At 40.8% G+C, this 288,358-nt stretch overlaps 9 protein-coding genes across 12 annotated transcripts; 7 read left to right on the forward strand and 2 right to left on the reverse strand.

Annotated features, from left to right (window-relative positions):
- The first annotated feature begins 81,717 nt into the window (after positions 1–81,717).
- On the forward strand, positions 81,718–146,856 carry iqsec1b (IQ motif and Sec7 domain ArfGEF 1b). Of its 2 annotated transcripts, XM_069677711.1 has the most exons (14): positions 81,718–81,767; positions 126,549–126,828; positions 128,887–130,148; positions 130,727–130,888; positions 132,119–132,241; positions 133,578–133,744; positions 134,246–134,385; positions 135,091–135,120; positions 135,314–135,439; positions 135,529–135,628; positions 136,169–136,330; positions 136,452–136,628; positions 138,112–138,161; positions 142,284–146,856. In XM_069677711.1, the coding sequence occupies exons 1-14, from the start codon at positions 81,721–81,723 to the stop codon at positions 142,821–142,823; spliced, it is 3,366 nt and encodes a 1,121-aa protein (XP_069533812.1). In that variant the 5' UTR covers positions 81,718–81,720; the 3' UTR covers positions 142,824–146,856. The 2 variants fall into 2 exon arrangements, with proteins under 2 accessions (XP_069533812.1, XP_069533813.1); XM_069677712.1 differs by lacking the exon at positions 138,112–138,161 and having other exon boundaries at positions 142,284–142,384.
- Positions 146,857–150,119: 3,263 nt separating this feature from the next.
- Positions 150,120–164,920, forward strand: acad9 (acyl-CoA dehydrogenase family, member 9). Its single transcript, XM_069678000.1, has 18 exons — positions 150,120–150,367; positions 152,694–152,787; positions 152,950–153,051; positions 154,547–154,653; positions 154,816–154,916; positions 155,684–155,762; positions 155,882–156,053; positions 156,169–156,242; positions 156,322–156,397; positions 156,491–156,561; positions 156,658–156,777; positions 156,861–156,989; positions 157,791–157,870; positions 158,307–158,433; positions 158,517–158,594; positions 161,347–161,475; positions 163,852–163,924; positions 164,211–164,920. Exons 1-18 carry the CDS (start codon positions 150,185–150,187, stop codon positions 164,309–164,311), a joined length of 1,896 nt encoding a protein of 631 aa, XP_069534101.1. The 5' UTR covers positions 150,120–150,184; the 3' UTR covers positions 164,312–164,920.
- Positions 164,921–178,448: 13,528 nt separating this feature from the next.
- efcc1 (EF-hand and coiled-coil domain containing 1) lies at positions 178,449–196,704 on the forward strand. The gene is made up of 8 exons (XM_069678663.1): positions 178,449–179,168; positions 180,524–180,963; positions 189,788–189,936; positions 190,261–190,396; positions 191,372–191,528; positions 194,791–194,949; positions 195,535–195,604; positions 195,744–196,704. Exons 1-8 carry the CDS (start codon positions 178,491–178,493, stop codon positions 195,875–195,877), a joined length of 1,923 nt encoding a protein of 640 aa, XP_069534764.1. The 5' UTR covers positions 178,449–178,490; the 3' UTR covers positions 195,878–196,704.
- A 982-nt stretch (positions 196,705–197,686) lies between these two features.
- cfap57 (cilia and flagella associated protein 57) lies at positions 197,687–208,181 on the forward strand. 2 transcript variants are annotated; one of them, XM_069678318.1, is made up of 21 exons: positions 197,687–197,843; positions 198,379–198,692; positions 198,782–199,041; positions 199,563–199,737; positions 199,819–199,971; positions 201,208–201,341; positions 201,566–201,731; positions 201,842–201,955; positions 202,083–202,295; positions 202,674–202,847; positions 202,972–203,133; positions 203,819–203,974; positions 204,050–204,143; positions 204,248–204,438; positions 204,519–204,692; positions 204,846–205,004; positions 205,332–205,475; positions 205,677–205,793; positions 206,902–207,036; positions 207,170–207,313; positions 207,511–208,181. In XM_069678318.1, the coding sequence occupies exons 1-21, from the start codon at positions 197,687–197,689 to the stop codon at positions 207,682–207,684; spliced, it is 3,510 nt and encodes a 1,169-aa protein (XP_069534419.1). In that variant the 3' UTR covers positions 207,685–208,181. The 2 variants fall into 2 exon arrangements, with proteins under 2 accessions (XP_069534419.1, XP_069534420.1); XM_069678319.1 differs by having other exon boundaries at positions 199,581–199,737.
- A 10-nt stretch (positions 208,182–208,191) lies between these two features.
- nuf2 (UF2 component of NDC80 kinetochore complex) lies at positions 208,192–214,424 on the reverse strand. The gene is made up of 13 exons (XM_069678320.1): positions 214,255–214,424; positions 212,940–213,014; positions 212,733–212,809; positions 212,443–212,504; positions 212,253–212,350; positions 211,962–212,035; positions 211,427–211,520; positions 211,280–211,342; positions 210,985–211,122; positions 210,758–210,898; positions 209,596–209,771; positions 209,354–209,489; positions 208,192–209,261 (listed from the first exon to the last, which is right to left on the reverse strand). The coding sequence occupies exons 1-13, from the start codon at positions 214,375–214,377 to the stop codon at positions 209,154–209,156; spliced, it is 1,365 nt and encodes a 454-aa protein (XP_069534421.1). The 5' UTR covers positions 214,378–214,424; the 3' UTR covers positions 208,192–209,153.
- Positions 214,425–215,459: 1,035 nt separating this feature from the next.
- Positions 215,460–219,798, forward strand: ap5b1 (adaptor related protein complex 5 subunit beta 1). Its single transcript, XM_069678800.1, has 3 exons — positions 215,460–215,678; positions 215,929–216,723; positions 217,703–219,798. Exons 1-3 carry the CDS (start codon positions 215,541–215,543, stop codon positions 219,638–219,640), a joined length of 2,871 nt encoding a protein of 956 aa, XP_069534901.1. The 5' UTR covers positions 215,460–215,540; the 3' UTR covers positions 219,641–219,798.
- Positions 219,799–221,000: 1,202 nt separating this feature from the next.
- cunh1orf50 (chromosome unknown C1orf50 homolog) lies at positions 221,001–223,784 on the reverse strand. The gene is made up of 5 exons (XM_069678814.1): positions 223,658–223,784; positions 222,879–222,994; positions 222,693–222,779; positions 222,239–222,370; positions 221,001–221,490 (listed from the first exon to the last, which is right to left on the reverse strand). The coding sequence occupies exons 1-5, from the start codon at positions 223,704–223,706 to the stop codon at positions 221,305–221,307; spliced, it is 570 nt and encodes a 189-aa protein (XP_069534915.1). The 5' UTR covers positions 223,707–223,784; the 3' UTR covers positions 221,001–221,304.
- A 1,627-nt stretch (positions 223,785–225,411) lies between these two features.
- Positions 225,412–237,813, forward strand: p3h1 (prolyl 3-hydroxylase 1). The gene is made up of 15 exons (XM_069677950.1): positions 225,412–225,873; positions 227,826–227,978; positions 228,363–228,552; positions 228,654–228,785; positions 230,657–230,796; positions 232,674–232,763; positions 232,855–232,907; positions 233,001–233,128; positions 233,305–233,432; positions 234,184–234,279; positions 234,448–234,598; positions 235,877–235,994; positions 236,092–236,167; positions 236,293–236,433; positions 236,852–237,813. Exons 1-15 carry the CDS (start codon positions 225,412–225,414, stop codon positions 237,377–237,379), a joined length of 2,586 nt encoding a protein of 861 aa, XP_069534051.1. The 3' UTR covers positions 237,380–237,813.
- An 18,182-nt stretch (positions 237,814–255,995) lies between these two features.
- On the forward strand, positions 255,996–270,369 carry cldn19 (claudin 19). Of its 2 annotated transcripts, none has more exons than XM_069678055.1 (5): positions 255,996–256,751; positions 262,807–262,971; positions 263,318–263,402; positions 265,312–265,458; positions 268,858–270,369. In XM_069678055.1, exons 1-5 carry the CDS (start codon positions 256,529–256,531, stop codon positions 268,892–268,894), a joined length of 657 nt encoding a protein of 218 aa, XP_069534156.1. In that variant the 5' UTR covers positions 255,996–256,528; the 3' UTR covers positions 268,895–270,369. The 2 variants fall into 2 exon arrangements, with proteins under 2 accessions (XP_069534156.1, XP_069534155.1); XM_069678054.1 differs by having other exon boundaries at positions 269,417–270,369.
- The last annotated feature ends 17,989 nt before the right edge of the window (positions 270,370–288,358 follow it).

Below are 288,358 nucleotides of genomic sequence, written 5' to 3' on the forward strand. Positions count from 1 at the left end.
GCAATGTAGCTCCTTCAGGTTTTTCAAAGGCTTTGCTGTGGTGGTGGTTTGATTGCTTCTCCACCTATGTTTCAGCTCTGTTTCCAACACATGCTGGTTGTATTTTCACTGCTCTGCTTCTAATTTAAAGTCCCTTGCCTGTAAAGCAGGTTTTTATATGACATTACTCAACAAGACAAATAGTTTGACATCATTTCTGTTATGCACTGTATGGAAATCAGGCTGCTCCTTATTCTTTCATTTTGCTCTTGACATTTTGCTGTTGCTCTTTTTCTCATTGCTTTCACATAAGGCTCTCCAAAACTCCCGCTGCCTCTTCGTAGCAATTTAATGACAGCCCGGAGTAACAAACTCTAATTTTGTTTGTTGCCTTTGTTGGGAAGGTAAAATGGCAATGCTTACTAATAATGCATGTGAATATGACCTGCAGTCAAATGGTTTAGTATTCTGAAACCTTCAATGTTTTTACATGCTGAGTTCTAGGAATGGATTTATATTCACAGTTATCTTTGTGTTTCTGTAACAACAATAAGGCAGCTTTTTATTTGCCCTACCACATTTTTCTTTCCTTTTTTGGCGTCTGTTTTTCTGTTTGTAACTGACATCCATGAAATTACCTAGAAAGTATTGTAGAGCTCATTTCTTGTGATTCTGTCACTCAGTTCTACAGAACCTTTCAGCCGGTTTAAGCTTATTGTTTTGGTTTTACAGTCCACACATTCTGCTCTTATTGCTTGCCTAAGCAGGAGGCTTTCTTCAGGAAACATGCTATGACATAAACAATGTACACTTCCGAGCTCCAAATGACTTAAAGTGTAACTGCACCCACAGGTCTAACCTTGACTCCACCCACTGCACAATTTTGAGAAATGCTCAAAGTGGGAAAGAGGCTGAGAGGGGGCTGGAGTGGGGTGGGTGTGTCTGGCAGCTCAATGACGTCCCCTCCCCTGACCAGAGAAAAATGGAGAGCGACACAGAGTCACAAGGCACATATGCCACAGAAGGCTCTTTTGAGGTGGACACTTCTCCCTTCCAGAGTCCCATGAAGAGCACTTAAGTGTGCTATTGCGCATGTGCCGACCGTGCATGCAGCCCGCTACAGTTATTTCTGATTCTGATTCTGAAGAGAGAATGGGCGCAGTCTCTGAATGGTAACTTAACGTTAGCTAGAAGGCTAATGTACAATGTGCTAGCAAAAATAGTGTAAACACTACTGTGTCTCAATCAGGATATATTTGAAAATGAGCGCGGTTTCACAGACACCCTCTCATAGACATTTCATGATGTAACTTTGTCCCAAACGGTCATCTCTACGTCACCATCGGCTGGCAAGGTCCGGGGCCGATTTAAAACTGGAGAGTGTTTAAGCCATTTCTAACCCTGAAAGCCCGATTTTTATAAATTTGGTATAATTTATATTAACACCAGCATTGATGCGTGTTATCACAGTACAGCAATACAATTTAGATTACAGCTCAAATAACATGTGTAAGGGAGCAGTTACTCTTTAAATGTAATGACTAGCTGGTCAACAAAGTCAAATATTTATCGGTTTAAGAACCACAGTGGAGTTGGTGGAGACCAAAACCGAGTTAAAAGGACAGTAAACGTTGGACTTCCATTCAAAACTTTTATACGGTGATTTTATGGCAGATGTTTTTAAAGCTTGTTTTATCTGCCCCAATGCTATAAAGCCAGTTTAGGACATTTGATGCTGAAATGTTGTGCGATCTATCCAAATCAACAAATGAAACAATATTTCACCAAAATATTATAAATATTCTGATTGTCTTAAGAGATCATACTTAGATGAAAAAGCCTGATTTTAGACATCACTACTTATCAAACTAAACACACGTTATATAAGAAAGTAAATAAATATGATTGAAAAGTATGTAAGGGATACCAACACTGTTATACTACATGGGCCAATTAGTGTTAACCTTTTAAACCTAAGATCCATATCTAACATAGCCGCCAATATATTGGTCTAACCTTAGACAAGGACGAACATCCTCTGCAGTTGTGCCTGTGCATATTTGTGTATGTACAAGTTGTGTACACATAGGCCTAGAACTCAGTATTCGCAGTGCATGTCTGCATCTTCACCCTTGGATCCAGTCTTGTGTTTCACAGCCAGAGTCCCTCAGGACCCTCAGCTGTTCCAGGTGTCATTTAGCAGGTGAGCATGGTTGTCGGCAGCTTTCTCCTTAACATCCTCTTCTGTCCTCCTGCTGTCTCCTCGTCCCATGGGTCGGACCTGAACGAAGCATGTTGGCTGCTGTACCATATCAGCCCACACTGGCATCCAGGTTTAAACCGTTCCAGCTGTAATTCTGCACCGCTGGGAGAAATGCAGTGTTTTGCTTGCTGACATGGCATTCTGTGAGAGCGGGCATGCCAAGGTTAGCTGGGTTTAGTGGCCAGTGGCTGTTTGGCTTCACATGGTATGCACCAACACTCCTGCAGAAGAAAATTTCCCAGGGCTAACAGAATAAAGTGCATTTAACTGTGCTCTGTTTCAGTGCTAATCCAAGTCAATAAAAACACATAGCTGAAACTTCTAAGTTCAACATAACTCTACAGGCGGACCCCTTCCTGAGCTGCAACAATAGAAATGTACATATTTAAAAACAAGGAAACATTTATGATTAACACTGATGATGATTTATGATTATTAAAACTGGTCACTGCCAATCTTGCTGTGTATGTATTGTATTCAATATATCCTACATAACACATTTCTGTACATATCCAGCTATTTGTGCTCTGGTGCCATATTTAACTTCCTGTCACATCAGAAATTGACACCGAAAAATTGATTTGTGATTTGACGATGTGCTGCTAGCTGATAACCGGATATAGAAATGAAAGGTGTCCTGTGGAATTTTTATATAAAAAGACAGGTTTTATTTACATTCAGGGTCTCTCCTTCCTCAAATTTGAAATCTTAATGTTTATATATTTATTTAGATTTTAAATAGTGCTATTTTTTCTTCTTGAGTGCTTGCTGGCAGTTTCCTCTTCTTCTCTGTCTTTGTCGCCACATTTCTTGTTTCACGTTTATTACCACCACCAACTGCTGATCAGTCAAATAGTCACCAGCATCCTGAGGTGCACCATGTCAGCTCCATCCTGGTCTTTGTTTAACAGGTTACATGACCTTGCATAACCGTACTTGTAGCGCTTTCAACAGAGTTTGCAGTCGTGCAGCGGCACAAGTTTGCGTGTCAAAGATCCCTTACTCAACGCGCTCTGCATAAGCCTCTGCAAATCAGCCTATCATCATGATTACATCGACCAAAAGCTGATTTTGTTGGTTATTTCACAGTTTAATTAAAAGTGTTTTTAACCCAAAGGGTGTCTCACTTCCTAGATTAAAACAAATCTTGCCAGAGAATGTAATCCATGCAGCATTTACGTAAGTAGTTTAGAAATATATTTTGTAAGAGAGTGGCTTTACTTGACACCTCATCAAAGTGAGACCTCTCGTAGGTCTTTATCTTTTGCATCAGAGACAGGATCATCATGCTCTTACAACAGGCCATGAAACACAAAGGTGCAAACATGCTATTCAGTGGAAGTAGAACAAGCAGTGGAGGCTTTGCCACGTGCTGTTTTGTTCAGCATTCCCATCCAGTTAGCCTATCCTTCAGGAATTGTAGAGCCAGACGGGCCCACGTTCCTGATTATGCTTATGTGTTACAAGGCCTGTTTGTTTTTCCATTCCTTGATCTGCTCCTTGGGGATAAGGAGATATAGGCCATGAATATGCTGTGAAGTGGTTCCTTCAGCCTATCAGCACAAAGCCTGTGGTGGTTGTGTCAACGCACAGCGCTGCAAAGTGGCCCAGTTGACTACAGCTTACCCTGTTACGCAGACTCGGCACTCGGCAATCAAAGGCGTCATAAACTGTGATAATTAATTGTGAGGTAGCCTCCATTTTTTTCAAAGCAGGCCTCATTACATAGTATAAGCCGGGCAGTGTACACCACCAGCAATTAATCTCAGTATTCACTACAGAAGCTTATAAATGTCTCTCTTCATTGATGGGATGCTGATGAGAGAAATGAGATGGAGACAATGATAGAGGCAGGGATGCAACAGCAGAGCCGATTTCCAAAGGCCTCAAACTAAAGCAGCAGAGGTTAATTGAATTCTGTCAACGTGATATTGTCGGGCAATGTAAAACTCTCTCAGATCACCACATGTACACTGTTGTTTAATTGTCTTCTTTGGGGAAAATAATGGTTTCATCTTGACATAATCACCAAACGTCAGCTTTATAAACCCATCAGGACGATGCCCTCTAGGGCTGTGAGTGCATCAACAAAGGCTTGTCCCTGCATTGTTCCTGGAAAAGAAGAAGAAAATAGCAATAATAATAGGAGTAGGATATCCAACATTAGATGATTGTGACCTTCCCTTTTTTGAGTGATACCATGAACAAGCGTGCTTACAGGGTCTTGTATGTGATGCAGCCTTATCTAATGAAAAGAGGACGATTTGGATTTGCACATTATATAAAGCAAAACAGCTTAAACCTGCTTTTTTTGAGGCACAACACACAGCAGACTGTGTGTTACATAACTGTCAGAATTACACACAAATCATCCATCAGGACGAAGTAAAGAGGTGGGGCGGTTTTGTCCCAGGGATTTGTGTCAACAGAAAAAAGTTCTCGCTTTGGCTCGCTTAGTGCCGTGTGTTGTAGGGAGGTTAAGACTTTCTGTGTGTTTGTGTTTATCTCATCCTCCTCTGGAAGCTGATTTCCGTTCGCTCTGAGCGCTGATGGATGGTGCCGGAGCGTCCGCGGCGCAGCAGCGCAGGACTGTGCTTCCTGATGAACTGACCTCGTTGTACTGTGCTGATTAAGAGAGGGAGTGTATATTATTGACTCCTCACCAACTCCATCACCCCTGAAATGTGACCCCCTCCCTCCCGCAGGAAAGCAAATGCAGATGATTGTTTTTGTGCACAGTCAGTGTGGCTGCTGTGATGCACGATCCTGAAGTGGAGTAAGTCACTGCTCCTGAGCCTACAGTGTGAGGCAGGACAGGTCATTTTCAGGGTGTCCAAATGGCGCTGTAATGTGTCAAACGAAGGAATACTTTCACATGTGCAGACAGATTTGTGTTTTAGTTCACAGATTCCAGAGGCATCGCACTGTAATACAATAAAAAATATTGATCCTTGACATTTAAGAAAATGTCCCCTGTCGGTAACTGATGTGAGAAAACGGCAATTTAGCAACCACAAAGAAAAGAGCCACTTATACACACTCTGACAGGAAATCCAAAGATGTCACTGTTTGATTGACGGGTGAAAAGCAGTGCAGGAACACTGAGGCAGTGTGTGCCTCACATTGAATTCCTCAAAGAACTATTTAAAGTAAGAAGATGGGGGCGGTCCAAAGCTTTCAATATCAAATCAAGGAAATGACTCAGTTAATCAATTCACAATGATGCACCAGATAATAGATTATGGATTACCTCCTCCTTGCTAACAAGATAACTGGCAACATTTGGTGGTAGTGGTTGAGCTGTTGGGTCCACATTAGTCTCATCTCCTTTAATAAGTAATTGGACCAGGACAACATTAACATTGCCATTGATAAACACATATTATATTATCACGTCTTCTTCTTCAGTTTGGTGTTTTCTATACTTTCTCCTTTTTTCCATGGAGTAAACGGAGCTACGGAAGAAAAGGGTGGCAGCTGCAACACTTCCACCTGTATCCAAAATGTTGTTAACTTTTGTTATATAAAGGCAACTTTGTTCTCCTTGTGGAAAGATTAAAACTGTGTACCTCTGCACCAAACAACAAATCTTTAATCCATCTCCAGGACTTGAGCCAGCAAAGTCTAATAAAAAAACCCTGAAACAATAAAGCTACCAAACACACCACAGCTGACACAGCTGCAGCCGGTATCAACAAATCATTACGTGATTCTGAATTTCTAAGATGAATAGATTAAGCATAAAGATTTTGCAGATGTCTACAACATACAGACAATAACCATTTGAATAATTACAGTAATAGATGACTATTTGGGCTTTAGAGTGTGGTGAAATGTAGTCATCAGGCCGGGACTAATACTTTCTCTTCTCTCTACGAGTAGTGACACAGTTTTTAATGGCACATATTTTAATGGCAGTTTTTGTTGTGTCATCTGACTGTGTTCGTGTTATCATTGTACCCTTTTAGAGCCAGGCCGACATTATTGTGAGGCTAATGTAACATTAGCCCACTGGTTGTGTGCCAGGTACACTGTGTGCTTATTGAGTTTTGCCAAGTGATAATGCAGTTGGTTATGCTGGGTTTTGAAACAAAGGCCACATTAACTTTGACTGAATTAATGATATTGATAGTTTTCTCTGCGTACATGCATGGATTTTTATTGACTTCTGTTTCGTTTGAAAAACATATTGCTCTGCTCTGTCACATTGCCTCAAGCTTCAATTTTTTAAACATATTTTCTACAACGTAATGACAAAGTTTATCGCAGTTTTTTTTAAGACATCATAATCAGCCAGAAAACCTCAAATGGAGGACAGGAAAGGAACATTTTGGGAGCATGGCAGATGCTAAAGGAAAAGTCACGGTAAACCAAAAAGTAAAATTTAAAGGAGCTGGTAACTGGTGAGAATCGGCCCTCAGCTCTGATAAGCACCGATATTAAGCTCAATTAGTCCTTGAAACCACATTGGCAGCCAATGACAGTTTGGAAGTTTGGGGTGCCACAGTGTTTAGAGATTGGCATTATTTAGGCAGTGAACCTGCACTCCAGTGATAACAGCCAGCTTATATGGCAGCCAGTGGGAAATCTCCATCCAGCACTTAACCTCCATGGATGAGAGATTATTACTGGCAGCTCTGGGTCGCAAGAGAGCACAACCCGTTTGTCCTTGGGGCACGTTCATCCATATGGCATGCTGCTGGGAGATTAACATTTTATGCAGGGTCTTCCTATCACATGCTGCATCACATTGCAATGAGTTCAGGGGTTTACGATTTCTGTTTTAAAGGACAACTACTTGGTTGTTTTATCCCACAGTGGAGATGACACATTAAATACTTTGATTCATTATTAACTAGCAAACATTTTGATGTTGAGCACTGCTTATATGTAGTCTGAATATTTTATGCTGATTATGATGCAACAAAATATTTAATATTGAATTTGAGAAGACTCAGTGTTAACACATTGTATGGCGTAATATTTTTTTTGTCCCATCTTGCTCTGCTCCAGCATTCTTCCCGTGACGCGTCTCTTGATGGCCCCTGATTACTGGAGTGATGTAGAAGTGGCTGTAATTTGAATGTGCTGTAATTTGGATGAGCAGTTAATTAAAGTTGAGCTTCCCTGCTTAACACCACTGCAAGTTCATTTCAGGGAATCATGGTGTTTTATGTCACACCTCTCTCAAACACTCTTGTATGTTTAAACTATATACATTAATGACTTTCATAAGTTAAAGTGAAGAAAACTTTTTATGCATTCCTCCTGAAAGTCATCATTGACCTAAACACACTGCAGCAGCAGCCCCATAAACCTTTTTTTTCCTTCTAGCTTTCTTTTAACTGTTCTTTTAAACGTCTTAGATTTTAATCAAAGTGTTTCATACCATAAGCCTAACGTTTCTTGAAACTTGGATAGTACATAAGATAATTGGTATGTGATCAAAATTCTACCAAAACCAACAATGCATTGATCCTTTGAACTGAGTCTGTATCCAAAACACATCAATCACCCACTTTGTTTCACCACGTGACATGATCACAATGAAGTTTAGTTTGACTCAATCACACACACACCATCTTGCTGCCCAACATATTCACCACCAAAGGTAAATTAATCCACGTCGTAAAATAGTCTCCAACAAATGCACTCTCTCCTCCTGCTTGAGTAAAGTGTGCAAAAAAATGTGCCTAGTTTAAGATTTTATTTTATTTTTTTAATAAATCTTTATTTTTCTCCAGTTTTTGAAGATTTACTGTATATCTTTAGAGACAAAGGGACTTGATTATTGCAGAAAGGGTACGAGTATTAAGAGACAGACTACCACATTTAGGAAAGAAACTTACAAAAACTAATGAAAAATCTTAAATGTGCACACAGGCTACATTCATGCTTCAACAAAATACAGTTGTAACTGCTTTATTAGTGTTAGATCCTGTTATAAGTTTATACAGTGTTTGATTATGAAACACATTAAAAAACTACAAATGTTTAAGAACTCTCTGATTTGCTATTGAAAGTGCCAATCTTGAAGATCTCAGTTTTGTTCTCTTTGGCGGCACCTATGGCGATAAACAGTAATTGCAGGAGCACACTTCCCAGATATCCAGACAGTGTTGCATGTGTGACGTCCACGGTTGGCTCTGGTTGTAATTCTTGATTTTCCTGGCTGACGGTCGCGTTCCTTTTTAGACTGTTTGCCTTCATCTGAGCGTCGAATTAGTTTCGTTTTCTTTGGATTTTCACATATTTTTCTTAAAGTTGTATCTGTAGTCATCGATCTATTCTTTGTTTGTTCAGCCATAGTAGATTACTGTTTAGTCCCAACACTTGCAGAGACCGGAAAAGCAGCTGCTTAGCTCCGCCTACCCTCTCTGGCAGACCAACCACTGCTAGGTGATGGAAAACGCGTCACTAACTGTCTTGTGCACATTATTAGTTCTGTCCTGGATCATACAAATAAGGTAAATGTATATATCTATTCTCCTGCTTTTAGCCTGTGCTGTCTTCATAAGCCACGAGAAGTTAACATAACTGGTACTTCTAGGAGGGGTTTGCCAAAGTGCCAGTGCTTGTTGGCGAGAGTGTGTGATCAAACTGAACCCACAGTCCTCCTCTCCAAAGTCATCTTCCCTTCAAGGCTGAACCATCGTTGTTATTCAACTCATACAGTCCTGTCGTGTTCTTTCTCAGGCTAATCCCAGTGATCTTTTTAATGTTCGTTTCTTATATCAGCCGTTACCAACACTCTTGAAAATAATGCTCCATTGGCTTTCCATCTTAAGGGTTTAAGACTTTGTCAAGACTAACTTTAATGCTCCTGAAGTCACAGTCGACAAGCTTCTGGGGTTCAGTTTTGCACTAGTGGAGAGAGTAGAGTTCCTCCGATAACGGTAGAAAAAAATGCTCTTTCTCTGTGTCATTCTTTTGACGCACACACCAGAAGTGTTGTTGCTGCCATGAGAAGAGAAGGCATTTGAAAGAAAAGTCTATTTGAGGAGAATGACTTTGCAAGGAGACTCTATTTCACGGGAAAGAACACAGAACATCACTGTCGAAATAGGACACTTGGGAAAATCACTTTGCAGGATAACTCTCCCTGGCAGTAGGTTTGCTGTAGTTGGAGGTTGTGAACGTACAGCAGATCTGGCCTCAGTACAGTCAGCTGACCAGAGGCAACACATTATCTGGTGTACCAGTCGGCGTCAGTGCTCACTGGGGGATGCTTCAATGACAAGTGGCTGCTTCTTCCATTACTCAGCCGGCTGCAGCAATTAGGCAGCAGGAGGAGATGTATAGGTGGTTTATTTATGGCCAGGTCTCCTTTCACCCTGACCATCATGTCCGACTCCTCCCTCCCCTCTGCTCCAGGCCACTTGTGCTCAATTTGTCCAGTTAATGTTTGTGTGGACTCTGCTGCTCAGGGGTGATTTCAACTTTTTTTATAGCCTTGTTTGCTCTCCTCAACAGGAAATGAGATAATTGGTCATTTGTTCCAGTGCCTAAATTCACCTATAACTCTGTTTCCCTTTTTCATGACCTCCTGTGCAGTACTCACTGTATATTCGCAGAAGCAATGGCAAAGGTAGCGTGTTTTCATTGCATCTCTACAAAGCTCAAAGGCAGGAGGTTGAGGTGGATGATTGAACTTACAAAGTGTCTGACCTTAGTCCAGTTCCCAGTTCCCAGTTCCCATCCTGTCCAGGCGACTGTGGCTCAGTGGTCGAGTCAGTCGTCTCTTAATCGGAAGGTTGGGGGTTTGATCACATGTCGAAGTGTCCTTGAGCAAGACACTGAACCCCAAATTGCTCCCAGTGGCATAGCCATTGGGTATTGCCATCAGTGTGTGAATCAGTGTGTGAATGGGTGAAAGTGACATGTAACATTAAGCAATTGTTTCCTTCAACTATGATTACAACCTTAATCCTAACCAAGTAATTCACGTTGACAAAACCTAACAAGGCTTTAAGAATAGAGTGGGCAAATCAGAAAGCGCTTTCATAAATCAGTTCTGACGAACATTTTTGTTCTGCCAATAATGGAGCCATATCAGAAAGCTTTTTATACATATTCTAAGAAGGCAGGGATAATAACAATAAAGCATTCAAGGTGCAAAAAATGCCTTTAATATTATCAAAACAAACACACTACAACATTAAATGTGTATGTATTGTGTAAGAAAAACATCATAAAGTGGGGAAGTTAGCATGCTAGCTTGCTATCTTTACCCCCTGGAGTCAATGGTCATATTTTTGGGTTTATGTCTGCATCATGTGTCCACTTGAGTTTTGTTTAAATTTCATGTTAAACTGTTCTGTATCAAGTGTGATGGTACCAAATCTAGCAACTTCACCATGACAACAAGACTTGGCAAAGCTGTGCGCAGTCACTGCATCTGGTTGTGTAAAATATTTCTGTATGCACAACACAAAATGTATTTATAATAATATTAAGTAGGCCTATTTCTCCTTCCATATAACTGAAACAAACATACTTTAGAGGTTTGGGTTGGTGTCATGACATTCTCGGATCCCATTGGCTATAGTCTGATGACGATATAGCCTCTGGGCACAATGGTAAACATGCCGGGGCCATGTAGCCGGCGGTAAGTGATAAACGACTTTCTTTTCCGTGTGCTGCAATGTTTACAGAAAAAGATGTGATTTGTTTTATTAACAGGTCTTACCTCCTACCTGCTGAAATTTCAACATCATGATGCAGATTTGTAAATAGTCAGAATGAAGCTTTGTCAGGTCTGTCCTCAAGAGGAGAAGAAAACTACTTTTAAAAAGCTCGTTTGTTCAATGCAGGTCGGACTGATTATTTCTGATACTTTCGAGAAAGCCGGGAAATCTGGACGCTGAACGGCTTTCGTGACACCGCGTCAGGGAATTTATCTCAAGTTGAATTTTAGATCTAGAACAGATTGTTAGCTATTAGCATGCAGATGTCTGTTGATAGAGATTCATTAGACACTAAGAGGCTCTGCACACAGGCGTGAGATTGAAAGAAAAGATGAAATGTGTTCATCAAAAAATAAAATTAATCATTGATTATCTGTCAAAGCATGTACACAGTGTGAGTGTAGCACCTGTTTATAAGTAAAGATCATGACTTTGTTTCCACCTGACCTCTGTATATTTATGAAGGTAAGACTGAATCTAACACATTTGCACTTCCGGCAGCTTTTACCTTTTTGTTTCTGTTTTATAAGCAATGTCATTGATTGTGAACATGTGTTGTCTGTAATTCCTGTACTGGAACATCAGAGGTTTGAACAGGGAAGCTCGTTATGCTAACAAGTTAGATAACAGAAAGTAATTCTAATCTGCTTCCTCTTGTCTTGCACTTCCTTCCTGTTCATATCTGTTCTCTGCAGCCTTTGTGCTTGTCTCCCATTACGCTGAGCCTGGTACATTCTGATCATGTCTCATCTCCTGCCCCTCTCCTCCTCCTCTTCCTCTCTCTGCTCCCTACCTGGCACTGATCTCTGTGTGCTGCTGATTCAGCCCGTTGTGATGATGCATGTATGAGAGTTTCCCGGCCCTGATTTGAAGGCATTAAAATGCTGCGGGCAGTGGACAGAAGTAATCTCTCTTTCTGCCAATGCAACCTTCTGCTCAGTGGGAGTTAGTCTGCTGCTGGACCCTGTCTCTGGTTAACAGTACACCGCCGTTCATTCTGCGACAACATCCATCACCAGCTGTCTTATTTTGAATAAAAATATACTACTTTAACTTCTTGAACTTGATGAAATGTGCTTCAATGTGCTTCTCTCTTTTTATGTTGCAGGCGACACGCCTCATTGCCAGTAGAAGTCTCAGACATCCCTCTAAACCTTATTGCCCCTCCATGTAGAAGAAGTTACCCCTGTCGCAAATGGAAGTCGGCATCTTTTGGGTAAATTGAAGGGTTTTTATTGAAGTCACCTTTTCTTCATCCAACCATAACTCTCTAAGCTCATTTACTGTCAGTCTATCCCATTACTTTAGCTTTTCTCATGGTGCTAGTTTACAGTATCACTCCATGTATCAACCTGAAAGAGCATCTAATTTCTCACCCTCCCATTTCCCATGTTGCAGTTGGGTGTTTCTTTGTCTGTCAGTCTTCTTTCCCCTTGTAAAGACTTCCACCGCCGGCTGAGCACAAGCTGGTGGGTGGCCTCCTCAGCCTCCAAATCCTCTCAGATAGAAAATGAGCAACACCCATCACAACCACAGACATGCAGCAGAAGCGCAGTAGGGAAAAGGACTGCTTTCTATGGTAGAGCTGGCAGAACAGACCCCTGTGATGCACATCCCTTCCTTCAAATTGCCTCTATCTTTTAGGATTACTTCGCGATTGCGGAGAGTTCAAGGATATCTTAGAAAATGACTGACAAGCCTTACTGCACTGCCTCAACTTTGTACATTATTGCATGCAGCGTGTTTGCATAAAGCATCCTGCGGCACATACAGTAAAGTAATGCCCTGCCTGCCTGGCCGTCCAAGCAGTCCTCAGCTGTGTAGATGCATTTCCTTGGAGTTCATTACAGCTGCTCAGCGAGGCCCTGAGAGCTCCTCGGGTAATGAGGGGAGATGGGGAGAGATGAAAACCCTGAGAGCGTTGAGCAGTGGGACATAGGCTTCAAAAGCTTCATGGCAATTTCAAAGGGTTTTTATTCTTGATGCCGTGTTCACTATATCTATGGAGTATCCAGCGCTGAGCTTGAGAGCAGTTCTAAAAGCAGGTTTATGGCAGGGGAGGGTGTGAAAATATCACCCTAAAGGCTGTGGCTTGGGGAGGAAGGCGATAGTGAAAGCCCTAATGAGTCGTGTTTGTTCACCATGTTTATTGATTCTAATTAGCCGAGGAGATGAAGAGAGTATGGAGAATGAGTGCTAAACACTTGTGATTACAGTGAGGTCTTGAGCTGTCCCGCTCTATTAGGAAGCATTTGCCAGAGAACATGAAGAACAAGTGCACATCAATTACAATCGCCCAGGGAGTTCTGGGCGGAATGACGTTTGGGTCAAGCTGGAACTTACAATGGGAGGTAGGTGTGTAGATTGGATAACGAATGCAATTATGTTAAACCCCTGAGAGGCAGAGAGGAAGTGACACATTGCTGCAAGTAAAATCCCGCTGTGAAGAAAAGCTGCAGTGAAGCAGCTTTAGAGACAGATTATTAGGCTTTTATATTTGGCAGATATGAGATTAAAGATGTCGGCAGCAGGAAGGGGTAACAGGGAGAGATAAGAATGCTCTCATCTTTAGGACTTTTCTGCTCTTGTACGTGTAGATTTGTGGTGATCCTGCTCTTTGAGAAACATTAGGATTTATGATGATTTGACGGTGAGATCACGCAGAGAATTGATTTCATTCTGTTGTAGCACTTTGCTGAAAGACTTCATGAAGCGGAGGGGAACTTTATATTCTCAGTGGGTTTCTCGCTGGAAGCATCATCTTTTATTTAAGTCATTATTGTAGCCATTAATAACAAATACAAAAACAAATATTGGTTGGTTCATCTTTAAAATGTGCAATTAATGTGCTTTTAAATAGCTTATGTTCAGTTACGCCACAATAGGCACGATGCTGATTAACAACATTTTGAGAAATTTTACAAGCTTTTTAAAAAGTTCTCAAAATGAGATATTAAGTCATCCAAATTGGTTTATAGGTCAAAAGTTGGAGATACATATAAAAATCTGAAGCACAATAATCTGACATCTGAACAGGGTGTAACATATATAAATATATCCTGTTAGTTATGCACAAAACAGGCCAAATTAGTTTCACATACTGAAGAACGTTAATTCATTGTAAAATTATTTGTCTACAACTGGACTGGACTGGTTACTGTCATATAAGTGCTATGATTCTGATACAGCACGGTCAGATAGGTAGTTAACCTGTAATACAGCGTGTTCCAGGATGCACTGTGTGGCAGCAGCCTTGCTCCTCCATTTCTACGCCTGTATACTCGGCTTGGCTGAATATACTTAATATCCTAGTCAGCCAAACACTGCAAAATGTGTCCTCATCCATAAGACCCTCTGTACTCAAATTTTGGGATGCCACTTTGGCTGGTCGTAGTGTTGTTTCGTAGCTAGAGTGCAATACTAGCGAAGATGGAAGCTACAAATCCAAGCTGAATAACCTGAAGTTCTTGCAGAAGAACAAAAGGTTTTGCAGCTGCTCCCCAGAGACAAAAGCCTTATTTACACAGCCTGTTTAAGACTGGAATGTTATCCTGTTATATAAAGGTATAAACACAGAATGGGGGGGCATTGTCCTTCCACCGTTAATCCTGGAGCAGAGGTAGCAAAAGAGCTAAATCAAAGTCTGTGTAAATTTGGGAACCGGCAGGACTGGGCAGGGCTTTGTGGGTGTTTGTGTAACGTTGACAATGTTGTGTTAAATGTCACGTCTCTTTTGTGTCATTTGGCAGCGTTGTTTGGTTCAGTCTAAAAAAGAAGACAGGCATAATGTTCGGGCTTCTTAACAGCCTTATCTGGTTATCTCATGCAAACACTGTATGTGTTTTTCACACTGAATACAAAGCTTGGCCACCAACGGTACCCACAGAGACGTCTATGCCACTTCCCAAGGAAAAGTTTTCATCTATAAAGAGGATAACGCACCTGTAAGTCACCTATGACCCTTGTTTACAAATATATTGGTGACCCAGGCGGAAATTGGAGCCAAACCACCAAACTGTGCTCATAAGTCCAATTTTTAAACACTCAAAACAGACTAGTTACATGTACTTGAGCTTGTAGTCAGCCATAACTTCATGTTAACTCACTGTAGTGAGCCCTGCTTTGCTGTCAGGTGTACACACTGAAGACTCCCACACGCAGTCCTCTACATTCGCCTCACCCAGCACATCTTTACATATGGAATGTGTAAATCAATATGTGCAGGTGACAGCTAGTGACAGCTCTCACACAATCACTACATTCCATATCCTGATGCAAGTTTCCCTTATCATAACTTCTATAAATAAATACATAAATGTAGAGGAGAGGCCATTAGGGTTTCCAGCGCTTCTTGTTTGTTCTACATTCACCTCTATCTGACCATTTTATTTGGTTTGAGAAAGAGACCTGGCTGTGTACTGTTTGATAAGCTCACTATATTAACCACTGGAGCAACATGTTGCCACTGGCTGTCTTTTCTGTTGTTTGTGCACACAATATGTACCTTCATACCGCACTCACCTCCATTACTTGTATCACAAAAGAAAGGTTTGGTTAATTATGGACCTGCATGTTAGGGAATATGAGGCTGATCAACACGCTCGTTTTTCCTGGTGGAGTTCATAAAAAAGAGCCTTGCTTTCATGTGTGCAAACGCATGGTGTTATATGTCTGATTGTTGTAACGATGTTGTTTTTGGCTTTCTTGCACATGTAGACTTTTAGTATGTATACTAAGCAATGTTCCATTAATGAGATCCCCGGTCAGTGAGCTGTGGGGCTGTGGGGACTTGGTTGGCATCTCATATTGTGCTTCATTCTGTCAAACACACACTGCAAGACGGAAAGTTACACTCTCTAAAGCCAAAGAACAGTCTCAAAACTGTCGAATGAAAGCTCCAGAACAGCTTACTTTCTCACCCTCACACTGACAGACATACAACAATTTTATGGCCTTGCCCTGGAGGTTCAGTGCCCTGCCCAAGGACACTTCGACATATAGACTGCTGAAGCCAGGGACTGAACCACCAACCTTCCAGTTGAGAGACGACACAGTCTATCATTGAGCCACACAGTGTCTGCTGGGATGGTTAGCTCTACTCTGCATGTGTTGGTAGAAATGCTGTTCAGACTCACTAATGTACAGGTGTGCACCTCAGTAATGTTTGTCAGTGTGGTCCCTCAGCTCATCCAGGCTTTATATCAACATATTGCCTTGAAAACACAGCAATTTAGAGTTTAGATAAAAGCTCTCCATTACTCCACAGATATCTCTGCCACATATGGGAGGACAGCATGTTCCTTTTCATTGTTGTTTTCTTTCCTTTTGATCTGGTGTTCTTTTTGGGATCTTTTTGCTTTTTAATGAAAGCTCATGGGGGGTGACTGCAAGCTTTCAAAGCCTTCCAACATCTGATGTCACTGTGGTTTTCTTCGTTGTCCCTATCTGTCGATGCTCTAGCCGACCACTGGTTTGAGGTCCAGATTACTTCCAGTTTGCGCTTCACTGGATTGTGTGAATGAGAAAGCAAGTAGTGATCTGTGTACATTTTTTGTCTACAAACACAGTATGTTATTGAATGAATATAACTCCCCCTCTACAGTTACATTCACACACTCTCTACCAAGGGGGACACCACTGAACTTGAGATGCTGTCATTTCTTTGCTGGTATTTGAAAAATCTAGCCTTAAAGCACTGATCCAACAAAGAGCACACCTGGTCTGGGTTAAGTTTCATCCTGATCTTTTTTGATGAGCTCTCTTACTGCCTGTACTTCTGATGTTACTGGCACATATGCTGTCACAGCTTTCATTTCGACTCATGGAAACTTGCAGACAAAGTCTGCAAAGTTTTGTAACGCTATACATGAAAATGTATCCAGAACGCAGCAACGCGACTGGTCTTCAACCAACCCGGAACAGCACGTCATTCCACTGTTCATATCCCTCCACTGGCTCCCAGTTGCCACTCGCACCAAATTCAAAATCCCCAAAACGGCAACAAAAACGGCTCCAGCCTACCTGAACGCCCTCATCCAGGTCTACACTCCGTCCCGCCCACTACACTCTGCCAATGAAAGGTGCCTGGTACTCCCATCACAACAGGTCGCTAACTAGACTCTTCTCCTCAGTCGTCCCCCGATGGTGGAATAAGCTACCAAACTCCATTCGGTCCGCAGAGTCCCTTTCACCTTTAAAAAAAAAGCTAAAGACCCAGCTCTTTATGAACACCTCTGCACTTAATGATATTGAGGATGCTGTTGATGTAGATAAGGGTATTCATGATGACGATGATGATATTGACAACATTGTTGAGGTTGTTGTTGATGATGATAATAATAATAATATAAAGAAGCCTTGTGCATTGCCTCTGTGCACTGCCTGTTTGTTGGCACTTACTAACGTTGTTCCCTCTTGTCTAGATCCTTGCTTGTGCTCTATTAACTCCCTGACCCTGTGAAGAATGAAATAAAGAATCCAAAGAGACACCATGCCAATGGGCCAATGGGATAGTTGAAAGTAGGAAATTGCAAATAGTGTCAGATACTCAATCAGTTCTGCTGTAGGAAAATGCGAATGCAAGAGGTTACAGGCTCTTTTTGGCGAGCAGAAGAGCACTGTGAGGCACACTGGTGCCTTCTGCAACACTTTGAAGGGAGTTGTATTTTTGAGTGACAGTTCTATATTTTCATCACCTGCCTGACTTAAGTTGCCACATCGGTCTTCTCCTGTGTGCTCACATTTTTGGGGCTGGTTTACCATGGTTGAGTCGTTGGGAGAGCTGTCCTTCCTCAGTTGATGTAGTTCTCCTGGATGTGGCAGCTCATCATCAACTGAACCTAACCTTCACACATTAAATTTAAAGCAGTGAGACCTGACTTGAAGGACACCCAAGAACGTCAAAAGCGATCTGAATAGTCCCAAGGATATTTAGACCAACACCAAAATGCAGGCGAGCTAACAAACCTTCCTCAGTTTCTAAGCTGTTTGTCCAACCGGTTCCATAGCCATGTACTTGTTAACCATATGCATCTGACCCCCCAACATCTGGGTCTCTTGGTCTCAGTAGTGTTATCAGCTTTGGAAAGCAAAGATGCTAATTTGTAGCTTATTGTTGTGGAGTAAGCTTTGCACCGCTGTTGTGTTGCCCCAGGTAGGCACATCATGAAACTATGATGCAGTTGTTGGTCGTTTTAATTTAGGACATTGGTAGTGAAATGAAAGTTGCCTCAGCTGTTCATTCGGCTGTTGTCCTTCTGTCATGTGCCAAAAGCTTTCAGAAGTGAAGGAGAAGGGCGGATTAGCAGCTTATTGTTTTCCAATCCTCATGGTTATTAATGCATGGTTTGCATTGTGACAGTACACAGTGCTCTGCTTCCATTATATCTGCAATTGTGACCAGGGCTCATATATTTTAATGAGATTATGAATAACAGTGATGGACAATGGAGCTAATGCTTATGACATAAAGTTTTGTATGACTTTGTATCGGTCAGGATGTGTTCAGTAGAGAGAATCGTAAGGGGGGGATGACTTACAAGCTCTTAAAAGTCAAGGTGAAAAAAAGTGTGCTGTCAGTTTCTGACTTTATCAGGATAAACTGAGAAATAATCAGCAGTTTTTCACCTTGCCTTTCGGGCCTTTTTCTCTCTGTTTCGAGACTGAAATCCTCCTGTCAGTCCAGAGTTGCTTAATTCAGTCCACGGACTGCCTGATGCAACAAAATATTAATTTGCCTTAGGCTCACGTTGGTATTATTTTGTGCTGAGATGCATAGTGAGTGGCTGGTTTACTCTTCCCCACGATACCCTTGACAAATGGTTGTGCTGCTTTGCCTCTGAAGTGGAATGGGAGTGGCAGTGTGTGTGTGTTTGATCAGCATGCAGGCTATGTCGGGGCAAAGTTAGCCTCACACCACTCAGTCGACTATTCCCTCATTTCATCTTAGCACACTTTGATGTCAGCTGGCTCACTGATGTATCCGCCCCCTCCCAAATCACAGACCTACATCATTAAACTTGTCAGTGGCTTATGTCTCCATTGTACTTTCTCTATGTCTGTTTACACCAACAGTAATCATCCTTGCATTTAAAAAAAACCTTGTCATTACTGTCCTTCTCTAAGATTGTTTTGAAGTCATTCAGAAAAAAACAAAACAGTGTGACTTGGGATTTTTTTTTTTTTCACCCCCACAGTGTCTCATTGTGAAGCCACTGTCTACATTCAGTCTTGGAAGCAGCTATTGTTTCGTTTGTAATTAAAATCATGTTCAATTTTCTACTTGGTGCCGGAGCTGGAAAGAAGTTGCAGATCTTCCGTGCATCTGTGTGATTGTTTGGGATTGTGACGCAGCATTCGGCATATTCAGCTGGATGGGATTTATAAATAACCACAATGGCTGTCATTGGAGCTGGGGGAATATTTATAGATTTCCGTGAATACTTTGCCCCAGTTGCATTCATTTAAACACAAGCAGGCATCTGTGGTGTGTGGCTTTGGCTGAACAACAAAATCTTTAACACTGTTAAATTACATCATCTTTGTTTTTTTTCCCCCACTGTTATATTCTTATTACTCCCTACAGTACTTACTGTTATGAGCTATAACACTGCCTTTAATCCGAGCTATGTGGAAATAAATAAGAAACAACAAGAGCGCACACTGTTACATGTCAAATCAATTTGCTTGTCATATTTCAGTTGAACAATTTACCTGGATTACACACCAAGGATGTGATCTGATTATGTATAAAACTTATAAAACACATAGGATGTACCAGTGTGCACATTCATGTCCTTCCAAATGTTTTTGGATGTGTGACAGAGTTTTGTTTCTGCTGACGTTATGCAGCAGTTTGCAGTGGTTTCAGTTTCGCAATGCTTTAGGGATGTGGAGTTTGAAGAATATAGTCATCTACCAGGTGAACATAATTTAACAAACCGTGTTGGCCGGTAATGCACTACTCAGTCACACTGACACAACAAACAGCTGTGGCTGCTGGTGGAGACAGTTTGTACCAAACATCGTACAAGGACAACATGTGAGGTGGCCGACAGTCACTTGGGTAACTTTTTTAATGATCAAATTGAGTAAATGATTATATTATTAATCAACCATCGGATAACGAATTATACTATTTACTTGAATTATTGGAATTGTAGAATCCATATTTTTTTTGCAGGAGTTAGTTAGGAAGTCAAAGTCAGTATATTTTGTCCAATGATGCGTTTTTGACCCTAAAATTGCCCCTTTAAAGTGATATTTCGGGTAGTTTGAAGTGGGGTTGTAAGAGGTACACAGAGCCGGCTGAAGTACCTACACGGAAGCTAGGCTATGTACCAATGGGCCAATGGGATAGTTGAAAGTAGGAAATTGCAAATATTGTCAGATACTCAATCAGTTCTGCCGTAGGAAAGTGCGAATGCAAGAGGTTACAGGCTCTGTTTGGCGATCAGAAGAGCACTGTGAGGCACACTGGTGCCTTCTGCAACACTTTGAAGGGAATGTATTTTTGAGAGACAGTTCTCAATTTTCATCACCTGTGATCAAATTGAGTAAATGATTACATTATTAATCAACCAATGCGATAACGAATTATACTATTTAGTTGAATTATTGGAATTGTAGAATCCATATTTTTTTTTAGCAGGAGTTAGTTAGGAAGTCAAAGTCAGTATATTTTGTCCAATGTTGCGTTTTTGACTTTAAAATGGCCCCTTTAAAGTGATATTTCGGGTAGTTTGAAGTGGGGTTTTAAGAGGTAAATAGAGCCGGCTGAAGTACCTACACGGAAGCTAGGCAATGTACCGCTGTAGATGTGATAACGAGACACTTTAGCCACTTTTTTTTCATAATTTTTCATTTGTAGAATTTTTTATAGTCTACTGTTTAAGACATAGTCCCAAAGGAAAGGGCTGTCTAGCGTCAAAGTGATAATGAAAATATTCAAAATGATAGCGTACACTTACACTGAAATGTTTTCTTTATTTGACTTCTTTAAATGACTAATGTTCACGTTTCTCATGACCCTGTCACCCTGCAGTACACATAGCTTAGCTTCCTATGGGCAGCTGTGGCTCAGTGGCAGAGTCGGTTGTCTCTCAATTGGAAGGTTGGGCGTTCGATCCCTGACTGCTACAGTCACATGTCAAACTGTCCTTGGGCAAGACACTGAACCTCAGATTGCTCACGAAGGCATAGCCATCGGGTATGAATGTACATAGACACTGATCTGAAATTGGTACTTAGGTGTGAATGTAAATGTGAAAGGGTGACATTTCATGTGACATGTTGTGCAAAAGCGCTTTGAGTGGTCGGAAGACTGGAAAGAGAGACTATATAAGTACAGTCCATTTACCATTTACATATAATTGGTACTCTGGCTGGCTTCTCCAAACAGGGGCCGTGCTGACCTTCATCTACTGTACGGTCAATAAGTACCTCAAACAACCTGAATTATTCCTTTTGGTTCTGTGTTGTAATTGTGTACTACATTGTCAGTCTCATACACTGCAGCTTTGCAAGACTCTGAGAGAAATCCAGCAGCACAGCTTTACCACAAACAAGGAGCCCCTCACTTCTTCAAGCAGCATGAGACGGAAATGTTGTTTGACTACAAACACATTTCATGTTTTCTAATTGAAACATTTTCCATAGATGAAAGACTTCTTCTCTCTCAGCCAGGGGACATCATGTATGTGTGGTGGATCTTAATATTCATTCATTCATTCATTGAGTTTGCAGTGAGACTAGCCAGCTGTCAGGGCCTGGCTGCACAGTCCTCAGTCCTGATGTCGACCATGTATTGAACTGTATCAGTGACTTACTGGCCCCACAGTGGGCTGTCGACCACATTTATTTTATCTCAGTTTACACACGTTTTTTTTTAAATAAAATTTTTGTCTATTCCATGAGAATAAAACATAAAGGATGTAGTTGGGTTATAGATAATTACTCTGTTGCAGCTGCATCATTATCATTATCTCCCATCATTGTCACGAGAACAGGACAAAGGCTGCTTTGTTTTTGCTCTTAAACTAAGAGAAACTAATGAGCATCCGTGATCCCGCTAATGAGTTTGTTTGTATTATCTCAATTACTGACTCCACATCTGTTAAATTCCTCCCCATCTTCCAAAACTATAATCTGTTGCTTGTTTGGGAGCTTGGTGATGTACAACATATATGGTCCTACTGCACCCCCTCCCCTGGGCAAAAGCAGCCACTGATGGGGGGCAGGCAGCAAGGAAGGAGCGCTAATTCATCACTGTTAAGGCAGGGTAATAGGGCCGCGCCGCTGGCCGAGCTATCACAGGCCTGCCGCCTCCAAAAGCCAGTTAATTAACTTTCCATCGGCTGTGAGAGGACGAATGAGTATGTGTGAGCTCAGCCGACGGCCCCATGATGCAGCCTGCGGAGCGTGGATGTGCGGTCCAAACCCCTGGCTCTGCCTGTAGGCTGGGCTCATCGGAAGAAACCACACGGGGGAGCTTCTGGACACATGGTGCCGCTCTGTCAGCTGAGGCCTGGATCCACACAGATAAATGCACAGATTATTTACATAATGGTGCCTTCAGATTCCCTCTGTTCCCTCTTGCAGGGCTCTCAAATATTTAGTTTTGCAGAGAATACAGGGCTTCTTGTCTCATTGTGTTATAAGCAAACTTCACACGACTTTGCACGCAGCACCATTCAGGCTGCTGTTTTAATGCGTTTCAATGTGCTCAGCTGTGAACAATTGAGTGTTTTGCCTTGTTTTAGTGAATTTTAAGCTTTCGGCCATGTGACCTCTTGATTGATTTGTGTTTCATTTGAGAGTCAAATCAATGTTCTTGTCTTTTTACCAGCATAGAATCATAGATACCATGTGTTGAGCTACCAGGGCCCTTTACGCAGCTAGAGAGAAATGGGACATTTTTCAAACCAGCATTAAAAAGAGGACATTTTCCCTCATTTATCCCCTTTTTCCTGTTTTACGTTGTTTTATTATATTTTCATGAGATATCATCCTCGTTTTGCTGTTCACTGTTGACGCTGTTGGCTGTTAACCCAAACTCTCATTTCATTGATGTTTCATGATGTTTACCGGCTGTCTTGATAAATTTAGGATAATGTACATTTCCACATCACAAATTCCATCACCGCTTCTCTACTGCTCAGAGCCCCGAGCTTCTTTTTCTTACACAAACTCTGTTTTTTATTCAGCATTTCGAAGGCTCCTTCAGATCAGTGGACAAATGCGTCCTCCTTTTCCACAAAGGATCCATCTGTTGCATCCTTCGTGGCCCGACATATCCCGAGATTCATTGCAGCCAATTTAAACAAGATGGCGGCCTCTTGAACGGCCAAGGAATAAACTTTTCAATGTTTCTGGTTTCAACTCAATTAAATAGTGATACAAATGTTAAGAAAATAGGGACCAGGTTTTAAAATAATAGGTCAAGTTCCGTGACGTTAGTTATGTTAGCTAGTAAGCGAGCTCGGTACCTGTTGCTAGGCAACGAGAGGGGTTCTTTGTGACTCAAGGGTAATGACGGGAACAGTTGGTGACGCAAACAGGAAATCCTCTGTAGACCAGAGCATCTGATTTCAGTTCGGCCTTTGCGGCCTAAGCAACCTACGAAGGATGCAGCCTTTGTAGGCCGCGTCCTTCAAAGGATGCAGCCCCTGAATTGATTGATGGATTGATAAGATTGTAGAGATTACAAGCTTATTTGGATTGAAACATTTCTACCTGTCAAACTGGTGAACCATGTGTTGAAACCATGTGTAATGCAATGTTATGCAATGTCCTTTTGGTTGATGAAGTGTATTCAGTTTGTGAAGTCGAATGTCTGACTCATTTGGAATATTTCAATGCAGTCTGAATATGTGATATTGTCTGTTCAATGAATGCTCATGTGACCTGGATCTACGATTTGGTCTCAATTATACTACGGCCTTTTTTAAAATTTTCTTCATTCATCCCAGCATGGCCCAATTTCCTGTACAGTATTGTATCACCAAAACCTCCACTGTTCCATAGTTCAAAGATTTACACACTCCAATGAACAGCTCGTTTGTTGATAGCCATCACTCTAGCTTCACAAGCACACTCAGAGGAGAGGGAAGTGAGTGGAGAGATTAGGTTGAAGTGTGGTATTTTTTCACCTGAAACGACCCTCCTGTCTGTACAGATATGGGCTGTATTGAATCAGTCCTCTTCACTTTATCTTTGTGATCATCTTTTTTCAGTTAAGCCCACCATCAGCTCCAAAACCCTCTCTTTATGTGATGTGCAGAAGCCAATCGATCGTGAATTTGGGTCTGCCGGATTGTTTTACTGCACTACTCTTGGGAGTCCTCGGCATTGAAATAGACTCTTTTGGCCGGGTTTGGCACTGCTGAGAAATGTTGGAGTGTTCGCGGAGTGAGGTGCACCGCTGGCCAGCAGCAGCAGCAGCAGTAGCGGCATTGATCCCCCTTCCCTCCCTTCATTAGCCCCTACCAGATGACATAGAAACGGCTCCACATCAAAAGAGCACTATGAAATCAAATGCCACAATGTTTTGCTTGGACTTTTCACAAATGCCCAGCTGGTGATACTGACACAATATGTTCACCACCCACACTGAATTAGTTTCTGCACAGAGCAGTCATTTTGGATCTCATCAAAATGAGTACCTAAAAATGTTTCCCTTTTAATACTGCTATTTGCCCCACTTTTGACCAGTTATGACCTTTTAAAGCTGAAAATAAAGGCAATCATTAACAGATTATTTTGTTCTGCTCTTAGTTTTTTTACATGTGTGGAATAAAAAAGCAATTTTCTCATTGCTGCCTAAAACATCAATTTATTCTTACCCCTTTTAGTAGACTGAGAGGCCTCTTTAACCATTGATATGACATCATGTGCTAATATAGGTTCTGTTTAACAAGCCTACCTGGAATTCATAGTCCAATGACTACAGAATGCTGTTGGCCAATTGGCTTGTGTTCATGTGTCGTGTATTTATTTATGCATCAATGTGTTTTGCTAGACAATGGTTATTTAAGGTGGGTGTAGAGAACTCAGCATCACTCCAAAGTCTGAGCCTTTTCATTTCTCTGCTGTCTGGAAGCAGTTTGTAATTTGAGATTAGGGGCCATCTGGGAGGGTAGAGGGTGAAATGTAATCCCAGAGTATTCACTTACTCAGTTTCAGCGCCGCATTTGGAACAGAACAACATATTGGATTTTTCTGCAGGCATGGTGTGTTATTTTCTGTGATGCTGGGGGACGGATAGAGATCGTCCAAATGCATGGTGGCATTTGCTGGTGTTGTATGTGGTTAGCATCAACACCAGGGCCCACTTCTGTCTCTAAACACAATCTGTAAAATTTATAATGTTTAGCAGCAATCAATGAGCTGATTGTCAACTTGATATACAAGGGCAAGTCTTCCTTTAATGTCTCCATTCTTCACTCTGTACCACTGAACCTCAGAATAACACAGTTGCACTGATTAGATGCTTTGTTTTCCTTTAGAGCGGTCATTAGTTGCATCCCCACCAGCTCCTCCCATGAGAGAGATTGTCTGGATCCAAAACTCTGAACAGTTACACGTTTTTAATACAAAAAATGTGAATTACACCTATTTGACGTATTTTAAGGACAAACAAAGAAACAAGGAAGTGATTTACTTGTTTCCACCTGCTCGTAACTGACAACATAAACAGCGACTGCTTTAATTTAAGATGTTCATTAAGGACGACATGTCGCATTTCAGCATCAACAAATCATTAACATGTTAATTTAGAACTCATTACTTTAATTATTGTAAACAAACAAGATTATTGCCAAGAAAAGAGCTTTTGTGCCACTGCGGTAGGTTTTTATTTTCTGGATTGCTTTTTTTTATCAACTCAAATTTCATTGTTCCCTCTTCTCCTCATTTGATCTCATCTCATATTAGTTTTAACATTAGATCAAATTTGAGAAATTTATTAGGGGAAACTATGATGATGTGATAAAAGAGATGAGTCACGGCAGACAACCTGTGACAGATTTGACAACATCAGTAGTAATACTTAAGCTGTTTTCTCAAATTATTCTCAATTAAGAATCAGGGCAAGACACTGTCTGCCTTCAAACATGCAAACATTAGGAGGTCAGTACTTACCTACTGGAAATACTCTGCTTCTTTAGTGTTGATATAATCCAGCATGTTTTTGAAATAAATGCATTCACATACTGATGGCAAAGGCCTAAGTGCCAATCTCTAATCAGATCTATGCCCATTCATACCCATACGTTACGCCTCCCGGAGCAATTTGGGGTTCAGTGTCTTACCTAAGGACACTTCCACATGTGACTGTAGCAGTCCGGGATCGAACCCCCAACCTTCCGACTGAGAGACGACTGACTCTTCCCCTGAGCCACAGCTGCCCCAATATCAATAAAAGAGTGGGAAAAGAAGTAAAAGGCAGCTCCACTCCATGGCACATCATCAATGTCATCAACACGCCCACTAGTTCCAGTTAAATTCTTTGACAATGACGTGCCCTTTTCACACATCGGCTGAATGGGACATTACATGAATTTTGTTCCAAGGAACTGGCAGGGTGAAGACTGTTTAATGTGCGTTTCAACTGTTTCTGAATATTTGCATTCTCACATACAGCTCCTGTGCATATGGTACATTCAGGATGGCAGTACATGTGTGAAAGGGGCTTAACACACTCAGTTTACAGACATAATAAGTGTAGCTCAGGAGCCCATCCAGCTGCAAATCCAAAAGCTGTTTATGTAAAGGGATACATAAATGAAAAATCAACAGTGATCCCCCTGAAAATTAGATCAAATAAAAACTGAAGGAGAAGTTCAGTATTTTTAAACCTATTTGTACAAATGTGTGTGTCATAATGACTCGTAGGAACAAAAACGGTCCAGTAGATGGCCTCCGGCATTATGGCCCAATTAAAGTGCGTCCACTAAAAGTGCTTGTTTTTGCTACTGACAGGCTCAGATTGTTACTCCAGGTGTTCAACAACATTACGGAAATGATCCCTACAAAGATCGTCCCTTTTTTAAAGAGTAAGATCATTTTTGTGTAACCAGAAACAGAAGGGTGCAGTTGCCCTGGATTATTTTGCGGCCGTATCGTGGCTATGACGGAGGCTATCTACTGGACCGATTTTGTTCCTATGAGTCATTTCGACACACATTTGTACAAATAGGGCTCAGGTTTAAAAATACTGAACTTCTCCTTTCATAAGACTACAGCTAGGCTAGAAGCTTTCTGAGGCCAATGTAAGCCACAGCGGTGGCTAGCATGCTAACATGCACCCAATAACAACGCTGACATGCAAATGTTTAGCAGGTACAATGTTCACTACCACCTTATTTGAGCATATTTGCTAAGTAGCATTAAACTAAAGTAACGGAAACATAAAGATATTGACCTGAAGATGGCATGAAATGAGGAATCACCAAAGTAAAAAAAAGTTCAGCTTGAGGGGGCATGAATGGTTGTACCAAGTTCTGAGCTGATCCACCCATTACATGTTGAGATTTACCACAAAGTATGTGATAACTTTGACCTGCAGGTGGTGCTTGAGGAAATTTCAGGGTTTCTCCAATGTCATCCTCAGGGCCTCATACCAAATTTCATGGCAATCCATCCAATAATTGCCAAGACATTTCACTAAAAGCCAAAATTGCCAACTTCATGGTAGGTCTAGAGGAAAAAATCAGGGGAACAACGAACCATTATTATTCAATCATCATCAGCTTTGCCAGCCAGCGCTCATTCCACCAACAGAGCCAAACCAGCGCCCCAACTGAGGAAACAATTTTACACTAATTGTGATGGGGATTGGTTTTCCCTTTGAAGGTCAATTACTATCTTTTGTCTCACTTATATATTAAAGAAGATGAAGTTAACATTTCAACAGCTGGCAAATCTGTTTGGCCCATACCATTTAGTATAAGGCCATCATGAGCAGACCTTTGAGAACATTTTGGGAAATGATAAGAGCTCAGTTATGTCTACAATCTGTTGTGTAAATAAAAGTGTGTGGGTGTCCTCTAGGGAGCTCCTGTTTTAGAGAAAGTGCTAACCATTAGCCTATTGTGAAGCTGTGAAGGTTTAAATACATAATCAGAAAGTGTGACTACAGTGTATTGAATCCACTTGATGATAAAAACAAAAACATCACAGTAGAACCAAAGCAGGCTTAAAAGAAAAGTCATGGCTATTCAAAGTAGCAAATAATGGTTTGTCTTATCAAGGAATGTGACGTCTTCTGATATTCTCTGTGACAGAAACATCAGGATGCTTTTAGGTGCTTTAATTTGAAGAACCAGTGTTCCTTATGTATCCCAGGCACTAAATAAAATTGAGCATCATTTAAGGTTGTAATGAATACAGGAGAGGGTCTAATATCTAATGGATTTTAAAAGTGAGTGCTTGTTGAAACACAAACTCTTCCACTTCTTCTTTGCTAAGATTTAAGGACTCAATTGTTTGTCACAGAAAATAGCCAGTGATTGCCTTAATGGAGTTTTCAGGGTGATTTCTGAGTGTGTGTTTGTGTGTATGTGTGTGTTTGTTTGTGGCACTGGATTAGGGAATATTTGTTTCAAGATACGCAGTCTCCTCCTCATGACCGCTGAACATTTAAGTCTGTGCCAAGCGTACACGATATTTGATTGAGAAAGTTGCTGCTCATTTGTCTTCTGTGTAATCAAAGGACCGGACACCATAAACGCACCGAGCCATGAAGGAAGTACAGCAGGCCCTTATGGCTTTTTATTTTCACTAGATTCTCACAGGCGATAGCACTTACTATTATATTTAGCCTATAAATTCTCTTATCGGCATTAAACATGGTCTTTACTTTGTCATTAATATAGCTACAATATCATTTGGAAACGCTTCTGGACACGGTCGAGTATGTTGAAATGGACATTTCGAGGCTTGAAATACTGTCCGAGTTTGAGATTGAGATCTCCACATACATTAATCATTGCTTCCTGCCTGAGGCAGAGTATAGCTGCATTTATGAGGAAGAGAAAGTTAAACTGCAGTCCTTTGCCTCAGCAGCAGTAGCAGCATCTGAGGAAGCTGGTCCACTGAGCACAGGAGGCTGCACCTCGTCTGTTTTTGAGAGGAAAGAGGGGGATAAAAGTATAACAAAGAGTACAGGGTTGAAATCAACTATAACCAAATCTCGAACAATGACACTAATTTTTTCTGTCTTTTCTGGAAATAAACTCATAACTAACTCACTAAACTAACTAATATTGAAATACTGATTCAAATGATCTAGCAGCATTATCTGCAGGCTGACAAAACACTGTAGGCAGTCTGAAAAGTGTTGGTGAGGGCAAAGGACGGGCGCCTACTGTCTTAGGGTGGCACCAGGTTTATCAAATAAATGCAGTAATGTGCTAATCTGTTATTGGCCAGAACACATACAGTAACATTCCAACAGAGAATGTTCTGCCTAACCAATTTCCACCCGCAATATTGCATCATGTTGGTCTGCATTGGCCACCTCTCTGCTGGCATAGCCTAAGGCTTCGCTGTTTACACCTTATTAATACAAATTTGACCACTGGAGTACTGCAGTCCTTGTTTATTCACCCAGAACACGTGTCGAGGAAGCCAATCTCTGGACCTAAAGGCTATTGTCTGCCGACGATATAGCCTCCGGGAGTGACGGTGAACTTTTCAGGCATTCCGATGTAGCCAGCGGTTAGCGATAAGGACTTCCAGTCAAGACTTCCTTTTCCGTGAGCTGCATTGTTTACAGTCCAATTAACTTGAGAAGTAACGTGTGTTCAGATTAAAGCAAAATTTGCCCACCCGGATACAGTATGTCTGCAAAATTAAAGCTGTCTTTTCTTGGGTCATTACATCCCCAGGAGGAGCGCCCGTTCATCTGTTTCTAATGAGTCTCAGTTCTAATAGCAAGTTACAAAGAACCCAAAAAAGAGATGGATTTTTTGTGGTTTACTCACAATTAACAGGTCTTTAGTTTGCTAAAATAACAACATCATGATGCTGATTTGTAAAAAGTAAAAATGAAGCTTTGTCAGGTCTGTCCTCAAGAGGAGAAGAAAACTCTTAAAATGCTTGTTTGTCAAATGGAGGTCGGATCAATCATTTCAGATGGACTCTGGGAAGTCAGGGAAATCTAAACGCTGATTTGCTGATTGGCTTTCCTGACAAAGCGTCAATTTCTAATCTAGAAGGGATTATCAACTGAACTTGCATGCCCGTGTCTGTTTATAGAGATTAATAATAAGCGAAACCATTGCTAGGTGACCAAGATGGTTATTACGACGATTAAGGCAGATTGTATTCTGTTTGCTTTCGCTTTACACGCGGACATTTTCCTAAATACACCAACGCCTGCTTATACATGATTGGTCAGTAATACTCAGACTATAAAAGTATTACAAACGGAAACCAGAACCCTTCCCGTGCCAAAATCCAGTTGCGCGCCTGAAAGCTGAAACCTAACTAGCAACAATCTTCAAAGTGGACACACATGGCAGAGAGTGAGACATGACTTCTCACTCTCATTCCAGCATATTTTGATTGAGTAAGCTGATTCATTGTTTAATTTAATGATTAATGATTAGTCTGTCAGAATATAGTGAAATGCCCATCACCTTGCCCAGACTTAAAGATGACATGTACAAGTGTCCAAAACTATCATTTTAGACATTTGTACGTCACTTTAAAGTACATATTAAATATGCCATCTGATATAAAGTTTAACAGAATCAGTATCATCACATGTTCAGAAGTGTAGATGTATTCAAATTTGCCTTGATAGTGTTTGTGTATATATAATATAGATTTTAAACTATATATGTACAATGTAGAAAAAGGCTTTGCACATCCGTTACAAAATAGGTGCGTAGGAGAGGAACAGATCAAACAATTTTTTGTTTGATACTTTATATGTACAAAGTAACGTGTCGCATAATACCACTAGGTAGAGTAAAGTGGTTACCCAAAGCTGTTAAAGAGAAAAAAAACTGCCCCTTGTGCCTCTAACTGTCCGCACACAGCGGACTGTCTGCTCATCCAGTAACAGATGCCTGAGGTTAGCCCGGGTCCAGACCTTTGAATCCGCTCACTCCGCCGTCTTCACTGGAGGGTAATGAGTTGACAACTCTGTCTGATATAAGGAAAGCCTGAGGTGGAAGCAGGTGTGGAGGACTAGTATGTGTGCGAATAAAAGCTTGATTGGTGCCCTCAAAGCAGCCAAGGGGAACAGCCGACATTAAGGTAAATCAATGTGGATAAGTTCATCAGTTAATGCAGGGTTAATGGTATTACAGATACTGCTCTGCTGTCTGCCCTTTGTGACAAAAGGTCAACCTCCACCTATTAAAACACATACAGGTTATGCTTGGCTGGCTGCTGCAGCACGCAGGCTCTACTGCACCCGCGTGAGCACAGATCTTGCTCAGCTACGTTTGTATTTTGATGTAACAAAGCTCGATCATATCTGTGCTGTTGCTTTCCTCTGCTTCATGTTAAAAGTAATTAGTGATGGATTGTTTATCAGAGGGAGGAAAGGGTGCGATAGTTCCTGAAACAGCTCGACTCCCAGCCCCACCCCCTCTCATACACTCAGATGTGTAAACTCAAACACATACACCCCTCCTGCTGATTGAAAGCGCCTGGGTTCAGTACGAGCCTCTCCTAATGACAAGGGCGAGTGTTGCACTGTGAAGGGCTGTTATTTTCTGACATGGGAGTAATTTAACACATCGCGGCACATTTTGAATTAAAGTACAGCAACCGGTTCTTTTTTCTCCCTCGAACAAGATTCTGAATATGAAATCTGACATGAGACCCAACTGCTGCCAAGATGACCTTTTCCACGAGGCCGAACAACTTTATCCACCTCTGTCTTTGGGCATAATTTCTGTCTTCTGGGTGTTGGAACAGTTTGATTCCTTTACGAGACCTTCTGTTCTCTGTCCTTTCATTGCCTTTTCGGCTGTCACTGATTTGAGGCCGCTTCTGTTTCAGCCCACTGGACACTTAAAAGTCCTTCTGTTACACTATGCATAACGCTACAGAGGTGAGAAAGAAATATTTGGCATCTCCTCGACGGCTCTAATTACCACTTTATAGCAACCTTTGTGGCTGTCTTGTATGAGGTATAACCTCACACCGGATGGTGAAAGAAGTAATTTCCTTGCGATTATAAACCCTGAGTCCTGAATGAAAGTGATTACCATGAGCAGGGATTTACCGGGGATGTTGTACAATAGCAAATCTATTTCTCTGCATGTTATGTAACTTTCTGGACCTGGAAGGATGCCACTTGCCCTCTCTCTCTTGCTTACTCACCATGCATGCTTGCAGCCACTCAACTTGATGGCTGGATTTTACCCACACTCCTTCACCAGGGGAACACTCACAAAGGACGGTGCTCTGCCCCTTCACCCAGTGGGACAGGAGGCAGTGTGTCTCCCCTTGGCCATGTGTGTTAGTGGATGATGGGAGAGGAGAGACAGCTGGCAAGTTACTGGGAGGCAGCCAGCGCATCCCTCAGTATCAGTCACACGGAGCCTAACAGGCCTTCAGGAGAGAGGACGCCACCGCCTGGCACTGAGGAGTAACACTCCTACAAACTGAAGATAATAAGCATCTTTTCCAATAATTACCCTTCAGATGCTTACATTTGATGGCATCCACACACTGTTTTGAGACAAAAACAATTTTTATCTGAAGCAACTGAACCCTGCTTATTAAAACAACACTTTATTCCCCGAACAAAAGACGTTTCCCCTGAAGGCAGTTTCATTGGGATGAGAGAAGGAACACATGTGCCTTATGTCTTGGCCACAGGACCAATATATTTGTAATTGGTGTTAAGCAGCTGCTTGGGTTTTACATATTAATATGTTGTAGCTGCTGCGGTCTCTGCTCCACCCGCCTCTCATTCACAGGAGTTTTAAGGCAGCGGCTCTGCGCGGCGTCTTTACCTCAGATCTACGGGAGAGGGTGTTGATCTCACTAAAGTGTGCCTCGCTGAGCCCTCAGGGAGGAAAGAGGGGCTGCGCCAAGCTGTAATTGATAGATTGATGGTTCACCCCTCTGGTGCCTAAGGGAAAACAACACACGCCCCCCTCCTACACACACAGTAAGCACACACAGCAAAGTACTCCACACACTCAGACAGATGCAGAGATTGGCTCCGGATTGACTACTAATGTGCTTGAAATAGATTTACAGTGTTGCACATTAAATATTTTGTTGAGTGTATCCTTGTCATCAGTGTGATAGTATGTGCGAGCACTTATTGATCAGTGCCTCTGCCACCACTCTGGAGGTTAGTTCATGCCAAAGGGGGTAGTGGCCTAGCATGGCATCGGTCACATTATCTGGTGCAGTTGTAATCAGTTAATCACTGAGCGCCACCATGCAGCATCACATGTTCGCAGTGCTCACTGTCCACAGGCCTCTCACTAGTCATGCTTTCATGTCAATACATCAGGGGCTTACAGTTAATGTGACGGGTTCTTTAATACATGAACAAAATATTCAAAATTGGACTGAAAAGACACAAAACTGTTAAAAATGAACTATTATATCACAGCACTGTGTTGTCATAGCATTGTGTGTTATGTTGTGTCCCTTGCTATGTATACAAGAAGTGATTATTTAACCCTTTCAGTCCCTCTAGCTAACATTCCTACTATTGTTTGAGGCTGACCTGTGAACCTACGGGTGTATCCTGCTGTCAGTTTACACATCAACTGTCCTTTATACTCGGGCTGCACAATTTTGGAAAAAACTGACATTGCAATATCTTTTCTTTCCGCAAAATATATTGCAATATGAAAAATATATGAAAGCATACCAGATAAACATTGTTTTTTTTCATGTACATATATGCAACTCATAATTAACAATCATACTTTTATATTATTTTTGGATTTTATGTCTATTTTCTTCTAACAAAACAGACCCCCCTCCTACTTTTACCACAACCACCATGCACGTTTTGCCACAAAAATAAAACTCTGTAAGAAAAGAGAGCTTGAGACGTAGTGCAAACACCATCACTGCTAATACTTTGTGCTGATAGCAAATGCATGCTTAGTGACCAGGGTTAAACTAACTGCGAGTGAAGGTGTGCTGTTGCATTGGTTATGATGCTGCTGTTAGCCCATAGCTGCTGTCAGTCCTCGGCCATTTGGACTCCTGTTGTGTAATGAACATATTTGACATTTGCTGGATTTAAAGATCTTTTTTAGCAGAATATCTTAAGCAAACAACAATGTGTGCAACAAATCAATGATTGAAGCTGATGTTCAGTGACAGCTAAGTGGAAATAGACTAAAACACAGTTTTTGGCACTGAAGTGAAAGACACGAACACTTTCTCTTCCTTCTGCTGAATATTATTTATTTACGGATGCACACTGCCAACTAAGACACCATGCAACGCCTGAGTCCTGTGACAACTATGCATTAGCATGGGTGGGGAAATAGTTCAATTTTTCCATGTTTGCGAGAAGCAGATAATTTGAAGATCCAGGTCTACTATCAGACAGCAGTAATGCTCATCAGATCATTATTCTTATTTGTCAAACTCTCTCTCGCTCTCTCTTACTGGAAGTTTGGCGTATAAACAATTCTTTCCTCACAGCCAGAGGCAGACTTCAGTAACTGTTCTGCTGAGCAGGGTAAATATAACTGAAGTGTACAATAGGCAGCTTTTATTCTCCTCGCTGTCGATACATAGGGTTTGCTTATTTGAGAAGGCCAGCATAGTAATGAGGGTGCGGGCCACAACAAGGCCACAGTGAATAGCGTGGGTAATGTTGTTTTTTAGCAGTCTGGCCTTCTGGGGTTTGTATTCTGTCTCTCAAACTTTTCAGCCATTTTCTCTGCCTGTCAAAACATATTCATGTATCTCCAGCCTCTGTATGTCCTTTCTATTTGCTGATATGTAAAATGTATCCTTTTAATTCAAATGAAAAAAAGTTGTCAATTCTCATCTTCCTGCTGTGGCCCAGCAAAGTGCAGAATTAGATTTTGCAGATGAATGGTGTTACAATGATTGTTATTATGTGATAATTGCCTCCTTTTGGAGATGTCCCAAATCTCAGAGTAGTTTTGCACAAGCTGGTGTTAGATGGACAGCCAATTTTTTCAGCTGTAAACAAACACAGAAGCCACAGAAGCCTGACTTCAATTTATTCAGAGTATAAGCTCATTTCCTCCGTTCACTCCTCCTCAACAGGGGTGATGCATGTTCTATGACAACTAACTCGAAAATTCCTTGTCCCCTTTGTCAAGACATTTTATGTTCACTCCAGGAAACTCTGAGGCTACATTTAATTTGCTCATTTTTTGGCCACATCTGAAAAAGATGGCTTTCGTTGCCACTGTTGGACTACAACTGAATTGTCTGTCATGGCCTTCCAAAGCTGAACATATCGTTATTACAATAATCAAAGGGACCATATATTTTAAATGGATATTCTCATATTTTGGGTGTTTATTGTTCACAGTGAAAAAGTGAAGACTGCATAATTGTTCCGGAATTACATTTTGGGGCCGTTCAGAACAGCTCCAGGTTTCTACATAGAACCTTGCTTTCGCTGAAATCGACCAATCGTCATTCACCCTCATTCACCTCAGGCTGCCTTCTTGCACTAGCTTGTAATCAAGTCGTTGTCAAGATTTCAACTTACCATTCTGATACCTCCATTCTTGTTTGCACATATAAGGCTGAATAACTGATCCTAGAGCTGCCATTTTTTCTACAACTTTGGAGTGACAGTGCAGTGTAGCTGCTCCCCCATGTGGGATTGCACATGTGTGGGAGGGGCCAGGCGGTCACTCCAAATACTGTCAGCCAATCATGGCTATGGTCTAACCATTGAATGGCAAAAGGCTCCGAAAAATAATTAAATTAAAATATGTATACAATTTTAAAACCAAACAAACTTTACCAGCAGGAATCAAAAACACATTAAAATAATCAAAAAATTTATTGCATAGCTAAAATATGTCCCCGTTAACAATCTAAGGGTTTGATTCCTGATTGGTTTGGATTCTTTCAAGTCTTTCAGTTGCTTTAATCACATGTTGACTCAAATCCAAATGAACATGTGACCTTTGTCTTGCCAGTTACAAGTACCGGACAGCACCTTAACAAACCTATTGCTGCTGTAACCTTGTATCTCCATATTTCTTTATTTTAGTATTTTTTTCATAAATCAATGCTATTGGTCACCCTTTACGTCTGTAGACATAATAACACATACAGGTAACTGACTGTATAGACCAACTGTGACAATGCAGTGTTTAAGTATTTACAAACAGGGTTAGGGTTTCATTTCCTGAAAAGTACTGGTTTTGGAGATACGAGGTTTCCGCCTTACAGCAGCGCTATGTACTAATAATGTCATGTGGTTTCTCTTTGAAACGGCACAGCAAGCACATGTTGACCAGTGAAACAAAATTACAGCTGAGAAAGTCTCCGCTTCAGCTAAACGTTAGGAAGCATTTCAGAGAAAATGTAGGCTTTAGATTCTGTCCACCTTTTTTAGACTGCTGTGAGTCTACAAAGATATTACTTCACAGCATGCCGTTTTCTGCTCTTTTCTTTTACCTGAATACCCATAAAATGTCCTACAGCCACCAGAAAAGAACAGCAGTTTCCCATGACAGTCACATTTTGTTCTCCCGACCATCTATATGTCTTTCTTACAGGTGCACTCACCATTATTTTAAAATTAACAATGCATCAAATGCCCCTGCTAAATGGGGAAAATGCTGCTCTTATTGATGAATGCATAGAGAGTTAACATCCAACTCTGCAGATCTCCTATTTATGGGGCTTTTTAGTGTTATTTACTTGTTTTCGTTTTCAAGATCACAAATATTCTGGCCTGGTACAATTCTATACACATAAGAGAGGTAACAAGACTAGGTCAAACCCTTGTATGTGGCTGACCGCATCAGGCCAATGTGCGCTTTTGTGTGCAACACTGGAAGTGTGGCGTGTGCATGATGGCTGTGGAATGTGTTCATTTTCATTTGAAATGCATGAGAACAGATGAGTCACAATGCTGGCGTGATGTGCGGAAAATGTAGACAATAGGAGGCTTGCCTATTTTTACCGCAAACCACACGCAGATCTCGGTCAAAATACACGGTGAAAATGTCCTATCCTGCCTTTTCAAAGTAAAAGGCTGATCTGGAATTCTGACTCCCCTCGTTTGTACACAATGCTTTTATGTTGAAGGGTTTCCCGGGCCGTTGTTGTTTTTTTACTGTATTTGGCTCTGAAAGTACCGTCAGTCACTCAGTCAGTCACTCAGTCAGTCAGTCAGTCACATACAGACCCATGTGTAGGGCTGACCCCGCCGGTCAGCCAAAAAGAGATATTGGACTTACATTCATGGTAGACAGACACAATGTTTTTATTTTGCCTTGTATCTTCTGTATGCTGATGAAGCAACTTTATGAATTGATATAATAATGAATATATTGTTATTCAGCTCCTTTCTCTTCCCACAAGTGGTCACTTTACATGAAAAAACACATCTGTTGTGAAGTTTAAAAAGATGTGAGAAGAAAAGATGTGTAACCGATAACTTGACCCTGTTCATCCTGATGGTGTGTCTGTATTCTTCTGGATAGTTCCCATACTGTTACATAGCGTGCCTATATTTGTTAGTGTTTAAATCATTCATGGATCCACCCTATGGACTGCAGACACACAGTACTGAAGTACTGCAGGACTGTATGTCTGCAGTGAGTTGCTGTGTAGGCATTTATGAGTGCTCACATTTCGGCAATGTAGTCGAACTGTGAACAGCCCTCATGCTCAAGGACTATCTCTGAAGCAGAGGATGTCTAACAGCAGCGACTTCAACATTCTGTGACAGGGCTTCATGTTGGCATGTTTGTGTTGAAATGTCATCCTCGGTTATTCTGACGACAGTATATGTGCGTCACATAAGCTGCATGGGTGTGTAAATAGGCACCATATCTGAGCCATGTAACGCAAACACGTCTAATCCAACAGTGACAGAGAAAATTTGTGAAAAGATCTGAAATGTAAATGTAGCCTGAGTGAGGGCTGTAGCATGCAATGGAACATCTTAAAATTCATGCAAAGACCGCGTGAACGCCTCAAGCACTAGTGCCGAGGGTGATTTAAAACCCCCATCATTGCCTTTTAGGGATATTTGATTAGCTGTAGCCATGGTTACAGAAGAGAAGTGTTTAAGGCAGTTTGAGAGCTCAAGGATGGAGACGGAAAATAAAGTCAAGTTAAAACAGTGAGATAATAACCCAAGTCCTTCAGTGAGAGAAATAGAACTATATGGTGAGCCAAAGTTAAAACTTTGAGTGAGACTGTACTTTCCAAGTAAATAAGTTATTTATAAACTAAAAAATATAATTTTATTGCTGCTGACCATTCCCACCAGAGGTCAGCTTGGACCACGCAGGCCGGTAGAGCCCCGGGAGCCTAAGCTGCTCTTTATTTTCAGGCTGCCGTCCACACTGAAGGAATACAGTAGATGTTCATATCTGTTTTACATTTTTCTGTAGACTTAATAATGATAAAATTCAATCAATCAATCAATCAATCAATCAATCAATCAATCAATCAATCAATCAATCAATCAATCAATTTTTATTAATATATTGCCATATCATATCCAAAGTTATCTCAGGACATATTACAAATAAAGCAGGTCAGACCTTACTCTTTATATTCTTTGGAGAGAGACCCAACATGAATCCACCATGAGCAGCATCAGTGGCAAGGAAAAAAGACGTATTTTTAACAGGCAGAAACCTCGAGCAGAACCAGACTCACCCTCAAATTCCACATTCGCGCCCATTCAAGTCATTGCTTGTGATTCCACAGCATGCGCCGCGGTACGTCTCCGGCGCGTCCAAGAAGCGTCTCTCTGCTCTCCTCCACTAAAGATACTATTTTTCACAGAGGCCACTTCAAGCATGGGTCAGGCTGAACAGAGCAGATCGTTTCAAACAGGAAGTCAAACACGACAACCGCGGCGCAGACAGAACGCATCGGATACGGATCCTGTGGGATCCAGGCGTCATTGCTGAAAAGAAAAGTTTGTACTTTCACACTGAGTTTGCTTTAATCTCTTGTCATCAGGGAATCTATGTTCCCATATTTAGTTTGTAGATTTAGATTTGAATGGTACAGATATGTTCCGACCTTTGTTTAGCTAACAGTTGCTTTTTACACATCCAGCATTTACAGATTATTCAATATAATTATAATTTTTTAAATTATTCATTGGGAGTTATGTTTACCTGGTGAATGTAAATCCTCTCTCTGTTTGCTCTATTTTGGTCTCTAGAAATAGAGAAATACCTGGCTCATTAGCTGCTAAATGCACAGTGTTCACCTGCCAGTCATGGATTTGTATTGTTTTTATTTTGGGTCACAATTCTATTTTTAGAAAAAATTAACTACCCAAATGAATCAAATTTAACTGGCAAGTATATCACTAATATGTCTCTTGCTTTAAGGAACACACACAGACTTGCTCATGAGTTAGGATTATTATGTATCTACAGCTAAATGACCACTAGAATTTAAGGAATGAGGATTATTTAAGGTTTATAAATGAAGATTATGATTATAATGAAGATTATAATTATTATTAATATATTCAGTATTATTATAATCATGTGTTGCATACTAGTTGCACCAGTGTTGTAGGTCCTCTGGCTCGGCTGCCCAGACATGCTGAACTTTCCTGCCTTCTTCAACTTCACATGACGCCTGTTGGGAGCTTAGCTGCGGGTGAGTCTCCAGGGAAGCTCTTGTGTTCAGAGTTTGCCAAGCTGGTTAGCACCCAACAGAAGTCCAGACAGTAGGTCAGGAAGCTACACTTCTTGACCGAAGGCAGCAGTCTAGGCCATGGCGAATCTGACACAGTTCTCAAAGACAATCCTTTGGCCTGCGAGGTGGCTTCTTCCTCTCCTTCTTACATTGGCCTTGAGTTCATTTGTTGGCTGAATAAAAATGGGAATAAGAAAATACTATATGGCAAGCAATGCTTGGAAGCTCATAAATGTAAAATAAACATTTCTTCATTTCAACACTGAGGCACTCTTGAAGCTTTTACAGAAAAAAATGTGTCTGAACTTAAGGGAAGTTCTGAAAACCAACCACTCAACACCACTAATGTGATAGTAACAAAACCTGTAGTTCAGTGTATCAAATAAAATGTTCGCAGTATTCAACAGCTGCTCTTGCTAATGTACAGTGAGACAGAACCCCCTCAGTGCAGCTGAAAAACTTCCTCCCCCCTATTCATGAAACTAGGTGGAAGGATGAAACCGTGACCAAGGAAGAAGCCATTAAAATGGCATCTAGTCAGGAAATGTATGTTTGTGAGTTGAATTTAGTCTAAGATTTGATATGACCCACAAAGAAGACGTAATAGTGGATCCTCAAAAGGCACTTCACACTCAAGATTCAATGCTTAAAGAGATAAGCTTCAAGTAAAGAAGTAGGTATTAGAGAGAATGAGATTCAGTCTGAAATGAAATTAATTTGAGAACAGATAACACATGGGCTTTTATTCTGCTATAGTTAAATCATTGTCAAAAGAAAATAATCATTATATTGGTGATTATAATTTGGGTAGTTTTTAGACACAGTTTGTCACACTGATATGTTCTGCATGTGGTGTTCTAATGACAGGTGTAGCTGCAGGTGAGCTGTCAAAGTGAAAATGTACTGGTTGTACTGTAAGGTCATGAGCTGGATCAAAATTATTACAAGTGGAAGTTTTTGTGATGGTTTAAAGACAGTGTTGTGACCAAGTCATCTTTGCTCAAGACCCAAGTAAGTCTCAAGTCATTTGGTCTAAGTCTCAAGCAAGTCTCAAGTCATTTGTTCTTGGGCAACTCAAGTCAAGTCACAGGTTATGTCAAGTCAAGTCGAGTCCAAGTCACCAAGTCTCAAATCCACATCTCTGTTTAAAGATTAGATTATTCAAAGGGATTAAGAGCCAGTGCACAGACATGCAACTGTACATTATAGAAATTAATCCCTTTGCATCCTGTCATACAAGTTCTACTGTCTGACTGTCGCTATGTGCAATTACATGTTATGATACGTTATTGTCTTTTATGTATTTATTTTTTGTTTTTAGCAGGTTAAGCACAACATTTCAGCACAGCCTGATGTATAAATGAAACATGTCTAACAGTGTCATATAAAGGCTAAAAAAAACCTTGCTGGCAGTTTGACAGCTGGTTTTCATGTTCACTACAAATTAAAACTGAGGAGGAAAGCGATCAGTTCTGCTCTGCTGCTGTGCTGCTGCTGCTGCTGCTGAAAGTGGCGCATGCTCTCTTTATCAGCTGTCTTCCTCCTTTCTCATCATCAGAGCTTTCATTTGCTCCACTTTTACGCACTGAATGCAGAGGATGTAGTGATAGATTCCTATAGTGCACTGACTCATTTGCATAGCAAGGGCATGAAGCGGATCCATTCATCGCTACAACCCAAAATTGGATTTGCATGTGACTCTAATTCTATAACATGTCTAATCCTGCCTTGAATATCCAAGTGAAAGAGGGAGAAAATGTCAGCATTAAGATGTTGATGGGCTTCGCGAGTGTAAATTGAAAATCAGGGTTGAAACTGACTTGGCTTGGATCATCGTATTCTGAAAAATAAAACCACACCGTTCTGTTAAGCGTCTCCTCACAGGCGACGAGCTTCATCACTGCAGACTCTTTTCAGCAGGATTAAGTGTGAAGTGTTCAGCAGGTACAGAGGGATGGCTGCGAGGCTGAGGAGCTCTGTGTGTGTGTGTGTGTGTGTGTGTGTGTTTGTGTGTAAGTGTATTCAGTATGTCTTTGGAGGCAATATTAATATCACATTACCACCCTGTCAGGAGAGGCTTGTGGGTCTCTGGCCTCTAGACAGTGTTACCAAATAGAGTCAGTAGGTCTCTCAGCCACAAGCTGCTGCTGAGAGCAAGTGTGAGCATGTTCCAGTGAGTCGACAGAGAAGAAAATGTACAAATGCATTGTCTTTAGTCAGAACATCTCTTTGTCAGTACTGAACAACAGTTGGGGGAAAAGCCAGACCCCAGAAAAATGCACAAATCTGAAACATATTTTACTAACACATTACTTACAATGTAAATTGCGCACCTTCAGTACAGTTGGACATTGACATGTGTTTTTGTCATTAGTAGTGCCTCAAGCTGCCAGCCGGGTACCCTGGTAACAATAACTCTGACCCAATGTTAACTCTTTTGCAGCTGTTATGGATCAGAAAAAATACCACATAGCCTTGCAAAATAAACTTGCTATCCTATCCATGAAGGCATTTTTACAATCTTGGCAAGACTGTGCCAAATAGCAGGAAGTCGGAAGCATTGTACACTTGAAGTCAAAATACTTAAACATACTGCTTCTCAGATGCGTTGGTGTCTCAACTGTCTGCGCAGGACACCTTGACTTGCTAAGTGTCCTCCATTTTCATAGCAAACAACTTAAGATTAGTTTCCTCATGGGTCGATAGGGCATGCAAGAGTTTAAACTGATCAGAGCACCCACTGCTGAATAGCGGGGTGGACACATTTTGAATAAATGGTGACTGAGCTACACCACACAGTGAGTGACTTCAGTTGAGGACATATGCTTTGTACAACCTTTTTATACATATGTTGTAAACATATGAAACAGGTGAAACAGGTATTGTAGCGATATTTAAATCACTACTGCATTATAGACATAATATTTGCTCGCTCCCCCCACCCCCTGCACGTCACTGACACACCTCCACTCAGAACGGAACTCAATCATTCAGTGATCCTTAAATGGAAGTACTGCTGAGGGCCAAGTCCCAAGGAGCCCTCCCCTGGGAACATGGCTCCGGGGCCGGCCTGGCCCTGCAGGCTGGGGAACACAAACTCCTTGGCGTTAGGGGAGAGAGCAGAGGCTTTCTGCTGTACAACAATGCCTTTGACATGTTCACGGCCTACGGAAGCCTCAATGACAAGCAAACACGGACTACAACAGACAAAATAACAAACGCCACACAGCTCCAGTAAGACCAAGGTACCTCTTACTCGATGCAAGTCGACCTCCTGACTCACGGTGTCTTCCATTTAAGGATCACTGAATGAATGAGTTCCGTTCTGAGTGGAGCTGTGTCAGTGACGTGCAGGGGGTGGGGGGAGCGAGCAAATATTATGTCTATAATGCAGTAGTGATTTGATATCGCTACAGTATAGATGTATAAAATAGACAGCATTTGCCTCTGCTCTGAAGGATTGGTCAGACAAGAGGCAAAATCTGTTTGTCCCTTTCATTAATGTTAAAAGCTCAGTCTGTCCTCCCTCTCATTTATAATTACATTATCTTTTAGTTTACAGGAGCTATTAAGCCGGATTACTCAGATCTGTGAAAGCTTTCAGAAGAACAGTGCAAAACTTACCCAAAGGTTTATAACAGTGTTTACTGTCTTGTTTAGCAGTGCATAAAATTAATAATGAGTCAGAGCAGATAAATCAATGGGCGTGTTTCTGTTTGGGCAGAGAGGAAGAAACTAAAATGATTTTGTGTTTGGTTCACTCGCAGCTCTGACGTCTGTACTACTGTTCTGAGAGGAGACAGTTTCTCATGTTCTGCATTCATTAGCCTAGTTCCAAATCACTTGTTTTGATCCACAGCAGCTGAAATGTTATGCATACAGTGTGACCTCTTTTTGTTTGAGTACAAATTCAGCCCAAGAGGAGGGAACTCACATTGCCTGTACCACATGTCTTTGGAAGACAGACTGTAAGAAACATATTCTCGTTTACTTCTGTCTTCCTTTCATAGTTTCTTTATGCATGACAGTTTCATTTCTCACAAATGCCTGTTTGCTAGGCCTTAGTCGCTAGTGCAAGCTTTTTATTCCAGCAGACACAATGCAGGTTAATGTGATGCTCACAGCAACCCTTAGAATTGACAGTGATTTTTGAAATTAGTCATTGATTTGCATAGAAATAAACAAAAGGAGGCTTTTTATTTCTAGCAAACAACCAACATTTCTTCTACTGGAATGACGATTGTTACTAGCATCAGCTGTAGCTATCTAGTCAAAGCTAATGGGCTACCTAGCTTAAACGCTTTGACTTCTTATAACTTTCCAACTGACTTTTTAATGTTTCCAGTAAATTCATTTTAATCATGAAGTATGTAAAAGCATCTACACACACACAAGTGGCAACATATATAATAAGCCACAAACATTTGTCTAAATTCTGATATATTAGCATCTTGGCTTTCATCTGGTGGCTGTACCAGTCCCTAACAGATAATGTAACCTTTATCCACACATAATAATGTAGTCGGCAGATGACATGCCTGCCAACTTCAGAAATGAAGGCTCGGTCACTATAGTTAGCCTGGCATGCTAGCATTTGCGGCTTATGTTGGAGCATATAAACGCACCCTTGTCACACTTAGGCCTTTTGGGTTTTTGGTTTTTATATGGTTAAAGAAGACATCACACTCCAAACCACTACGACACATAATGACTATCACTCTTTTTAAGGCCCTAAACACACACCACATCAACAAGTGTAAAGTCAAAAAGCCTAACAGCACTGTTCACAGATGCTATCTCTGGGAGTTGGCAGTGGGGTTTAGTAAACAGTAAAATGTCACACGCAATAATGGTGGTATTTTTAAGCGTATCTCATCTTGTTTACATGTCTTATGGCTCGTGTGGTTGTAGAGGAATAAAGTGAGATTCATCAGTGGATGCTAAAAGATAAGACCAATCCACCCTCAGCCATTCACAGAAGGACATGAAGGGGTAGGGGGCCGTTCAGGGTCCAAGGCCAGATTGATAGTTGACAGGGTTACTAGACAAGCAACAATGCTTCCCATCTCCCACCAAGACTCCCTGAGTGCCAGGGGGGTGGAAGTCAAGGCCAAATTGGATTAGATTCTCTGAAGATGAAGTTGTTGTTGCTGTTGACCTTGAGGATTGTTCAATTGTGATTCAATTTGAAGCCATACAATCTGTTGACTGATCACTGTAAACACGGCTACAAGCGGATTCCTTGTCTCCGCTTGTCACCAGTAATGGATATCTCTTCTCTGCGACACCAATTTCCATTGTGAACATTCATGTGATTAAAGTTATTTTTGTATTGCAATATCTTAAATAACCAAATCTCATTGGGGCCGTAAGCACTTCTGCTTCAAAGCATTGCTGAACACTGAAAAGACTGTGAGATGAAGTCAGACCTCAGTGTATCACTGTGCACCCCAAGCTGTGAGAATCAGAGGGAAATATTCCGATAGGCCTCCTGCAGAGTCACAGCCTTCATTCTTTTGACCCAGGTTATTGTTCTGCTCTTTGTTCACTTGGCTGTCACAGATCCCTGTCACACTTTCTGTGCAGTGGAATGGGAGATAATTAACTGTAATGATAATGGCTGCCATTTGCTATTTCGATTAGTATCATTTTAATCATCATTACTCTGTTGTCTGGCTGTGACATGACAGTAATAGAACGCGGTGATAGCGTGTACGTAGAGAGTGCGATGGCGGTGGCTCGAGAGGCCAGAAAGGAGCAGCTTCTTGATCTGGCAGCAGGAGATGGGGAGAGGGTCGTTGAACACCAGCAAGCTATTAATGTCTGTTAAAGAGCATTTTTGATACAATTTTTACAGAGGTTACAAACCAAAGCCTTCCACTACTTTTCTCGATGTTATTCCATTAGAAAGTCAAGAACATGACACTAAGCAGAGATGACAAATTCAGTAAATTGCACCGAATTAGGAACCCATTCAAAACCGGTTCCTTCAACATACATTTTCCATCGCATGAAGAAAGTGTACTTTCAGATTGTTTAAACATGTTTCCCCCTAGAGTTTTAAAAATCAAATATACCAAGAAAATTATATGGAGTTGATCTACTTGAGAAAATGATGTATAAGCTCCACGATAGGCTTACTTTACATACCTTGCCTAGCTTTGCAGGTAGAGAGTAATGCCAGTCCAGTGGTGCTGTCATGTGATGTATTGGTCTCGCAATCAGTTAATTCAGGCTCATTCTCCCCCCCCTAATTCTTCTATATAGCCCCTTTTTCTTACAGTCAGTTCAAGGCAGGATTATTACACGTCTGCTACCTTCCGTCTTCTATGTGGAACGCATAGACGCGGAATGGTGGGGCGAAGTCGTTCCGCCTCTGAGCCGGCATCAGAGGTAGTAACAGAAGTGTAACAGAGGACAATTGCCATCTGTGTAAACTGCAGAGCCGACAGGGTGGAAGAGTGCAGTATGTGGTGTATTTGAAGCACACGCTGTTTGCACACTTTTTGCTTCCGCAACGCTGAAACACTATTTAAAAAGACACACTGGGGCAGCTTTACGCCGCCGTCACGTGGTCCACTGCAGAGTGACAAAGATTGCATGAGGACGGAGCTTCATTACGGCGCTGAGGCGGAACCGCAGTGTAAGAAGGGCTCTTGTTTTTGGGACCAAACACTTTCAGAGAGTTTGACAAGGCATGTGCTACTGTACCTTTGATGTCTCTTTATGAGGGTCAAAACAAGCCATAATTAACTCTGGGTTTGTCACATTAATTTTAAATTCTCTACTTCATTTAATGTTCTTTATGCTCGACTGATGCATATAAACACTGCTCTCTGCAGCTGCTCCCTAAAACTCAATGATATGAATCATCAGTCCACATGCGTTTTGTCCATGTATTTTCTGTTTTTGCTGCATTATTGTGGCCGTCACACAGCAGTCAGGAGCAACAGTATGGCAGGCTGTAAGCTTTTTTAACATATCTCAACCACAAACTATAAAACTACCTGATGGAAGTGGAGGGCAGCAAGACTCCAGTCTGTGGGCTGCTGCCACGCTCTCTTCTCCATCAATGATCGTTAGTGAGGTTGACTAAACCACTTTTAAACCAGGCCATGGCAGCTTCAACCTGTTCTACTGCTGTCCATTGTAATGCACTTTAAGGCTGACAGCCCTGTCAGCAGCTCAGCAGGAGACTGAATGTATTTCTGAATATGAACAGGACGCACACGTTCTCTTTTTTTCACTCTCTCTGACTGTGTGGGATGTATTCACATCACAAAGGACACAAAATGAATCATGCTTCCTACAGATAAAACACGAGACTCATAAAGGCTTGTTTAGGAGTTTATGTGTGGGGCTGAGCTGAAACAATAAATGAAAAAAGGGAACAAACAGCTTCATATTGAGCTGACAACTCTGATTTGACTGACAAAATTCTGAATCTGAAACAGCCCTCCTGCTCTCTAACTTATATATAATTGTATTCTCACAAAAGTATCCTGCACCCTCAATCTAACTAATCTAGACTAGTGCAGGCACTGTTACTTGGCTTTATCAAAGACGTATGATGTGGATAAATGCAGGAAATTTGTTCAAAGATATCATTTTCAATATATATTTCAGTAATAGAGAATGAGTTCATACTTAAAACTTAAGTAAGTATAACTTAAGTATGAACAGACCTGAGCACCACAAGCATAAAGTACTGTAAAAACACATCGATCTTAGCAAAATGTTCACTTTAGTTTGAAAACTTTGTAGTTTTGCAATCTGAAAAGAAGAAATTGTGGAAAATATACCCAATATGATTCTCCTTCAAAATGTAGTGTCCCCATCCCCCATTCAAACAAAAAAAATGTCGCCCAGTTAGTGACGCGTTTTCCATCACCCAGCAGTGGTTGGTCTGCCAGAGAGGGTAGGCGGAGCTAAGCGGCTGCTTTTCCGGTCTCTGCAAGTGTTGTGAATAAACAGTAATCTACTATGGCTGAACAAACAAAGAAGACATCGACTACAGATACAACTTCAAAAATAAGTGAAAATCCAAAGAAAAACTAACAAATGCGCTGCTCAGATGAAGGCAAACAGTCTGAAAAGGAAATCGACCGTCAGCGAGGAAAATCAAGAGTTACAACCATAACAAAGAGAGTCAGCCGTAGACGTCTGGTTCGCCATATGGTGCCGCCAAATAGAACAGAACTGAGAACTTAAAGATTATGTCTTTAACTATGTTTTTTTTTCTTTTTTCTTTTTCTTGTTTGCATGGCTTTTGTATTTATAACCATATGATATTATTATATGTAATTGATTCAAACAAAAATCCTGTCATCCTCCATAAGGTCTTAATAATGAAGGTGTAGAGGACTTTATGAAAGCTGAAATACCTGCACATAAAAGTATCAATTAAGGGCTCTAAGAAATAACAATATAATGACATGAAAATGAGCCTTAAATATGGTTTATACAGCTCTTCACATGACACTGAAAGTCCAGCCCATACAACACATCAATAAGATATCTTATTGACATGTAATTTTTCCTTGTGCGGTGTGCGTGTGTGTGTGTAGTGATTTTCAACACTAATACACACACAAACCCTCCTCTCTTCCTCATGCAGTTCCGTGCATGGTAAAGATTTACACAGATTACACAGACATGTCAGTGCTGTGGGTTTGACTCCAGGTATCCTTAGTGTTTTTTCAATGTTATTAGCGAGCGCTCGTCTTGTGCTGTCTTACCCCGGCATACATTACCGCTCATGTTCATCTGATCAGTCACACTTCACTGAAGGTTTACGTCTCTACTGGCACTGATAATTTAATAAACTAAGCCTGGGTGTTTCTCCTCATGCATATTAAAGTGCATCTGCAGCAGTAACTTACATGAAGGTGTATAATTAGCAGTTAGGTCAATAACAGCTACAGTTTTGACTTTCCTGTCTTTATGTGACATGCCCAACCCAACACCTTTTCAAAAAGAGAAGTCATAAAGTGTGGAAACAAAGAAACTTCCCTGCTGTTTTGTTCCTCAGTCAAACTGTCACCGCTCACACATTCTCAGATACGATGTTTTATTATATCAAATAAATAAAGCTCACTGTAAATGCCGTTAATTTGATGGTTACACCCTCAAAGAACAACCTTGATTACACCTTTACTGATATTTCCACCTATTTCTGCTATGTCAGATCATGCATATTTCAAACGACATGGCACAGAACAGTGGCCTATTAATGTAATACAACTTTAAATAATCACCTTCAGTTCAGTGTCACAGCCTGTCAATCACTGCTCCTCTGAAGGGAGACGTGACATATTTCTGAGCTTGACAATGGGTCTGCTGTTGCCCGAAAAGACCAGTCCTGCACTGAGTGTAACACATCACACAGTGAGTGGCTTCCAATCGAACACCTGGCCTGTAGACGAGGCGGCCGTCTGTGAGAACACAAGCTGAGGATGAAACGCAGAAATTCAATAAAATATCAACCAAGTTTCAGATTTGTAGGGGAAGATTGGAGGTGAGAGCAGCAGTTTTTGGAGCTCTTCACTACAGGGTTGTCTCCATGCAGAGACACTGAAAATGAATTATTCAGGTTTGCCTGTGGCCTAATGTGAACCATGATGAAAGTAGATTTTAGATTAACAATGTGTCGACCCTGTCCTTCTGCTCTGAAGCACAGGTCCACGGGGACATGTGGGACTGGCCTCACTGTGTGAAAACACACTGCCCTCTGTTGGTCTAAAAACATTTACTGGCTCTAGAAAGTGACCACACACACACACACACACACACACACACACACACACACACACAAGACCCAAGCCTCACAATCCAGTCCTATTTATACCATTACTTAGATCATGTATCATTCACTGAAAAGATATCAGCAACAACTCAGGATCAGACTGGTAATATTAATCTTCTTAAAGCTAGAGGCAAGACATTTGCTCACCCTGTCATTTAAATCTTGTTTAGACTGGGCCTCTTAATGAAGGTTGTGTCTGTGTGACTTTGCACAGGCCCAAAATGAGAGCTCTAGGAAGCAGTAACTAAATATTTGGGACTTTATTAGCCAGAAAGTTAAATGCAGGAAAAATATGTAATGACTTTAATTGGAAACACTATGCAGCATGAAGCCACAGGTGACGTGTTCATTACTTTTTTATTAAGTGTCAATTAGATATTTAAAGCAATGATTGTTTTATAGGCTGCTTGTTAACTGTAAATAAGCTGTAAATTAGCTGATTGTCATATAGTTACACTGATTTGAAAAAAGGTTTTAGCTAACACTTGTCTATTGACACATAAAGCAGAGACTTTAAGAGCTCTTGGGCTTATTCTCCACCTAGCTGCTGACTTTGTCTGCCTGCTCTTTGGTGCTGGACAGGTAGCACACAGTTGGTTTATTAAAGCGTGAGCAAGACTAACTAGTCTAAGCCAGTCTGCTTAAATGTTGCAGAGTTTAGTAATAGTTCTCTCAGGGTTGAATAACATCTTTTGTATTATACATTATTATTTGATACATTGTAAATCTAAGAAATACGGACTTTTGCCCAGTTATTGCTGAGTTCGGCTTTTAACAAGTTGTTGTTATTTATGCAACACTGAAGAGATGCACATGTCTGCAACTGCCCCGTCCTGTCCCCTTTTCACATATATTGACCACTAGCTTTAAGGCTCATGCAACACATGTTCCAAACTGTACCTTTCCCTCTTCTCACTATTTTTTTTTTTAGTTTTTTAGCACACGACACAATGGGAATAAACAAATGGCATGGTAGGAGGAAGAGATTAACTGAAAACTATAAATAATACACTAAAACCAAGTTCATTAAATCACATAAAAACAGATCTCATTCTGGTCTGAAGCCTGTTTTTTAATTTTAATGGTGGACTTTACGTTAAAGTCTCATGGCTAGAGGACTTTTGCTGAGTCTCTGTTGCAGATGTGAAGCAGGACAGCCGGAGGAGGGAGACAGTGACCACAGAGATGGGAGTGGCTTTAAAACAACTTTCCTTATAATCCCTCACACACACACAAACACATGAGCACTCACACACTGCTGCTCAATCACTCGTGTCTTTACAGCTGCTGCTTCTGCAAAGAAGTGATTAGCAAACCAATGAGACAATCTGCAAAATAGCTTTCGTCACACAGAACCCACGCTCAATAAGCTGCCATATCATGTACTGCACTGACAAATCTTGTGATTGAATTGCCACTTCACAGCCTCTTCCCCATCCTGCGTCTTGTCTTCTCCTCACTGCGAGCGGGGCAGTGCAGTTACAGGAGTGATGTTTGTGTGTTGTTGTTGTTGTTGTGAGCCCTGGGCTTTTTCCTCTGATCGGAAAGAGTGTTGGCTTCTGGGCCCTAATGCCTGCCTTTTAGTTGATGCCGTGGCAATATCCACAGAATCTCCCGCTACATAAAGAGCAACACGCCTCCTCCCATCCTTCAGCCTTCACCAACTTCCTCTCTGGCTGAGAAGATTGAAGACATGCTTTTATGTCCCGTTCCTGCGACGCACCATATGTAGTGAGGTAAAATGTTCTGAAGTTAATTGCATAAGATAAAAGATTACATTGTTAATCCAGGTGTTTTGTGAAGCTCTGCCTTATTGTATGAAATCTGTAATTGATTGCATGCAATATAAAGTTGTGTTGCATACAGTCGATGTATCCGTTGTTTAATTCTGTTAATAAGTAAATGGAAGCAGACCTGATTGTGATTAGCCCAGCAGGCATGTCCAGCAGTAGTCATCACAAACTGGTCTCCTCTTAAACCTGTTACATAATAGACCATTAGGCTCGCTCTGCCCAAGGATTAGAAGTGTTGAGGAGAGGTACAGGTAGACGTCTCTTACTCACGTTGTCTTTATTTATTATATTTAAACATAGAGTAGCAAAGCTTAAAGGGGCAATTTGCCACTGGAAAAAGCCACAGTCAGTCAAAGCTGGTGTTCTCTGTAATCGATAGAAGCAATGTTTGAAATTGGCGCCATAGCTGTGGAGAAAGTTGTACAAACAGTCAAGGACATTGGTCGCTGCAGGCAATGGCTCAGAGCAGTAGAGAATCTGAAATACGAGGCAGAATATACCGGTGGATGGTCTAAAAAATCTTCAGGTTTTTCATATGTTGACGATTTTCAACAAGACATGACATCGGAGGCAGGCGTAGTTAAGCAAGCTCCCTGGCCTCTGCCAGATGACGCATTTTACATTGTCATTTTACAGAGGTTTTTCAGGGCCCATTGGAGAAGTGGATAGCGCCCCCCAAAGAAACAGAACGGAATTGATTTTTTTTCCTACCATAATGGCCTGAGCTCCCCATAATAGCATGATAGGACTGAGGCTGAAAATCGGTGAACTGGCCCTTTAAGTTACATAAAAAAGATCAGATAAAACATTGAATTTCTCGACCATCTCTGGTAACAATTCTCTCAGACAATGCAAGTGTTGCTTTGTCTGCATTTAGAAGTTGCAGTTGACAAAGCTGTTCTGGTACTAAGTGTATGCTGAAGACGTGCAAAAGCTGGAGCAGAAGTGGATGCAGAACAGTAAATGACAGTGTCATCAGCATAGCAATGAATGTTTCTCCTTTGAATCATAGTTTGGGATATCTCACAACCAGAACATTTTCTAAAGATCACAACACTGTCTATGTCTGTGCTGGATCAAGCTTGTTATCATCTTCAGGTCTTTTTCTTGTCCAATCTTAGCAGTTGTTCACAAAGCTTCATGTCTGTAATGACTGGAAGGATCTTGTACTCAAAGGCGTCTGCTGGACTCCAGAACAGGCCAAATTGATAATGGCCTCCTCAGAGCTGAAGCCCTAAGGCTCCTTTTTGACGGTGGCAGACAGCCATAGGCGCTTAAAGCAGACATCAGACAAAGTCGCTAAATCTAGTCTGGTTCCCTAGAGACCACTTCCTAATGATGGATCAGACCAGAGCTGTGGTTGTGAGTGCTTCTCCGGCCTGGATGTCTCTAAAGATGCATGATGTTTGTAGTGTGGTAGCAAGATGATGTCCCCTGAGGGTTTTACTCATTCCCTGCTGCTGAGGGAGGGGTTTAACAACTCAAATGTACAGTACACTATGCAGTGACATAGTCGCCCCTTTTACATTTTCTCCCAGGCTGAGAGCAGACTAAAGACTTCTTCCATCTGGATCAGTCGCATTTGCGGGGATGGCGGTAATCTCTCCGGTTTGTGTCTAAGTAGAGTTGGACTGAATGTCAGCAAGTCTCCAGAGAGGATCTTTGCTTTCACCCAACCCTATTGTCATGACAACTGCTGTAAAGGCCTCGTCTGTGATTGATGTTTCTGTGCTTCCTTCTGCCTCGCCTCTTGTCATGTCAAATAGGTTCAACTGTTTCTGCACAGTGTGTATTCCACTGAGGAATGCGAAGCAGAGTTTGATACATGCAAAGTATATTCAGCATTACAGTTAACTGCTGAGTGATGGTGCGTTTCTTTTTTTGTTGTTATTAAGCAATTTGCCCACCCTTGCCTTTTTCAAGCCTTCAGCAAACAATAGAATGATTGGCTCAACCCTCCCTCCCCAGTCCCTGGTTGGGGCTTACATCCTTCAGGAGCCTATACAGCTTCATGTTGTATTGCAGTTAGATGGAAGTCGGATGCTGTCAGTGCCTCTGAGATGCTTGCTCGACCAGGATTTTCTCATCTGCTGGCTTGAAATGTTTTAACTTCAGAGAGAATGGGTCATGTCGCCGTGAACTAAGAAAACGCTTGACCCCATTTTCCTGAACACTCAGTTGTGTCATTCAGCTGAATTGTTCCTTCTTGTCTTTTCTTACAGGTGACAAAGTGCAACCTGATTTTCTCCCCTTAGACCGTTTCATTAACAGATGCTGGACACTTAATATGGGGCTTTTGGTCTGTGTGGAGCTGTGTAACCTGATGTTACAGTACTTTATAGACTGCCTATACTCCTGTTAGATAAAACAATTGTCTGTCAGTGAAGAGCTGCTCAGCTGAATCTCTGCAGAAAATATCCTTGTTATTGTAAATTTTATTCAGTAGCGTTTCCCAAATTATTGCTCCTGTGTGTATTACACTGTTGTACTTCAGGACAAATGAGTCATTAAATATGAAATTAAGGGTTTATGGATACACAAGGGCTCAGTCTTTCCCATCACTGCAGCCTGGGTTCAATCTCTGAAAGCTGTACCTTGGGTATGGTTACAGTTCCAACATTGGCAGTGTTTACAGATGGTAAGCAGATGAGGGATCACGTCTTTGTCATTGCACTGGCAACCCAGATAGTTTGCTGGGGCACCTGCAGCAAATGTCAACAAGGGGTCCAAACCAGCTAATTAGTCGACAAGATAATTCAAAGTATAAGAACGAAACAAGACTAATGGGCTGTCCACACCAAGAACACTAATTATGATTGTAACAATAACTATTCATCACACTGTTGTTTACGTATTTCAGTTTGGTCCAGTTAACTGAAAACATTGCCATCCATGTAATCATGCACAGCCTAGCTTTTGAGCTAAATGCTAATTTTGGCATACAACATTTGCTCTTAATAAAAAAAGTTACATTTTATACTCAAATTTCATAAAATGAAATAGTGACAAGCACCTCTATAAAGCCATGCAAAGTATCTTTAAGCTATAAACTAATCTTGGCATACTAACATGCTGATGTTTAGCACCACCTTAGCATAGCCTGTTAGCATTAGCACTGGACACAAAGTAAAGTTGAGGTCCATGAAAAGTTGGGTTCTGGCTTAAAGTGGTGATCAGATTCACTAACCAACCTTGCCATTGATGGAGCAATGTTGCTAGCTCTGCTAAAAATCTTTCTGATGGACAAAATAACCTTTAAGACATATAAAATGCTCTGCTTGAAATAATAAATTGTGTCTGATGTATTTTTTCTGCAAAATGCGTTTAATTACCTTGCAAAAATCCTCCCAAGGCATCTCCTCCTTCTCCCTCATTAAAAATGACCAAATCTGCATAGTCCCCGCCCACTATGTGCTACGTCTCTGCTTTAGTTAAATTACAGCCGAAAACAAAACGCATCTCTGCCATAGTTTAGTGGCAACTTGTTGAAACTTAGGGAGCTTGAAATGTAGTAATTAGTAGTAGTAACGTTAACGTTTGTAGTCAGTAGTGAGTTTGCATGAATAACAATGACGTTGACAGCTGGCTCGGGCATCATTGTGACGTCTCAAACCTGCCAATCTGAAAACCTGTTGTTCAGCCTGTGGTTGGTACACTGCAGTTTAAAAGCAGACAGGCCCAGCCGTGGAGATGTTGTCCCTGATATGTCTTGTAGCCATGAATAACAGCACATGGAGATGTTTACAAGGTTCAAAACTTGATTTTCCCTGGAGGGGGTCTTTATTAACCTTTTTTTCCCCTCATATTTCCCCCTGCTGTTCACAACTGAGGGCAGTAATGTGGGCATCATATTTAGAGCTCTCAGGCCAAAAGGTTGGAAACCGTCTCCATTCAATTGTCATAGTGAAGCTCACTGCTGGCAGGGAGGTGGGTCATGGTTGTCACCCTGCCCTGGCTTAGAATAGTTTGCAGTCCTCACACATTTCTTTATATGAGTATACAGCAGCTGGCTTAATGTAGTCTCACTGAAACTCTTAATAACGTGTTTACCAGAAGAGCTCATATGCAGTGGTATTAAATGTGATTAAGGCCTGTACCTGCATAGCCATGTGTACTACGGCTCATTAGCTGCAGAGGCGTCATCCGCTCTGGATGAGAAGTGCAGAAAGGATTTGATTCCCACATGACTTTCCCTCTGTGGACCTGCCCTCAACGCAGCCAGTGGTAACCATAGAGACCATCAGACCAATCCCCTCTCCCCTTCTCAGCACAGTCGTACAGTAAGCCGTGGCTGGTATGTTATGTAGGACCCTTACAGTGAGATAATCCTTGTTGGTCCACACCCTCGCTCTGCATATACACACATGGAGGGGACATGCAGTTATTGGTGCAGGCGGGACAAACATACAACACACAAGAGATGATTTGAAATATGATTTATTATTTAAATAGTTGCAGTTATAGAGAATGATGATAAAGAAATAATTGCATTGTCTCTGTAAAACTGTGTAAACGTATGCTATGAAACCAGTGCCAACACATTTAAAGCTCATAACAGCCGTTTTAATGCTAATTAGTATTCAGATTGTAAAGGTATATACAAAACAACAAATAAAGTACAGGACGAGTCTTTTCATTTCCTGTTGTTGTACAACAGAGTCCTGCCTATGAGCACTAACAGATATTGACCATCCAGATTGGATAAAGTAGTCTTAATGGATATACCGTAGTAGTCTGTGTACATGAATATAGATTAAGTAGGTTAAATGCAGAGAGTGTGCGCTTTGGCTGCCGCTAATGAGATGTGTGGCGCTGGTTACATCATGAGACTGCTGTACGTGAGCCATCTTACCCACAGTGACCAAGCTTGAATGAGCAGCATGGCAAGTCAGGGTGTGTGTGTGTGTGTGTGTGTGTGTGTTTGTGTGTGTGAGTAGGTGGGAGCTTTAAAGTGCATGCTAGTCAGTTTATGCCTCAGCTTTCTGCTCTCTTGCTCCCACAGACCAGACACAGAGGATCCCGGCCCCGTCATGACTCACAGACGACACCATCATTTGTAAGTACTTGTGTAAATGTTGCATGCTGAGGGATTTTGAGGGATGAGGTGGTAGTCGAGGAAAGGGGGAGTTGGGACTTGGGAAAATGCTTTCTTGATATAGAAAACACATGAGTACTTTTCTTAAAGCAAACATTTATTTATATATTTGTTATATTTGTTTGTTGAGTTAATAACAGAAAGAACAGAATATGTATGGGGACACAGTATAGTTTTGTTTATGTGTTTGTGTTGCTCTATGCATGTGCATGTATTTTGTGTGTGTGCATGTTGTCGGCCTTTACAAACAGAGATGCAACCCTAGGCTAAAACAGTCTCCACACAGACTTTTCTCTTGCACCCACAGAAGTGAAAGGTGGACGGTATTTGCGTAGCACTGATGATGTCACACCAGCTGAGCTATTTTTAGAAAGGGGTCTGAAAAAGGCAGGCTTTTTTTTACCCCCCTTCCTAGAAGTGTATTATTATTCAAAGCCTTTCACCAATGCGTCCTCTTCTCCGAGCTTGTTTAATCTCACTGTTTTGGTCAATTTGGAGCGTCAGATTGTGGCCGCTCACCGTAGCCAGACTGCTAGTTGCAAACACATAGCCTCTTAATGGATGATTTTGCATAAACACACACAAACACAATCCAATTTTTTTACAGGATTCAAGGAGGAAGAAGCAAGAGATAATGAAATTAGCCAGACTATCCTGCAGGATGACAACTCGTAAACAAACATGCAATGCTGCTTCACAAGGCATGCTAATAGTTAAGAACTTGAACATTATTAAAGAGGAAGCAGCAAAACATCTGGAATAAGTCATGCATTCAAGACTCTACACCTACTCTACTGTATAAGTCATGTCAGGCTTAATATGATAAATGTTGCATATGTTTTTAAATAACTGATTTAAGCCTGTTTTAGACTGTGGTGTGCCGTATCAGACTCTACAGTACCAGACGGCAGGCTTTCAATTTAGGGTAGGGGCACGTTGACCTCTTGCTAATCCAACTGCCAGACTGTCTACAAAGCTCATATATCAGTCCCTGGATGTTCATTAGACTCTTTATTTTATCCGACATCCTGGGAGTCACATAAACATCATATTTTCCGCTTCACTAGTGCTGGATTGCATAAGAAAGAAGGAGCCTCCATCTGTTCCACCCCGGGCTTGCTTGCACTAAGCAGGGTTTTCATCATATTACCCAGTGGCCCCTCCCCTCTCCAGGCAGGGCACGGCCGCAAAAGCCAGGGCTTGTTCAGAGCAGGGGATCGACAGCAATGGCTGATCATGTGACCCACTGAAGGTCGCCAGTGGGTCTGCTTCACATGCTGGGCTTCCTAAAGTGCCCAGACTAATCACACATGCAGCATGAGAGTGTGTTGTTGTCAGCTGGTGTGTCTTATTGGCTGTGGAGTTTTAAGCACGTTGGATGATGGGCAGGTCTTTCATGCGTGACCTTTCATTCAATCAGTGAATATAGCAGGTACAGGTGCTACAAAGCCAATGGCCCTTTTCTAACTCATGGTGTGCAGAGCCAAATACAGCTGTATGAAATTCTGTGCCAAATGAGTTTCACAGTAGATCGTGACGTGTTAATTGCTGTATCTCTCACGAAGACACACATAGTGCTAAAGAGCTAACATAATCAGCTAGCAACTGCAAACAATGACTGAAAACTGACTTCCAAATTTACCACAGTTTCCAGCGATGGTTTCAGCTTTGTTCTCGGGACATTTGTTCCTGCAGTCATTCATATCAAAGTTTTTGGAGAATTATAGAAGATTTGAGTGGCTGTAATCTGCTCCTCATCCATTTTGCTCTTTTGAGGCAGAACAATCTAGAACTAATCCAATCTGTAGTGAAATAAGAAAGTGTGCAAATCAGATTTGGGGATTCTCTTCTCTCCTGACAAGCTCGTTCAGAGTCCATTCACTGGCTGAGCTTCTGAGGTCCTGGGTTTTAGACACTTTGTAGCTTTGTAACACTTTTTTTTTTTTACTTCAGGCATAATGTGATTACAGCATCTGAGTTTCAGATTCCCAGGTGGTGGGCTTTCTCGGTATAAACATTAATTTCTGTCTGTCATCTGGGATAGTAGTTTTTAGACTTAGAGATTGGACGTTGGAAATTCAATTTCTACACATAGTGGCTTTAAGAAAAATAAATAGATAACATTTTAAGCTAACCTAAAGATGAATGTGAAATTTCACTCTACAAAGGGATTGTGGTTAGGCCACAACCTTGAAAATTATTTGGTGCTATAAAAAGGGTGTGACTTAATGATTGACAGCTCTGTTGACAATTACGGCTCCTGCAGCCAATCTGTTCTGGATTAGCAGATTAGAGGACGGAAATGGTGAGAGGAGACGTAACTAAAACAACAACTACAGTCATTAAACTTTCCATAACCATTAATATTTGCTTCAGACCAACATATGCCAATGTATGGGGCCGGTTGTTCTCTACTGCGCAGTGCCTGGCACCAAATGACGTCACCAGTGCAAGATGGTAGCACCCACCTCTGGGGTATTTTGGCTTCAAATAGATACATTCACAGCGTCGCAGATATTTTGCCATTGCTGCACTGGTGTAGTTCTTCTTCTTACTGCCCTTTTTTGGTAACATTTTCTCTTCTACTAGTGCACACGGCACAACGTGCACCTGCCCTTATATAGTGTTTAAGGGGCGTTACCTATCTAATTACAAAAAATCCACCATCATTCAGCTCACCTAGGTAAGAGCAGATTGGATTGGCTAAGAACATTTGGTGCATCTGGTGTTGACTTATTTTTTCTCTTAACAGAAAATTGCTGCATGAGGCCCATTGAGAGTAGATGGAGATGCTTCGTCCATCTATACAGTCACTGATCACACAACAAAAATTTAATTTCCACTCCACTTTTACCTCTGTTTTGGCCTCCACCAACCCCTGGAAAAAAGATATTACGTCGTCTATCCCTCTTAATCTTTTTTTAGTTGCTTGCTGTGGCGGCAAAAATAATGATGATGAAAACCAGAAAAAAAAAGAGTTATGGTGCAGTCACTTAGTTTTTTCAGTCCACATTTATCATTGGGTGCCATCAGAGCAAAGCAGTTCTAAAATGGAAACATGTTCCCAAACAAAGCAATGGAGTAATTAATGTGTAAGGACCTTTCCGAGAAGTGCTCAACAATTAGACTCAAATGGTTGTTAATTATTGAGAGCCTTCGCTGTCAGACAGTGAATGGTGGGGATGTGGTTGATAAAGGCACTCACATCTGTTACTGTCTGTCTTCACTCTGTGTGTATATACAGTGGCTTAATAAGGCCACATATATCACTCTTCATGACAGCAGTATCAAGTAAAGCAGCTAGAGTTGCACCACTGTGGTCTAGAGTGATTGATTGGACTTTATTTTAAAATTCTCAGTCAGCATGTTTCCACCCAGGACCTTTGGTTATCAACATTGTTCCCAATTTACTGTTACCACAAAGGGAAATCTATCCAGAGCTGTCTGCCCCTTGTCTATAATGAATTAGCCTCTAAAATATTAAGGGAGCTCTCCTGGTTAAAGTTTAATGTGTAACTCGCTGTGCACCTTTACATCTTGAAAGATGACAGTGTCAAACAGCCTTTGTGCTTTGCTTTAACCTGTCGAGGAAAATGATTTAATCATGAATCAGGTGTTAATGTAGCTGTAAATTCAGGTCGGGTCCTCACTGATTTTACACAAACAAAGGCAAATAGCTCAAATTAGCCCTGCTGTTTTAGCCTCACTGTGTTGTGCCGGGACTTGTGTGTATTTCGTATGCAGCGGTGTTGCTGTTGTTGTTGGCCACAGTGGTATGAGAGCTCTGCAGCACATGGGGGCACAGCAGGTTTTAGTTGGCAGGAGTAGTTACAGCTGGAAACTGTCAGATGGTACGTAAAAGTTGAGACATTGCAGCTAATTAACAGTAACCTCATATAAACGTTGTCATCATGTGCGAAGTAGCCATAAATAGATCAGGCTTTTATTCGCTCTCCTGCCACCACTGTTTGTGTTGAATTGATCTAATTGTAAAGTCTCTTTCAAGGCAGCGCAGTGGAGCACAGCTGAGAGTATCACAGATCAAAGCGGCCTCTATTTCCCATAAATCTGCATGGAGGCAGATTCTGACAGCTGGTATCACCATGCTAAATACACTCGCTGTACCTGAACAACACACATGTCATGATTAGAGTGATCCAATCCCTGTAGGCCCTGCAGTCGAGCTGGATCTGCCACTTATTGGCTGTACTTGCATGCAGAGAATAATGTGATGCGCTATGCTGTTTATTACGCTTCACTACCACGAACCAGGCGCGTGTTTCACATGACAGGTAACATCATGAGGTATTGTTGCTATCCTCTTTGATTTAATTTCATATTTATCTTATTATTATTCATGGCAGTCCTGAAACAAGGACTTGAGTGTTTAAATATTTGGATTTAGACAACAATGCCACAGAAGGAGGATGGAATTGGCAACATAGACCTGCACAGATAGTTCATTATCACTTGTTACTGTTGAGAAGTTGCAGTTAAATGTCACATTTTGGCCAAGGCACAAAGTGGCCATATTTTCCTCTGTTATTGCCATTGGACACGGTATATTTGTTTACTGTGTTTTGGGGTGAAATTTGGCAGAATTTTAGACGTGTGCTTGATTAGATTTTGCAGAAAATCTCGACGGAGGTTTGATAATAACTGGCTGTGATGTTGAGCTCAGGTGCTGGTGCCTGACATTTGGGACCTCAGAGTTGGCTGTTCACGGAGGCTTTGCAATTTTGCATCCCAGGCCAAATTATATCAATGTTACAAAGATGTGCATATATTGCTCTGCATCAGTGCCATAGTAAACTAAAACTAGGGCCATTTTAACTCATATCTCATTTTCCCCTCATGAATGCTACAGTCGGCAGATGTAAGCATTGCAGATTTTGATTTTGAATTGGTATAAGCATTGAAGAATGGCTTTACTATTGAAAAAAGACGTGATGAAATAAAGCCTGTGTATACATGTAACACAGTATATCTGACTCTGCCCGCTCAGTGACCAGGATTTGTCGGAGATTAAAAAGGATTTAAATCCTAATCACATTTCAAAAATCTTGCAGGAATAAATTAATTTTGTCAGCATAACATCACAGAGAAATATAATTGTGTGCCCATATGTTTCTCGCATTGAGCAGCTAACTCTGAAAAAAGACATAATCATACTGTAACACAATGAAGTGTTATAAAACTATTTCAATGCTGTTTTCCTACATCTGACAAAAAATATATTCTCCTTTAATTGGAAAACTCCAAAATATTGTCTTTTCATCTTCTTTTATGTGGTCCATAATGATAGACAATCAATTGAGTGTTCTTTAGGAGAATATTGACCATAAATTGTATACATATGGACTATAAATCGAAATCCAATCCAGTCCAGTCTCTTTTCAGAACTGCTGAGAAAAAAAGTTCACAAATCACAGTGCTTGTAAAACGTTACCCCATCGCCACAACTTTCCTTTTAACATACATTTTGTCATCTGCCCACGGCCATATCAATGACTGTATATACAGATGGACGACGCGTCTCCATCTGCTCCCATTGTACGAAACCAGTTTTGCTATTGGACAATGTATCTCTATATTTGAATAGTGGTAATTTATCAATGCCCCCCTTGTCAATTTAGCAGAACAGAAGCATTATTTGGAACATACTGGGCACTATCCCAAGCAATACTTCAAATATGTCCTCATAACGCTGTTGCCAACACATTTCTCTCTCACTCACTTATCTTTACGACCTCTGACCTGACTGGTTTTTCATATAACTTGGTCCCCTGGGTGTTTACAGTAATTTAGTTTGTTCTGTATGGTCTGAAAGGGAAGTGACTTTACTGTTGCAGGAGTAGGATGGTCTGGGTCAGGGCATCATAGAAGAAATACACTATTAAACCTTGTTCTGCTGTTCTCTTCAGCCTCAATCGTGATCCAACACATGATTGATTAAACAGTAGTACAATAGATACACCCTCGCTGCTCTTTCAAGCTGCTTGTGTCTTCTCATTTAAACTATTTCAAAGGAATCCATGATGCAAAAATGTGCCCCTTCTCAGCATGGGTGTTACTGTTATAAACCAGGCCTAATGAATGTTTTGTTAACCTGCTTTATTTCCACCATCATCAGCCACAGTATGTTTTTTTCTATTTGTTTTGAAGCACTCTCTTGAAAGGCGGTACTGGATACAGTACTGCAGTCAGCGGATGAGAGGAACAGTGTGTTTCCCCTGACATTTCGCTTCACCTTTCATCTTGTTTGTGGCGTCGCTAACACACTTGCCACTCAGAAGTACTTCAAAGACACGCAATGAAGGCAATAAAAACAGTGAAATATGCTAAAGGCTACTGTATCTCTTCTGAAGACAAAACTTTTGGGTTTGTTCTCAGCCTCTGAAAAATGAAACTATATTGTAAAATGTACAGCCTGTATAGGTTGTGTAGAGAGGTGGGGATAAATTAAACAACTGGGTGGCTGACATCCACCGTTGCATAGCAACATCCCAGCAGTCTCGAGGCAACTCTGTGACCAGTGGGAATGTTTGCTGATGTACGCAAGCTAGCTTACGTTTTCCATGTGGATTACAACTTAGCAACATGAGCAGTCCTGCCTTTAATGTTTGGATAGCTTATAGCTGAATTGCTCATGCTAACTGCTGCTTGCCATTGAAACATACTAATGCTAAGCTAATGCGATTATAGACTCCACGAGTCAAGTTAGGGGATATGAATTTTAATTCAACTTTTATGAATTAGTGACAAAAAATACTTTTGTACCTTAACCCATGTAAAGGTTCTCCAGCCTTTGTTTTAAAGTTCCTGTTCATTTGGGGGATTTTCGATGTTTTTCTTAAAAACCAGGAATATATAAGTTAATCATTTCAATCTGAAAAAACACAACAAAGTAGATATGTCACACCTCTAAGTCATTATGCACTTAGACTGACTCCATAGACAGTAGATTTCTGTTTGGTTTACAATGAAAGCCTATGAGATCTGTATTAAACAGGTCAACCATTACTGGACTTTTGAGGTCAGTATTTGGGAAAAACGTTAACACATTACATTAACAACAGGTTTTGCCTCCTTTTAGACTCCTAAAGTATCTGTGGAAAAGATGAAAAAATAGCAGAGAACAGTTTAAAGTTAACATGTAAACTTTATTAGCAAAGATAACAGTTACAGTATAATAACAGTTAATGGTAAATGGACTGTACTTTTCTAGTCTTCCAACCACTCAAAGTGCTTTTACACTATGTGTCACATTCACCCATTCACACACTCATTCACACTGATGGCAATGAGCTAAGTTCCAATTTCCAATTAAGATCTATGCATTCATACCCGATGGCTATGCCACCGGAAGCTATTTGGGGTTCATTGTCTTGCCCAAGGACACTTTGATATATGACTGGAGCAGTGAGGGATCGAATCCCCAACCTTCAGATTGAGAGACGACTGACTCTACCACTGAGCCACAGCTACCCAATTTCATTACAGTATCAAACATCTAACTTGACCTGAAGGGAGATTAATACAAATGAACCATCAAACACACAAACGAAACCAAAAGCGAAAACCAAAACCCTCAGTAAAAATGTCTGTCTGTAATACCTTAATATCTGTTTACACCACTGGCCTGAATATATCAGGAGCTCTTAGTTACAGTGATAATTGCAAGTCATTAAAGCCCTGGTGTTTAGCACTGTCATCTTATTGAGACTCACATGAAGTAAAGCAGACTGACAAGTGTGACCGCACCTCTGCTGGAGTGTTTCCTCACCAGAGTCAGTCTTTAGGGCAGGAGTCCACTAGAGGGAGCAAAGCTGTAAGGCTTAACAAACATGCTCCTCAGAGCACAGTAATCCTCAGTCCAGATGCCTGGGAGGCTGCAGTGGTTGATGGAGATAAAGCAGGAGGCTGCTAACCCTCCCTAAAACTAACACTGACTGGCAGAAGGCCGCCTCAGACATTATTACTGTTGCTCAAAATTAGTATGTTGACTCTGGTCCAGTCACTGACTCAGAGACAGTTGCACAGAAGAGTCTCTTTCCATCTTCCAAACATAATTTAGTTAAGAACTGTTTCCTGAAGTTATGATGAGCATTTCTCACTATTTTCTCACTTTTGATTGTTAAATGATTCATCAATCATGAGTTACAGCCTTTGCAGGCACAGTACATTTAAGGTGAAATAAGCATCACTGAGGCTTTCCAATTCCAAGAAGATCTGATTGCAATTAGTGCTGAAATGACCACTCGATTAATCAATAAGTCAATTCACAGAAAATCAATTTGTAAATATTTTATTTATAACAAATTTAATCTTTAATAAACAAAAACTCAGCCTCTGAAATGTAAATATCTTCATCGCCCATTTTACACTGCCAGTTCAAGCCGGGACTGTCACGTCTCATCTTTAATGTAAAACGAACGGAGACAGAATGGTGGGGTGAACTTGTACCTGACCGATGTACCTGATCAGGTATCGGTGGTAGTAAGAGAGGCGTAACAGAGGCGAAATGGTGTCTATGAGGAGGCGGACAGAGGGGGACAGAGCAGCGCTTTGTGTTTGTTTACATGTTGCGTGCCTTTTTCTTCTGCATTGCCATAAAGGCGACATAACTGCAGAGACTGATAATGATTCATAATTCAGACATGTCACATTCAGCCTTTCACATACACTGTTGGCAGAGGCTACTATGCAAAGTGCCAATCTCCAATCAGGATTTAACCATTCACGCTAATTCATACACCGATAGCTTCGCCTTCGGGAGCAATATGGGTTTTAGTGTCTTTCCCAAGGACACATAGACTTGTAGACTGCAGGAGCTGTGGATCAAACTGCCAACCTTCTGATTGGGTGGCGACCGACACGTCCAATGAGCCACAGCCGCCCAGACGCTGTTGCGGACACGTAGTTTTTCAGGGTTTCAGACTGTTGGTCAGATGAAACCTACCAACCTATTGATTTGAACCCATCATATTGAACCATCCACTTTTATTTAAAATAAATATTGGTGGATATTAAGCAGCAATAGAAATAACAGTGTTTGAGGCCTAATTTGGATTGAAATATTGATTCTGATATTGTTGTTGTTTTAAGTTGCACATGATGACGAAGAATTTCCCTTCCACACTACATGCAATTTGTCATGGACACTCCTGTGTGACAGATTGTTTTAACTACCAGTATGTGACAGCTCTTCACTAACCAAGAGTGTCAGGACAGGCTAAAAAGGGCGGCTGGGAGTCTCTTCTAGAGCTTTGTTGTAAGCTACTGGCGTCAGTCAGGCAGGTCTTGGGGAAAAGATCAATCCTCTGGGCTGAGCCTGAATCGGGGCTAAAGCTGAGGGCGATAGCCATCAATCAGTGTCTAATGTGAGCCACGTGAGGACATGATTTACAGGACCTCCTCCTCTTCCCACTCATCACTCCTGCTCAGACCTCAGCTGGCTCCTCGTGGCCTCACAATAGCTGCAATTACACAGGCGGTGGTCCCCTGGGCAGCGGCGGGCTCATGGGGGCTGTTAAGAGCAAGCAGCAACGCCGCGGGCCATCTTCACTGGTTTCCCGAGCTGTAGAGGTGATGATAAGAGCTGTGCTGGCCGTTTATCACTCGCTGCCATCTCTGCAGGGAAAGGGCTTCCTTCTTAGTGGGGAATTAACACAGCATCCAGGCACAGCATGTGAGGAGGCAACACACCCAGGAAATACTATATGATGCAGGAGAACGAGGCCTTTAATGAACTCTGAAGAGGGCAGGTCAGGGTGAGGTGCCGCCCTCATGTTATGCCACCAATGTGTCTTCAACAGTCTCTTAGTAACGCGACAAAGCTTTGCCTCGAATACAGAGGGAGCAACATATCAAACTCTTATCTTGATCACATCATGCAAATTCCCAGAAAGCTGTTCTTCCAGTGCCTGCCTGAGACCTGAATCTGTTGAGGAAATGTAGGTCACATGCTAAACTGTTAAATTTCCATGAGGATAAACAAGATAATGGGATCTGTTCTGCCGACTGAATCAGCAGAACAGTGTTGCCGCTGGTGGAGGTTTGTTGCCTCAGCTGGTTTCTCAAGGAAATACAAACCGCTGTATTTTTCCAATAATGTTCAAGTGGGAAGGAAACTTTCTACTGACGGGACCAGCCTGTGAGGGCATGATGTACAGTGTCTGGAGAGTAACATTGCATATGCTGTATTCTTCTTTTCTCTGTCCTGGATGAGATTGGGAGAGGACAAAAGTTAGATAAAACAGAAAGGACAAAAACAGAAAAAGTCACAAGGCAGTGCAAAAAAAAGGAGAGCACACCATGATAAAGGGTGTAAAAAGCTATGTGTTATATATGACATGAACATGAACACCTACATTACCACACTACTAAGTACAGCCACCATCCTAGCAATCATCATCAGCTTTCTGCCCATTCTCTGCTCCATGATCACTTCTAGTGAGCCAGGGGTCAAGCCATTAATGGACCGTTCCATCCTGATCATACAGTACATTAAGCTGGAGATGCCTTGTGACCATGGTAATTATGGGAGAAGAAAGTAAATAATGAGTATGACTGAAGAATAGCGTACGAGGTAGGCAAGTTAAAGTCCGAATCAGGATGTGGCTTGGGTGGATGGATGGGTCAAACAAACACAGGACTTTAACCAAGGAGTCCAGGCCTCCTGCCCATGTGAGACTAAAAGCTAAAGTTACATAACATTAGTATGTAATCTGACTTAACTTTGAGGTTCTGTATCTCAACTGAAGCCACTTTTTCTACATTTAACCAAGTAGTTTGGTGCTTAAAGATGGAATCTGGGGGCGCTGGTTTGGCCCGGTTGGTAGAGCAGGCGCCCCTTGTACAGAGGCTACAGTCCTCGTCGCACTGATCGCAGGTTCGATTCCCGGTCTGCCGATCCATGCATGTCATCCCCCACTCTCTGCTCCCCACATTTCCTGTCTCTCTTCGGCTATCCTATGAATGAAGGCAAAAAGCCAAAAATATAATCTATGGCCCACTGATGAAAGCCTTTGCATTTGCAGTATTACAGACTGGGTGTCTGTGGTGACATTCACGGAAAAAAACACAAGCAACGCCCAGTTAGTGCCGCGTTTTCCATCTGCCAGCAGTGGTTGGTCTGCCAGAGAGGGTAGGCGGAGCTAAGCGGTTGCTTTTCCGGTCTCTGTGAGTGTTGCGAGTAAACAGTAAGAACAAAGAAAGACTACAGACACAACTTCATAAATAAGTGAAAATCCAAAGAAAAGGAAACAAATGTGACGCTGAGATGAAGGCAAACGATAAAAGAAAGCCACCGTCAAAAGAACCGGAGCCAACCGTGGACGTCACACATGCTAGACCGTCTGGATATCTGGGAAGTGTGCTCCCGCAATTACCGTTTTGTTTATGTGCTGCCAAAGAGAACAAAACTGAGATCTTCGAGATTACATCTTTAACGTTGAGGTTCTGTATCTTAACTGAAGCCACTTTTTCTACATTTAACCAAGTAGTTTGGTGCTTTTCACCTTTCCACACCATGAAAGACTGTTTGAAACCTTAACCCTTTGTTTTTTTTTTTGTGTCAATGAAGACAAAGTCTCTGACATCTGTAATCTGGGATTTACAATTGTCCAATGGGGAGACACCACTGCATTCTGTGTCTTGTGTATTTTTATCCTCGACACTCTGATTAGAAAATAAAAACACTATAATAAAACCTCAGAAGGAGATCCAGGCAAAACGTTAAAGTGTGAAGAGTGAAGACTGTGTATCCAAGATAAGAGTACTCCGAGAGCCAAGAAAACGTTGGACCTCAAACCACATAACCTGCTCTGCACCTCAGAGAAAGAAGACAAACTAGACAAACACAGAAGAGGCAAAGCTTAAGAATACTTTTTCATTTAAGTTTTAAAGAAAGAGGCTCAAGTTTGTTGGACTAAATGGCATAGTTCTTGCACGACTCAAACACCTAAAGCCAGATGTGATAAGTAAAATGTAATCCTTAGCAAAAGTCATTTGAGACACATGCTGACACAATGCGGTGCATGCTGACCGACACATAAACACTGTGTTGCCATAAGATGGGAGTCTTTATCTTCATTACAAAATGAACAGTACAGTCATAGTGCTGGTCTTTGGTTTACTAGTTGTACAGTCAGTTGTGATGATGCCCGGGCCTAAGCCAGTTAAAGCTTGTGAGTTAAAGTTAAGCTCAGCTGGAGTGAAGGGCTTGGCCCTCCCCAGACGCTAAATGGATTCTGCAGTTATTACCATAAAGCTTTCCTTCAGCTCATTTAGTTAAAACCCACAGCTGGGTACAGGAAGAGCTGCACCTGCACCCAACGAGACAGCTTCTACTTTACATCACTGACTACTGTAGCTTAACAGATGTTATAAGATGGCAGTCCGCTGTTTTAGTATGACAGGTCAGGTAAAAACTCAGGGATTTATTTCAACAGCTTTTGTAATTGAATCCTTGATAGAGGTAAAAAAAAAAAAAAAAAGGAGTTTAATTAATGATCAATTGTGACACAGGTCTACCTTTGTTCCCTTTGGGTGAAGAAGTGATCAGGTATGGTTGATGCTGGCCCTGCCTGCGTAAATACCTCATGCTCTAGAGAACCACATGATGGATGGTCTCCCATTTGGCCCCACCGTCTGCTCAATAATGTGCTGTTTCCCTCCCTGAGTATGGTGCCCCCCTCAGACTGTCACTGAGACAAAGGGAAGTGTTTACGCTGGTCCTTAATGAGGCGAGAGAACATGTGTGGCCCAGTCCATAACCTGCCCTCTGGTGACACTTAATAAATGAAAGAGAAATTACTTTAACTGCACAATCCTGAAATGCTGCGGGAATTCAAACCATACCTTTACAATATTTAATTTCAGCAATTTCCTTGTAGAAATAACCCTGATGATGTCATTTGGATTCATTATTGCCTGATAACAGGCAGAATCAACTCATTACACTGTGTTTCCATCTTCACTATGACATTGCCTCCATTCCAATCGATTTCCATGGGGGAGGGGGATTTGATTGTCTCTTACCATTACCATCACAACAGACTAACATAACCACAGTAGCAATGAGCACACTAAAAACAAATTATGATGTCAGGTGTTATTTGGAAGCCTTGCAATCAATGTAAAATAAATTTGTCAGCAGATAGATTGACAACAGCTTGACAACAACGTTAGTCCCTCCCATTGCTCCGATTGGCTAATCGCTCATCAGATCAATTGCTCTTTCAACGAAGGAAGCGTTTCTTGTTACGGTGTCAGACGGATAAGTCGACTCTGTGGAGTAAGCTGATTAAAAGGCTTTGAGCCAGGCGGGGTTACTTCAGCGTGTGGTGTAAGACCACATTTTTTTCAACAGAAAGGACGTGACGTTCAATATTTTTGAGTTCAATGATATAAAATACATTTTGTAGGCTCTAATGAAAGATGTTTAATCAGTTGCATTTTGGGAATTGTAGTATCCAGGGTTTTTGGGGGCTTTTGCCTATTGAAAAATCACAAATTTATTTAAAACTGAACACATTTACACAGGCCGTGAAAGCTGGCAGATGATGGTAGTTGTGTGTGAATGTGTTAGTTATTCAGTCTTAAGCACCAGTCTGACTCTAGTAATGACACCATCTTTGGGAGAAATCACATCAACGTACCCCCAGCTGTTTGACTTTCACATTCTGGATATGGAAGTAGAGTAGTGTGGAGTAGCTAATGAAACCCTGCAGGAATCATCAACCTTTCTGATTTCTGTCTTTGTAATCAGTAGAAATGCATCTTTTAATGAATTCAGAAAAGCTAAATTCTGTTGAAGTGGTATTTAAGCCAGGAAACCAAGTATTTAGCTAGCAAGAGATATGCACGGAGGTTGCTCACCATTGGCCCCGAGTCTTTAGTCAGCAAACCAAACATATGTATTTAATAAAAATGTTGACATTGGAAAGCATGTACAGAGGCTTGTGGCTCTTTCCAAAGTGTTAGTTAGGTGATGGAGCAGCAGATAACAGCCCAGCACAGAGAAGATGTTTAAATCTATTTGGGTTTTGTAGACTATAACTTAAATGTCTATGGCATGAAAATACGGCTACCCAAATGACATTTTAAAGAACATTTTCATACATCACAGCATTATATATATATACTGTAAACGTTAATCAGCGAGATGCTGTTTCTGCCTATAGCCTAGTTTAGTATATCCTTCAGATGAAAAGCTATCTGTCCTATCCTCTCCTGCTCTGTTTTTAATCCCTCTCTTCTACTTCCCTCAACTTAAAGGACGTAAAGAGCCCAACATTTCTGACAATCTAAGCTGCTTTTATTCTTAATTATAGGACCCCATTCTAGTATTCTTGGGTTGGGTTTAATAACTGAGGATTATAATGCATTAGATTTATGAATCCAGGCCTACAATCAAAAGATTGAGCCATATAACCTATAGAAAGAGATGGGATGTTGTATGTCGGTCTGCTGCATCATCTCGCAGTGTTCTGTTCTGTACTTCCCCCTGCTGTTTTCATGACTCGCAGCCTTTTACAAAATGCTGTCTGTTCTCACTTCAAAGCTGTGTGCCAGGCTGAATAATTGCCGTATCGCTTCACACAGCTCCCCAACCGGCCTGCTCCATGGCACTGTGAGCTGATAGAGCCAGAGCTGAGAGCTGTAGCAGCGCTGGTATCACGACCAGCCTGCGTACAGACATCTCTGCCAGGATGTTACTGACAGCTGAGTCACCACGGTGCAGGGCAACACGTCCAACTGAGATTTGTGTATTAAACAGAGGGTGACCATGGCACTCTGTCGTGGTACAGTTTGTTTAGCACTTTACCATTGGTAAAGTTCAAACTGTAAAGTTCAAACTGCTCATTTCTTTGATATAACCCACTCTGCATCAACTTTCTATCCTTTTGCTGTATCCACTAAAGTCTGGCCCTGAGGTATCTCTTCTTCTCTGTTTTTCATATAAAATCAGTGCAAAAGCTCCGTGCTGTTTGAACGCTATGAATTGTTGCACAGCTTTTTACTTTGGGGAACATATGTAGCCATAAACTATTGATAACGTGTTTCTATATTCATCATTAATTCATCCTTGCATCTGTACTCATCAGTTCCACTTCATGCAACATTATTCTTACAAGTTTCACATGAGTTTTTCTGAGCGTGTTTTTTCATTGATCTCAGGCTCCGAATAAAAAAAGGGAATTAAATAAATTATATAAATAAGATGAAGACTTATGAGTAGCTTTGTTTGCAAGAAAATGCTCTCCACTAAAATTCAATCCACAGTGTTGGTTGGTTCTCCCACCCTGACCCTGAGCTCTCTTCCTCAACCAATCAGCATGAGTCCCATCAAGGGTCCATCAGTGTCTTTTATTGCTGTTTTAGGTTGTCCTGGCAACCAGCCCAGGCTTTGTGTGCACATATATGTGTGTGTGTGTGTGTGTGTAAGGCTTGCCTGCATGGGTGCCGGATTCGCCCCTCTGTGCACCATGTGCTGCTGCTGATTAGCTCGTCTGTGAGCAGCCCGGGCTAGCAGCATCTGATAAAACCTAATTGATACGGCCACCGGGGGAGGCCTTTGTGTGCTTTGTTGGCCCGGCGAGGCACAGCAGAGTCAGACCTTGTCAGTGTGGCCGTTCAAACAATAGGAGCAGCTGTAACTCAACTCTGAGGAGCAGCAATGATGAAGACAGGAACCTCCTCTGTTATTGACTGAGCGTGGAGAGGAGTGGGACAAGGAGGAGGTTTTGTTTTAGTGCTGTGTTGAGACAAACCTTTTGCTCAGCACCTCCAGGAGAAGCTATGTTGTCTAGTGGCTGACTTCTCTATCAAGGCAGGAGATTTTTCTTGGATATACAAGGAGTACAGGACGGGACAGGACTGCTCAGCATTAACAAAGGGAGCAGAGGGATGCAGGTTCAGCCCCCTCCATGTGGCCCAGATATACACAGGCAGATGCTGAGATGGGACTGTACCATGTGGGGTGTCAGTGTTGTTTTCATGCATCCTGAACTGGCTGCAGGATTTGCTTTGTTCTTCCAAATGTAAGCCATTCTTTTTAAACAAGCCTTTTTCTTCTTTTATGAACTCGGCACACAATGACATTTTAAATCTAAGCCTTTGTAACCGGCTGACAAAATGTTGAAGTTCAAAGCTTTTTGTTTGGATTACTGGCAGTTCCTCTGTCTGCAGCCTCTGCATGGTTTCTATAAAGGGTAAGGTGCTGTTTGCTGTGTATGTGTAATTTCTGTTGATTCTGAAGTTTTTTTTCTCTTCTTTAAACCCTACATTTTACTCAAATCTATACAACCTTGTTAAAATTCATCCCATGCATTCATTCATTATGTCCCAGTCAGTGCTTTGTGTTACCTCTGTGGGAATTTAATCAGCAGGCTTGTGGTCCTCAGTGTGAACAGACTTCTTCTCCTCCCTCGTGTCATAAAGTGTCGCGTTTGAAGCAGACATGAGTGATTGACACTCAGCACGTTCCGGCCTCTGTGCTCGTTTTTACTCCTGTGTTAAGAGGGGCTGAAATGGGGCACGAGGCCCACATGTCAGCGAGGTCAACGTGTCTGAATGGAAGCTCTATTGTTGTGGTTTGTCCCTGACATGCTGCAGCGCATTCAGTCTATTGTGTGTGTGGGCCCACTCATAGTTATTAGCTCGGCAGCATGAGGCGGCACGTGCTCTGTAGTCCATCAGTGTTATTGCTCACACTGTCGTGTTCAATTCTTCAGAGCAGATCATGTGACTTTTTTTTGGAAATATGTTTATGTTTGCTCCTTGTACATGTTTTAGCAGATTTTGTCTTTAACAATACGATGATAGGGTTAGTTTTTTTTCTTTTATTGGCTAATATATTCCTAAATATTGATTGCTGGCTTCATGATCATTTGGTGGTCATGTTAGTCTGTATTGTTAATTTTAACTGGTCACAGCTTCATATTGGGTTTGACAAGCTATCTGTGCATAAACATAAAAACTGTTCTAATTTAATTTAGAGCATTTTTCTTTCCTACTATTCAGTCATTTAAGTTCTTAACTTCAGATAGCAGTAGCAGCAGTACCGATGAAAATGTTACTGGTAACTTTGAAGACTTCAAATTGAAGCTTATAAACTTGGGCAGTTTTTTTTCCCTTGTGAGACAGTGAATTTATCGAAATGTGCCTAAAAATCATCATTTTGGATGAGAATTTGTCAAGAAGACATATTTTTGTTGGTCTTTTTGTTGTGGGTAATTTTTCAAAACACAATGGCAGCAAGCCCCTAAATCTTACGTAGTTACTTATTAGTTACATATGTTTCAGGATACTCCCTGCCAAATTTCATACCTTAAGACTATTTATGCAAACTATTAAGCATTTTATAAAAAAGGATTTTTTGGGCTTCTGAGACCAAACAGCCCTGAGTTGGGAGGGGAGTATCATCTTTTGATGGCCAAAGGTATAGGCTGACACAAAATAATAGTGAAAGAAAGGTAGCAGAAAACATCCTGAGGGCTGGGCCTGGCTCCCGGCCTATAAGGGGTATTTCACAGATTTTCACACCATGTCAGTTTAGTCAACATGGAAAGTAGGAACAGTTGTATATCATGTCAAGAATGTAAACTGCAAACTGGATGTGTAAGTCCAAAAACAATATGTGTTTGTTACAGACAGGCAGAGTCAATCAAAACAGAAGCTGCATTTGAGTTTCATTATGGGATGAACAGGGTCCATTTTTCGCTATGTTGACCCACACTAGGGACCAAAAATCTTTCTTATGTGTGTGTCTCTTGTAAGTGGCCAAACTTTATGGAAGTGCAATGCTAAATTGATGGAATGCCTCTATAAAGGTAATTTATTATAAGGGCACCTGCCACCGTTTATGTGGTTGTTGTGACTCGAGGTGACTTGCTGGCTATCTTGTTGTGAAAAGTAAAGACATCACAGGGTGCAACGTCTGAAATAGGATCTGCAGACTTTTCTGCATCCTTGTTTTTTATCTCTAAAGGGTGAAGCCATGGGACTGAACATTGCGTGGATTGCGTTCCTGCCATGACAATAGATAGCTGGTATTCTTAAAAAAATATATTTTTTTTACCTATGACATCAAACACAAACATCCGGCTTGCAATGTTGCACTGCTAGCTTGACCACGGTGGTCAAGTACAGTTTGAGTGTCCAATCATATCCCATATATAGGAAGTGGATTTAACTGCAAGTGTCAGTTACATCATCTGAAATGGGTGTTGTTGTGTAAGACGGGACAGCCCAAAATAAGTGACACTCTCACAAACACATTCTGGGAGAGCCTGCTAAAATTATCTTTCAAGCTGTCTCATTTTCTCTGTGTAATGAGAAAGGCACCCATGGGGTCAGTTGAAGTGAGCAAACTCTTGGTCTGCTTCAGAGAATGGTAATCAAAAAAGGAATATATGATGTGGAGAGGAGCATCTCCAAGCGTGAATTGTCACACACCTCCAGGCCATATTTATTCATGAGTCCACCCATCCCCCACCCTCTGCTTCGCACAGCACGTCTCATGGGGGTGAAGACAAAAACGCCCCCCCACAACATGGCTTAACACGCGTGTGTTTTCCATTTAAATACCAGTTGCTGATTGGACGGTGAAGACCCATTTCATCAAGCTTGAAGATGAGCCAAACGTGTGTGTTGTGCTGGAGCGTGTTGGAACTGGAGAGTGCTCATTTACTGTGAGGTTCTGAGTTGTTTTGTGAGCCAGACGGCAATCAGCTTCAGTCTGTGCTTAGGTCAGTATGAGTTTGTACACAAAGGACTGAAGTGCCCATAATAGTGTTTGGTTTCTTCAGCTGGAAAATGAACATCAGTTAGCCTGCCTGTGTTTTGTTCTTCTTTTAAACAAACTAAATGTTGAGTTCTCCAAGATCACAAAAACTCTTTCCCCGTGTGTTTAGAGATGTGAAAGTACATTAATCAAATATGCACTGAACGGCATCCAATTTTTTTTAGTAATCTTCAATTGTTTTTTGATTCCAATCAAATTGAAAAACACAAACATCACTGCTCCTTTCATTACATACACATCCTTCATTTTCTTGTCCTAATGAGCAATTTGGGTCTGTTTTTCATTGTCAGCAGTCCTGCTAGTATGGCCCTAGAGGTTTCACTGTTGGTCTGTCAGTTGGTCCAGACAGATGAATATCAAAAACTTGACAACTTTTGGAAACATTCATCATTCCCAGAGGCTTAGGGTGCTTTCACACCTAAAGTCTGTTTATTTGATCCGAATCAAAGACCAAATTTTACAATGTTGCATTTTACCATGAGTTTGGTTTGTATTCTACTAAACTGCTTTCTGATTGGTCTGAATTTTCAGGTGGGAAAACTCCCTGACGTAAACGGAGAGAGAGAGAGAGCAGACTTTAATGTATTGCTGAGTTTTGTAACTTTTAACCGACATTGTTCCACTGCTCCATCAATTCCATTGTCTTTAATAAGAAAAGAGAGATACTGGTGCTCACAGGAGCAAGGTGTTAAGCTCCAGGTGAATGCCAGGTGCTATTGAAGGCTATAAAGTAAACTGTCATGGTAGGGAAGCCACTGTCCCTTTAGGCACACTCGCACCGAGCCAAGGATTTAGTTTAAAATGCCTTTATTGAATCAGGTCTCATAAAACAAATCAAAAAAATAAGCGCCGACAAATTTCGACCCTCATCGGGTCTTCCTCAGGGCGTGGCTAGGAGGAAGAAAACCTGAAGAAAGCAGTGACTTCCCTCCATTTCTCCGTTGTTGACTGAACAATTTGAATACCTCCGTATTCTTGGGCTTTTCGACAAGTATTTGAGAAATTGTTTGGTCAGCCCATATTTCTACTAGAGCCCTCACCTCGTCGCTCCAGACGCTTGTCCTCTCATCCTGCTGCCTGGCTGTGTTGCTGTCTCTGCAAGTGTCAACATCCTTTAACAACTCACAATGCACAGTTTTTTGGTTTGCTTCCTACATTAGGTCCTACTTTATGTTCTCACCTGTATCAAACCAGACTGTGGTTCGTTTGGAGTCACGTTTTTTTCTGGACCATGGTGCGGTAGTTTGGTCCGGACCAGAGTTCAAGCGTGTGTTCTCACCTGTCCAAACCAACCACACTTTCAGACTCTGAAATAAAAGGACCAAAGCTGTCAGGTGTGAAATCCTCTTACTTTTCCTGTAGCTCCACCAGCAGGTTGACATTCCCCGCTTTTACTGAAATAGGAGTACGACATTATTTTTGTATAGATGTCCAGAGTGCTCAGTGGATACATCTCACTGAATTTGACAATCGTCAGATTTTTCTCCTAGTGCCATCACAATAACATCTTTGGTTTTAGAAGAGATTTTTCACAACAGTTGGATAGATTGCCATGAAATATTGCATCATTTTGAGCATACTAACAGTTTCAAAGCAAAGACACTTAAGACTAACTTTATTTTCATCTGGGCCGACTGCAAAAAAATGATGCAGTATGTTTTCAAGCATTTTACCTTTGAATCCATGAATGCTGCTGACTGTGAGGTGTGTGTATTCATACTCCTGAAGAGTCAGTTTATAGAAGGAGATTATGCTGTTGAATTATTTAAATGCCATTAATCATTCCTGGGATCACCACAAACAACATTCTGTTCACCTCCATTATACCGGGTTGGAGGCAGCCTTGCGACAAACTGATGTCCCAAAAAGGTAAATGAAGACAAATCTACTGAATCTCGACAGCTCGACGTCACTAGATGTACGACACAATGTCTTTCTTATTTTGTAATTGAGGTGAGTTGACCCTGTTGTAGCTTCTTTGTCTTTTTTTTTTTTTTTGTAGCAACGTCTCTGTTTTCCTCTTCACTCCAGTCGATCAATGACCCCATCGGTAATCTGTCCACCCTCGCTGTTTGTCTGCTAATGGATTCACCTGTGTGATAATAGCTGGGGTTGACAATAACGGCTATTGTGGGGACAGGCTGCGAGCCGAACCTGTGATTGTGCCGTGAGCAGAGCTGGAGGTAACGTGGCGAGATAGAGCTCTCCCCTCTCAGCTGTCGCGGGTCACTGGCCCACATCAAACTGTCCAAACACAGTAGTTCATCACTGCTGAAGACACCCCCGATCTTCACCTTCCCACCCCTTTATCATTCACATCCATGGCTCCATTCTGCCTCACATTTCCTCCTCATTCACTTTTCCCCAGGCAGACTTGACCCGAGCCCCCGCGTATACCGCCACTAACTCTTGACAGAATAATTGCACATAAAAGTGGCTCCTTTATGCATTTCAATTCCCCGCACAAAGATCGAGGCCTTGCCCTTTTTCATCAAGGATTCATCTGATTACAGTGTTTTTTTTATCTGAAGTTAACAGACAGAGCCTTGGCCTTTAATATTCCACTCTCATTGTGGACTAGAGGGAGCAGTCTCCGCTGAGGACCAAATTCAGAACATCAAAAGGATTTCTAAAGGCATGAAGCAGGTCCCTGGTCTTTCTCACACTGATCCCAGCAGGCTTTGCAAATGCAGTTGAATCTCAGATAGATGTCCAGAAGCTTTTACGATCCATTCCAGCTCACCCAAATAAAAGGAATGACCTTAATTTGGATTTTCATGCTGTAAAAGAAATGAATAAGTTACAGTAGTAGCGTGGTGTACTGAAAGACTGCGACTTCCTAAATAGCGTGCTAATTGTATTAATTCTTGGGCCAAACCCTGCACAGGCTTGTGAATGAGTTTGTTTTCTGACAATGAGCTTTGTGATATTCTGCCAGCAGCTTGTTCACACCGAGTGCTGCGGGGTGCTCAGCCTGCCAGCCCACTCTTCACTTCCCAGTGGCAGATATGCCTTGTAGCGGTCAGTGTGATATCAGCCACTCTGTGATTTTCTTCTTGCCGTGAAATGGAAACATCAAAGTCTGAAGTCCCTGTCAAATCAATCTGCCGCGTGAGTGTTTACAAGCGTGGCGGTGCAACTCAGAGCTGTAGTCACTGTAAATCAGAGCTTGTGTCATGGTGAAGAGGGATGCTGCGGCTCTCTTTGCTGATTAGTTTGTATTAAGTCCCCATTACGTCGGCCGCATTTCAACTGCTTTTGATCTTGGTTGTTCACTGTGTTTGGGATTTTCAGACAGGACTTTAACTTAAAGCAACAGTATGGATCGGAATCGAGAACAGGTTACAAATCAAGTGTGGCTGATCTCTGATCGCTGAAGTTTGTATTGTCTAAAGAATGATGATACCTTGTTAGGGCAAAAACACCAGCAATATACTGCAGCGTGTTTCTACGCAACATGGGCTTTAATTCCAGGACTGCCATGTCAGGGTGTCTGTGACTATGAGGTAGAGCAGTTTGTCCACTAATAGGATGATCAGTGGGTCGATCACTGGCTCCTCCAGTCCACATGTTGAAGTGTTCAAGGCAAGATACCAGACCCCAATTGCTCTGAAATGAGAGTGTGAGTTAGATTAGATTGCGACAGGCAGGTTGGCATCATGCATGGAAGCCTCTGCCATCAGTGTATGAATGTATGTGTGTGAAAGGGTGGACTTAGGCCTGTAGTGTGAGGCACTTAAAGTGGTCGAAAAAATATAAATGCACTGTTTAAAGGCATCAAATTGTTTATTTTAACATTTAAAATATATTAGGTATCTCTGCTTCCCAACTGAGCAGCAACATGTTATATTGGGTAAATACTTTTTTCTACTATGTTTCTGTGTTCAGAGATAATAAAACATTTATTTGACAGTGAAAACCCACATAGACCTATTTGTATCAATAAACCCTATCAACTCCAATCCTTGGGCAACACAGCTACAGTTTTGTGATATTTCATCACATGACTCACTGTAGTCTTCCTGACTGCTAATAGCTGACCATGTCATGATTGTGTGTGTCAAAGAGAGACAGACAGGCGGACGTATAGAGACATATAGAGCTACAGAGAGAGATGTTTAGCAGCTGCTCAGAGGAAGGCCATGAAGGCCAACAGGGAGTGAAAATACTCGGCTATTCTTAAACGTCTAAAATAACAAAGGCAAACTTCTCACATGTTCAGTGTAAGGATTTGCATTACTGTGTGTCAGCATATCCTTTACATGCAGCCAAAGTTTGTTTGGAACCTGTGGTATGCCCTACTATTACTAGTAACTTACTTAAGACTGAGTCAGTTATGGTCAGTGAAGGCCACATAAAGTATCAGTTGTCTGGCTAAAGGTTATTAATGTTATATTACTCACACTGATATACACACTGACCACAAAAGCAACCTGTTGTTTGAATGACTTATGAATCTGGTAACTATAACCTTAGTTAAAAGGGGAAACGTTTGAAGGAGAAGTTCGGCATTTTTAAACCTGAGCCTTATTTTTTTTTTTACAAATTAGGGTGTTGAAATGGGAACAAAAACTTTTGGAATTGGTCCAGTAGATGTCCTCCACCGTTGCTGCAATACGGCTTCAATAGCTGCAACATAATCTCCTGGGGCAATTGCGCCCGATCAAAGTAGTGTCCACTAAAAGTGCTTGTTTTAGCCACTGACAGGCTCAGATTGTTACTCCAGGTGTCCGACAACATACGGAAATGATCCCCACAAAGATCGTCCTTTTTTGTACCCAGAAACAAAAATGGCGAATTTCCATTTATGTTTCATTCTCAGTTACATTTCAATGGTCAATGTCTATATTTCCTCCACCACAGTTATTGACATCTATGCTTGTTACTATGTAGATTCAGATTTTTAATACAAAACAATGAGAAACAAATCCAGTGAGATACTGAACTGTATTACTGTGTCAGAATAATTTTACTAATGTGTATAAAGTAGTTCAATTTTATTTTCATTTACATTTAAATTTGATTACTCTTCGTTAAGTATATATTTTTTTGTTCTTAAAAACTGTTTATATTGTGGCAGTGTTCCTCTTCCTAAGTGATGGATCTGAGGACTTCTTCTATAAGGGAAACATGCTTCTGCATCTTGAAACAACTCAACTTTATTTATATAGCACCTTTCATACATGCAAGCATGCAACCCAAAGTGCTTCACAAAGGAACAAACAGACAAAAAAATAGAACAGAAATTGACAACAACAAATACAAACAGGCCTGAGACTTTAGACACATGGCTACAACCTTACTATTATTATAAATACTGAAGAATAATTTGTTTTCTTTCTAATTTATTTCCTCTGCAAACAGTTGCTATAGCTGTTGAGCCTGAATAAAAAACATATTTCAACTCTTAAGACCCATCCAATGACTTAAATGTAACCGTCTCAATATAGCATCCTCAGTTCCTCTGCAAACATGCACATCAGGCCTGATTTTTTCTTATATGATATAGAGCTCCTTTACTCCACCCACTTTGGTTGAAGCAGAGAATCTTCTTGCTGCACAGCTGTTCACATCCAACACTTACCACAGCCCACTTCACTCGCCAGCATATTTTTTATCTTTTCCACGTGTATCGCATATTTCATGTCTCCAAAGTTAACTGCACTTTTACTTCACATTCCTTTCTGCTGACTCAGCGAAATTACTTTAATCCCCTCCTGTGAGCTTTTATTCTCCTGAGCTGTGTTTTGAAATGGTTTACAAGTGACTCATCAAAGACAGCCTGGCATATCTAGAACTTTCTAAACCCATTCAGCAGCAGTGTTTCACACTCTTTAGGTTAGATACTATTATGAGTTTGTGAGGGAAAAAAGGGACCAAACACTACAGTAGTGATACAATTGAAGCACAGATAGTCCACCTCCTGTGCAGGGAAACAGAGAAGATTTAGGGGGAATCGCGTGGCAGCCGTGAGTGATGGGCTGCAGAGGAAGGGGCAGCAGCCGGCTGGTGGAATGCGAACATGCGCTAACGTTTCACACTGAAGCAAGGAGGGATTTTACTCCCTGTCTGGTCCTCCTAGCAGCTGGCCTTACTTGGTAATGGTCTGCTCTCCTCAGACAAGAACGGCTTGCTGTGTCTACTTTTATAAAGGCAGACTAAAAGAAGGGAAAAGGGGAACTGGAAAAGGAGCAGTGACTGATGTAACCCAACCTCCAGGAGGGAGAATTAGTCATTTTTCCTCAAGACTACATGTTTAGTGGTGAAGTGGAGGAAAAGGAAGGAGTGGCATGGGTGGATGCTGGTAGGAGGACTGCTGCTCCTCTCTCATGCAGACTATTTAGCTCTAAGAAACATTCGGGTCTTGTTTACCTCTCGGCCTCTCATCAGAGAACTTAACAGATCCAAATCCTAACCTGACGATGTCAGGGGCATGTGGAATCTAATGTGGAAGTACTGCATTTCAGTGCGGACGATAAGGTAGGGGGATCCTCTTACTGAGCTTCAGAGCATGTTGGGGTGGGAAGACTTATGCAGGTCCATGTGCTTGGGGGAATAGTCTGTTTTTATTATACATGGACCCTGTTCTAGACCTGGAGCAGGGAAGCCTTTTTTTCACTGAATGTTTGCAAAATAAGATATAAGAGGTTATTTTAAACTGGCTCTTTTTTTTCATTGATTTTTTATTTTATATAAGTTTACAAAGTTTTGAGTTGTTGGCAGCTGTAGTTCATCATAAATCATCATGTCATGTTTCAGCTCCAAACCTCAAAAGTTTTCATCAGTATTGATTATGTCTGCAACTTCTGCCCAAGTTGAAGTCTTCAGAATATTCAGAATACTTATAGATTCAAATATTATTAATAGAAAACAGAGAAAAGAGTGACATCATCAGCAAATGTTTGGCATCCTTGTTTTGCACGAATAAGTGTTCCAAAGAAATCTAATTATTCAGTAATGATACATAATTTGGATCACCTATTTGGTTAATGGAGCAATTGTTACATTGTACAGAAGTTTACATGGAAAAGCAAATTCTCTTCCACATAGGAAATTCATCCTTGAGTAGATAAAAGGAAGATGATTTATTGTACAACACTTGTTATTTCCGTGTGGTTTTCAATAACAAACTGTTCTACATGTGTTATCAAGGACTGTATACACGCTGAAACCCGCCATGAGAGATGCTGTAGGGGACGAGTTAAAGCATTAATGGTTCCACGCAGTGATTTCACCACAGCAAGGCTAAAATTAGTGGCCATTGTGGCGAGAGCAGCCTGAGTCAGCAGTAGCCAATCACCATTCATAAACTCCTATGGTCTGTAATTCCAGTCTCCGTGGGACGGCCAGCCACAGCCTGGAGTTCCTGCTTTAATACAGTAATGTTCCTTCCTCTCATGAGTCCAGTCATTTTATTGAATTACTGATCCCTGTCTGGTACAGCACAAGCACTACATCTTGTGTAACTTGGCCATCACACATTTTCCGTCTCTGCTGATTTCTCATGAACACCACAGTTACATGGTTTTTCCTCCTGGCTTGGAGTCCCTTCTGTCTGCTCTGCTAAAAATTACCACATAGTCACTCACTCATGTAGACAGGACCCAGAGGCCTGAGTCAAATGTGTGGTATTTTTAAATGGCTAGCTTAAATGATCCTTGTCCACGTTTATACTAAAGCGTCATCATCCACCCTATTTGTCACTGCGTAGGCTGGCAATAACGATGGCCACAGTGTGATATTATCACCTTAGCAAGTTGTTTTGGCATGTTATCAAGCAGTTACCTCTTTACACATTCAGCAGACTCTTGTGCATTCCTATAGAATGATGATTTTGTCTATCTTACAGTGTTCACTCTAAAGTCAATTCTGTTTTAGTCTAAACCAAATCCTTAAAGAAATAGCTTGCTTTTAAGATGCTAAATGCTCCTCTATCTTCACTTGCTAACAGATAACTTTCTTTATTTTCGGTTTGGTGCTTGGCATGTCTGTACAGTCCCTTAAGCAGCCCTTGTTTAGCTAAAACAGATGCTACTTTGGCTGGTAACAAAGTAGATGACAGTGAAGTTTGCAGGCTGGAAAACCAAAACAATGAGCTAAAAGAGGCTAAAAGCTCCCTGCAGCTGTATCAGAACTTTCACTTGAATTGAAGAAATACTCAGTGTTCATTTATGAAAGTCGACATACAACAATCTGTAAAGCTACACTATCCTCGCCATTGCTTTGGCCATTTTTTGTCTGTCAGCTTTTCATGGATGAAGCGAGGTAGCTTGCAAGCTATGTGGGAAAATGACACACCCATATCTTATCACACACCGAGACCTACTTGAATAGCTGAACAGATTGGAGATGTGGGCCACGATTTCGAGGTCTGCCACCGGGCTGTGTGGGTGCGGCTGGATCAGATATGACTGAGGTTTCGTACTCAGCTAAATCCAGATTCAGGTTCTGATTCTTCAAACCAGTGAGTAGAGCACTTACAGAAGCACAAATACTAAAGTATTTTGTCGATTAACCAAACTGTTTCAACTTGTCTCCTTTTTCATGTCAGAGCCCATCACACAAGCAGCTTCACAAAGCTGGGCTACTGTCTCTGACTGCTTTACGCACCTAAGGCCTTTCACAGTGTTGGTGTTGAGACAGATTGACCCTTTGATAGCACCCCTCTCAGAGCAGGAGAAGACGGCGGTGTCGTCTGCCTGCCTGCAGAACATTCCTGAAGACAAGAGTCATACCTTAGTAACTCTGCTCTTCTCACATGCAGGACTGGCTCTCCTCTGACCCTGATGCTCTGTTTTTACTCTCAGCTAATGCTTCACTACCTACCAAGCCCGTCTGTCTGTCTGTCTGTCTGTGTTGCTATCTGTTTGGAATTTTTAACCTGCTTTGCTGGAGCTCTTTGGTAATAAATTCTCTTTAAAGGCTGCCCCATGTTCTGTTTGAACTCTCAGCAGACTGTATGTTTGCACAGGCAGTGTGCATGCAGGCCCTTTAAAAAGGTTTGCCAGTGAAACAGTAGAGGCCGGGAACCTGATCTGGCCATTTCTACTGCAAGCCAAAGGAGCACAGGGTATTATTTATTTAACTCATGGACTCAGACTAGAGTTGAAGCTGCCAGATCGAGGTGACCTACGTGTCTGTTTGTCTGCTCCTGTGCTCCCCGAGGAGAGGAAGTACAGTATCTTTGCTGAACTCGGCAGCAAATCGTCCTCGTCTCGTCGAACATTCCAGCATCGTAGATTTTCCTGGCAAGTGCGCAGACGCAGCAGATGTGTGGTGAGTTTTCTACCCTCTGTGTTGTAAAGCAGGGCTGATCTGGCCTTCCAACAAGGCTGCACTTTTAAGGTACAGTCATTTCTGCTCAATGCTCCAGAAGGGAGTGGAATTAAAGGGCCTGTGTGGCTTGTATAAACATTAGAGTTAGTCAGCTGTGTGACTGTTGCTCTCTGACAGCACCTCCCTCTGTGGCTGGTAAAGAGTGGTAAAGAGCAGTATCTCAGGAGTTCTGCTGCCATTGCACACCTGAGGCAGACACACCAGAGGCAGGAGGCAGCAGGCAGAGAGGCTTTTTTACAAAGAGGCAAACAAGGGTTGAAGACGCGCGGTGAGTGTGTGTTATTTGCTGGTGGTCAGCTGGACAGCTTATGCAAGGAAACACGGATATAATTAGATGTTTTCTCGCTTGCGCTCTAAACACATGTGAATGACATTTTATACTTGCTGAGAAACCTGCATGCTGAGTTCTCTCATGCTCCATGTCGGGACATCTATCAGTGAGGATGGCATCTGTGCTCAATTGATTACAAGGTCAATTTTTTTCAGCCGTCATTCCTTAGCAATTTCACACTTTTGGTCTTTAGTATGAATGGAATTCTTTTCATCCGGATAAGCCTTGTCAGATCTGGTCTTGTAATGTAAAAGATAATATACCTTGACTGTGTGTGTCTGCAGGGACAGAGGCAGGAGGTCAGGCAACCGGGCATTATGGAAAAGTTCCATCTGCTCTGCTCTGATTCGATCTGTCAGTGTCTTGTTTTTGCTGTGTGAGTTTTTTTCTTTGTTTTGGAGAATTTGAACACCGGAGGATATCGTAAGCCGTGCAGAAGGTAGAGCTTTAGTGTGACTTGTTGTTTGACTGAATGCCAGTTTTGTGATTAGCTGTTATAAATATTTGACACCGCAGTGTCTTATTGCTACCTGTAATTTGATTCTGGTTCCCAAACTCACTGTAGGTTTCTGGTGTGTTTATTTGTTTGCTCAGTGAGTCGGTTGTCTCTCAATCGGAAGGTTGGGGGTTCGATCCCTGACTGCTACAGTCACCTGTCGAAGTGTCCTTGGGCAAGACACTAAGGCCTTTGCTGTCAGTGTGTGAATGAGCGTGTGAATGTGACATGTTGCGTAAAGGCTGCTTTGAGTGGTTGCAAGACTAGAGAACCGTATTTAAAGACAGTTCAAACTAATTTACCATTTAGTTTTAAGTAAATAGGAATTTGAGTCTGCTTTTTTTTCATTAATGAAGAACAATATGGGATTTGTAATCCACTTATATTTCTGCAGTAACAGGAGATAAAGCCATAACGTTTATGTTTGACAGAAATATCATCTCTTTTATTGCTCCCAATACAAGCTTGGATGGAATTGTAATGGATTTAAATTGCCATAACGATGAATAAATGTCTCGGTAATAACTTTGATGTCATTGTAGCTCAGACAACTGCTGCACTCCGAGTCCCTTTTAATCACTGTCAGGGGCTGTAATGTGCCCAGTCCTAGCATCAGTGCTGACCCGTGGCTCGGTCAATAATGACCGGACAGTGGCTGGGGCGGTCAGGGCCGCATCTACCACCTGGGGTCCTCCTCCATCTTTTATGCAATTCAATGAGGCCTAGCTCATTCAAGATTAATGGCCACATCAGCCCTAAGCGCAGATCACTCTATCTAGGCCAGCTATGCTCTGACCCCGGGCTGTCAGTGGTCCAGGGGGTACCTCCAGTCCAGCCCTGGCTGCCCTGTGAGGTGCACTGAAGCCTGACTTTACCTTGACTTCACCCTTACTCTGATAATAGCAATGTGCCACCTGCTAATGTCACACTGACGAATGAAAGACAGCATTGCTTTCTCTGGATCCACAAAAAATCTAAACCAGTGGATAAATTCACTGTGACCTTTTTCTTCCTATGTGCCATTCCCAGTATGGCATCAAAAAGTCCATTATTTCCATTATTACAAGAAGAGTGCTGCCTTCACCTTTGTAAATTCAGAAAGGATTGCTAAATTCTACCCAAGAACTGGAGTTGACACTCACTAGATCATGCCTATGGTAAGCATAACAAGCACAAAAACAACATCAGGACAACAGCGAGGATTTCAAGTAAAATCCTCTGTGAATAACGGTTTCATCCTTAGTTGGGCACAGAACAGGCCACACAATGCTGCCAATGCCTGGCTAGTCACATACTGTGTGTGTAATTCACAAAAATGAAAACATTCACAAGGAAGTCAAGCTGAGGGTTTGGATAAGGAAAAACAAGATGGTATTTTTCCTATTTCAAATTATTTTGAAACGCTCTGTCTGTCTTCAAATCAAAACAGTCTGTGATGGCGGTTAAAATATCATTTTTAAACAGCATTTTTATGCTGATCTTTTGGAAGAACGTGCGGTTAAACAAACTGCTTTCCTTTTTTTGTTATTTGATCCAAAGAAAAGAAGTGAAGGTCATCAAAAGTTTACCAAACACAACACTCACATTAGGAAGGTTTGTTTGCCAGCTGTTGACTTCAAGAGCAGCTCAGTTATTATCACAACTATGTTGTTAATAGCACGCAGCCCCATGGCTAATCAATGGGGGGCTAATGGTTCGTGGAACACATCAGGCTACTTGCCCACAGCCTTTGGCCTAGCATTCTGCAAATAATCAGCAAAAATATCCTTCACTGGCAGTATTCAGTCAGGGTTTCTGTTTTTAGTGTTTAATTGTATGGGTCAGGAGCTGCAGTGTAGAGCCACTGGATAAACATTGATGTTCTTATTGCTACAGGAAGGGCGTGAAAAGGGCGGCTGGGTTAGGGAGTCCAAGGTCAGCTTCTGGCTTACTATAGTTAATTACACGTACTCACATAATTCCAATTATTATACACACAGACCTGTGAAAAAGCACTTTAGTAAGGAACCAACACAGTAATTACTGTTCTTATATAATAGTTGTTTATCATCTGTTGTAAATTAAAGCATAAATGCCAACAGGTTATAACCCTCTTTGACCACTTACTTTCTTTTACTCCTCCCACTGTCCGACCTATTGAAAACCCATATCAATAAATTAGGTTTCTACTGGATTACTGTGTGAAAGAAAGCATATGAGAAATGAAAATGTATGCTGTGTGGCAGCAAACCTGCTGTTGTACCAATAATGAGTATGATTCAGTGATGTTATATGATGTACACCTATAGGGACATGTCGAACCAACAAAGTTATTTCATATAGTTATGATATTAAAGTCACTGTTGTGCCACAGCTTTTATTTTAGAAATTTATTAATCACAATTTGGTTATAATTTACATTAAAACTGAATTTGAGCATACAGGCAGCAGAGACATACCCCAGCCTATAGCATTTTTCCAGAAGTTAGCTCTGCATGCTCATTGATGGACATACCCCGTGTCTATCATGGTCCAGGTCTGTGGCTGGCAGGAGCATTTACAGCTTCACCTATTAGGTAGTATCAATGATACCGCCCTTGACGTTGGCCACCACTAGTAATCCCACCAGGGAAGCTGGACATAGTCTTTGCACAGGAGGCATTTTCTCTGGGCCTAGCTAGATTTGTAAATTTTTGGGGTTTTTATTTCTGCAATGGAAGAGGGTGGATGCAGGGCCGGGCGATATGGAAAAAATCCTATATCATCATGGGAGTTTTCATATCTCAATAACGATTTATATCACATTATAAATTTGGTTAGTTTTTTGGTAATTTAACAAATAATAGTCTATATGAAACAACCACATAGTAAAGCCTATTTTTGGATAATCCTGTGTGAATTAAATACTTGACAAATAAAAGTATTTTCTTTTATAGCCTTTAATATGAAATAGTAATGTATTGATCTCTGACAATACATTCTCTTCCTGTAGAGAATGTCAAAGGCATGGAAAGTAACACTTTTGGTATGCCTTTTCAAAGTAAAATGCTTTTATTTTGAAGTGTTTCCGGGGCAGCTGTTTAGTTTTTTTTAGTTTTTACTTTATTATTTACATTTCTAGAAAGTTGTTTGGTAGATAAAGTCACTCAAGGCTCCTTATTGCGGTTCATGCTTTATTTTCTTTTAATAAAACATGGTCATAAGTCTCACGCAGGCCTTAACCGACATTATGTTAGTAAAAAATGAATTAATAACAACAGGTTACGGATGTAACTCCGGTGCAATCTCTCTCTCTCCTCCCTAGCTCTCTCTCTCTCTCTCTCTCTCTCTCTCTCTTTCCATCTTGGCTCATACGGTTGTTTTCGCTGTGTTTTAATTAAGGTCCGTTTCTAATGTAAATAAGATCTTTTTCTGATAAGACCAACCCCTGAAACCTTTAAAACCACAACTACCTCTGGATATGGCAAACAGCCAGATAAAGTGAAGTGAGTGATGAATGTACAGTATATATTTTATTAACATTCATTAATTATTATTTACAATTGAGCACACGCCTCTTCCTTCTTTCCTGTATATAATACATCTAAATGACATTTATAAAGTGAACATATTCAGATTGTTTATGGCCTTTATTAAGGTAAAGCTCATGTAGAAAGACAGGGTTGGCAGGATCAGCCCAGCTGAATCCGCAGGAGAAAAGCAGTTACCTTGCACCCAGCCGCCACACTCAGTTGCCATAAAGCAGATCGGCCGCTGTCCCGATAGAGACGAAACATTTTCATTTAGTTTTGATGAGATATATCGTCATATCGCCCAGCCCTAGGTGGATATATGTTATTTGATGGAGTAAAATTGTCCTCAACAACACAGTTGAGGTGAGCTGAGAAGGGTGAAACCTACCTTTTCTTTTTTACCTGTCATGGGTGCACATGCAAAAGCACCCATGCAGGCTACCAATAAAGAGATAGTAATAATCAAATTCATAAAACTACTTTACCCTACTTTTTGTATTAATAATTTAATTTTCTGTGTTATTATATTAAATCTAGATAATATTTAAAATCCCTACAAGCATATTTGTCTACAGCCACTAGGGGTTCAGTGAGCCTTCTGAACCAGTGCAAATGATTTAACCCCTCTCCCAAACATTGATTCTCTTCCCTTGCCCCCTCTTCTTCTTCCTCTTTCATTATTCGGGACTGAAGTCTGCAATCAATTAGAACAAGAGAAGGCCCAATCAATTCCTACTCATTTGCAATTCCTCCCCGTTGAACACTTTCCTTTATTACCAATGTCATAATTAATGCGGAGGAGATTGGAGGACGGAAGGGAGGAGGGAGCGACTCAGAAGAGGGAGGGCGGAGCTAGCAGGGGAGGTACTGTGTGTGTGTGTGTGTGTGTGTGTGTGTGTGTGTGTGTGTGTGTGTGTGTGTGTGTGTGTGTGTGTGTGTGTGTGTGTGTGTGTACGTGTATGAGTTACCATGTAATTGCTCTATGTCTTTCTATGCCCTCTGCTCACTCAGCTTGAGTCATCCAGATTTTACACCAACATCAATCATGATTGAAGTTTTGTAGGCCTTGATCATACATACATTGTACATTAGTCTCTACAGCGAAGGGTTAAATGGTCATAGTCCAATGCAGTTATGTAAAATATGGAAGTCTGTGTGTTCAGTGAATAAATTGTTGTGCAGACACTGTCTCCACTCATAGTTTAAACTCTGAAAACCAATGTTGTGCTCCTCCAAAGTACTTCTGACCATGATGTCAGTTCCTTAGTGGAGCAAGGAGCAGTACTACGTCTGAGTGAATACAAATCTAAATTGTCTGTGCGATGTGGCTGAAATCAGAAACCTTAAGTAGAATGTTTTCCAATGTTGTTTAATCCTAGTTTAGAAAAGGCAAAGTGTTTCTACATCTGATATGTATATATATATATATGAGAATATTAACATCGTTTTACTGCTCTATAAGACAAAAAAAATCTGAAAACATAAACAAAAACCTTGATAACTAATTTAATTAGATTATAACTATAACCTTTATATCATATATCATTTATGAAATGCCATGTATCCAACACTACATAACTGATATCTATGATTAATAGCTTTATATGTTTACCATAAAGTTTTAGCTGGTGCTAAATTTAGCTTAACATTAGCTGTGTCTGAATTCATGGGCTGCAGCCTTTGAAGGAGGCTATCTACGGAGCACGTGCCATTCATTGCCTGCATAGACCATTAAAGCCAAACTGAAATAAGACGGTCTGGTTTACGGAGGATTTCATGTTTGCGTCGCTAGCTGTTCCCGCTCTTACCCTTCCGTCACCAAATGCCGCTCCTGGTGCCTAGCAACAGGTAGCTAGCGGGAATAACTAACATCATGTAACTTAACCTATTACTTTAAAGATAATTTGTTTCAAGGGTCCTTTTGTTTTTTTAAACATGTGTAACGCTAGCTATTTGATTGAATTGAAACCAAAAACTTTTATATTTAAAACTTTATTCTTGCGTAAGAGTCCGCCATCTCATTTGAATTGGCGCGCAATAAATGCTGGGATACGTTGAGCCACGAAGGAGGCAGCCAATCTATCCTTCATGGCCCAGGAAAAGGAGGACGCATTTGTCGGCAGCATCTGAAGGAGCCTTCGAAATGGGACAGCCCTCGATGCGCGGCTGTGATATTCGGCCTTCAAATGCAGCCTTCGAAGGATGCGGCCCCTGGATTGGGACACAGCTATTGTGTTACTCCCTGCTAGCTTAAATGCTATTTTTATTGTGATTGCTGTTGTTGTGTGTCAATGGTTGAATGACAAAGGAAAGACAGTGTTGTGTGACTTAAGGCCTACTTGAACAGATTTCCAAACAGGTGTTATTTAAGCCTACATTAGTTTTATATGTATGTTTTGGCCACTTAACTGCTGAACGACAGGTTGAATGCACAACACTCAGACATTTCACTATATAAGTAAAAAAACATATTATTGAAAAATGCCATTTTGCACATCTTGCATTTCCTGTAAAGGATAAGGGCAACCCTGTGTAGGACCAATATTCACTTTCCACCAACTCCTAGAAAAAATGTATGCTAAAGGCTCCACTAGCCTTTTATTTTTGTTTGCTGCTGTACAGGTAGTGTGCGGTGCTTCCGCACTTCCTGCGACGGCGGCAGTAGAGCTTCAGGCTGTAAAACCAAAACAATAACGTGAAATATGCTATGAAGCTTTCGAAAGCTGAGCATAACTGCAACAGGCAGGAGATAATTCTCTGTGAGTTCATCACTCAGACTAACTCCTTTCACATCATGCATAGCTATCAGGCCCAAAGTTTATAGCTTTAAAAAACAGTTAGAGCAGCTTGAAGATCTTCAATATGGCTGCCGAGAGGCAAGGTTGTGCCAGCTATTACTTTGTATCCAGCCTTTGTTAAAATGCAGAGAGCATCCTCAATCTACCTAAAATAAGGGTTAACTGGTGATTGCCCCTAACAAAACGACTTCCTTTCCTCTTATAAGGATTCAAATAACGCCTGTATACACACTAAAAAAGAATGGGTCATGACCGTGAATTGGGCCATTAGGTGTGAGTCCACAGCTGTGTGGAAGCATGTTTTATGAGCAGTATGAGATGGCCGTGTGATTGGGGGGCAGGTGGTAGACCACTGGTAATTACTGGGCAGAGCTGCTGCACAGTCAGTGGTCCCAACACACCAATCTGTCTTCTTCTGGCCATAATGAAAAGCCTTTCAACATCCGATTAGCTTTTAATGTCACTCTGTGGGTGAGGGCGTGGCTCGGGTTTCAGATGCTGGGAGCACAGGCCTGTATGCAGATTTATAGATATTAGCTTTTGATTGAAGAGCTGTGTGATCCAGGTGCAGATAATAGTTCTTGACGTGTATAATGTTCTTATAAGTGTGTGTTTGCATGTTTATATGGGCCATTTCGTGGGCACTGTAATTTCTTGCTTCAATTTCCCCCCACAGAGGTGTCTCTTTACAGATTCTGCAGATAAAGTATTTGATGACACAGGAGAGACATCAAGCCGATTAAAGATTCATAGCAGCTCACGCAGCTGAAATCATAACGGACATCAGGGGCAGAATGGCTGTCTCTGGCATTTTCCACCAGTTACTGTGATATCATTGCTTTATTTGAACATGGCTCTATACCCTGCTCGTTCTCTCTTTCTCTTCTGGCCTGAAAACAAAATTCTTCAAAGAGCTGCTAACAATCACATTGTTGTGTTTCTCCTTTGTGCCGGCAGCTTTCATCTGATCCCCTCTATCATGTCACAGCGACTTGCTCAGTAGAAATGAGCTCTGGTGCTGTATCAATATGAGTTCCCTTTGAAGAAAGACTGTCTCCATCAAAACAATTCTTTTAGTGATTTCTGAGCTTTGCGGTTTTTAACTTTTGATAAGAAAGTTGTCATAAATTTCAGGGAGCCTGTCACTGCGAAGAAAATACAGTTGGGGATGTTTTGAGATGACAAATGACATTTTAGGTCTTGAAGTAGTTTTCCTTCTTTCGTGAGGTGGTCAAAAGTTTTCTTGTGTTGTGTTTTTCGTGTGGCAGGGCATTTCATATGCTTGTCTCATATCTGACTGTACAAGCTTATCATTTTGTCTGTGCCCTGAAGGAAGCCGCCATGTTGAATGTTTTCAGAGTATCTGGCAGATTGCTCTGTGATGCTCAGCTCTATCTGTGCTGGGGTCTGACATGTGCTGTGTGAAATGTTGTAAATAAACACCAGCTGCTATGATTTATTACAGCTGGTCATGTGTGTTGGTTTAGCAGAAATGGCAGCCATGTCAGAGAGGGCAGAACTGTAAGCTGGGTGCTGAAGCTGTAAAGAAATTCTGGTTTATTATAACTTGGATCTTATTTTTAGAGGCTGGTTCTGATTATAAAAAATGCTGAAATGTGGAAACAACTGGTACAACTGCTCTCTTATCTAAAGGAAGATGGTAGACATAAATGATATATCTCCTTGAACTACATTAAAATGACCATCAGGTATACAATGTAGAATTTTCACATGGAGCAACACATGTAATTGGTGTCATACAACTCAGATGATATTTATAAGATAGGAAATATAACTTGTATCACATAGTAGCTGGTCACTTTTTCCAGGATACTGGAAAAAATCTACATCTATCCTGTTAAGACCAACCAGCAGTTAAAATCCCCAAAATGTACATTTACAATGGGGAAAGAAATCCAGCAAATCCTTCCAACTGTGATGCAAAAATGACTTAACGTAAAATGAACCACATCACATGAGAGGGAGTGATGTTGGACTGCGGCCTTGTGCCTACGACTGAATCACAGTCGTGAAGATATTCAGTACGACATCACAACCGTGAGTGTGATATTGTTTTATACAACAGTTAAACAAGCGGCAAATAGTAAAGAGTATTGATCAACAACAGATTTTTTTTTGCTCCACCAACTTTCTCCTAGACTCTGCGTCTACAGGTTACCACAGATCAGCTATTTTGTATGATGTATATTTATCGGTTTGATTTAATTTATAAAGCAACCAGTGAAATAACAGTGTGGTGTGGTGTGAAGTACCAGCCTGATCAATGTAAACATACATGGTCTGCTGTAATGTTAAATTAACAGTATTCAGAACAGGCGGAGTGATACACAGAGTGAAAAGTCCCAGTGATGTTGTTCTCTGTATCGCCACCCGTGGAATGCCTCTTATCCAATCAGATTACTTGGTCAGAACTAACTGTTGTATAATCTGGAATATGTTATTCGTACTGGAATATAAGACGCAGTGTGTTTTTGGGGGTATCCCAGAGGGAAAAGGTTTTCTATAGCTATTTATTCATAAAAACATGTATACAAGTTATTTTAACACTATTTCAATTTATTTTCATTTAAAACAGTTTGAAAACACACACAAATTACAGCCTATCAAATGTGTCGAATTTGCAATCCTGCTAGTTTGCTAGCTACTGGTGCTGTAATAGCAGTAGCTGGCAGCCTACAGTAACGTTGATTGTTGTGAGGGTGGCTGCTGCAATGGCGATCATGGTGGTGCATGTCCGTGACAAAGCGTTAGCAACAATCAAGTTAGTTTTCTTTGCTTAAAACAGATTATTAAAGCCTTTATTCGGATGTAAAACAGACAGCACACGAATAATGGAATGCGGAAATAATGGATTCAGGCATTGATGGTTGCTCAGGAAAACTGCACGGCCAGGAAGTCAGGGCCATCATTTCACCATTCACCTTTCTCTACCAAACATGTTCAGTTAACTTTAGGGTTTGTTTAAACTTGTCTAATTGTCTGACTGCTGGAGTTCCTTTCCCTTTTTTAACAGTCGTGTTGTGTTCCCAAATCCCAGTATTGAAATTAGTGAGTACAGTGTTACTACAACTTATGGAAAAGATTACAAAACTCTGCAATGATGCTCAGTCTGTAATAAACCAGATTTATCCTTCATGTGATGCATCACGTCAGGCCCACGAGGTGCCACTCAGCAGCCCGACAGCAGGATGTGGCCAACATCTCTCCGCACAAGACGGTAAACACTCATTAAATCCAGCTCTGCCTGTGCACTCAAACATCTGCCGTCTGTTGCTGCGATGATTCAGTGGACTCCATCCAGCACCTACTGTAGTCATCCACCAGGGTGTCTATCTAAGTAGGCACCATGGAATGCCAGCTCTCCATACAACATCTTTCACTGCACGCTATGCCAGCCATCTTGGTGCACACACACCTCTTCCTGATGTGGAAGAGGGCTGCTATAGTGATACTGGCTGAGCTGTAGATGCGGCACAGAGCCTGCTGTTAGCACATATGAGAAAGCATATGCTTAAATGTTTTGACAAAGGCAGTGGCAGTACAGAGACGGGGCTCTCATCTTCTCCCTCTGGAGGCTTCCCACCCTGACATCACAAGCTTCCGGATGGTGCTGTCAAGGATCCGCCTCAGATTTTGGCTGCTATAGAGCTGCCGCCTGCATCTCTACAAGTCTTACAGAGGTGTACTTTTGTTAAAGCAACGTTTTATTTCTTTCAGTGCCGAGTGATTTTATCAACCTGCTGTGTGTGAAGCATCTTCTGAGATTTTGGTTGCCACCATCAGCCTGAGCGTCTTAGTCGTTGAAAGAAAAACCTTGATTCAATTAGCGGATCCAGGAGGCCTCTCAAAGAAAGCTGTTTCATGAAACGTCTGCTGGCTGTTTTTAGAACAGTACTCACATGTTACATCTGGACACCTCAGTGTTGTGACAGGCTGTCAGGAGATGCGGTTGAAAGCTGCTCTTGCTTTCTCACGCAGGCTCTTTCTCTTAGTGGCGTTGAAGGCGTTGGTACTGACGGGGTGTCAGAAGTAGGGCCAACACAACACCAAGCCTCTGGGCTGCCGGCTGCTCTAATGAGCTCCCCTGAGTGGTTAGCAGGCTGATGGAGAAGGCCCGTCCTCTCTCTCCTCCCCCTCGCTCAGCGGGCCCGGATCTAATTGGTGGGAGAAGAGAGAGAGACTTCAGAATTACAGGAGACAATGCTTTGGTCAAGAGAGAGAAAAAAAAATCTGTTTCCGCCTCATCTGAATGAAAGCCTCTTCACCCCAATTATAATTTCCAGCACAAGCTGGAGGATTACATCAGCCAATATGTCCCACGCCCGAGGAGAAGGACATGTGTGAAGTGAGAGGTGTCAGGTGCTGTTTTTGGAAGATGTACGAGTCAGATGAGCCAAATATCTGCTGTTTCTTCACCTAGTTTTGATCACATTGTTGGCTCCGACTATCATGCTCTTCATGCTCATGAGCTCTAAAGACTGGGATACTGATGCCCTCTACTGGTCAGATAGCATTACAGCCAGAGAGAAATCAAACCACTGTATATTGACTATTGTACACAATATCATGTTAGTAGAGACTGTATAATTAATAGAATTACCACAAGCCAATTTTCAGACACTAATATAGGTCTTTTTCGGCGGGGAGTTGCTTGCTTGTCTAATTTTAATTTGGCCGTGATTAGTTAAATTATTCTGTTTATCACATCAAGGCTTCGAGTACCTCTATTATGTAATTCTGTCATAATTAAGTTAAAAGTACTTCTGTGTTGTGTAGTTGTGTTCCTCTTATCCAAACCAGATAAAACATCATCATCACTAAGAAATGAGGCCTGATACTTTGCATTATTAACTAACCCTAAAGGATTCTCTAAGAAGAACTGAGACTTAGGTAATGCTGCATTTACAACTTTTATCACACATCAAATACTAAAATAAAGATAAAATTAAAACACAAGACACGGCACCCTTTGCACCCTTAGCTTTTATGGATGTTTAATAGCGTCTTTAAATTAGCATCATAAAATGACACATAGTCAACTGTCATTTCTTCCCTATAACCATGCACATTAGCTCATTATTAATGTCTGCAGAGCTCCGTGTCAGGCCACATACAGCTCCAAACAACTCTGCCTGGGTATAGCCTGAGAGGCTAAACCTGTGCGTGAGGCTGCCTCCACCCTCAGTGAGAATTATGCCTTTGTAGTGATGTAGTACTTTGACCTCAGCTTTATTAAATTGCTTGACTGAACCTTTGAATTGCATTGTCTTTTTTTCTCTCTCAAAATAATCTCCAGGTTTCATTCACTTAGAATTTCTCTCAGACTTTAGGACGTTTCCTCAGCTGAGTGCAAAGAGCTCTAATCTCTTCTCCTCTAAAATCAAAGTTGCTTTACAGCTTTACAACACCACATAGTGACTTATTAACCACTGTCTGAAATATTGATCAGATGGTGTGAAGAGTTTTCTGAGTGTGTAGATTATCTGAGGCTGATGTGATTCCACCCCGGGGAAGAATTTAGAGCTGTAATACTTTGCCAAACTGTGGTGATGATGGCGACCATTCAAGGAGGAATGTAGCATCTCAGAAAACATTTCCTGTAATGAGGAATTTTCAATGTTTAACGACGATTCTATAAAAAAGAAAAGTGCATGTAACGGAAAAGTCACCCTGGTAAAACCCCTTTCAAATATGTATTCAACAAAAGCAGTAGAACAAGATGTTAAGGGCCAAAAGTGTCCCATAACTTTTTCCTGGCACACAGCTTTGTTTGTGTCCTTCTGCACAGCATTAACACTTCACACTGCTCCATGCTGCAAAGTGTGAAACAGTGCTGCTGATCCCTGCGCTGTCACAAGCTGTCCTGCTTTCAGAGGCTTATCGAGAAAAGGTACCAAGCTGCTTTATCCTCATTAGCATCATTACATTATGACACGCCTCCAGCTATTGTTGTTTACTCTGCCTCCAGCCCCCGGCCCCCCCTCTGTCGCCCTTGTTTTTCTGCCCCTCCCTGCCTCTGACTGAGCACCACTGGAAGCTGAACTATTTGTATTATTGAATGAAGGAGAGCAGGAGTGCAGGTGAGGTCAGAAAGGTGATGCAGAAGTGATAGAGGCCACAATTGTTTACACATTATCTTTTATTAAAGGTGTTAAGTAGTGTAACCACATATCCCACAATTCGAACACTCTTGAGCACAACTCCTAACCCTGAAGGGAGGCCAGCAGTAGCTGGTAGCTTTCTCAGATGAAAACATATTTAAAACAACTCATCCTGTTTGTGAAAGTCGAAAGTCTGGCCTTCATTATAGACATTTATAACGTCTAGTGAGCCTCTGTTGGAGCTTTTTCCAGCCTGACAAAATACACAAGTAACATCATTTAAGTCATTTTGATTTAGACTTGCAAACTATGTATTTTATTATGTAAAGCAAGACATCCAAATCCTTTTGTGTTCTATGCAAACCTGCAGGTTGATACATGCAATCTTGTCAGGTATTGCCAATGTGCTATCTCTTTGTAGCCATGCAAGTAAACATCCTGTAAACACTGTTAAATTCTTGTGCGCAGAGGATCCACCAGAAAACTTCTTTCTTGGTGGTCTCAGCAACAGACTGATGCCAGCCTTAGTGTAGGTCCCTAAGTGATCACAGCACCACTAAAGGAATTGTGGATGGAGTGTCTCTGAGGCCCCTCAGGCTAGAGCATCAGATATTTTTTTTCAATGTATTTTTGAGATATTTTTGTAAGCTACAGTTACAGTGGGGTTTCTCTTTTGGAGCATAGATATAATGATTGGAAAGCTCACCAGCAACATGAACACACTATATGGGAAAACAGCAGGCCTGAGATCAGTGTTCTTCGACCTCATTTAGTTTAGAGAGCAAAAGCGTCTTAGACTCACACCAGAGGTAATGGCGATGAGGGGGATCTTGGTACCATTTGTGGCTCCACAGAGTCAACAACGTTAGCCCAGCCTCAGGTCGACGAAGCGCAGCCGGCACGTTGTCCCCCGGTAGCATCCCAAAGCATGTTGAAAAAGTGGCCTATTTATAACAACACTTTGCATATTCATATTTTCAAATCTCCAGTCAGCTTTTAGCACTGACTTAATGTCGGGCCTTTGGGAATGGGTGTTATTGCTTTTTTAAATTCTCAATGCAGCAGGTGTCAAATGACGCAATGATCTGCGACACAGCAAATTTGCTCTGCACACTGGAGGCATGAGGTTTGAAAAACATGGGTGTTACCCATACAAGAAAGTTCTAATGAATTATGCTGTCAGATTGCATTGTGGGAGATGTAGGATTCAGTGTTTATGGATTTTAAATCAGTTGACTTAACTTCAATTTTGCTATTTCTTCTATTCTGTCTCATTGGAGTCCTCCCAGATATTTGGTGTGGAGCGGTTTTAAATGACTGAAATACCTGTTTTTAGAGTGACTAAGACCAGATAGTGAATAAAGATTGTTACTGTTATATACTCTGTATGCTTAAAGTTCCAATCTCGAAGAGCTCAGTTTAGTTCTCTTTGGCGGCACCTATGGCAATAAACAGTAATTGCGGGAGCACACTTCCCAGATATCCAGACAGTGCTACATGTGTGAGGTCCACGGTTGGCTCCGGTTGTAACTCCTGATTTTTCTTGCTGACAGTCACTTTCCTTTTTAGACTGTTTGCCTTCATCTGAGCGTCAAATTTGTTTCTTTTTCTTTGGATTTTCACTTATTTTTGAAGTTGTATCTGTAGTCATCAATCTTTGTTTGTTCAGCCACAGTAGATTACTGTTTACTAGCATCACTTGCAGAGACTGGAAAAGCAGCCGCTTAGCTCCGCCCACCCACTCTGGCAGACCAACCACTGCTGGCTGATGGAAAACGCGTCACTAAATGGGTGCTGCTTGTGATTTTTTCCGTCAACGTCGCCACAGACACCCAGTCCATAATACTGCAAATTCAAAAGCTTTAATCAGTGGGCCATAGGCTCCATCACCATTGTGTTACCTCATTCGGCGATAGTGACTTAACAGACATTTATTTAAATGAAAGTCTTTCGAGATTATTAATTTAATGCAGTTAAAAGTGGATGAACTTTGCTTGGAGCAAACATCTTCATTGATTAAGCTATGAGATGCGGCTGAAAGCGAGGGAAAGTATTCAGAAAATGGACCTCTATAGTATCATGTCAATATGGATATGTATTTATTTATTAACGTATAAAGAATCTATCTACACTCAGGTCAGAAAACTGTCACTGATTGGGCCTTTTTAAGTCTTTTATGCCTTTTAGCTAGATTTGGTTTTGAAGACTAATATTTTGTGAGACTAAATTAGAAATAAAAATACAAACACAACTGTCTTGTTTACCACAATGCTATTGGATGAATTAATCTTGATAAGAATGAACTAATCTCCCTTATTTCTAGGCACTTGTTTGCAAAAAGGGAAATCATCTACACCTAGTGGTAGCTATTTTTGTGCTCACAATAGAGAGTAAGACTTTCAGCAGTGATATAAACAGCCTGCTAAGACCGGGACTGGCAAGGAAAGCTTTAAACCACACTGATGTTTTTATAGCCAAAGCTGAACTTGAGCTAAACAGGGACACCACCTGTCAGAAGGAGCCATTAGTGGGAAATCCCATTAGCAGTAATCCTATAGGTCCAGTGCTAAGAGCACAGCAGCTAGGCTTCACTCTCACCCTCCGTCCCGGTTTGCTCTTCCTGGCACCGCCGACAGTCGTGCTACCACATCAGTTGTCGTGGCGACAGGACCGTGAGTGCCAGGGTTAGAAAGGGGCACGACCCCTGGCAAACTTCCTCCCAGGTGGATTGAGAGGCTCGCTCGGGATATTAATGCCGCTCCATGCCAGCTGCAGGTTACAGTCACAACAGTAAGTCTAATCCTCAGCGGTCTGGATTTTCCTCTCAAAAAAAACATCTGCTATTGTCTGTGTGCTTGTTTGGTTTAACTTCCCTGTATTGTCCTATTCAGGCTCTGTGTCTTATTGTAAGCTTGTTTTTCAGCAAATTTTGGCAGTTTTAACAAAATGTAAAATCCCAACATGACAATTTTAACAAGCATGAAGCTTAGACTTTCGTTTGCATTCTGTGCTTCTGTGTTGTGCAATGGTTTTCACTTCGCTTTAGAAGACATTGAGACCTCAGTATAAATATGACCTCAATACTTGTTGCTGAGCATCGTGTGTCTGTAGCCCCATGTGTCAAAAACAGTTAAGTGCCAAAAGTTGCCAATGACTGTTTGGTCAGATTTGTAATGGTGCTGAGTAATACTTAGTTTGTTTTTGGCTTTCTGTGTTGAGACATTACATTTTTTCATTCATTTAACAGTTTTAAATGGAAACTAGACTAAGTGTCTCCAGCCGTGCTTACAGCTTGGTGAAGCTGTAATTAGCCACAGCTTTTATTTGAGCTAAGTGCTAACGTGAGCACACTTCCAAGCTTACAATGACAATACTAACACGCCAATGTTTAGCATGCTAACCATGGTCTTAGTTTAGCTTGTTCGCATGCTTATGTTTGCTAATTAGCACTAAACACAAAGTACAGCTCAGGCTGGTGGTAATGTCTTTATTTCTGCAGGTATTTGTTCATTACCAAAGTACTGTACGGATTTTTGACTTTTGACATATTTATGGCAGCAAATGAAAAAGCCAACAAAGTTGATGGATCATGAGAGGATGTACAAAGATTTATGGCAAACCACCCGACATTTGTTCCGACGCTGTTGACTGAAACTGGTGGATCCACTGCAGACATGGCCATCCCTAAAGCAAAAATGATTGATGCTCATATTATTTCAGAAGCAGACAATTATTAAGAAAATGATTAAGATTTATTTGTTCCCAGAGCATCTTTATTATTATGACAATAAAAGATGGTTCATATCGAAGAGTCATACCCAAAGTAAATTAATGAGGCTGATGTTGTGTGAGGTGGCGTCTACAAAGAATGTGACTTCAACATCGGAGACTGCACTTCTCGTCCCGCCTGGAAGCAGTCAGTATTTTATAAAACATGACGTGATCTTTCACTTACCCCACAGCAAATCTTTGTAGCTGCCAGTGTAAAGGGGGCAGATTAGAAAATACTTATAAGTCATCATATGAGGTTTTTGGACGAAACTAACAAAGATGGGGGTGTTGACATTTCAGTATGACACCTTAGACAGCTTAACTTCAACAGCTGCTTGCATTTAGAGTACATTTATAATTAGTAAGTCAGATATCTCATTAATAAAATCTCTGAACCTCAGAAGAATCTTCTGTTATCTGATGGACTCTTTAAGGAAGTAGAAAAGCAGAAAATAAACCTCTTGGCAGATTGATTGTTTTTTGTCTGCACTGGTGCTTCTTTGTCACAGTCATAATTTACCCTGCTTTATTATTTTCCACCTCACTGCCTAAGAAGTCCGTGCAATTTCCCTGCAAACAAACTAAAAGCAGCTCTTTTCATTTTTTACCCCACCTTCACACCCGGGGAGGAAACAGCCAGTCAATGAAATGACTGAATTAAAAAATGAATAACCTGCACAGCTGAGTCTCTCGCTTCAAGGGACTCGGTGCAGAAAAGAACCTTGACCTTGCAGCACGGCCGGCAGAGGCATTGACTCGCCGGGCTGCATCAGGCTGGACACACAACTCCACCGAGAGGGAGGGGAGGTAGAGAGAGAGAGAGTGAAGAGGGGAGGGGCCGAGAGAGTCGTGTGGAGAGATTGACAAAGAGGAGAGAGAGAGGCTCACAGAGAGGGTGGAGAGGGCCTGGTCTCTCTCTGAAGCTGGAGGTGAATGTGTAAGGATGGTCCCTCGCTTTCATCCTGCCACTGTCGACCGTGTCCCGGGCTCCTCACTGTCTCTCTCTGCCGGTAGGGATGCTGCTTTCACTTCTCATGTTTCTCCTCTTTTGTTTTTATTTTGTATTGTCATATACCTTCATATTCTCTTGGCATGTGTGTTTCCTGTGTAAGGTGAGAGAAGGAGAGGAGAGTGCTGCGGGCTCTCATTTACTCTGTTTACACCCGTCGCCCAGGCAGGTGTCTGGCAGAGATGACTGCAGCAGCTGCTCTGGCATGTCCCCACCACCACCCTCCACCCTTCACCCGCTCCCTCATCCCATCTCTCTCCTGTAGTCTGATGTCATGGCAGCTGATGTTTGTGCTAGAGGACACCAGCAGCTAGCTGCAAACTAGGGCTGAAGGGACGTTTCAACTTTGCAGACAGTGCCTGGACTGTTGTTGTTGTCCTTTCTGTCTCTCCTCCCTCCCTCCCTCCCCTTCTCTCCCCCTCTCCTCCCCAGTCATGCACCGGCTGTTGTGTCCTCCAAGCAGCTTTGCAGACATTGATTGTTGTTTTGTTGTTGTGTTTGTCTTTTTTGCTGCATCCTGGTTCTCTTTTGCTGAGCCCAGGACGGCTGTGTGATGAATCCCTATTGATCTTTTAAACAGACCCAGGAATAGTTCATTACATCAGGCTGCTCTGTGCTGACCTAGACAACATACCACTTACAAAGTGGACGAGCTCCTCTGCCATACTCCCCATTACTGCAAATGAGATGGAGGGTCACTATAGCAGTCACTCCTCTGCTTTACAGCGTTTCTCTTCGTAACGCATATCTTAATACAGTTTAATGGGTTTTAGCAAAGCCCACATTAATTCATCAATAATGAGTTTGGGGCTCCGGCCTGCGGCGCAGGATTATGTGTGACTTGTGTGATCTTGGTGGATATAATTCCATCTCTGAGGCCAGATCTGTTTTTTCTGTTCTTGGTTTATATCCTCAGGGGCAGGATTTTCAGGTTGGGTAGATTATGCAGCGTTAAGCTGCTTGGTATCAGATAATTCTACAATGATGAAATCCTCTGTGGTTATGAATTAAAGTGGGCTCAACTCTGCTGTTGTTTTTTTATACACACGTGAGTTCTTGTGTAGTTTACTGAATGTGCCTTTTAAATGATTTTTCAATCCACATCACAGCCATCAGGAAAGATGAAATTTGTTTTCTTGTCCAACATTTACAGAAACATTTCCCATCTACTTTGAATGTGTGACTCTGTGATATTCAGCAAAACAAAACTGGTGATGCAAAGAGTCTTCATCGAGGATAACTCATCCAAATCTCTGCTGGAGCCTGAGCCTTTTCCACCAGCGAAGTGCACTGAGGCATTTAGGCTGTTTAAATGCAAAATGCATTAGCATGTGTTAAATAAATCATGGGCCCATCAGAGGAGTTTTCGGTAGCAGCGTTCCGAGCAGGCAGGGAGCCAGGAAGCTGTGACAAGGGTCTGATGAGTCATCTTGCGTTCCGTTTCAGAGGTAAAGCTCAGCCGGTCGGACGGAGGCTCGTTCTGCTGGCCCGTCATTCTTTATCACACCAAGGAGACTTCAGCGCAGGATCACATTATTAATTGGAGTGTGCGAGGTTGAACGCAATCCAAGTGACTCATCGACCATCCCTCGTGACATGTTCAAATTTGAGTCATCGCCTTTGTGTTGGGAGAAGTAAATTCTTTGTGGCTCGTTGGAGACAGAGGATAGACGAAGAGGCTGCTGGAATGATGTCTTACTTTACATGTGCTGAGCGTAGGTGGATGATCCAGCTCCCGGATTTGTTTGAATATGAATATGAGCTTTGGTACAGCTTCATTTTTTCACACTAAACTTTGTTAGCATGAGGAATTACTGCTAATGTTAACGTCTACTGTTGTCTACGTGGATTACACTCTCTTCTTGAACTGACACTGTCCTCTCTTTCAAATCCACAGCACTCTTTGCTTGCTGAAAATCTCTGCTCAACCTCGCTTGCTGTCGTGAGTGTATTATTTAGCTTGTATTGGACAGTCCTCAGCTAAGACCTAGTCCTCTGCCTATCCCTGACCAGTAATATGATACATGCAGTGTGCAATGCGGATTACATTTTCTGTTTATGCATACCCAGCACTGGCCCCATGGGTCTCTGGGATTGTGTCAACAGGTTGCCATAAGGCTCGCTAACATGTGGCGGGGAAAAGCTGCAGGGGATTATTCTGCTGGTGCTCGTTCTGTCTCTTCCAATTATTGGACCAATTACTGTCAGCAGACATAACGGGCGCTCTGGAGATGCTGTACATTGTGAACGATGGTTTGTCATATTGTTTCAGTTTCACTGTTACAACAAGGCTGCAGTTACAAGGAAACTTATTCAGCACAGACATTACGCAGGAGAATACTTAACTTGGTATTACAAGCTCAGGCTGTAAGATTTTCAACTGCTAATTACCTTTGGGATGAAGTAAGGCTTCTGCTGTCATTTTGAGGAAACTTAACCGAGAAATCATTCGAATCGCACCTAATCCACATTTCCTAACATTTCAGGTCTACTGAGGTTCATTTGTGCTTAATTAAAAGAACAAGTGCAATAAAAGCCCTTAAGCACTACTTGATAAGAGGTTACCTGAGTTGTTTGCCACATTGGCCCATCAGACCTTTGTTTATGCATTCCACATCTCTATACTGTTGACCTCGGAAAATTAATATTTGCCTAAGTTGCCTTTTTTATATTTCCTCATTGTCAAACAGACAAATATCACCTGTGCTTGGGGTTCTCTGATAACAAACCCTTATATAAACATCATACATCCGGAGCTTGTGGAATTAGAAACAAGTTAGAGTTGTGTGGTTTTCCACTGGTGGTTAAAGTCTGCGTTTGCAGTCAGATCTCCCATGATTGTGGCTTTTCCATGTGTTTCTGCTGAAAGTAAACGTGTTTCAGAGGTTAAGATGATCAGCTTCCAAGCACTGGAACGTGAAGACAGGATGCATCGCAGAATGTATCTCTGGGTGCCGTGGCTGAGCAGAAAACAGATCAGAGTTTGATTTGATTTCTGTACCAGACGAGAGACAGATTGGAGAATAATTGCTGGAGTATAAAGTATGCTTAATTTGGTAGGTTTACCATGCTGGGATAATCCAGGTTCAACTACAGATAAGAAAATTGATGAGCTTGAAATTAGAAAAATTGTAGCTGTCTGTGGATGTTTTGATTTTACACTCGCATTTTACCAAAGCTTGTCACATCTTAGAACTGCCCCATGATGAACACTTCTCATCAATTCATTGTTGAAATTTTGTTACAAAGTCCTGTTAATTCCACTGCTTTTAATTCCATTGAAATATGCGTGAGAAATATAAATGGCTTGATTTCAGTAACATTCCGATCTGGTGGTAACCTTTATCCATGGAAAGAAAACAACAAGACGTGTTTAGGTGAACAGGTAGCCTCGGGCGAGTGGCACTACTTGGCGTTTAACACGGCAGGTCTTGTCAGACTGTTTGGTTGGCAGATATTCAGATGCCACATTCATCCCCTCAGGATACAAGAAATCTTGTAACACTTCTGTAGAAGTTTTTGGGTAATTCTCGCTGTTAGAGTCGGGCTGAGACACCAATTCACGTCCTCAAACTCTCTCCGTCTCCCACTGCCAAGCTCAGGTTGACAGATAGCTGGTAGGCTCATGTGGGTTCCAACTTGCTAAAAGTTGTTAATGAATGGTGGAAAACCAGCCCTCAAAAGCACTTTCTGGGAAATAATGACTGGAATGGTGTTTTAGTTCATTCCTGTTCTTTTCTAAAAGAACTCCATCCTTGAATATAACCGATCCTTCCTCTTCACATATTTTTTTAGCTTGGGGAAATAACTTTTGCTGAGTGTCCAAATCATATTTCACTGGAATGGAAAGTTGCTGAGATTTTAATGTTCCTCCTAGACATAGTTGAAACTGATCCCTTTAACTGTGCTGAGGCGGGACATTAGAGGTCCTTCAGGGTTACTAACCACACTGACACTGGTTAACACAGCTGAATTTACAGATAAGGCACATATTGTACAAATTCCGTCATCCATTAAATAATCATGCGAGTCATTGCCAGGCAAATTGAGCAGCAAAAGCCATTACACAAGTGTTAAGCTTCCCTTTCTTTGAAAAGCAGCAGACACACCTTTCACACCCTGTTACGCGAGATAATACACTATTCTCAGATTTGGTTTGTATCACAGCTTGCATGTCTGAACACCACTCTGCTTGTCTAGCCAGATTTGTCATGTTTGGATGTTTAATGGATGTATCTTTTAGACAAGAACATCCTGAAACAACATGACATAAGTTCTCTACACAGTGTGTTGTGGAGAAGGAGGGCCCCTTTGTCCGATGATATGTGGAGGAAGTACTAGTTCAAAAGGTTAGCAGAGGTCACATCTGAAGGGGAAGCGTTCAAGGGGAGGAAAATGGATCTCATGGGGGCAGGAAAAGTCTCTTCACAAGGTCCAAGTGCTAAATTAAGACACACAGTAAGCATTTTTAGTGGAAGCTGTTTGGCCAAGCCTGAGAACACATCAGACACATTCCTCTTAGGTCTTTTTCAGCAAGTGCTCTCTTGAATGTAACTAACAGCTAATTGTACATGTTGGTATGCATGAGGTATACTTTGGATCTGTTTGTGTTGATCATGAAGATGAATATTGACAGTTCTGCAGATGGGATGCACGATTAGTCTAATTACAAATGCTGAATGGACCTACAGGACAGAAAACGCTTGGCATCAGATCTGAAATTCAGATGTGGTGTTTACTGGCTTAGCAACAATTTAATGTCGCCATGCACGATTTAAGGCGTCCATTTAAAGGCCTGCATCAGCAGATTTATGTGATGTAAATTATGCAGATTGACTTTAACATATGGTAAAGAACTCTTTTGGGATTATGAGGGATTGCACTCAAGGACGCAATAACTGGGAGTCATATGATCTAGCTACAGCAATAGTTTTATGTGTAGTGTGTAATGGCTTGGAAACTCTTATCGCAGATAATCCATTTGGGCAGAACAGAAGCTAAACGGATAATGTATAGTAAGAGTGCAAATTTCTTCCTTTCTAAAGTTCTTTTTTTGATCATTTGGAGGGCAGCAGACGAGCTCAAAAGAACAAACTCACACCTCATAACATTCCTATGGCTTACCCTGAAGCAACACCTGCCTATTTACACACCCAGAAGACATTAAGCTACAAGAACATTCATTTGAAGTTCTGTTAATGGCCACCTTGTGAATTTAAGTTGCATATTCCCTCCCTTTTAGGTCTATAAAGTCTCCTCCAGAAAAATATCTTACTATTTAGCTGCTAGATGTGCGACTCTTTACATTAGCTAGTTTCTAACTGTGTTGTGCTAGCCAATTAACATGGGTTTATTAAAGCTAGTTAGATAGTTTATGCCATTCTCAGAACAATAAAAAGTCATGTAGGCTAAAAGATAGAACATATATATTTCATTGGAGTTCTAAGTAATCTAAGGGCATAAGGGAAGTGTCCATTTTGTTGTCTAGATCAGTGGTTTTCAAAGTGGGGGCCGCCAGGGGGCGCTAGGGGGGCCTCAGAAAATTGGAGGAAAAAAAAAAAAAAATTGTAATTATTTTATTTTATTTTTTTAATAACCATTTGTCCTGAACCGTACAACACATAAACTGCCGGAATCTCGGATTCTCAAATACAGCTGCAAATTCAGCATGACGACGTCATAATCTGTGTAGACCTGGCGGTTGTTATCAAGCTGCTCTGCTCCTCAAGCTTTCGTGTAGCTAGCTAGTGCAAAATGGACAGGTTTTGGACAACAAATAGACCGAAGGAGCAGACCAACAGCCCTGCCATGGAGGACTCTGCTGCAAAAAAACCTAAGAACTCAGCAGAACTCACTCTCATGAGGCAGCATACATTAAGTATGGCTTTACAGCAATACAGAAAAATGGCCATGATTGCCTGAAAAGCGTCCTCTGTCTGGAGACCCTCTCAAACGAGTGTTTAAAACCTTCGAAACTTCAGCGTCACTTGATGCAAAAACATCCGGCAGAGGCCGATAAAACAGTAGATTTCTTCGGACGTAAAGAAGAGCATTTGGTCAGGCAATCTGCTGCATTCACACAGCAAGCTACCGTGCCCGAGCGGGCCCTGAAGGCATCATTTTTAGCCTCATACCACATTGCTCGTGCTAAAAAACCTCACACAATTGGAGAGGATTTGATTCTACCAGCCACCAAAGACATTGTACAAGAATTGCTTGGTGAAGATGCTGCCAAAAAAAATCGACGCTGTCCCACTCTCTGTTGTCTGTGGGTTTGGGGGTCCCCGGCCAGAAGCTGATGCTGTTTGGGGGGCCTTGGCATGGAAAAGTTTGGGAACCCCTGGTCTAGATTATGCTAGTAACCAACAGAGTTCTTTAGCTGATAGATGTGTGACTACACTAGCTAGTTTCTAACTTTGTCTACTGTCTGTAGCTGTTTTGTCCTAGCCAATTGGCGTCGGTTTATTAAAGCTTTCTCAGAGCTCACAGAACATAGCTGCCCGTTGTTGCTGAAAATGATGTGGATGAAGGTTGTGAAAATGAGTCATTGAACAATAAAAAAAAGATGAAGGCTAATAGATAGAAAATATATAGTGGAGTTTTAAGTAGTCCAAGGGATTGTGCATTTTGTTGCCTAGATTATGGTAGTGACCAACAGAGCAAAGTCACAGTACTTTGAGTGCATAAAGATAAAAGAACCATGTTTTTTTGTTACTCACTGTAATGGTCATCAATATTTAAGTTATGTAATTATATTTAAAAATGGAAAATTCAATTCACCCTTTGAGACCATTCGTGTCTCGTGCTCATTGCTCATGGTCTCATGGACACTGAGCTATTTTTGTTCCTCCACTATTTAACTATAACTCAGTGGGAGTGTCCCTCACTGAACTACTTCCCCATTTTTTCTAAGTTCACCAGGGTGTCAGTTAACAGGAAGAGAGAGGAGCTGTAGGAGTAATTTGCTCTACACTTTTAGACTGGTTATGTCATGTCATGTAGTAGTGCGTTCCAGTAAATATAATAGAGAAGCATTTAGTGTCAGATGAAACTGACGTGATGACCAGAAGAGATAATTACAGGGCAACACACAAAACAGAGTCTCGTCTTATAGGTGCCTTTGGAAGCTGCCAAAAATAATCCCCAATCAGCCTGGGTAATCAAGTGTGTCACACCAGGCTGCCACTCCCTTCCCCTGAGAGGCAGGCACACACAGCCGGCACACAACCTTTCTTCCATTTCAACCTTACAGCTCTCCTTGGCAGAGGTGAAAATTCCAGCAGAAGGGCAGGGGGACATGCAGGAAAGAGAGGCAGATGCCAACATTAACAGCACCCAGAGAGCCAGTGAGTAGACATAGGGGCTGTCTGTCCTTCAATAGGCTCAGTGTGTGTTCTACACCATAGAAAAAGGGACAGGACAGGAGCTGGCAGAGGAAAGCCACACCAACAGAGAGGAGCTGTTCTGCTGTTTGGAGATCTTTCTTGAATTGAAACTTCCAGCGCCAGTCAGGGTTTGCTAGGTTGAGTCAAGCCTGGAGTCAGCTGTACTTACAATAAAGGTAGGTTCCTGTCTATCATCCTCACTGTAATCTTCCTGTATATTGATTTGTCTAGCATCACTGATATCCTTCATTTCAGTGATTCACTGCTGGATGTAGACACTTTGCTCCATAGAGAAGCTCTGTTCTTCAAGTGGTAACACAGAATGACATTAGCTTTTCTTTTATTTCCATTTCTTTTCCTGTTCTGTCTCTGAATTTTGGGGACTAACCTGTTAGGCCTGAGCACGATGAGTTCTGGCTCCTCTTGACAATAGATGACCTCCTTCATTATTTCAGTCCTGTGCCCCGCAGCAGATGATGTACAGCTGCTCCCTCCAAACTCCCCATCCCTTTTCCCCCAGCCTGGATAAAATGCCCTTGAAAGCAGCAGGGGCAGCAGGCACATCCATAGCCTGTCATGACCACTCAGCTAGGATCTCAGACTGCATAATTCTGCCCTGATGGTCCTGCTCAGAGCGGACAGTGGAGGGTACTGCCCATCAGTCACATTGGCTGCAGCGCTGTCCGTTCTGTGCCAGTGATGAGCAATGGATGGAGGGGATGGGACATAAAGGGGAGAGAGGGGAGGAAAAAGGTGGTGGTGGGGGGGTGTAGGGTTAGGCAGCAAATTGTGGCGTAATTTCTCCCTCCTTTTCCGTTTGTTGTTGTTGGTGGTGTAAGTGGGCTTTTTGTCAGAACAAGAAGTGGAATTTAAGAATAACTTGAGTCCTTTAATGAAACATTTAATTCAATATTTGCTTGTTTAAACATCGAGTGGTTTAACCAAATTAGTCAAAGTTGCATGTTATTTCACCTCTCGAGGGTGTAAATGTGCAGACTGTAACAGCTACAAGAAGAAGAAGTTGGAACAGAGAGGTACAGTTTCTGCAGAAGTGTGTGGAATATTTAGAGGAATGAAAACTTGGCAGTATCCAAGTTCTCCACCCCACTTGAGTCACATTTCACCTACAGAGTTTGACGCACTTGGTGCCAGGAACAAAAAGCAAATACAGCTCAGATACAGACACTCTGCTCTGTACACCCCTCAGCCTTCAATGCTAAGTAAGAAAATAAAAAATCTCATGTGAACCTAAATAAGATTTTTTAAATTGAACTAATTCTGTCCAACAAAAACACAACAGCTCAGCCTCTTAGAAACTTTTCAATTACTCAGTGTTTACAGCTGTGCATATACTATGTGAATTCAGACTTGACTGTTCATACTTGACCCTGGTAGCAGCAGTTGAAAATCTCAACTCAAGGCCGAATGACTTGTTTATTCCAGAGCTTTTAACATCACATCTTTATAAGCAGATTGAGTTCGCTTTGCTGTGACTTACTTTTTAAACTGCCATGATTCTAAGCCACTCTTAGACTATGCATACATGTTGGTTTAAAATGTCATCAAAAAGCTGAACATTGGATTGTTCTGTTCTTTTCAGCTGCTGATTTCATGGTCAAAAATGAGCCTTTATGTACAGCTCATATTTTAAGAGAGAGTTTGTTTACATCAACAACAAACGAACAAACTTAATCTGTTCATGCTTGTGATACAGTTAAAACAGTTATTGGAAGTGAAGTTGGATTTTATCAACAATTTGAACTTCACTATTAGGTCTTTAGGGCATATGGACAAACTTAGGTGCCACAAAATAGCCACACTGTTTCAACTGCAAAACTCAAACACCCAAGAAATAATACCCCTTTCCGGGGCACTGGTTTGGCTCAGTCGGTGGAGCGGGCGCCCCATGTACGGAGGCTACAGTCCTCGTCGCACTGATCGCAGGTTCGACTCCCGGTCTGCCGATCCATTTGGTGCATTTCGGCCCCCGCTCTCTACTCCCCATGTTTCCTGTCTCTCTTCAGCTGTCCTATCGAATAGAGAGAGGATAGGAGAATAGGAGAGGAGTAGGAGATCATCGTGTTGACACAAGTTTTGTGATCCCATCAATGCCGATCGGAGCTGAGGCGGTAATTACCTGGGTCTACTGCAGATATTATTTGATATACATCAGCCTCTAATGCCTGAAAGGATCAGTGCAATAAAAGGACAAGAAAGGGCTAACAAGGTCAACTTAACCAGTCCTCTAGCTAATTTTGAACATGAAATAAAATGTTTACGTACAAAACAACACGCACAAAAAAGCTGATAGGTACCCAGTTGATTGTGTTCAGCTACAATGACAGGGCCTGGAATCAGATTTGTTTAAGACTTACCATTGCATACAAAATCTGTAGCCTGTTGTCGGTACCAAGGCTGAATTCCAATACCTACTACAATGCTATTTAGTTCCAGAAAAATATTTAGTGTGTTTTAATACGTGCATGTCAAATGTAGCACAAAGACATCTCCTAGTGCATCCAGTAAACATGCAAGTCAGTATGTTATTTGCTGTTCTGACCCACAATCCTCTGCGTAACATAAGATACGACACACTGAGCTGACTATGGTAATAACAGAATAGCAATGAGGCCCTATGTGATTGATATTTTGTTAGTATACTGACATTGATAAAAAGCTGCCTTCATGCATAAATACACATGTGCAAGGAAACAGAAAGGAAGTGACATTGAAGTCTTAAAGTCATGACCTGTGTGATCCCTGCTCCCCTTTGAGTTGAGCCTCTTTTCCATTCTCCTCTCTGTTTTTGTGTTTTGTTTCCTCCTCCTTCACACATGTCCATGTCCAGCCATTTTCAGACACAGTCTGAGCACGCTCAGGCAGGCTGCCCTTCCTGGAATAGCAAAATGTTTATGAATACTAATGAAGCAGCAGCTCATCCACCAGTGCCCCGGGTCTACGTCACTGCAAGGCTCTCATCTGTTTTCATTGCAAACGGAACATGTCAGGATCTGTCAGTGTCCTGTTTGAGGCAAAGGCACGTCTCAGCTGCACATGAAAAGGGTACTGAGCTGTTTGTGAATACAAGCTTTTGCTTCACTCAGTGTTATCTAGAGATTGGTAGGCAATTGTTGAGGTGCTTTTTATTGACAATCTCAGTAAGTGGAACTTCCTGAGCCGACTGATGATGCAGTGTCACAATCTGTATCTATGGAGGACATCTGAAAAATGCTTCCTGTCTTGAATCATGAGATAGCATCGCGTTAGCTCAGATTGTCTGCACAGCTTTCAGACCTGACAATAACAAACTCTGAAGATAGAAAAGATGATAAAAGCTCAAACGTGATGGGAAGCACAAACACAGAAAGTAAAACCAAGCACCATTTTTGATTCATGCCTGTGCTTGACATTGATTGATTTTTCAGTCAGAGGAAGAGCTTTACCTTCTTTTCTCTATCTGAGATTCAATCTGCCTGGATTGGCCTTTGAAGGGGGGATGTGGTTTAATCGAATTCTTTTGGCCACCATGCCTATCATTAGCTGATAATATTGTTCTCACATCTGGGAATGAGGGGACACCTAGACCTCCCCCCTTTACACTGGACCATAGGGATGGCATACAGGTATAAGAGGAGGTTACAACACATCACATTTGGACCGCAAAACTAGATTGAAGTTTGTTGTTTTATTTGGTATTTTCATTGTTGCCTAACTTAATTGTATTACATATGAGGAGTAATGAAGATGTCATCTATGTCACTCACTACTTTGGCCACTTTGGACATGGGTCAGACATTAAACATGGAATCTGCAATTTCGGGAAAAGTTTGTTTAATATATCCGGTGCTCCTTCAGAAGCTCCGCTGCCCAAAATTCCTGGATGCACATTTCCAGGGAAACGAGTCATACAAATAACTAAATTAACCTAACTAGATTAACGCTGGTGAGCCCTGCACCCAAACTGTCCTTTGGCAACAACCGTCAGTGTTCACACGCCAACTTTGTGAACCTTCCTGACCGACTTACCTCAGTGGTGTGCGAACAGTTTCGCTGTGTAATGACAGATGTAAAAAGTCCAGGTGCTGTCAGCTTCTTTACTGTCTGGTTCTCTGATTGTGCTTGTGTTTCTTCCCTGGACAGACTTTGTTGTTGCATCATAACCAAGTTCCAAATTTTAAACGTATACTTGTGAGTTCAATTATATCATACCTGATACATATTATGGACAGAGCTATTTAAACAAGACCCCTGTGTAAGTCCTTTAAACCTACCTGAGCCTCCATCTAAAGTTGCTTGGCTTGTACCTCATTGCAATGCTGTTGTGTCATGTGTTGGTTTAGCCTATAGGCAGCTCAGGAACAGGATGGAGGAAGAGTTACAGCAGGAGGATTAGCAGAGATAAGCTAAATAACTGCACTCTGGTCAGAGGGGCTACCACAGCCGAGCATAAACATGGAACAGATTTATTGCCATATGGTCATCAACATAACAGCGACTGTGTTTCATCTGTCAACCTCTGACTCTGCAGCTTGCTGGCTTTATGTTGTGTGTGTATGATAAATGGTGAACAAATGTATAGATGCTTGCATGCAGTTGGTATTGGTCTTCAACAATGTGTGCTGTGTTTTCTAAACCGGCCAGGAGCAACATACATGTGCATCATGGAGCCGGTGGTTGGTTCCGTTAATCCTCCCTCTTCCCACTTTCTCTCTCTCTCTTTGGTGGAGAGGCTTGAGGCTGAAAGGGCAGGGCCACCATCTCACTCTGAAGGCCACACGTGAGTGCGTTCTGAGCTCAGGGATTACAGGGTTGAAGTGGAGCCAAACAGCTTTACAGACATAGTCGGCCTGCTGGGCCAGGCCCGAGCCAGGCTCAGTTTGGGGCGGGGGGGGACGCAGCTGGACTCTGGCCAGGCATGAGGGCAGTCCCTGCCTAGATCTTTGTTTTCATGTCCAAATGACTTACTCCCCGGTGTCTGTAAACAGGACGTGATGCTTACACAGGAGATAATTATAAATGTGCTGACATGTTGTTGGTGTGCCGTATATGTGGAAACATTGTTTAAATAGCAGCCACGTTTTGTACATTTAGTTTTGGCTCATAATTCAGGTGAACTAGGGTGTAAAAAGAATCAGGTCAAATAAAATCACATTTTTTTTGCTACAAAAAAACACTCTGAACCCAAATCTGGAAATGTGATTATTCATTGACAATGTTCTTTTCCTGCCCAGGAAGGATTTGCATCCTACATCCCATGTGTGGTTAGATTAAAGCTTCTAATACACTTGAAATTTGAGTAATGTCCAGGATGCACATCTGATGCTTACAATACATTCTGTCTTGTGCAGGTCAGACTGCCTGATATTCATTAATAGAACCCATTAAACTGTTCATTTCGCTTTAGTTACCACAAGTAAATATCATAGAAAAACAAAAGCAAGTGCAAGTTTTGCAGAGACAATCAATATCACATTTCTCTTAACACATATTTTCCGATATAAATAAATAAGCATATGAAAACATAATTTGAGAGGGGTTATTTAAAGCAAACCAGGCTGCATGTTTGGCCTTTTGTCTCCATTAATCCATTATTTTTTCTGTTTTTTTTCTCTATTCTTTTGATTTAGTTCTTTGTAAGAACAAATGACCATTCAGACATAATTCGTTTCACAGTATTCCATTAATCTACAGGTGCTGTGAATTTATATTCAAGTCAATTTGAAATTCATATTTCAAGATATGCAATAATTGGCCAGAAAAGGCAGGGAGATAGAAAACAGCTTTCTGGTAAATCTGGATGTTTTATGAGGAAAGAATTTGATTCATTGTGCTTGTCAGGCCTCAAAAATACTCGTATTGTATTTTGGGGAGAAACACTGAATGTTAATACAAGTTTAGGATGTTTTTACAGGACATTTTTAAATTGTGTGTTCACATGATTCATAAATAAGAAAACAATGTGTTTATGGTGATCAGCTGCAAATCAAAGAAGACAGAAATGAAAACTGTTAGGTGTTATTCTATGTCAGTGAGCTGGCTCACATGGAACTGATTATAACGTGAAGGCACAATATCTACGTTATGTCTAGGTTCTGATCTCAGCAAAGATGGGAGTGAGGAGAGACAAAAATAACTCGACCTCAGAGGAGAAATAGACTCACAGCCTAAGGTGGTTATCAGGATAGTATTGGGGCTTTTGAAAGCTGTATGAACGGCAGCGGCAATAGCAGGCTAAACCGCGCCCCAGGTGTCCTGTTTAGTCTGGCCAACAGTTTTAAAGCCTTGAAGTCCTTGAATTTGTTAAGCTGAACCTTAAAGATTAACGATTCTGCTTGACGAATGTTTCAGAAGGGTTGAAAATATCCATCCCCGTGCCTCTGTGTGGTACATTTCAGTTGTGTTGTGTTGGGCTCCGTGTGTTTCTAATCACCTGTGCTGCTGTTTTCAGCAGCAGACTGCAGCATCTGGGGAGGTGGACGTGCAGACACATTTGTCTCAAGCTTCCCCACTCGCACAGACGGGTCAATTTACTTACCAAGCCAAGCAGAAAATGCAGTGTCTATCAATGACTCTATTTTTGTCCCTTCAGGATGAGAACCAGTCTCATGCAATATGTGAAATGTATCACTGTGTAGGGAGTGGCATTAGCTACACTGAATTTAGGAGCCGGTGGGGAGATTTTGAACTTGAAGATGGAGGTATGACGAGAGTGAGGTCTTTGCTGGTGGTTATAATTGGACCAGAGCTGTGACACCTTCTGTCCGGCTTGCTGAGGAGCAACTGATGCAGGGATTACACAAGGACGACAGTTCCTGCTGTTTCCACTTTGGAGTCTAGACAGAGTACGACAGGTGTGTGGAACATAAGACCTAAAGGAGCCGCCCAGTGTTGAGTTTTCTCTCTGCAAGCTCACTGTGAGCACTTGGTCAGAATTATTCAGCTATTCTAGAAGGACCAGCTGTTTCATGAATATCTCTGTAGCTGTGTGAGTTTTATGTGAGGAAAGTATGAAGTATATAGAAATCATAAGTTTATACAAAGTTTTAATAAGTAAGCGGAGAATAAATTAAAATCATTTATTATATATTATATAATTGCAACTGTTTTCAATGAAATGCTACCTCAGTTCTGACAGGGCACTGGGTATGTTGGAAACTGCTGCTCTGAACTTCGGTTTGACATTTATATTTGGTGGAGAGCAGAAGCCAGGCACAGTGACTTCCTGAAGTCTTGCTGTCATGATTAAACAACAAATTACTATTATTACACATTTATGTATGGATGATGCAAACAAGATACAAAATGTATTTTAAAGCACTAAGCTTCAGTGATGTTGGATGAGTTTTGGACACGAGCTAGAAGTTTCCTACTGCTTCCAGTCTTGATGCTAAGCTAAGCTAATTGCCTCCAGGCTCCAACCTCATGCCTAATGCACAGACATTAGATCTGTATTGATTTGTAACTCTCTGCATTTGGGGTGCTTTCACACCTGACAGCTTTGGTCCGGACTTTTGGACTTTACTCGGAAAGTCCGGTTCGTTTGGACAGGTGAGAACACACATTCGAACTCTGGTGCGGACCAAACTACCGGACCATGGTCCACCAGAAAAGACGGGATTCGGTCCGTTTCCAGGTGAACCACAGTCCGGCTAGATTAAGGTGAGAACATAACCAGACTTAAAGTAGGACTTAATATAGTAAGTAAACCAAGAAACTGTGCATTGTGGGTTGTTAACGGATGTTGGCACTTGCAGAGACAGCCGTGCAGCCAGGCAGCACAATCAGTAGAGGACAAACGTGGGGGAGCGACGTGGTGAGGGCTCTAGTAGAAATATGGGCTGACCAGACAACTGCTTATGGAAATGCACAAGAGGAGAATGGAAGGAGAATGGATCAAACTGTGGAACAACGTTGGTAAAAAGTAGAGAAACAATACATTAAAGTCTGTGATTGTGTTGAGTGTGATTGAGGAGAGCAGTTTCCTTGCACATCAAAACTTTTAGTCCGCTGGTAAAAGCTGCCATGTGAACACAAACCAAACTCAAGGCAAAATGCAACATCGTAACAATTGTGAAAGCACCAGGCTTTTGCTTGGTACCTCATCTTTGTGTGGACCTTGTGTCTTAATGTTTTTTGTCTTTGTTGTTTATTTATTGAACATTTTCCTTTTTACTCTCAAATGACTTATAATTGTGAATAGATACAACTAAATCTTATTATCCAAAAACTGTTTTGAAATGCTTAACTTGTCCTTGTCATTTTGGAACCACTTAAGCTGCCAATTTCAACTTTTGTTCTACCAGTGAACAGTGACAGTCACAGTTGTTGAATAATTTAAAATCTGTCACTGTTTGTCAAGAGTCCCTTTCAGCATACGGCCCAAATTTAGACTCATCCAGGGGGTACAAATACAGCCCTTCTCTCTTAACTACTGTACAGTCTGGCTCTTTACTGTCAAGATAGAGATGAGAGGGCCAAAAATAACTCAAGGTCTGATCAAAGGCAGGTGTCTCCAACTCCCCCTCTCTGCATTCAAACAGATGTAGTGGTGTTAACTGCTGCAGCTTTACCTAAAGCACCATCACGGTCGTGATTAATGCTAAAGGAAAGCAGCTGGCTTAGATGGTGCCGGGCCGAATGTCTAAATTAGTGTCAACTAAGCCATGATTGGATTGGTTCAGGGATCAAGGCTTTATTATTTCAGGTATTATTCAGGTGTATGCTGTACTTTATTGTTTCACCTTTGGGCTATTTTTCATTGGTTGAGATCTTCTTGCGCTCTATGGTAATCATGGTTCTTACTGGCTTTACTATGCCTAGGGGATTTATCCAGGGAGAGATCATTGTAACTCCCTTTATAATTACCTCTAATAAACTCTACATTAACGGTATCTCTTTCTGCTGCACTTTACATGAACCTTCACCATATGGGAGACATTTGGCCCCATTTATTGAGCTCTGAAATGGCCCGTAAGAGAGGCATTCTGCAACTCCCTCTTCCCTCGTTCTTATTGTAAACTGTGTCAAGGATTCTTCTCCACATTATATGGAGTTATTAGGCATTTTTTCTTGAGCCACATTTGAACAGAAGATATGCTTTATCAGAGGTTGAAGTGCAGAATCAGACAATTCGAGGGCCTCCGAGTCCCGGCAGATCTATACCCAAGCCACAGCTATTATTTGTGTTATCTCAGTGCTTCACTCTGCATGGATGCCTGGGTTCGATAACATCTTTGGTCCTCTTGATACACACCCATTGTTTGGGTAATGATGTCATTATACGGAAATGGATAGGCCCCTCACTGCTCAGTCTTTGGGCCTTCAGCAGGGGAATAGGAGTGGGGGAAATCACCCTAAACATCAGCACAGAGATGGGAGGGGATGTGAGTCAAACATTCCCTCTTAACTTGGTTGTTTGTTTAAAAGATAGCTCTGCGGGACGACTGGCCAAGCAGCTGTTGTTCGTTCTGCTTTGTCTGTAAGAAGGATGTAGCAGTGATAGTATCATCTTAAGCTCTTTTTAGGCCTTTGATCAGAGGTTGTAAAGGAGTATATATGTCTTCCATACGGAGCTAAAGCTTGAGAACAGTTGTACTAATATAAAGCTCTTATTGCTGCAGCCGCACCTTCACAGTCAAAGCAGCTAAAGAAGTATATCCTGGGGTTTCCCCAGGCTTCTCCCCTGCCACCCAGATTCTCTTTCTATTTATAAAGCCTGTTTGATGCCATCACCGCTCAAGCTTACTGAATCCCTCTTCCGTTTCTACTTTTTACTCATTGCCCCTTCTTGTTTAAGACCCTCCTCATCCGTGGGGCACCAGTGCTCCCGCTGCCACACGACCCAGTTTCCTCTGGAGGAATTCCCTCCCTCTTCCTGCGAACGCCCCTCCTTGTACGGCTCTGAAAGAAGGCCAGAGCTCGAGAGGTGTCCCAGAGTGTAGCTGTGCGGTTAGGATGTGAAACTCCATTTAGCCCAGGGATGGAGTAACAGAGAGTCGGTTGGTGATATAGGTCCGGTGTAGGGACTCTGTCAGCAACATGTGGTGTCTGCAGTGTGCCTCTGACAGGACTCAGTCCTTACTGGAGCTGGAATCAGACAGCTGGTAAGCCCAACTTTGAGTGTGTGTGTGTGTGTGTGTGTGTGTGTGTGTGTGTGTGTGTGTGTGTGTGTGTGTGTGTAGAAGTCGATTCTTGTAATAGTTGCTCAACATGTACTTAGCCTCTTATTTGGCTCTGAGTTTGTCCCGTGATGAAGGTGGTACATTACACTAATGCTTGCTCTTGCATTCAGGGGCTGCTGTCAGACTCTGAAAAAGATCAATTGAGAAAGCATTTATTAAAGTCCAACAAAATTGCTGTTCCTGCTTATTGGATGAATTGCCTTTAATGTGGTGGAACTGGTGCCAGAGAAGAACTGCTGATGAAATTTACAAGCAGCACACTTTGTGTAAATAAAGTGCGCTTCATTTGCAATGCAGCAAAGGTTTGTGCTTCATTAACGAGCCAGTGGTTGATTTTCGTACTCCGTGTCAGGCAAGTGAATGCAGCTGAGTTGTACTTATCCCTTCTCATCCCCTTTCATCTAACTCATATTTAATGAATTAAAACTGATTCTCAGAGTTACTCACTTGTGAAATACATGCGACAGTCAGTGTGAATACAAAGCAAAACAAAGGACACCAGAGGAGGCAGGCTGTGTGTGTGTCTGTGTGTGTGTGAGTGGCAGGTCGGAGTAATTAATTCATCACTGCGGAGTGACACAGTGAGAAGAGGCTCCACTTGGAGATGCCACTCAGAGGGCATCTCCAGGAGAGGTGTTGAAAACAGAACTGTCCTCAGATGACCTTCATCCTCCACTGGATCCATCGCACTACCTTCCACTTCAAACAGATCATTAAAATTCTATCAGCCTGCAATATATGCTCTGTCATGGGATGCAGCAGTCCTAGGTGGGGTTTTGAACAGAATACTAAAATGTAACTGAAGAGGGAATGTGAGCCACAGCTTTTTATGAGGATGTAATCCTCATTTAAATTTGCTGATAACACTGTTAAGTTTTAAAACCACATCTGGCACTGTTGTCTGGCAGCAGCCACAAAATAGCACAGAGAGGTCATTGTTTGAAATTTAAAGGGGCACTCTAACAGTTTCACCAGTCAAAGGTGATTTACTTGTCACTGGGAGTGCTGCGCAGCCTGTGAGAACAGTTGTGTAATGTTTTTTTTGTCAATTCAGAGAAAAATGACTCTGGTGACATTGCTCCAGTAATCTCGGCTACAATTTTTAATGGAAAGTTGTGGAGTTGAGTCAAGTGGACATTTACCAGACAGAAAACAAAAGACGTTATTGAGTTGCGTCATAGCAAGTGTATCATCCATAGTTTATTGAGCTGGGCCCTTACTATATGACCTTTTTTTTTTTTTAATATGTCTCTTGCGTTTTGTTTCGCTGTGGTTCTTTCCCAGTGACTGATTATCCCATTGGCTTGCAGAGACAAAGCAGCCAATCCTCTGTTTGTCTGAAATTGTGGCCCACTGGAACACTTTGTCAGGTTGAGCCAGTGTCAAGGCAAAATTGGGTGACGTTTTTGTTTTATATTTAATGTCTGAGTTTATGTTTTACCTGCAGCTCTTGATGGATACGTCCTGCATCGTCATGTCCTGCTGTGTCCTCCTTTCATAGTATTCCCCACGGTTACATTTTTACATCACTCTGTGATATAGAGTCATTTAGCTCCGCAGTAACTGGTGTCAACACCACCGGGATCCGAAACATTAAAATGAAGTTGAATTTACTCAACTCATGCTGACCAATTATGGTTCTTGTGGTTTCAGTGTGGTATCTCACTTGCTATGGCAAACCTTTTGATTGGAAGGCGATCATGCTGTTGTAAAGTCTGTATTTGCTTGGAGATTTTGATATGTCTCTTTACTTTGGGAGGTAAAACTTCCTCCCAGATGATGCAACAAACAAACACCAGAATGTATGTAAATGGACTGTACTCGTATCGCACTTTTCTAGTCTGTGCAACCACTGCTTTTACACTACATGTCACATTCACACACACTGATGGCTGCTAAGTAAAGTGCCCAACTGTAATCACAATCATTCCCAGTGGTCTATTGGCTAATTTGGGATTCAGTGCCACTTCGACATGTAGCCTGAGGGAGCTGGATATCGAACCTCCAACCTTCTGATTGAAAGACAACCGACTCTACCACTGAGCCACAGCCAAAGACACTCTATCTGGATCTTAATTAGCAATCTACTCCTCCAATGCTGTCCCCTTAGACTCACTCTCCTGAAGCACAAGCCTTTTTCTTTAAGTCCTGAAACAAGTGAAGGAGAAAACAAGTATTGATCCATACCACAGATATCAAGGATAGACAGTGATGTTAGATAAATCTAAAAGCCTGTCTAACTAATTTGAATTAAGTATGATTGAGGTCAATCACGCAGTATTGTTTATGTTAAGCAGTTTTTGGCCTGATGGTCTGTCCTTACGTAGAAAATGTCAACAGAAGCCTTTTTGTCAGGTGAAGATAAAACAAAACCTTTTTTATTTTTATATTATAAAGATATTACAATACATCAATAGAGGGCAATTTCCCATTTTCTTCTTTCATGTTCTCATCAAGAAGAAAGTCCCCTTTGCCTTGTCGAATTCTAAAATCTTTGGACTCTTTTCCGGCTCCGTGGCCTGGTTTGTCCAGTTTGCCTGTGCTTTAAAATTGGATTTCTCTGTGGGTAGGATATTAATGCGGCTGGAAAAATCAAACTGAATAAGTCTCAGTTAGTTGACTTGAGTTGGATTGACTGTTTGTTGACAGGGCAAAGAAGAATTGCTTCAAACAAATTGAGATTTAAAGTGTATTTTAAATTCCCCAAGGAGTATTCGCCCTGATCTACTCTTTCCTGTGTTGGTACCACTGTTTGTCATTGTTGCATAGTCCTTTCATTGTGAAACCAACAGCAGAAACTCTTGCTCAGTAACTCTAACAACGCAACAAATCATGGTAACTGAAGATATAAACGTGCCTTGAGTGCTGTCATGCTTTAAGTCTGAGTTCCTATAAGTGTCTGCCTTTTCTTCCTTCAAGCAGAGTGCATTTCAAGTATGCTGAGTCTCCCTTCCTTCTAAACAAATGGATATTTCCAATTAGACATTCTCTGCTGGAGCAGACGTATTTCAGCCCACCCTTCAGTTTAATTAAAGGACTCTTTCTGTCTGATTAGGTTTGTTCCTTTTACGATTAAAAATGTGTTGAGGAAGCTTGAGGAGGAGAATGAAGATGCAGAGAGAGCATCAAGTGTCCAGCACAGAGAGAAAAGACATTTACCCTGATGAGAGATGTTATCCCCTGACAGAGGGGCACAAAATAACTCAGAAGAGTGTTTTGTTTGTCGGTGCTTTCCAGTCGGTTAGAAATGACTGTGACAAAAATAATTCTTTCAATGAGTGTTCACTGATCTGCCACCTCCAGAGTGATAGTAGTTATTCTTGGTTATGATTACGGAAAAGGTGGCAGTCATTGTAAAGAACATTTGCAGAAACATTATGCCATTGATCTTCAAAGCATATATCCCAAACTGAACTGAACTCAAAGACATTTTGCAATCAAGTCATGCTGGTTCCACCTCTCCATTTAACAGAGATAACGGTCATAAATACCCAACCACTAGAGGTCCTCAGTTGTTTTGTTAAGGTAGTAACTTAACTTACACTTTTTTCTTTTTCCTTCTAAGAACAGCCTTCTTAAGGGTATGTGACGGTTGACACTGGATAGTTTTTGGCATTTTTGGCTAATTCTAAGTTTTGAGAAGTTAGACACAATCCTCTAAGAAGAGGTAAAGCTATCCAGTATTTCGTTTTTGTATTCAGTATGGTCAGTTGTATTAGCCTTAAGTCACCATTTGACTCAAATGACTTTGGAGGCTCTACCACATATGAAACATTCATCTTTAGAACCTGGCAGATGAAATTCTAGATTCTAGAAGTCAGAAGAAACTGTGTAAGCAGTTCAGCAACCTTCATTCTAAGCTTAATCCAAAGGGCAACTGGACTTGGTTGAAGTTCTTGAAAACGTTTGACCTCTCATCCGAAAGGCTTCTTCAGTTCTAAAGATTTCTAAAGTTCTTAGAACTAAAGAAGCCTTTCGGTTTAGTCCAGTTGCCTTTTGGACTAAGCTTAGAATTACCATGACCTGGATGACTGAGAACCTTCACAAACAATGGACTTGATTATGCAAGTTCTTCCTCATTCACCCAAAAATGTCATATGTGTATTTTCTGTTGCTTGCTGGAAACCAGCTGCTCATGGATGATACAGGCTGAATGAAAGCATGTTTACATGACCCCCACCGGTGCTCAGAGGGCATGTCCATGACAGGCATCATTTATTACTTCATACACATTGCATGTATTTACTGCTTTGAGCCCCCCTCGACACCAAATCTCTTTTCGAATGAAGCTTTTATTTTCACCTTTATTATCTAACCTTGACACATTCTCCCACAGAGATCGAGGTATTTGACAAGGTTACGCAGTGATAGACGCTGATAGAGCGACGTCCTTGTTCTGAGCCTTTTCACCTCATCCATCAGCTGGAGACAAACACAATGAAATCATATTGATGGTGTTTTGCGAATGAAAACATTGCTTCAAGGAGAAAAGCTCACATTTCCACCATAGATTCTAGAGGGCAAAGTGAGGTTCAGGAAATCAGCTGTCAGTTTGAAACTCTTGACCTGTAACTACGCCACAGTGTCAACTCTCTGTTCCTGAATCATTGTCAGATTGCACACCGGCAACAACAGTCCTGTAACCTGATTCATGAATTGATTGGCTATGTTCACAGCAGTAGTTATGAGAAAGCAGTGAAAGAACTACAATAAGCTTTTCGCCCTACACTCACAATACAAACCACCCACCAGGTAAAGTTTGTGTCCATAGTGGTGTCCACAGTAGTCCATAGAGTTGATAGTTTTAAGCAGTTCAAGACAGCATATCAGTGTCCTTAGACAAGATACTGAATCACAATTTGCTCCAAAAGGCTGTACCATCTGTGTTTAGATCTCCGTGTGAGTGGATGAATGCTGACGTGTAGAGTAAGTGCTTTGAGTGGTCAGAGGACGAGAATAAAAAAGCAAGAAGTGCAGCCCATTTACCTTTTTTTCCCCCCATGCTGAGTCAGTGTGGTGTTTGCACAAGTTTGAGTGCATACTGTTTTGTTGCATTGCACAACAGCACTGTTTGTGATTTGCTACTTTTCTTTGTTCTTATTCTGCAGCTCCTGAACAAATGGGTCACACACATTGAGATCTCAAGCTCAGTGGCAGGCACCATTATTCTCTATGTTTTGATGTATATGTAATATGTTTTTTATGCTACACTTCACTATAGGGATTCAGACATCACTTCATCTTAGGTGTTAGATATCGGTGTGTTTCATTCTGCAACAAAGACAGATTTGTGGCTAATTCGTTCCTTTTTTTAATAGTATTGAAACATTGTGCAGCAAGTAAAAAGTTTTGCATCAATGTTAAGAAAAACAATGATCTGTTAGCTATTTAAAGGGGCATGTCACTGATTTTAGGGTCAGTTTTGTAGTCATGGGGAGCATTACTCAATTTGTATAATGTCTGTGGATCTGGAGATTTCCAAGCCCAAATGACATCATCAGAGTTATTTTGTCCCAAGTTATCCTGCAGAGACTATATAATGGCTGCATTAGAAACTTTATTTCAGTGTTTGAAAGACGTGGGTATTACACAAAGATCATACCATATTGGAATCCAGCTCCTCTCTTCAAAGAAAAACCTCTTAAAGTCATGTTCCCAAGTTCAAAAGGCAGTTGAATAAGGTATCTGTGTTCTTTGATTCCTCAAAGTAGTAGTTATTGAGCTGTATCAAGGCATCAAAGCACAGTGCACTTTATAGAAGCTGTAAGAGCTGATCACATCTGTCTAAGAGGCGTGGAGTACGGGGGAACAGATTGATATTTAGGTGCTGGAGTCTGGTGTGACACGGCTGGTTGTTACTAAAGACTGGGGTTTATCCAATCAGCCGTCCAGGCTCTGTGCTGCTGTGAGCCGACACAGACCATTATTGATCCTAATTTTAAAGGCTCTGCTTCACTATTTTAATCACTCTTGACATGGTGTCACTTTGTTTCTGCTGAAAGATTAGGCTGCTGATGATGTCGTAATGATTCCGGTGTTTGCTTTGCTTTATGATGGTTCTTTGGTATTCATATTTCATTCATAGGCATTTCATTCAAGATACAGTCGTACAGCGTTATAGATGCTTAGTATGATTGAGTTGTTTTTAGCATTGTGAGGGGAATGTGTAAAGACGACAGTCAGCACTCAGACTGATGCTATAAATTCTCTCCCTCATATTTATACCCTTCAAGGAGTATCAAAGTTCACTCTTCCATCTGTCACGTGTTGAAACACAGAGCAGTGCAAGCCTTCAATAAAGTGACTCAGCGAACTAACCCAGAGTGCTCTGTGTGTTGCAGTGTGGAAGGTGATGCTCCAGGCAGCGAGGTGGGCACCTCTGTGGACCCCAGCAGCGGCTACAGTTGCGTCCCAGTGACCCACAGTGGCGGGCTCGGCCCCGACCACCTGGACAGCCAGCTCTACGGACACATCTTCCTGCCAGGCCACCAGCGGCCCCGCCGACCCAAGCTCCAGCATTCCCAGTCCATCCTCCGCAAGCAGGCAGAGGAGGAGGCCATCAAGCGCTCCCGCTCGCTTTCAGAGAGCTATGAGCTCTCAGCAGACCTACAGGACAAGCAGGTGAGGGGGGACGCACAAACACAGGAAGAGCTCAAGAGCCATAAATAAATATTACGATGTAGCAAATGTATGCAATATCACTTTTAAAAATATGTACAACAATTTAATGCATTATAATAGACAGAACCTTAGAACAGAACTGTATACCTACAATTTCTATTATTTTCATATTATCAATTGGACAAATTACTGTGTGTTATTTGAAATGTTTGGCTCATAGAAAATACAGCTCTGCTAAACCTCCCACACACTACCTGCAGCACTCAACAGCAAACAAACAAAATAAGCAATGAGCTGGTTATCACAGTGGAGTGAGAGGGGTTGGTGGGGTCAAACAAAGTACTTAAAGAAGGCTGAAGTGGACTTACAATATTCATGTTAGTAGAACCACAGCACCAATGCTACATGCTTATGTTGTTCCGCTTGTTGTTGATGTGTGAAAACGGCAAGGCACAATTTTAAAACAGGGCAGAACAAATTGATGACTTGCATGCACAGACAAACATTTCTTCAAAACATCCATGAATAAATAAATGCAAAAGTAGTTTCCCACACCAAATACAGAATACGAATACACAATATTTGATCTGACCAACAGTGTCATGTGCTTCAATGAAATGCAGCAAAATGTGCAAAAGGTCTTCTTACTATTCCACATCTAGTAATGCAAATCAATTGAAGAGATTAATATTTGTTTAAAACAACCATATCTTGAGTACATGCAGATTATTGCTAAAAGTCCACAGGCCTCCTTGGCCCTCATATGGTGCACTGAAGCATGAGTCGTGTTATTTTGCTCCTCTGGATCACTGGAAACTGGATCAGTGTGTAAAAGACACAGGGTTGAGAGAGGGGGCGTTTGTGAAACAGCCCTGGGCATCGTTTTTATTATGTGCATATCACTTTAGAGTATTTATTTCGTAAGTAATTTCAGTTTTGTGCACTCTTTGTAACTTATGCCTGACTGAACTGACTTTAAAATGTGCTTTAAAGAAAAATATTTAACTGCTGCAGAACGCACAATCAATTTTTATTCCAGTACATCTTTTCTATTAAGTCCCAGTCTTTAGGAGGAGTAGATCTTTTAGGAGCAATTCTTCATATTTATCGACACCATTACGGTCTGTCAGTCAAACTGGAATCCAATCACAATTTGACACCATCCGTCTTTCCAGGAGTCTATTTGAGTTAGAAAAAAGCCGAAATTACAGCCATTTTTTAAAAGCCATCACCCTGCGTGAGGTTTTTTTTAGGCCATTACCAAAGCTCATATGACAGCAGCATCATTCTTCATTCTGTCTAATCAATGCTCCCAAGGTTACATTCAGACTTTTGTAGCCAGATTAAAGCAGCCTTTGTTCCAGAGTACATTTTCACACTGAGTTAATTTATGTGATAAACCAAGCAAGATCCTTTGTGTCACAAACATTTACCCTCAGCTTAAAATAAGTTAAAAGTTTGTAGTTAGTTGCTTCAAACGATGAGTGGCTTTGATATGGTTGGATTCACAGCAGTGATTATCCCCACTTTGAAGCTCCTTAGTTCTGCCTGAAGAAGCATATTAATTCATAATGTTGTTAAATTAAGATTTCTTGGTTTTCTAATGAGAATGTGAATGGAAAGCAGATAAGTGGATTGTGCTTCAAGTTTCTATGATTGTTCTCAGACAATAAGAAGTAGATGCCATTGAAAATCAATGACACTAACATGGGGCTGACCATTTGAGTATTGACTATTTAGTCAAATGACAACTTTCAGGATCAGGAAATAACTTTTTTGCTCAATTTAGATTTCAGCGTGTGAGCATGAGATACTTAATACAGTTGGTTTAGGTGTTAATTAACTTTTTTTTCTATAAAATCCAAAATAACTACCTTGTAGAATTCAGTATTTGTTCATCATCCCTGTTTACACCTCGGCTTACTATCCGCAGTTGTCCCATTACAGTAAACACTTGCATGGTTGGATTGCAAGACCGCAGCAAAGATAATATTTAGACTTTTCTCAGTTGTTTTTTCAGATGTATGTATGACACCAACTGTCCTTCTCTTCCTGCAGGTGGAGATGCTAGAGCGTAAATATGGTGGGCGTTTCATAACCCGGCATGCAGCCCGCACCATCCAGACAGCCTTCCGCCAGTACCAGATGAACAAGAACTTTGAGCGTCTTAGAAGTTCTATGTCTGAGAACCGTATGTCCAGACGGATCGTCCTATCCAATATGAGAATGCAGTTTTCCTTCGAAGGACCTGAAAAAGTCCACAGCTCCTACTTCGAGGGAAAGCAGGTCTCACTAACAGATGATGGCACCAAAATTGGTGCACTGGTGCAGTCAGAGCATGGTGGGGAAATGGGAATGCAGGCCAAGACCCCCACAACACAGAGCGACTTCACGGATGCTATCACTGAACTAGAAGATGCCTTTTCCAGGCAGGTCAAATCTCTAGCTGAGTCTATAGATGATGCTCTAAACTGTCGCAGTATGCATGGAGATGAAAACCAGTTGGAACCAGGGAGAGGCCATCAGGATATGGACAGGGAGGTCAGTTGCCAGGTGAAACCCTCCCACAGTGCTTCAGAACATCGCAAACTGGACGAGATGACGGCATCGTATAGCGACGTCACCCTTTACATCGATGAAGAAGAACTGTCACCGCCACTGCCACTGTCTCAATCTGTAGACCGGCCCTCCAGCACAGAGTCTGACTTGCGTCAGCGTTCTCTCAACTCCTCCCAGGACTACTGGTCATTGGCTCATAAGGATGAGAAAGGGGACACAGACACCAGTTGCCGCAGTACACCCTCATTGGAGTGCCAAGAGCAGCGCTTGCGGGTAGACCATCTACCCTTACTCACCATTGAGCCTCCGAGCGACAGCTCAGTGGAGCTGAGTGATCGTTCTGACCGCAGCTCTTTGAAGAGACAGAATGCCTATGAGCGGACCCTCAGCAACCAGCAGAGCAGCCCCAAACACATCAGCCACGGTCTGCCACCCAGAGGGCCTTCCAGAGAAGAGGACGGCACCCGCCATCGGCCCCGACAACTGGAGGCCCACCTGGCCATCAACGGTACTGCAAACCGGCAGAGCAAGTCAGAGTCTGATTTCTCTGACGGGGACAATGACAGCATCAACAGCACATCCAACTCCAACGACACCATCAACTGCAGCTCTGAGTCCTCATCCAGGGACAGCCTGAGGGAGCAGACCCTCAGCAAGCAGACGTACCACAAAGAGACTCGTAACAGCTGGGACTCACCTGCATTCAGCAACGACATCATCCGCAAGAGGCACTACCGCATTGGCCTAAACCTCTTCAACAAGTATGTACTCTCCACTACAAGGGATCCCTTAACAGACTGCTCACACAGTCAGACACACTCTGATACACATGACATTCACTATGAGGGACAGAAGAGGTTATGTGAATTAGTTCGAGTCCATTAATTATGATTTAGCGAATTTTTTTTGTGAAGAGCCTAAAATGAAACTCTTATGTCTGATAAATTAGCAGTGATGTTGCTTGAAACATGACATCTGTCTGTTCTTCTTAAGGTGTTAATAAGTCCACGACTCATTCTGCTCCATTTCAAGCCGAGTGAATCATATGAGCCCGTGTGATTCCATTTAATCATAGATGATTGTGGATTTGGTTTCTTTCAGAGCTGGCCATTAAATTTCTTTTAATCATGGTTGATCAAGGCAAAAGAGAAAAGTAGTCTGTGCTCTCAACCCTCATCCTGTTCCACCACCCCCCTCTCTGCCTCTCTAAATCCTGTCCCTCATCTGACACACATTTGGCAAGGGGCAGAAGTGCAGTGGGATAATCACAGATTTGGATTCTGTCCTCACCCTTTTTCTCGCTTTTTGTCTCTCTCTCTATCCTCTCCCATGTCTACAGGAAACCAGAAAAAGGCATCCAATATCTGATCGAGCGAAACTTTGTTCCCGACACTCCAGTGGGTGTGGCCCACTTCCTGCTCCAGAGGAAAGGCTTGAGTAGGCAGATGATTGGAGAGTTCCTGGGTAACCGACAGAAACAGTTCAACCGAGATGTCCTAGAGTGAGTTTGAACTCATTTCTGTGTACTCTTTGAAGCGTTTGTACATCAAGATATTCATAAACAGCCTTTTGACTTGACTTGCTAACTATGCCAGTGAAGAGAAATGTATTTTATCTGCCTTTCAGGAACATAAATCGTCATTTAGTTGCAAATAGGGTGGCAATCTACACTCATTCAAACATAGTCTTTGGAATTTCCAAGTGCTACATAATGACTCAAGTTACATCCAGGAAATAAACAGAAATAGAATCCACTCAGGAAATTACTGTGATGCTCGGATAAACATACAGACCCCATTTATATTCTTCACTTCTTTCAAAGGGAAGAGAAGTCTTAAAGATCTCCTATTTTCCAGTAGTGATTCTTTGCATCATCCAAAAAGCACCTCTAGTCTATACCTTAGACTGGACAGACTTATCTGAAACGCACTTGAAGTGCAAAAGCTTTATCAGAGCCCATTGAGATTCAGTGGACGATAAGGCCAGGAAAGGTCTGTCAGTGTCAGTTTGACAGGCATATCTAAAGGGCTCCTTGAGAAAACGTCGATACATCTCGACATACAAGGTATCGAGGCATCACGGCTCTGAAGAGCACAATCACAATCCTCACTTCAATTCAAGTTCCAAGGTCCTTAATTGAAATGGAGATGTCATTATCACAGTTAAAAACATACTCCATTAAAGCTGCACTAATCAGTACTTTTAAGGAACAGTGGGTAAATAACAATGTGTCATCAGAAAGGGGTTGCTTGTTATGACGAACCAATACAAACCAAGCTTTTTAGTGTCTTCTTCTTTTCAAGCCATTGTGCACTACTCTTCCAACAGCATTACATTGACAAACCAATAGAATTAATGGAGCATGTAGCCCCTTAAAAGCCAACATTTTTCTTAGAGGTTGATGGACACAAAAGCAGAGCTACAAAGTAATTTAATATTAGACTTTGATTGATATTGTTGCCAGAAACACAACTCCATATGAATGCCAATGTTGCCTTCTGTCTGGTTGGGTAAATGGGCATTTTGGGAAGATTTCCTGAAACCCTTAAGTTAATGTTTTCAAGGAATTGTATCGTGAAACATGGCTGATTACTGGAAGACTGAATATTATGAAACTATTTTACCTCACCTAAGTACCTGTTTTTTTCTTATATTAAAGTTATTCCACTTTGGAAAGGCTGTGCATTGTTTGCTAACCTCTTACCTGTGTTAAATTTGTGTTTTTCACCAGCTGTGTGGTGGATGAAATGGACTTCTCAAGTATGGAGCTGGACGAAGCTCTCAGGAAGTTCCAGGCACACATCAGAGTTCAGGGAGAAGCTCAAAAGGTTGAACGGCTGATTGAAGCCTACAGGTAAGTTAGGTGCACAACACATGAAAGGGATTCTTCTCCTAAACCAGCTTGGACTTAATGATGGCTAAATCATGGAAATAATCACCCCGAATCATGTAACTTTTTCACAGCAAGGAGGAATCAAATTCATGGCTATTGTCTAGTATTTTTCACCTTCACAGCTAGTATGAATAATTGACAATGCACAAGCTAGCACAGCCTAGCCTAGCACCTTCAAAAACAGAAGTTACACCAAAAACTAGCAGTCAGCCTTTAACACTCTCAGGCAGGAGAGCCTCAGTGCAGCAGTGCAGCCATTTTGAATCCAGACTTTTTCTTTACCAAATCCTCGAAGAACAAAATTCAGGAGAAATTAGCTGAAAAAGTTTAGGAAAACCTCCCTCAGGGCTGCTGATAGATGTTTGCCCCCTATTTTTCTCACCAAACCTCTGGTATAAACATGCTTTCATGCCCGAGGAGAATTGGCTTCAATCAGCACTGAGCAAGGACATTTCAGCCTCAGTAAACACCGCAGTCACTGTTCCATCGGGGAGATAACGATAACTGATCATCTGGCAGCCCCCTGCAGCCCAGTCCAGATATGATCATGAACCCACTTTATGGAGACTCAGAAAGCTGTTACGCAGCCTGTCTGATGGCTGCAGGCTATATTGACAGTCTTCACTGATCTGCCTCATAGTGCTTTTGACTATGATGTTTCACTGGATGACCTCAGTGCAGATGGAGGGGAGCTCACTATCAATATCGATTTTAATATCAATATTGATATTTCTGCCCCCAAGTGAGACGAACATGAAACACTAGCTGGGCTGAATACTGATTTATTTTACCTTGAAGGAAAGTCTTAGCATTTATGTTTTGACCTGTAAATCTAATGCTAATGCTGTGTTCCGCTTTAACTTCTATTTTAAAAATGGAGAAGGTAGGTATAATATTAGTTCCAAATTGAGGACATTTCCCATGACGTCAGTAAAGTGACAACTAAGAGCCAACTCTCAAATCTGCTGTCAACTTCTATTGTGTGTTTATATTTACTGGAAGGAGAACATTGGAATTATTTTACTACATAGACAGTATAGGAGTGCCTTAAACCTGCATTCTCTCTAATGGCCAGCAGGGGCAATGTCAGTGGTTGCAGAAAAGAAGTCTTATTGAATGGAAGGGTACCCAAAAATAAACGGTACTAAAAAGATGATAAAATAGGTTCTCCTGCCTGCCTATACAGATATTTCACCAATCAAATAACTCTAACAACATTATGAATCTTGCACACAGCATCAACCACTGGGGCTGTACTGTAAACAGATCACAAATTCTCCAATATCCCTTTTCACAGCCAACGCTACTGCATCTGCAACCCTGGTGTGGTGCGACAGTTCAGGAACCCGGACACCATCTTCATCCTGGCCTTCGCCATCATCCTCCTCAACACGGACATGTACAGCCCCAACGTGAAGCCTGAGAGGAAGATGAAGTTGGAGGACTTTGTAAAGAACCTTCGAGGTACTTTGTTCTCCTCTCCTGCACCACGTCCAGCTTACTGTCACAAAACCAATACTGTATAATCTTCAGATGCTACAGTGCGGCTCCAAGGATAAATATTAAGCTCAAATTGAGTTTTGTCCATGCATTTTGCCCTGATTAATTGCTGTGTCAATAAGGTATTTATTTTTTTTGTTAGTCATGGCCAAGAAAGCTCTGCTGTTGAGGCAATACACTTCATAGTTCCCCTTAACAGATTTGGCGGGTATTAGCAGGGGCTTTGTGGCATGGCTAACTAATTTCTCTGCCTATTGGAGTGTCAGTAATTAAAGTACAGTATTGAATGGAGAAGTAATACTGGTCCTCAGAGAGTTCTGAAGGGCATATCTGTCCGTACTGTGAGAAATATGTACTGCACAGCAATATGTAAGTAAATGCAGGGGTTCATCGGCTCTCTTAAATATGTGAATTAATCATTAATCCTTCTCTTTTGCTCTCTCTTTCCCTCTCATCCTCTGCCAGGAGTGGATGATGGGGAGGACATCCCCCGAGAGATGTTGGTAGGAATATATGAGAGGATTCGCAAGCGGGAGCTCAAGACTAATGAAGACCATGTGTCCCAGGTTCAGAAAGTCGAAAAACTCATTGTTGGAAAAAAGCCGGTACGTTTGAGTTTGCCCTTGGGCTGCTGCGCTCAGAGTGTGACCACTTTTATCTTCCCCTCCATTCAGGAGCTGAATCTAGCAGGAGCATGCAGAACCAAATTACCCAATGTACCTCTGAGCTGTCGCAGAGAGCACTAGCTTATTCGTAGCCAATGTCCTCTAAAAACGACCAGGATTTAAAGAGCATTCTTTACCTCCACCCACTTTCCTCATGGCGTGACACATCAATTCTTCAGGGCCGGAGACCTTCATGCTGAATGACTGTAATATGTCTTATGCCCCCAGTGTCAGCCAAGAAATGTGCCGCCTGACAAGCTCTCTAATAATAAATGACTTAAACAGACTCACCCAATGATCTTGAAAGTGTTTACTTGAAACCCACCCTTCCCTTTGGTCACTGATGCCCTTTTCATCAAACTGACTCCATTTCAGTGACAAAAATTTACTGAAGTTCAAGGGACCTTGACGATGCCATGATAATAAAGGTTGACACAAACTGGAAACACAATATATTTCAGGAAAAATATTGAGGGACACATAGATGTTTGCTCTTTGATCCGTAAAACTAGTTTTCCTGATGTTAAATTCGGCCAATATTTCTTGTTGACCATTACATGGAATGTTTATTTTCTTTGATAAATCGTGAGTTTGAAATTGCCTATATGTTCACTGATCCCGGGTAAATTCTCTCTCACTCCATAGATTGGCTCGTTACACCACGGTCTTGGCTGTGTAAGTATTTCTCTTTCTGACACCAGCATTCTGATTAGGGTTGCTTGTTGTATCATACTAAAAGTATTTATGGAAGAGATGTAAACATTGTGGAATGTAAAAAGATATATATCTTTGCACGTCAGTATGTTTAAAACTTCCTGTAAGACAAACAACAGGATGACTCAGAAATGTTGCTGTATTGTGTGTGCAGGTGCTGTCCCTTCCCCATCGGAGACTCGTGTGTTACTGCAGACTCTTTGAAGTGCCCGACCCCAACAAACCACAAAAGTTGGGCCTGCACCAAAGGGAGATCTTCCTCTTTAATGACCTGCTAGTGGTATGGCAAACATTACTCTTCAAGTGCAATGAGAACACATACATATTTGAAAAAGTCTGAACCACAGTGTCTGCTATGCTTAATTGTAGGTCACCAAGATTTTCCAAAAGAAGAAAAACTCTGTGACGTACAGCTTTCGTCAGTCCTTCTCTCTTTATGGAATGCAAGTGCTGCTCTTTGAGAATCAGTGTAAGTGCCCTTGAGACTTTCGTGTAAGCTTTTTCTAAAGGCGTCATTATGCTTCAAACTAGTCTGTCAAAGAACACTTCTGAAGTCAAAGTGTTTATGGCTTTTCTGAATGGTCCCACTCCAAGGCAGAGAGAAATGCTTCCAACATGGAGGGGGCCAATTTATGAATATTGGACATATTTGGATAGCAGTCTCTCTTCAAAGGAACTTGCAGTGATGTTCTAATTTGTCCAAACAAAAGTCCTAATTAGTACGTGAGGAAAGGAAGAAGATAATTTGAATAGAAGCTACCGAGCCAATCATCTTCACACACCTGTGAAGTGGGAGTGGTTGTTGGATTATTGATGTAAGAAGACACAAAAATGACAGACACGCAACTGTAGTGTCTGAAATGTATGTAGGGAAGGGGTTGCAAACAGTTTTGGATGATCAAGCAAGCATTGTGTTTGAAGCATACTGACACCTTAATGGTAGCAGGATTGTTGTTTGTTTTTGAAACAAGCCTAATTCTGTGGACTAAATGTTATTATTCCTCCACAGATTATCCCAATGGAGTCCGTTTGACCTCGGCCATTCCTGGAGCTGACATCAAAGTCCTCATCAACTTCAATGCACCCAATCCTCAGGACCGCAAAAAGTTTACTGACGATTTGCGAGAATCTATTGCTGAAGTCCAAGAGATGGAGAAGTACCGGATAGAATGTGAGTTTTGTCTAGATTTAATTCATTAACCAGAGAGTACTCTTATGTCGGATCAAATACATTTTATAAAGGAGCGAACTCTACATTACTGTTAACTTTGCATAATGTGTCTCCTCCACAGCTGAGCTGGAAAAACAGAAGGGAGTGGTGAGGCCCAGCATGTCCCAGAGTTCAGGTTTAAAGAAGGATACAGGCAATGGCAACCTAAACCGAGGAAGCCTTGATGACAGCTACGCCATTGGTGAAGGTTTGAAGAGGAGCGCCCTCAGCAGCTCCTTACGAGACCTCTCAGATGCAGGTAAAATCGGGGGCTTTCATGGTTAATGCTATCTCATGTCTCATCCCTAAGCTAGACAGAGTAGAGTGTAATCACCCAAGCTAGATCCTGGCATGATAGTTTTCACTCCTTTTGAGATGTTAATTGACTTGGAAACTTGGAAGAAGCTAAGTTCCTGTTCCTGTTCAGTTTTAATTCTGCTGTTAGCAACTGCAACTGGCCTGTTAATGCTGAGTGTCTTGATGAATACACTCCCTGAGCCATGAAGCCAGTGAAGCAAGGAGATAGAGATTGGTGTGTTTGATAATGGGCGCAGGTGTAATTTACTAGAGGCTATCAACTAATAATCCTGCATCACCGGCGGGGGAGGAGGCAGCACTATGTAGGTCACTGTGATCAATTTGAGCGTCTTAGCGGTAAGAGGAATTAATGTTGTGCAGTTGATTTAGGCAGGGTGAGCAGAATAGCCTCTGCACTGCAGAGCTGCTCTGCACGAACACTCAGTAACCTCAGCACAGGGTTCAAACTAATAAAGTAATAACATAAAATGATTTGAGCTGTTTGCTTTGGATGCTTTTTGAATGCAGCAAAACACATTTTAGTGAAAGTCTTTATAGAGCGCAGCCATTAGTGGATTTGTTTCGGCTTGTTATTCCTGTATGTGTTCATGCATCACTTAGTAAAATTAAATGTGTAAGATTTGACGTTGATTTTGGTTTGTGTAAAAGTGACTCAAAGAGCATTATTACCTCTCCTTCCACTGATGTAGGTGTAATTGTAGGTTTACTAGGTAAGTTTACATCAGATCAGTTTTCCAGTCATGGGGAGTGCTACTGAACATCTGAAAAAGTTTGATGATGTCTTTGTAGAGTCTGGATAACCCTGAAGATGTCCTAGTGATGTCATTAGGGCAATCTTGTTAATCACATGGTAAACTTTTTCAGCAGAAAGCCTTCTTCAGAAACTGTGGTGGGGTGTTGAAAGTTAGGACACAAACAGATGTCTAATAACAAGATGTTGTTTGTTGCATCATGGGAAATGTAGCATCAAGTGTTTTTTTGGTTTGTGACTTATTCTCTGGACTAAAATTCTGGATATCACAGCCTCTGCTGTTTTGATTTTGATGACCTTTTTAATAACTAATATAATGGATATTAAGTGCTGAATGGTGCAGGTCTCCCCTTAATGCAGTCAGATTGCTAGTTTTTGGTAATGTGAGGGTGTCTTGCCAGCTGTGCTGTGTTGAAATGTAAAGAAATCTCCAAGCTTCAGTTGTCCCAGACGCTAACCTTGTTGTGAAGTTGTAGCACTGACTTGCTTTTTCCCTTTCCTTTAGCCTTTATTCGCCTCCCTCTGCCATACCGACAGTCTTCTGCTAGCTAGCCATGTGCCACTTCTGTCACCTTAGGGTGTTAGCACCAACTCCTCACCCCACTAAGGGATATGTGCACGTTTACATATTTACCAGGCGTGTCTAATCTGTCATGTCACATGTTCATGGCAGGCAAGCGTGGGAGGCGCAGCAGTGCAGGATCACTAGACAGCAATATGGAAGTAAGTAGGACAAACTGATGCTGAGCTGCCCTCTGACTTTATGTTGTTCGCTCTGAACACACAAGTCTCTGTCTTTTGTTTCTTTGTAGTTTGAGTTTTGATTCTGTTTTGGTGGTGTTTTTGTTGTGAGCACATTGGTCACTGTGCATGCGCATTTGGCTGAACGGGAATGATCTGCTGTGGCTGACACATGCTAACCCTTAATGTTCATAGCATGACACGACTAATAATACTCCTGACTCACATTAGGGTTGCCCTGTGTTTATGTTATACTCTCACCTTTGGGTCATATTCAGTCCTCTGAGCGTTAGCCTTCTCCTGTTGTCCTGTTTTTGTCCACTTAAGGAAAAACTGGCTGTGCTTTGTCAGCTCCAGGTCCTGCATGCTCACACAGTTTGAAGAGACAGACCAGCACCACTTCCTTTTACTGACCCATGACCTTGACAGGATCCTTCCCTTTCCTTTTTATTATCAGATTTAGCTAGCATTGCTCTGCAGTAAAATAAGCCAAGCATGGAGGCACTGATGTTAAAATATTACTATATAATCTCACAAGCAAGAAAATATGTAGGCTACTATAACCATTTGTATAAGGCTAGCCTAATTTATTTGTTGGTGGTTTGAGAGAAGCTGAATGTTTTTAATTTTGTTTTTAGTAGATGTTTTTATTAATTAAAAAACAGGCCACAAATATAATTTCATTTTTTCAAAGAACGTATTTCCCTTAAATGGGTGTAGATTATTTAGAAACCCTCAATACTTCAGTATAATAATCAGTTTAATTTAGTTTCCTGTTAGCTGGCTAATATGTTAGCCTGGATTAGCATATTATTAGCACATTTTCTGGATAATTTTGCTTTTAGAACTAATTAATTTATCAATATTCAATATATAAAATGAGACACACTCATTCTGCCAACAGCAACTGCAGAGTGCAGAGACTAATTACCTGCACTCCATAATATCTTGGGCTTCTCCTTTAACCTTTTAGGAACCAATATTGCACCCTTGGGATACTACCAGAACTAGAACTTCCTTAAAAAAAGTTGCATGAATTTGAACATATTAAAGTATATCAATAAATTTACTCTTTCCTTTTTTGGTCAATGTGGTCTTTAAAAAAAAAAAGAATACCCTGTCATGAAAAAAAATCACCATGGTAGAGTTTTACTGAAACTTGGTTTCCCCACTGTTAGCGTTCTGATAACCCAACAATAACATAAATCCTACAGAAGTTTAATAAAAAGTGATTGCAAGGGTTGAGGTACTTCTGTGTAGTCAAACACATTAAAGGTGGGGTACACGATTCTGCCTATTCAAGAGCCAATCAATCCCCAAACCCTGCATGCTAATCCCCAGGAAATTACTCTTAGAACAAAGCATTATGGCGGAATCCAGAGCATCTAGAGAAAGTGTTATCGCTATCGTGGTGTAGATCAGTTCCTTCTGGGCATGGGCAATGAAGAGGTAGAGTAGCTTGTTTAGTAAACTGTACAAATGCTACATGTTGTTGATTGGCTGGAATGGTGTTATGTGGCTCAGTCTGAGACACTTTGTTTCCCGTTCACAGAGCTGTTTCTTTGTACAAACATCGTACCCTTTACAGTTCACACAAAACAAGACTAGGTCAAAACCTAGTTTGTGGCTGACCGCATCAGATCAATGTGCGCTCTTGTGGGCAACACTGGAAGCGTGGCGTGTGTGTGACGGATGCGGGACGTTTTCATTTTCATTTTAAATGCATAAACACAAATGCAAGCTGCTGGCGTGACATGCGCATCTCACGCGTCTCACGCGACTCACGCGCCCCAAATGTAGAGAATAGGAGGCTTGCCTATTTTTACCGCGAGCTGCTCATGGTTCTCAGCCAAAGTACAAAGTGAAAATGAATTTTATTGATCTCTGACTGCAATATTAAACTCTAAATTAAACAATATACAACTCTTCCTGTAGTAAAAGTCACAGGCATGGAGAGTAAAGTAGGTCAACACTTCTGGTATGCTTTTTCAAAGTAAAAGCCTGATCTGGAAGTCTGACTCCCCTTGTTTGTACACAATGCTTTTATTTTGAAGTATTTCCTGGGCCGTTGTTTTTTTTACTTTATTTGTAACTTTTGCAGGAAGTTATTTGATCGATAAAGTCACTCACAGGCTCCTTATTGCGGTTCCTGCTGAAGATTCTTTGAAATAAAAACGTAGTCATTAGTCTCCCACTGGCCATAAGGGTATATGTTAGTAAAAATAAACAAATAACATCATGTTACAGACGTAACTTGGGTGCGATCTGTCCCTCTTTAGCTTGCTCTCTGTCTCTTCGTCTCGGCTCATACGGTTGTTTTTGCTGTGTGTTAATTAAGGTCCCGTTTCTAATGTAAATAAGATAGCTTTCTGTTAAGACCAACCCACGGAAACCTTTAAAACAAAGACAGAAAGTACCCCTGGATATGTGCGCTGCGGACATGGTGAGGACAGCGGAGGAGAAGCCCCGCCTACTCCTCGAACAAAGTATCCAGAGCCATGTAGAGAGAGTCGCGTCAGTGGAGGTCCAATATGCTCCATGATCCGCCATTGCGATGTCGCAACTCTCTCTCTCTATGGCTCTGAAAGTAGCTTCACTCAGTCAGTCAGTCACATACAGACCCATGTGTAGGGCTGACCCCGGGGGTCATCCAAGAATGGACTGCTAGCAGCCTGTAAGGGTTTATTTGCTAAATGCTAAGAAAAGTGCATTGGATAAGAATCTTGTACCCCACCCTTAAAACACATGAGGACATTATAACTTAAGTTTAGTTTGCATGTTATGCATGGCTCTGAAAGAACTGCTTCATGTTTTTAACATAAACCATTGTTTTGTGTTTATCTTTTCATTCTGTGTCACTGTGGTTTTAAAAAAAAAATCCTATGAGGTTTGTTTATGTTTGTTTTGCTGAGTGGGAATTTAGAAACATCACAACACATCGGTTAACTCAGTGTACCTAAAATGAACCTGAATTAGATAGTTAAAAATGCGACTGCATACTAATGTGTTATGTCTGTATACAAGCTGCGGCTTCAGATTGTGCAAAGGCTCAGAAGTGAGGGCACATGAAAATCAAAGAGGTTACTGTAACCTTGGAAACGGGATGTAATAGTGACAGGAACTCACAACAGCATCAGCAGTCAGAGAGAGAGTCTGAAGACTTAGAAGCAGTTTGTCTGCTCATGACAGATATGGAAGGCTCAGATAAGCCCGGCAAACTCAGCCTACAAACAATTTAGAGAGAGTCAAGCGTGAGATGTAAGCAAGGATAGACAAATAAAGGCAGTGAACCGGAAAAGGAAATGGAGATGCTTTTTCACAAGGCAACACGGGCAAGCGTGTGAGATCTGAGATCAGCTGTAGTTATTAATGCAGTTTGTGCTTGTGTGAAGAATTTGGCACTCTGCAGAAGTCAAAACCAGTGATCTGTTTTCTCTCCACAAATTTGTTCTTTCATAATTAAAAATTGTATTTTTGCTGTTTCACACTGGATAGCAAAATGGAATTAAAACAATCAGTCATTATGTATTCATAGAGCGCCAAATCACACCTAATTTTTAATTATTGACAGACACCCGAAAATATATCCACCAAGGAGCAAGCACCTTTAAAGAGGCAGATACCTCAAGCAGACCCAGACTTATTGGTGAACAGCCATCTGCGACTGGATAGGCTGAGAAAGTGGGACAGAGGGAGATGCAGAAGGAGAGAGATGGATAGAGACAAATGAACAGAGCAGCAACCACAACAACATCAACAGATAAAACAGGCTTACGTTTACAATGCCAATTATAATAAAAGAAATATGACTTAATATTAGCAATAGCAACTGCAGTATAAGGCTGTTCCAAGGCAGGCCTGAGCCTAACTAGTAGAGAGTTCAAAATAGAGAGGCTGTCTATCTCCTGGACCCAAACTGGTAGATGATTCCAAAGGAGAGGGGCCTAAGAGAGGGGATGATTGAAGGCTCTGCCTCTCATACTGCTTTTGAAAACTTTAGGTACCACTGAAGGCCTGCATTCTGCGAGTGCAATGTTTCCAGAGCGATAACAGGGCACTATGAGTTCTCTGCTGTGATCTGTAACTGTACTCTCTCTCTTGCAGGGGTCCATCATTAGCAGTCCTCACATGCGACGGAGGACCCCCTCCAACCGAGACTGCCCGTCCCGCCACAGCGGCCAGTCCCTGCCCAACTCCTCCTCACTTCTTGGATCTTTGTTTGGCACCAGGCGGGTGAAGTCCCCCAGCCCCACCCCGCAGCAACTGCACCCCACACTCATCTCCCACACCCCTCACCCCGCCAACCTGCACCACACGGCCCGGGTGGAGACAGACACACCAGTCCCCATGCACCCGCACCACGCCCAGTTCTGCCATATGACCCAGAACCCTCCGCCTTACCACCATCACCACCACTACCACCCACCGGCCCACTTGCAGCACCCTCCGCACCAGTACCATCCGCCCCCTTCTCATGGCCAGCAGCAGCCCTACCCGCCTCACGCACAGCACGGCCACGGGAGCCACCCGCCACACTCCTCTCACCCTCCTCACGGCGGCCACCACCATGGCCAGCCGCCAGCACCCTCCCAGGCGCCCAGCAGCACCAAGCCCAAGCACAGCGGCATCAGTACGGTGGTCTGAGGAGCACAGGGGCTCTCTTTTTGCTCTCTGACTGAACTTTGATTTTACCCTGAGGCTCTTGGCTAATGAAAGGGGCACACTGTGCATCGCTGCTCTGGGTTTGTGAAGCCAGATGAGATCCTGTGCCTCCTTCAGCATATTTTCTTTACACCCATAACTGGGGAAGATAATTCAGTAGAAAAAACTTTTCTTTTCCAGTTGCTCCTTTCATTTCGTTACAAGTCATTCGTCATGTCTGCCTCCTTCAAGAGCAGCAGACGACAACATAAGAGCATGCACAAAGACCACAACTACTGTTTCTCCTCAACAAATTAAAGGAATATGATCAAATATCTTGCTTACTAGTATTTTACAGAAGAAGTAAATAGGAATTTTGACTTTAATGTCTACAAAGTGATTTTATCCAGTGTGCGGGTAGTTTGGCTGGACAGACAGTTAGCCGGACAGTCATCCTCAGCAGTAGCTGTACGAGTATTTAATGTAGCGGTAGCTCACAGTGCACTGTGATATCTCTGTTAGCAGTGATAAATGTGCCAATTATTATTAAAGCATTTAATAATTTAGTCACAGAAAATGCTTTATATATATATTGTGCATAGTATTTTGTAAAATAATAATATCAACTGTTATTATTAGAATTATTATTACAGAACAAAAGGCATCAATTAAAACTCTCAGTATTATACTTGCACATAGGGGGCGTAGTTTCACTGTTAAGAAAACAATCAAAGCTATTAATAGTTAGTTTATTCAGTACGCTGGAGCACTACCTGTATATGGTTGCCTTTGAGTCAGAACTCAGTTATGATTGTTGAAGGCCGGTGCTTGCTCATCCACGGACTGCGCTCGTCTTTGGTTCAGAGTTGTCTCTCCTGTCCAGGAAAAAGGAAGCCACAGTGAGCCGCTGAGCAAACAGATTCATCTGAATGTCCGCCCTTCAGTACTGGCTGCTTGTCCGCCATCATTTTATTTTTTTAACTATTTTTTTAGAGTCCAATAAAGAATATGAAATGCTCTATGTGATGTTCGGCAACCTGGTGGGATTCTACAAGTCTGTTCTGCAGGAGGAGGAAGAGGAGGAGGATTTTGGTGTAGCAGGGAAACGGCAACGTGACTGTAACAGTGTCTGGAAGCTCTCAGCTGGCTGAGTGTCCGTCTGTGACACTCTTTGGTTTTATTGTGCGTCTCTTGAGCAGCAGGTGTGTCGTGCGGTGCTGTTTACTCCCTCCATCTGACTTTTCCTCTGAGCCACATGGACGCCACAGTACAAAAATCAATAATTATCATTCAGTGATGGTGATAGCAATCTTATGCTTCACTCACCACAAATGGCAGTTTTATATCAATCATCTTTCTGACATATTATGGGATGGCTGGTTGTACCTCCCGGCCATCCTGAGCACAGTATCTGTGGTGTGTGCAGAGCGGAGGCAGGGGGCTGCTGTGCTGGGGTGTATTTTCTATTGAAAGTGATAGATGCAGCACTTGTTCTACTTAGTTGATATCAATGGCAGAAGTTAGTCTGTATCTGCTTAAAGACTATGAGATGGATTTTTTTTTACTTGTATGTGCAATATGTATTTACGTTTCTGTCTAAGAGCAATTGCATTCTGTGGTTGCTTTATTTTGTTAGTTCTGTTAGTTTAGATTTTTTTTCCCAGCGTCCTTTGTCACTTCTTCCTCAGTGTTTCAGTAAATTGCAAGTATCCACTTGGATTTGGAGGGACTGGACCTTCCTAATTGATAAAGAATGTCGGGGGAAATTATTGCATGTAACAATGTATTTGAGGCTATTTCCTAACTATTGTGTATTCCCAAACTATATCAGTGTTACAGTTGACGTTAAGAATGATTGGTAGAATAGTTTAGACTTCTTCAATAACAGCTAACTGAAGTCAGCTATGTATTCGTGTCAGTCCAGAGGATAACCTAATCTGTATCTTATTCTGACCCATAAACAGTAGTTTATTGGATCTTTAGCAACAACGATAGTTGAATCTGGACGTAATCACAGTTGAAATGAAAGTTGCATTCTGTCCTCTGGAAATCAAAGTGACAATGGACAGGCAGCTATGAGTAGAATAAATGGAACTCTTTTATCTTCATATTTACCACCTGCCTCTCTCAGTGGCTCACACATGACTGATGGCAAGTGAGTGTCAAGTAGATGAGAAGTTTTATTTCCCCAAGTGTTCAATTTATCCCTTTCTTACAAGGCACTCTTTATAAATGGTTTATAAGTTTTAAGGATGTGATTTAGTTAATCATTTAAGTTAATTAACTGTTTGTAACGGATGGTTATTAGGTCATTTACTTATGCTTTATATTTAAGTTGTAAGCCATTCATAAGCACAACTTATGTCCTAAAAAAGCCCTTTGCTGGTGTTACTACTCCAGGAAATGAATCAGTTAAGCACTAACAGCTAAAGAACATGGCACTGTGCTAGCAAAGGCAGTGAAGAAGAAGACTGTAAATTAGCAAATATAGATGTAAACATTGCATTACCCATAATATCAGCTTTGTAAAGGTTTCATGAGGAAGAAAATGCACTCAGCTGTAGTGCTGGACAGCACTGTGTGCCACCTCGACTAAACATTGGACAAGTTAATCATTATCTATACATTCAAATATTAACCATCCTGGAAAAGTCAACAGGTGCAAATTTCCCATATTTCTTGATACTGGATATTCATTAAGCCATTCTATTATAACTCAATTTAAACACAAACACAAAAGACAATCGTCAGTATCTGGGTTGTTTACCACCACTGAGTGTGGAAAAGCTCTCTGGAGGAAGATAAACTCTTGTAAAAGAACCAAAAACTGGCAACCCATAAGTTCATCTTATAGGTACCTTATTAATGATCTATAAAGCATAAGTAAATTGTTTATTACCCATGAATAAAGCCATTTGTTAAGCCTGTAAAACCTCTATAAATTGTGCCTTATCAGACAGTGGTACTGTTGGATTCTCTGTCAAATAAACAGCATTTCAAGCATTTAGATCCTGTGTAGTTTAGGTTCTACAGAGTCAGAAAAGTGCCAATATTGCGTGGTCATTACATTTAAATCATTTTTATTCCACATAATTGGGGACCAAATTTAATTGACCCACTACCAAGCCACAGATGAGCAATCACAGTGTCCCTATTCAGACCAAAGTCTAAACTTTTACTGAATAATGGCACAGACAGCCAAGAATAAACAAAGTTTTGAATCAGTGTGTTTTCACACACAACCCTCCAGTTCCTTCAGTCAACTGACTTATTATAAAACCTGTCCAGGTTCCGTGTGAGGTTCTTTGTTGCATGCCATTAATGCCTACTGTTTCTTTTTTATGTCTCTTCTGTTTTTGTTTTTTAAGTGTTGTTCTGTTGGCCCTCAGGCCTGACTGGACCCTAAACTTTCAATGTAGCTTTGATTTCTCTGACTGATGCTTGTTTACATTTAGATGATTTCTGCCTACTAGTGTCTTTTCATTCAAAGTTATCCTCTGGCATGCATTTCACCTTTATTTCCACTGTACAGTATAAAGACAAGGCAGTTTACTGCTGAGTGTAAATAGCAACTCCATGGGGGGAAATCTAATGTAACTCAAGGAAGCGGGTTTGAAAGGGTGGAAATATTTTAGGGGTGGGTCAGTAGTGAAGAATGACATATGTAAATAGTCTGTAAATTATTATTATTAATATTATTATTACTACTCAATGTCTGCAGTTAAATTGAAGCTGCATTCTGGCTCCCTCTGATAATTACATAATCATCTACTGCTTCTCTCTGCCTCCAACAGGACTGAATTATCATAGGATCTAGAGATGAACAGCTAACTGTTACACAGTCAACACAGACTTATTTCCTGAGAACCTCCTGTTCTGTCACACTCACAGCCCACTTTTGAAGTCAAAGGGAAGGGAGGAGTGCTCTTATTTTGTTATGCATTCTGTTTCTAAGTAGACAAAACCCCATTGATGTAAAACTAGTACTGTGACGATGTTGAGAACGCAAAATAAAGCGATATATTGTAAAACCTGAGCTGCTTTTGAGTGTCTGTACTTTTACAAAGCATACAGGTCTCAGATGACCGACTGGGTAGGTCTAGGAACCGCATCTTCTACAGGCTTTTCTACCAAAAAGTCGTCCTATGGTCCTATAACTGCATAACATCAACTTATGACTGCACCTATACAGGCTCTGTTAATTTCAAATGATCGAGGATTTACAAACAGGCCGTCCAAGGGCCACACCCTGAAAAGCTTTTCTAAAACAGAATACGCCCTAGAATCTTTGGACCATAATTATTTTTCTACCAAAGCATGGTCTAAGAGTCCTGGAACTGCAGTTGTGCTTTTCTAACAGAGCAGGAAATGCTTCACAATGCCTTGAATGGCCTTCACCTGGGGTCATCTTGCTCAAGGATGAGCTGGGGATAAGACCACCAACACTATAATTATTGGACTACTACCTCCTGAGCCACAGCCTCTCAGAAACAATAGACAAGGACTAGATCTAGGTCTGCCAAAAGTATGTCTGACCTGCTTTACCTATGGCAAATAGATTCAGACATAAAACCAGCTCACCACATTATGTAGATAATATTGCAATATATATGTTTAAGTCTTATTGGTCAACTGTAGGGTTATAATGTAAAGTATTGAGGGCTGAATCAAAATATCTCAATGTATATCCCCAAAGCAGCATTAGCCTGAATTTTTGAAATACTGAGGTCTTGGCCCAAATCCTCAGCCAGTATTGGGGAAGCTACTTTCAAAGCCCACCATTTATTCCCACTGAGACAAGTGGAACTACAGCAAAGCTACCCTAGTAAGGAATGTAGTTTGGTTAACCAAAGTTATTTAGGAAAAAAGTACTTCAAACTAAGTTGCAAAAACAAAGAACAAATGTAAAATGTACATGTGATATGAAATTACAACAAAAGGGTTAAACAAAAAAGTCGCTTTACGAAAAGTTCCCACTATTTCATTTGTTTAAGTTTGGCCATGGTGATTCTTCCTCAGGCTGAGATTATCCATGATGACGCTATCGCTGCGTGAGCACAGAGCAATGCCCTCCCTTTTGCACATGTACTACACAAAGGTCAAGTATGTTATGGCTGCTTCTTGACAAATGTATTGCCTGCTTGTCCTCACAGAGGTCAGGATTAAATAGAAATAGGATTGGTCTTGTAAAAAGGGGTCCAATTACGATACCAAAAAAAACAAACACTTTTGTGTTCCAAAATAGTTTTTAATCTCCCTGGTTAACTATAAAATAAATTACAATAAGTAACTACCTGAATCACCTAAAGTGAAACGCAGCAGCAGTACACTGATTCTTTTCTCAGCTTTGTGCAACTACATTCCTGGCTGCCTGCCTGACTGTGGCAGGTGGTCTGAGTGACAGTTTGCCCTGTTTGTCTGTCCGGCCCTTGAGGTTGGAGCTAAAAATAGATCCCAGCTTTGAGGGCCACATCCTCAGTGTCAGAGGGGTGACGTCATCATGCAGCTGGGAGGGGCTGAGCACAGGGCTTCATGTCCTATGCCTGCGAAAAAAAGGTTTGCATTATAGAACTTTACAGCAATCAGCCACTATTATGACCAGTGACAGGTCAAGTGAATAACATTGATTATCTCATTATAATGGCCCTTGTTAGTGGGTGGGATATGTTAGGCATCATGAAGTGGATGTGTTGGAAGCAGGAAAAATGGACAAGTGTAAGGATGTGAGCACCTCTGACATGGCCAAATTGTGATGGCTTAACTCCCGGGTCAGACCACCTCCAAAACTGCAGCTTTTGTGGGGTGTTCCCAGTCTGCAGTACCGACCAAAAGTGGCCCAAGGAAGGAAAACTAGTTAACCGGCAATAGGTTCACAGGCGGCCATGGCTCACTGATGTGCATGGTGAGTTAAGGCTGGCCCATGCGGTCCGATCAAACGGAAGAGCTACTGTAGCTCAAACTGCTGAAAAAGTTAATGCTAGTTCTGATAGAAAGGTGTCATAACACACCATCACAGCATCACAGTTTGTTGCGTATGGGGCTGTGCAGCTGCGGGCCAGTTAGGGTGCCCATGCTGACCCCTGTCCACCGCTGGAAGCACCTACAATGGGCAAGTGAGCATCAGAACTGGACTACAGCGCAATGGATGGTCTCTTGAATCATGTTTTATTTTAAATCATGTGGATGGCCAGGTGTGTGTGCATCGCTTACCTTGGGAAGACATGGCACCAGGATGCACTATGGGAAGAAGGCAAGCCGGCGGAGACAGTGTGATAGTTTGGGCGATGTTCTGCTGGGAAACTTTGAGTCCTGCCATTCATATGGATGTTACTTTGACACGTATTGTATTCCCTAATGGCAGTGGACTCTTTCAGCAGGATAATGCGCCCTGCCACACTGCAAAAATGGTTCAGGAATGGTTTGAGGAACACGAGTTCAAGTTGTTGACTTGGCCTCCAAATTCCCTAGATCACCATCCAGTCGAGCACTTGAGGGATGTGCTTGACAAGTCCGATCCATTGAGGCCCCACCTCGCACCTTACAGGACTTAAAGTATCTGCTGTTAAAATCTTAGTGCCATGATACCTCAGCACATCTTCAGAGGTCTAGTGGAGACAATGCCTTGATGGGTCAGAGATGTTTTGATGGTAAAAGGGGATCCTATACATTATTAGTCAGAGGGTCATAATGTTATGGCTGATTCATAGAGATTTGCACAAACTACCTTTTTATAAATATTACTATAACTTATGGTTGTAGACAGTCTGATACTATTAAACGTTTTCCTTGGTGGATAAAAGTACACTTTCTTTTTACCTGCGTTTTAAAACGTTTTTTAGTACATTGCGCCACCAAGTGGTGTTCTCGCGCCATTAAAATGCTATTAGGTGGGATTCAGTTGCTGTCGGAAATACCAAGAGCCCATACACAAGGCGAACGTAAATGACATAAATAGAGCAAGGAAATCGGAAATAAAAAATATAAATCTGGGAGAAATCTTACCTAGCGTAACAATAATTAGACTAAAGTTGTACGACGAAATTTGGACTGGAATAATTTTGTCGGATACGATCTATTGTCCGTGAAGTTCAGTAAATGAATTTTTAGTTTTAAATATTTTTTCTTTCTTTTTTTTGTGCATCTTTAACTATGTTCTTGCAATGCTTGTCTATACGGTGTTTAAAGTGTTGGATTTAGTTTGTTCGTCATTGCTAAATTGAAAGTTACCGTTTACGAGGGTCTTTGAAACTATTATCTAACCAACCGGCTATTTGCGTCATCAGCATGCGACAGAAACGGGTGAAAGGTGTCCTGATTGTTACTGTATATATGGGCTGGGTAAAGAAGAGGTCTATGCCAGAAGAATGATGAATGTAAATAGAATCGTCGTCCTGTCTAAATCTGTTAAAATCGCCAAGCAGTTGCTCGCCTCTAATGTGAGTCATGCTGGGAAAGAAGTGCTTCATATTCAACAGCGGAGGTCCTTCAAAACTCACTCCAGAAACCTCGCTTATGCCAAGGATTTGTTCCTCGGTCAAGTGAACAAGGTAACGTAAATTAACTGTTGATTGGAATTTTATCTTGGGTTTGGGGTGAGACACTGATGGAGAGGTAAAGCTTTCTGAAGCTTTCTTTCTTTTTGGTTGGTAAACCTAACATCAAATAGTCGTCTTCTGAGATGCCTATCCTGACATGACATAACGTCGTCCCCTACTTAACTCTTAACCGCTGCCTTCTCTTCTTATCTGTTTTATCAAACCTTAACATAACCATTGCACCAAGCTGACCCCAAACACGAATGGGGACTGTTGGGGACCACCAGAGCTCTGGTGGAAGGAAGCACGGGTATCGACACCAGACCTGAAAAATATTGGAAGCTTCTGGGCTTCAAACTCAGGAAGCTCGGTGACATATGTTGGCTTGCTAAACGTAAAGCAGCACTTCAAGGCTGGTGAAGAAGCATTTAACCTAGATGTTATCGTGTAATATGCTGCTGTTAAATAATGACTAAATGTTTTCTACAGAAAGCCTAGATATTATTTTTTTCCTGACACAAAAAAAGATATGTAAAGTATTTATTGATAAAAATTTGGTTGTAACATCCAAGTTCTATATCTATGGTGGCATCGGCACCAGTATACAGATACGTTCAGATAAACAGAGAAAGTAATAATAATAATACACATTAAAGGATATGATTAAAGCTCATATGAGGAGTTTTTAGTTGGTTATGAAACAAACTGAAATTAATTAATCAGATGTACGTCGCTTTGGACAAAAGCGTCTGCTAAATAAAATAGTATATTGAAATTGTGATTACTCGACATGGCCTACAAAAGCAGACCAGACCATCAGCGACAAGATTGATTATTTCTAGTTATTTTTAATGGACTGGCGAGCTGGGGGTAGGTGTCAGACGAAGCGATTAACTGCCTTTGTTTACATTTTACAGGGCAGAAATTTAAAGTGAGTGATACATATGACTGTAAGAAAGCAGGATAAGATTTATTGTTAAAAAACCACCACTTCAGCATGTACAGGACAAAATCAGCTATAAGAGATACAACTTTGTCCACAGGGGGCGCCAAAACAACACAAACCAAAAGTTCCTCACAGGAGCTTTAAGGTTAATGCATGGTGTTTTTATTAATGTTGAAATGTGATTAAGCCTATAACGTTATATATACATTTGACATAACATAAAGTATAGTATTGGAAAATAACATGGAATATCAAATACAATATGTCATTAGTATAGCAAAGTATAATACATACAAATTCAAGTATTATACAACAATATATCTAAAAATGTATAATAAAAAAAAGTTCAACAGAAGACACTGAAGAGAGTACTGTTAATTAATTATTAATGAGCTTTATGGGTGTAAGTTGGGGACAGCAACTGTTGGCTCATACATTTTAACTCAATGCTTGAAATGTATTAAACACTTTTAAATTAACATTTTATAAATTGCACTAAGACGTTAAATTCACTACAGTCAATTCAGCCTTTTTTGTTTTATTTATCCAACAGATTAGTATAAATGATCAAGTAAGTAACAATCGATGGTGAAGTTTAAAGACAAAACCTCTGAGTAACATTTTGTCAACTGTTACACCCAAATACTGAAACTAATCTGCTCCATCATGAGTGTGTTTGTAAAGTGTTGCTTAAGCCTGATTGGTGCACAGACATATGTTACATATCCCTTTTCAAGTGTAGCCCAGCCCACTGAACAAGTGAGAGGAGCTATGAGGGGATGCTCTCCTATAAAAAAAAAAGACAAACCCAAAGCAGTTATAACTTTGCCAGAATTCTGTCTCCAATCCAAAACAAAAAAACCTCATTAATTTTACAAAGATGCTGATTGACAAAATTAGTTTCAGAGTTGTTCACATTAAGTTAACTGTTTGACTTGCTTTATGTCAAAAGAGGAAATGTGAATCTTCTGGAGAGCTTTTGTACCTAATGGTTGTGACATCTGTGTTTTGTAGCAAAATCCCATGTATTTCGCTAAACTCCTACAATTACAAATCTTTTGTATCGCCTTTCTTATTTAGTAGAGCAGTGTACTAAATACTTACTAAATACTTTCACTGGTTAAAATGACAGATGTTGTTGGCAGCAGGTCCTTTCAGCTGTAGCTTATGACAGACCTTCAGTTTTTAAGTCAAGTAGCTTTTACATAATAAGTTGCTACATGTTTAGAAAGCATTGGAGTTGAGTGTCTAGGAATTGATTTGGATGAGGCATTTCTTTTTTTTTTTTGCAAAATTTAGTCAAGACCCTAATTTTCTGTCACTGATAGCGCTTTTTTTTCAGCTTTGAAAGGCTGGCATTTTATTTTCTAAAATAGTCTGTTTCTCCCCTAGGCTGAGGTCTTCCCTTATCCAGAAATTGGAAATGAAGAAGTGGATGAAATCAACCAGCTTGTTGCACCGGTGGAAAAGTTCTTCAATGAGGAAGGTGGGAGAGATTTCATGAATGCATGAGTCAAATTAAGCTTTAAAACATATTTGCATTTGAAGCAAAAAAACCTTTGCAGGAATAGTGATTGTGCAACCCGTTACCTCTGATAAGGTAGATGAATTGAGATGAATGACTCTTTTGCTTTGATTGTGACTTCAGTTGACTCGGCAAAGATTGACCGAGAAGCACAGATCCCGCCAGAGACTCTGAATGGGTTGAAAGAGCTCGGGCTGTTTGGAATCATGGTTCCTGAGGAGTACGGTAAGAGGATTGTGACCTGGAGCTGTTTGTCTTCCAACTTAACTTAACTATTTATGGCTTTAGTGCAGATATAAACTATCAGTGAAACGTTTGGACACACTTTCCCAATCACTTCACTGGTAGTGTACATATTATGTAAGTAGGTTTTACTATACAAAGAAGTTATTGAGGGGAGATGAATTGTTACTTAAAATCTGCATAAACTACTACGTGTAACTGTTATGTAGCTAGCTTAAGTAACTGACATAACCGACATTATGTCACTATTATATGACCAACATACAGATTTAAGAGTAAATGAGGTAATATGGAGTATGGTTCTTGATGAAAGTGCTTGCAATGTAAGTATTTCATTTTATCTCACAGAAACACAGGTCTGCAGTGACTTTCACTTCAGAGTTGTTTGCTTTTGAATGGACAGCTATACAAATATTTACTGTCTACTGACTTCCACATTACTGGCTTAGACCTTTTTATTGGTCTGTGGAGTTTACACGGTTTTGTTTACATCCTGTATTTCTCACCAAAACATCTGATATGTATCCTTAAAACAACTGTGTCAACTGTCATTAACTGTTTTTAAAGCTTGTTTAAGGGAAACGATTGACACATAGGAATCGTATATTTACTTAGTCACGGGGGTCAGATGTGAAGATTGATATGGCAGAATGGCATTCAATCTGCAGGATGGAAAGAAACCTTACATTTCCTTATTTGTCTCTTATGTTTTCTTACCATTGCTTGCTGTAGCAAATACAAGTAAAATATTGTTCTACATTCGTATAACCACATCAAAACCACATACACCACAGATAAGATTAAAATGCAATTAACATTTGAAGCGAAGTGGCTTACAACTAGCCTAGCTTCACTTAACTTGGTGATGTTTTAGCAGCTCAATGTTCTTCTGTAAAGAATTTCTAGAGCTCTTGTGTTCACTTATCACTATGACCCAGGTTATTCACTTATTGCTATTCTTCGGAGCACTTCATTGTATATTAACAAGCGAGATACAAAGTGTTCATCAGCGAGCGTAAAAGGCGTTTCTAGAGAGTTTTTTTTTATCTTTGGGCTAAGCTGAGCTAGCTGTTTCCCCTTCTTTCTAGTCTTTATGCTAAGCTAAGCGACTGCTGGCCTTGGCTTCATATTCAGGGCACAGATGTTTTAGTGGTATTAATCTTCTCACCTTAGTCTCTGCAAGAAGGTGAATTATTGCGCAAAGTGACATTATTGTTGCATGGAAATGCAGTTGTAATTGCTGACTTAATTAAAAATAAAGTCTTTTTTTTGTTGCTAGTTATTCAGAGTAGATGAGCAAGTAAACTAAGTCACTGTAATACTGACATCACGTTCGAATAAACTCTTCTGCTTATACACAACCCTGAGTTTACAATGGCACCACAACTGTCCCTCTCATATGTTCATGTATGGTATAAATACAAAAGTAGTCTTGTTAACACATGCTGAATGAAGTGTCCTTTGTTTTTCATCACAGGGGGTCTGGGATTGTCCAACACTGTGTATGCACGGCTGGCAGAGATCATCTCATTAGATGGCTCTATTGCTGTAACACTGGCTGCGCATCAAGCCATTGGACTGAAGGTGAAGTAAAATAGTATAACAATTTCATCATCAGCATCTCTGTTGTGTTACAAACTGGAGGGAAAGTGTAAGTTTATGATAACACCATTGGCTTCTTAACAACAAATAAGGTTTTTGAGGGGATTCCTCTGTGTGGTTTGCTAACAGCTGTTTGGTTTTCAGGGGATTCTGATAGCAGGAAACGAGGCCCAGAAGCAGAAGTATCTGCCCAAACTGGCCTCAGGAGAACACATCGCAGCTTTCTGCCTGACAGAGCCTGGAAGGTAAAGCACTGATCTCCTCTTGTATATCCTTCCTTACAGTGTACCTCTGCAGCTGAAGCTACGATATGTTAATATATGAGTAACTTCGACAGCCCTGTGTGGTTTCATTATACACATAGACATTGTTCTGATTTATTAAATTAACGAGGCGGTAGAGGCAAACAAAAAAAAGTGTTAAATGCATTTCCAGCCAGCCACACAGAACCAGACCGCAACCTGCTAAACAACACAAAGTCCACTGCATATACTTTATACTTATACTTGTATATACGGAGGTTCAATCCCCTGCTCCCTCAGGCTACATGTCGAAGTGTCCTTGGGCAAGACACTGAACCCCAAATTGCTCCCGTTGGCATAGCCAATGGGTATGAATGTGATAACTGATTGACAGTTGGGCACTTTACGTAGCAGCCTCTGCCATCAGTGTATGAATGTGTGTGTGAATGGTTGAATGTGATATTTAGTGTAAAAGCAGCTTTGAGTGGTTGCAAAGACTAGAAAAGCGCTATATAAGTACAGTCCATTACTGTATATGAGATGTAAATATGGTACCCATTAGTTTGTGGACATTTACTTTGAAGTCTCACCATTTTTTCCCATCGCCAAACGCAAATGCTAGGTTATAAGCTAACACTTGCACCTTCCTAACGAAGCTAGTACTAATTGTAAGATTTTAATAGCCACCATCTCATTGTGGTAGCTTTCACAGTTTGTGTCTCTGTATATGGTTAATTTTCCTTGACTTACATTCAGTTTGATCATTTCAGTGGGAGTGATGCAGCCTCCATTCAGACCCGTGCAACCCTGTCAGAGGACGGAACACACTATCTGCTCAACGGCTCCAAGGTGAAAGAAAAATGAAGCTTGCCGTTGTTTAATCTTTAAATGTGCATTGTAAAATCCTCAGGCATCATTTGCTTTGCCTCAACTCTAAAGGAAATAAAATGTCTTTTTATTTGTATTAGTTTTGGATTTCAAACGGAAACATGGCAGATGTTATGACAGTGTTTGCCAGGATGGAGGTGGATGTGGATGGTGTGAAGAAGGATAAGATAACAGCATTTATTGTGGAGAGGGCATTTGGAGGAGTCACCCACGGCCAGCTTGAGGACAAACTGGGCATCCGGGGATCCAACAGTAAGACTCGCATGAGAAAAAGCCTCTCAAAAGGATGAACTCTTTTGGAGTGGTCTTTGTTTTTACTTTTTTGTGTGATGAGTAATTTTGTAAATTCTCTTTTTGACTTTTCCAGCTTGTGAAGTGAACTTTGACGACGTCCCAGTGCCAGTAGAGAATGTAATAGGAGAAGTAGGAGGTGGATTTAAGGTAAGCTTCTTTTGTTCTTTATTGTATCTGTTAAGGTTAGATTGATTTGTTCGCCAAACTTTTCCTTTGTGTTGGACAGGTTGCCATGAACATCCTGAACTCTGGGAGGTTCAGTATGGGGAGTTCTTCTGCTGGAATGATAAAAAAACTGATAGGTAAAAACTTTTTACAGCAGCTTAGATGAATGTTTAAGAGCTTAATGCTGTAATGTCTTCAGTGTGACATTCTGTGTGTCTGGCTTTCTGTAGAAATGACCTCTGAGTATGCAATGACCAGAAAGCAGTTTAACAAAAGCCTGGGTGAATTCGGTATGATTCAGGTAAGGTTAACTGTTCCCTTATTGGAGTTTTATAATTACACGCCATTTCTTTGTGGTCAGAGGTGAACAAGGTGTGTGTTTCCTCTGTAACTGTAGGAGAAGTTTGCAATGATGGCTCTTAATGCCTTTGTGATGGAGAGCATGGCGTACCTGACAGCAGGGATGATGGACAGACCGGGACTACCAGACTGTTCTCTGGAGGCTGCCATGGTCAAGGTGACATAACTTTTTCATTAAACTTTGTTCTTCCAGTGTAAAACAAAATGTCTCAATATTTGTTTTCTCTATCTTCTGTTCAGGTGTTCAGCTCAGAGGGGGGCTGGATATGTGTCAGTGAAGCTCTTCAGATCCTCGGAGGCCTGGGTTATACGAAGAACTACCCCTACGAGCGCTACGTCAGGGACTGTCGCATCCTACCCATCTTTGAGGTACGCTAACAGTTACTGTATCATTAAATTCAGGGCTGAAGTCACACTGATAACTCCAAAGGTCATGTCGCCTTTCACATTTCTAGCTGTTTTTAAACATGAGGATAAGTTTACAGTCACTTACATGTGTTTTTTTATTTTTAATAATAATAATGTTAATAATAACTTAGCTTAATTTATATAGTGCCTTTCAAGAAACCCAAGGTTGCTTTACATGGGAGTTCATACAAAAACAAACATAAGTACAACACAGGACTGGAGAATGTAATCCTATATAGGCTTATGAAAAGCACAGATTGTGGTGATAATAGCAATAAAAACACAAATTGACTCCATTTGAGCAGCGACTAAACACAAATTTGTTTTAGGTGGGTTGGACTTAAAACTCCATATTTCTAAAAATGGGTTTATACATACGTTCTGTAGTTGATTTAATTAGAGGACCATTTATGTAAGTGGCCACCAGGTGGCAGTTGTGACTGGATTTAAAAGTCATATGTGGATAAGTTAGTGAGTTCTTTTGAGTTTATGGTTTATGATGTTCTCTGTAGTGTGTTAAATGGACTGAGCAGATGTGCAGCTTATTAGCCAATTAGACACATTTTCTATGTATGTGTCACAAGGTGAGAATCAATCAAAAATAATATACATGCTTTATTAGCATGACTTTTTTGAACCTTTACACATATGAAAATGTAGTAGGTTGCCCTGTTATGTTGTGTTCTTTATAGGCTGCATGAAGTGTATAACGTAACAAATACAAAATGCCATTTTAAGTTTCCATTGTCTATTTCCATCTAGGGTACCAATGAAATCCTGAGGATGTACGTCGCTCTCACTGGAATGCAGTATGCCGGCAAAGTGCTCACAGGAAAAATAAAGTAAGAAAATAAAGTTTTTCTAAAGCTGGGAAATGTAGTCATGAAATGAAATTATAACTTGACTTAGATTGTGATTTTGTTAAGTGAGTTTGTTTTTATTTCAATTTATTTATTATTTATTATTATTCATTTTATTTTGTCCTCTTCTGGGCAGAACACTAAAACAACCTGAAAATCACACACGTTTCACATCTTCTAACGAGTTACCCCTTTCGCATTTAACATCATTTTATACTGCTTGCATATTATTGTTACAGAAATAATTAGATTATTGTTGCTAAGTTAAATTACCCAGGAATCTTATCAACATGATTGATTTTTTGCGTTTTACTAGTCTTTACTGAAATACACTAACATGGGTTTGAAATTCATGAAAACAAACAGTAAAATCTTCAGCTAGTTCTGTTTCTCAGACTGCCCTCTATTCTGCCTGCAGGGAGATGAAGAAAGGAAACATAGGCATGGCTTTGGGGATGTTGGGGAAGAAAATGAGGACGTCGTTTGGGGGTTCAGTGGACCTCGGCCTGACGGGAAAAGATGGAGTGGTGCATCCCAGCTTGGCAGTAAGTTCTCTTAAAGAATATTTACTGCAAACCTGGGAAGTATTTACTGTTTTCTAGAAGCTCAGGAGTTTTTTTCTTTACAGGAAAGTGCACAGAAGTTGGAACAGAATGTCAGCCTTTTTGGATCGTCAGTGGAGAGCCTGCTGTACAGATATGGAAAGGTAATATTAGATCACTTTACATTCTGGAAAAAATGCTGTGGGATTAGTCTGCTTAAGTGTTTCCAGTTCCCTTTGAGCAAAATTCCCATTTGTCTCTAACAGCTGAAAAAACAAGTCATTATAGAGATCTGTTCATATCTTTAGTGTTTCTGAGTGTTTGTCTGTTATAGAGCTGCTCCAAAGTGTTCTCCTTTTCTTCCTTGACTGTGCTTTTGTCATCATGGCTCTTCCAAAGAAGCTATAACTCTCTTGGAAACAAAACAGTTTTCCAAATTCCCACTTCCTGTATCATTTACCTCCATTGAATCAGTGCATTCAAAGTGTCCTTAGAGGGCCTTCACCACATTGCAGTCTTAAGCTGCTGAAGAACAAGACAAGAACAAGTCCAAACTGCTTCAGTGAAAGTAAATCAGCCCTTAAAAGGTCCTATGTTGTGAAAATAACAAAGCGATAAAAGCCACTAAGAATATGATCGGGATTCTGGATAACCAATTGTCTTAGTGCAGTGATGAACTAGCGAAGTGAGTGAGTGGCAGTCTGGCTACTATAAGAGCAGGAAGAGGATAAAGCTTGGCGAGCTGGGTGAACTCTAAATGTTGAGCAGAATGTAAATTATGATCCACATTTTGCTGAAAAAATACATTTAGCAGTCCCTCTAGCAAAGCAGTGTTCCACAATAAATAGATTACTTTTCCTGATTGTAGTTACATGAATATTAACATTATGTTAACTTTTTAAAATTAAAGTTATGTAATAAAATATACATACACTTACACACATCATCTATACTAAAATGTGTTTAATGGTCAGAAATGCTCTTTTTGACCATTAAAGATTTGACAGTAGTCAAAGAAAAATGAATCACAATTGTTCAAAAAGTTACATCAGTTCAAGGCAGCGGTGTCAGCAGTTGTAGAGCAGGTTGGCCATTAACTGTAGAACAATTTTTACCAGCTCCCTCTGTCCTTATATTGAATGAAAGCCTCAACTAATATAATACCTTATGTTCACATAATGTTTTGGGGAGTACAAAACTAAAGCTATGTTTAATGGTTGGTTGTTGTGTTGCTCATTAGGACATCGCGATTATTGCTCAGTTTTGACAGTTCATTACTTCAAAGGATCATTTTGATGTAATTACAATTTTTAGTTTTGGTTCACATCCCCGCTGGTTATGAGAACACTACTCATCAAAATGATTGTTGAGATCTGTGAACACAGAAGAAATTATTACAGCAAAGTAGGGATGTTAATAATAAACCCTTAATGCACATAAGAATGTTGACTGATTAATACTATCTGTTAAACAGTTAAAAAAAAGTTTTGGTCATTTGGACCTTCGTACAGTCTGAGCGGGTATTCTCCGTGGCGGGTGTCACAGTCAACAGTGCGCACCAGACTAACCCCACAGCATGTCGACTGTTGCTATTTCTTCACTAAAAACAGCAGATAAACTGTCTCCTCCATAATAAGGACTGGTGTAGGCCTGGCCTTTTTATTTTAAGTTTCCATAGCCTGTTGTTAACATATGACTGTTTTTTAACAGAAACGAAACTTAACATTTACGCACGAGGCACAGCAGTGTAACTTATTAATTATTTAAAACTCCAGAGACGCCGTCAGGTTCGGACAGAATCTTATGGTTATTAAAGTTCTGTGTTTACCATCAAAGAAAGGTCGGCTGTCAATGTGTATTTACTTATTTTTGCTGCTGATTCACATGGCTGTATTCTCCAGTGCATAATGGACACTGGACAGTGTATTAATATCTGTAGGCAAGATTGTCTGTGCCACAGGTAGTTATGTCTGAGGATAATAATACATTTACCTTTTTTTTGCGTGCGTATATTTCTGCGAGTATTCGAGAGAGTGCGCATCAGAAAGAAGAGCGCATGATGGAGAGATTGTTGTTGGTCTCTGGCTGGTTTAATGACTGTTAATGGTCAGGGGAAAAAAATCTAAATTAGCATCCCTACAGCAGACAGAAAGGGGAGACCGGAGCACAAACACTAGCAGTCAATCAGACAATTTCTACTGTCATACAGAATACTAAAAGATTACAGCTTACATTTTGAAATGGTAGTTTGTATTCTGATTATCTGACTGCTGGTGTTTCTTAAGCTGACAGCACAGTCACTGTGTTTCCGGATCACATCAATTAACTTGTTACAGTGCACAGCATCATCCCTGACAGTACTGAAGACTAAAACTATATTTAAAACTAGTTCTCATTAAATTACCATCTGGAAAAGGCTTCACTGTGGATGCTGTAATACTTGTTGTGTAAGCTTTGGGATTCAGGAACAATCCACTTCATAGCTGTAAATGTGAACACAGGCCAAACTCTTCCTCAAACAAACCCTCTCCAACTGAGAGGTCGGGTTTGATCTTAAGTCTCAGAAACTTTAAAAATAAACCAGCAAGAGAAGAGCATCCTGTTGTCACTAGTTGAGACACCATAGGTATCGCATATTAGTCCAGAATTAATCATGGTGTCTGTATGGTCTCTGTCAGAAAACTTCCAAACACAGGAAGTCATTAATCACAACTTCAGAGCCCAGTTTAAATTGTTTCCTGAGCAGCATTGAGTGAGTGAAGAGAAAAGCTGCTCTCTTGCAGTCTTTAAGGTACCAACCACCAAAATGTAATAATTCTATGGCATCGACTAAGGTGGAATTAACTTTAATCATTTCTGGGCTTGGAAAAGAACGATGAGTGAAGCTTCCTTGTTTTTATCCTCTGATGTTGTCAGACTATAGTGGATGAACAGCTCATCCTGAAGAGAGTAGCAGATGTCCTGATCAACCTCTACGCCATGACAGCTGTCCTGTCCAGAGCCAGCCGCTCCATCAGCATCGGCCTCAGGAATCACGACCACGAGGTGAGAAGAAAGCATAAACTGCCTGGAGTCTTGTATTAACCATTTTAGTTCTAGCTACAAAATAACTTTTATGATGAACATTACTCTTGGGCAGTAGAGTGGAAGTTAGACTAAGTAAGAATATGGTCAAATCTTAAAAGCTGTAGGCCTCCAAACCTTGAATAATATTAATGTAGACTTTCTTTAAATATTTTTAATAGTGAAAACAGTTTACCATTTATCTCAACATTTATCTCCTCTATATTTTTGGCATTTCATATTGACAATACACAGCTGCATGTCTAAGTCACTACACCATTCAACAGTATTCGTTCTCACTCTGTCGCAGCCTAAGTATCGTGAGCAGCACATTGGCAGAGCAGCAGCAATTTCATGCCTGTGTCTACACACAGTTTGTGTTCAGACCCATTATTGACTCAAGGTCACCTGAGTTTTGACTCAAAAGTCAACACACAATCATTTACATAGTTACATGTGTAAAAAAGAAATGGCGAACAAATATTCTCCAGGTTGGGTTTGTTAGCCTGTGTAGACTGTCCTGATTGAAATAAAAGAATTGCTGTGTCCTCAGAGGTGAACAAATGGGAAAACTCTGAAATGCCTCGTGTGTCATCAGCCAATAGCATTTCTTTCCATTCTTACTCTGGTGGCTTTGAGTACAAAAAAAAAACAAGGTGACAGATGTGAATTATTTGTTGAATATTACTTTCTGAAATATGTTTATATTTATATTTACCATGGCTTCAATCCTTCAAGCCTTTTCAGTAAACTGATTCAGACCTACAGCCCCTGTACTTAAAGCTCCTGTGAGGAGTTTTTCGCTGGTTATGAAACAGACTGAAATTTATTCTGACTACTCTATATGTCCTACGACAGCAAACCAGACCATCAGCGACAAGATTGATTATTTCTATACAGTTATTTTTAATGCCTGAACCCGCTGGAGGGGTGTAGGTGTCAGAGGAAGTGATAAACTGCATGCTGCCTTTGTTCACATTTTCCCGGACAAAAATTTTAAGTGAAAGAAAAAAAGCAGGATAACATTTTTTAGTTAAAAAATTACCACTTTAGCATGTACAGGACAAAATCAGAAAAGATATAAGAGGTACGGCTTTGTCCACAGGGCGCACCAAAAACAACACAAACCACAAGTTCCTCACGAACGTGCAGACTGATTGATTCTTTCCAGTTGTAGAGTTACCATTGTTATCATGCTGGATACTGTCCTCTGAGGGGATTTGATTGCTAGACAGATTATATTAGAGTGTGTGGCAATATTTGGTCCATTTAGCCCTATCTACTTCACACACAAGAATCGTAATACAAGTATAACAAGTATCTCATAATCTGAACCACCCCACCGTTTTCTTGAGTTGTTTACAGGTTGGTTGATCATTGAAAATCCCCTCCTCTACATGGATTAAGCATGCATTACAGCCACACTTCACTGTTAATGTGGAGAAAATAATTAGTTAAGTTGTTGTTACATTGTAATTATACAGACAGCACATCCCGTCTCCACTAATATCTGTCAAGTTTTCAGGCTTAATAAAACACACATTGTTATGTAATTAGGTTTGGCTGGTTTCAATTACAATAGCAAGTTTTAGTCTACAGAAAGCAATCAAAGCTGCAGCCGACTGTCACGCATGTTCATGGGGAAAAGAGTTTGTATCAGAGCAGACTGAGGTGAAGAAGGACACAGGATGGCAGAGTGTAAACACAAACTGTAGAATGGCCATGTGTGTAATCAGAAACAGTGATGTAGAGCAAAGCAGAGCACAATAATCCTCAACAGAGAGACATTAAAGAAGGCAGCGAATGCTTTGTATTATCTTCTTTTGCAACACACTCTTCTGTGTTTCACATGGGCAGCCCACTGTAGCTACAGGCATAACTGACTACAAACAGGCAGAGGTCCACCTTTTGTAGTTTATGTAAAACACACAGAGACTTAAGGGATCCTGTCCAACTGAATACCATCCATAGATTTGTGTCTTTTCTAAGACTGAATGGTTTTGCCTGAGGATCAAAAAGTAACACAAGATTCAAACAAAGAATAGCTTAATTTGCAAATGTGGCTTTAGTTAGGTTTCACTCTGATTGTAAGGGAGAGGTTATTTTGACATATTTCCATGAGAACGGAAAAGAAAAGTGATGAAAAACCCGAGTTATTTTTAGCATGTGTATGATATTTGCAGTTGTTGTGTTGTGCTGTGCCTGCAGATGAAACTGAACCAACCAGTGTTTTCAATTACACATTTGATTACATCCTGATATTTTGTGCTTTTATCTGCCTTCTGCATCATATTTAGTTTTCTTTTTCCTGTTTGGATTTATGTCTGCACATTTTGAATTAGTGTTCTTTTTTTCTAGGTGCTGCTCGCAAACACATTCTGCAGCGAAGCTTTCTTCAAGAACAACTACTGGATGACTCAGTTGCAAAAACGTAAGTACAACACAAAACGGTAATTGAGAACAGCCACTTGCATTTTTTTTTAACTGCATCTCAAGTACAAAAGACTTGCATGTGTTGCGGAATTTCCCCACCACCCCACATACCAACACCCAAACCCCCCGCTGCTTTTCATTTTCACACTGTGCGTGTTTTTTTAATGACCTACATGTAATCCAGGGTTTTCCGGTGACATGATCCAGACTGATGAGAATGTTGTGTTTTATATTTGACGAATGAAGGCGGCTTGTTTTGTAATTCTCATCTCAATCTGTTCCAGACTCTCCTGAGAACAACGATGCCAACATCAAGAAGATCGCCAGGGAGGTCTTGGAGAACAGAGCCTACGTCTGCTCTCACCCTCTTGAAAGAACATTCTGAGCTCTCCCACATAACCATAATACTTTGTTTCCTCTAATCTGATTGGACAGTATGGACGAGTCATATGCACAGTCCCAATGACTTGTCTGTGGTCTTCTATTTTGGATTTACTTTCGTAGGCATTATCGGTGCAAAATATTGATTGATTAATCAAGAGATTATTTTCTTTAGTTGCTGTATTTTATTAGCCATGGCATCCAGATAACACCAGAAATCTGATGACTGTATGAAGTTTAACCCAAAGTACTCATTAAGCTTAGTGTTACAAGAAATTATTGCACAAGATGCTTGTTTTATTCTTCTGAGCCTATTTGGTATACAAGATAATGTTTTTGTGGGTTCTAGCTTCTACAATATTCCTGAGAGGCTGGTCAGCTGATGTATGTGCCTTTGTTTTTGGTGCGTACTTTTGAAAAGTGAAGATGCTCTTCTCCTCATCTGTCAGAGGCAGGGCGGTCCGCTTATACAGGAATGAATGCTGCTTACTGAATCCACTGCAGGAAGTAGCACAAAAAAACTATATGAACAATATGTCAAAAAGCTTTGATTATTATCTGTATCGTATGCAGTGTTTTTTTTTTCTTTTTGAATAAAAGTAACTTAAACTGACATGTATCGGTATTTGTTGTAGAGAGAGGGTTCTCTGGGGATGGCGTTGTTTTTGCTGCTGAGGCTGCAGTCCACACAGGGGCCTGGAGCCAGGGCCACACTCTTCTTTTCCTCTGCTTTGTCATCTCTCAAGTTCATCACAGACAGTTGAGGAAAAGGCTGCAACACAAAACACTGCTAGCTCACAAACTAAAGCTTTATACTGTCAACTGCAGCCAGAACCACTGATACTGAAAAAGATGTGCATCAGTAAAGTGAAGCAAGCATTGTGAAACACGGACATTAAAGTAGCTTTAATTTGAAATTTTAAAGTACTGTATGAAATGTTTTCAAAAGGGGTTTCTTATAGTGGTGAACGTACAAAGCTGAATCTGAGTTTCAGCTCAGCTGTCTAGCTGTCCAGCTGCAAATTTACTGTATTAGTCTATTGTCACCCCTCTCAAAGTTTTGTGTTATGCTGTGTATGTAGTTGAGCATTTTGCAGCTAAAGAGCCAGCTTTCCCGCAAGTAGAGAATAAAATTAGAGATAAAGAAGAGTGAATATTGGACTTGCATGCTATGGGTCAGTATTATATCGCCTTTGAGTTTGTTTTTTTCAGGCAACTTACCCCTTACCAGTCAGAATGTCTTTGGCAGGGGAAAAAAAGGTCATATAAAGTGGTACAATGACGGTTCCCAGTTCAGTTGCGTTTTCTGTATATAGTATTATTATGGACTGGGTGTGGCGACATGCGCGGAAAAAATTACAAGTGGCGCCCAGTTAGTGACACGTTTTCCATCACCCAGCAGTGGTTGGTCTTCCAGAGAGGGTAGGTGGAGCTAAGTAGCTGCATTTCCGGTTTCTGCAAGTGTTGCGAGTAAACAGTAATATTCTATGGCTGAACAAACAAAGAAAAGATTGATGACTACAGATACAACTTCAAAAATAAGTAAAAATTCAAAGAAAAACAAACAAATTCGACGCTCAGATGAAGGCAAACCGTCTAAAAAGGAAAGCGACCATCAGCGAGGAAAATCAACAGTTACAACCATTACAAAGGGAGTCAGCTGTGGACACCTGGATATCTAGGAAGTGTACCCCTGCAATTGCCGTTTCTCGCCATAAGGTGCCACCAAAGACAACGATACTGAGATCTTTGAGATTATCACTCTAATGCCAACTGAAAAAAAGATATGTAAGTGTACGCAGCTTGTTTCTACACACCCCAAGCAGCTAAATAAATGTTTACTCTGGTGTAAAAAACATTTAAATGTTAAATTAACAAATTAATAATTTCCTTTGACAGATTTTTCATTTTTACCTTTTCAACCTACAGTCGTAGTATGAGGTATTACAGTGCAGCTGCATTAAAACCCTTATAATATTGTGCTTTATGGTGCATTACCACAACTTTTATTTTTTTTAAACAAAGCACCCTTCTTAAATTCAGTGCAGGAGTAACGTCCCTATTTCCTCTTATGAACTAGTTATTTTACAAATGTACTGATAATGTTCATTTACCAGAATCCTAATTGTCCTGTTATATCAGATCCTGCCACTCCCTCTTGACCTGCAATAACCCCTGTTCCCATCATTCTCCATCACCTGAATGCCCCCCCCAACCTGCTTACCAATTTACACTTCTCTTATTTCCCCTGAATTTTATATATATTCTCTAGCACATTTTCAATGTAAAATGTTGGATAACCCAAATATTTCTAAATTAAAAGCATTTCAAAGTAATGGCACAGCATCACAAAATGTGCTGCTGTCTCAATATTTCTGGGACCTATAGTTTTTATGTCCATTAAGTGTGCTCAGTTACTAAAAATACTGTACCTTCAGCATCATGCCTTGCTTCCTCAGTGAATACTTCTTAGGCTCGTCCTTCAATATATCCTGAACTCTCTGTGAGTTTCCTCCCATGTGACATTTGAACTGTAGGACGGGGCATCCGCCTGGTGGGTTGGTGCTGCTGTCAGGAAGCAGCTTCTTCAGCCAGCAACTGTACTGACTTCTGGCTGCCTCGAGTTGCTCCTGCCGCAGAGGGTCTCCTGAGAATCAAAGCACACCCACTTAGGTCTTGGGTTAAAAAGTCAATGGATTTTGTGCTTGTTCATATAACTGATAAACTTAACAGGTGAGCATCAACTTTACATTACTGGATAATTGAACCAACTCCACATGAGAGTCTCGCTGCTGATATTGAGTTTCCTCCTTCACAAAATGTATTCTCTAGTGTGGTGTGGCTGTGTGTTACTCAGCAGCAAATACTGATACTGGCTCCTGTAGCCGCCATCTGTGGCTTCTATCACAACACATCAGTAATGACCCTGAATACTGGGAAAACACTTTCAGCCCAGACAGTTGTAGGAAAGAATCCACTTTTGGATTATCTTACTGCTAAATTTAGTGCATAGATAGTTGATAGTTACAGAACAGTTTTCAGAGCCATCATACTTCTTCCCACCTTTTGTACAATTCTATCATCATACCAAGTTCCTTTTGTAACCCAACCAGCTGTAGGGCTAGCTTGTGCCGAAATGAAAAGGCATAATACAAACAGAATTTAGCAGAAACAACCAAAATAACGATTGCGAAATGCCTAACATGTCTTTCCCTGGCTTAAATAATACTGTTGCAACTTCATATGGTAAAACTTAACTAATAATATATTGCCTTACCTGATATTTACATTACAGTCTGTCAGCTAATTGGAAAACGATTATCATGTGACTGCTGAATATTAACAGTATAGATATTTCTTGTCTAGTCCTCCTCACAAAGATACACTTGTGCTCTGCACAACAGGGACAGTCTGATTTGAAATGGGGTTTTTTTAGTGAGCAACATACTTAAAACCGTAGTGTATGTATTATTTTAAATATTATCGAGCATATTTAATAATATAGTCAAAGCCATGGCTCACTACCCACTCCATGCCCCATCACCTACAAACAGTCTCTCTTCCTCTCAGCTCCCCTGTTTCGAATAGTAACCAAAGCATCTGCATTTTACTTCTGAACTTCCAATCAACTCTTGTACTGCAAAATCAATTTCAATCTTGGTCACGGTGTTTATAGGGAATGCATTGATTGTGTTAGCCGGAAGAATCACAGACTTCCTGCAAAACGCTGCGTGAGAAAAATAGTTGCATGACATATTGAGATCTGAAAGGAAAAAGAGTGACTGAAAATACAATAAAGATGTTGCACTCTGTTGTGAATGTTGAAAACATTTTTCGAGTGCTTTGTTGTGGATTTTGTTAATTTGCTCCATTTGCTGCTGTTTATTTCTGTCTGACAACCTGCTGGCTTGCTGGAAGGAATCTATCACATCTTAATGTCATCTACAATTAAAAAAATCATATTAAGATTAAAAAAAAACCTTAAGAACAGCTTTAAGGTGTGAATATAAATATAATGTTGGTCACTTACAACTTCTACTTTTCTGTAATGTACCTTTATTTCAGTGTTATTCTTGGATACTTTGGCTTTTTCAGCAATAAAGGAAAAACACATGGAAAACCAAAGAGCAGCCATGCCCCACAGCCTGTAATGTGGCCCACAATGAGGCAGCAGAAGGTGCCTATGATGGATTCCTCCTTATTTTCCTGCTGAACTTCAGTATAAACAGCGACTGTAAAGAAGCCCTCTCTGTTTGATTCTGACACCAAATGCTGACATTTACAGCTGATGGTTTGATGGCTACAATGGACATAAACCAATCAGCCATAACATTAGGACCACTTGATTAATATTGTGTAGGACCCCCTTTTGCCACCAAAACAGCCCTGGCCAGTCAAGGCATGGACTCCACTAGACCTCTGAAGGTGTGCTGAGGTATCTGGCACCAAGACGTGAGCAGCAGATCCTGTAAGTCCTGTAAGTTGTGAGGTGGGGCCTCCATGGATCGGACTTGTTTATCCAGCACATCCCACAGATGCTCGATTGGATTAAGATCTGGGGAATTTGGAGGGCAAATCAACACCTTGAACTCCTTGTTGTGTTCCTCAGATCATTCCTAAACCATTTTTGCAGTGTGGCAGGGCACATTATCCTGCTCAAGAGGCTCATGTTCCAGCATGAACCTTTTAGCAATTTGACCACTGCAGACCGAAACACCCCACAAGAGCTGCTGTTTTGGAGATGCTCTGACCCAGTCATCTAGCCATCGCAATTTGGCCCTTGTCAAAGTCGCTCACATTTTTCCAACACATCAACTCTGAGGACAAAATGTTCACTTGCTGCCTTACATATCTCACCCACTGACAGGTGCCATTGTAAAGAGATAATGTTATTCACTTTATCTGTCAGTAGTCATAATGTTATGGCTGATGGATGTATGTCTGAGTGACATCTGGTAGTTAAGATTTGGCCAGTTACTCATGGGAAAAAATAAATCATCATACCAACCAATGAAACCTATAGTTTTAAGGCCTAACACTGTTAGAGGTAAAACGTGTTTTATGGTACAGGGATGCAGAACAGCCTACCAGCCAGGTAAATGGAGATAGGAGAAGTGCTGAAGAAAGGAGGAGGTCTGCTGTAGAGCTGAAAGTCCTCAAAGCGCTGGCTCCAGGCCCATATGTCTCGTGAAAGTGTGGGCTTCAATATGTTGGCATGTAGGATGTTCTCTCTCCATGGCTGGAAGCACAGAAAACTGTTATATTATCAATCTAACCCTTAAACATACCCCATTACTGCATAGCTCCAGACAGAACAGCAAGGTTGAGGTTATTAGTCATGTGTGATTATGCTCTATGGGGTCATAGAGAGAGAAGACAGACTAAGTAAACAGTCATAAAAATGTTATCCCTGTGCCAAGATTCAAAGAATGTCAATAAACTAAACACGTCTATTCCTGTGAAACTCCAGACAACCTGAAGATGAACCTCACCTTCCTCAACTCCTCCACCCGAGCCTCATCTGGGTGTTTAGGGTGCACTTTGGCCCTCTGACTCATATTGGAAATCCAAGCTGTAGAGGCTGCAGCAGTGCCAGAATAATTTTTTGAAGTCACGTCCACTGGCTCCACGGTAGCACTGAGATACTGCTGACTGTAGGTAAACCTGCGCCCTGGCACCTGAAGTTTTAACCAGAGAGGCACAATACATTTAAAGTCATCTTCACTAAATACTTCCTGTATATGTCCCGGGAAGCTCAATTAATAATAGCAGCATTATCCTTGGACTGCTTTTTTATGTAAAAAAAAAATGTTGCTGCAAGTTTTTAAATACAAGTTTAGATTATTGTATGCCATTTTTTTTAAGCAGTTTTAGTCGACTCTTGAAATTAGCTTGAAGTGTTTCATCCAACACAGTTTTGATTAACAGAACAATGTCTCGTTGTATGCTGCTGCAGTTAAAAGGAGCATTAATTGATTTTGGCTGGGAGCTATGCAACAAGCTGTGAACTCAACACTGACATAGTATAACATTTGTTTGGAGTAGAGTTGCAGGTTACTGGGTATTAAAAGTCCTATATTAATCTCCTTTTAGCTTTGTTTTTGGTCTTCATCAACTCCTGAGGGAAATATCTAATAAGATTAGCTAAAGTAAATATTCGGGAGCTGGGAGACTGAGCCAAACCAAGTTGTAAAACTAAAATAATGAGCTGAAAGAGGTTAAAATATAGAGCTGAGGAAACTGCATAATCAGGGGATACGTTTTGTTGGTATGTAACTGCATGTGATACATTGTACGTAGCCATTTGATCCATTATTACTATAAAAACATTGATAGGTGCAGCTTTAAGTGCCAGTAGATGTGAAGTCTGAACTAGAAGTGTAAATGATTTATCACTTTGCTGATTGGAATTGTTTTGTGCAGTTCAGTTCAAATGTGGTAAATAGTAAGTATAAAAATAATAATAATAAATAGACTGTTTATATGGTGCTTTTCAAGTCTTGCGACCACTCACAGCTGCTTTTACACTACATGTTGCATTCACCCATTCACACACACATTCACACACTGATGACAGAGGCTGCTACGTAAAGTGCCCAACTGTCAATCAGTAGTCATTCACACACCGTTGGCTTTGCGACCCAGAGCAACTTGGGGTTCAGTGTCTTGCCCAAGGACACTTCGACATGTAGCCTGAGGGAGCTGGGGATCGAACCACCAACCTTTCGATTGAAGGACGACCGACTCTACCACTGAGTCACAGCCACACCAATTCAGATATTTAAAATTACATAATATTCGCTTTCTTCAAAGCAATGCAATCGCATCCCAGAATTAGTATGTACTGTACATCTACGTGCATGAACCATGAATTATGGTTTATACCAGCCTAAAGTTTGGTAGTGATTCATACAGTGGTGATTTCACTCTCAAGGTCAGTTATACGATTGCTATGTGTGTGGTTGAAACTGTCTGTTTAGTACAAAACTAGGCCTACAGAAGCTCTGTTGAATAGCTCAGCCTGCACTACTTACTACAACATTATCACATTATGTGGCTTTTGGTTTTTGTAAAGAAAAGAAATTGACTGCATATGCAGGCAACTAGAGATCTAACCTCTTTTACCAAATTCAGAATGTATGTATAAATCAGTACTTTAAGTTTTATCCTACACATTTATCTTACCTTTGCCGCCTCTTTGCGGAACATGTCCATGGTTTGCTCACGTGAGTTGAGGGTCTGGATGCTGTAGTTGTGTGCTGGCCTGGCTGAACAGTCAATCCTTAGTACAGCTCCCTCTGGCTTCTGCAGCCGCTCACTTTCCTCTTGCACCTTTTTAATATTGTCCTAGATAATTATGTAAAATATGAGTGAGTCTGTAAATAAATCAGATTATGTTTAGAATATTTTAAGCCTACAGACCTGAATGAAGTCCTTAAACTCTTTTTGCTGGCTCCTGCATCTCCATTTCTTGTACTCTCTGTTGTGCATGTCGAGTGATGCTTGTCTTTTCATCCGGACAGGCAGAGGGCTCATGTCCACCTCAGCACCAATTTTGGCACCAGCTTTTTGCTCCCTCTGCTCATCATTTATGCCACATTCCTTGCTCATGCTGAGAATCATGTCCGCTGTGGGGAAGAGGTTGTACTGCAGCACTTCTCTGAGTTTCTGTATTTGACAAAGCTGGCTTAATCTAGGAGAATAGAAAGACTTTAAAAAGGGCACTTGCTGCACATGATGGGCCACAAATGTCACATTTTCAAGCACATAGGACAGTCTCAATGGTACTATATCACATTTTCCCATTGGAAAGACACCTCAGAAGAGAAAAATAACATTATATTTGTTTTAATTGTAAAGTACCCTGGAGGGTACCATCATGTTCTTTTTCCTTTGGCAGAGTACACTGAAGGGTACTTCATCACGTTTCTCGACTGGAAGGTCATGCTGGAAGGCACATTATCATATTTTTTTTGTCCAATGGGGAAATGTTGCTGCATATTTACTTCACATTTATGAGGAACAATGTTATTTCTTCTTGTAAAAAGTACTGAATTAAAAGGTACAATGTCAACACTAGATGTTTACTGTTGTGGAATACACATCAGGATGTTTGGTGATTTTTATACACTACATGATATCACTTCCCTAAATGTCATACAGACAACTAGCTAATGAACATTGTGGACTTTTTAGCAGGTAGAGCCACATGTTTCCGCAGCAGTTGTTGGAGAATAAAGAAGAAATAGAAGGACAGTGAAAGTGAACCTACATACCACTTCACTTTATGTCTGCTGGCTGTGTAAGTGGCTAATTGTTGTCTGTACTCAACACTTACAACAACAACAACACAGCATGATATGCTACAGTATTATGTACAGTATTCAGGATTTTTAATAAATGGAGTAAAAAGAAGGCAAATCACATGAATGTTCATTTAAGGACTATAGGAGTACCTTGACAAAGCTTGGAAGCAGGGTGGGGAGACTGTGCCCCGTATGTAGACCAGAGGCTGTCTCATAATGGTCTCTAGTGACTCATATAAATGTATCGGACTCAGGCTCACATCTAATGAGTCATAGATGCGCTTGAAGAAACCCAGGTTTGAGTTGTAGAGGACTATCACCTGATCTTCCAGACTCCCACTTAGCCTGCAAAACATAACACAAAGTGCAAGATTCTCATTGGAATTTAAACACTCTATTCAAGTAGACAGCACAGCTGTAAACTGTTAGCACGGCTGTTAAGCAAGATAGTGTGCTTACTTCATCGGAACAGCCTCCCAAAGTCTCTTCACTGCTTTATTTTTCAGCCCTTCAAGAACAAAGATGTGAGTCCTCTTATCTAGCACATGGAATCCTGTAACAAAGTCCAGATCCTGGCTCTCATCAAGCTTGAAATTCATTATGTAATTTGATAGGGCTTTTTCTATATTCTCCTCTGAGCGTGAGCCAAAATGGAAAGCTGATGCATTGACTTTGAGGATCTCTGACTTCAGCCTGTTCATCACAGACAAGTTGTTGTAATTAAAGAGGTAGATGATTCGCCCAAATGGACCATCAATGAACTCCGATTCACAGCTGTTATTCTTAACATTAAGTGGACAAGCTAGCTCAACCTTCACTTTGAGTTGGGAATTAGCATCGACATAATGGCCTTGTGGCATTGGCTCTCTGCTCACTGCAATGTCTGACATCTTCCTGTTCTGTGCACTTCGCTCCCTTTCCGTATGTGGAGGTGGAGGGCAGCATTTGATTGGCAAGTACATTTTTAGGCTCTTCCTCCCAAGTAGCAGCTCTGAGAGGTTTAGGCTTGCAATACCATAAGAGTTAATGGGTGTTGTCTTCGGTTTTGATTGTGCCACACCACACAGGATGCCATCATCTGACCTTGTGCCAAACATTGGTGGAGGTTTTGGGGGTTCTTCAAACTTTCTGTCACGATCATGGACCTCTATCTCCAGAGGAGGACCACAAAGGAACTCTTTGAGCTCTTCAGGACTCATCAAGCCAGTCAAGATCACATTAAAATCTCTGAAGTAGATGTTGGGGCCATGTTTATGATGATGTGTTATGTGCGTGCTTGAGTTATGGAACTTGTACTGGCAATACACAGGCCCACATTTTTCCTGGTTAAACAGAAATTAAAAGTATGTCACGTCAGAGCTCAATGCTAAAAGTCAAAGCTTGCAAATCAAATTTTATAACCTTGTGAAGCTGAATAGTGAATGAAAAACATGTACAGTACATGACGAGTATCAATGGTGACATTGTTGATAACGTAAACATTAAGGTTGAAGTCACACCTGTAGGACGTGGAAAGGGACTGGTGATGAAGGCATGGAGGTGACTGACAAAAGTGTGATGACCAGTGGATTGAGTTCAGCCTTCAGTTGGTCAGATATTAATGGCCTGTCCAGGGAGATGTTGCACATGACCTCAAACACACCAGCAGAACAGACTGGGAAGCATTCAGTCAATGAGGTCTCACCTAGCAATCACAAAAATAGTAGTTGTAACAGTCTCAGAGGTCATATTACATTGAGTTCTTTATTTTATGTTTCTGTTATAGTTCATAATATTGAGTTCATACATCCTTTAAATAAATGATTTAAAAATGTAATAAATAACATGTTAAAAAAGGTGGGCTGATCAAACTTGTCTAAAAAAATACCACCATAAAACGTTTATATAAAATGTTATTTTGATATGTATGGTGTTACAGGTCACATGACCAGTGTTGGGTCAGGATCTACATGGCTGCAGAGGAAAGCAAAAGAACCTCATTCTACACGTGGTCTTAGAGGCGCACATGGTGAATTGTCTTTAATTTGTTTCATATGTGCAAATTGTTTGTTAATATGCTCTTTTGCACAGTGTGAGACATTTGTAGTAGTTTTACGCATTTCTGTTGTGCTGGCCTGTTTGTGAACGGATGCTAGCTTGAGAGACTTTAAAATGACAGAGTTAGAGTTTATGTCTTTAATTTTCTTGTAGTTTTCACATTGTCTGCTGATGAAAGAGAGAGAGATAAATAAAATCATCAGAAGACATTCATTCATTTCAACGGACCAGTGCAGCTACAGTAGTGTTGTTTTTGCCTGGTTAACGCAGTGTCTGAGATTTTTTATCCTTTCATTTTGGTCCTTTAGTGAATAACTGGATAATTTAATATCTTCCAAAATAAAAACTAAAGTGAACTCATGGTTGAACTTATAATTCATTTCAAAAGGTTGGAAAACACAGTCTCAGAGGCTTAATGTGTGAATAAAAGCTCCCCTCACCTGCCAACAAATCAATGGGAGTAATTTCAGCTGTGGCAGTGCCATTCTTTTTGATATCCTCAACGTCGAATGCCTCAAATGTGGATTTTTGAAAACCTGTTTCAAATAGAGGGGCCAGGTTATTGTCTATAAAAAGGGTAATGGAATATCGATCATAGCTTACATTAGAGTATATGATACAATGATGCTTAGAAAGGACATATCACCAGAGTGCATACATGCACAAGTGTAGCTATATTACTAATGATATTAAAAAATAAATAAATAATTAGGCAAATGTTAAACATTACCTGTTTCAGAGTGCATGTCTGAACTGGAACTAAACTTTGTCACTGTATCACTTTTGTGCTCTTTGGATGCGTTTGATTTCCTTTCACATATGGATCTAAGTTTGTTTACCATAGATTTGATTCCACCTAAGAGGGAAGATATTGTTTTTATGATAAGATTTAATAAAAATAAAACAGCATACACTAATAATAATTTTGGGCCATATTGGAACAAACTCGATCTTCAAAATCGATACTTACCGTATGCATCTGTTGCATCTTCAGGCTGATCCTGTGGCAGTCTGAGGGCTCTCAGTCTTTCATAGCGGGCCAGGCTGGACAATTTGTCCTTACTGTTCCATATCTGGAGCTTTATCTTATGAGAAAGTAGACTAATCAACACGTTCCTGTTGACTCTGGCATTGAAATTCTGGGTCCAACCAATCCATATCTGATTTCCTTCATGCCATGTTTTCAGTATCTGTAAAAAAAATCACATATTTATTTTGGCATTAAAGGTACCTGCTGTTTTAATTTATTATACTTTTTTGTTGAAGAAATAATCATCCATAATTAACTGTAACTTAAGACTCGATGCAGCTGCTTTCTAGTAATTCATTCAGGATATTCATTAATTGTTGATAAAGGCAGCACACACAAACAAAGACACACGGACAGGTTCATCAGGTCATGGTTACCTTGACCTCATCTTCTTTGTACATTTTCACCACTGGTCCAAACACTAATAGGTCCACTTTGACTGTCTCTGTATCACCTGGAAACAACTTGTATTCAATATGATAGAAGTTCTGCGCTTTATGGGTTTTCAACAAAGCTGTAGATGAATCTTTGTTTATTTTCTTAGCCTTCTCTGGAGTTTCAGGGACATTAGCTTCTTTCCCTAAAAATGACCAAATGGAATAAGATCACAGATTCAATTTATCTGTTCTTACATAATAGTGATGATTTTTTGTACATTTTAGCACACCAGGATTCCCATCCTTCTGATTTAAAGTTTGAGTATATTCTGGTATTCTGGAGCTAATGTGAGTGTTAATATATTCTGTACAGCAAACAACATACCTCTTGGGACAGCTAGGGCAATGTAAACTGTCCATGTGATGTAATAGGAGCTGTCATCTGTGTGTGTTGTGATATCCTCAGTAGAACCTGACCTATTTTCCAAACCATGCTCCATGGACAACAAATCAGTCTCAATGACAAGTACGTCTGCTTTTCTTTTATCTGTACCTTCTCCATCACAGTCTGTCTGTGAATTACAAAGACCCGTCGCTGACATGCTGGCCATGGGGTCTGATTCCACTGTAATATGTTCCATGACAAACACTGTAAGAAAAGGGTATAAAGGACACTGGGAGGATTTTTAAGCTAACATTTCATATCAAGTTAGTAAACTAAGAGCTAATTATCATAAAACAGTTCATCACAAGTCTCTTAACCATAAAAAAAAAAGTCTCTTTATATAGGCTACCATTACAAACCCTTAGACTGCCATGGACACAACCCATACACACATTGCATTCAGATTGGTTACCCTTCATTAGAGTTAATTAATTAAATAACTAAGTGATTACATTGCAGTATTAAATGGTATGAAAGTATTTTTTAGATAGACAAATGGGTTTGAAGGGGTGAAAAAAAAACTTGCATTATAAAAATAACAGAACAGGTAGGCTACTTAACACAAAAAGCAGTAGTTTATAATTAATATTAATAATTGCGTTTGAAAAAAATACATTACTTGACAGTATTATTCATCTGCACTCACCTTAGCTCCTCCTGTTGCTGCTGGTATGAAAAGTCTGAATTATTCACATTTAAGCTAACGCAAAAGACATTTCAAAAAGTCTTCTTGGAGAATTTGACACACAGTGAAACATACCTCTACGCATACTGTCACTAAACCTAGACTACAAGTTTCAAAGCTGCGAAACCTTGTAATAATGTTCCGAAGTGAAGTACTGACGTGTGTCAGGTTGACACACAAACTTTAGCTGCCTAACTATTTGATTTCTTTGAGTGCAACGGGTCACCCTGGCAACCTCTGTAGTGAGGGAAGTGAGGTATGCAGCTGCCCTCACGTGCTGTTGGGTCTATCGATATTCCCCGCTGTTAAACATCCATTTAACATGAATAACAGGAAGGTAATAATGCCAAAGCACAAGTGAGATAATTATGTATGCTATGGTTGGTAAATGAAGACTTAGTTTTACAGACAGATTGTATTAGCCCCAGTTCCATAGGCGACCTATGCTCAGGTTAAAGAGGTAACGACGCGGAGAGAAGGTATGTCAGCAAGAAAACAATTGACCAATTGCAATTCACCTTCATTACACATTCAAAACTTCATCACACATTTCTAAAAAGTTGGGTACACTCATTGAGGTAGTGGGCTACTTTATTTTTAAATATCCATTTGGAGGTCGAACTTACAAGGGGTACTTGAACGCAGCAATGAGTGGGCCATTGGGCAGGTAAGAAGCTCATCAGAATTTGCAATATGAGATTTACATGTATGGATTTATTGGGTAACAAGGTTTTATGTAGGCTGTATAGCCTGAAAAAGAGTAAGTTATCTGGAGGAAAAAACATTGAATTTCTAGAATGTGTGTTGGGATGGTCATCACATTCTGAAGTTGCGAAAAAGTTTAGTGCATTCAAAAAGAGGTCATGCATATGCTGGACAAAGCAAAGTGCAAATTGTGCAAAAAAAAAGCCCAAGACCATGTTGTAAAAATTCTTCAGTAGAAAAAAGACAGAGACCTCTGCACCACAGTGTATTAGTCCCTTGGGCATCTTACATCTTAACAAGGTCTAACCCAAGTGAATGACAAAAGTTTACACACCTGGTGGCAATTACACTCCGGCAAACGGCACTATGAAACCGTTATAGTATGTGTATGTTACTGACTCCTGGTTGGGACCCCTGGTTTTGGATTTGGGGGGCAGTGCTTAATTCAAATCTGCTATGTTTTAACACACGCCTCGTTTCTGCTCCGCCAGTCTGCTCGGCGTTTCTTGTGCGGGGATGATCACAAAACACAGACAGGACGTTGGTCGAACAAAGTTACTGTGTTAAGTTTGTGGAAATATGAAGTTGCTTAGTAGAGATGATGGATGCAATAGATTCCATTGATCCATACAGCCGACCAGCGCGCAGGACACAATGGATAGTCAGCACTCTGGCTTACCACTACGGACTGGACCGGGGAGTGGAGAACGAAATCATAGTTTTGGCTACCGGACTGGATCAATACCTGCAGGAGATTTTCCATCATATCGACTATCAAGGGGGAGGTAAAATCCCTTTGGAGGATTTTAACATCTTGTGTGAAGTTTTAGGGCTGAACAAAGACTCAGAGGATACAGAATGCGCCGGTGGTCCGGACAGATTGCCCAGCGAGCTCTCCTTCAGACATTTCCACGCTAAACTGTGCGGACACTTCAGCACCAAGGCGGGCTGTCAGTATGAGAACGGCCGGCTGCTGGTGGGGAAGGACAGCGAGCACATAGAGACTCAGATACGCCTGAGAAGCCCTCTGAGGCGGCGAGAGAAGCTGCTGTCTGTGGGTGTGAGCGAAGGCTCGTGTTCCTCCTCGGAGGGACGGCACGCCTCCGGCTGCAGACTCGGAGCCTGCTCCAAAGAGTGCTATGAGGAGATAGTGGCACTGGAGGAAGCAGAGGACCGGATAGCAAAACTGGAAGACGAGAATGCAAGTTTGAGGGAGCTAATTGAGGACATGCGAGCCGCACTTCAGAGCAGTGATGCCCGCTGTCTGGCTCTGCAGGTGAGAGTGGTGTATCAGGAAAAATGACGTCCATATGTTTTTTAGGGTGCAATAGTTCAGTCAGTGGGATACAAGCTCCCCAAAATGCCAACAGCAGTCCTTGTATCAGGGTACAGGATTGCATAGGTTCCCATTTTCTCCAGACTGCCACAAGGCTCCAAAATAATGGTACCAATGTTTCTCACTGTCTTAGAACAACAGTTAGTTAGTCTATATAAATGTTCAAAATGTATTGTTAAAAGTGATTTTGCTTCAGATGCTTTTCTTTGGGTTTTTTAAGTGGTTCAACAGTCCACTGAAGTAGTGTTGAACGAATAGCTAACTAAAGAGTCAAAGCAACTGTCATCCTGAAGGTAGGTAAACACCAGCTATAGGGAATTTCCACAACCTGGAAACCCAGGGCTTATAACTGATATGTACATTTGTAAACGACTAATTAAACGTTACCTAAGGAGGCAGTTCCAACATAGGCTCCTTAATTAGAGGGACATGTCTAACCAACTTTTAGACTTGATGGCTTGTTAGAGCATTTGAAGCGTGTTATTTTTGTCATTTATGATTTGACAATCCAAATGGTTCTCTTATAATGGCTATTAAGTCATCTATAAGGCATCAACTTCATTTTAATATACCATTAATAAAACATTAGGTGCAACTTATAAACCCTATATAAAGTGTGCCCTAGAGAAGTGGTACTGGGACCTATGACCCTTATTTGATCAGTTTTGGAACATATATTACTTAAGAATTAAGAGCGTTTTAAATAAAAATCCAATATTGTTGAATAATGACTCAAAACTGCTTATTTGAAGACTTTATTATTGACTTATGGTATGCTGGAACAAGGGAATAACAAATAGGAATTTTAGAGGCAAGGAGAAAAACGTTATACTGTAAGTATTTGTAAGTCAGTACTGGGTACCTACAGTGTAATTTAAAGAAATGAGAAATGATTTATACCCATTATTCTATAAGTACTGGGTACTCACGGGTTACTTTAGAGGAAAGGAGAAATTAGTTACTTTAAGTATCTCCACTGTTTCCCTGTATATAAATTCCTAATTGTTACTCCCTTGTTCCAGCATACCTACATTTAAGAACTGATACATGCGACGATATTACATTATAGGTTGCGGATACTTACATGCTAAGTTGCAGGTAAACGATAAGTTGTGGGCTGTATTATAAAGCGTTACCAACTTGTGCAGTAATAACCTATAAATCCTTTACAGAATAGGGTAACAAAATTGCACCTGCTTAGTTTTATTTACATTTATAGTACCTAGCAGATGCAACAATGGTTTTAGGATATCTTGATCCAGTCCCATCCTGTCACCTGTTTCACTTCTCTTCAGGTAGGACTGTGGAAAAGCCACTCCAAACACAAACCAGAGGAGGGCTGTTTTGTTGCCCAACAGAAACAATCTGCCCAGAAAAGTATGAGCAACTCTAACCTTAAAAGCAGCAACTACAGCAACCTGAAGAGCCTGCAGAACATTATCCAGGAGATCGAGCTGTTGCAGAGCTCCAGAGACCGACAGGTGGAGGAAGCCATGCTGTGTAATCAGAGACTGGAGCAGGAACTGTGGAGCTCCAAAGAGACTATGGCTGCTCTGGAGGACTGCAACCAAGCCTTGAAGAGGGAACAGGTGGGCATGAGGAGAAAGGTGGAGGAGGCCAGACAGGCACTGCTGAGCGGCCTGGGCAAGGTTAAGGAATTGGAGGCCAAAGCCAGTCATGTACCTGTGCTGCAGAGACACATCCTCCAGCTGGAATCAGAGCTCCTATACTACAGGTAAGAACACTGGGTCACATGATGCATTTTAGTATCAACACAATGCTACTTTTTAATGAATAACAAAACATATTGCCACAGATCTATATTTTGTCACCGAGTGCCTCTGAGAAAGACTACATCCAACAGTTTTATACTTCATTGGCCTATTATTTGAGTGAATTGCCTTTTTTGTTCACTTAATGTAGATCGACATTGTGCTGATGTTATATTCAACCTTCTTTCAGAAGGGTTCTTGTTGTCGGTTACTTGGAGCAGTAAACTTAAATGGGCCTAGTGGAATGTTTTTCACCAAAACACACAAATTTGTTGAAGACATATTAGACATTTCAAGGACGTATGTCTTTTCTTTCTTTTGTTCTCTTCTTTACTGCACTCAGAAATATTTTCATTGTGTTACCTGAACAGAACAGGGAGCCACTCATGAAAACATTGCTCAATAGCACTACCAGTGGTCAAATACCCCACTCAGTGCCTTTAAAGTTATAATCTCAAAGATCTCAGTTTCGTTCTCTTTGGCGGCACCTTTAGTGATGAACAGTTATTGGGGGAGCACACTTCCCAGATATCCAAACGGTGTTGCATGTGTGACGTCCACGGTTGGCTCTGGTTGTAACCGTTGTAACTTTTCTTGGCTGATGGTTGCTTTCCTTTTTTGACTGTTTACCTTCATCTGACCGTCAAATTTGTTTGGGGATTTTCATTTATTTCTTAAGTTGTATCTGTAGTCATCGATCTTCTTTTTGTTTGTTCAGCCATAGTAGATTACTGTTTACTCGCATCACTTGAAGAGACCGGAAAAGCAGCCGCTTAGCTCCGCCCACCCACTCTGGCAGACCACCCACTGCTGGGTGATGGAAAACGCGTCACTAACTGGGCGCTGCTTTTTTTTCCGCGAAAGTCACATCAGAAATGTCAGTCTGTAATACTGTAAATGCAAAGGCTTTCATCAGTGGGCCATCAGTGGGCTCAATTACCTCATTTATTTATTTAAAAGAAAATGTTAAAAATGTTAAAGTTTTAACATCGATTAAATGAAAGTCATTCTAAAAATTGTTTTTACTTGGCATTGATAAAAACTTTGACATCTGAGAAAATCTCATCCTTGCCTGCTCCAATTTTTGTTATCATTTTTTATTCCTAATCCTACCTTGTAGGCCATGTCTGGTTTACTACCTCTTCACCTGCCAGAAACAGCCTTCAGTGGGTACAATACCAGACCTCTTTGAGCAAATCAGAGATGTGGTTTGCACTTCAGAATTGCAACCAGACTTATTACACGGCTACAGCCTGATGTGAAAGACCTCAGTATGCTTCAAAGAAATGTTCTTCTTAGGTGACTAAACATCAGTTAAAACCTCTTTTTGGATGTCTGGATTGAAGATATGCATTACATATTTTGCCACTTTACAAACCAACAATCCAACAGTCACACCCAACTGTATGCAACTGTTGGCAAGAAGTTTGGAGACGTGAGGAGACAAGGATTTAACGTCTCTCTTCAGGTTTCTTTTTCATTTTTCAACTTAGACCACTTTCACAGAGAACAGTTAAACTAATTTCTTTGAATCTCTTTGAGAAGAATGATCAGTAGATCTGCTTTTCCATTTTTAGTGTAACATAATTTACATCAAGAAAACAAAGAAACAGATTTCTTAGAAAGAGATCTTAGGTGGAAGAATGACAGCAGGTCCTGAGTGTCTCCATTCAGAACAGGAATAAATCCTTTTGCCTTCCGACATAGACTATGGATCCCAAACGGTTCAATTTTAAATAAATAAAAATGAATTAAGAAATAACATTACTCATTATATATTGTTAACAATGTGTAATTAAACCAACAAATTATTATGCATTTTTAGTGTATAAGGGAAAAAAAGGCCTAAAAAACATATTCTAAATACAAGTCATATTTTTATATTAATCACTAACTTACTTTTGCTGAACACTGCTTTGTTTGAAGCGTACTGAGACACAAACTAGAAGGCAGAGCCAATGAAAACTACTGTTTGTTTGTAATTGACTTTAGGTGTTTAATATTTATCAATATTTATTTTATAGAAATACAGAAGTTTCCCTAATTTTCTTGTGAGTTTAAAATGGTGATGTACTGATGCATCTAAAGAAATACTGCTCCAAGGTCACAGAGAGATTACATACACCATACACTAGACAAAGGCGATTTAATCACCTCTTCATCAGGTCCAATCAGCTGTCAAACCCTGAGCAAAACAAGTGTCTGGCTGTTCATCATGTCATGAGAAAGACGGCTTGTTTTGGCAGGTTATTGAATTAAGGAGGCCTTGTGGCTAGAATGAACCATAATTAATTATAATTCGTCCTAGAATAAAATGAATGAACCTTGTTTAGCTCTGGCTTCATGCCTGGAAAACTCTGCCATGCTACTTTTGAAGGCTTGATGTGGTTTACTATTCTAATTTTCAGCCTTGTTGTGATTTAGCTTATTTAACAGGCATCGTGTGTGGCAGGTTGGTTTCGCCTGAGCTCCGCTACTGTTGGGAACTATTCATTTTGGTGGAAGTAAGGGTGTAATTGGACTTTTAAGTACAAAGCCATCGGTTTAATGTTTATCTCTGTGTCTGTTGTCCCGACTCAAACCGTATAATCAGTGTCTGCAGGTCTGGCTTTCTTAGGTAGCAGATGTCTCTAAATGGTGCTAACATCTCCCTAATGCTGTTATTATGAACTCTGAGACTCAACCACACAACCAGACATATGTGATTGACTGCTACCTGCCGTTAGGTGATTCCAAATAACACATTTTGTTAGCACAATACCCTTCCTTTAACCCTAAACACCACTAATCTATGCAGACTGCGTTCCAAAGCCTTTCACCATCCTTCCATTGATACTCTCATGGCAAATAATTCAACATCACAAAGGCCCTGACTTATCAAGAGAAAGCTCCATTGAGTGAGGACCACAACACACTGACCGTTCTCATCAATCTCTGCTCACTTCTTTCTCTCTGCTCCCGAATGAACAATACCACATAGGCACCCCCTTCCTATGGATCTTAGCAACCAAGCTCCATGAATATTCCCCCTTAAAGCCCCTATGTTTGCTCTGTTATGCCTCATCCAAGGATGCAGTTTCAGAGGAAGGTTCCGAACAAGGTGTTGTCTGCTTAAAATCAAACTTAGCAAAATGCTTTTTCTTCTCCTTAATGAGGAGACAATTTCTTATAAACTTGTTTGACTCTGACTGAACTCAAAGTTAAGTCATTACACTTTCAACACAATGTCCCAGTGTCAGATGTCTTGGATCGTACATGCTGGGTGTAGAGATGCAGTAGTATGTCAAGGGGCCTGATGAAATGATCCACCGTAACTTTATCCCTGTAGCTTACCTCCAAACTGCTGTGACGAGTGATGAGATTAACTAAGATGCTGCTGGATCTCAGTGTTACAGGGTTACATGGCTTACGTGTGGGTGAGAGCTGGCACTGCTTCTGTGTTGTTGATTTCACTTAAACAGTGAAAATAAAGATAAAGTTAGACAAACCTTATGCATCCTTATAATATTAAAGCACCTAGCAGTGTTAGATGAAAAGACTGATACCACTCTTATGTCTTTATGGTGACTGTGAAGCTACAGCCAGCAGCCTGTTAGCGTAGCTAGGTAGCTTCCGACTGGAAACAAGGAAAAAAGGCAGCCAGACTCTGTCCAAAAGAAACAAAAATGCCTCCAGGAACCTCTTAAGCTAACTCATTATCACCTTTTTTTTGTTTAATCACCACAAAAACTGAAGTAGAGCCTACAGTTACAAGTGTTTATTTAAAGGTGCAAGCAGGAAGATGTTGTTACCTTTGCAGAGAGCCAGGCTAGCTGCTTCCCCCAGTTTTTCTGCTAAGCTAGCGCCAGCAGCTGGCTGGAGTTTTACATTTTCTGAACAGAGAATTTCTTATCTAACTCTTGGCTTTAAGTATTCTTCCTTAAATGTGAATATGTTCCTGTAGCATGATTTGTGTCTTGATTTCCTTTTCAGTGTTCCATCTGAAAAAATCCCCTTTCAACTTTCCTTCAAAATCCCAGAAGAAGCCAGTTTATAAAATGTGGTCATTGGTATGAAACTTCAGATGTGTGGGTGTTGTTGCGTAACACGTCCGTGATTTCATTGGATTGTATGCTAGAACAGAGCAGGGGCTGAGATTCAGATGGGAGCTGCACCTTCAACAGGAGTTGATTTGCACAGGAAAGTGTCTGTATGTTAGAATTGTCTAAAAGTGTCACTTTTAGTTCTGTTTTTTTTTTCTCTCGAAGGTAAAGGGAGTCTAAATCTGTCACTGTAGCCTATAGAGCTCTGCAGGCCACAGGGATTAAACAATAGGAAACACAGCGAGAGGAACAAAAAGAAACGAGGGGGAGGAAAGTCTACCATCTGGAGGAAGAAGCAAACACTCAACTGTTTGTTCATGAGATGACGGGCGTGTATTTCAAAGCACACAGGAGAGGAATGGCTTCATTTGGCTTTCCATCTTTTGTGTTCCAAAGAAAAGATGAAGAGTGGAGATGTAAAATCAGCATTTAAAATGAACTTTGGTTGTTTTTCATCCAGAACTTCTGTAGTTATATTAGCCTTATGATTCCAGGGGTCGCTGTTGATAGTTCAGGGACTTCTAGAGAGCATACCCAAGCACATGTGTCCTAAGTGTGCAAGTTTAAAACTCACTTTTCGTTTTATCGGCACGCCTGCAGACTTCTTCTCTGTATGCCTGTAACCCCTGGCCCACTGAAGGCAGGCCCCATGGGAGGCATAATCTCCCAGCCTTTTCATGCTCACTGCATGGCGCCTGAGAGCAGAGGGAAGAGGAGGGTCTCGCAGACCATTTATCTGCCTCTGCACAAGAGCTGCAGCATTGTGTGGAGCAGGTGCTGCCACGGCATTCCTACCCTTTAAATAATTCGGAAAGGACACACTCGGGAGATGTGTGGGACCCGTGGCAGTCTGCTGCTGCTGCCGTACTGTTTTTCTTGAACTGCCTTCAAAAACGTACTCTGCCAAGTGCGCTCTGCTCTCCTCCTCTCTGGTTTGGAGGTATGCTTACATCAGCAAAAAAACATCACACACAAAATATCTTATAAACTTATGCCACCCACAATTGTTGGACTTATCCCTCTGTATATTTCCCTCTACCTTTAATACCCTTGTTTGTTTGACTTTGTGGGTTTCTTTGCACTTTGCTTTCAAGGAAAGCCTAACTACCCTCTGTAAATGTTACCGCCATTGGCTTTTGGATTAAGTCTTCAGTTTGCTAAACATCACTGAAGCTGCTTTATTTGTATCCCAGAAACCAGCTCATTGTACCGGTGTTACCCAAGAGGACTTGATTAATAACCGTCAGCTATGTAAACATGACCCCTCACCCGTCTCTGTCATGCCTCAGGGCAAGTACCCGCAATAACCTTCAAGTTCAAGCTCAGGTTTACAGCGTGCCCTAATTTTTAACCTCTGCAGAGAAAAGAGACAGTCATTGACCAATGACACCTGAAAGAGGAAACTGCTCTTCAGGGAGGGAGGGGGGACAGTGATGGGGGGTCATGTTGATGGAGCTTTCACTTCAGCTCCACACTGTGATAAACACAGCGAGGACTCTGGGTGTCCTGGCTTTAACAACAAACAGCTGTACAACCCTCCACAGGCTTATGAAGGGCTTTAGGCTTTCTCTAATAGGGCAGAGTACAGGATCCTATTAATTAGAAATCCCCTGACATAGCACAATAGAGGTTTTCATGTATAATTTTACTCCTGCGTGTGACTTTAGGGCTGTAGTAATAATTAAGCCTACATAGGCTGCAAAATGCTTCCACTTACATTTAACTATACTGCCAGTGCATTTCTCTGCCAAGGGCGTAAATGTTGAACAAAAATTATTCTAATGTTAGAATGATACAGAGAAGGTTACACACACCCTCAAATTTCTTTTAATAAATGTCCACTTCCGACTTTTTTGTTATTCCAAGTATTCTTTTAATTTTGGCTGCAGAAATACCGAAAAGCAGCTTTGATACAGGAATGAAAAAAGACAGAGAAACCACAGAAACAGAACAGGAAATGTTAAATTGATTATCTATCTGCCCCCCCTTGTAAAGTACTTCCTCTTAATCCATGAGGTATGTACACCGCTAGATTCCGCCTTGATTGTCCAGCTGATTTATGACCTGAGAAAATTGAGTTTAGTTTATTTCCGTGTTCTTTATCTTCCTAATTGGATGAAATGCAAGCAGAACGAAATTCGAAATGTTTGCTAAGTCATCATGCTGAAGGCAGCTTTAATCAGTTTTTGGAAGTGCTTCAATAGAGAGAGACACAACCATGACATACTTAACTTAAGTATTACAGTTTTAATGGAGTAAGAAACCATTTGCTTTTTACCAGTCAAGCAGACATGTAAAATTAGCATTATCTAAAGCACTGTAAATACAATTCACTGTCCTTTTGGTTTTGGTCTCCACCAACTGCTGAGAATAATTTGGCTAGCTATTACACATTGGACAATGTTTATATGCTAATCAGTAACTTTGTTTGTCTGTTTAATGTATGGTGTTGCTCTGGTTTATTAGGATTTTTTTGGCAGAAAACATCTGCGATTCTGCTGCTGGAAAAGGGATTCATTAGAGCTCCATGACTGATTCATACTTTATGCTATAAAACCAGAACATAGAGCTTAAGAGGCATAAAAGCTTCTATCATCATTAGCATTAATTTCAATTCATGTTTCTGTCCAACTTGAAATGTAATTGGAGAAATAATTTTGCCTTTGTTTTGATCTTTGTCAAGTCCTCAGGGGGAATATTTACTTTTATACTGGGCAGGCAGTGTACAGTGGAAATAAATTTCACTTAAAAAAGATGGCTACTGATGGAAAAATGGTTACTGAGTGGTGAAACAGAACCAAGCAATAAAGTTGAATGCCAGAAACAATTAGCTGAAAGACGTGAAAGTTGAGTCAAACTGCAAAGGTGATAATTCTCAGTGGGTTAATCACTATGAGCAAAGTCATTTCACTTTATATTGTTAATATAAAATTATTACTTTGTGCAAGTTTAATTAGTGCATTCATGTACAAATCCCCAAATCTGAAATGAGTGAAATGTTAATGTCTATCATCACTCACTCATACTTAAAAATGTATTTAAACTCATATTACACTTTGAAGTCTGCAGTGTGTTTTACTTCTTCAGAATAAGCAAATAGATTTTCATTTTGGCAGGTCAAACCCATCCATGCTGGTTTTGCATTTGGTCTATTGGCAAAAGCTATCGTGTGTGTCTAATGGAACGTTGATCAAATTATGTCTATGTCTGCTGCATCCCACAGTCTGACCAATATCCAGGGTGTCTGTTTGGACTTCTTTCAGGTGTCTGTGTTCATTCAATCGGAATTCTCTTGCTCAGCACAACCAGCTCAGCATCACTGTCAATTTAATGAAAACCCTCCTTAAACAACATAAATCGCAAGCACAGTCCGTATAAACTAGAACCAGTTTTCATGTGACAGTCGGGTTGCCTCTCTTTTCCCCAGCCGGTAAAGTGTAGGAGTCATTTTTTTGTGTCTGGACACAAAGCCATTTTTTAACCTCTACGCCTGTCAAAGGCCCAAGCCAAAAGCTGTGTCCTTGCTACAGTATTCAATGGACGCAGGCTTCAACCTCACTCTAACAACTGTCAATTAAAGTGCAATTAGTCACACCAAAGCCTGCTTTTAAAAAGGCCTTCCACCAGTTCATTCCAGAGTCCCTGCGTCTCCACAGCAACCAGGAAAGTTTTGTGTGTCTTCACGTCCATGCACCAGTCCCATGTTGGTCTGACTGCAGCTGCTGGCCCTGGTGAACAAGCTCCTTCTCTCCTCCACTGTGGCCCCCACTAACTTAAACATGACTCTCTGATTGATTGCCTGAAATCATGCTGCAATTATTGACTTCCAGTGAAGTCTGTCGTTTCTCGCCAGTTTTGCACAAAGAAACCTAAAGCAGTGCACAGATTCCAGTATAATGTTGTCTTACAGCATAGTCAGCCTCGTGCCAACAGGATATAAGCATGAATGCTCTGTTTTTTCTTTCTTTAAACAGAGTCAGGCTGTTGAAAACCTTTTCGAGATTTTCTCCTTTTTTTCGGCAAGACATCATCATCTGGAAACACTTATTCTGTGATTTACGAAGGCCCCCTATCGGATTTCCCCCAACACAAAAGAGCAGACAGCAGGAGAAACCTAGAAAATTCAAACCATTACAGAACAATTGATGTGCACAAACTTGCAGTCTCAGACTTTTTTCAGTGACAGATGTTTGAATGTGTCTTTGACATAAGGGAAAACATGGCATACATAATAAATGTGTTACAAATCTTTTCATCTGCATATGAGCAGATTTGAAATACAGGTTAGAAAACAAAAATAAACTGTGCTCCAATTTTGTTCCATCCAGTATAAGCCAGTGGGTTTTTACCTCACATCTTGCAGGCTAACTCCTGCACAGTAACTGCACCATTCTACCATTGACCCACTTTACTGTAAAAATGCCTTAAAGATACAATGTCTGGCTTCAATTACCCCACCCAGATTTGGCATACAACATCACAGGCCTCTATAAAATTATCATGGCGGTTGTAGATGTGCCTTAATACACACTGCCTTGTGATACTTGATATGTTCTCTTTCATGTCCTCAATTGGTCTGGACTGAACATTTCTTATATGAGCAAATTTAAAGAGCAGTTTGAGCCCCTAACCAGCTAACAATTTACAGTTCAGTATTTACAGATCAGTCAAACAGTTATATTGAACTTTCAGTGCTCTTTTTCAGGTCAGAGGTGTCAAAACTACAACTCCCAAGCAGCACCACAGCAGAGCCACAGCTGAGTGTTGTCAGCAGGCCGGGCCAAAGATGTTGCTCGGAATCCCAACATGACCGTTGTTCTCCGACTGGGCGGGCTGTGACGACACCGGACAAGAGTAAGATCTCATGAAGGCCCAGAATGCTGCTCTAACATGTCTTTCCTGCACAAGGACTTGGAGAATGATTGTAAAATTATTATTAATTATTATTATTGAGGCAAACTTACTATCAGGGAGCAGACGTGTTACTTATTATTGATTAATTATGAGATTTGTTTCAGTGGCAATTCATATCTATACATTTTGGGGGCAGAGCTGTTTGTTTGGCTGCTGAGTTTAAATATCAACAAACTGTAAAATGTCATACTCTACCTTTAAATTGCATTGTATACTTGCCCTGTACAAAGGCAGATCATGATAAAGATGTGTTCTTGCACCTAGTGGAGGAGCAACTTTTCCGTTCAGTGGAGGGCCAGGCAGCCTCTGACGAAGAGGAAGACAAGTGGACTGGAGATCAGCAGAAGCAGGTGGACGAAGTGAAGAGGATCTTGACCAGACTGTCCTGCTGTGGGGAAAGGTCCTACACATATCATATCATCACTTTATCTTAAAGCAGGGCATGAGCTTACAGCAAGCTAGTGGCATACTTACACGACTTGGTGGTCGGCCTCAGTTTACTGTCTATAATTGGATGGCTAGTACAATGGAGCACAGCATAATTTCAGGATTAGCATAAGAATTGCCATTTTTAACATTGTTTAATTCAGCAAAAAGGAACATCTAACATTCTAAGATACACATATGACAAATAATATCTAAAGCTGCATTAGTCTCTGCAAATTACGGGACAAAATTTATCAAAAAAAACAAAAACAAATTGACAGACACAAAGTCCCGTTCTGACATAATTGGGCACACAACATTACCATTTGTCATGTTCTTGAACACCAGATGAAGGTCCAATATCCAATGCTTCCTAGCTCTGTTTGTCTTTCACCAATGCCGAAAAGTATTTGTCTTTAGCTGCTGAATGTTTGACGCTCTAGCTCACTTGCTTCACTAGCTTCACTAGCTAGCTTACTGATAGCTTTGTTCGTCTGCTGTTTGATGCCAGCCGGTAGTATACAGGGGGTTTATTAAGGAACTCACCGAAAATAGCTACCTGCCAAGGTTTGAGATATCTTTGATGAGAAAATTAGAATGAATCATTAAACTTGAAGGAAAAACAGTTGCCTTTTGCTGCTTAAAACAAGGTTAATGAAAGTTATGCTAGTGAACTAGCCTACAATATAAATGTGCAATTAATCTAAATGAACTTGTAATGCAGCTGCATTGGTTGATAATCGTCTGTTTGTCACTCCAAGTGCCCACTTCTACATCTTTATTGTTAATGTAATGTAAATCCATTTCTTAGTTTAAGTGGGTTCACACAGAGCTGCACAGGGCTGCATCAGTCCACAACAGGGTACTTTTCTTTCAATTTCTCGTCCTATGTGACAGCTATTGCAGCCCCTGAGCTTGATGGGTTTTTTTTGTCCTACATGTTGATCAGGTGTGACGACAAGGCATTCAAAAAGCTGATGTCTAATTTCGGGAGCTCGAGGAGCGAGGAGAGCTGCAGTGCTGTGGTGGAGCTCCTGGAGAGGGTGACCAGGTTACATAAGCAGCTGGAGCTGAAGGAGAGCCAGGCCGAGATAGACATGGACCAGGTACAAACCACCTCTGACCTCCATCACACCAGGGTGGGCTACAACTGTATCCTCTGCCCTGGTCTGCTGGATCCATTTATTTGAAACTGTTCTCTCTGGACAACGTTCTGCCCTGCTTTGTGTCTTTAGTAATTTTGTGGCTGCTCGTGTGGTGTTTAACTAGATTAGAGAGGATTGGTATTGGTTGTTATGAAAGGGGAGGGCTTCAAAGACTAAACCACAGCTAGTGGCATGAGCCTGCAGCTTCAACTTAACCAAACCACCAACGGCGTCACCAGAGACGCCCTGTGTGTGTGGGTGGGTGTGTTTGCAGCTGTTTCTCACTGGCTCTGACCACAGAAACACTCCCCCTTGTCCCGCATGACATTTAGGAATATCATAAATTAAAGCTCTCTTGTTACAGTCGAGTAGTATTTTCACAACACAGGAAGACAGACAGAGGGGGAACAGTGATGTAATGTGTTCCCAGAACGTCTCAGCACTGGAGAGGAAAAGTTAAAACCAAACAAAGTCCTGACTGTGAGCCTTTGTTTATGTGCAGGATGTATGGGGTGAGACCTTTGTCCTTCAATACGCTTTGACGTAATGGTGCGCTGCAGGGATTTCCAACTTGTTTGGCAGGCAAACCCACAGTACAGTGTGCTAAACACTCACTCTAACCTCAACATTTGACATACAATAACATTGGGTATATTTATTTTCTATTAAGATGTTTAGCATGCCTACGATGTAATATGTTACATTTGGAAAAGTGACATATCCACTTGCTGTTGAAACAAGTCTGGGTTTGGTGTTCAAGGATAAGGTTGGCAGTTGTCACATTTTGTTTTAAACAAAAAGGGAGAGGACCCAGATGCAGACTAAACTAATGATTTATTTAAACACAAAAACAAGGCAGAAACAAAAAGGCAGGACAAAAGGCTTACTGTGCAATGTCCAACAAAAGGTCCAACCAAACCAAATTCAACCAAAAACAGGCAAGAGCACAAAGCCAAAAACACATGAAGAGCCACGAGGAAAATGTACACGATGAACAGTGTTGCAGAAAGTTTGACTAAAGGTTTCACGAAGGCTGACAAAGATGAACTGGCCCAAAAGGGAAGGAACACACAGATTAAATATACACTGGGTTATCAGACACAGGTGATACTGAGAAGACACAGGTGAAAACAATAAGAGACAATTACATAGGCGGGAATACACACAAAATGCAGCAATACGAGGGTAGTGCATTGTTGTGTTCAAAATGCCATACTATACTAGCAGTATGTCCTGATTTGGCCAAAATGTAATATGTAGTATGCAGTATGCAAACAAAATCAAAATGTGCACTATGCCAAAAATACCCGGATGTCGTACTGATTCGGAGAAAATCTCCAGTATGCGTCGGACCAGTCTACCTCGCCTACTGTATCCCACAATGCAAAGCACTGGAACGTCACACTAGCAGTTGAAATGACCGACAGCAGCAGCATTGCAGTAGAAGGGGGCGCAATAGCTAAAGAAGCGGTTGTTTATTGGTGTAGCATACTGCAAAATGAATTTGAAAAGCTCCTCCATAAATACTACCGCCGAACGCAGTATACAGTATCTAGCATGTAGTATATGGTATGTAGTATAGTACGGCATTTCGATCACAGCCCATGACAGAATGAAACACTAAATTTTAAACATTAGAATAACCCATGACAGGCAGTATTCTATATTTTTGTCTTTTTCAACAAATCATCAAGCATAAAAAGACCAAAATCAAAGACCAAATGAATTTACCAAATTAACACATTTTTGTCCCCGGCCTATACATATCTTATTAATCATTGTGAAAAAGCTATTGAAAACACATCTTTGAGTCACACAGTTGGGCTGAAATAAAAAAGTCTCAAAAAATAGTTAATTTGGGTTTTTTGGGGATTTGTTAACATAAAGAAAAAGCAGAATAACATAAGAAGTTTCCTTCAAAATGTCTTGTTTAGATGACTGTAGTTGAAGTTTTTAAAAGGTATCTATCCTCCCAAAGACTATTAAATATTTTATATATTGCTTTCTTAATGTGGAATTTAACTGCCTGTGTTGTTCCAAGGCCCAAGTTAGATTGATGCCATTTGGCGCACATCTTGTTATTGTTTCCTGAAGGACAATGGTCTCTTTTATACCAGCTCCAAGAATGGTAGGCTACTTGGAAAATCAGTATAAAGTTTAGTGTGAGTAATATCGCTTTGGGACAGATGTGTGTTGTTAACATGAGCAGTAATACACAAGACAACAGCACAACTACTTAGACTTCCTTAACAAAAGCAATGAAAAAAGATGTATTGTGAAGTAGGCTTAGTAATAGACAGGCAATCTTTACAAGTCTTGTTCTTCATCCATTTATTGCAATGTCAGGTTAAAAGGAAACTATCTAAAGGATTGTAGTTGTAGAGTTGAAGATGTTTCACCAATCATCTAAGATCCCTCATCAATTCAGATTCAGCTAATGGGCAGTCACAGGTATTTAAAGATCTCCAGGTTGTTACACCATGATTTCATATGACTCTTTTAAAGCTATTAAAGCCACTCTGACTCTAATGACTCTTGTAGTTAAGTGCTGCTCATGGTGGATTCATGTTGGGTCTCTCTCTAAATAATATAAAAAAAGAGTACGGTCTAGACCTGCTCTTTTTATAAAGTGTCTTGAGATTACTTTGGTAATGATTTGGCACAAATACAAATAAAATGTGATTGATTGATTGATTGATTGAGTGATTGATCACTTGACTTTGTCCCACAGTGTCAAATTCATGTGCAATAACCCAGTGACACCAACATCCACTGTGCCAGTACATTTAATTCCTGTTATTTATCATTTATTCTCATGGCTTGAATACACCCTGTTCTCATATGTTGACATTACGCTGTGTCAACAGAAAACTATGCACCTGTACATACTGTACATTTTTCCATTACATACTGTAAAGAATTTTTTGACCATCTACCTCCTGTATATATTTGTGGTTACATATCTGTTATATTTAATCATCCTCTTTTGTACTCTTTATTGCTGCATAATTGTCTTATTGACTTATTGTGTGTTTTGGTCCGTACATAGAGAGCCGTGTAAACCAGAGTCAAATTCCTTGTGTGTGTACAAATGCTTGGCCAATAGAGCTGATTCTGATAACACTGCTGAGCACTGCATCAAAATGACTTTCTATTCATTCATAACAAAAAACAAGTGACTGTAAATTGTCATTTTAAATCTGGTTTGTGTTGTGTCTTCCAGATAAAGGACTCTCTGTTGCAGGAGCTACAGCAGAAGGCAGAGGAGACTGAGCTGCTCCAGATGGAGCTGCAGATGCTGGAGACAGAGAGGGTTCGTCTGTCGCTCGTGGAAGAGAAACTTGTAGACATCCTCCAGCTCCTCCAGCAGCTCAGAGACCTGGTTAGTCACAGTTAGGATGGGGCATTGGGTTACAACACTGTTGAGTCAGAAGAGGTCAAAGCTGCTTAAACACAAAGGCTTTGTGCTAATAATCAACATGCTTTTTCATATCAAAGCACAAACATATTGTTTTGCTTTGTTAAACCATTGAAAAATCTTGTAAACAGCTGTTTACTTAAACTCAGAGTAATAAAAATAACTTTGCTGAGTTGGTAGTTGAAAGAATTCCACCCACGCTGCTCTGGAATTGTTTTTCTTCTGGTCAGACTTCAGAAAGAAAACCAAAAAGTAGACTGACAACTCATCATATGGATTTAAACTTATTTATATTTTCAAATCAAAAGTCCACTTCAAGCCATTGAATCAGTAAATATATGTCTTACCTACTGTATGACTAACATGGGTTTCTGTACATTCCTTTGTGATATAACACCTCAGTCGGGATTAATTAAAGATCAGAGAGCAAATTCATTTCACTTGTTAAACGTGTGTGAGAGTCCCTGTGCTTATAAGAGTCAGATTGCCTTTTAAAGTGCCTGTTAATTGCCTGACAGCCATCTGAGAATTAGCTCTCTGTTGTTACAGAACGTCTCGCGGAGATCTCTCGGGAAGATCTTGCTCAGCACTTTGGAGTCTTGCAGCGACCCACAACATGGTAATTAGAGCTCACACGCCCAATAAAATCAATACAAGTCCTGTGAAGTGTGACAATGAAAATCTAAAGTCTGCAGAGGCAGGGAATTGAATTGAATTCTCATTCACTCTTCGGTCACATCTGTTCTATTTTTGCACAGGGAAAGCCCACATACTGGAGGTGCTCAACGCTCTCTATCACGAACTGGCTGCCTGTGAGATTCTGTCAACTGGCGGGCCTTTGGAGCGAACACAGAGTCAGCAGTCTCTGAATGCCCTCATCATCTCCTGCTAATCAAGACTGCCTCCTGCTGGGCTATTCATGCTCTAGTAGCCTTTATAGAGGACACTGAAAGTTTAACAGTGGTCATAAAACAAGCTGATAAATGTGTATAGTGTATCATATTTCTCTTATATACTCCTCATGCCCTATTATCTATAATGGGATATTAGTCTAGAGTGTTAATTAGTGTAGCAAAGTGCTTTTTTTTTTCTTTTTCTTTTTTTACATATAAAGGAAATTCTTTCTTACATATGTTTTTTTTCAAGATTTTATATTGCACATAACTCATTCATGTGTCGATATTTCTTTTTTGAACCACAAATTCTCAATGTTCTGAATGTGAAAATGTTGGATTAAGCTAATCCTTAAATATCATAAGTAGTCTGTGAAATCTGGTCAAAAACACTTCTGATATAATTGTAGGAAATAATGCATCTCATCCCCAGAGCTTTGTTCAAATCAGTCTGCATTTTAAAATCAATTGTATCATACACAGAGAATTACATCAGTGTTACAACATCAGTAATGCGTTTAGGGGCTCATATGTCAGTGGTATATGCATCCCAAGAATAGGTACAATGAAACAGCTTCTCAAAATGCAAATACCGAAATGCGTATGTTTCTGTCTTTGATAGAACAATCTCAGCTACAGGTCTACATGATATGTTGAGGTTGAATGTTAAAATCATACTGTAAACTCTCATAATTGTCTGAGGTCACCAGTGATGAATATTTACTTGTGTGATTCCCTTTAAAGGCAGATTTCTGGTGCCAGAATAGGATGTTTTTACCATAAGAGGGGTTGAGGTTGATGCAAAACCACTCACTGATGTTGTTAAATCATGCCATTAAAGCTTTTAATGTGCAGTCTGAATTGTTGGGATTTATTTATTTATGTCTTTGAGAAACAAGTGTAAAACTCCCGCTACTACCAACTCAATTAATTTGACCCACATCCATGTTGCAGGCATATGGAAATAACTTCCACAGTTGCATCAATAGATTTCCAGATATCTATTTAGGTAGAGAAACCTCTATTTTTAGGATATTCACATTTGCAGTCCATAACTTGACCCTGTTCGCTAGATCGTACATGTTATCCTATCACTTCTCCCCCTGGACTACATAAAAAATGTACACAAATCTAGCATTAGAAATTAGTGTGTAAAGAGGGCCACAACATTTTCTTTAATATATTATTGCTATATGAAAAAATATCTAAAGCAGCTAGTGTTGTAAAAAGTGGGCTACATTTCCTTCGGAAACATAGTGGGGAGGTTAAAAAAATATAACTGTATTTACAAGTTAACTCAGAACTGACATCATCAGCACACTGCTATACATTCCAGCATGCTCAGCCTTTGATTTGGAATGACACACTCCTGCTAGGAGGAAACTGATATTGCTGCCATTGAAGAGTTGCGTAGCCAGGCAACCCCTGAAGTCCCGCGAGACGACATATCCATTTCAGGGTAGGGTAGTTTAATGGTATTTAATGCTATAATGTCCTGTGAAATAAGGTACAAAGAACGAGTTAATGCATCGACGTTAAGATGTTTGGGAAGACGTGAGAAAAAGAACTGTTGTTGCAAGGAAAGTTAGAAGGAGCTCTTATGTTCTCGCGAGATTTCATCCGTTGCTTAGCGATTGGACTCTAACCGTACCAGCATACCTGTCATAGCGCGTTTTACTCGATGTGTTGCTCGTTTCTGGCTTTCAAAACCAAATGGATGTTTACTAGGTCCGGAGACATATATGTTATTTGTTGGTTTAATAAATGTAAAAGTCTTTTCGCGACCTAAAAAAGGTTTATATTAAAAAATGGCTACTGTTGTAGCACAGTCCCATTTCATCTTCGGTCTACGGACAGGTGTGAGTAGCAATTTATGTTTTGTCGATGAAGAAACTGTCGTTTTCCCGAGCGGAAACAACTGCGTGTGCTACAACACCATCCAAAGATGTCAGAGATTCATTCCAGGTATACTGACGGAGTGTTGAAAGTTGTCTTTTCAATTATGCTTTTGAAACAGTCAAAGTAGCCTAATTTCCTTCAGAAATGTACATTGCTAATATCCTTACCTTGTATGCAGACAGAGTGTATGCAGGGAGATTTAAAATAGTTACTAGCTACACTTTGCAGTAGCCTAGTTTTCGGGTAGTTTAGCAGCATTTATATTTGCTTGTTGATTCACGTAGTTAAAGTACTTTATTGTAATTACTGAAAATACAAGCAAGATGGGGCCCTATGAAAAAAGGAAGGTGCAAGTTAGATTAGTTTTTAGTTTAATTTTAGGCAGATAATACAAAATCTTTATTTGTTTACAAAGCAAAAATGTAATCTTTCTTGCAATTTGAATAGTTTTTTAAAGGATGGATCTAGGTGTAATATTATAATGTTTAGTATTGGTTTGCAAAGATATACTTTCAAAGTAGCATCCCCAACACAGTGTGTATCATGTCTTATGATAGTTTTTTTTCATTTTGTGTTACATTATTTCCATTATTCTCTACAGCCTCAGAGAAAAGCCAATTCATGCGTGCACTGGCTATCAGTGCAAACCGGCGTTACCTGGCAGTGTCAGAGAGTGGTGAGAAGGCAACCGTCACAGTGTTCGACCTGCAGCATGAACAGGGAAGAAAAAGAAAAGTACTCACTGCAGGAGAAATGCTTGTTCAAGAGTTTGTATGCATGGCTTTCTCCCCTGATTCCAAGTACCTGATAGGCCAAACGGGTGGCCCAGAGTGGATACTGGTCTTCTGGCTATGGGAAAAACAGAAAATCCTGGCAACAGTGAAGGCCAGTAACTCAACCAACCCTGTTACCCAGGTGAGTCATTCATAATGTATCCATGGAGCCACGAAGCTCTTGTTAGTACAAGAATGCATGGTTTGAGCATTTTATTGATGTCCCATCAGGTCAGCTTCAACCCTTACAACAACATGCAGCTTTGTGTGAGTGGAACTGGTGTGTTTAAACTGTTCCGCTACTCAGAAGGAGCCCTCAAACAGAGCAGCTTCCCCAAGGTGGAGTCCATCAACTTCCTGTGTCATACCTGGATGTCGGCGGAGCGTGTGATCGCTGGGACAGACACAGGCAGGCTGCTGGTGTTTGAGTCTGGAGAACTGCGAAGAGAGATTAACATGGCTTCTAAGGCTGTTCACGATCGATCTGACAGGTCAGAAGTTTGACCTTTTTTCTTTTTTTACTGTGTTGACATTATTCTTTCACAGTTTGTTTTATAAACTTGTGGGTCACATAGATATGAAGCAAAAGCTAGATAAAAGTCCAAATGGGTGCAACTACTCTCCCTGTCCACACAGGGATCCACACAATTAAAAATCACATCATAATTAAATACAATTATATTTTTAAACATCTGAGGTAAAAAGAAAGATAAAGTACTTAAAAACCAAAACAACAAGCAAAATACAAAAAGAATAAGAAGACAATAAATAAACAAGAATTAAATCAACAAAGCAAACGGAAGATTGTGACAAAGGCTAATGGACCTTGTTTTCAAAGTGGAAAAGCTTTGTTAATCTCACAAACAAAAGTAATATTAATAACTATTATTATTGGTGTAATGGAGTTGGACTCACTGCTTGGTCATCAGTTCTTCCATTCAAGCAAACTTTGGTTTGTATATTGGTTTTGGCTGAATCTCACTATCGTAAATTTCATAACCTTTCTGCCCAGGCAAGTGGAGATGAAGAGGATCAAAGAAACTCACATGGATGAAAGTGCCAATGTACCTCACGTCACAGCCATTGTGTCCTACTCAAAGGGCTTTGCATGCTCTCTGGGCCCTGGCACTGTCTGTCTTTTTGAAAAGAATGCCGAGGATAGTTACAGGAGAAGCAGGCAGATACAGGTAAATGTTAATTCAGGTTAAAGTAATTCTGCAGGCGCTGTGTATGTTTCAAAGTGATCATATTTGCTCTTTTTCTTTCAGATCCCTGCAGACCCATACAGCAGTGAGCTGAGCCCGGCTGAACACCAGGGAATTGACACCATGTGCATCAGTCCAGCAGAGGAGACTCTGGCCATCAGCACAGACGGAGGACAGCTTTACAGCTTCAGTCTGTCCTCTGCGGAGATGAACAAGGTATTACAGTCACCTCTACCAGCACCACAACTAACGGTGTTTACATCATTAGTAGCACTCACATCCTCCTCATTCATTTCAATCAGACTACTATCACAGCTTTAGACCCTATGAATATAAAAAACATCATATATTAAAAACCGTGACGCATACTCGCAGCACTGAGAGGGGGAGAGCACGGGCACAGGGGGAGGGGGGAGTGGGTGATCGTGGACTGAAGTGATGACGTGATATACAAGTTTGATCATGAAGCCTGATGCTCCTCTACAGCTGTGTGTGAAATATATGACATACACAGCAAACTGGAGTCTCTGTTAACAGTGACAGACAGACAGAAAGATCCGAGTGATTAACACAGATCCACGTTATTAATCATATGTCCTTCCTGCACTGCGTTATTATAAACTATGATGAACTGATTGCATTTCACAGCTCCTGCTCGTGTCATTCACAGCATGTGGAGATGTATTTTATACTTCATAGTAACTGTGCGCAGAAATACAGACAGATCGTGAGCACGACAAACACACAGATGATCTGTGTTATATCTTCTGGTCTCTTAATGTCTGTGTTTAAAAAGGAAAACAAAATTTGAATCTTGATTCCTGATTACCATGGCAACAATTACAGCTTCGAATCATTCGGGTCAGCCCTAGATGACAACGTGTTTTTCAATCAAATGTTTCAAGCGCTCATTCCTTGTAGATCCTTTCTCACTGTGTTTCTACAGTTTTTTATGCCACCTGTTGATAAAATGGGTCGGTGTTATAATTTTAGAGAGTAGTGAAATTCTGTCTTACAGCATGTTATTTAGGTTTGATAAACCCTCAAAGTTATGGATCTATTATTGGTTGTATTTCATTTTCTTCTCCCTTGAAGCAACATATCCTCAGTGATACAGTCATCGTCTTTTTTTCACCTACCAGAAATCTTTTTTCTTCTTGGCAATTTGGGTCTACTTGTGTCTCTAGAGTGAAACACCTAACTATTGGGTGTTCACATTTAGCTCAAAGCACAGCTCTGCCAAAGTACAGCATTACAGTATCATTACTGTGGCTTAAAGACTTTTTTTCATGCCATTTGTCTTTTCTCCCCTTCAAGACTTTTTTGAGCACATTCTCCTGCTTGACTTTTTCCACTGCTCCTCTTTTCCTTATATTGTACACATCATAGCAACTTGCACTTTATATTGTTAAATTGTCCTTGAAATTTACACCGCATAACTCTTTCCTTTAGGAGGAACATTTTGAGTTCCTGTCGCAGTCCTTCCACTCCAAGTCCATCACTGGTTTGTCTGTCTGTGTTCGAAAGCCACTCGTAGCCACCAGCTCGCTGGACCACTCTGTCCGCATCTGGAACTATGAAACAAAGTAAGAGACAAAATCAAACTCAAGCTCCTTGCAAGTTTGTCTATGTGGTGTGTTTTTGAGTCATACACATGTGAAGAAAGTATACTACTGCAAGGTGAGGTTTGTTGAGACACAGTGGCATCCCTGAAGGAAGAAAGGAGGGAAAAAATTTACTCTGAGCCTAAGTTACACATGCTAAGGACAACTGTGTCTATTCATTTTCTGTCACTGTAAATTGTCATTAGAGTGTTGGAGCTTTACAAGGAGTTCCAGGAGGAGGCATTCAGCGTGGCTCTGCACCCCACTGGCCTCTTCATCCTGGTGGGCTTTTCAGACAAACTCAGGCTAATGAACCTGCTAATTGATGACATTCGTACCTTTAAGGAGTTCACTGTGCGTGGCTGCAGAGAGGTGTGTTATATGCTGATTTCACTCGGTAGTGTTTCTTTGCTGATATCACAGACACATGATGCACTTTTTGGCTCTTAGTGTTTGTTTCACCTTTTCTCTCCACACCTCAGTGTTCTTTTAGCCATGGGGGCCACATGTTTGCAGCTGTCAACGGAAACGTTATCCACATCTACTCTGTCCTCTCTTTTGAGAATATTATTAATCTGAAGGGCCACAACGGAAAGGTACGTTGTGCAGGAGAGTTTATTACATAGCATTAAGATAATGGTAGTGAGTTAAACAAACTGTTGAGCAGCGGTAAACATTTCTTTTTAAAAAAACATCTAGTAATGTAAAAACTGTTTTTTGCAGGTGCATGGCATTGAATGGAGTCTGGATGACAGCCGGCTTGTTTCATGTGGGGCGGATGGCGCAGTGTACGAGTGGAACATCCGGACCGGCAAGCGTGGGTCTGAGAGCGTCCTTAAGTCCTGCAGTTACACAGGTGTTGCCTTCTCTTCAGACTGCAAGACCATCCTGGCTGTGGGAACAGACCTCACACTGAAGGAGATCCAAGATTGTCAGGTCAGTTACATCAACATACTACTTTGTCTCTTCTGAGTTTCCATAGATAATGACATTAATATACTGTTCATAGAGAAGGGAAAATATAGAAAAATGCACTTGAGATATGAGCAGAGATTAGGACACTGTTGCTTTTGGGAACAGTTTACTTCAAGGCAAAACTGCATGAATTTCTTTCTGCTTTTTCATGCAAAATACAAGATAGTTTTACGTCTCACAATCTGAGAAAGAGTAGATTACTACTGTTTGCTTGAGGTGCTCACACAGCTAATGAGAATAAAGTGTGTAACATTTGACTAAAATCATTAAATTGACTTGATTTCATTTAAAAGATGAAGTGACCCAATCTGTTGGATGTGTTTATCCTTGTTTCCACAGGTCCTGAGGGAGGTTCCTGGTGATGATGTAGCTCACACAGCGGTGGCAGTGTCTCACTCTGGCAGGGTTGTCTTCACTGGGACTTCCAATGGAACCGTCAGAGCCATTAAATACCCATTACCCATCCAGAAGGAATGGCTCATGTACCAGGCTCACTGTGGTCCTGTTACTAAGGTTGGCCTTTTATAAACCGAGAGCCAAGCAGTAATCCATCAACAGTCATCAGTGTGGCTTGAAAACTGATTTTTTTGTAGAATAAAATCGGTCATTTCCACTGACTAACTTTGTGTGTCTACAGATGGTGATCACGTATGACGAACAGTTCCTGCTGACAGTGTCTGAGGATGGTTGCCTGTTGATGTGGAAGATCATGGATAAGGAGGGCCGCGGACTGAAGAGCAAAAGAGAGATCATCCACACCGAAGAGATCCTTGTCACAAAGTCAGACCTGGAGGAGAAGGTGTGTGTGTGACTATATAGTCACACAATGTGGTTTCTCTCCACCATCAGTAGGAGATTTATTTTTTATTTTTTTACTTTTTAATTTAACTTAAAATATGTGTGGATGCTTATAGCATGGCTTGCTGTCATGAAATGACTTTTAAGGAGCTGCGTTAATCACGTCAAAGTGTGGCATCAATTAAGGCAGCATGTAAATTACATAGTTTGAACCACCTCTTTCCTTAGTGTGCTGTTTTGTCGCTCTTCCAATTTAAAGTATAGACGAACAACCATTCTAATTTATATTTACAGTCATTTAAGGTCACAAATTTACCTAAGCTGCATGTTTTTGAATGGTGAAAGAAGTCCAGACCACCTACAGGAATCCCACACAAATGAACATGCATATTTCTCTCAGATCCACGACCCTCTTGTGCTTACGGAGTTTAAGGGAAACATGTGTTGTTCTTAATTTATCAGGGAGGATTTGCATGGCTGTGACTAAATAACAACTGCAATGCTATGGTATTGATATGTGAGACCCATTCGATTTTACATATTGTATTTAACTGCAGTCTTGTGCGAAGAGTGTAACATGTTATAATGGAATTTTTGTGCCAATGATCACACAGCAGTCTGGTACAAACATGTAGGAACGTTATAATAATTATCTCTTCCGTTGTTCCTGTATATCTGTGTTGCAGAACCAGAACATGCTGGAGCTGAAGATGCGTCTGGAGGAGCTGCAGATGGAGAACGAGTACCAGCTCCGCCTTAAGGACATCAACTACAACGAGAAGATAAAGGAGCTTTCTGACAAGTTTACCCGGCAAATAGAATCTCTAAAGATGATGCAACAGGTCTGCTGATTACCTACAACGCACTTCTACTTGTGTACCTTAAAGCATTTATTCTAACGTGTTCTTTACCTGTAGGCAATGAAAACAGAGATGGAAAAGCAGGAACGTGAACACCAGGAGAGTTCTGCAGAGGACACAGTGAATCACTCAAAAGACTTGAAGGATTTAGGTAAGAGGAGGACAGGATCAGATCAGTCAGAACAATTCAGGGACAAGGTATCTTTGTTCTACAAGGATAAATCTGCGTTTACTCTGTCAATTAATCATACACAGAATTATCCTACGGCCAGAAGCTGATTGTGGAGCACGAGCGATACCAGGATCTTCAGCAGGAATATGAAAAAATGCAGGAAGACTATGAGAAGCAGCTGAAGGCTGCAGAGGAGAGCAGAATCCAATCCCTGGAGGAGGTGACGCAGCTCTACGAGGCCAGGCTGCAGGAGAAGACTCATCTTCTGTCTCAGGTTAGTCAGGAGCAGCAGCAGGAGGATGTGAAGGAGCTTTGGTGACAAGATAAATGGAGTATGACTTCTTTTTTATGCAGTGTCAGGAGGAATCACAGCAGCAGACCCGGGAGTTTAAAGAGATAATAAGGCAAGTACAGGAGGATGAGGAGAGGACGATCCATGACATCCAAATTAAGTATGAAAAGAAACTGCATACTGAGAAGGAGACCAACACAAATCTGAAAGGAGAAACTGGCGTCATGACACAGAAGGTGAACCAAGCTTCTGTAATTCACTGGACTCTGAACTGTGGCTCCTATGTATTGCATTTCTGATTTCTTTTCTTCCCGTCTTCCTCTCATATAATCTCCAACTCTTTGTGTTTCCGATTCTTTTTTGGTGGATGAACTGTGTGTCTACAATAGGTCTACAATCTGCAGAGACAGATTGATGACAGGTGCACAGACATGAATAAGATGAAGCAGGAGCGACAGAGGCTGATGGGCTTGACCCGCTCGCTGGAGAGCGACATCGAGGAGCTGAAGAGGCAGATATCTGGGCATGAAAAGACCAATCAGGACAAGGTAGCCGAGATCAGGGCTTCATCAAATCAAATTACAAAAAACAGGAGAGTTTAGTTTTTTATTTACTTTGTTGACACAGACCTATGCCCTTTGTCTTAAGCGGCTCAGCTTAGTTCAGCATTTTAAATTTATATTTTCTTAAAACAATGACTGTTATTTTGAGTATATATTGAATTATATTTTAGTTTGAAACTAGAATGTGATAAATAGAAATACATGATTGGACACTGGATTATACTGTATGTGTATAGCAAGTAGAGATAAATGCATTATATCAAGTCAAAAGAATAAAACCTAACCTTCACTAAATACCCCTCACTCGTACAGGATAAGACCATCTCCAGCTTGAAGAAGAAGAACCAGGAACTGGAGAAGTTGAAGTTTGTTCTGGATTTCCAGTTAAACGATTTGAAGAAAGAGATTGAGCCACAACAAGATGACATCAATGAAAAGATGGAACGGATCCATCTGGTCTGTACAGTGAAGAATGGAAAAGAAGTCCTCTAAAAGCTCATTCATTTTACAGCACAGAATAGTCAGGCTTCATGAACAAAATGAATAATACGACAATGAAAAGCAACATTTTAAGTTTCAGTACTAAATGCCAAGATAAACAGTTTGTACATCAAGATCAACAGTCTAGAGTGTTGACAATGATTATCTGTTTGACAGCTGGAGGAGGAGCTGGTGCAAATCGACAACAGGAACACTCAACTGAACCTCACCGTCTTCGAGCTGAGGCTCAAACTGAGAACCAGAGACAAGGAGATGCAGAAGGAGATGCAGAAGGTGACAAAACTTTGTTACTACTTTTACTTCGCAGAAACACTTGTTGTACATGCTTTAGTAACTTTTAGAGGTGGGTAACAGTTATTTGATGTTGTTAAATGTTGATTGGAGCCTCCCATTTAGAAGTATACAGTATAATGATGTGAATGACTTAGCTCTGATTACTGAACTCAATCTTACTATAAAAAAACAGTGCTGCTCTATGGCACTCAGTTCACAATACCTTCACATCACGTTACAGAATTACCCATGATGTTTGAAGGATGCCAATAGACCCTTTTCTCAGCAGATATTTTAACACAAAGGACAACAAGAACCATCATATTAACCATTACTCTTTAAATGTACCTATGGGAAATAGATATTCTTGGAAAAATATGAACAGTGTTGCCAGACTGAAAATATAACAATATTGTACTGCAGCTTTAAAAGTGTATTTTACCTAAAAATCGTATGTATGAAAAGAAAAGGGGAAATGGTCAAAGTACCACACTGAATTGCAACTATGTCCTGCGCACCATATTAATATAACAACACGGAGGTCCTGTCCTTTAACAAGAGGACAACTGTATGCTTCATACAACATTCAATTACAGCCCATTACACAATCATTCCTTCTGTTATTACCCTTCAAAACAAAAGCACCATATCTACTAAAACCTCGCACATTCTCGGAAGCTGCTTGCAAGCCGCGCTCGCACAGAGATGGAGTGAGTGACAGATGCACTGCGGAATTGTTATTAGCATTCGATAAGCAACTCCTGTGCTCTGCAAAGTAAAATACTTATTGTTTATATCATGTAGTTTGGTGGCTTTGAAGAGAGTAATGCAACTGCTGTTTCTTGTTAAAAAATAAAGCATCTCACCTCAACAAAAGGTCTATTCCTGTGGTGATTGTTTTTAGAAATGTTGTCAATCACTTTGAAAAACAATCTGAGCCTGTCACTGTAAAAGATAAGCTCTCTTATACTTCTTTACCCTGAAAAATTACGTAACATTACAACCCCAACTTTTTGTACTATTGTTATTTGGACTGCGAAATATGTGTAAATTGGGTCATGTCTTACAAATACCAGAGTTCACCTTTTAACATCTTTTTTGTGACCAGATGAAAGATTTGGAGACACATCTCCAGCGGCTCAAGGCAGATCTCCATAACTGTGTTGGCTTCATCCAGGATCCAAGGAAGCTGAAGGGCACTGTACAGACCATCTATGCACGCTATGTACTGCAGCCTGATCAGGTGAGTGCTTCATGCAGTGTAGCATATCCTGACAGTACATGGAGCCAAAAGTCTAGAGTCCAGGGTTCGAACGTATTTCCAGAGTTATACTACATGCATATAAGAAACCGTGTGTGTGTGTGCTGTATGTTAGGTGGAGAAAAGGATTGTGGATGAAGATATTCAGAGGGCCTTTGTTCGCCAACGTGATCACCTGGAGAGGACTGTTAGTAGTCTCCAGACAAGGCTGGTCAAATCGGCTGAAGACCATGAGAGGGTCTATGTCAAAATCATGAAGGTAAATCATCAAACAGAGATCATTGCACAGACAATTCTTCTGAGCAGCCACTGGGTTTTCAAGAGTTATGTTTCTTAAAATTACTGAAACAATCTGAGTCTAATGCTCATCGTATTCATTATTTTGTGCTTCCTGTAGTCTGAGCAATGTGTACTGAAGAAGTGATACTCTAACAGTGATTGTGTTCTGCTCTGCAGGAGAATGTGACTCTGATTACTGAAATCAATGAACTGCGTAAGGAGCTGTGCCTTTTGAGGACTCAGGTCAAAGACTACAAAGCTCAGCTGGCCACGTTCAAGAGGTCCAGCAAGTCACGTCCTAACTCAGAGGATGGATTCAAAAAGGAGCCCAAACCTGAAGACATCAACTGAGAATTAAAAATCAGAAGACCGAACCATAATCAGAGAGATAGCCCCTCAGCGACAAATTTCCTCCCTTAAGCCACAACCACCAAATGCAAAATTAAACTAAAATAGATTTTTTTTTACATTTGTTGAGCACTGTAAGATTGAATTATTCACCCGCACAGACATGTGCTGCTAATTCCCAAATATACTGTTCATGTCTGTCTTGAATTTAGAAATATCTTCTGGGGATGATTTGAATTGTTTTCTTCCATAAAGACATGAAGATAGTATTAAATGTATATTTGTATTTTTCTTGCTCTGACATTTCTCTTGATTGTCTAGTATACATGTGTATAAACAGTATCATCTCCAAACATGCCACATCACTTGTGTGTAATATGTTATATTAGTTATATTACTGATGTGACAGAAATGGATGCAGACATGTATGTAGGTTTACACTGATGGATAACAAAACTACAAAATAAAAGTTTGCTTATTGATTTTTATATTGTACAAAAATAAATGGAAACCAATTAATGACTGAAAAGCAGAAAAATATATTGAAACACAACTACATGGTTAGAAAATAAGCTGCTGATAGACAGACAGACAGACAGACAGACAGACAGACAGACAGACAGACAGAAAGCCTGTAAAAAAAAAAAAAAAAAATTGGAGACAAACATTAAAATAAAAGCCAATAAAATTACAACTCTACACTGACACATAGATGTGAAGTTTGAAGTGATTTGTAGTGAATGGACAAATTAAAAACCAGTTATTGTCATAAAGGCAATGTAGTTCTGGTGTGGACAGCAAAAGTAGTAACTGCATGCAAAAAGGTGGAACCCAGCCCTCTTTCTACCTTGGATGCTTTAAGAAATAACATCACTGAGCCCATTTACATGTGACTCAATAAAATTTTCATGATCCATTTTAAAAGATTTGTCTTCACCAATAGGCTTAAGTTCTCATGCCACAGAGGGACTAGAGAAGTTGGATTGTATTGAGCTCTTCTTTGGATATGTGGACATTAGAAATACAGAATAATGCCTTTTGCTTATAAGTGGAGCTTCAGCCCATTTTCAGCATCTTTTTAACTTCCTCAAAATCATTTTTTATGCACGAAAATACGTCTTTATAATTTTAAAGTGTTGTTTTATTGTATTATTATTGTACTATTAAGATTATGTAGGTTTTGGAAGGTAGATTCAGTCATGGCTGATTACAGAACAAATATACAAAACCTATGATGTCTGGTTCACAATAGTACAACAATATTAAGATGAATAGAGTCCTGAAAGTAACAATCTGGACTGAACAGATTTATTAACTATGACGACAACATTAATTCTCATTTGTATACAACTGTATTTCAAACATTTTAAATAGTAAAAGTGAAAAAAGCAACAAAAAGGTTAGAACAATAAAAGCACATAAAAAAGTAATACCACGGAGTAATATAATGAAATAAATGTTAAATGATCTATTCAAAAGTTTGCAGACATCTTGGTGACATCACGCTTCAGGTCCACGACGTGCGTCTCAATCCTCCGGTGCAGCTCGTCCATTGAGGTTGACAGACTGTCATACAGAGCCTGGACAAAGTTAGGTGACACATGTTAACAAACTGTGAATGAAATAATAACAAAATTGGGGATTGAGGCAGACTGGGAGGAGGTGGTCGTACCTGAGCTTTTCCCGTCTCTTTGCTGCAGACGTCTCTCAGGCTCTGGATCTTGGCCTTCAGCTGCTGCGTCTCTCCGGAGATCTCCTGGATTTTGTCGGCCATCTCCTCTCGCTTCTGATGGATTTGGTTACACTGCCTGAAGAACACAAGACAATTTTCAAAGTCTGTCTGTTTGGCAGAACTGTTAATATCAGGAAATTGTAGAAATAACAAGTTGGGAATCATGTTATGGCATGAAATACCCCAAAACGTCTTGGACATGCTGCTCCTTCATCTCCCTCTTCTTCTGCCTGCGGATGTTCTGCTTGGACTCTTTGTCCATCTTCATGCCCAGAGCTCGCTTCAGCTGCCCCTCCTCGATGCACAAGTTCTTCAGCTCCTTCTGCTTCTTCTCATATTGAGCCGTCAGCTCCTGGTGCTACACACAAACATACAAGCACAGCAAAATGACATAATGATATGCTAATGCAAAAATTGTTCAATGAAAAGCTGTTCAGGGAAGGAGCTACATCTTTCCCAATCAGTCTCTGTCACAAGAACAATACACTGATTTTCTTGTTGAATGTAATAGATCTGTACAGGAGGTAACATGACTGCCATCACTGCATTTTTTACAGCATTTTTTTTACATAGTCTTTAATATTTTATTGATTAATTTTCATTTATATGTAGAGGTTTTATTTTACTGGTCCATTCCACATAAATGCAACCACTGTATCTGATGGGGGTTGACATGGACATTAATCAGTCAGTGTTTGCCCACACATAGAAAGTATATTAACAGCCGCCCATAGATTTACTACTGGACATTCTCCCCTCGTGTTCCCTCCCATACATATTACAAGCGGCACCTCCACACATGCTCGTCACAGAACACACATATACAGGGAGCGAGTGCTTCTGGCCCGTTCCGTAAATGCATTGACTGAGGTGTGCGACTCCTGTTTAATATGGACCTTCTTATGCCGCTGTCACTCAGCCGATGATGTCATTTATAACCATGTTGGTTTTGATCATTACAATACGCAACGTCTAAAACAACAAGTCACAAATCAAAACTTGAGTTGTGTTATTTGGACAACTTACAGCTGAAGATGAATGTAAACAGAGCAGATACAGGGAGAGAGAAACTGAAGCAGGTGGGGCAGGACAGGCTGCTGCTTGCAGTTCCATCAGAGGTGTAGGTGTGTGATGAAAAATATCTCACAAGGAGCGAGGTGAGCAGATTAAAGTAGTTTTGTGAACAAACCCTAAAATATGGTGAATAATGAAGCACAAAATTGTAATGGTGAAATACAACTGTCGCCCTCGTCGCCACAGGTAAGCTGTCATTCTGTTGGAAACTCTGTCACTGTCTATTGTAAGACAGATGCTGATTCAGAGAACTTTGTACCGCTCTCCTACCTCCTCCTGTCTCTGCTTTGTGTTGTTCATGCTGCTCTCCAGGTCCTGCAGCAGGTTGTACATCTGCTGGATCTCAGCCTCAGTGTGAGTCACACTCTGCACCATGCTCTGCAGCTCCACCACACACTCATCTGTTTCTTCCTGAAAGCATCAAAAGGTAACATACAGGTGAATGACAAAATCCACTCAAAGTAATCACATCACAAACCTGTATTTTCTCCACTCACCATGGAGTTCTTTATGTTCTTGACGTTCTCCCTCATCTTCTCCATCTGACTCTTCAGCTCCTCTGGAGACTCCACAATCTGAGACTTCAGTTTGCCAATGTCTTCCTTCAGGTTGCTGACGTCCACCTTTACCTGGGCCTGACACACACATCAGAAAACAAACCTCGACTTACAATATCTGTAATTTTAATTCAGGTCTCTGAAGTTTTTGGGGATATTACAACAAAGTCCTACATTTAAATGCTCACACTGACATGTAAGGTAAGTATAAAATAGTAACACCTCAGCCACATACCAGTTTCTGGGTCTTCTCTGCAATTTTGGTTTTCCACTCAGCAATGCTGTCATTTTTTGCATTCTGAAAGGAGACATCATTATTTCACTTGAGCACACACAAACACAAAAACAGGTTTTATTTTTATTTTATATATTTACCACCTACCACTTCCTGGTATTCATGCATGGTTGTGGTCTGCAGTTCAGAGAGAGCAGCTGCCAGCTCGTCGGCCTCAGCCTGCTGCTCTGGTGGGATGGTCCTGAACAAGCAGCATTCAAATCAATACATTTGTTCACATTTGTTGTGATCATGAATTCTTATCATTAGTTAATATGTGATCTGTTCATCATTTGTTTGTGATCTAGACATACTTTGTTTTAAATTATCATATAACAAATTTAGATTTCAAATATTTTGGGTTTAGGGATGAAAAAATAAAATGTCATCAAGTATTTATTTTTCTTTCAAATTAAGCAATTTATTTAGTTAAAATAACATGTCTGAATTTTTTTTCCAATGTCCAAAATCCAGGGCGGCATTTTTAAATTTGATTGTTTTGTGCAATTAACAGCCCAACATGTATAATGTTAAAGGATATAAAACTGAGAAAAGGCAGTTAAATATCAAATCAAAGGAAGCTAGATGCAGCACCATCTCAAGCAACAATAAATTAATCACAAAGATTTAATCCGAGACTTACGTCAGCATCTCAATCTTCTTCTCTGCTTCTAAATTGCCTCTGGTGTAAGCCTGCAGCCTGTCCATGTCTGCCCTCTGAAAACGGAGACAGTGACTGTTAGCATATCTGCAACTCCAAACACACAAACCTCAAACCGGGATAAGAATGAGAACCTTATCAGAAATGAAAATAGCTGTCATAGCAATCCTAGTCATAGCAGACATGCTCTTATCGAGGCGATATATGAAGAATTACACCTAACATCAGATATAATTGTGTGTATGTTCATCTGTGTGGAACAATGTAACATACAAATTTGGCCTGCTTCTCCAGGATCATGGTCATCCTCTGCTTCCTGAAGTGAAGAAAGTTCATGATGGCACTTAGAACAGTCAGAGTCCTCTGTTTTTCTGGAAAAAGGGAACAACATTATCCGGGGTTATATATGATACAGTTTTAAATGAAAAAATCTGGACACATTTTTAACAGCACATATTCTTACTTGGAGCTAGAAGGTCATTCAGTGAGAAATCATACACCAAGCACATCGGCAGAAACTGCCGCCTAAAACAAAAACCCAGTGAGGTTAAATATACAGTATACAATAAACTTTTTGCATAATATCACACTGAAACACAATTCCAGAGCTGTAGTGTTTTGAGTGCTGAGCTGTGGATAACAAATGCGGCATCTCTCTAAATATATCCTTAAACATGTTATCAGAAATCATCACAACTTTCATCTTTAGTGGTGGTTGGTGTTAAATCCAGGAGAGAACGCAAGAGAACTCACATGCGCATGAAGACGCTCATGATAGCAGTTGCCCCCTCATGATAAGTTGGATGCTGAATGTTCTCCAACATTGGAACCTGTGGGAGAACAAAAAGGGAAATCGGGCTCTCTTAAAGATAACAACTACTTGAGACTTCTGTATGTCTGTCAAATAAGTGGTACACAGGCTTGGAAACAGACTGGTTAACGTAAGCGGACAGTACTTACCATGGAGTGACACTCAGGTCTGAAACGATAGAGAAGATGCAACACTCTCATGTAGAGCGTTTGAACTGTCTCTGGCTGTAAGAAAAAATAATGGAGCATTAGGATAATGTAGTTGTTCATGAGAATACGTAAGAGTAAGTGCTGAAACATCTCCACTGGTCCAGTTCTTTGCTTTGTTTAGGTTAAGCAATCTGAATGTTTAAACCTTTTCTTGATGCTTCTCAAGGTTGAGGATTAGCTGCCTTTTTTTATTTGTCATCTCTGATTGTGAACTGAATATTTTGGGGATTTTGACCTTTGATGAATATAACAAGCATTTTTAATTTACTTAACCTTTGAAAATTGAAAGTTGGCATCTCTTGCTGTTGTATGCCATTTCATAATGCTAATTTCAACAACCAACAAAAAAGGTATTTAGTATGGTATATAAATCCAAACCTCAAATGTGTTCATTTCACTATCATTTCACAAGAGAAATAAAGCCTCACATTGGAGAAGAAAAAAAGGGGCAGTTCATTAATTTGCTTTAATAAATAATTAATAAATAATGAACCGATTATTAAAGTCAGACTTTTAAGTTTACAAACATTCCTTATTGTGATTCCCAGACAATGTTTTCCTTTTTGAGCTGTAGAACATTTACTCGGTGCTACTTGTCATTTTCCATGTATGCATCTTTACATTAGCAGCTTTCGGTATCCTTCTTACTGTAGTGATTTCAATATACTGATTTTGTTTGTTTCAAAATTAGAGTGGGAATTTTAGAAGCTATATTTTGTATTATAAATGTCACAAGGAATCATATTTTTGTGTTTAATGTACGAAAACAAGACACTTAAAATAAAATCCATTGTTTAATTTGAAATGAAAATGTAAATTCAAAATAAACATATGGCTATGTTGTGGTGCTCTAATAAACGTGACTGATGAATCATTAACGCCCACTTAATTCACAGAGATAATTTCATTTTGAAAGCAATGCGAGATTTTGAACCCAAAATAGTAGCATATCATTTTGTGATATCAAGTTATAGTAGTAAAATAAAAGACATACATTTTAACGTTACAGAGTGGTGAGCAAACCAACGTTCAACCATTGCATTTTTTACTGGAATGAGGCTCAGCTGACGTCTCAACATCGTATGGAACATGTCTTGGACTTAGGCTCTCTTACAGTAAGAGTAATAACTAAACTATCAAGTCAACTAAGTACTTTATTCCTTTCTTTCAAACCGTTCAAACGTACTTATTATGTTGTCGTTATCAAACATTCAAAATCTGTCAGCGTTCATTCACAGAAGTGAACGGACGTTACCTTGGGAGCAGGAGTCAGATCGCTCTTGGTGAAGTGTTTTGCCTCTTGACCGGTGAGAACTTCTGTTCGGTAAAAGTTCACTATAGCATCCGCAGTGTAGACTGGGAATGTGTTTTCAGACATCTTCGCAATTAAAGTTCCGATTTAAAAAAGACAAAACACAGAAAACCTATTTTAATCACAACGACGAAACAAAATTGGCGCCTTAAAACGACTTCCTTGTTGATTTGTAGACGGCGCATCTGATTGGTCATTTAATTCTTCTTCTGTTGTGAGAGAATCTATATATTACTCACTAGCGCCCTCTAATGCACCGACTATGTAAAACTCCAGCTATGTTCTTTTTATGGACTGTATAGAAACATAATATTAGTAAAATATTATTTTACTCGTCTTTTAATCAACTGGCTCCAGTAAGGCAGTGCCATTTCAATAAACTGAATAAAATTAAAGACTGAGATGCGTATGATAGCCCTTTGTTTTAGAGTTTAGAGTTTAGATTAGAGTTTCTTTCCCCAGGCTGTCACTCTGATGAACAGTAAACTTAATCAAACTGTCAATTCACATTCTCTGTATACGCTGAAAATACTACTGTAAACCATGTACCTCTTGTATATAACAACCTGATTCATAACAATATCTATGCACCTTTGCACTGTGCATTGTACTTTGTCTCCTGTCTTTAAGTGTTGTTGTGTGTGTTTATATATATTTATGTATGTGTATGAATACACATATTTATGTATTTATGCTTGTATATAGTAGCTTTTACCTTGTCTAACCTGTCCTTGTTTTAACTGTAGTCTGCCAATTTGCGTGTCTGTACATTGAGAATTCTGATTGTTTTAAATGCATTTCCATTTTTGTAAAACAAATAAAAATAATAATCATAATAATATATGTATATATGTATATTTAACTCTTTCTGTAGATAGAATATATGTTAGATTCATGCCCCGGGATCCATCACGACATGGGGGTATTATTGATCGAATAGTGACTTAATTGAGATAAGCTATATTGAACTTTACAGAAAAGTATGATTTGTGTTGTTTGAAAACAAAATCCTGATTATCGGTCCTACCCCGAAACAGCAGGGGGCGCTAATGTAGCCGTGTGGGTATGATGTGTGCACGTGACATAACAAGGAACTCAGCGGTTTACGTCTGGATGCTTGGTGTCTGAGGGGAACTTTGTGTGTCATTTTAAAATTTAAGTCTATCGTTTGTAATGACTTTTATTAAGTGACAATTTACACGTCGCATAAGTTTGGGATTAGAGAGGTAATGGCGGTGAACTGGGCCGAGAGGGTCTCTGCTTTCTCTCGCAGTCCGTCTCGCTTCCTCTCTGGGACAACAGCTGAGGCTTTTCTCGCAGAGCTGCTCCGTGAGCTCCGAGATGACAAAGCCAGTTACAGTGTCAAGGTAAAATCAAAAGCTATATAGTTACATGTAAACTTCAACCCTGTCTGCCTTGCCTTATAAATGTGTTGCTGTTGCTTACTGTACACTGTACCTGACAACACACTGGCTTTCATTGTTTGTATTGATTTTTTGAGTGCTACATGTGTGTATGTAATGACAAATTACATGTAATGTGGTTCTATGCTATCTAGTGTTTCTTGTCTTTTGTGTTGTGCAATCTAATGGGTCATATTTCTTACACCCACCCCAGGTCCTCCTGCTGTCCCCCATATGTGATTACCCGACCATGCTGTGTCCCTCAGACTCCGTGGGTGAGGAGACGGCCCTGGAGCTTATGTCAGTCTTCTCCCAATGTCCTGCAAAGTACGTCCAGTTTCGGTGCCACCTCCTCCTGGCTCTTACCTCTGTGCTTCTCTGCACTTCCTGTGTGAGCAGCCGTTCCCGTGCGTCTCAAGACTTCCTGGACCTGCTCCTTCAGGTAGCACAGGATACCAGTGACCTCCAAGGTGATGGTGCTCTTCGCTCTCTACGGGCCACAGCCTGTGACTGCCTGCGGGAGCTTGAAGCCTGCTCTCCAGGCCTTCTAACCCAGCACCTGGAGCTCTTAGGTGGGCTACGGCAGAGAGAAGTCTCCCGGCTCCACCAGGCCTATGCAGGACTCCACACTCTGGTGTTAAGAAACGCTGTGTACCAGCTCACCCAGGAAGCAGAAGCTGGTGCTGAGCATCTGAAGGCTCTTCTCGGAGGAAATACAACAGTTGCATGGGAAGCAGATCAGGACTCAGGCCTGATGAAAAACAAAGACTCAGCCCATCTTTATTCTCTTATCCTGGGACCCATGGGTACAGTGCCCACCCTGCAGACTGGGCCTGATTGTAAGGAACTACGTTCAGTCCTGTCCTCCCTCCTGGAGGAGTCGTACCTTCTCACTCCTCTGTGTCAGGCTTCACTGCTGCATAGACTGACAGAGCTGGTTGCCATGGTGCCTGGTGTCCCTCCAGCAGTATTCAGAGCTCAGCTGCTGCGACTGCTGGGAACGAGCGAGGTTTGTGTCTAATGGAAAGAAGTAGAAAGTGTCCATGTTTGATGTGTTTTATTTATCAGCTACTGTTTATGAGAAGAGTTGATTGGTGTGGTTTAATGCTTGTAAATATTTCTTAAAGGGCCAGTTTGCTGGTTTTCAACCTCAGTCCTATCATGCTATCATGGGGAGCAAATGCCATTATGGTAGGAAAAAAATGCAATTCCGCTCTGTGCCTTTGGAGGACGCTATCCGCGTCTTCAATGGGCCCTGGAAAACCTCCTCCAGACTACGTAAAACACGTCATCTGGCGGAGGCCAGGAAGCTTGCTACACTACACTTCCTTAATCTAGGACGCCCGCCTCTGATGTCTGCAGTGTTTAGTTGAAAAAAATAGATACAGTAAAATGTAATCATTTGTTCCGTGAGGTTCCTTGAAACGCTGCCTGCTCTCCTGTATTCCCTCCCAGACATTCCACATTTATAACTGAGTCATGTCTCTTTCAAAATCGTCAGGTCTGAAATGTAGACTGAAGTTTTTTTAGACAGTCCACCATCTCTTCGTATTTCGGAGGTGTGTGCAGCCTGTCCACAGCAGCTCTTCGTCAATCATCTCACTGTGACTGCTGCTGATTGGTCCATTACTCAATGCAATTTTAAAAAGATTTCCTAATTCAAGTTGCAGACAATTTCCTTTGGCTTTTTTTTGTTGATACATTTTTAGTGATTATAAGTAACAGATTGCTTTGGTGGTGAACATAGTGCGGTTCCTGATTCTGCTTCACAATAAAGGCCATTGTTGTGTTTGCCAGTTGAGCACTTTTAAAGTGAGATAAAGTAGAAAATCAACTTATACACTGATATCATTTTCACTAGGATTATTTAATTTTTCCTCAAAAATGTTCGTTATCAAATAGTCTTGACTCAACAGTTTTAAATGAACCCAAACAGTTCTGAATTAATGAGACCTTCTGACCAACAATAAATCTTCTCCTCCTTCCAGGTTTGCCTCCTGCACGCCACTCTGCTCATGAAGTGTGCATTCACAGACAGTCTGTTCAGTGCTGAAGACGAAGCCTTCATCCTTAAGCGGCTGGTCGTGCTCTCCCAGCACCCACTGCTGAGCCCACCCGAGAAGCTTTTCTACATGAACTGTATCCTGCAATTTCCTGAGAACCGCCCAATCAGCTGCAGCGACGGTGACGAGACCCTCCCTGTGCTTCTTACTCCTCGGCTTGCCTCTGCTTTAGTTCCCACCATATTTAACGACAGCGCCACCATGCTGGCACGCCTTAACCTGCTGTCTCTGGTCTACCTGGAGGAGGGAGAGGAAGGGGAGGGGGAGGAGGGCGGGGGGCTGGCCTACCTCTTCGAACACCTCAACTCACTGCTGCACATCCTGGAACACGGAGGCAGCCGAGAGATTGTCGTCACCTTTTTCAGAGCGGCCTTCCTCTTCCTTTTTTACTTCTGCCACTTGGAGCGCTTTGCTAACAGCCTGATGGAGAAGCTGTGTACGCTTTACTTCTGCCACACCCACCTGGCTCCTCACCTCATCAACCTGGCCAACCAGATCCAGGACAAGCTCCCTGAGTCCAACTGGGCTGTGGGGCTCCTTAAGGCCCTCCAGAGAGTCATCACTGAGGCCCCGCTAGCTCAAATCTCCTTACAAGACCTCAGCCAGCACCTCAAAATGCTGGCTCGAGTGGCGGAGGAAGGAGAAATCCCCCAGCAGAGCAGCCTCAGCTTTCTGTCTAGCGTCATCACTTCATCACACACCTCGCTTTGCCTGAGTGGCAACTGGCGTCTGGGAAACAGCCTATTGGGGATTTGCCGCAGACTCCTAGACCATCCCAGCTTAGACTCACTGCTCATTCCTCTGGCTGACATCCTGCAGCATCTCACCTGCAATTATGGAGACATGGACATTCAGGACCACGCCCGCCTTTATTACACCCTCCTGACCACGCTGTCCCGGGAGAAGCTGGTTAACGTGTTGGCGCAGGGTTTGACAGAGGGAGGGCGGCAGGTCAAGAAGCGAACGCTGTCCTGTATCATGGCTGAAAGCGAGGGGCTGACAAGCGCACTGACCATCCACCAGACCGAGAAGGCAATATTCAGGCTGGTTGAGGGCAAATCTGAGGTAAGAGAAGAAACACAAGCCGATAAAGAATGTGATCTAAACCTGAACGAGACAGAAAGCTGTCACAAAGCAGCACTGACGACCTACAGAGCTCAGTTTGACGACCCGAGCTTCGCCTCAGACGTCACCTTAAACTACCAGCTGGCTTACATTGAAAATGCTGACTCCCACTTTGATCAGCTCTTCAGCATCCGCCTCCACTTCACCCGAACAGACGACCACTATGAAGAGCTGAGCGACATCAGCGTCCCGTGTCTGTTCAGAGAGAGACAGTTGCCCGCAGTGAGGCTGAGACTGAAGCCCAGGCGGCCTTACCCCACCACTCTCCAGGCCAGCGCCATCTTCACCACCCAGGATGGTCTGTCCTGGCTCACCGTCCTGCCAGACATCCACGTGTCTTTCCAGCAGGCTTTCATGCCTCCGCCTACCCCCCTGACATGGGGACGAGGCAGCAAACTGAGCTTGTTTGAGGGTTTATGGGATGAAATTCTCACTGAGAGCAAAGAGAAGGATATGGCAGACAGTTCTAGCAGCCTGTTCTGCTGCCAGCTGAAGGAGGATGCTCTGTTTGCCCTGGTGGAGAAACACTTCCTGCCCTTCCTTATATCAGATCTGTCTGACAAAGAGGAGTTCAAAGTGCTTTTATTCCTCCCACCACAGTCTCACGTGCTGCTGAAAATCAGGTTGGAGGAGGACGTTGTGCACTTCAACATTGCCACAGATAACTGGCAGCTTCTGCCTCACATAAGTTCTTATCTACTGACAATCACAAGTTCACAGGAAGACGTCCACAGCTGACTGTGATGCAGGTTATTCACTTGTTTTTAAATGAAATTTAAAAAGCTGGCTTTTATCAAAATCAACTCATTTCTGTCAGCACTTTAATAACTCCAATTGTACTGAAAATGTAATTGTGCTGCACAGTTGATTTAAAATAAAGTTATTGCACTTTAATTTGCTGCCACTGTAATTAAACAATTGTTTAAAATTAAATGTTGTAGTAATTCATTTACAACATTAGGTATTAAAAACCTACATCTCTTTTTCTACAGTAGAAAATAAGACAAAAAAAATAAAATTTCACAGGATCTTGTGGATAGATGGACTCAAATTGCCTTTGGCTTTAAGAACCCATGAAAAGGCGGTTGTAAGACTCATTTACGTAGAGCTGCCCCCAAAAGTCAACAATTCGAATAATCAGTTGAAAAGACCCAAAATTAAGTCACATTTTATCAGTGTAATATCTACACGTATGTTTTCTTTAGCTGTGCCAAGCAGGTTCATGTTATAAATGATAAATTACTGTTTCACCAATGCTCTTTGGCAGGCAAGGGATCTTATAGAGGGGCAGTCATGCTGCCTATTCCTACAGTGTTCATTGTTTGGGGCTCCACAGTGGTGCAGTGGTTAGCGCCGTTGTGTGGGTTCCCTCCGGGGTCTCTGGCTTCCTCCCACAGTCCAAAGACATGCTTGTAAGGTTAATTGGAGACTCTAAATTGGCCATAGGTGTGAGTGCGAAAGGTTGTCTGTCGTTATATGTCAGCCTTGTCATTGACTGGCGACCAGTCCAGGGTGTAACCCCGCCTCTTGCCCAATGACAGCTGGGATAGGCTCTTTAATCCTTTATCTTGTCAGGATGTATTGTAGTTAAAATGAGGGTGACATAACTTGAAATATTCAGAAAGATGTCAGCTGGAAGTCAGTTTGTGCATCTTAAAAGGTAACACCTGAGATCCTGTAAGCTGATACAGGACTTTGATGGGGAACTGAACTGACAATTGAACAATATTGAACAACCAAATGTGATTCAAATGAAAATATGCTGAGTAGATTACGGCACTACATTTAAGGTACCCCATGAAGTTTTGTACCCCTAGTATCATGGCTTTATGTCTTGTTCTAATCATACACAACCTGCCTGGAGTTGGCACCACTCAAACAAAGACAGTGTAGAAGAAGACAGTGATCAAGAAAAACATATTGTAACAATGAACAATTTAAAAATTGTTCATTGATGAAAAATGAATAAATACACAGGGCTTCTTGTTAACAAAAGAAGGGCAGCTTCAATTCTCATTATGAATAAGGTAACGATGAAATGTACGTGAAACACCTGTGATAAAAGCAAAATCTTAAAACTTTATTTGTAAGTGTCCATAAACAGGCTCGCCAGAGAAGCCAAATTAGATTTTTTTTCTAATTCAGAGAGGCTCTCCCAAAGATTGCGACGATGTACATTCAACATCAGCAGTTGTTGTGTACACAGACAAACACTTATAGTTATTCATTATGCACTGCAGTCAGTGTTTAAAGTCACGAAGATACTGCTCAGATGCTTCGATATCAGCCATTCAATCCATGCATGGATCCCTGCCCGTTCATATTGATGTTCGTTAAGACTACAGTTAGCATCCGCACTTTGTCCTTTAAAAATAATAATCCTTAATTCAGTCCAGTGTCCTTCAATCAGAGAGGCCCTTAAAGCTGGGTCCTGTGTAAGGGGGTAAAGCCGTCTGCTGGCTGAGGAGTTTGTCCATGATAGCGATCTCCGAGTCCCTCTTCTCCACCTCATCTATGGGGGTCCAGGACATGTCGTGTTGAAGTTTGAATGCACCAACAAACGAGTGAGGGCAACTTGGACCCCATTCCTTTAGAGGAGAGGACAAAGAAAGTATGCTGAGGTGAGATGGACATATTACAATATCAGGTTATGGTTATAAACCCACAGATTCCTAACATGTTTTGTTCAACAGCTGAAATGTATTCATAATTTAATATTTTCTTCAAGCAAACAATGCCAAAAAATAAAAGTTTTGATTGTCTTTGTCTTAAATGAGATGACATTATAAGGAATCATCAAAACAATTGACTATAGATGAAGTATAATAATGATGGAAAAAAATCAAAGCAGTTAAAAACACTTCTTGAAGTCATCTTTATCGAAGGAAATATAACAAATGTAATACTCTGGTAGACTACATAAGTACTATCAATTTGTTGCATCCCTGAGAGTTTATTAAGCTCCCTGTCTTAATTAAAACTGTCAAATTCTGTAATCTTCAAGAAATCCTCTGACCATGGGAAATCTAGACTGTACCTGCAAAACTAGAGAAAATGGAACCAGTCAGATCTGACCTAAACTGCCAGTGTTTTTGGCCCCTGCCTACTATCACCTCCCTGCTTTTTTACATGGACTTTGAACACCTCGTGCTTGCAACATTACATACATGTGCTAGCAGGTGTTCAGTTACGCATACATGTTAACATCTGTCTCCCTGAGAGGATGTTAAGTAACAAGTACTGTGAATATATAACACTTTATGTCAACACAGGATGAGATAACATTAAAGGATGCAAAACAATCTGATATTAGCATCTATCAGTGTTTTTACCAACCTTAGGAGAGATGATGGAAAAGTATTTCTGTCCAGATGGCCGTTCGTAAAGGTAATACATGTTGCCCGGTTTTTTCACAATGTTGCATGCAGCATGGTGGAGGTCTGCATCTCTTTTAGCTTCTTCTAAAACCTAGAGAGATAAAAAGAAAATTTACTGGTCTAAAAGCATAAATTGTCTTTTTGGTTTTAACATGTTTTTATTCTTACTTTTCTCGTTTTACTGCTGTCTCTTTTACAAATAGGCTGTTGATGTACAGTTTGTCAAGATGCAAAAACAGAACACAAAGTGGAATATTTGCTTGTTTGTAATCATAAGAGCATGGATTCTGTGAGCTATACTTTTGCTCAAAAGACCACAATATCCAAATTTAAGGTTGTTAAAACCTTCCCAATTTATACACACCTTCCCTTCTCAATGAGTGCAATAATTGGGGGGTTGCTGATGCGTTTACCTTTTTGGCTTGTTCCTGCAAGTATCTGATCTGATCAGCAATGACGGTCAGTCTGTTGCAAGCGTTGGCTTTAATAAAATCATCTCCCTAAAAACAAGTAAAAACATTTTCAGTACCATTATATTCACCCACAACAAGAATTTGAGAATGTGTTTTATTTTATTTTATTTTTTTTACAGTTCATACCTTTTGTACTTGTGCTGCCAGGGACACCAGATCCATAGGGTCTCCCACTCTGTGGGTCTGGTAGGAGCTGACCAGTTCCAGCCCGCTTGGGGCGCTACTGCTTTCAACCAGAGTCACTGCACAAAACATACACGCAGAGTTACATCACAAGCACAGATATATCATGTAACGAATCAGCAGGAAGAATACAACTGCTTGTGCTACTACTCCTGTATCAGTGCTCTTGCAACCACTACAACTATTAACGTTATTGCAGCTGCTTAACTCTAACAACAGCTACTACGTTCGTGCCCAGTAACAAATAATTATTCATATATGACATAGTTCTGTTATCTGTCATTAGTCCTATTAACACTAAACTGTTTATTAGATAAAGCTTTTTTTTGCTTTTCTTATACTGTCGCCACTTTAAACTAATTTTGCAACCATTTAGCCAACGACAAAAATTATTACATCCAAATATAGTATAGCAATTACTAAAGTCAATATGTAAGCCAAATGTAATTTGAACGTTTTCTTTAATTTAGTTTCCAGAGCTAAGAATACAGACTTTGTATTGGAATACAGTGAGTCGCCTTGTTTGTTTAACCACAGCTGCTCGAACATTCAAGTTGCCGCTAATGTTAAACAACGTTTTACTCTACTCTGGACTAAATGTAGATAATTTAAGAAAACTATAGGTATCCCAACACTCTCAATGTGCTTTGTAAGATTACTAGAACATATTTGAGAAGGTTTGACACGAGGTATGTACAAGTCACACAATGAGCTTCTGTTACCTGTGGTGGTTCTGTCGGGCTGGTTGGGAAGGCTGACCGTTCTGTCCATGTTTTCTTCTTGCAGATTTTACCAAAAAATCCTCTTCAAATGATATTCACGATTATAACTTCTCTCTCCACCTGCCGGTTTTGTAACAAGCTAATATTTGACCAAAAATACAGGAGACGTAACAGGGTCCTAAAACTCCGCCCCCTAATGTTTATTATGGTAGTCCTATTTTGTGCCTGTGTAAGATACAAAAAATAATAATAATTGTTGTTTAAAAGTGTTTATTTAGTATACAAATTATTATTTTTAAACAGTTTCACTCATATTGAGATGAAAATCAATATTTGAATGGTACACATTGTTTTTTAATGTCATTATTAATCAGATTTGTTTTCAGGCACGTCAAAAACAGCCCAGCCTCACTTCAGAAATGCTAAACAAGAGAAGATATGTCACCATTTAGAAACCAAACTAGCAGAAGTCGCGATATCGCCAAGTTAAAGTTGTTACATTTTAACATCATCGGCTTTATGCTTTATACACAGCACCCAACGAAAGAGCCACATAAGAGACAACACCTAAAGTTATAAGCCTTGTTCTTGGAATTTTTTTTAGCATATACTTACTTGGTTCCTCCATGAGCCGTTGCGTGAGCACTTACACAAGATTTGATCTGACAAACCTGATGGTAGCAGAGGCTGATTTTAATAAAATTAAATTTTCTATTTTTTGGTTGGTTTTTTTTCCATATGTTGGAAAGGGCGGATAATTTTAAAAAAATCTGTGTCCCTTGTGTACACGTCTGCCATTATGAGAAAATAGGGCTGCTATTTTTTTGAAAAACATATGTTTAAACAGATAAATTTAAAAATAAAAACTTTTCACAGTAGTCTAATAGCCTATGTATTCTTATACATGTCTATTAAAAACGTTTACTGAATATAAAAACGTATCACATAAAACCAAAAACTTGCTTGATAGATAAATGTTATGTCAGGTTATGTGACAAAAAGTTTTCATATGCTGTTTCATTATAAGATCCAGTCAGTCACAGTCAAAAAAACAACAAGGAAACAAGACATCTGAAAAATTGCCAATGACTCTTATGTGTCAGTGAAATATTTTACATGTAACAAGGTTAAATAATTTTTTCAAAAACGTTCTTTCAATGTGCATGAGAATCAAAGCAGTGTTCTTTATTCATTTTTTGTTTAACTGAGGGTTACAAGCGTTCACACCTAAGAGCACGTTTTAAAACGAGTTTAGAAGTTTAAAGCAGTTGTACATTTTCTCTTGTGAGAGTGAGATTTTTCAGCTTTTTAATCTTTACTTTTTCTGCAAGTTTTATTTATTTATTTAACTTCCATTAACTGTAAAAAAAAATGTATCTAAATTACTGACCTTCAATTTAGTACATCCAACTTTATTTTGTTGGACAATCCATTTGTAAAGACAGATACAAGGGGAAAAAAAGTTTTTGGACTTGATGTGACCTTATGTAGACGTTATTATTTTGCAATATTGTGTTGCATATTTTTATTTTAAGTTGAAGACAATATAATGAGTTTTTATGACATTCCTAATGATATTTATGTGTGGGGGGTGAGGGGGTCGAGGGGGGAGTTACCCGGGCCTACACTGTTCAAATCCCACCTCCAGACAAGCTACAGTTGGGGAAAAGAAGTTACACCTCCTCTCTCTACCGGCTCCTCTGGTCTCTGGTTCAGACGCCTGCCCCGCTGCAGAAGCCTGACATTTTTGCATCATGGAGCTCCGTTATTTGCAAATATTTTTCTGCTTTATTATTCCGCTATGCACGTCGGACACTACTGTGAGCAGTCGCTTCGTTTTGGAGCCCTATGATTTCCTCTTCGACACGGCGGTGGATGCCTACAATAAGGGGGACTGGTTGTCGGTCATCCTGAACATGGAGAAGGCGCTCAGGAACAAAGCTATGGTCCGCAATGTGAAGGCACAGTGCCGGCTTAGCTGCGCGAACCAGACCGCATTCGGTGATCGCCTGGCCGGCTTTGGAGTTCCTATACCGGGGGCCGGGTCTGTGGATGACCTGGGCTTCTTCCAGAAAATCCTGAAACGGGCGGACTGTGTACACTCCTGCGAAACTGAGAAACTGGGTTCTCCAACTATACAACTAGTTACTGAAGATGTTGAGCTCGAGTTCAAGAAGAGGACACCGTACAACTACCTACAAGTCGCATATTTCAAGGTATAGAGCTTAGTACAGTAGGCTAGAGGCTACAAATGTGAAGCTGTTGACTGCAATCACTGATTTCCTGTTGCAGTCAGTGCATCACACAAAATAAAAAATGTCGTTTTCTCATTTTAACTTCAACATAAACAAAGCGAAAAGCGTAAACGCATTTTAGAATTGATCTCATTCAAACTTTTACTCAGAGTTAAAGTGGAGTTGGATACTGTAAATGCCCCAACCCCCCAAAACCAAGACTCTCATGCCACGTCTTAAGGTGGAGTCAGCATCTGTGGAGTCTGACGTTAAGACGTCGATTTTTGGGATCTAGCGGTTTAAAGGCCGAAAATGCTGCTTTTAAATGCGCCTGATAAACTAAAACATAACTAAGTCAAAAATACACATCAGAGTAGCCTACTTGTAATAGCAAATGACTTAACTGATATCTAGGCCTGCAATTTTTAAATGTTCAGTGTTTTCTTTTATGCTATTCCATAATACTACTTAAGACAGAACGTGAAAGCTGCTCCATGATGAAAAAATCTGGTGCAGAATTTTAATCTTCCGCTAAAATCTGTGTAACAGAAAGGAATAATCTTAAATACCACCACGGTGTTTTTCTAAAACAACTCCCTACTTACACAAAGCATAATTCACTAAATAAGTAGAAATAACAGACTCTGCAATAAAGGTGCTTTCCTCAGACTCTCAATACTTTGATACAATAAAATTGTAGTATGTCAAAACTCCTGTTGATCAGTTTGTTGGGTTGCAACCATAGACTGTATAAAAACATTGGTTGCAACAGAAAGCCGGTTTGCTGGCCACTTTTCTGAAAACGCTACTGCATTGTTTGTTTTAATTACAGGGGACTGAAACCATAGTTGCTACAAATTATGTAGAAGGAAGAGGTTAAATTTCTTGCAGGTCACAGTTAGAGGTCAATACAAATTACAAATGACTTAATGCCACTTTAACATAAGCTCTTTCCAATCATACAATTACTTAAAGTACAATTACTTTACTTAAGAACTAAGGGATAGCCTTGTATTAACAACATTTGACGCCAGACTGATACAACTTGAACAGTTTAGTATAGTAAAATGTTAAACACTTTATATCAACTATAGATTAATGACTATGCAATATGAAGCATTTTCAGCCACTTGTTTTGGTTTTATCCCCCACTGTACAATGTTGGTTGACCCTCACTGCTCACACAGCATTGTTTCCTGCAGAAAGGTGTGATGCTACCCACTGTATGCTAGCTGCCTAGCATCAAACAGCAACCTAGCAACTTATGAGTAACAGTTAACAACGAGTTTAGCTGGTGGATACAGCTAGGGCCTGGGTCTGTTTGGTAAGGTACAAGTTAGCAACAATGTAATCAATGTATATTAACAATGGACTAATGACTGTATAATGTGAAAAGAAGAATGTTTCAACTTGTTTTGGAGTTACCCCTTTCTTTTCCGATTTTGGTTAAATCACACCACCCTCATAGCAATGTTTCTAGCAAAAGGCTCTGACACTTTCTACTGTATGCTAGCTGCCTAGCATCAAACTAGCAACTTTTGTACCACAGGTGTCTAAAAGTTAGCAACTAAGTCAGCTGGTGAGAACAATGATGCATTTGGTAGCTGAAGATGCAGATAAACCTAAAAAATTATGGTGAATGCTTACTTGCTAAGTGGACAGAAACATGAGTTAAATGAACATGAATGATAATGTTGCTTTGTGTCTGCTGGATCTGTATGTAAGTAACTGTTTGCTAATATTTTAACTATATCAGCCTTATAAACTGGTGATAGTGTTTACAGCTTGTTCCTCTGCTCCCAGGTGGGCAAAAAACATTTTGCTTTAACAAAAACAGCTGGCTAAGCTTCTGTCAGTAAGAGTCAGTCGCCTGTTCTGATTTAAACACCTCCAATCATAGAGGATGAGCTAAGCCTGTGTTTGTTTTTTTTCAGATCAATAAGCTGGACAAGGCAGTGGCAGCTGCCAACACGTTCTTCCTGGCAAACCCCGATCACGTGGAGATGAGACAGAACCTGGAGTACTACAGGATGATGGCAGGAGTAAAGGAAGAGGACTTCAAAGATTTGGAGGCCAGGACACATATGGTGAGAGCAAACGCCTTCTCTGATGAGTTTATTGTCATTTTTGTCAGTCTTAAGTGGGGAAGAGGGGGTGGTAATTAGCTAGGGTTTTTATGTAACTTTGTGTTATGTGATTATATTTTGTCACATTAAATACAGTAAAGTTAAGGTTGTCACATGCCTGAGGCTGCTGTGACTGACCATATTTAAAGTTTTCAACAGCCTTGTGTGCACGTTGTTATTACTTCTGATATAGTCAACTATACAATAATAAACTATAACTTTTCCTGCCTGATTAACTTGAATAATTAGAACATTCAGACTGTTACTGAGAGGGACATCTTTATATAAAAAACAAGCCCTCTGTAATTGTGACCACCTCATTGGATGCCCATTCTCTTTCTTCAGGCCGAGTTCCTGTTGGGAAAGAGTTTCTACAGCGATGACTCATTCGGCCTGGCGGCTCAACACTTCGAAGTGGCCGTCGATGAGTACTTCACAGCCAATAAGGAGTGCAGAGCGCTGTGTGAGGGATCCTACAACTACGACGGATACAACTACATGGAGTACAGTGCTGACCTGTTCCAGACTATGACAGGTGAGACAGAACATCTAGGGGTTTTTGTGCATGAAAGATTGATATTCAGTTCAGAATTTGGTGATTATTTTTCTTTGGGTAAATGTGTTTGTGTGTGTCAGACCACTACATGCAGGTACTGAACTGTAAGCAGCACTGTGCAGTGGAGTTGGCCTCCACTGCTGGCAGAAACAAGCCCTTTGAGGACTTCCTACCCTCACAGTACAACTACCTGCAGTTCTCCTACTACAACAGTGAGTCCTACAGACATTTCTTCTTCAGCCTGTACTGAGAAGTGTTGATGCCTTTATACAGTGTCCCTGACTGTAATGAAGTTAAAGTAAACTCTAAATCTGCAGTTTTTAAGAGCATTACTGATTATGCATATGGCCAGGCATATATTATTAATATTATGAGCAGTTTTGGGCTTTTAATAAATACAGGATGTGATAAAGTTTCCACCAACCTCAGGAGATTGGTGCACTTTCCTTATTAAAGTAACTAACAATGCAGAGGAGGGTCACACTCATTCACATGTAGTCACTTTATTTACAGAATAAAAGACAAATGGCCATCCAACACTACGGGTGCTTTTTTAAATAGCAAACACACAGGTGACCCCTACGGTGGAGAGCTAAGCACACTTTAACCTGAAAAACACAAGCTAATTAAGAAAACCTTTTCACCGATTTTAACACTTGTTCCTGCCATGGTTTGTGACCTGTTAGGTTATTGAGGTCGGCTGTCTATTAGAGGTGTTAAAATAAGCGAAAAATTGTTACATTGTTGCTAGCATGAGCCTTTTTTCATACATTAAATAAACCATGTTGAAAGGTCGAGCTATGAAGATAGATATATATTATGTAGACATTTTTACATTTAAAGTGATAATCGCGAAGATTTCAGTTTCGTCCTCTTTGGCAGCACCTATCGCGATAAAAAACAAACATATACATTCGTGTTCATATTCATTTATAGAAATCTCTTCATCTTATCAGCATTTTTCTTTGAGTGGTACTTTCGTTCTCTTTGGTGGCACCTATGGCGATAAATGGTAATTGCAGGAGCACACTTCCCAGATATCCAGACAGTGTTGCTCCGGTTGTAACTCTTGATTTCCTTGCTTACGGTTGCTTTCCTTTTTAAACTGTTTGCCTTCGTCTGACCGTCAAATTTGTTTTTTTTCTTTGGATTTTCACTTATTTTTGAAGTTGTATCTGTAGTCATCGATCTTTTCTTTGTTTATTCAGCCATAGTAGATTACTGTTTACTCGCAACACTAGTAGAGATTGGAAAAACAGCCAAATAGTTCCACCTACCCTCTCTGGCAGAGCAACCACTGCTGGGTGATGGAAAACGCGTCACTAACTGGGCGCCGCTTGTGATTTTTTCTCCGAAAGTTGCACCAGACACCCAGTCTGTAATACTGCAAATGCAAAGGCTTTCATTAGTGGGCTATAGGCTCCATCACCATTGAGTTACCTCATTCGGCAATTGATAGTGACTTAACAGACAATTAATTAAATTAAAATCTTCAAGATTGTTACTTTAAGTTTAACTCCTCTAACTGATATGAAAATCAGTTTGATTATGACTTTACAGAAGAATCACCGCTTTGTTAATCTGGTTTAACTTTGAATACACACAGTCTAGTCGAGTCATAAGTCATACAGCGGTGTCACAGAGTGGAGATTCTTTCACTCATTAAAATTCTTTGTACAGACACCAGCTTGCAGACATCACACTGTCCAGACTACAACTAAAGGTTTAATTTAGGAGTTAGAGAATTAATGTTCATTCACTACGGTTGATCTGCCTCTGGGGGTGTTTGCTGATTAAAGAGAAAGTGTCAGGCAGCAGCAGCTATAAACGAGAAGCTATGACCTCCTTCTCATAAAATATAATCACGTGCTCTAAAGCATATCATACCCTTTCCTCTATTTTAGTCTTAATGAGGCCATAATTTTTAAAATAAACATCATGATTTATAAGAGAGCCATAAGAAAGAATGCAGGTTTAAGGCACTGCAGCATTGACTTCACCTCTTCCTCACATCTTGTATTTCTTTACAGCTGTTGGAGACCTCATACCAGTTCACTCCCTTGCTTCTGTTTCCTCCCTCAAGGTGAGAAATACGAGCAGGCCATAGAGTGTGCCAAGACCTTCCTGTTGTTCCACCCTGACGATGAGGTGATGAACCAGAACCTGGCTTATTATTCTGCTGTGCTGGGTGAAGACAAGGCGCAAACCATATCCGCCAGACAGGTACAGTCGGTATTACTCAATCTATACTTGGTAGAGGCTTTCTTCTAAAGCTGTGAGCGCAGTTGTTTTAACGGCGTGTTATCTCCAAGCCACTTACTGAGGGAAAAATAGCCCCAATTATCACTTAAATGTACTCAAGGGCACAAAAAGGCATAGAAATCACTGATGGTAATCTCAAGCACATAAGCGTTAAGCAGCTTTTTAAAGAAGCATGAAGTAAGATTTTTACTTTCCAAGGCTTTTAATGCCCATATTACACAGTATTTATAGTGTTCAGCAATATTAAAGACTAAATGGTCATTTCTCAGGCTGCTGATATTCCCAGTTGTCCTAACTGAGCTCACTTCAGTGTCTGATTGGCGGATTTAGTTAATTAAAAAAAAAACCTGAAAATAAAGTGAATTGTTCGCATCTGTAGTTATACGTTATCTGGCTTTCCTAAATTAAAGTTAAACGACTTGTAAATGTAAGGCTATGGCTTTATATATAATCCACCAACCCTAATTAGAATACATTTAGTTCCCGGCCTGATACCAGATGTTAAAATACTCATTCATTCATTTACTTTTTTTTTTAAACCTCGAGGAATTGTTGAGGGCATGCTCTAATCAACAATGATGTCAAGAGTACATTTAAAACAGAAAAATAAAATGATAATAATTGTAAGTAAAAAGGAAACAAACAAAAGAAATAATTTATTTATGTATTTATTTATTTGACAGGGACAATGCACAGCTTCTTAGCTATACCAGAGTTAGCTATAAGCTCATTTGCATCTGTAGTACCTGGGCAGGAAATGGAGAATAAAAACCCAATTTCAATTAAAACCAGTCAGTACATATTCACTATACAACAACAGCAACAACAACAACCAAATTTCGCAACATTAAAACACAACAGCTGTTCGCGTTTATGTGTGATGGGTACATGATTGGTTTGATTTTAGCCATGATTTCATCTTGCATTTAAAATCATTAAAACTGCATAGCACACTGAAAACAGTAAAGTACAAGTAAGACCTGAGTAGTTTGTAACCACATTAAACTTCATCATTTATACTAGTAATGGTCAAGGTATTTGCATCCTGTAATTCCTTCTGTATGTATTAATTTTCATACATATGCCACAGCACAAAAAGTACAAGTGTAAATGGTAAAATTACAGATTCAGTTTCAGGCTCCTGCTATGGGGCCTGTTGATTGATTGATTGATTCCCAGGGGGCAAATTCGGGTGTTCCAGCAGTACAAAGGCAAAATAGCAAGTCAGTAAATACAGTATAAGAATAAGAATAAAAAAATAAAAATACGAGGTACATACAACTGTAATGCAAGTAGGAGTAAGTGATGGGATAAAGTGACATGGTATGCAGGATGAGATAATACAGTATGGTATGAGGTCTAAGGTTTACAATATGGTACAATATAAGGTGCAGTATAAAAGTGTGTAAGTAATGTAACAGTACAAATTGCAATTATAGTATAATATAGTATAGTGTAATATAATATAGTATACATGCATAGTATATATCCAACCAGGAAGATTTGTTGCATGGCTTTCCCCCTCTTTCTCTTTTCTTGTCTGGCATAATCTCTCCGCTGTTAGCTATCAAAAATTATTTAAGACTTGTTGTTCAGAAGCAAAGGAATACACACACAGAAGGAAGCAACATTTGTCTTATGAGTGCTGTGTTCTGTTTTTCACCAGGAGAGGGCGCTCAAAACCAGAGATTACTTATTACTCCCTTCAACGCCCCTGTTGCTGCACTGCACTTGATAATTTAATTGAACATATCTTAAGGATATATCTAATCAAGCTATTTAACAGACTGTGGTTGTAAAAAGATGCAATCGAGAGTCAACTGATTTTTGATCTCCAGGTGGTGAAACAATACATTCAGCAGTCCATACTGGAAAAAGAGCTACTCTACTTTGGATACGAAGCCTTTGGAATCACCTTTGTAGATCCAGTGAGTGAAAAAAATGTCTAATTTCTATGTATGTATTAGTTTCGTGCTGGGAGGTAATTTACTTGATTCTTTACTTTGATTTCATCTTTAGGACACATGGACACCTGAAGAAGTCATGCCTAAGAAACTGAGAGAAAAGCAGAAGTAAGATTGAAGACACAGCCACACACACATTTTTGCAGGGCATGAATTAGTTTTGTTAAAGTAATGTTATGTTATTCTACCTGTTTGACTCAGAGCGGACAGAGAGACCGCAGCCAGGATCACAGAGGAAATAGGAAACCTGATGAAGGAGATCGAGACTCTGGTTGAGGAGAAGAAGAAGGACTCTTCAGATATGGCCATGATAATAACACCACAAGAAGGTGAATATTTTATAACTAGTGACTCAGATGTTTGTGAGATGATATTTCATATATAAACAAAAGTATAACATAAAATTACAGTCATATCAAAATGTAACCACAGTGAAAGAGTTAAAGATTAAGTTGTTGATAGTCAAACTTTAAAAGTCATTGATCCTGTGACCTTTCACCTTTAGGTGGCACTCTTGGATATGATGACGTCAAGGTGACCATGACGTCCAAGCAGCTGAACGGCTCTCAGCGGGTGCTGTTGGATGGTGTGGTCAGTGATGATGAGTGCAGAGAGCTGCAGCGCCTCTCCAATGTAAGTTATAGTTAATTTTATTGCATTAAAAAGTTGTTGTTGCTTTGATTCTGAACTTGCTTCAATAGTGCAACAGGATGGACCGAATGATACCCAATGCCACATCACTATTTAACCATCATAAATCTAACTGTAAAAATACACAGAATACCATAACTAAGACAGTAAGCTAAAAGCAAGTGCTAAAACGGTACATGGGAGTGTATGGTACATGGTACCATTAAGACTCTCTAACTAGTTGATTGATTAGTTTTACACATGCTGGCTGTAACACATCCAGTAAAGAATGAGCTAAATAACAATTCTTTATGACCCGCTCTATGAAAATAATATCTTCACTGCTATGAAGACAGGTAGATCACACTGTAGATATACTTTGAAATGCCTCATAAAGCAATATATTACATTGACTGTGGATGAAATGACTTGTGAAAGTAGATACTCCTGGGGATAGGCTCACAGAGAATTATTATCAGACTCTGCATCTTCACCGATTTAGCTCAGTAAAGGGATGAATATTTTTTCTGTGAACTTGGTGGTTAAACACTCTAAAAGGAACTCTGTAGGAAGTGTTTTTGCTTTTTCAGTGGTTGGCGTTATTGTGAAATTTTCAAATTATTCTTTGAAAAATATTAAAAAGAAAGTCTGTTATGTTACCTTTTGCCTGTTTCTGTCTGTATTTTGTCTGTATATTTCCATTGCGTGTGTCAGCCCATCACGTCCATGTGTTGATGTTGTGCTTATCTCGCAGGCAGCTGCTCTGAAAGGTGATGGCTACAGGGGGAGTCCTTCTCCACACTCCCCCGGTGAGATGTTCCAGGGAGTCACTGTGTTGAAGGCTGTGAAGGTCTGTAGTCCTGCTTCGTTAAGCATAAAACATAACTTTAAGTGTTCAGTAAAAACTGTGATGTCATCATTATAAAACAGCCAACATGACAGTTTTCTTACAGTAATTTATGAAACCACATTGGCTTCATCATTGTAGCTGCTTTAAATGTTGTTTCCACACCTGCAGCTCGGACAGGAGGGAAAGGTTCCACTGAAGAGCGCTCGTCTGTTCTTCGACCACAGCGATAAGGTCAGGAAGATTTTGGAGTCATACTTTGGTCTGGCCACTCCACTCTACTTCTCCTACTCCCACCTGGTCTGTCGCTCCGCCATCGATGGTAAGTCAGGTCGGGACAGTTTGCTGCTGATGTGTCTGTAAAAAAGAATAATGCACTGCTAGGTATTCAACACCCAGTATTCCTGATACACTAACAAACACAATATGAACACCAGAAATCCCCCAGTTCCATTCTTTCATGTACCAGCTGCCACTAAACAAATAAAATTCACACACTTCAATTTTGACCCAAATACTTTTAAAAGTGTAAAAAATACACAGAAGTATACAGACCAAGCTAATTCACTTTATGATATGGTAGGTTTTTGACCTCGTGTATGAAAAGTCAAAAAAGCTTTTTATACTACATTTCCCATGTGCCTCAGTGGCCGCTGCTATGGAGAGGGCTACACATGGTCACAACATGGTGCCATACAATACAGTAGTTGTAACTGATTGCCTTAAATGATAATCATCATATATGAAAGAGAGCATGTTAATTTATATTGCTCAAAATGTGCTTCATAACTGCAAACCGGTTACATGATTTATGTGTGGCAGTTTGTATGTGTGTTACTGAAATTATACTGTCTTTTGCAGGGTAGAAATTTTTGGGGGAATCAGGCCCTCCTGTGATCAGTGAAAAACCCGATTTACCTCCTGAGCTACACACTCTTTGTTATGATTAGTTGTTTGCCAAAAAACTGCTCTAAATGGACCTAAAGCCCCCCCCCCCTGCCAAAGTTAAAGCTAACTGTATTGATGTGTTTAGCCACTAGGGGGTAACAGGGTACCAAAAAAACTGACTTATTACCTTATAGAGCTGTTTGCTGATTGCATAAAGCAGGTAGCACTAGCTTGTATAATTTGTATTATACACATACCACATAATATCAATAACTATTAGTATAGTACTATTAGTAGAATAGTGCCCACCATGCCCACATGGTGTATGTAATTTAATTAACATGACTGCTGTTGTTCTTTTTGCTCTGTTTTTGGTCCCTGAGCAGGTAGTGGTTTATTAGAGCGTGTTAGCTGGAGACAGCTGCCTGCTGCTGGAAGGAGGCTGATAACAGCACATTTGCTAGCTTTATAACCAAAACAATTGGCTAAAACGTTGAATAGATCTTTAGAGCCGAGGAGAACTGAATATATAGGTGAAAATTTGTATTTGGTTTGTCACGAGAAAGTCACACTCTGTAATTGGTGACATAAATGTGATGTATTTTACTACTGATTAGTGTAGCTTTATTCTATTATTAGCTTTATTCATTAGTCTCAGTTGTATTATCACAACTTAGGTGTTCTAACATCTGTCTGTACTGTGATTATTCAGAGAAGCAGGAGGACCGTGAGGACCTGAGTCACCCTGTTCATGTGGACAACTGTCTGCTGGTCTCTGAGCTCAACGAGTGCATAAAGGAACCTCCTGCGTACACACACAGAGACTACAGGCAAGAACACACAGACGTACAATACAGACACTATCCTTCAACAAGACAACCATGAAGATGAGCACCCACCTAACATCCTAATATTTCTCCCCTGCAGTGCCATCCTTTACCTGAACGATGACTTTGAAGGAGGAGATTTCATCTTCACTGAGCTCGATGCTAAAACAGTGACGGTAAATATTCAGGTTTTTTATCATAGCCTTCTTTTTACTTTATAGCAGGTATAAATAAAAAACATTCGGAAATGTCATGGTTCACTGCTATTGAATATCACATGTATACTTCCTATTTTCTCCAGGCTGAGGTGCGTCCACAGTGCGGCCGTGTGGTCGGCTTTGGAGCAGGAAAGGAAAACCCACACGGTGTCAGAGCTGTCACTAAGGGTCAGAGGTGTGCTGTGGCGCTTTGGTTCACCCTGGATCCCGCTCACGAGGAAAAGGTATGGACAATCTCCGCAGGCCAACATCAGAATAACTGCAAGTTTACTAGTAGCATCCAAATGTGTTTGAAGTAAAATTCTCCCAAACATCTTAAAGTTAAACAACAGTCTTGACTTTTCACTTTCCTTTCCCCCCTTTAATAAGACACGGAGAAAAGACATAACATATTTATTATTATTCATATTTAACCTTAATATTTTAATGGAACAATAATAATTTAAAGTGTTTGACCACCAGAGGTTTGAGAGAAATAAACCAGCATTAATCCCACTCATATGGTTTGCTTTAAATATCAAAGGAATCTTACTCAGCGTGAACATGAGTCGTAATGTGCCTCTGCTCTACACATTTAAATTCTTAATTAGCCTATTTTGCATTCTTTTTCCCCTCAAATTTTTTTTTTATTCTGTCCTGTAGGAGAGAATCCAAGCTCAGGATATGCTGAAGATGTTTTCCACCCCTGTGGATGCAGAGTTCATCAAAAAAGAGGAAACTGACACCTCCAAGCCTCAGCCTACAACACCAGAGCCTCCCGCACAGGCTGACCAGGAAAAAGCCGACAATAAACAAGATGATAAACCAGCTGAGCAGAAGCCAGACGCACCAGCAGACACGCAAGCTGACAAAGCACTCGACTCTGCAAAGGGCAAAGCAGAGGCGAAGCCGGTCAGCAAAACAGCAAAAGACACTAAAGCCAAAGCTGCTCCTAAAGCAAAGGCCAAAGCTGGAGACCAAGCAAAGGCCAAAACAGCAGACAAAGTGAAACCTGCTGCTAAAAAAGATGGAAAACAAACTGTTAAAACACAAGCCAAGCAGGGAGATAAAAAGGATGCAAAGCCTGCTGCAAAAAAGACGGTGAAAGTTGCTACCAAGAAGGACTCCAAAAAAGCAAAAGCTGATGCAACGTCAGCCCCAGACTCTCAGAAGGGCAAGGATGAGCTGTGATCATTCAGCCCCTGTGACTGTGTCTGTGTGGTGTATATTTTATCTCTATGGGTGTCTGAATGCAAACAGAGTGAAAGGTTCATAAAATGTCATTTGTCTTTTAATGAATTTGTTATGGTGAGGGATTTTATAATGTTCAAAAAGTCATAACTGCAGGCGTCTCTGACATCATTACTTGAGTTCTTGTCTTGTTGCCTGACAATCTGCTAGAGAGACCAAATCACTGTTCCCTTCCTTGTTTGGCATCCAAAGCTTTGGTTCTGCAGAGATGGAACTTATTTTCATTTCGTTCTTCGTCCTGATTTTTGTTGCTATTTTATTTGTGATGTCATCTTGCAGAACCGAGCACAGTGGGATTAAAACTAAAATGTACTATAAATGAGCCCGATTTATGTTGCGTAAAACTCAAATCACTTTGTGAATCAATGAAATAAAAGGTCTGTTTCTAAATTGAATTGAAGAAGAGTTTTCATAATAACAGAAAAGAGCAGAGGATAATGCAATACTTAGAGCTGGCACTGGGTGTCAGGATGGAAGCATTGTTCAGTCATTTGTCACACTCTCTCACTGCTTATTTAACAAACCATTACAAATTCACTTTTAAGAGTAATCCTCAGGTAGTGAACTTCAAGATTTGGAGAAACTGGGTTGCTCTCCTGCTGTGATTGGACTACAGCCTGAATAATTCAAAGCCTGAGCGCTCATTGTTGTACTTTCTTCCTTGAAGCTCAGCACATTTCAGCACTGTCACTTTAGAGAACTCAGAGCCTGCTCAGGAAAACTAACATGTCAGCTTTGTATTTGTAAGCCTACACTGATGTATCCGTTTTCTCAGTGCACGCTGCTGTTAAAACTTACCTTAGATTCCTCCTGCTCAAAATGTCAGCCACCAGTTCTCTCATCTCAGCTGATAGAAAGCACATTATTAATGATTCCTCTCATTAAGTGAGAGGTGCAAAGTAACATAAGTACATCACATTAAGTACATTTTCTAAAGTACTGCATTTCCATTTCATGCAACTATATACTACATTTTAGAGGGAAGCATCTCCTGCCCCTCTTTACATGTAGGCCTATATTGCAGCTATAGCTACTTTGAAGATAAGATCTTATAAAAACATATAATAAAATATGTTTTGTTATTTCCCAATATACTGTATAGTCACGGACATATAACGCGATCTAATACCACCTGCTAAAACTGTTAAATGCTGATACATTTTTAACACCAAGAGGCCATTCTGCCTAATGCATGTTTACTTTTCATACCTCAGTTAAATGATCCGCTTTAAATGACTTAATGTAAGTTTTTACCAAATATGCAATCTTGCATGTTTACCTGTAGAGTGTGAACTTGTGTGTGTAAAGGTACACTAAGTTACATTTTTGGCCACTTTGCATTAGAGACAAAGCATCAGCCCCAGACTACAGACACGTTACAAGTGTGAAATACAAAATTAATACAACTAAACAAAGGCTTTGAAAGCTCTGATTAAACAAACAAGACACACTGTGGCAATTATTGAGTTTTATACGTGTTGTTAGGTGGATTTTGTTACCTGCAGGCAGAGCCAGGCTAACTGGTTTTTATCTAATTTCCATTCTTTTTGCTGCTCTCAGTAGCTTCATGTGAGTGTTTGTGTCCAATAGTGACTTTTTTTTTAGCTCTGTTATGGTTGACAAATGTCACTTTTGCTAAAAGCTGCAATATGAACCCCAAATACTTGCTCTATCTGTTTGATGCCAAGTAAGTAGTGTAATGCGGGTTGGTAGAACTCTTTTCTGAAAACAGCTGTTGACTGAAAATGAACCTTTAAGTCAAGTCAAGTTTATTTATAGAGCACATTTAAAGACAACTCATGTTGACCAATGTCCTGTACAGCTAAGATAACCCAAATACACAATATTACACAAATACTAAAATAAATAAAATAGAAGAATAAAATCAAAACATAAAAGAGCAGAAATAAAAGGGAGAGAGGCCAAAATTGGCGTAATACTGTCATGCTTTTTCCTCTCAGTTAGCAGTGTTTTGCACAAGTTGACGACGCCGCAGAGACGACTTTTCTACACCCAGAAGAGCGTTGGGTGAACCAAAACTAAAATGTTGAGCACCAAAGAGCTAAACATTGAGATGATATCATCATAGAGCTTCCTAAACATCGAGTATTTGGGGAAGACTTCAAAGTCTAGATAAAATAGAATGAAGCGATCACAGCTTTTTCAACATTGCAATTTAATTTAGTTATTAACTTTAGTACACACATCCTCTCTTTATGAACGTCTGTGCTACCCGTTGTACTCCATCTGGAGTTTGTTTATTGGCAGCTGAGACTTTGGAATATGTGATGTGATGCTTGTGTAGGTTTAGCATGTGGATGAAGTCATGCTATCACAGAGAGGCCATTTGAGACAAATAAACAAACACACACAGACACGCATACGCTTAGAGTGCAGTTATGGTTGCCTAAATAATAAGTACGAAACAAAAATAAACAAAAGAAAATAAACTTTATAGGAGGAGTTTTGCAGTTCCACGCTGCCCTACATATGACACCCATGTACAGACAGTGTGTGTGTGAGAGTCAAATGTTGAGTGAAAAATTCCTTCAACTCTGTTCAAACACTGCAGTGAGTGCTGACGCAGAAGCTTTACTCTGAAACACATGCTTGCAATGCAAATCTATACACAACGCCTACTCATTCGCCAACACAAACCCACATAAGCACACTTACATATTCTGCCCGTGTAAATACATGCACACATATAAACCCAAAGTAATCCTGTCAAAGAATTTGAAATAAATCTCATGTTGATTTACTTTCACAAAATGTTCAGTTTGAGTTTGATGGAGCTCGTGGTGTCATTAATGTGAAAGGCAGACGGACTGGTCATGCTCAACAACTCCCGACCTCCTACAGCAGAACACATGAACACAACTCTTTTCTCTGCTGCAGTGTGTGTGTGTGTGTGTGTGTGGTGTACTGTCAGTGCTTTCTTTGTATCTTCTTACTCTTGTTTGATTGAAAGAGAGAGAGACACACAGGCCACTTTGTTTTTCTGTGTATTTGCGGCCTATGGATTTGCCCATTGTTTGTCCAGAAGAGAGTGGGAGGGGTACAGTAGACAACGGAGGTTGGTACAGCCGTCTCTGACTGTTCTGCGTACAGCCACTCGTCACATTTCAATACATTTTTATTTGAATCAAAAGTCCCAAGTTCCCAATTTTTCCTCTTTCAACACCACAATCTGTGAGAGTGCATTGCTTTAGGCTCGTGTGTGTGTATATGTATGTGTGTGCCACATGGTCGGTCCTTGTTGCCATGGCGATGAGGCGAGCATGGAGACGGAGGTGGCAGGTTGGGGTCAGGCACAGCGGGGCGCGGGGCTGAGATTAACTGTGACTGTGACTCCGGAGAGAGGAGAATAAAACAGCAGGCTTTCAAGGACTGACATGACCTCCGTCTCTCCGCTCCTCCGGCTACTGGCGGCACATCCAAAGGAAACTTTTCATTGTCCAACGTTTGGGCTGCAACTTTCAAGATCAGCCTTTCACTTATCTCTGTAAACCCTTGCTCAGCGCTCTGGGATATGTGTGCGTGCGCGCGTGTGTGTGTGTGTGTGTGTGTGTGTGTGGTATTGTCCAAATACTGAGAAGGAGTCACAATTCTGGGAGTGCTTTTCTGCAGAAGCGGTGTGTTTAAGGCCCCGAATAAGACAGTTTCAAAGGTTCTTTTTAACTGACTGACATGAGGAGATACTCTAATATTCATCCAACACACTCCCTGTCATTCTAGAGGACTGTGAGGTGTTACAGTACAAGACAAGGTCAAACTGTAGCTGTCAGTTCCATAACTGCTGCCGGCCCATCTCAGCGCTGTCCGGTCCTCTTGTCTAAAACCAACCTTGTGTTAGCGGGACAGAGGCCTCCATTGTTTTTGGTGGCTGTTCTGACGGATGCCTGGCCGATGACTTCAGCTCCGCCATGAACTGTCTCCTTATTCTCCTATAGGACTGGGATCACAGCCGTGCCGGTCTGGGCATGGGACCACAGCTGAGAGGGAAGCAGAGGTCCAGTTCGATGCAGGGCATGTATAGCTGTGCAGGGAGGCTGACGTATAGATACAGACTTACATGTTTCAGACTGAGAATAAACTAATCGTTTCTTTAAACCAAATTATTATCATTGGCTCACACTTAAATTGTTGGCAACCATTTTACAAATTGTATCATATGGACTTAATTTTTTGTCTTTATTATGCAATCAAACAGAATAGGCTTGAAAGCCAAACTTTCCACACTGAAATCAAAAAATAGATTTGAGGGCAAAACTGTCGACACTGCAATAAAATGTTTTATAATAAAATAAAGTTGTGATTAAAAATGTAATAATTCAAATCCAAAAGTTTTGTTTGCGAATACAAAACCTTTGCTTGCAGTTTAGCTGAATCTTGTGGGCAGGACCAAGGCTGAAAGACGTAAGACACGTCACTATTGGCCAGTCTCAATTGGAGTGACAGCTTGGCAACATCCACTGTTCAACCCGGTTGGAGCAACGACTTGTAGCCACTCTGGTCCGTTTGATAAGATAAGCCACTCCTGATATGGGCTAAAAGTTTTTATTATAATTGTTATTGCTGTGAACCATAGTGGTTGCCACCCATTTCTATGCTTTTAAGTTAAAGTTAGCTTACGGTAGCATCCTGGTAAAAGCCAAACGTTCACAATGTCCCATCGTGGCTAATCTTTTTTACCATCTGTGATAACAAACACGTCAGAGACACATTACGAACACATGGAGATCAAAAAAAGACAACTGTGAATATTTTTTTAGACTGCGGCATATTGAAAGTAGGAGACGTCGTAGCGGCTTTGACCCGGCACCAGTTTAATGGAAGTGTGACGTCTATACTTTATTACTGGGGTGAACGGTGGCTGTTTCCAAGTTGTCACTCTGATCGAGGCTGGATTTATTTTACCTGCAATAAAACTTTTTTTTGATTGCAGCGTCAACAGTTTTGCTTTCAAACCTATTCTGTTTGATTGCATAATAAAGACACAAAATTAACTCCATAATAACATAGCTTTTTCATTGATTTATTTCATGGCAGGTTGCTACTTTCATTTAGTTGTTTTCTTTTATGGACTATGGGGACGTGATTTATAATCATGCATCTGCTTCTACTTTTAAGCCCTTGGATGCAGTCTGCACTTAGGTTTATCACTGGCTATGTGTATAGCACTCATCACTGTATCCTGCATAAAAAAGTTGGTTGGACTTCTCTGGCTGAGAGACGTAAAATGCACTAGTACTTGTTTATCTATAAAGCCCTGATTGGTAAGCTATATCACATTGATGCTGGACTGGAACTTACACAATCCAATGATAAATAAAAGTTCTTCTAGTTTACACTGTTTATTAATCAACTTACAATATGATAGAAAGGGTGGGGATGCTAGTATGCTGTACTGAACAGCTATTTAAGGCAAAGTGAATAGAAATACTATTTTGTGTGTTAGTAGATCATAATTTAAAATATAAGCCTGTTTTATTGGTCTTTCATGTTTCAATGGTTTTATGATGATATGGACGTACAATTTAGTCTACACTTCCAGAACACAAGAGTTGCTCAACAGGGCAATTCTTGTTAAAGTTATGTTTCTGGCAAGGACTTAGCTTGGATGTTTGCTAAGCGCTGTGAGGGGGAGCTAATGGGCCTGAATAAACCACAGCGCTAACAGCCCAATGACATTTTTATTGGACCTCATAAAACAGGATGTAGAAATAATGATTCTTTATGAATTCCATGCGCTCCACATTATCACACAAATGTAAAGTTTTAATGTGAGTGAAAGCAGAGGTCCAGCTGTCTGTGTGTGCATGCTAGTACAACAACGTTAGCGCTTCAGAAGGCATTAGCTGCCCTTTGGGGAACAGGTTCACTGTGCTACGGGGTATTACAGAGAAGATGAACTCCATGTTGATACATGGCTCTTTAGCTCCTTCCAGACACCTCCACCCTGATTCCTTCCTACCTGTACCTTTCTCTCCAAATCTCCGGCTTTCAGGCCAATGGCAGCTGCCTAGCACCCATAAGCCTCTCAGTGAACAGCAGTGATTCTTGGAGGCCCCTTTGTCCCTTCAAATGAAGACGTCTCGGCTGGTTGTTACGCTGAAGGCAGACCGGGCTCACTGCCATACACAGAGACAGATGGGATAAAGTGAATAAAAAAGTTGTTGGGGGGGGGAGAGAGAAAGAGAAAGATAAAAGTCAGGTAGGGAGAGATGTCAGCATGAGGACAGACAACAGAAGACAGTACGAGAAAAAGAAGGCCGTTACAGGTTTCAAAGAGGCAGAAGTTGGTGGGAAAGTCAGAAAAGGGGAAATGAGAGGAGGAGATTCTCCTTCACGAGACAGCAGGTACATGACACATTTTTGGAATAGCAGTCAATAAAAAGGTGACAAAGAGTGTGAGAAAGGTTCTGTAGACACTCGTGTCCAAACAGTCGGTGAACGCTCCCAGTCAGTGTTCACACGTTGTCACATTTATCCAAAAAGTTACATGTATCTTTAAATGAACTTTCGGCTTGTAAGTGTATGTTTCTTTTTAAACAGATTTATAGTGTTTATATGATGATGTGCTGTATTTGGATCAACCTGCTTTATGATTCTGAATCAGGATTACATGAACTATTCAAAGTTTGTATTTTTTACCCTACAGCAAGCCACATAACTGTCAGTCTTACACGCCCCCATTCTCCCCATTCAGTATTTAGAATTAAAAAAATAGATAAGAAGTTAGATTTTTTTTTGCCCACTGAGAAAGTTTCACTTTGCTACTCCCCAGTATTTGTATTAAATCATTCCCATTGGAGTGTTAACCCTTGAGTGTACATCCAGTCCTGGGCTAAGGATTGGTGGAGGTGGGAAAACGTGCTGGTTTCACGCAGGTGGTACATATTTGAAAACAAGCAGTGAGGAATTCAACCTACTTCCTTCCTGTGATGTGAAAAGAAGGAGAGCTGCGATCAAGAGAGAGAGAGGGGCGCGGATTATTATGTCTAATAAAAATACTATGTATATGGCAATCTTGGATCCCATCGTCTATCGTGTGATGACGATATAGCCTCTTGGGACGACGGTAAACATGCCAGGTGTGTAGCCAGCAGTTAGCATAAACGACGTCTAGTCAAGACTTTATTTTCCACGTGCTGCATTGTTTACAGAAATAGAACCTGTTTTTCTTGTGATTTAATTTAATTAATGGGTCATTACCTTCCGCCTGCTTTTGCACTCCACACGGACAGTTTTTCCTGCATGCGCCGCTGCCTGCTGATACGCGATTGGTCAATATTACTCGGACTAGAAGTGTACTACAAACGGAAACCAAAACACTTGCCATCCCTAAAATCCACATCACTGCCGTCAGATTCTACATTTATATGTAGAATCTGTAAATAGAGATTTTGTTTATGGTAATTTTCACTAATTAAACTGTTATTGAACTTTTATTCACATTCCAGACAGAAATCTCTCCAGCTTTACTCTTTGACCTTTCAAACCCAAGGCTGCTTTTTAACATCTATAAAAACAATGTTTGCTACCGGTTTTGAACATGACGTACAAAATAAAAACACAGCACTTACTCATGAGCAAAAAGTAATAATCATTATATTGAGCTTGTGACATAATTGTGAAGTGGGAGCTGAGGAGGGGGTGGGAGACAGCAGGGTGCTGAGGGTGAAGATGGAGAGGGTGAGGAGGTGGTAGAGGTTCGAGGGGCAGAGGGCTGCAGCCGATCAGGGTCGAGGGGCTGTTCAGTGTTTGGTTAAGGCCAGATGGCAGGAGAATGGCGTCTGTAGCCCCTGGTCTGTGTGCTGTGTAGCGAGGGCCGCAAGGAATGCTTGTCTTTTCTTTGCTTTCTCTCAGAGAGTGGAGACTCAGAGGACTGCTGTATAACAGTGGATTAAGTCCCACATTCCCTTTTTAATCTCTCTATAGTCACCCTCAGCTGTTCACCCTCAGGCCTCTGCTCCTCTACCTCCCACTGCCTGTCTGTTGATGTTGGCCTCACATACAGTATACACACACTACGAGCATAGACACGCACTAAAACCCCATCACTCAGGTACATTTATGACAGGTCATTTTAACAGATCATTTTCCACACTGTACTCTCATCCTCAGTGTTGATAGTGAGCTGATATCATAAAACCTGTGAGATACACAAACAAATCAAAACAATTCACAGTGATTGTCTACAATAACGTCCAGGTGGAAAACCTTTCTGTCCAGATTTGAATGGCTCAAAAACAAAGGGGGATGAGAAACACAGAGAAAATGTTTTTTTTGTCTGGGTGTAGCGTAACAATAAAGAATTGAGAAGGGTCAGGTTTTTTGTATTTCTGTCTGCTAGGAAGAAACATGCTGAAGACAGATCTGAATTCAGCATCTGAAAAGGGAGGAGTTAAGCTAATATTAAGCTAACATTACTTTGGCCTGCTGTTGAGCCTGGTTAGCAGAATATCTGACGCGTTTTCCATCACGCAATGGTTGGTCTGCTTGAGAGGGTAGGCAGAGCTAAGCGGCTGCTTTTCCGGTTTCTACAAAAATGTTGCGAGTAAACAGTAATCCACAATGGCTGAACAAACAAAGAAAAGATCGATGACTACAGATACAACTTCAAAAATAAGTGAAAAATCCAAAGAAAATCAAGAAGACAACCAGAGCCAACCTTTGAAGCAAGCTCCCGCAATTACCATTTATTGCCATAGGTGCTGCCAAAGAGAATGAAACTGAGATCTTCGAGATTACCACTTTAAGAGCTCAAGACTGTTTAAATTAGTCTGACAAACTGTGATTAGCACAACAGAAACCATGAGCACCTTAAATACTTTCCTATTTGTTGTTGTTTGCACAACACCTTGGTGATTCAGTCCATTGGGTCCATGGGTTAAATGGCCCTCATGGTTAAAATCATGTATTATCAAAAACGACCAACACAACCTCCACTGATTAACCACAATCTTTCAAGCATAACCAATTATGCACTAAGTGTGGGCATGTTTCAAAAACTCATAGGTATCATCCTTGTTTCTCTTTTCTTCAAGCTAATGTCATAGGCTACACATGTCATGCATTCTCACAATCAACAGCAAACCAGGATGTTAGCAGCTCAGTGAGGCAGCCCAGTGGTGCTTAAAGGCAGTTAAATGTGCTAACATGCTATCAGTAACAATGCTAATATGTCATCGTTTGGAAGGTTTAGTGTTTACCATGTTCAACATTTTATTTGAGGGTGTTAGAAAAATATTGTTAGCATTAAAGACAATGTAGCCTACAGCGGAGGCTGCTATGAATGTCATTGGTTTTGCAGTTAGTTGCTCATAAAGCAGAGAATTTGACAAGTTGACCTGATTGTGTGAGACAAAACGGTATGTAATCAACAAAGCTTTAAAGCATCTTAGTTAAATGAAATGGATATCTATAGAAAATTCAAATTCAATCCAACTTATTGGCCAGTTATTAAGATAATTAAAATGTTTTACCCTATAGTGACACTAGGTAAAAGGTCAGGTGATCAACAAAAGTCGGGTGCTGGGCCCCAGGAATTTTTGCACTAATTTACAAAACATTTATTAAGCTTCAGGGTTAGCCCTAAATTTGTTAGAGGATTTACAACTATTTTGCTCTTTGAGCCATAATTCCTCGGCCTATCTGTGGTAACATTGTACTCAGTAGATTAAGCTATCTCCAAAAGCACATTCCGCAAAACTGGGAAATGCTCTGCTCCTTGAGGGGGCTCACAAAGAATCTGAGTAGAGGGATCACTTCTGCTCGAACAAATCCCCTTAACAAACATACATAGACATTTAATCTTAGGTAAAGTACCATTATGAAAATTAAGCACACAAGTGTGAGGTTGCAGTTGTTTGGGTAGCTCCAGCTTCCCTGCTCACCAGTCTTATGACTGCACATTTCTTGTCCAGTGACAGCCAAACAGCAGTGAATGAGGCAGTGATTGTACATCATGAATGAAAAATCTGATGCCAAGTAGGTAAGACGAGCGTGTTTTTCGGAAATACACTATGCTTATTGAATTTAGTTGTCCTGTGCAATGAGAGATTATTTGCCACATACCAGGTGTGTCCACGTTACATTTAACTCGATATTTGGTGGTTTAAGTACTCAGGAATTTACTTGTTCCCTAAAGGAATGATGGTAAAACTACAAAAATCAAAAAAGCCAAAACAGAGATAAACCAACTCTATAACAAAATACTTTACAAATCCAGCAAATGGGCATATGAGCACTATGGCTGCCATATACTGTATTTTGGTAAAGCTAGGTTGTCAGTTATTGTGCTAAAAATATAAGCCATATGGTTTTCCTATTTTCATGCTATAAAAACTGACATTCAAATCCTTGTATTAAAACCAAGCATATGCTTAAAATCCATCAATCTTTATATGAGTGGTGGGCTTACTCCAGGTTGTGAGGAAGCTGTACTGCTACAGGGGGACCCAGGGGCCCCACTCAAGACTAGGGGACCCTGTTAAAAGCAGTCATTTTCCTGAGCCCTGGGTTAACCTTGGGCCACAATAAAGCCCTTTCTGGCTCCAGATAAATGCACACTAATAAGAGAAGCCCTCCCTTCTACAACCGGCACTGCAGAAAGGGTTCCTGCTTTCCTCTCTGTTCCCCCTCTTTTTTCTCCCCTTCACATCCCTGATTTTCTTCGAGGGTCAGCATAGTGCTTCCTGGAATTCAGGGCACCGGATAGAGCCTGAACAAGCAGGTGCAAGAGATTTGGTTCCGGCAACTGTATGGTACAAGGAGAGGCGAGTAATAAGGTGCCAAGAGGCGAAGGGCAGGAAGGGAATGATGAAAGAAGACAAAGACAAAAGCGTAGGCTGGATAATTCATGATTGTATCGTAGGTAAAGAGGAGGAGACTGGGAAATAGTAACAGTAGAGTAAATATTATTAAGAGTCAATTCAGGCCTGTCAGTAGACTTTACTTTGTAACAGATCACACCAAAGGAGTAAATAATTTTCTCCAAACCATGTCTGTTTTTTTCATTGGGTCGTTTACACTTCCAATTTCAAATCTCACCCACTCTGGTGACTGAAAAAAGCAGACAGTATTCTTCTTCATAAAACAATCATGTCTATTATCAATGTGGAGCTTTAACAATGTTCTTAGAGTTTTGCACTTCAGTAGAAGAAAAATCAGAACTGTGGATTCACGTACGAGCTGTTTCTGGAGTAATTATCATTCATAGTTTTCCTCTGTAGATGGAAGTAACTCCATGTCATTAGCTTCTCATTAGCTTAAGATGCTTTTAAAAGCGTTTATAAAAGCAAATAACTGGACCTTTAGTTAGCTAAAAATGAACTTAAAGTTAAGTTTCATTAATTAGAATGTATTCTATGCAACGTAATCCCAAACACCATCGTGCAATTTCATGTTCTGTCCGTTCCCGGTGCCTTCACTGCGTCTTTTGAGTGACAAGCTAACGTGAGTTGTCAGATTTGAAGTCCTTGTTAATGTAAGGCAGTTGAGTTTCACAAAGTCAGCAGACAGCCTTCATTTTATCTGCGAGTTAAACTTTTTGTACTAATCCAAAATGCATCCTCGTGTTACCTCAAAGAAAGATATGTTTATCTGTTAGTATAGCTAGCTTGTTTCCTCCATTTTTGTATTAGCAAATGATAAGAGTCGTCTAGTTTACTAACAACAGGGCATACGCCAGAGAGCAGTAGCGTACTCAGGCTGTTTGAAGGGCGGGGATTGGAAACAACAGTGTGGCCATTTTTAACCATAGAGGCATACTATGAGTGTCACACGTAGGAGTGCGTGGAGACCAGCTAATTTTTCCACATACATCATTTATTCACTGGAAGAGCACCCAGAGGGCACCTTATCATTCATTATCTATGGCAGGGGCATCCATGAGGGCACTTTAGCAGTGTTTTTTCAGACATGAGGGCACCGGGGGGGAGTTATCGCCCCCTAAATATAGTGCTCAGGGGACAAAAGGTAGTACTATGAAGCAAGTTATACATACCCTGCTTTCTGTGCATAAGCTGGCTCTACAAAACCTAAAGCCCTATTAAGATATAACATGATCACAAAGGTGGTTATCAACTTCTTCTGTTAACTCTGGCTCTCTGCTGCAGGCTCTGTGTGGGCTCACTGAAAAGGAGGCATCATTTGACTCTTCTTCCAAACACTCAGGAGCGATCGCCGGCCCTGTACTTCACTCATTTGTTACAGTGAACAGTAATAAGGAATAAAAAAGTTGAAAAATGAACACTTCAGCTGAAAATGATGCAAGAGAAGAAAGCTAGAATTGGTTACATATTTAATTAACCTCTTGATGCACCGTCAGTGCCTACTGTCACAACTGCATACAGAAGAGCTCTGAGACTTTAAAAATGATACACATTATTTCAACAGTATAGTGTGAAATTACATCTCAGTCTGACTCTGAAATCACTTTACAAATATAACGTCATGGTTCAGCAAACTCTGAACATAACCAACTCCCGAAGTTGTTTTTACTTCCCATTTTTCCAATGTAGTGACACCCTTAGTCCAACATATAGGCTGCAATCATGTATAAATCTTTCTCATGGATTAAGGTTGCATTCCTGCTGGCGTCAACCAGCCGCCTACAGAAGGGCTAAAGTTTACACTGTAAAAGTAGTATGGAGTAAAAGAGGAAAAAGGTCATGAAGGACAAAAGAAGAAATGGGGAACAAAAGAAGGAGGAGAAGGAGGGAAAGCCTGCTAGGGCTAATTAGAGTGATAATAGGGGGCCAGAGCATGCAAGCAATTGAAGGGGTCGACGTGACGAGGAGAGTGGTAGATGGAGAGGAAGGAGGGATGGGGTGAGAGGGAGGAGAGTGGTGGGAACAAGACCTGGGCCATCCTTCCACACATCAGGGGAATGCTGGGTAATGGAGGGTGGCTCTCTCTGCAGACTTAAAGTCACTAGAGCAAGCGGGCAAAATGTCCTGTGGCCCTAAGATCAACCTTGCAAGAATAAATACATTTTCTCTGAAAAAACAGACAGCCGTCTGTGTGTGTGTCTACCACACAACTACTCATGCAGTAACACAGGCACAGCGTATAATCAGCTTGTGTCACTCCACGTCTATTCTAGTTACAGTAGGTCTATAGTACTGGAAACCCCTGGGAGGTCCTGTGTCGTTGGGAACTCTCGCCTCTAGTTAGCCACTACATGGCTACGGTCTTTGATCAGCTCAGCTGACTCTTAAGCTCAGCTTAGTGCGGCAGGGGTCTGGAAAATCTGGGGAGAGGGAGAGAGGTAAGAGGTGGGGAGAGGTGATGGAGAAAAGGAGTAACTGATGGAGCCCACTGAACCATGTATCCTCTCTTGAGGAGCTAGAAGGAAGAAGGAGGAGGAAGAAGAGACGATGGACAGACAGGAAGGTGATGGAGGGGAAAAGCAGGTTGTAAACAGGTGGAGAGGATGAACAGGAGGGTCTCCTTCCATTCCTCCCCAGGCATTCACACGCTTCACAACTACCCTCACCAGAAGGCGCTGACCCAACTATTGAACTGAAGCCAGGCATGAAAGCAAGGTCGACCATAGTGAGTTTAGGAAACAGTGGGATGAAAAGAATTCGAAGAAAGCACTGCCTCCTCAGGCTTTACAACACTCATGGAAGTGCTCCTCTCACAGTACGTCCAAGATTAAAGTATCCAAAATGACATGATCAAAGCAATTAGGACAGCAGTCAACAACGATAACCTCACCAAACATCAACTCTCCAACGTTCTTAATGCCTGTTGTTTTGTGTGTCGGAGCACTTGATGTTGCTGTCTACTTTGTGGAAGAGATGTCCTGTTCAACATAATGAGCAGGTCCAACAGTCTCTTTAGGAACTCTTGTGCCCAACCAAAAGAGCTCTCCCCAGGGCAAAGGCATACATTATTCATTTTAGTACTGAGTAAGCTTTCATTCAGACACCACCTTCTCACATGGGCTCTCTGTGTGAAGAACAGGAAAGGCTTGACAGACTGTTATTATAGTTTACACTACAAAGTCTATGGGAATACTGCTAATTTGTGTATAAGTTCCCCTTCAAAGTGATATCACTTATATAATATCTTCCAGATGCAAGAGTACATACAAATTTCCTTTATGTAACATCAAAGTGAAGCTGCTTTACTGAATAATCCCTATGTGTTTCTTCAAGTAGACTAATCCACAACCTGTCTGTTGTGTTACATAATTCTCCTCCAATACTGTTTACATGTCCACATGTGTCTCATCGTTACCCTGACAACACCAGCTAATCTGATCTCTTAATTGTGTGCATGGGTACGAGACTGTGCTCGCCACATTTGCTGGTTTCCTGTTTGGGGAGAGTCATATCAAAGAGATAAGAGCTTAGAAAAGAGAGAGGGTGTATCCACATTGGAAGCGGTGGTGGAGCTCAAACTACCAGTAGAACGATGTGAAGAAGTGAACAGGAAGTCTTCCTGTAAGCTTCATCATTAATTACACCTTCCCCGAGCATAATTTTCAGCTGTTGTTAAGCAGTAAAAGAAAGTGAAAGTTGCATGGCAAAACAAGCATTTACCCGACCTACATCAGGTGATGCGAAGACATGGCAAAGAAATAGCCCCAGTGAATTAAGGAAGGTTTTGTGGATTAAAGTGGAACCATTAAAATGTTAACATTACATCTGGAATGAGATGTTGCTATTCACTTTATGTCACTAGAGGTAAATGAGATATTTTCTCTTCACAGAGTTGTGTAAGTTGCCTTACCGTGTCTAAACTCTCCCTAGACTTAAAGAACATCTTAAACATTTTTGGGAAATGCTTCCTTACCAAGAGATAAGAAGCTTGAGGCCCTTTCTTGAACGTATGCCATATTTGAAAAGGCTGACAGTTATCCTAGCTTTATTTTATTTTATTTATTTTTTATTAGTTGTATTTGTCAGGGACAATGCAAAAGACATTGTGACAGGTTACAGTAACATGAGACATGTATTGCATATTGCAAGACCCTCATTAGACACAGAAGACCTTAACACACAATGGTTATGGTCACATACATACACCCTGAATATTCAAATCTGTAAGAAGCCCATTAATGGTTTTGAGGTCAACAAATGGATAGACCTCCAAGTATGGCTCTTTCTATCCACATATGTGTGCAAATGTGTGCAAATGTGTGCATGTGTGTGTGTGTGTAATGAAGGGTTTTCAAAGACATGCTTGGTGCCAGATAAGCGAGGTCACATGCATGTTCACATGCAAAAGACATTGTGACAGGTTACAGTAACATGAGACATGTATTGCAGATAGTGTTTCTAGCCAAGGCTAATTTGTAACTCCTGTCCCTGGTTAGGCTTTTCTACTAAAAGGTCAGTACAAATCATCATTAAATAGAGCACATATTTAAGTTTGAAAATGACAAAAAATACACATTACAAACATTTTAAAAGTGACACATACAGAATGTATGCATGTATAAAGTGTATGTGTGCATGATCCGACTTCAATGATCGCGGGTTTGAATTTAGCTTAGCTTATATTTGCCCAGTAGGGAAAACCACAGATACCCCTTATTTATTTTCCTAACAATCAAAAGCATGAGCGCTGCTGACAAAATTTTCACATGAACATTGATATCAAAGGGCTGCTCATGATTTTTATTTGCACATTTTTTAAGCACGATAACACTCAACAGTTAATTAGTTCCCACAGTTCCTAAAGTCATGCAAGGAGTATTACATTTGCAGCTATTATGAGGAGGAGGAGTCCTCTCTCTTTGTTGTGGGTAGCAATGTTGACCCTGAAAAAACTCCAAGCTCTACTACTTGTGAGCTCAACAACAGGTTTTACCTTATCTTTATTTTACCTCTCATTGCTCTTCCTCACTATTAGTTTTATGCCCTCTGGAACATCCTATTCAAGGTCATATTTAAAAAGCCATGCCAGCAGTTGAAGAGTTTATTCGTCCCTTACCATTTGTGAACTTTACTCCCATGAGGCCGGCCTTGATTGATGTACCTTTTCTATTTTTTGAGCCAATTCAGTTGGCATCTGGATTCAGAGGCCACAGGAAGTGCTAATCATCAGGGTTTTATTGAAAAAGAATTGAACATCTTGCGATGCTCTGGAATGGTAGAACATGTTGGTGGTATATTTGCCCTAGGAACTGTCTCTTTAGTGCCTTTCTAACCTGAGGTCAGTCATGCAATGAATTCTCTTTCTTTGTGGGTGCTTTTATTTGTACCTGTATAAATGGTAGGCTTGATGAGCATCCTCGTTGGCTCAAATCAATTCAATCAAATTCCCCCGGTTTGAGGAAGTTGCACTCTCATTGTTTCCACAGAGAGCTACCTTCTGTTTAAGGAGGAAACATCTATAGGCCTTTGGGGGATTTCTCTAATTTTCTTTACCTTCTCTTTGTTCCGCTGATGCCCTGCCCCCATGGTTCATCCAGAGCCAATCTGGCTCTGATCGAGGACAATTGACTTCCCGTGCTTGGCATAAGCACAGGGAAAGTTTTACAAGTTGTATCCTGCATTAGTCCATTCCTTGTTGGTGGTGCTGCAAAACATGAAAAACACAGGAAACTGAGCAGTTCAATGTAAAACAATGTAACACAAACGCCAAACCCACCTTTGGTACTATGCTGTCTGAAAAGTATAAACAACCTTCTGTCACTTCCTTTGTTAAAAACAACTAAACATCGGTTGGTTTTCCATTGAAAGTTGATGCTTTCCTTCCAACGTAAGATTTGACATCTGTTTTAGCCTTACAGCAGGGACATCATGTCAGTGAGCCCCACCTGAGGATGGAAGTCATTGTCAGCTCAAGTAGCTAGGAAGGTCAAGGAGATTAGTTACCTTAATTCAACCACAATTATTCATAAAGCTGGCATACCATAAAAATAGGATTCATTATTTAAATGGTAATATAGATGTTTGAAGCCGCTGACAAGTATCTTGACAATAGCATGCCGGACCAAGAATAGAGTTGCTGGGGAAGGCAATGTTGCGCAAAACATTTTTGAGTGCATAACCCCACCAACGGCAGTGTGTTGTTATGATTCAAAGTTGGAAAGACCTCCTAGTCTTGTAGAAGCCCCCACCCCTCCACCCACCTCACTGGACCTGAGCACTTGTTTTGCCTCTCTTTCATCTCTTCTCGCCTCCCAGGCTCAGCTGACCCCTGTACTCTGACCAAAACTCACCCCATATGTCAAGCCCCTCATTAGACACAGAAGACCTTAACACACAACGGTTATGGTCACACATACATACACCCTGAATATTCAAATTTGTAAGAAGAAGCCCATTAATGGTTTTGAGGTCAACAAATAGGTAGACCTCCAAGTATGGCTCTTTCTATCCATATATGTGTGCAAATGTGTGTGTAATGAAGGGTTTTCAAAGACATGCTTGGTGCCAGATAAGCGAGGTCACATGCATGTTCACATGCTTTAGTTGTTATTACGGTAGATGAAGAACAAGTTCAAGGTTGAATTGGTGGAGGAGGTGAGGGAAGGAAGAAAATTGCAAAGAAACAATGAATCAAGTGAGAAAAAAAACAAAGAGTGGAGTGAAATGGAAGTAGGACAACTAGACCACCAACATTCCCTCTTTTCCCACATGTTGTTTGTTTACTTATATTTATTCTAAGGGGAGTAATGTTCTTAAAATCCAAAGTCTGTTGAAGACAACCCTGAGAGTGTAAGCAAGAACATGGTTGTGTTGTAGACGGACTGTGTGTGTGTGTGTGTGTGTGTGTGTGTGTGTGTGTGTGTGTGTGCAGGGTGGGGGTGAGACATGTCTCTTGCAGATGTGAGAAAACGGCCGTGTCTCAGAGAGCAAGTGCGTCGACAGTCTAATTGGCAGAATAGAATTATTGAGTAAGTCAGTGAATTGAAGCTAATTTAATGAGTTGGGTTGAAGCAGAGCTGATAGGATGTGCAACTGTGGGAAAACAGGTTCCTGTGCCCTCCATACACACACAAAAGGCTGGAGTGTGTCTGCGTTTACAGGATGTACAGTGGGGTGAACTCTTACTCGCTCTCTCGCTCCCTTTCTCTCTCTTCATTTGTCAGGGTCGCTATGGTGATGGGGGAGGCTTTTCTCGGCGGCCCATAATTTCCAGAGAGCCTGTCTGGATGTGACATGTCCTTTTCAGCCAGGCATTGTTTAGATGCTGATTTACGTGTGTTTGTTGCACTTTACCACCACCTCCTCCACAACTCCAGCAGGGGTGGCAAACTTTTAAAGGATCAATGCATCCAACACCATGTTGAAGTTTAAACGGTTTCATTGAATGATTAAGAAAGATTCAAAGTCCTTAATTTTCCAAATAACACTTGACTTTTTGTCAATAATGAAGTTGCTACATCTTAAGCTTTCTTTTCCTCTCTGTATGAAGCAGTACTTATTTTCCCGTCCAGCCCTTCCCTCTCCCCTCCCTAGTAGGCGTTCCTACAACACAGAGGAGTCCAATCAAAGGCCAGCCCTTTACTCCATCCCTCCATGGTCAGCCTGTTAAGGACTTTTTGTGTTCAAATGTTTTTTTCTTTTTTTTCCCTGCTACCCCTCATTGAGCCACTTGAGCCTGGAGCAGATGGAAAGATTATAGTGGGGGGAAAGTAAGCAAGCAGCAGAGATAGAAAGAATTGGAAGGAGCCATGCAGAGAGTGAGGCAGCCCAGCGACAATGCTTGATGAACTGAACCACTGAACACCAGAAAGTCTGTTTTTCCACTTTGACTGAGCCCCCCTGAGAGACCGAGGAATCAGACAGGACAGCACAGAGGGGAGACATCAACTCATCGTCCCAGCTGACGGCCAAGGAAAAAGCCCAGGACGTGGAGAGCAAAGGGAAGAAAGAGATAGAGAGCAGGAGAAAGAGGGGAGTTCTACAGATGAGAGTTAAAGCAGAGAGGTAGAAGGAGGTGATTAGAGGGACCAGGTAGTGACGAGAAAGTGACAGGATTGCCACAGGTGTGTCTGCAAAGACTTTTCAAATACGGGGGACACACCAGTCACCCGAACAAAAGCTGTTGCTATTAAAACAGAGAGTGACAGAGTGAGGGCAGGCAGAAGTATAGGGACAGAGCTAGATAAGGATGGCCAACTCAGGTCTCCAGTTGTTGGGTTACTTCCTGGCTTTGGGCGGCTGGATCGGCATCATCTCCACCACCGCCTTGCCCCAATGGAAGCAGTCATCATACGCCGGGGATGCCATTATCACGGCCGTGGGTCTGTACGAGGGGCTGTGGATGAGCTGCGCCTCACAGAGTACAGGACAGGTGCAGTGCAAGATCTTTGACTCCATGCTCTCGCTGGACAGTGAGTACCATGTTTGAATTTGGATGACAATGACTTATAGTGACTGTTACTATGATCTTATCCTTCCTAACTAATGAACTAATGAAATTCTTTTGAACACTGACAAAATATGCAAAAAAAGGGCACTGATGTTTCAAAGCGATATTAACTTTATAATTTATCAGATGATGGTAAAAACAATAAAACATGTAAGCAAGGCAATAATCTCTTTATTACCCTCTATACTTTCACTTTGCTTTCCTTCTCGGCTGCCAGTTAATGTGTCGTTAATAGTCTTGTTTTTGTTCAGGCGGTTCTTTACGTGTTTTCATTGGCCAAGATGACAAAAGAAAGAACCATTTAAACTTTTGCCTGCAGTTCTCCTGCTCAACCTATCCTGAAAAGATTTCTCTTATAAATCACAGCAGTTATTACACTTGGCCCATTCATCTGGCCACATGTATAAATCATCAGCAAGAAACGGAAGGAAAACAAGCGCTCGTTATCTGGGACGCATTACATTCAGAGGCTGTAAATCTCCCGTAAAATGTCGCTGCTTGTATCTTTAATGAAGTTCAATTAAAACTCCAGAACATCATGAAATGTAATATGTGAGGGGGGGGAAGGGGTCAGGAATGTGGGGTTCAGACATAAATTAGCTTAGAATATGAGCCTCCTGTCATCTCTAATCTGTAAGTAGGATCCAGTGACTCATAATTAATGGCACACAGATTATAGGAATCCATCCATCTACTGTCTGCTTAAATCACCCTATTAGAGGTTCTAATGAAAGGCTACAGGGGGCTCGGTTAGAAGTGATTTTCACCAAACAATTGAAGTTTGTCTGTTTTTCTCAGTGGTTTGACCCTGATGTGCTTACGAGTCCTGATGTGGCGCACTTGCCTTAAAGCAACACATGAGGCACTTTGCAAACATTTCGGTGTCTTGTGTGTCATTATATCAAAACATTTTCTCTGGCGTTCTGTGTGACGGGCGCCCGAGCTGATCTCCCGTCTCCTTTGCTTAGTTGCAGCAATAAGAACGGCGTATTGTCCTTGCAGATGAATAGAGGCTGTTAGGAGAAGAAAAGGGCAGTGTTGAGCCAAACACCAGAGATATTCCCAGAATGCGCTCTGTCTTCCCCACACGCGCACATTGTTCCATTTGTCCATTAACACACCCAGTGAATGCAGATTCAGACTGAGGACGAACACTGAAGAAAACCCTTCCAAGCAGTTAACTCTGTGTACCTCTGAGTGAACGCTGAACTGGAAAGTCATGGCTGAGCATTCTCAGGTTTATTCAGGTGGTTCCCCAGACAGATTATGAAGTGGAGCAGATCAGCATCCAATCATGTGTCTGGGGTTCAGAGAAGGCACCGCACGTCTGAATCTTGATTAAACACCCCTCGGGCGTTGGTTTGATCCAACCATAACACTGATGCGAGTTATGAAGGAACTTTTCTCCCTGGCTACATTCACAGCAGGAGCAGCATGTGATGGAGGGGAGAATTGTTCACTAGACTGTGCTGCGTCTACTGATGCGGCCAAGCAACCGTAGCGGAAGCTGCAGGTTAACTGAGCATTTTGCTCAAAAAGAAGCTGATGATTAGGATACTTCACGGTTGAGAAGGTTGGCTATTATTATCGTAAGAAGGACGATGGTGGTGCTGAAAGGACAGCTCTTCAGGACTAGAGACAACTGAGCGGGAAGACACATCGCCTCTGCCAACACCTTGGTTCCACTAAATGTTAAAGGAATAATGTGTTTCTTGTTTCCAGTTCTGTAATGAACATGCTTGTAAAAGTGTAAAACTGCTTCAGTAGATGAGGCCACTTTTCCTCATCGTTAATTAAACACTTAAAATACCTGATATAAAAATCTGCTCAAACAGTGGACAACTGTCCAGGGCCACACATCAGCTTCTAATAATTGTCACTTTTAAGGAATAAGGCCAGTGTTATTAGATATCATATGTGTCTTATGGTCGGCAAATCCCATTAAAGACTGAGAGCACCAATGTGTTAGTCTGCCTTACAATGCAACCTAACTTCCCCTTCTGTGGCACGCAGCCCAAGCCCATTGATTCTGACAAAAACCACCAATTTCCTAAAACAGCTGAGCTCTGGGACCATTTTGTTGCGTACATGATTACACATTTGGTGCACCAATGGGTATTTTGGCTCTCTTAGCAGTGTATGTGATGCTGTGCAACAGCCTTTCTCATTGATGTGTTTTTAATAGTTGTTGGAGAACAATGTAGCTCTATGGCACAGATGAATAAGACACATCACACAATGCTTGTTATTAGGATCAAGTCATTGCTGGTTTTTGTCTTTTAATCGGATTAGTTGACAATATGAAAAATAAAGAATATCACTATCTTTATGTTTCCCTGAAACTTTACACTGAATTGGGTAAAGTTAATTTCTTGCTATTCAAACGGTTGCATTAGTTGTGATTATCTATTCTGGTCTAACTGAAAGTATTTAGCTTTGAGAGGTTGGCCTTGACCAGTTAGGATAATTGGTTCAGGAAAATTCAATTTCCACCAATTTAAGTGAGGTAATACAATCAGGAACATCATGTTAGCGTGTTTGTGCTTTTAGTTTGAAGAGAAAGTGGAAGAAAAAGGGCTGCAAATGATCAATGTGAGTTGAGGTCTATGGTTCGGTAGTGAGTGGGCAAACACAACTTACGTACAACAGAGTCACAAGTGACCTCACAATGGGACCTTACAGTGCCTACACACACACACCAGCAAGCACACACACTCATTGAAAGCTTGTGGCTGGCACCACCAACCTTGGCACTGGAAAGAGAGAGCCTAGTGGGTGAGCCAGCCCTCCCACACCTCCCTCCCATCCCTCCTCTTAGCCTCTCCTTCACCCCAAAGGCCCCTGAACTCCCATACTGGTTTGTCACTGATTGAAACTGGTCAGAGTGGTGTCACTTTGCATCAGCCTGAACCCCCGCACATCCTCAGAAAAAGAGGAATGCCCCAAGTGGATGAAAGAAAGGCAAATCAAACCTCTCTCTGTTCAGATACTCCATCAAAAGGAGCTCTGGAGCCATAAATCAGACTTCAAAGATGTTTTATCCTCTTTCCTCCATCATAAGTCCCTTCAGATCAGCTTCTGAAACGCTACTTCACTGCCACACCATGACTGATGGTGTGTGTATTTCTGTCACAATGACAAATGATGACTTTAGGTTCCTGCTCAGGCTGTTGCTCAACAGCTCCCCTTGAAGTGATTTCCTATTTTTCTAACACAAAGCACAACAGATAAGCCCACAGAGAGTGAAAGCACAGATGAGTACTTTGTATTTTCTTCTTCTCTGCTCTATTCTAATTTTATTGTTGATCTTGCAAACAGTAATTGGACTGAAAACTTATCAGTGAGTGGACCTTAAATGTTTTGTCAAAGTAGTCTAGCTGAAGGTGAAGTTTAGTTAACGCTGACCTTGGAAGAAGTGAATTTGAAGTGTTCATTTTCTCGCTAACGAGAGAGATGTGGTTGAAAGCTCAGGAAAACCAGTGTCATGCTTCTAGTTTATTCTAATCGTGCCTTTTTCCATTACGTTTCATATTAAGGGTTATTCAGGATTAAAATAAATGATGTTTTAAACTTCTTTGTGTCATCATAGTGACATAGTGCTGAGGAAGCTTTAAAAAAAGTCAAGCAAACACAATGTTCATGGAGGGTGGCCGGTTTAAGTCCCGGTCGGACCAAGCATGGAATTGGGGCTGGTAGCTGGAGAGGTGCAAGTTCCTTTCCTGGGCACTGTCGAGGTGTCCTAGAGCAAGGCACCAAATCCCCCAACTGCTCGGGGTGCATGTCCATGTGCAGCCCCTCACTCTGACTTCTCATTAGTGCATGTTCATTGGTCCCTGTTTGTGCATGTGTGCATTTCGGACTTATGTGTGTGTGGCACGTTTGTACTAACAGTGAAAAAATGTCCCCCTCAGGTATTAATCAAGTATGTCTTCTTCTTCCTTTTCACTTTCTTAAACAACAGCGTAACTACAGAATAATAAGTGTCTGTGGTTTGAACATGTTCAGGCATATTGGTCAGTTAGTTAAGTAGATGTTGGTAATTCTTAAGGGCTGAGGATTGTATTTATTAGTTAGTCTGACAGTGAGATCTCATTGTTGGGTGGATTAGATTTATCAAGTGTTATCTCCTAACAGTAGTTATGGTCATAGTGGTTCTACCTGGAAGAGTAGGATGTTCTTTGAGCAACATCAAGGTGGTTTGGTAAATGGAATGGTAAATGTACTGTACTTATATAACGCTTTTCTAGTCTTGCGACCAATCAAAGCTGCTTTTACACTACATGTCACCTTCACCCATTCACATACTCATTCACACATTCACACACTCATTCACACACCGATGGCAAAGGCCTACGTTTCTCCAATCAGATCTATGCTCATTCGTGCTCATCATACCTGATGGCTATGCCTTTGGGAGCAATTTGGGTTTCAAGGTGACATGTGAGCTGTAGCAGTCAGGAATCGAACCACCAACCTTCTGATTGAGAGACGACTGACTCTGCCACTGAGCCACACTCAAGTCTATTCTACTTGATTCAATTTAAGTTAAGTGAAAAATATTATTGTTGGCCATAAAAACAACTTTTTGACCAAAAATGTTTCTCAAGGTTTCACATGGTTCCTTTTTGCCATGGCTTGGAATACCATGAGATGTGATTACAGCTTAGTTAAAACTATATTGTCAAACACCTTTCTCTTCTTTTTTTGAAAACCATGACCTTTGAAAACCAGGATTCCACCAAAAAACAAACAGAAAAGTTAATTAGTTGTGGGGACTTGAAAGCTTTGATGGTCACAAGAATGAAAGTTCATTGTTTGAGTGTTACTCTTGGAAACAAAAGTTTGACAAAAGAATCCACTTATTAGCTTTTTTACGAAGCTTTGAATAAGATCAAACGCTTTTGATGCTCTGAAAGAATACAATGCAAACCTTGGAATAAGATTTTTTATTAAAGTATTCAACTATATTAATTGTATTTTCTTAAGTCCTTTCAATGATTGTATGTCTGTGGCTGTGATTTAACTTTCCTCTCTCTCCTGATGTTCAAACACAAGCTCACACTTCCAGTCATTGTTATTTGAAGCTAATGCCTGTGACTCTCTGTTAAACCTGCATGAAAAGCTTTGTTATATTTACTTTAATTCAGCTTTGTTACATATCAGAAACAGAATATTGGACTTTGCATGTTTACTGCCGCTGCTGGGATTTCAACAATCCCCTTGCTTGTTGTAAGGAAGACGCTCTCCATCAATATTTTGACAGTATCATTTAGTGCTTAGCTTTGCTTTAGCATCAACATCATTGTGAGCGGCAGTGTTTGAGGCAGTAATGTCTGATCGCTGTGGCGACAGCCCCGTGAAAACAATCTTGCTTTGTGACAAAGCCACACTAATCCCACTGTGTGAAACATGTAAAGCAGACCCTCCTACAGCTGCTCTGTGTGAGAGAGTTCTGTGTTTCATCTGTCTCTTCCACCTACAGTTATTGCGTGTGTGCTGATATTGTGCATTTGCACATGTGTGTGTGTGTGTGTGTGTGTAAAAATGTGTAAATATGTTCCTCCCACTAAGTTATGTGTGTGCTGAGGCCTGTGTGGGCAGCACATTAGATTTTTTGAAAAGGCAAAACCACAGTGGAATGATATGATGAAGATTTAGAGGGTGATTTAAGGTCAAAGAGTTTGGCCAAGAAAGTCACCTCTAGAAATTAAAAAGGCTGAAAAACACCCGGCTGGAAAGTAGGACAGTGGTGGACTCGCCCTAATGAGGCTTCAGCCAGAAATGCATGTGGTCTCCCATCAATCCTCCATGGTGTTAAGCATTTTTCTCTTCTTAAAATGGTCCCTTTATATCCAGAAATATGACTTTTATTCTAAGTAATATATTATTTGTTTTCTCATTGTCTTCTTTCTTTATTTTTTCTCCCTTTCTTTCTTATCTTCTATTGTATCACCCTCATCCACTATCTGTGCTCCCCTCTGCGATCCCTGTCTCCTCCTTTCCTTTTCTTTATCTAGTCCACATCCAGACATGTCGGGCCCTTATGGTAGTGTCAGTACTGCTGGGCTTTATCGGGATCATCGTTAGCGTGGTGGGCATGAAGTGCACTAAAGTGGGAGATAACAACCCAGCCACCAAAACCCGCATTGCTGTCACTGGAGGAACTCTCTTTCTGCTCGCAGGTGGGAAAAATGTATTTTCTGTTCTGTTCCGTTAGTTTGCAACCAAAGTCATACCGCAGTATCTCTCACAACCAGTGCATTGAGCAAGAATGGCTTAGCATTTTTCTAGCCTGAATCTCTCACCGGGGGTCTTCTCAGTAATTAGAGTCCCTGCTGTAAACAGGAAGTGGTCATTTCAGAGCCATTAGCAACTGACCTCAGATATAAACCACAAGCCCAGAGGAGAAAATGAAGTGAACGAGGATTTCCCAATTCATCTATGCGTTGGTTTAACTACAGTGAATGCTTTCAGGCTTAATTGATACAAAGAACTAATACACTATTACTAATCTTTCTCCCTCCGCAGGTCTTTGTACACTGGTGTCTGTGTCCTGGTATGCCACTCAGGTGTCCTATCAGTTCTTCAACCCAAATACACCGCTTAACGCCAGGTATGTATCTGCAACCATGTAACATTCCTTATAGTAATTTGAGAACAAAATATTGTTGCCCCGCAGCTGCTCTTAGAAACATTATTATCAAGATTAGAGATCAACAGTAGAAAGGGAAGTTTCTATAATTTGGCGTTTAAAGCATGGGAGTCAATAACTGATGGTAAATGGGACACATTTCATCCACCATGTAGGCTATGTATGTATGTATGAGCGATTTATATTCTTGTGATGTGAACGTGATGGTTTGATTCATTGATTGATATTCATTTTGAACATGTAAATATAATAAAAGTATATACATAACTAAATATGAACAGTAAACTTACAATTTAAATTGCAGAATTCAGCACAAAGTAAACGGTACATGTTTGAGAAGGAGTGATAAAGTATAGTTAAAAGGCAATATTGGCAAATGTCATTATTAAGCCGAGGCATAAAACTCCCTTATTTAAATTGTGTTAAACTGTATCTGAATAAGTATGAAGCACATTAGATAAATAACAGATTTAAAAGTTCCACCTCATTTGAGTCATTTTGCATATAAAAAGCCTAATATGTGTTGTGCAACTGTGTGATGAATTGATGTTGAGGAGAGGATGTGCAAGAGTGGAGAAGAGAAACTGGCAGAGAGGGAAGACATCTGTCTCCAGAGTAACGCTTATCTGTTTAGTGTTTACATAATGGCATTGCAATGATGCAAATTCTGAGACTGGTCTGAAGCTGAATCTGAAGCAGTCTTGTTACATTTGATAAAATTCTCATCTCTTGTCCTTATATTGATACTGACATACAGTAATTGCCTGCCGTCATTATTAATGCTCTAGAGCAGGTGTGAAGCTTGTACTCAACAGTGATCGATGTTCAGTGCTGCAGAATTTATGCTGAGACAAGTGTAACATGAGAATGGGAATCTGTTTAGTAGCAACAATGCTACAGCCTAATAAACATGCCTGGCCTTAACTACCAACACTTTGTTGTTGTGAATAATAAAATGGGAGCTTATGCTGCTAACATAACTTATTATGGCGGCTAAACATCATAGCTTTGACCACTAACAAAAACTGAAAAAACTGTGAGCTTAGCTGACGGTTGTTTAGTAAGGTTAAGAAAAATGGCTAACTTCAGGTGCTAACAGTTGACAAGCCTGATTAACGTGAATGATTTTAGCTGCTAACAGTTGCTAGTGGTTCAAAGATAGCTAGCTTTAGCTGTTAACAGTGCCTAGATGATGGCTGCCAATGCTAGCTCTAGCTGTTAACATTTCCTGATTATGGCCAATAAACAAGGCTAGCTTTGACTTAGCTCTAACTTTAACCATTCTAAAACAGCAGACGTTGTTTTACTGGTACTTAAAATCGCGAATTCGCTTTAAATACATTTTTTATGTGCAGCCCTGAATACCTATTTCCAACCCTAAGAAAGTAATTTTTACACATACCAGTGTTAATACCTCTGCCTTCCTTCAGACGTTGGCCTTCTGAAATACAGAAGCGATAGGAAAAAGATGTCATGATAGTCCCTATCATATACTTTGATACAGCTACTGTCTCTTGTGAGTCAGGCTAATTATGAGATCAGAGATGTCCCCTTTGTGGATGTTTTCAGACAGCACGCTTGAGCAGTGCGTGTCAGTCGCAGAACTTTGTGATGTTTATTTCAGTGTGCAACTTAACAGGTTAGAGTGCTCATCAGCACTCAAAATATGGAGAATAGGAGGATCTATTTTTTCTGCGAGCTGTACTGGGTTCTCGGCCAAAATAAACTGTGAAAATGATATGTGGATAGCTATATGGACAGAATACCAGGAATAATTCATATTTCACATAAGTAGAAATTAAGCAAAGGAAGTAAAAACTGTAAAACCTCTGACATTTCCCTGTGTTTTTCCTTCTTACTTCTTGCACAGGTATGAGTTCGGCTCGGCCCTGTTTGTAGGCTGGGCAGCTGCCAGCCTGACGGTTCTCGGTGGCTCCTTGCTGTGCTGCTCTTGCTCTAAAGACGACATGAGAGGGCAGCAATATTACCGCCAATCACAGCCTTCCACAGCCAGGGAGTACGTCTAAACCCCACTCCTTCCAACAGTCTCCCAAACAGAGAGCATTGGACACGCTTGGCACCACTCCCTCTTTATTTTCTCAAATCATACCTTTTACAAAAGAATCATGCAATCATTTAGCTACTCACACTCTGGCATGAGCAAACACAGTACACATTAAAACAAGCACACACATCACCCAATACTGGGATGCATTTTTGTGCTAAAATCTACAAACTTTGCACACAGACAACCTTTACATTTCAAATCCATCATTCAGCTTATTTACTTCATGATAAGCTTGTTTTGTTATCATTATAAAGCTAATTTGCCTTCATGTCATTAAATAATCTATTTTAGATAAGTGCAGCTGCTAAACCTGACTCCAAAATCACATCTACTTATCTAAATGATCCTTTTGGGATGAAAGAAAACTGATCAGAACATTTGTCTCTTGGTACAACAAAACTACATTTAAAGTGAATTAAAGTATAAGTTGTATGACAAAAGACACAGAGAGAGAATGGACATGGAGGTAGACACACTGGTATTGTACCACTGAACTTTCGTTAGCTTGTCCTCTGCTTCCTGGTTGGAGCTACATCTGTGGTTTGCCTCCATATTGCTCTGTGTATTGACACTCCTCTGGTGCAGTTATGTTGTGTAAAGCGGAAGCCCCATACCTCTGTTCAAAAACTTAGAAAAGTTACAATGTAGCTCCCCTGCTGTCGTGGGAGAAAGAGACTGGGCTTGTACTATCTCACCCAGGAAAACGACTGTGATTGCTGAGGACACTGGTTTCACCTGATCACAAGAGAGGCACAAGGCAGTGGAGCTTTTACAGCAAGTTTTACTCTGGTGCAGGTATCCAGTTTGCAGGATCGAAATTGAAGCTAAAACTGAGCTAGACATATTTTGCTGCGTTATTGTGTTTCATGACAAGGATTTTGAGCCAATTAAAAAATGTATAATTTAGCTAAAGTTCAAATAAATTTACTCTGAATTTCAGAAAAAGATTGTGGTAAGTATATTGAGTCTAAAGAACACTGGATTCGGCCAATACAATAAGAAACCACACCCCTACAAGCCCATTTTCTTATGATTGGCCAGCTCTCTGAAGTCAGATGCATTTTAAGATGTTACAAAGTGAAATTAGCATTATTAAGTGAAATTAAGAGCAGCACAAGGCAATGGAGCTTTTATAGCAAGTTTTACTCTGGTGCATAATTAGCATTATTAAGGGACATTAGCATAACTTGTCACAAAGTGCAGCGTTCACAGCAGCCTACAGACTGAGCTGAGAAGCCTGGGGATTACTGCAACATACTTTTACCTACAGATTTGGAACTTTAGTATGGCCATCCAGCATTGTAGCATTATATATATGTCTTAAAATGTGAAATGGCATAATACCCCCTCTTTAATGGATACAGCTTATGCGTGACCAAATGAGACTGTCCTTACAAAAGTACTACTTGATTGTTCAACAACCTATTATGACCCATATTTTGATCTACAGCAGCCAAAGTAATGGGAGCCAAGGCACAATCGTGATGTACTGTATTATAAAGACTGAGAAAATCCATATGGGGTAGTGGGCAAGCCTGACGGGTCAGTCAAACGAACAAAAGACTTTCACAGTGGGGGAACAGAGTTTTTAGTCCTGTGTAAATCAAACAGTCAACGTAGACTTCTTTTCAGTTACGTGCAAAACGTCACGTATAGATATATCCTCATATAGATAACGCCATGTCTAAATGTAACCCGGACCACATTGTTTTTTCCTCAACCTGACCAGGTAGATTTGGTGCCTAACCCTAACAAAACTGTAACTGTTTCACATCATTAATAAGTACGAGGATATGTTGCTACCATCAGTTGGGGCGCTATACGGAAACTCTCCTGTGGGTTGCAGTACAGGGTAGTAAAAATAAACCTATGTGGTCACATGGGTTGAAGGAGTTGTTGACTAAACCAACCAAATAAATGACAGTAAAGAATCAGGTGTGTTCAGTGTCAGAAATATCCTTACTTTAAATAAGCTAGCTCTTATATAGTCCGTTTTCACACAGGTATCACTCGATGTGAGCTGCACAAAAGGTACACAATCTTAGCTGCAGGAGTAAAGGTCAACTGCTGGTAAAAGACTGCTTAGTCTGAACTGGGTATGAACACTGTTGATAATCATTTCACCATTTATTTTACACTTAGAAAAAGTGAAGGTTCTCAACAACACATGTCAACATACTCCATTTACTAACATCATCATTCCAGGTTCCCCCTTTCATTTCATAATCTGTTGTATAACCAAATGAATGATTACGACTGAAGCTATTTCATATACTTCTCACATAAGTATAATCATCATAAGCTATCAGAAGCTAGTGCAGTATTAAACAGTACTTTACAAAAGGACCATAAGCTAACATGATGCTTAAAGCTAAGTTGTATATGCAGTAGAAATAACTACCTGTGTTTTACTGACTACTACATGAATTACAATGGATAAAACCTGCCCAACATTAGAGCCTGTAAAGCTTAACGACAGGTTGAACTGGCTCTTGATGCTCCCACATCATTTCCCCTTATTTGTGTGTTTTATAAACAAGCTACATTTCAAGATAATAAAGCCATTAAGGTTTCTCAGAATCACCCGCAGTCCCCCCATTTCCCAGTCATACGGCCTCTCTTCTTGGTAGACCCTTGTTTGTGGAGTTCTCCGTTATTCTCAGATTGTGGGTCTAGAGGAAATTCCTTGTGCCCTTTAAATGAAAGAGGGTGTTAGGCGACACTGGTCTGTCAGCAGCAGCTGTGCTTTGAATAGAGACTGCTCAATAACAAGACGGACAGAATGACGTGTGCAGCTATGTCCAAAGAAAATGACTTTTCAAACTTTTGGGGAATTAAACTTTATCGCTGTTTCTCTGGGACTTTAATGAAAACATCTTTGCTTTTCTCAAATGTGTCCCATTGTGACAGTTGGCTTAGCATAGCATACACAGCTTGCCTGGGTTTGTCTAAAGCGTAACCCAAAAGCGTAACCCAAAAGTTCAAACTATATCTTAAAAATATCTGAGAAACTCTCAGTTTACTGAAGTGCAGCCAGAGAATTCAGACGTAATGTGTTTCATTTCATCTTTGTCAACCAGCCCACCATAACTTCTACAAAATCAAAGCATGTGACCTTTGAAGTCTAGATTAAGCGTTGGCTAACATGTAGCAGCATCGCCCATCCTCCTTCTCATTGACTTTCCACCCATTTAGCTAACATCTCATAATCATCAAACATCCTTTGTTTTCTTTCTAAAACTTCATATCTGTTGTGAGAATCTGAGAGGTCTTGATGTGTCTCTTATTTCCCCTCGTGTCCTCTAATCCTGTTCTTCTCTGACTGTCTTCTTCTCTCCTCTAATTCAGGGCAGAGTTGTTGAGTGAAACTAGTTTCCCTGACTGATCAGCCCCCGCCTTTTTATCGAGGACTGTCCGACTGTCCAACCACTGTCTTCCCCCTTTTTTTTCCTGTTACTTCTTAGACCCTAAATTTGGACTTCTGGTAGTAGAATATTCCCCTTTCCTTAGTACTACAGCTGCACCTTATCAGTTTTACTGGGGACCAAGATGCATTATCTTGACCCCTTATTCTCCCTATCTTCTGAGCCTTTTCTGTAAATATGGACTCTATAAAAATATGTGATTTGACCTTTTGTTTAATAAATGAGATGGCCTCCTCAATTTCAGCCTGTCAACCCTCTGCTACACCACCAACAACCCCCCCTCTGTCCCATTATTGGCCGAAAAGTTAACAATGTTTTGAAACCCTTAGTGGTTATGTTGCGCTGATTTATGAGTTCACTTATATCCTATGACCTCTGGGTTTTCTTTTGTTTTTCTTTGTTATTGTGTCATTTGGGTTTATTTTGTTTGCTGTGACTGTACTTTGACTGAAACGTGTCTTTTTTTCCCTTTTGAATTGCAGACCAAATGTTAAAAGTACCCCACCAGAGAAAAGGGAGCAGTACTTGTAGTTTGGGAGAGTCTTCTGGCCTTACCATGGTTTAGATTCTGTCAACAGGCAAAACCCTCTCACCGAGGAATTCAAAACAGACAAACAGACACCATTAAAGAAAGAATTTGTGAACAGCAACCTGTCAACATGAATTAGAGTCTTTTGCAAGTTCAAATTAATAGTTTGGGGATGTTTTATGAAATAGTTGTTTTATGGGTACTGAAAGAGATGACATCCTGTTTTGTCTGTTTTGTTGACTCTGGGAGAGACATTCATTCAGGGTATGTTTTCTATAACATGTTTAAATGCCCGGGTGTATATACCACCTACTTTATTTTTTTTTTTACTACATATAATGTTTTACTACAGTGCCTTATAACACATGTTTGTGCACATGTTTGTTTTGACTTCTTTATAGTCTCCCATCCCATCTGAGGGATGTTTGTCCATAGTTCCTCTGCCAGCAGCTCTGTATGCCTTCCTCTATTGTTGGAATTCTGAAAATGAATGTGAAGCTAGTCTACAGTACCACTTACGAAACAACAAAGACATACATACGATAGATCGTCAGCATAGTGCCTTATGCCACTGTTTGTAAGAAGCTGTGTGCCCGCTTCTACGTAGCCTGGATTGAGGATATACCCAGTAGATTTGTTTTGTTCTGTTCAGTGCCAATATGATTTTGTGTGAATGACAGAGTCGTCGTCTTATTGACTCTAAAGGATGTACTGTACTGTGTGCTGTCTCCTGTACTAAGGAACACCAGTTTGCTGAGTGTTCAAAAGCCCTTCTGATGCCTGCATTTATTTACCATGCCATTCCTTTCTCTAATATTTACCTCCTTGATGTTGTGTATCATCTCATTTACAGTATACCCCTGTCTGTTTCTTTTAGAATAAAGTAAACAGAGACATAAAATTTGATTGGAACGAGTCTGTTTTTTATTACTTTGTGTCCTTACTTTTCACTCTTGCTTGACTTTTCCGCCCACTGCCCCCTCTCGTTTCCTCCTTTCCAGCTCAAATACTTGTGTTGCACCCCGTTGTTCAATAATTGCAGACGTGGAATTCCACTTCTGCTCCACTGGACTGAGGCACATTCTCAACGCTGGACTCACAAAGTTAACTCAGTGCTACAGCTGACAGCAAGACTTGATTTTTCTTCTTTTGTTGAGATTCAACAACAAACATTTGTTTATTGTCTGGGTGGATACATTTCTGTGAGCAAAGATTTTACAACCAAGTTGGTAAAACTGAAGAGAAACCTATTTTTTTGTTGAATCAAAAAATAATGAATAAATGATAAATGAGAGGGTAGGTGTAACTAACGCAACATAAAGCGGCTGTTTGCGAGTAAACAGTAATTTACTATGGCTGGAGCAAACAAAGAAAATATCGATGACTACAGATACAACTTCAAAGATAAGTTAAAATCCAAAGAAAAATAATTTCGACGTTCACATGAAGGCAAACGAACAAAAATCAAGAGTTACAACCGGAGCCAACCGTGGACGTCACATATGCAACACCGCCTGGATATCTGGGAAGTGTGCTCCTGCAATTACCGTTTATTGCCATAGGTGCCGCCAAAGAGAACGAAACTGAGATCTTCATGATTACCACTTTAACAATTATTTTTTAATTCAAAGCGATAGGCAACCTGTCAAGGAGGTGCCCCACCTCTCGCCCAGTTACGGCTCGGCTCCAACCTCACGCAATCTTGTACAGAATAAACAGTGCAGATAATGTACTGTATAGATAATGGATGGGTGGATAGTTTAATTCAGTATTCATTAAATATTTTCATAAAAAATTAAATAAAAACACAAAAACAATCCTACTTTATGTCCATACTGATGGTGAAAAAACCAGACCTAAAAATGACATTGTTCAACTATTAAAAATGGGGAAAAGGACTCAAAGGCTTTTCTCTATGTTTTTGCATTCTAAGAGTTAGCATTGCTTATATTTTAAGGAGGATTAAAATTGATGTGTAGTTGTAGTCTTTGTTATTCCACACAATCTTCTTTTTGTTAAAACTTGCTGACACACAAGGTAACCTCCAGAAGTTCTGTTTAACATCTAGATATGTTTATGCTAGTAGCTGCTAATATAGCTTCAAGCTGCTATCCTCAATCAGATATGAGGAGTGATCTAAAGATGACTGGTAAGCTTACTTCCTTTTAACTCCCCGTGGAGTTCTAATATTCAAACCCCAATGACACTGACTCAAGAGCAATGACTGTAAAGACGGATGACGCGTCTCAACCTACTCTCATTGTACAAAAATGAAGCCAAAATACCCATGTCGCACACATTTGGAGCCATGAGTCTGCACAGTAGAGATCGGCTAGTGGAACTGCAGTATTGGTGCCCCGCCCCTTCAGCTAACCAAAACACACATTTAACTTACCAAAAAAACATCGAAGATCCCCCAGGTTGACTCAGTCTGCAGCAGAGCAGCTTGTTGTGTTGGTCTAAATATTATATTATTCATGAATATGAAAAGTTCAATGACTGTACTGATTGTTTTAGTTTGATTGGAACTGTTCCTCCTCCAATCTGCTAATCCAGAACAGATCAGCTGCAGGAGCCGTGTTTTTCAACAGAGCTGTCAATCATGACGTTTTATGGCATCAATGATGTGATTAATAATAAGTTTCTTGGACATAAATCAGCATCACAAGAACTAACTATTATGACAGAAACCATGTTTGAGAAAAATGTATTTGCCGCGTATTTTGATTATATAGTTTGATTCGTGTCCCATTTGTTACTGTAACATGGAGGAGGCAGGCCATGACCGATACTGCAGCTAGTCAGCAGGGGGCGATAGAGATGTTTTGGCTTCACTTTTAGGGAGCTGTCGTGTCGTCCATCTTTTTATACATTCTTCGCTCAACAGACATCACTCTTGGTAATTTGATAAATAAGACTTCACACAGCTCCTTTCATGCTGTCTTCACTACAGCTTAGAAGCTGCAGCTATCCAACTAGCTGAACACCTGCTTGCAAAAAGATGACTTACGTTGTTGTAAGCTTTACTTGCTGTTTACTGTGGCTTTTTACGTCTTCATACACTGACAGAGTAAAAACTGCAACGGACAAAACATAAACAATATAATTTTGCTGACCAAGTGTTTTTTTCACAGTGTAAACACATGTAAATAAAATTGTTTTCAATTAGAGCAAATCAAATGCCTTTTAAATAAAAGCCACAAAAGGCTTTATACAAGTCTTTCACAAATGCAGTTGTATACCGCACGTGTGTAAACAGACTTTGAGGTGATTTTAATTAACACTTCAACAGTCTGAGTTTGCAAAATAAAATGAATCTCTCAGTGCAAACATATTGTCGGCTACAGAGCATCTGATCTTTTACTAAAACAGTCAGTACATATTTGTATATGAGGTAGAAATGAGGCAAAAAGTCAGAGTGAAGTCAGCAGTGATGGGAACAGAGTGTGGACGTGAAATCTCACATACACCTGACATGTACGGATGCACCTACACCATCTATGACTATACGGCCTGTTCCACAATACCGATGAGCACCACTGACACAGTTTATGACTATGATGCAAAAAATAACATGGACTCCAGCTGTATGTACACTATGCAGAAGCATTTTACAGCCACTGTGATTTATGCACAGTTATAAAACTCACATCCAAATTAAACACATACATCAGCATCTGTCTCTCTCATTTTCCTGCCAATCCTGAAGCTATGCCAAAGATATTTTTGTCCTTCTTATCACAGATACATTTCACTGGTATGGAATACTGAAGACTCACTGTTACTCCAGGTGAATCAGTTGACCCACAGAGCAGAGGTTATTTCAGAGTACATTGAGGTAACTGAAGTCTGCAGCAGAAACCAAACCATTATAGTAACACAGGAATGTGTTTTCTGCACTCTGAATGATGGATGATGTGTTACACATGCATTTGATTGGAACTTGCTCATTGTGGTCATTAAGGAATGTGAGACGGGAAACTGCTTAATTGCTAAACTGTAAACATTATTACAACAATGTAACATGTTTATATAGTGAAACTCGTTGTTCATATGGAGGAGGAAAATGAAGGCAGACATTGTGCCTGTGAGTGATTTAAGTCGGCTGCAGACGATATTGTGGGCTATAGATATCTATTTTCTGAGGCAGATATGGATTGTCGCTGATCGAGTTTAGTTCCGTAATAATATGAGCCTAGCTAAGACTACAGCCATCATTAGGAATTGCATTGACAGCTTTGAGAATAAATGGAGCATGTGCTTTCTAACAGCTAACTGTGATAGCAGAGCATCTTGTTACTTACCATTCAGTGATCGATTGAAATCCATCCATTATCCATACCACTTGTCCTGTTCAGGGTCGCAGGGCAGGGAACACCCTGGACAGGTTGACAGACAACCACGCACACTTACATTCATACCCATGGGCCAATTTTAGAGTTACCAATTAACCCAACGAACATGTCTTGGTGGACCTGGGGAACCCACACATGCACTGGGACAACATGCAAACTCCACACAGAAAGGCCCCAATGCGGCTTCTGCTACCAAAACCGTATATGGCTGGACTTACTGATTGTCACATGAGCCATTGTTGTGTGCAAAGCCTGGGAGATGTCAATCAAAATGTGATCGGGTACTCCCACACAGTCTTAAGAAATGGTCAAAATGATCAAAAATATTTTTTTTTAGCTCTTCTTTCTGACAGTTATGAATGTTTCTTTTAGTGGGTGCTTATTGAGACTGTCAGATTTGAAATGCATTTTTTCCCATCTAAATTTCCGGAGGCTATGAATGTAGGTGTTATAGTTTGAGTTAGAGTGTAGTGACAGGACAGTGTTGGTTTGGGCCGGCTGACTGTGAGCGAGTCTTGGTTTGATGCTGATGGATTGACTGATATGAGACACACTCCTGATTGCCAGCTAAGCTGAGGTAAGAGAGAGAACACACCTCCCTCCATCGAAAAAGAAGGAGAGCCTCAAATGTTATCTCTGGCATCCCCAGAGTCATCTGTTAGAAAGATCTAAAAATAGTGAAGTAAGCACATTACTTCTTACTTTGAAGATGCCTTGCAGCCATGAAAACTTTTCTCTCTCTGATGGTGTTATTAGAAATTCACTGGAAAAAAAGGATCTGCCTTGATTTCTGGGTTTCTTATAAATCTTTGTGACTGCATTATCTTTGTGCTTTACAGCCTTATCCTCTCCCTCTCTGGGACACTTTCATTTTACTTTAACTCTACTTGGCAGATTTGTCTCTGAGCTGGACATCATGTTTCAGTTCCTACCTTCCAACAAAACAGACAGCAGATTCAGGAGCAGAGGACCGTAGAGCATGGAAAAATATCATAATCCTTTTAAAATTATCTCATTGTATTGCATCTCGTTTGAAGTCTTTCGTAACATTCCTGAAACATGCATAGATTATATTATATGTCACATTTTATGTCCACTTAAGGGACAGGTAAAGAACCTGAAAGCACAAAAGCAACATATTACCAGATAATAGCTTTGATTTATAGCTGCCTCTTATACAAGTGTATAAACTTTAGTTGTATGCTGCTACGCTAAAACAATTAGCTTAAAGATGCTAAAATGCTTTGTTAAACTGATGGGAACTGGAGTTCTTCAAATAGTCAATTGATCCATATATATATATATATATATATATATGTTATTTATTTATAACAATATACAAAAGAGCACAGTCTAGACCTTTCTGTGTCTTGTGATTACTGTGGTTATGATTTAGAGCTAAATAAAATTTGATTGATTGATTCATTTTAATATCGAAATATTAACCAGAGCAGCTGTTTACTGAAAATGTAAGCCTTGTTCAGTGTTGTAATTATTGAGCAGACCTCCCAGGATGCACTGTAGTTCTTATTAAGTTACATGACAGGAGAGCAAACAAGAATCTAACAGGGACAGCTGATTCAAGCTAAATCATCTCATCGGACCGAACGTCAAAGAGCTGGCTGACATGCTGGTGCTCCACTTCTCCTTCCCCACATCCGGAGCAACGGCCGAGGCCATGTCCCAGGGTACTGGGGTTGATGTGATGGTAAATGTCTGAAACTCAGCCATAGGTTAGGATGCTCCTTTAATGGAGTAGTAATAGAGGATCAAAAACGTTTTCACTCTTCTTACCGACACCCCCTAAAGAACACTTCATTGGGATTATTTACAAATGTTTTGTTGTTTATTCTTTGCCTTTACTCTGGGTTGAATTTATTTATGTGTTAAGTGTTCATCAGTTGTGTCTGGGTAGTTTGTTTTTTTGTAATCAAAATGATCATGTCTTCCTTATAAGTCATGACAGCTAATGTTTTAAATGTAAGTTGTTGCCTTTATTACTATTTTTCTTATAAATAGACAAAAGATTTAAGGTGTTTTTTTACCTTGACATGTTTCGACTGCTGTCTTCCTGCAGTCTCCAGTTCAGTGAAGACAAGATGAACCTTATTGGACCACATATTATCATAAAAAAGCTTTAATTTATAGTCATGTTTGTAGTTGCCTCTTATATAAAAATCAGATCATAATTGAATTTTTTGTTGAGGAAATGTTTGTGTACAAAAAGTCTGAATGGGGCCAATTTAAATGTCCTTCATTTGTGGATGGGAGGACAGAGATTGTTATAGTTGTGGCTTCATGGTTTTTCAGGAGATTTACAAAATGATATATAATCCCACAGTACTGTCATGTTGTTTGATGACAACTACTTCCTGTCTGGAGCTCTGTACCTGTGTAAGTGTCCTACCTGTTAACAGCAGCTGCAGAACACACTCCTGCGAGAGACACACATGCATTTTGAACCAATACATAAATACGAGTCATAAGTTCAACATCAACTGTTGCTGCATCAAGTGCAAATAACAACAAACTTAATCGGGTAGAAATGTGTCTTAACCAGAGAATGATATGAATCTGAAGTAGTGGCCCACTTAGCAGAAACCACAAACCAAACAAACTGCTTCTGACTGGATTTGATTAAGTCTGTTTTTGAGAGTGAAGAGCTGCAGTGCCGACCTCCGCACAGACAGAGGGCACCAGAGACCTGCAGCGGCCTGACCTGAGCCTGCACACTGGGGATCAATGAGGTGCACCTCAGGCCGGGTATCATGATTAGGTTGGAGGCCGAAGACGGAATACATATCTTTAAAAAAGAGTTTAAATGGTTAACAAAGAGGGATAAGTCGTGTAGACATGATCGTTTGTTTTTCATTGTAACACGTGTGTTTTTTGACCCTACGAAGGGACAGATGTCACATTTAATATTAAAATATCTGGGCTTTAGTTTTTTAAATGTTTTCATTTTAGCCAAATGCTTGTCCTTAAAATAAGCAAACCAACACTAAAAAAAAGTGTTAAAAAACGGAGTATAATTTAACATCCAGTCTGTAACTTTCCCATGACGATTCAATTGTTAACTTAGTTATTTGATACACTAAATGCCTTTTATTTCTGTGCTAATAACAATGATGCATTTTGACATTGACTGAATTATACTGCACCAGTGCAGTATTGACATTTTTGTTCTTTACTTGAGTTGTTGTATCTTATATTACTCGTCTATATTTCATATCTCAGTGGCAAATATCATATTTTTTATTCCACTGCTTTTATCTGACAACTGCTCTTAAAGGATGAATAACTTTACAGATAACTATTGTCTCTAGATGTTACATATTTGTTTGACTGTAAACTGGCACTAAAGCATATATCCACCTCAACCATCTACAATACTAAAATCACTTTTTTTTTTGGGCCATTTTGCTTTTATTGATAAGACAGTGAAGAGACAGGACATATGGGAGAAGAGAGTGTGGGATGACATGCAGCAAAGGGCCGAGGGCCAGAGTCCAATGTGGCAGCTGTGCTGAGGACTGTTAGCCTCTGCACATAGGGGGCCCGCTCCTTCCACCAAGCCAAACCACCTGATAAGACGCTGATACATCACATGCCGTCAGGCCCACCGGGCTTACATATTCCCCCACAGGCTTCAACAACGGGAGCTCAGACCTACTGATCTTTGGCGCCTTGCCTGACCATGAGACAAGTTGTCATGTTTGAAAAGCCTGATTGCTTTTACTGGCATTATTATTAAAGTCAGAAAACAGCATGTCCAGTCCTTTTAAACTCTGAATGGTAGGTCAGGTATTTGAAACTAAAAAACTAAATGTGTTTAAAAAATGTCTGGCCACTGGTAACCGCATGCTACATGTCAGAGTTAACCAGCCAGTGTATCACTGCAGTCACATAAACTACACAGTAGTGCAGCCTAGTGGTTACTCTACATGCTTTCTACATACAAGGATTGGCAGTGATTGCAGATGAGAGGTTGAGTGTGTGCGTGGGTGCAGACATGTTCCTACCCTCCAACAGTCCTTTCCAGCAGCAGAGATTAGCAGCAGCAGGCTTGTCAGCTCTATCAGCAGCCCGAGGACCTGAATCCGTCCTCTGATCATCCTGTCCTCGAGTCAGCTGGAGGAAAATTACCAACTTCCATCATAAAAACATCAGAAGAGACTCTGCAAATGCTGAACAAATGTTATCCAGAAAGGGCTGTTATCCAGAAGCATTCGCTATTCTAGATTAGATCGATCTTTAAAGCATTTCTGAAATAATGAGTTTGGAAGTTAATGACCCTCAGACAGTCATGATACTAGTCAGCACATATGTGGATTCAAGTCTTCTTCTTAAGTCAAAGAAAATATATTAAAAAAAAAAAGTTAAAATCAGCATTAAAAGTAAAAGTCCATCTTTAGCTCAAAATAAAGTTACTTCCTATGATAAAATTCTTATAATAACTGCTTTTATACCAAATGTATTTATTGTAAGTGTTGACTGAGTTGGGATGACACTGGAAAGTTTCCTACAGTCCTACGTACAGTCTTATAGGCCTCCGAATTAAAATATTTAATATGTTGAATATGAATACATCTACTGTATGTACATGGTTCTACTTTTGTAGCTGGCTGCTGGATAGCTAGTTTCAAAGGAGGGGTTTAGCATTTTGGAAAAAAAAATGTTTGTTGTTTTCTGGTAGGTGAATCAAATAAAATAAATGTCATGTTATACATTGAGCTACAGCCAGTTAGCTTATCGCTAACTTAACTTAAGCAGACAGACTGAAAACAGGGAAACACAGCTAACAGCTAACTTGGCTATCCCAGAGGAAAGGTAACAAAGTTTTTCTACTTCCTTGCAAATTAGCACACTATACAGTATGTTTTTTTTTTTTTTAAATATATGTATATACATATAAAATACTATGATAAAAATGACAAATTGCTGCTTTAAAGGGCATGTATTTAAAGGTTTATTTGCTTGGACCATGTGCAAGTGTCAATAAGAGGTGCTGGTGTTTGCATTTTATTACCTTCAGAAGGAGCAAAATAGCAGTTTCCTTTTGCTTCAGTCTTTCTGCTATGCTAAGCTAACTGGCTGCTCGCCCCATCACGATATGTAAAATACAGACCGAAAAGCATTATTGTTCTTGCCATCTAATTTTGAGCAAGAAAGTGTTAAATATGCTAAAAAACGAATGTCTTGACGTCTATAACTAAAAGATGGTTACTGTGCTTTGGATCAAACAATGTATTCAAAGAACCGACATTATCTTTTAATGAGAACAATTTAAAAAAGTCTCCCTGTGTGTTGAAACAACCTTTCTTTACATATCTTTCAAAAAAAGAATCACAGACGTAATCTTGCAGCTGTCACGAGGGTAATGAGCAGCACTGTGGAACTATGGAAAGGAAAAACACACTTAGCACTTAGAAAATGTTTCCTTTTTTCAAGGACTAAGTCAGAAAGTGGCTCTGCTCATTTCCCCCCAAAAAAGGGAACATGGTAGAAATTTGGTGTAAAAGCTTCAGTGGGTGTATATGACTGTGTGTTTGCCCTTGATCGTGCTCAAATGAAGTGTAGGCCTGTGTAAGAGGGGGTTTGGCAAAGGCCTGAAATTAAGAGTCTAAACACATTAACCACGCATGACCTTCATAACGACTTCATGATTTTCCATTCTGCTCCTCTGTTTTTATCCTTTAAGAAGTTTCAACCCTGTCTCAACTCTGACTTGCAAGAAAAAACGGATTCCGCCCTCAAACAGGAGAAAACCTGCCTCATTTATTTGAAGACATTTTCAGCTATTTAAGCCAGCACAGATGTGAGGAGGAGATATGTGTGTTGAGATGACAGGATAAAAAGTGTGAGAGACAAATGGAGGGACAGACACGCAGAGAGCCATATTGAGACGTTCACAAGGACTGCTGTGTGAAAATGCCAGCAGGCTCAGTGCCGGCAGCCTTCGAGCTGCTGCCGACAGGCTGAAGAGGGCAGTGTTTGTCTTCATACTGCACCACACATCACTCGCAGGATTTGAGTTGTTAAGCAAGAAAAAAAGAAGCTCTCATCCATAATTACTTTCAGTGATGTATACCGTACCCAGAAAGCTCTCTGCATATTAATATGAAGCATTAATAGGTTTCACAATAATTAAAAGTGAAAAAAATAATAATTTACAAAGATTAGTTCAGGTCTTATAAATAAATGTGCTTTAATGAAAAATAGAGGGATTTGGTTGCAAGCGTTTCTTCTGGGCCAGTCATCAGTAATGGAGTTAAACACGGTGAGTCACAGAGATAAGTTAGTCATCTCTGTGTGTGTGCGTGTTCGTGTGTGTGAGATCAAATGTAAATTATCATTGGTGTGTGTGCTAGTGAATATAAACAGTGATGCTCCCCTGTATGTGTGTGAATATCACTTTAATCAGTGTGTTTTGTGTATTTTCACTGTGTTCTGTGTGTTTGTGTTTGCACATGTCCCTCCCCGTGTGAGTGATTTAGTGTCACTTGTTCCTCTGCATGCCTTTTTCTGTGTGAATCCTGGCTATAATTTTAGGTCTCGCAACCTCCCAATCTTTTCTCTGAATTACTCCGCTCCGTCTCCTAACAATACGGCTTAAAGCATCATAATCACCTATTGATTCCTCATCATCATTACCACAGTTAGGGTTGCATGTGTAGCCTGATCTGAATGGGAGGCTGAGGCGAAGCAGCACGGGACCATCGCACTCTGCCTTTGATTTGAACAAGGTCAGAGGAATCGATCTCTTTTGATCGGAGACTCGCTAAGAGAAACAACTGTTTCCACAGGCGCAGCTGCCAGCAGAGCACACAGTCTGCAGCCTCTCCACACTCCAAACACATGCGTACAGTGAGCGTCTGCCAGTAAAAGACCACACACTGGTTGTCTTTTCATGAAGCCTTGTGGTTTTGATTCACACGTTTGTATGCCAACATGCCCAGTTTGGGTCTCATATTGCCATCAATCCTTTTCTTGTCACTTTAAAGTTCGAAGGTTTTCTTTAAAAAAATGTAATTGAAGAGCATTTAAACAGTCTTCTCAAGCCAATACAATTATGCCGCAGCCCTTTTTGGTATGATAAGACAAGTAGCTTGTGGTGGCTTATGTTAGCAATCTTTGCACTGTTAAAGATTGTCCTTCAAATTAACAGTAAAATACTGACAGCAGTTTCTCCAGTAGTTTACTGTTTATTTTACAGTGTTCTAATGCAATTAACTCCATATTGATCTTACTGATATAATGCCATCTGCTGAATTACAGTAATAATGGTAGCTTTAGGAAGCCCTAAACGGACATGCATACATTTTACTCAAGTATGAGAAGGAAAGTCAGGTGTAGGCTGAGGGTCCTCAACATTTTTATTTAAATCCAACGACTAAAACTGTAAATACAAAAACACAAATGTTTTAGTCCAATTTTAAATGACACAGTAGCATTGACACAAGCAAAGATATTGCTATGGCATAAAATAACTAACAGGAATTGATTGTAAGCATTGCATTGTGAGCATTAACTTAAACATTCCATCACTTCCCTTGAAAATGTACAGAATAAAGGTACCAATGTCAAATTTATAAGTGCAATTACAAACAAAACACAATATAGCAACCGTTAAATTATTTCAAGTAATGACAAATCCGACATACCCACAAAATATCCATTAAAAGGTTAACGTCTTTCTGTAAATTAATCTCCCTTCAGAGCATGGCAAGTTAAGAGGTCAGCCTGAGAGGGCTGCAAGCTAGCTTAACTTTAATTAACCACAATCTATTTTATAGATCAGTCATAGCTTGTTTAAAGTTGACAGTACTAAGCAAACATCCCCAGACAGGGAAAATGTATTTCATCTTACCATATGATTTGCTCAGAAAGAGCAGGATTGGATGATCCTCGAAAAGGAAGTGCAGCACGTGTGTCACGATTTCATGCACAACGTGCCTCCTCTAAAAACACAGTATTGTCCTGTATTGTTGGGGCCTTCCGCCGTTGATTCCCGGATTGCAACGGTATTCACAGTAACATTTGGTATTTAATGGAAATCAGCAAGATGATCATGAATATTTCGCAGAATTAATTGTTTTCTACAGCATTGTACAGTTTTAATTTAAAACTGTTTGCTACAAAATTACAGCTAAATTCTGACAGTAACATTTTGTTACAGTGTAGTATTTCATTGCATACATTATTATTATTATTATTATTATTATTATTATTACTCATTGACCAAAAACTCTTTCTCTGAGTTATATTCCTTAACAATGTTTAAGCATTTATCATAATAGTGAGCTAAAAATAACTGCTACTGCGCTTAGCGACAAAATCTGGCCACAGTGGCAAACACAATACCTATGTCACTTTTTACGAGAATGTAGCAACACAAACATTTTTATGTGGGCATAAGATTTCCTTTGTAGGAACATGGAAAATCCCAGAGAAAGAAGTGATGAAGTCTGCTGTTTATGTTGCTTTGAGAAGCATCCCCAGAGTAAGAAATTATCTATTTCAACACTTAATGATGTCAACAGACAATACGACGAAATTGGCACTAATCTGACAAAATTTCAGCCAAAAAAGCAACAAAGAGATGCTAATTCTTTTTGTCAAAAATGTCCTAACCTTTATAGCATATTTAGAAACACATTTTAACAATCTGTTTCATTAAATGAGTATAAATGTTACTTTGCCACAAAAATAATCCTAACCTTAATAATCCAAGGTCGACCTATCGACTTTTTCTAGAGCTTTCAGACAGTTCAGAGAACAGAGCATCACCCTGCAGCTCGCTGTTAAGGAGAACCAGAGGTGAAAATCTTTGAGTGACATATTAAAGCATTCTGTATCCAGCAGCTTCATCCAAACTGCAGACAAAGCTGACAGTAAAACCTAATGTCTTTCACCGTCTCCCCTCCCATCAGCCTCGGAGAAACAGACAATTAGAAGATTCAGAGGAGTGTAAAGTAATGAAGTCCTTCAAAGTTTGAAAACGCAGACAGTGATGTGTGTCTGCTGCTGGCGGCTGTGTTGCCTTGGGCAGCATCACAAATAAAGACATCTCTGCATCTGTTCTGTTGTCTCACTGATCTTTGAAGTCTTTCCATTGAGAGATAACATCACGGAAAATTCATGCTTGTTTTTCATACTCTTGTTTTCAGACTTTCCTGAGATTTCATTCTTTTTTTCTACACAGCTGAAGGCAGATCTGTGCTCACCGCTTCACTGCACCTATACGATTCAAAACAGCCGCAGGATTTGGGAATAATTATCTAAATTTGCCTCCACTTGTCGTGCTGGACCACAGACGAGGCCTTTTTCTAGCCCACCTCAAATTTCACAACATATTGACAACAAAGCAGCATTTTCTCACGCAACTGTTACCTGCTGCCAAACTCTGAGTGATGCAGTGAAGTTGGCTGAACTCAGGGCTGCTTTTCATTTCTTCCTTCAGGTTTGCTGTAGCGTTAGGGCCGGCTCTGATGACTCCATCATTACATTAACTGCACACAAGTGATTACTTCCAGCCGCAATCACCAGAATCAAACTTTGGCAGGCATTCATGCACAGATGCACGCACACAAACACACGCATACCCAGAAATACAAACACAGTTGAACCCACAGTAAGTCAGAGTCCCAGTTAAAAGTGTGTTTGGGAGATCTCCACAGCTGCACGCCCAGCAGCTGACAGCTGGAGTTCAGTGTGATAGAGAGTGTTTTGTCAACGCGTGTGTGTGATATGTGCGCATGATAAGCTGTGAGTGATTATCATTGTTGTTGTATCGCAGTTTATCACACCGCAGGAGAACAGTTACACTCACCTGGCCATGTTTTCCCTGGAAGCATCATCATTCTGATATGCACACACACGCACACACGCACACAAAGGCACAAAACTTAATCTAATCTGTGTGTTTTCTCTCTGCTGCAATAATACGACGGCCTAATTGGCTCTGACAACTTGGCCAACTCAATTCCAACCAGTCTCGTCCAGAAGGCCTCTCTATGTCTCTAATTAGGTCCAATCAGCCGGAGTGATATTTATCGATTCACCTCATCCCTCTTTCTCACACACACACGCTCTGTCTCTCCTTCACACCGGCCTCCCTTCAGTCCTCCTGTGCTGCTTTCTGAAGGAGACCGCGTTCCTCCTTTCTTTGGCTAATTTTAGTATGAGTAAAATAATTATGATTGATGCAGGTGCCTCTCTGTTCCTTCAAAGCTTTTTAAATAGATAAAACACCCCCCACCAAAAAAAAAGCAAGAAGCTAATTAGCGTGTGAGGATGAGCGAGGAGAGAGGCCTTATCGAGCCGTTATCAGCTCGCCTGCCCCACAGCTTTAAACATCATATTAGATATCTTAATCGTTCATTCTGACAGGGGCGTCAGGGACAAACTTTCTCATTTTCCCGTCCAATTGATGTGCTCTATTTTCCCCCCTCTGGTTCCTAACTTATTTTTTTCTCCTTTCCTTTTTTTTCCTCAAAAAGACACACAGCCGTCAGCTACGTGTCGGGAATGCTTGACGCTTTAATTCATCTAAACAACCTTTTAGCCTCGCTCCAAATGTAATGCTACGTTTGAGAGTCTGAGCTAAGTCGACGCGGGTGTCATTTCGGGAGTATTGACGTGCCAGCCTCGCTGCCTAAGACGCGTCTGCAATGACATTGGAGCTGATGGTTGTTTCTCTAAGTCTGTGATGGGATAGTTGCCAGATACAAACAAAAGGGAAGAGTTGGAGAGATTAACTGCACACACAGCGTCAGAGTGCAGCACAGCCATGAGTTTAATAAGGTATAATCAGTTCATCTATAGCCGTGATACCAGACGATTACACTACACATCACGGTCTGCTCATGATCTAGTTTGTCTGGCAATGTGTTTATTGTTGCGTGAGTGAACACATTTCAGTCACTTAGACAATTATTTCCTTTCATTGTGGGAGGACGAAGGAAATCATTTTAGGAGCTGAAACGCAGGTAAAAAGTAAACTGTAAAATAAACTGTTTTCTGTGGATTCATTGATTTCTCATGCTGTGTTCTAATGTTGTAAAATTTCCTGGCATTTTGTTCTGATGAAAACCAAACTTTTAAGAATGTATATTAATAATATAAAACATCAAGAGCAATTACTGATATATATCATCCTCCACATTATTTGAATAGAAAGTTTTAAAGCTGTACTGAAATAAGGCGTATTTTAAAAACACCTCAAATATTTAACTCTTTAAACAAATGTGAGCAGTTTTATTTTAATTCAATTCTACTACATCACATTAATGTTAAGACTCTTAATCAGGCTGCATGCGCTACTTTAATGCACACTAGACTACATACTGTATGTTTACATTGTTTTTGATTTTACACTGTTAAACATTTGCACTATCATCATCTTGCACAAACCTGCACATCTGTACAGCTCTTTAATTACACCTGGTGTACACATGTTGTATTATATTGCTTTTTTTAATCTTATTCTTATTGTCTCTGTGTTTTAAATCTTAATCTATTCAAGTTCTCAGACAGCGGGAATACTACTGTCAGCTGCCAGGCTTTTAACCAGAACCAAAAAACACGACCACATCACTCCTGTTCTAGCATCTTTACACTGGCTTCCAGTATTTTTTAGAATTGATTTTAAGATTTTACTGATTACTTTTAAGTCTCTCCATGGCCTTTCCCCCAGCTATATCTCAGACCTTTTAGTACTGTACGAACCGACACTAACGCTGAGATCCTCCGGGAGAGCTCTTCTGTGTGTACCAAATGCCAGACTTAAAACTTAGGGGGACAGAGCTTTTGCTGTTAGGGCTCCGAAGCTCTGGAGCGACCTGCCCGAGGAGATCAGGTCAGCTGAATCAGTGATCTCTTTTAAGTCCCTTCTTAAGACATACTTTTATAGGAGAGCCTTTCTGGACTTTACTTGAATTTTAATTTAATTTTAATAATTCATCTACAGGAATTTTATGTCATTAGAGTTCTTTTAAAGGGATTTTATACACTTGTTAAATTAATTATTTTTTTAATATCTGCCTTTGATTTTATGACCCGTCTGTTTTACTTCATGACCTGTTTGTTTTGCTTTGCTGCCTCTGTAAAGCACTTTGTAACTTCGATTTTGAAAAGTGCTCTATAAATAAAGGTTATTATCATTATTATTATTATTATTATTATTAATAATAATAATAAATAGCTTTTAACTTATTTTTATTCTGCTTCTGTGTTAATTGTTCTACACCTACACACCGAGTCAAACTCCTGAACCTACTTGGCAATAAACTTGATTTTGATTGTTGGAATAAACCATGTATGTGATGTATTTATATTCTATTGTGGATACCAGAAACTCCACACTGTTAGTTAAAAGCTGCACAACTCAATATTGTTTAAACAAAGAAATGAATGAAATCTTTATATGTCATGTGGACGCAGTAACTTTTAGTAGTGAATGACATCCCCATCATTTCCAGCTTCAACAGGCAGCTGTGTTCCCACTTTACATCACCTGCCCAGCACCAAAGAGCAGACAGACAAAGTTAGCTTTGAGCAAAAGAACAAAGAGGAGCATTTAAAAGCTAAAAGGAGACGAGAATTTTGGACTTTGTAAACCTAAATATTTCTCTGTGTTGGTCCGCATTTGCTAACACATAAATCAGTGTTAAAGTATGATTAATGTGTGATGTTCTACTTGATCTGAAGTCTGTCTCCAAGTGGCCAAAACAAAACAAATGTGAATAGAGCTTTTGTTGCATACTTTTTTATTGACTTTAATAGAGGTCATCCTCTCTTTGTCAGAGTAAACAATGTTTTGTAGCTTTACTCTCATATACACTCAACATTTTTTTGCTCTCCTTTAAGTTGCGAAGAAGATTTTTTTCTGTCCTCATTCAGATTTTTTTCAAAATTCTCTCTGAAAATGATTTTAAAAGAGCCTCAGGGAGTGAAAAGGCCAGGTTACCTCTGATTGCCATCCAGGACAGTGATGTGGAGTGTGACTCACCTGGATCGGGGCCCGATGGATTCAGAGGCAAAGATTTGTTTTCTTTGACAGAAGGATGGTAATTGGATCTGGAAAAATATATAAAGATATGCTTAAAATCTGAACCATCACCACCACAGCAGGGATTCACAGACCATGCCAGGCTAAACAGGTCACCTGAAAACCCCAGTATAATGTTAAAAGCTTATACAACAAGGGCTTCTGTAGTCTTTTTAGCATAGCAGCAGGCTGCTGTCATCACTTTGTCTCAGTTAAAAGAGTCGAACCTCGAACTCAGTCTGCTTTCACTCTTACTCGCTCTTTCATACTGAGGTGAGTGAACACTAGTCCTCGCTGAGGCTTCCTGACCTCTACATAACCCTGATTTAAGACAGAATGATGCTTTCTGATCTCTGCAGCTCTACCAAAACCTTCTTCTCCCTGTCTGTGTCAGTGTCTCTCTCCCCCGTTCTCCTCCTCTCTCTCCCTCTCTGTTCTGTGCCGCGTGTGTACAGCCTGGCTGTTTGTGTACCTGCAAACTGACAGACTCTGCTTTGATCAGGTCCGAGCCCCAGGGGCAACACACCGCTGGCCCTCCTCTCTAGTCGTCTGTGCATAGACACACACACACACACACACACACACACACACACATACATGCTCATCATTCGCGTACACTCATTCATGCGCACATCACAGAGGCAGAGTGAGGTGATGTGAGATAGATAGCAGGAGAAAGAAGGGGGAGAGCGAAGTCTTTGATGTGCTCAACATTTTCTGTGTTCATGTTTCAAACAGCAGCCATGAATGTAAAACGAGAGGCTCAGAATAAACTGGATGACGGCTGATTGACCTACCAAACCTGGCCAATCCGGGGCTGATGGGAAAAAACACAAGGGCGGGCTTGTCGTCTCGTTTCCCACTTTGAGAACCGGCCCCCGCTAACCCCTCCGACTGACAGACATCCTCTGCTTGAGCACCCTGCTAGGGTGATTAGCAGTTTTCAGTTACCCTGCTGGCGTGTGTGTGTGTGTGTGATGTGACCGAGAAGGGCTGCTGGTACTTGTGGAGATTTTAAAGTGCCGAAATTGGCTGCTCAGATGCTCCGGCTCTGACCCCTCTCCAAGCAGATGGTGTTCAAGTAGTTAGACTGCGGGTGGATGGAGCGGAGGTTGAAGGCGTGGTCGGCACAATGAAGTGGCGGTTTACCTCACTTCTCCTTTCAAATCCTTTTAGGACCGGCCTGGAGGACTGCACTAAGTGATTTTTATTTGGGCGATTAAACCGTCTATTCAGTGAACAAGCTCAATTCGGCCCCCCTGCTGTGCCGCAGACACGATTACGGAGGTTAGGGATGTCACTTTTCTCTCCGCGGATCATCTCCCACCATCATCTTGAATATCCGCTCATCATCCCTTCATCATACTCTATCTGTGACATCAGACTGGAGTTGTATACGTGTCAATTATTCCCCACCCCAACGCCTCCCTGATGTAAAAATGATTTTGTGTCCACGTGAACGCGTCATGATCGAGACACGGACGTTGTT

The sequence above is a fragment of the Semicossyphus pulcher genome, unplaced genomic scaffold (genome assembly GCF_022749685.1).
Source record: "Semicossyphus pulcher isolate SPU_LCO1_2020_fin unplaced genomic scaffold, fSemPul1.0.p SCAF_3, whole genome shotgun sequence".
Classification (NCBI taxonomy): Eukaryota; Metazoa; Chordata; class Actinopteri; order Labriformes; family Labridae; genus Semicossyphus; species Semicossyphus pulcher.

Excerpts from the sequence above, each read along its gene's own strand:
- p3h1 (XM_069677950.1), top strand. The coding sequence starts at position 225,412 with ATGGAGCTCCGTTATTTGCAAATATTTTTCTGCTTTATTATTCCGCTA. Across the intron at positions 228,786-230,656 it reads GCAGTTCTCCTACTACAACA|GTGAGAAATACGAGCAGGCC; the intron begins GTGAGTCCTACA and ends TCCTCCCTCAAG. Across the intron at positions 232,764-232,854 it reads GAATCACCTTTGTAGATCCA|GACACATGGACACCTGAAGA; the intron begins GTGAGTGAAAAA and ends TTTCATCTTTAG.
- cldn19 (XM_069678054.1), top strand. The coding sequence starts at position 256,529 with ATGGCCAACTCAGGTCTCCAGTTGTTGGGTTACTTCCTGGCTTTGGGC. Across the intron at positions 262,972-263,317 it reads AACTCTCTTTCTGCTCGCAG|GTCTTTGTACACTGGTGTCT; the intron begins GTGGGAAAAATG and ends CTCCCTCCGCAG. Across the intron at positions 265,459-269,416 it reads CAGCCTTCCACAGCCAGGGA|ACCAAATGTTAAAAGTACCC; the intron begins GTACGTCTAAAC and ends TTTGAATTGCAG.
- acad9 (XM_069678000.1), top strand. The coding sequence starts at position 150,185 with ATGATGAATGTAAATAGAATCGTCGTCCTGTCTAAATCTGTTAAAATC. Across the intron at positions 153,052-154,546 it reads CATGGTTCCTGAGGAGTACG|GGGGTCTGGGATTGTCCAAC; the intron begins GTAAGAGGATTG and ends TTTTCATCACAG. Across the intron at positions 158,434-158,516 it reads TGGTGCATCCCAGCTTGGCA|GAAAGTGCACAGAAGTTGGA; the intron begins GTAAGTTCTCTT and ends TTTTCTTTACAG.
- ap5b1 (XM_069678800.1), top strand. The coding sequence starts at position 215,541 with ATGGCGGTGAACTGGGCCGAGAGGGTCTCTGCTTTCTCTCGCAGTCCG. Across the intron at positions 215,679-215,928 it reads AAGCCAGTTACAGTGTCAAG|GTCCTCCTGCTGTCCCCCAT; the intron begins GTAAAATCAAAA and ends CACCCACCCCAG. Across the intron at positions 216,724-217,702 it reads GACTGCTGGGAACGAGCGAG|GTTTGCCTCCTGCACGCCAC; the intron begins GTTTGTGTCTAA and ends TCCTCCTTCCAG.
- nuf2 (XM_069678320.1), bottom strand. The coding sequence starts at position 214,377 with ATGTCTGAAAACACATTCCCAGTCTACACTGCGGATGCTATAGTGAAC. Across the intron at positions 212,351-212,442 it reads GAATGACCTTCTAGCTCCAA|AAAAACAGAGGACTCTGACT; the intron begins GTAAGAATATGT and ends CCCTTTTTCCAG. Across the intron at positions 209,772-210,757 it reads CAAAGCAGAGACAGGAGGAG|CACCAGGAGCTGACGGCTCA; the intron begins GTAGGAGAGCGG and ends GTTTGTGTGTAG.
- cfap57 (XM_069678318.1), top strand. The coding sequence starts at position 197,687 with ATGGCTACTGTTGTAGCACAGTCCCATTTCATCTTCGGTCTACGGACA. Across the intron at positions 199,042-199,562 it reads GTTCACGATCGATCTGACAG|GCAAGTGGAGATGAAGAGGA; the intron begins GTCAGAAGTTTG and ends CTTTCTGCCCAG. Across the intron at positions 207,037-207,169 it reads ATGTACTGCAGCCTGATCAG|GTGGAGAAAAGGATTGTGGA; the intron begins GTGAGTGCTTCA and ends GCTGTATGTTAG.
- efcc1 (XM_069678663.1), top strand. The coding sequence starts at position 178,491 with ATGATGGATGCAATAGATTCCATTGATCCATACAGCCGACCAGCGCGC. Across the intron at positions 180,964-189,787 it reads TCAGAGCTCCTATACTACAG|GTCAGAGGTGTCAAAACTAC; the intron begins GTAAGAACACTG and ends GCTCTTTTTCAG. Across the intron at positions 195,605-195,743 it reads TTGCAGCGACCCACAACATG|GGAAAGCCCACATACTGGAG; the intron begins GTAATTAGAGCT and ends ATTTTTGCACAG.
- iqsec1b (XM_069677711.1), top strand. The coding sequence starts at position 81,721 with ATGTGGAATCTAATGTGGAAGTACTGCATTTCAGTGCGGACGATAAG. Across the intron at positions 133,745-134,245 it reads CTTTGTAAAGAACCTTCGAG|GAGTGGATGATGGGGAGGAC; the intron begins GTACTTTGTTCT and ends ATCCTCTGCCAG. Across the intron at positions 136,331-136,451 it reads GGAGAAGTACCGGATAGAAT|CTGAGCTGGAAAAACAGAAG; the intron begins GTGAGTTTTGTC and ends TCTCCTCCACAG.
- cunh1orf50 (XM_069678814.1), bottom strand. The coding sequence starts at position 223,706 with ATGGACAGAACGGTCAGCCTTCCCAACCAGCCCGACAGAACCACCACA. Across the intron at positions 222,780-222,878 it reads TGGCAGCACAAGTACAAAAG|GGAGATGATTTTATTAAAGC; the intron begins GTATGAACTGTA and ends ACTTGTTTTTAG. Across the intron at positions 221,491-222,238 it reads TTTCCATCATCTCTCCTAAG|GAATGGGGTCCAAGTTGCCC; the intron begins GTTGGTAAAAAC and ends TCTCCTCTAAAG.